The sequence below is a fragment of the Suillus plorans genome, assembly GCF_016647745.1.
Source record: "Suillus plorans strain S12 chromosome Unknown HD556scaffold_32, whole genome shotgun sequence".
NCBI lineage: Eukaryota > Fungi > Basidiomycota > Agaricomycetes > Boletales > Suillaceae > Suillus > Suillus plorans.
The window spans coordinates 1-258202 of NW_024537416.1; the positions used below are offsets into that span (position 1 = coordinate 1).

At 48.3% G+C, this 258202-nt stretch overlaps 86 protein-coding genes and 1 non-coding gene across 87 annotated transcripts in view; 54 read left to right on the plus strand and 33 right to left on the minus strand.

The window, feature by feature from the left end:
* Positions 1–537: 537 nt before the first annotated feature.
* HD556DRAFT_1215633 (uncharacterized protein) lies at positions 538–1110 on the plus strand (the record flags this gene model as incomplete). Its single annotated transcript, XM_041296674.1, has 2 exons — positions 538–820; positions 857–1110. Coding segments are annotated over 2 exons (537 nt in total), but the record flags the coding sequence as incomplete, so codon positions are not given.
* A 2194-nt stretch (positions 1111–3304) lies between these two features.
* On the plus strand, positions 3305–4470 carry HD556DRAFT_1308793 (uncharacterized protein; the record flags this gene model as incomplete). The annotated part of the gene is made up of 3 exons (XM_041300197.1): positions 3305–3364; positions 3780–3840; positions 3914–4470. 3 exons carry the CDS (start codon positions 3305–3307, stop codon positions 4468–4470), a joined length of 678 nt encoding a protein of 225 aa, XP_041159542.1.
* Positions 4471–4770: 300 nt separating this feature from the next.
* On the minus strand, positions 4771–6191 carry HD556DRAFT_1443812 (uncharacterized protein; the record flags this gene model as incomplete). Its single annotated transcript, XM_041306688.1, has 8 exons — positions 4771–4825; positions 4892–5006; positions 5064–5246; positions 5299–5365; positions 5420–5500; positions 5551–5628; positions 5746–5993; positions 6050–6191. 8 exons carry the CDS (start codon positions 6189–6191, stop codon positions 4771–4773), a joined length of 969 nt encoding a protein of 322 aa, XP_041159543.1.
* A 2023-nt stretch (positions 6192–8214) lies between these two features.
* On the minus strand, positions 8215–10437 carry HD556DRAFT_1443813 (FAD binding domain-containing protein; the record flags this gene model as incomplete). The annotated part of the gene is made up of 12 exons (XM_041306689.1): positions 8215–8904; positions 8958–8984; positions 9035–9050; positions 9112–9121; positions 9175–9230; positions 9283–9459; positions 9506–9540; positions 9595–9701; positions 9755–9956; positions 10011–10169; positions 10232–10351; positions 10408–10437. 12 exons carry the CDS (start codon positions 10435–10437, stop codon positions 8215–8217), a joined length of 1629 nt encoding a protein of 542 aa, XP_041159544.1.
* Positions 10438–14735: 4298 nt separating this feature from the next.
* On the minus strand, positions 14736–16280 carry HD556DRAFT_1375135 (uncharacterized protein). The gene is made up of 7 exons (XM_041303069.1): positions 16043–16280; positions 15818–15927; positions 15531–15728; positions 15304–15441; positions 15143–15179; positions 14826–15091; positions 14736–14755 (listed from the first exon to the last, which is right to left on the minus strand). Exons 1-6 carry the CDS (start codon positions 16088–16090, stop codon positions 15020–15022), a joined length of 603 nt encoding a protein of 200 aa, XP_041159545.1. The 5' UTR covers positions 16091–16280; the 3' UTR covers positions 14736–14755; positions 14826–15019.
* A 387-nt stretch (positions 16281–16667) lies between these two features.
* On the plus strand, positions 16668–17151 carry HD556DRAFT_1238191 (uncharacterized protein; the record flags this gene model as incomplete). Its single annotated transcript, XM_041297958.1, has 2 exons — positions 16668–16853; positions 16903–17151. Coding segments are annotated over 2 exons (435 nt in total), but the record flags the coding sequence as incomplete, so codon positions are not given.
* A 3566-nt stretch (positions 17152–20717) lies between these two features.
* Positions 20718–23152, plus strand: HD556DRAFT_1443818 (uncharacterized protein; the record flags this gene model as incomplete). The annotated part of the gene is made up of 2 exons (XM_041306690.1): positions 20718–20968; positions 21229–23152. The coding sequence occupies 2 exons, from the start codon at positions 20718–20720 to the stop codon at positions 23150–23152; spliced, it is 2175 nt and encodes a 724-aa protein (XP_041159547.1).
* Positions 23153–24657: 1505 nt separating this feature from the next.
* On the plus strand, positions 24658–27014 carry HD556DRAFT_516420 (uncharacterized protein). The gene is made up of 5 exons (XM_041310832.1): positions 24658–25217; positions 25266–25316; positions 25420–26392; positions 26442–26617; positions 26676–27014. Exons 1-5 carry the CDS (start codon positions 24771–24773, stop codon positions 26760–26762), a joined length of 1734 nt encoding a protein of 577 aa, XP_041159548.1. The 5' UTR covers positions 24658–24770; the 3' UTR covers positions 26763–27014.
* Positions 27015–29663, plus strand: HD556DRAFT_516558 (uncharacterized protein). The gene is made up of 2 exons (XM_041310833.1): positions 27015–29052; positions 29139–29663. The coding sequence occupies exons 1-2, from the start codon at positions 27266–27268 to the stop codon at positions 29236–29238; spliced, it is 1887 nt and encodes a 628-aa protein (XP_041159549.1). The 5' UTR covers positions 27015–27265; the 3' UTR covers positions 29239–29663.
* A 29-nt stretch (positions 29664–29692) lies between these two features.
* HD556DRAFT_1375184 (ribosomal protein S30) lies at positions 29693–30464 on the plus strand. Its single transcript, XM_041303070.1, has 4 exons — positions 29693–29773; positions 29828–29945; positions 29995–30036; positions 30146–30464. Exons 1-4 carry the CDS (start codon positions 29764–29766, stop codon positions 30165–30167), a joined length of 192 nt encoding a protein of 63 aa, XP_041159550.1. The 5' UTR covers positions 29693–29763; the 3' UTR covers positions 30168–30464.
* An 878-nt stretch (positions 30465–31342) lies between these two features.
* HD556DRAFT_1238264 (uncharacterized protein) lies at positions 31343–36293 on the minus strand (the record flags this gene model as incomplete). The annotated part of the gene is made up of 13 exons (XM_041297964.1): positions 31343–31926; positions 31977–32098; positions 32152–32441; positions 32495–32745; positions 32805–33096; positions 33149–33346; positions 33398–33790; positions 33921–34082; positions 34138–35014; positions 35073–35491; positions 35540–35748; positions 35800–36152; positions 36214–36293. The coding sequence occupies 13 exons, from the start codon at positions 36291–36293 to the stop codon at positions 31343–31345; spliced, it is 4230 nt and encodes a 1409-aa protein (XP_041159551.1).
* A 1033-nt stretch (positions 36294–37326) lies between these two features.
* On the plus strand, positions 37327–41221 carry HD556DRAFT_517086 (uncharacterized protein). The gene is made up of 10 exons (XM_041310834.1): positions 37327–37628; positions 37682–38218; positions 38267–38355; positions 38406–38576; positions 38627–38651; positions 38710–39324; positions 39381–39747; positions 39804–39924; positions 39977–41104; positions 41142–41221. The coding sequence occupies exons 2-10, from the start codon at positions 37803–37805 to the stop codon at positions 41147–41149; spliced, it is 2940 nt and encodes a 979-aa protein (XP_041159552.1). The 5' UTR covers positions 37327–37628; positions 37682–37802; the 3' UTR covers positions 41150–41221.
* Positions 41222–42530: 1309 nt separating this feature from the next.
* Positions 42531–45065, plus strand: HD556DRAFT_1375251 (major facilitator superfamily domain-containing protein). Its single transcript, XM_041303071.1, has 8 exons — positions 42531–42903; positions 42961–43183; positions 43241–43306; positions 43356–43516; positions 43580–43714; positions 43770–43929; positions 43986–44532; positions 44586–45065. Exons 2-8 carry the CDS (start codon positions 43031–43033, stop codon positions 44834–44836), a joined length of 1473 nt encoding a protein of 490 aa, XP_041159553.1. The 5' UTR covers positions 42531–42903; positions 42961–43030; the 3' UTR covers positions 44837–45065.
* A 2326-nt stretch (positions 45066–47391) lies between these two features.
* On the minus strand, positions 47392–48375 carry HD556DRAFT_1238185 (uncharacterized protein; the record flags this gene model as incomplete). The annotated part of the gene is made up of 3 exons (XM_041297957.1): positions 47392–47974; positions 48031–48201; positions 48254–48375. Coding segments are annotated over 3 exons (876 nt in total), but the record flags the coding sequence as incomplete, so codon positions are not given.
* Positions 48376–49935: 1560 nt separating this feature from the next.
* Positions 49936–50243, minus strand: HD556DRAFT_1220368 (uncharacterized protein; the record flags this gene model as incomplete). The annotated part of the gene is made up of 3 exons (XM_041296789.1): positions 49936–49996; positions 50052–50158; positions 50220–50243. Coding segments are annotated over 3 exons (192 nt in total), but the record flags the coding sequence as incomplete, so codon positions are not given.
* Positions 50244–52550: 2307 nt separating this feature from the next.
* HD556DRAFT_517266 (uncharacterized protein) lies at positions 52551–56211 on the plus strand. The gene is made up of 3 exons (XM_041310836.1): positions 52551–52684; positions 52736–55707; positions 55792–56211. The coding sequence occupies exons 1-3, from the start codon at positions 52669–52671 to the stop codon at positions 56047–56049; spliced, it is 3246 nt and encodes a 1081-aa protein (XP_041159556.1). The 5' UTR covers positions 52551–52668; the 3' UTR covers positions 56050–56211.
* Position 56212: 1 nt separating this feature from the next.
* On the plus strand, positions 56213–57678 carry HD556DRAFT_517286 (uncharacterized protein). The gene is made up of 6 exons (XM_041310837.1): positions 56213–56329; positions 56445–56554; positions 56653–56850; positions 56938–57075; positions 57196–57232; positions 57337–57678. The coding sequence occupies exons 1-6, from the start codon at positions 56282–56284 to the stop codon at positions 57406–57408; spliced, it is 603 nt and encodes a 200-aa protein (XP_041159557.1). The 5' UTR covers positions 56213–56281; the 3' UTR covers positions 57409–57678.
* A 143-nt stretch (positions 57679–57821) lies between these two features.
* On the plus strand, positions 57822–57989 carry HD556DRAFT_1238425 (uncharacterized protein; the record flags this gene model as incomplete). The annotated part of the gene is made up of 1 exon (XM_041297971.1): positions 57822–57989. A coding segment is annotated over one exon (168 nt), but the record flags the coding sequence as incomplete, so codon positions are not given.
* A 19-nt stretch (positions 57990–58008) lies between these two features.
* On the plus strand, positions 58009–58191 carry HD556DRAFT_1197524 (uncharacterized protein; the record flags this gene model as incomplete). The annotated part of the gene is made up of 1 exon (XM_041296307.1): positions 58009–58191. A coding segment is annotated over one exon (183 nt), but the record flags the coding sequence as incomplete, so codon positions are not given.
* Positions 58192–58968: 777 nt separating this feature from the next.
* Positions 58969–61680, plus strand: HD556DRAFT_517761 (uncharacterized protein). The gene is made up of 3 exons (XM_041310841.1): positions 58969–59146; positions 59196–59524; positions 59586–61680. Exons 2-3 carry the CDS (start codon positions 59220–59222, stop codon positions 61321–61323), a joined length of 2043 nt encoding a protein of 680 aa, XP_041159560.1. The 5' UTR covers positions 58969–59146; positions 59196–59219; the 3' UTR covers positions 61324–61680.
* Positions 61681–61743: 63 nt separating this feature from the next.
* Positions 61744–63174, minus strand: HD556DRAFT_517406 (TPR-like protein). The gene is made up of 6 exons (XM_041310839.1): positions 62985–63174; positions 62856–62920; positions 62648–62791; positions 62454–62599; positions 62167–62395; positions 61744–62098 (listed from the first exon to the last, which is right to left on the minus strand). The coding sequence occupies exons 1-6, from the start codon at positions 63112–63114 to the stop codon at positions 61907–61909; spliced, it is 906 nt and encodes a 301-aa protein (XP_041159561.1). The 5' UTR covers positions 63115–63174; the 3' UTR covers positions 61744–61906.
* Positions 63175–65242: 2068 nt separating this feature from the next.
* HD556DRAFT_1238277 (cytochrome P450) lies at positions 65243–67301 on the plus strand (the record flags this gene model as incomplete). Its single annotated transcript, XM_041297965.1, has 11 exons — positions 65243–65409; positions 65466–65562; positions 65620–65882; positions 65937–66171; positions 66242–66364; positions 66412–66514; positions 66573–66659; positions 66708–66742; positions 66799–66845; positions 66897–67022; positions 67082–67301. The coding sequence occupies 11 exons, from the start codon at positions 65243–65245 to the stop codon at positions 67299–67301; spliced, it is 1503 nt and encodes a 500-aa protein (XP_041159562.1).
* A 1543-nt stretch (positions 67302–68844) lies between these two features.
* On the plus strand, positions 68845–69960 carry HD556DRAFT_1238371 (uncharacterized protein; the record flags this gene model as incomplete). The annotated part of the gene is made up of 1 exon (XM_041297969.1): positions 68845–69960. One exon carries the CDS (start codon positions 68845–68847, stop codon positions 69958–69960), a length of 1116 nt encoding a protein of 371 aa, XP_041159563.1.
* A 155-nt stretch (positions 69961–70115) lies between these two features.
* HD556DRAFT_517389 (GTP-binding protein Obg CgtA) lies at positions 70116–72326 on the plus strand. The gene is made up of 4 exons (XM_041310838.1): positions 70116–70440; positions 70493–70535; positions 70582–72080; positions 72138–72326. The coding sequence occupies exons 1-3, from the start codon at positions 70270–70272 to the stop codon at positions 72066–72068; spliced, it is 1701 nt and encodes a 566-aa protein (XP_041159564.1). The 5' UTR covers positions 70116–70269; the 3' UTR covers positions 72069–72080; positions 72138–72326.
* HD556DRAFT_517648 (uncharacterized protein) lies at positions 72250–72983 on the minus strand. Its single transcript, XM_041310840.1, has 2 exons — positions 72603–72983; positions 72250–72549 (listed from the first exon to the last, which is right to left on the minus strand). The coding sequence occupies exons 1-2, from the start codon at positions 72875–72877 to the stop codon at positions 72432–72434; spliced, it is 393 nt and encodes a 130-aa protein (XP_041159565.1). The 5' UTR covers positions 72878–72983; the 3' UTR covers positions 72250–72431.
* On the plus strand, positions 72980–73053 carry HD556DRAFT_t70. The gene has a single exon. It is a non-coding gene; the product is annotated as a tRNA-Ala (tRNA).
* Positions 73054–79710: 6657 nt separating this feature from the next.
* HD556DRAFT_1375326 (uncharacterized protein) lies at positions 79711–83419 on the plus strand. Its single transcript, XM_041303072.1, has 14 exons — positions 79711–79770; positions 79836–79907; positions 79967–80008; positions 80059–80516; positions 80576–80794; positions 80867–81049; positions 81113–81309; positions 81359–81563; positions 81618–81778; positions 81837–81933; positions 81988–82167; positions 82222–82419; positions 82475–82810; positions 82863–83419. The coding sequence occupies exons 4-14, from the start codon at positions 80061–80063 to the stop codon at positions 83307–83309; spliced, it is 2679 nt and encodes an 892-aa protein (XP_041159566.1). The 5' UTR covers positions 79711–79770; positions 79836–79907; positions 79967–80008; positions 80059–80060; the 3' UTR covers positions 83310–83419.
* Positions 83420–84224: 805 nt separating this feature from the next.
* HD556DRAFT_1479561 (uncharacterized protein) lies at positions 84225–86137 on the plus strand (the record flags this gene model as incomplete). The annotated part of the gene is made up of 6 exons (XM_041308597.1): positions 84225–84358; positions 84422–84871; positions 84927–85052; positions 85158–85184; positions 85237–85365; positions 85418–86137. The coding sequence occupies exons 1-6, from the start codon at positions 84230–84232 to the stop codon at positions 86135–86137; spliced, it is 1581 nt and encodes a 526-aa protein (XP_041159567.1). The 5' UTR covers positions 84225–84229.
* A 365-nt stretch (positions 86138–86502) lies between these two features.
* On the plus strand, positions 86503–86740 carry HD556DRAFT_517873 (uncharacterized protein; the record flags this gene model as incomplete). Its single annotated transcript, XM_041310842.1, has 2 exons — positions 86503–86552; positions 86610–86740. Coding segments are annotated over 2 exons (181 nt in total), but the record flags the coding sequence as incomplete, so codon positions are not given.
* Positions 86741–89014: 2274 nt separating this feature from the next.
* HD556DRAFT_1375331 (uncharacterized protein) lies at positions 89015–90975 on the plus strand (the record flags this gene model as incomplete). Its single annotated transcript, XM_041303073.1, has 5 exons — positions 89015–89046; positions 89133–89810; positions 89866–90138; positions 90192–90279; positions 90327–90975. Coding segments are annotated over 4 exons (1530 nt in total), but the record flags the coding sequence as incomplete, so codon positions are not given.
* Positions 90976–94247: 3272 nt separating this feature from the next.
* Positions 94248–94731, plus strand: HD556DRAFT_1527610 (uncharacterized protein; the record flags this gene model as incomplete). The annotated part of the gene is made up of 3 exons (XM_041309351.1): positions 94248–94260; positions 94329–94432; positions 94484–94731. Coding segments are annotated over 3 exons (365 nt in total), but the record flags the coding sequence as incomplete, so codon positions are not given.
* Positions 94732–102845: 8114 nt separating this feature from the next.
* Positions 102846–103619, minus strand: HD556DRAFT_1308813 (uncharacterized protein; the record flags this gene model as incomplete). The annotated part of the gene is made up of 1 exon (XM_041300198.1): positions 102846–103619. The coding sequence occupies one exon, from the start codon at positions 103617–103619 to the stop codon at positions 102846–102848; it is 774 nt and encodes a 257-aa protein (XP_041159571.1).
* Positions 103620–105265: 1646 nt separating this feature from the next.
* On the minus strand, positions 105266–105735 carry HD556DRAFT_1443839 (histone-fold-containing protein; the record flags this gene model as incomplete). Its single annotated transcript, XM_041306691.1, has 4 exons — positions 105266–105382; positions 105436–105545; positions 105602–105659; positions 105709–105735. The coding sequence occupies 4 exons, from the start codon at positions 105733–105735 to the stop codon at positions 105266–105268; spliced, it is 312 nt and encodes a 103-aa protein (XP_041159572.1).
* A 262-nt stretch (positions 105736–105997) lies between these two features.
* On the plus strand, positions 105998–106563 carry HD556DRAFT_1432328 (histone-fold-containing protein; the record flags this gene model as incomplete). The annotated part of the gene is made up of 4 exons (XM_041305110.1): positions 105998–106037; positions 106090–106148; positions 106196–106342; positions 106393–106563. 4 exons carry the CDS (start codon positions 105998–106000, stop codon positions 106561–106563), a joined length of 417 nt encoding a protein of 138 aa, XP_041159573.1.
* Positions 106564–107032: 469 nt separating this feature from the next.
* On the plus strand, positions 107033–107613 carry HD556DRAFT_1432329 (histone H3; the record flags this gene model as incomplete). The annotated part of the gene is made up of 4 exons (XM_041305111.1): positions 107033–107072; positions 107127–107194; positions 107242–107388; positions 107443–107613. The coding sequence occupies 4 exons, from the start codon at positions 107033–107035 to the stop codon at positions 107611–107613; spliced, it is 426 nt and encodes a 141-aa protein (XP_041159574.1).
* Positions 107614–108346: 733 nt separating this feature from the next.
* On the plus strand, positions 108347–109725 carry HD556DRAFT_1375355 (Inositolphosphorylceramide synthase subunit Kei1-domain-containing protein). The gene is made up of 4 exons (XM_041303074.1): positions 108347–108530; positions 108587–108727; positions 108784–109062; positions 109116–109725. The coding sequence occupies exons 1-4, from the start codon at positions 108429–108431 to the stop codon at positions 109548–109550; spliced, it is 957 nt and encodes a 318-aa protein (XP_041159575.1). The 5' UTR covers positions 108347–108428; the 3' UTR covers positions 109551–109725.
* HD556DRAFT_1375374 (DHS-like NAD/FAD-binding domain-containing protein) lies at positions 109726–112824 on the minus strand. Its single transcript, XM_041303075.1, has 19 exons — positions 112716–112824; positions 112278–112647; positions 112127–112186; positions 111974–112056; positions 111849–111916; positions 111680–111783; positions 111601–111627; positions 111476–111545; positions 111394–111428; positions 111333–111339; positions 111266–111277; positions 111141–111213; positions 111079–111087; positions 110723–111025; positions 110534–110666; positions 110458–110483; positions 110362–110403; positions 110127–110299; positions 109726–110068 (listed from the first exon to the last, which is right to left on the minus strand). Exons 2-19 carry the CDS (start codon positions 112621–112623, stop codon positions 109915–109917), a joined length of 1725 nt encoding a protein of 574 aa, XP_041159576.1. The 5' UTR covers positions 112624–112647; positions 112716–112824; the 3' UTR covers positions 109726–109914.
* A 104-nt stretch (positions 112825–112928) lies between these two features.
* Positions 112929–114601, plus strand: HD556DRAFT_1375396 (uncharacterized protein). Its single transcript, XM_041303076.1, has 3 exons — positions 112929–113384; positions 113438–113828; positions 113879–114601. Exons 1-3 carry the CDS (start codon positions 112957–112959, stop codon positions 114422–114424), a joined length of 1365 nt encoding a protein of 454 aa, XP_041159577.1. The 5' UTR covers positions 112929–112956; the 3' UTR covers positions 114425–114601.
* A 212-nt stretch (positions 114602–114813) lies between these two features.
* HD556DRAFT_518436 (uncharacterized protein) lies at positions 114814–116105 on the plus strand. The gene has a single exon (XM_041310843.1). The coding sequence runs from the start codon at positions 114907–114909 to the stop codon at positions 115957–115959; it is 1053 nt and encodes a 350-aa protein (XP_041159578.1). The 5' UTR covers positions 114814–114906; the 3' UTR covers positions 115960–116105.
* A 2689-nt stretch (positions 116106–118794) lies between these two features.
* HD556DRAFT_1375409 (uncharacterized protein) lies at positions 118795–120767 on the plus strand (the record flags this gene model as incomplete). Its single annotated transcript, XM_041303077.1, has 5 exons — positions 118795–118826; positions 118885–119596; positions 119652–119921; positions 119971–120058; positions 120109–120767. Coding segments are annotated over 4 exons (1551 nt in total), but the record flags the coding sequence as incomplete, so codon positions are not given.
* Positions 120768–121721: 954 nt separating this feature from the next.
* On the minus strand, positions 121722–124127 carry HD556DRAFT_1443847 (MFS general substrate transporter; the record flags this gene model as incomplete). Its single annotated transcript, XM_041306692.1, has 16 exons — positions 121722–121835; positions 121884–122002; positions 122049–122095; positions 122154–122212; positions 122276–122417; positions 122470–122523; positions 122577–122651; positions 122705–122748; positions 122800–122837; positions 122886–123063; positions 123119–123251; positions 123307–123417; positions 123474–123544; positions 123594–123736; positions 123788–123887; positions 123945–124127. The coding sequence occupies 16 exons, from the start codon at positions 124125–124127 to the stop codon at positions 121722–121724; spliced, it is 1611 nt and encodes a 536-aa protein (XP_041159580.1).
* A 467-nt stretch (positions 124128–124594) lies between these two features.
* Positions 124595–125428, minus strand: HD556DRAFT_1375414 (zf-DNL-domain-containing protein). Its single transcript, XM_041303078.1, has 2 exons — positions 125027–125428; positions 124595–124968 (listed from the first exon to the last, which is right to left on the minus strand). The coding sequence occupies exons 1-2, from the start codon at positions 125383–125385 to the stop codon at positions 124803–124805; spliced, it is 525 nt and encodes a 174-aa protein (XP_041159581.1). The 5' UTR covers positions 125386–125428; the 3' UTR covers positions 124595–124802.
* Positions 125429–127259: 1831 nt separating this feature from the next.
* HD556DRAFT_518851 (uncharacterized protein) lies at positions 127260–127985 on the minus strand. Its single transcript, XM_041310846.1, has 2 exons — positions 127758–127985; positions 127260–127708 (listed from the first exon to the last, which is right to left on the minus strand). Exons 1-2 carry the CDS (start codon positions 127859–127861, stop codon positions 127351–127353), a joined length of 462 nt encoding a protein of 153 aa, XP_041159582.1. The 5' UTR covers positions 127862–127985; the 3' UTR covers positions 127260–127350.
* Positions 127986–128615: 630 nt separating this feature from the next.
* On the minus strand, positions 128616–129759 carry HD556DRAFT_518666 (flavin reductase like domain-containing protein). Its single transcript, XM_041310844.1, has one exon. The coding sequence runs from the start codon at positions 129709–129711 to the stop codon at positions 128926–128928; it is 786 nt and encodes a 261-aa protein (XP_041159583.1). The 5' UTR covers positions 129712–129759; the 3' UTR covers positions 128616–128925.
* A 325-nt stretch (positions 129760–130084) lies between these two features.
* HD556DRAFT_1375425 (uncharacterized protein) lies at positions 130085–130937 on the plus strand. Its single transcript, XM_041303079.1, is given in 4 exon segments — positions 130085–130255; positions 130266–130339; positions 130360–130765; positions 130819–130937. 2 exon segments carry the CDS (start codon positions 130485–130487, stop codon positions 130907–130909), a joined length of 372 nt encoding a protein of 123 aa, XP_041159584.1. The 5' UTR covers positions 130085–130255; positions 130266–130339; positions 130360–130484; the 3' UTR covers positions 130910–130937.
* A 1471-nt stretch (positions 130938–132408) lies between these two features.
* HD556DRAFT_518795 (uncharacterized protein) lies at positions 132409–133541 on the plus strand. Its single transcript, XM_041310845.1, has 4 exons — positions 132409–132819; positions 132873–132939; positions 133011–133462; positions 133518–133541. Exons 1-3 carry the CDS (start codon positions 132542–132544, stop codon positions 133215–133217), a joined length of 552 nt encoding a protein of 183 aa, XP_041159585.1. The 5' UTR covers positions 132409–132541; the 3' UTR covers positions 133218–133462; positions 133518–133541.
* A 374-nt stretch (positions 133542–133915) lies between these two features.
* Positions 133916–136168, minus strand: HD556DRAFT_518883 (uncharacterized protein). The gene is made up of 5 exons (XM_041310847.1): positions 135999–136168; positions 135490–135941; positions 135199–135436; positions 134477–135140; positions 133916–134422 (listed from the first exon to the last, which is right to left on the minus strand). Exons 1-5 carry the CDS (start codon positions 136020–136022, stop codon positions 134340–134342), a joined length of 1461 nt encoding a protein of 486 aa, XP_041159586.1. The 5' UTR covers positions 136023–136168; the 3' UTR covers positions 133916–134339.
* HD556DRAFT_1375442 (RTC4-like domain-containing protein) lies at positions 136105–139763 on the minus strand. Its single transcript, XM_041303080.1, has 5 exons — positions 138261–139763; positions 138164–138204; positions 137626–138103; positions 136529–137575; positions 136105–136462 (listed from the first exon to the last, which is right to left on the minus strand). The coding sequence occupies exons 1-5, from the start codon at positions 139700–139702 to the stop codon at positions 136315–136317; spliced, it is 3156 nt and encodes a 1051-aa protein (XP_041159587.1). The 5' UTR covers positions 139703–139763; the 3' UTR covers positions 136105–136314.
* Positions 139764–140872: 1109 nt separating this feature from the next.
* HD556DRAFT_1479699 (major facilitator superfamily domain-containing protein) lies at positions 140873–143490 on the plus strand. Its single transcript, XM_041308598.1, has 14 exons — positions 140873–140972; positions 141034–141247; positions 141298–141408; positions 141457–141585; positions 141639–141823; positions 141870–141907; positions 141977–142020; positions 142070–142144; positions 142198–142251; positions 142302–142443; positions 142497–142555; positions 142616–142662; positions 142718–142836; positions 142887–143490. The coding sequence occupies exons 1-14, from the start codon at positions 140894–140896 to the stop codon at positions 142989–142991; spliced, it is 1401 nt and encodes a 466-aa protein (XP_041159588.1). The 5' UTR covers positions 140873–140893; the 3' UTR covers positions 142992–143490.
* A 2122-nt stretch (positions 143491–145612) lies between these two features.
* Positions 145613–147685, minus strand: HD556DRAFT_1479703 (uncharacterized protein; the record flags this gene model as incomplete). Its single annotated transcript, XM_041308599.1, is given in 10 exon segments — positions 145613–145902; positions 145923–146107; positions 146165–146214; positions 146389–146456; positions 146476–146614; positions 146777–146799; positions 146899–147099; positions 147215–147271; positions 147312–147426; positions 147543–147685. 10 exon segments carry the CDS (start codon positions 147683–147685, stop codon positions 145759–145761), a joined length of 1125 nt encoding a protein of 374 aa, XP_041159589.1. The 3' UTR covers positions 145613–145758.
* Positions 147686–148255: 570 nt separating this feature from the next.
* HD556DRAFT_1527625 (uncharacterized protein) lies at positions 148256–152374 on the plus strand (the record flags this gene model as incomplete). The annotated part of the gene is made up of 11 exons (XM_041309352.1): positions 148256–148918; positions 149004–149168; positions 149221–149397; positions 149456–149611; positions 149660–149767; positions 149833–149976; positions 150033–150199; positions 150270–150447; positions 150499–150643; positions 150693–151624; positions 151727–152374. The coding sequence occupies 11 exons, from the start codon at positions 148256–148258 to the stop codon at positions 152327–152329; spliced, it is 3438 nt and encodes a 1145-aa protein (XP_041159590.1). The 3' UTR covers positions 152330–152374.
* Positions 152375–153228: 854 nt separating this feature from the next.
* Positions 153229–154271, minus strand: HD556DRAFT_1375520 (HD domain-containing protein). The gene is made up of 8 exons (XM_041303081.1): positions 154134–154271; positions 154045–154075; positions 153969–153987; positions 153838–153909; positions 153744–153787; positions 153627–153685; positions 153307–153560; positions 153229–153249 (listed from the first exon to the last, which is right to left on the minus strand). The coding sequence occupies exons 1-7, from the start codon at positions 154248–154250 to the stop codon at positions 153450–153452; spliced, it is 453 nt and encodes a 150-aa protein (XP_041159591.1). The 5' UTR covers positions 154251–154271; the 3' UTR covers positions 153229–153249; positions 153307–153449.
* A 55-nt stretch (positions 154272–154326) lies between these two features.
* HD556DRAFT_1375534 (uncharacterized protein) lies at positions 154327–155711 on the minus strand. The gene is made up of 5 exons (XM_041303082.1): positions 155544–155711; positions 155414–155480; positions 155281–155356; positions 154915–155231; positions 154327–154855 (listed from the first exon to the last, which is right to left on the minus strand). The coding sequence occupies exons 1-5, from the start codon at positions 155592–155594 to the stop codon at positions 154401–154403; spliced, it is 966 nt and encodes a 321-aa protein (XP_041159592.1). The 5' UTR covers positions 155595–155711; the 3' UTR covers positions 154327–154400.
* A 51-nt stretch (positions 155712–155762) lies between these two features.
* On the plus strand, positions 155763–157419 carry HD556DRAFT_1375536 (dienelactone hydrolase). The gene is made up of 9 exons (XM_041303083.1): positions 155763–156092; positions 156148–156217; positions 156276–156302; positions 156357–156478; positions 156535–156570; positions 156626–156679; positions 156737–156869; positions 156920–157011; positions 157064–157419. Exons 2-9 carry the CDS (start codon positions 156190–156192, stop codon positions 157316–157318), a joined length of 747 nt encoding a protein of 248 aa, XP_041159593.1. The 5' UTR covers positions 155763–156092; positions 156148–156189; the 3' UTR covers positions 157319–157419.
* On the plus strand, positions 157420–159014 carry HD556DRAFT_1375551 (dienelactone hydrolase). Its single transcript, XM_041303084.1, has 8 exons — positions 157420–157744; positions 157794–157820; positions 157874–157995; positions 158049–158084; positions 158144–158197; positions 158255–158390; positions 158442–158533; positions 158587–159014. The coding sequence occupies exons 1-8, from the start codon at positions 157717–157719 to the stop codon at positions 158839–158841; spliced, it is 750 nt and encodes a 249-aa protein (XP_041159594.1). The 5' UTR covers positions 157420–157716; the 3' UTR covers positions 158842–159014.
* A 169-nt stretch (positions 159015–159183) lies between these two features.
* Positions 159184–160338, plus strand: HD556DRAFT_1308831 (uncharacterized protein; the record flags this gene model as incomplete). Its single annotated transcript, XM_041300199.1, has 8 exons — positions 159184–159211; positions 159266–159289; positions 159331–159461; positions 159505–159576; positions 159619–159681; positions 159751–159889; positions 159942–160033; positions 160084–160338. The coding sequence occupies 8 exons, from the start codon at positions 159184–159186 to the stop codon at positions 160336–160338; spliced, it is 804 nt and encodes a 267-aa protein (XP_041159595.1).
* Positions 160284–162637, minus strand: HD556DRAFT_519733 (AICARFT IMPCHase bienzyme). The gene is made up of 8 exons (XM_041310848.1): positions 162577–162637; positions 162400–162526; positions 162271–162347; positions 161739–162215; positions 161452–161685; positions 161223–161398; positions 161042–161170; positions 160284–160993 (listed from the first exon to the last, which is right to left on the minus strand). The coding sequence occupies exons 1-8, from the start codon at positions 162590–162592 to the stop codon at positions 160442–160444; spliced, it is 1788 nt and encodes a 595-aa protein (XP_041159596.1). The 5' UTR covers positions 162593–162637; the 3' UTR covers positions 160284–160441.
* Positions 162638–168934: 6297 nt separating this feature from the next.
* Positions 168935–171725, plus strand: HD556DRAFT_1238286 (uncharacterized protein; the record flags this gene model as incomplete). Its single annotated transcript, XM_041297966.1, has 7 exons — positions 168935–169319; positions 169369–169583; positions 169646–170344; positions 170390–170587; positions 170637–170806; positions 170996–171273; positions 171322–171725. The coding sequence occupies 7 exons, from the start codon at positions 168935–168937 to the stop codon at positions 171723–171725; spliced, it is 2349 nt and encodes a 782-aa protein (XP_041159597.1).
* A 2621-nt stretch (positions 171726–174346) lies between these two features.
* HD556DRAFT_1479759 (uncharacterized protein) lies at positions 174347–175352 on the minus strand (the record flags this gene model as incomplete). Its single annotated transcript, XM_041308600.1, has 4 exons — positions 174347–174783; positions 174895–175164; positions 175213–175280; positions 175330–175352. The coding sequence occupies 4 exons, from the start codon at positions 175350–175352 to the stop codon at positions 174347–174349; spliced, it is 798 nt and encodes a 265-aa protein (XP_041159598.1).
* A 3061-nt stretch (positions 175353–178413) lies between these two features.
* HD556DRAFT_1212859 (uncharacterized protein) lies at positions 178414–178859 on the plus strand (the record flags this gene model as incomplete). Its single annotated transcript, XM_041296601.1, has 2 exons — positions 178414–178654; positions 178714–178859. Coding segments are annotated over 2 exons (387 nt in total), but the record flags the coding sequence as incomplete, so codon positions are not given.
* A 5549-nt stretch (positions 178860–184408) lies between these two features.
* HD556DRAFT_519817 (uncharacterized protein) lies at positions 184409–186214 on the minus strand. Its single transcript, XM_041310849.1, has one exon. The coding sequence runs from the start codon at positions 186145–186147 to the stop codon at positions 184639–184641; it is 1509 nt and encodes a 502-aa protein (XP_041159600.1). The 5' UTR covers positions 186148–186214; the 3' UTR covers positions 184409–184638.
* HD556DRAFT_1238218 (Spt20 family-domain-containing protein) lies at positions 186191–187021 on the minus strand (the record flags this gene model as incomplete). The annotated part of the gene is made up of 4 exons (XM_041297962.1): positions 186191–186451; positions 186503–186696; positions 186746–186830; positions 186878–187021. The coding sequence occupies 4 exons, from the start codon at positions 187019–187021 to the stop codon at positions 186191–186193; spliced, it is 684 nt and encodes a 227-aa protein (XP_041159601.1).
* A 222-nt stretch (positions 187022–187243) lies between these two features.
* HD556DRAFT_1479779 (uncharacterized protein) lies at positions 187244–189270 on the plus strand (the record flags this gene model as incomplete). The annotated part of the gene is made up of 7 exons (XM_041308601.1): positions 187244–187435; positions 187481–187591; positions 187641–187973; positions 188026–188174; positions 188228–188381; positions 188433–188627; positions 188684–189270. Coding segments are annotated over 7 exons (1275 nt in total), but the record flags the coding sequence as incomplete, so codon positions are not given.
* A 1602-nt stretch (positions 189271–190872) lies between these two features.
* On the plus strand, positions 190873–191968 carry HD556DRAFT_1308838 (uncharacterized protein; the record flags this gene model as incomplete). The annotated part of the gene is made up of 5 exons (XM_041300200.1): positions 190873–191180; positions 191296–191371; positions 191485–191584; positions 191715–191800; positions 191861–191968. The coding sequence occupies 5 exons, from the start codon at positions 190873–190875 to the stop codon at positions 191966–191968; spliced, it is 678 nt and encodes a 225-aa protein (XP_041159603.1).
* A 793-nt stretch (positions 191969–192761) lies between these two features.
* HD556DRAFT_1238204 (uncharacterized protein) lies at positions 192762–194052 on the minus strand (the record flags this gene model as incomplete). The annotated part of the gene is made up of 5 exons (XM_041297960.1): positions 192762–192929; positions 192978–193024; positions 193077–193161; positions 193221–193436; positions 193486–194052. The coding sequence occupies 5 exons, from the start codon at positions 194050–194052 to the stop codon at positions 192762–192764; spliced, it is 1083 nt and encodes a 360-aa protein (XP_041159604.1).
* Positions 194053–194782: 730 nt separating this feature from the next.
* Positions 194783–197058, minus strand: HD556DRAFT_520085 (uncharacterized protein). The gene is made up of 2 exons (XM_041310850.1): positions 195860–197058; positions 194783–195797 (listed from the first exon to the last, which is right to left on the minus strand). Exons 1-2 carry the CDS (start codon positions 196695–196697, stop codon positions 195007–195009), a joined length of 1629 nt encoding a protein of 542 aa, XP_041159605.1. The 5' UTR covers positions 196698–197058; the 3' UTR covers positions 194783–195006.
* Positions 197059–197111: 53 nt separating this feature from the next.
* HD556DRAFT_1375603 (P-loop containing nucleoside triphosphate hydrolase protein) lies at positions 197112–199761 on the minus strand. Its single transcript, XM_041303085.1, has 4 exons — positions 199614–199761; positions 199460–199553; positions 198882–199404; positions 197112–198833 (listed from the first exon to the last, which is right to left on the minus strand). The coding sequence occupies exons 1-4, from the start codon at positions 199660–199662 to the stop codon at positions 197502–197504; spliced, it is 1998 nt and encodes a 665-aa protein (XP_041159606.1). The 5' UTR covers positions 199663–199761; the 3' UTR covers positions 197112–197501.
* Positions 199762–200014: 253 nt separating this feature from the next.
* On the plus strand, positions 200015–201013 carry HD556DRAFT_1479781 (uncharacterized protein; the record flags this gene model as incomplete). The annotated part of the gene is made up of 2 exons (XM_041308602.1): positions 200015–200260; positions 200310–201013. 2 exons carry the CDS (start codon positions 200015–200017, stop codon positions 200706–200708), a joined length of 645 nt encoding a protein of 214 aa, XP_041159607.1. The 3' UTR covers positions 200709–201013.
* On the minus strand, positions 200756–203247 carry HD556DRAFT_520508 (uncharacterized protein). Its single transcript, XM_041310851.1, has 4 exons — positions 202791–203247; positions 202632–202733; positions 201758–202581; positions 200756–201702 (listed from the first exon to the last, which is right to left on the minus strand). Exons 1-4 carry the CDS (start codon positions 203086–203088, stop codon positions 200866–200868), a joined length of 2061 nt encoding a protein of 686 aa, XP_041159608.1. The 5' UTR covers positions 203089–203247; the 3' UTR covers positions 200756–200865.
* Positions 203248–203342: 95 nt separating this feature from the next.
* Positions 203343–204353, plus strand: HD556DRAFT_1238414 (uncharacterized protein; the record flags this gene model as incomplete). The annotated part of the gene is made up of 4 exons (XM_041297970.1): positions 203343–203534; positions 203587–203745; positions 203797–204013; positions 204064–204353. 4 exons carry the CDS (start codon positions 203343–203345, stop codon positions 204351–204353), a joined length of 858 nt encoding a protein of 285 aa, XP_041159609.1.
* An 84-nt stretch (positions 204354–204437) lies between these two features.
* On the minus strand, positions 204438–206540 carry HD556DRAFT_1238427 (major facilitator superfamily domain-containing protein; the record flags this gene model as incomplete). Its single annotated transcript, XM_041297972.1, has 14 exons — positions 204438–204533; positions 204582–204700; positions 204755–204801; positions 204852–204910; positions 204960–205101; positions 205158–205211; positions 205266–205340; positions 205387–205430; positions 205490–205527; positions 205585–205769; positions 205823–205951; positions 206004–206114; positions 206167–206380; positions 206438–206540. Coding segments are annotated over 14 exons (1416 nt in total), but the record flags the coding sequence as incomplete, so codon positions are not given.
* Positions 206541–212920: 6380 nt separating this feature from the next.
* On the plus strand, positions 212921–213891 carry HD556DRAFT_1308846 (heterokaryon incompatibility protein-domain-containing protein; the record flags this gene model as incomplete). The annotated part of the gene is made up of 3 exons (XM_041300201.1): positions 212921–212956; positions 213009–213153; positions 213203–213891. The coding sequence occupies 3 exons, from the start codon at positions 212921–212923 to the stop codon at positions 213889–213891; spliced, it is 870 nt and encodes a 289-aa protein (XP_041159611.1).
* A 391-nt stretch (positions 213892–214282) lies between these two features.
* HD556DRAFT_1375705 (uncharacterized protein) lies at positions 214283–214826 on the plus strand. The gene has a single exon (XM_041303086.1). It carries the CDS (start codon positions 214309–214311, stop codon positions 214603–214605), a length of 297 nt encoding a protein of 98 aa, XP_041159612.1. The 5' UTR covers positions 214283–214308; the 3' UTR covers positions 214606–214826.
* A 3546-nt stretch (positions 214827–218372) lies between these two features.
* On the plus strand, positions 218373–221173 carry HD556DRAFT_520902 (laccase). Its single transcript, XM_041310852.1, has 13 exons — positions 218373–218799; positions 218855–218906; positions 218953–219021; positions 219073–219200; positions 219256–219284; positions 219337–219411; positions 219465–219492; positions 219547–220282; positions 220332–220352; positions 220403–220554; positions 220611–220634; positions 220683–220747; positions 220797–221173. The coding sequence occupies exons 1-13, from the start codon at positions 218615–218617 to the stop codon at positions 220877–220879; spliced, it is 1647 nt and encodes a 548-aa protein (XP_041159613.1). The 5' UTR covers positions 218373–218614; the 3' UTR covers positions 220880–221173.
* An 800-nt stretch (positions 221174–221973) lies between these two features.
* Positions 221974–223851, minus strand: HD556DRAFT_1375724 (argininosuccinate synthetase). The gene is made up of 8 exons (XM_041303087.1): positions 223577–223851; positions 223438–223517; positions 223320–223379; positions 223201–223266; positions 223070–223152; positions 222903–223012; positions 222195–222850; positions 221974–222147 (listed from the first exon to the last, which is right to left on the minus strand). The coding sequence occupies exons 1-8, from the start codon at positions 223626–223628 to the stop codon at positions 222019–222021; spliced, it is 1236 nt and encodes a 411-aa protein (XP_041159614.1). The 5' UTR covers positions 223629–223851; the 3' UTR covers positions 221974–222018.
* Positions 223852–226077, plus strand: HD556DRAFT_1375729 (uncharacterized protein). The gene is made up of 7 exons (XM_041303088.1): positions 223852–223951; positions 224008–224565; positions 224613–224654; positions 224706–224747; positions 224805–224867; positions 224916–224983; positions 225032–226077. Exons 2-7 carry the CDS (start codon positions 224026–224028, stop codon positions 225867–225869), a joined length of 1593 nt encoding a protein of 530 aa, XP_041159615.1. The 5' UTR covers positions 223852–223951; positions 224008–224025; the 3' UTR covers positions 225870–226077.
* A 2664-nt stretch (positions 226078–228741) lies between these two features.
* HD556DRAFT_1443877 (uncharacterized protein) lies at positions 228742–233835 on the plus strand (the record flags this gene model as incomplete). Its single annotated transcript, XM_041306693.1, has 14 exons — positions 228742–228763; positions 228827–228923; positions 228981–229054; positions 229110–229293; positions 229338–230905; positions 230952–230992; positions 231043–231132; positions 231186–231389; positions 231438–231809; positions 231858–232027; positions 232086–232340; positions 232396–233368; positions 233421–233580; positions 233633–233835. 14 exons carry the CDS (start codon positions 228742–228744, stop codon positions 233833–233835), a joined length of 4413 nt encoding a protein of 1470 aa, XP_041159616.1.
* Positions 233836–236452: 2617 nt separating this feature from the next.
* On the plus strand, positions 236453–237459 carry HD556DRAFT_521329 (uncharacterized protein). The gene is made up of 3 exons (XM_041310853.1): positions 236453–236641; positions 236701–236751; positions 236807–237459. Exons 1-3 carry the CDS (start codon positions 236566–236568, stop codon positions 237214–237216), a joined length of 537 nt encoding a protein of 178 aa, XP_041159617.1. The 5' UTR covers positions 236453–236565; the 3' UTR covers positions 237217–237459.
* On the minus strand, positions 236822–238503 carry HD556DRAFT_1479829 (uncharacterized protein; the record flags this gene model as incomplete). Its single annotated transcript, XM_041308603.1, has 7 exons — positions 236822–237434; positions 237487–237681; positions 237748–237882; positions 237936–238025; positions 238078–238123; positions 238175–238276; positions 238328–238503. 7 exons carry the CDS (start codon positions 238501–238503, stop codon positions 237234–237236), a joined length of 945 nt encoding a protein of 314 aa, XP_041159618.1. The 3' UTR covers positions 236822–237233.
* A 295-nt stretch (positions 238504–238798) lies between these two features.
* On the minus strand, positions 238799–240112 carry HD556DRAFT_521858 (uncharacterized protein). The gene is made up of 4 exons (XM_041310856.1): positions 239951–240112; positions 239694–239898; positions 239506–239635; positions 238799–239455 (listed from the first exon to the last, which is right to left on the minus strand). Exons 2-4 carry the CDS (start codon positions 239805–239807, stop codon positions 239094–239096), a joined length of 606 nt encoding a protein of 201 aa, XP_041159619.1. The 5' UTR covers positions 239808–239898; positions 239951–240112; the 3' UTR covers positions 238799–239093.
* Positions 240113–240538: 426 nt separating this feature from the next.
* Positions 240539–241980, plus strand: HD556DRAFT_521517 (uncharacterized protein). Its single transcript, XM_041310855.1, has 6 exons — positions 240539–240839; positions 240892–240948; positions 241002–241088; positions 241157–241293; positions 241346–241547; positions 241680–241980. Exons 1-5 carry the CDS (start codon positions 240809–240811, stop codon positions 241544–241546), a joined length of 513 nt encoding a protein of 170 aa, XP_041159620.1. The 5' UTR covers positions 240539–240808; the 3' UTR covers position 241547; positions 241680–241980.
* On the plus strand, positions 241844–243260 carry HD556DRAFT_521422 (uncharacterized protein). Its single transcript, XM_041310854.1, has 5 exons — positions 241844–242262; positions 242311–242387; positions 242443–242871; positions 242923–242986; positions 243043–243260. Exons 1-5 carry the CDS (start codon positions 242044–242046, stop codon positions 243100–243102), a joined length of 849 nt encoding a protein of 282 aa, XP_041159621.1. The 5' UTR covers positions 241844–242043; the 3' UTR covers positions 243103–243260.
* A 575-nt stretch (positions 243261–243835) lies between these two features.
* Positions 243836–247380, minus strand: HD556DRAFT_1375805 (uncharacterized protein). Its single transcript, XM_041303089.1, has 5 exons — positions 247000–247380; positions 246811–246861; positions 244994–246748; positions 244634–244760; positions 243836–244567 (listed from the first exon to the last, which is right to left on the minus strand). The coding sequence occupies exons 1-5, from the start codon at positions 247207–247209 to the stop codon at positions 244089–244091; spliced, it is 2622 nt and encodes an 873-aa protein (XP_041159622.1). The 5' UTR covers positions 247210–247380; the 3' UTR covers positions 243836–244088.
* Positions 247381–247815: 435 nt separating this feature from the next.
* HD556DRAFT_1536617 (uncharacterized protein) lies at positions 247816–250613 on the plus strand (the record flags this gene model as incomplete). The annotated part of the gene is made up of 6 exons (XM_041309634.1): positions 247816–248185; positions 248206–248298; positions 248333–249375; positions 249554–250057; positions 250436–250440; positions 250506–250613. The coding sequence occupies exons 1-6, from the start codon at positions 247893–247895 to the stop codon at positions 250611–250613; spliced, it is 2046 nt and encodes a 681-aa protein (XP_041159623.1). The 5' UTR covers positions 247816–247892.
* A 1580-nt stretch (positions 250614–252193) lies between these two features.
* Positions 252194–254922, plus strand: HD556DRAFT_1308859 (uncharacterized protein; the record flags this gene model as incomplete). Its single annotated transcript, XM_041300202.1, has 7 exons — positions 252194–252312; positions 252378–252447; positions 252662–252820; positions 252893–254493; positions 254556–254659; positions 254690–254722; positions 254759–254922. 7 exons carry the CDS (start codon positions 252194–252196, stop codon positions 254920–254922), a joined length of 2250 nt encoding a protein of 749 aa, XP_041159624.1.
* Positions 254923–256516: 1594 nt separating this feature from the next.
* On the plus strand, positions 256517–257376 carry HD556DRAFT_522264 (uncharacterized protein). Its single transcript, XM_041310858.1, has 4 exons — positions 256517–256875; positions 256929–257154; positions 257209–257273; positions 257328–257376. The coding sequence occupies exons 1-4, from the start codon at positions 256827–256829 to the stop codon at positions 257363–257365; spliced, it is 378 nt and encodes a 125-aa protein (XP_041159625.1). The 5' UTR covers positions 256517–256826; the 3' UTR covers positions 257366–257376.
* Positions 257377–257939: 563 nt separating this feature from the next.
* The window catches only part of HD556DRAFT_1479859 (uncharacterized protein), a gene marked incomplete at its 5' end in the record, with an annotated part of 1731 nt that continues 1468 nt past the window's right edge, over positions 257940–258202 (plus strand). The window contains 2 exons of the mRNA XM_041308604.1: positions 257940–257993; positions 258047–258202. The exon at positions 258047–258202 is cut by the window's right edge and continues 108 nt beyond it. Of these exons, the coding sequence (XP_041159626.1) occupies positions 257940–257993; positions 258047–258202 (210 nt within the window). The remainder of the gene's footprint in view (positions 257994–258046) is intronic.

The window sequence follows — 258202 nt, forward strand, 5'->3', positions numbered from 1 at the left end:
GTTTCGTTGCAGATGGCAACGGTTCAGGTAATAAGACTTTAATCTTTTGTTACGACTGGGATAAGTCGAGCTATCTCTGTCTGAATAGACAATCGGCAGAATGCCAGATAGACGTAAGTCTGCTCTCGATTGAGAGATCAAGGGTTCTGGCTAAGGCGAGTGTCGCTGACTCCCTTAGAATAGTGGTTCTTTAGACAGTAAGGTTGGAGACCTTACTGAAGGACAATGTTCCAGGTAAAACCCAGTAGATTAAAGTAGAGAATACAACTGTAGGTATGTAGGTTTATATACCAGTGTTCAAGCGGAGCTTGTAAATGCGTTATCAAGATAGAAGCAAGAAAGAAGGCGGACAGCCCGCTTGGCGAGATAAGAGTCAAAATAAGAGATAGGCATGATAGGAGATAAGCGTGGTACGGACGGCCCGTTTAAGAAGCAAAGGAAAATGAGTATAGGGGCCTCTCTAAATGTTATTGTAACAGTAAGTGCAGGAGGTGTGGGAGGCCGAGATACAGGGATTACCGGTGCTGACTGAGACAAGCAAATACCAGGGCTCAGAATGCCTTGGAACGTGTCTTTGGACGACAAGCTGCATGCACTGCAAGGTACGATGCTGCATGGGGGGCATTAAATATCCTGGCGCAACAACTTGGAAAGGTGGGGTGGCAGAGAGGACTTCGGTCGCTGCACCCTGATGATATACGACCACTGATTGATCTGGATATCATGCCCGGGCAAGGGAGAAGGAAGCTGACGTGGATTTGGACCATGAGTGGCGTGGATAGTAGCGGAGATGGGACAGATGAAGATGGTGAGTTCCAATGTTCATGATCGTGGGAGAAACTAACCAACATTTTAGGCGTGAGGGTGGAATGGTGCAAGGCACGAGCTTGCGCGATGCGATGGGCCGAGGAGGTCGAGCTCCTCCATGAGGAAATGCGATGCGTGCTCAAATTTTTTGAGTGGCAGGCCAACTGGTGGGTTGAGCAGGGAGATCGGCGTACTGAGGTGGATGTAGAGTGTGTTGAGGGCATCCGAGCTTATGCTACCAAGCAGGCGAGCATTCGCCGTGCATTTATTGATCATTTCCAGACCTTATGGTCTCCCTTTTTATCGTCCGACGGCACAACTCTCTCAAACGTAGACTCGGATTATACTGCTGAGCTCCCGGATCTCTCAGCGCCGCCTCTCCCTCAGATGTAATGTACAATGTGTCTATTTTGCACAGAATATATGTCTATTTTTCTCGGACAGGATACAGTGCGTGATGGGTGTGCGGTGTTGGTACCTTAGATTGACAGCTAATGCGGGGAAATGCTTCTCCCGCCACCTTCCATCACCTTCCAAGTACCTATGAGGGTGAGGTGCTTCTGGTACTCCCGTCATCGCGGCGCCTTCCGAATTGGGTCAGTCAAAGACCATGTGAACTAGCTTTTGAAAGCCGGAGACAGGTACTGGGTGCGGAGTGTCTTATGGGTAGCTGTCTTACAACTACAATGATTTGATGGATGATTAAGTCTTACAATAGTAACTGGTCATGCATCACCATTATCTTACAATCACAAGACTTAATGCATGATCACCCCAGGGTGTTGTGTGATACTGCACATGTTGAGCGCTTTGATGCTTGGAGTTCCCGTCAAAAAAGACACGCTGTCTTACTAGGATGTGAAAACAGTAAAATTCACCAATTTTCAGTATCCTACCACGGTCAACGGTTCAGACAAATACCAACAGTCGATAACGTGGTTGTTCGTGGGAAAAAGTGTGTTGAGTTTTCAAAGGAATGACTCAGTGACTAAAGGGGGGAAGCAGAATCAGTAACTGGCTTGATGCAGTGCTATGATCCTAAAGAAAGTCAATAACTGGCGTGATGCAGTGCTATGACTTCAACAAATACAGATGGATGTCTATGCAATGATTCTCAGAGCTATATCAATACTCCTTACCTTCACAAACCAATTGGAGATCAAACTAAGCCTCTAACACGGATTAGCCCAAACTAATATGTGGCTTCGAAACCTACTCTCTGCTGCTCAGGCACTACACGATGAGTTTGACGCAGGACAGAACAGAGTACACCCTATTGATGTAGTCTTAAGTGGGCCAAGTTCTTAATATTAGTGACTGACTGTTAGTCTTATTTGTCTTCCCTTGCTAATGAAAATACGTATATTCTCCCCACAGAATTGATTTCCTGTGTCTGAAAGAGAACTGGAATATATCTGCACTAGATGACTGATAACCGTGTACCAGCTAATGTAAAATGTATGGCTCAATGGTGGCCTCAAATATGCCTCTGTATGTCGTGGGAAACAGTATCAAAAAGTGGAATGAAATAAGCTAATATTTCACTCAGTGTGTCACTCAGTAATCTTTGAGGTGAAAATTTAAAAAGAGCCTTATGGTCACTCTTCTTATCTTTCACTCACTCTTTCACTCTCAAACTTAGATGATACTTGGAAATGGGCTCTGAGATGGAGCTCTCTCTATTAAAAGGGAAAATGGACCCCTTATATACTACTCTACTAGTGGCTGTGCTACTGATTACTAATCTACTACTAAAGTGTCAAAGAATGCCATAGAATGTTCCAGATTATTCTACTAAATTCCAGTATTGCTTTCAAATCAACATTTAGTGGCTGTGCTCTGTGGCTATGCTAACCTGTGCTAGCAAGCTGTGTACACTGCCTCTGCACTGCCTGAATGCTGTACTCCAAAGCTGTGTTCAAACTTTGTTGAAATTCTTGCAGTCTAATGTTAACTTGTTAAATACCACAGTGTTGGTCTTGCATATTTGTCATAATGAAGTCTCTGCATGGTTTCCTAATGTGTCACCAAGTCACATGAGTCCGATTATGTAATGAGGTATGAAGTCTTTCAGGTCTTTCCTCTGAGTATTGTGAAAAACGAGAGGCTCGCGTAGAAAATTGAAAGGCTCGCGTAAAAGCAAACATGTTCAAGATGTGACACAAAACATACCAATTATGTAATATAATGTCAGGATATGTCACAAAGTATGTTCCAGAACATGTGAAAATGTGTGAGAAAATTATAGGAAGTGTGAGAAATTGCTGACTAAGTGAAGAATTGTGCGTTTGAAACCGATCTTTCATAAGGATAAGTATTATTCTGAATGTTAAGTAGTGATGCACTCATTTTTGAATCCAAAATTACTCAAATAAAATATGGGTGCTACACAGAAAATTCTAGATAGCATCATGGGCTATTATAAAGAGTACTACAACTAAATATTTGCCATGTTCATGTACAAAACAAGTTTTGTGCATGTCAACGCTTGGCTACAATGCATGTTGCTGTGAAAATGGAGGGCTGCGAAGTTGGCGATTTAGGCATATATGAAGCGGTATGCAAAAGAGCCGGGTGGCATGTCTTGAAGCTTCCACTGTGTCACGAGGGGCATAGCTAGAGAAATCAGATCACAGTTTACGAGTCATATGTACAGCAAGAGAGCCATGCTCACCACCCAGAGTTTTTACAGTATCACAATACCACCCACAAATAAGGCGGGGGTTACGATCAGTCCACCAAATCTTAAGCCACAGTACATGTCCCAAAAATGGCTCAATTGCAACATGAAGATAGAGTTGAAAGTGTCGCTATTTGTCATGCTGATCAAATACCCAGATATCGTTGACACCCGCTGTCCAGTAAATACTTCTCTTCAGGCGCTGACTCTTGTGCGCTTGAATATCTTGAGGATGATGAAGATTCATGTAGCGAAGAATTAACTTTCTGTACAAAACCTCTATCACAATTAGGGATCTGCACGGGTACGGGTAACCCGCGCGGGTCACGGGTACGGGTACTACTGGGGTACGGGTACGGGTCGGGATTCTAAGACCTGCGCTCTTACCCATACCCCAGCTATACCCGTGCCTTCCATAAATGGTAGCACCTCCTGCATCAGTAATAGCGGACGCCATACTTCCCGCGTGCACGCTACAACCAGCACCACCACCAACACCAGCACCTAACGCGCCTTCCCAAGTCCACCAACTCCACGTTCACAGCGCGCGCGCCCGAAACGCGTCAACAAGTGTTGACGCGATGCAAACACACGCGGACGACACGCGAAGACGAAAGGACAAGAGAATCGAGGAAGGGAGAAGGGATGGTATAGAGATGAAGGAGGAAAGAGGAACTCGACGAGACGAGACTTTGGGCACGCTGAAAGTGAGTACTCACATTGAAGACTCTACCCCCAGCAACAACAACGACGTCATACGCGTCACATCGCCAGCGCCTATCTTTGTGCGCCCAGCACTCGCACCACCACCAGCTTTCACGCCAACGCCACCATCCACAACGCCAACGCCACCATCCTCGACCGTGCCTCCACTCCTCCTTCTTGTGCCATCCACATATGTTCGAGTCACATCAGCATTCGCTGACGTGTGCTGGACATATGTGCTAAGCACTGGTGGTGATACCTATGGTACCCGCGGGTAAACCCTGCACAGGTGCAGGTACGGGTCTGAGCTTGTTGTACCCGCCGAAAACCCGTACCCGTCAGAGCAGGTACGGGTTTTTGCCGGGTGCGGGTGCGGGTCAGGTCCCCGACACCCCAGGGTATACCCGTGCGGATCCCTAATCACAATACAGAAATGCGACCAAAAAGACAGTGCACCTCGAAACAATCATCTTCTCTTCATGCATGAGAGTAAGTCTCATATCATGCGAACCTTGCTCGGGAAAGCGTGCTCATACACGCTCAATTGCCGTTCCTATGCTTGTGATGGTGTGGGCTTGTCAACGTGCAGATTTCAGTCCCCACTGAGAGCGCCGTTTTTTCAGGAGGTCGATCCTATGAATGGGGAAGATATGTGAACTTGAAGTGTGCTTTTAACTGGGAAGAAAACGGACAACTCACGAAACATTATACATATCAGTATTGTAGTACTTGCGCAGCCGAGTTACAATCTCAGTGTTACTGTACCCTTTTGCGACAAAATCCTCAATGATTGGTCTGATGAGGGCATCAGGAGCTGTTGAATGAGATATATCAGTTGCAGGTAAAGTACAAGTGTATACCTGCTACTCACGAGCAGGAACTCGACCATTGTGTCCAAGTGCGTTCGGCATCTGTCTGGAGGGAGCAAGGTAAGCAACTAGAGAGGAAGTTTTTAAACACCTTTTGAAGGGAGACAAGACTTCGTCCGCGGGTTTAAAGTTCTCGGCTGAGACACGTACCACAGACGAGGATCCAGCGCAGTTAAGCCAAGCATCTGTTCGATAGGAGTTGCCGACAATCGCGCAGTGTTGTCGTGCATAACTCACCTGTGACATATGCTCTATTAGGATATACAATGATAAATATAAGACATACAACGATAAATATAGCGGACTGTGAAAAATGTACGCGGCATAACAGCAAATCGAACCGTCACCAAAGATCCACCATAAATTCTATATAGTTGTCCAATTGATAATCGGTGAGGTTGGTGAAGTCGTTGTTCGTGCGTAAAGGCGGCAATTCGAACTATCGAGAACGTGTCATTAATGTGAACAAGAGACGATAAACATACTAACGTGCTCCGGGTCTTTATCCTCACGGTCCCATGAGATCGGAATCTGGTCGTACAATTGTAAGTCGTTGAAAGGATGGTTCTTGTCATATTGTTAACATGAGCAATTGTTATCAAAGTATCGAAACTATCACACCCAGTGCGTACTTTCAACCGGTGACTGCTTGGGGTAGCCGGACCTCTGTCGACACTCACTTACTTGGGAATCAGAGTCGAGCCATCGCTCCAGACCGTGAATCCCGGAATTATCCACCACCCGAACCAGTGTTTCATTCATCTGGTCGAGCCTTCTAAGGATGGGTTCAACGGCCGAGATCACATGAGACTCTACATTTCCACCTGTCCCAGCCGTGGCTGCACTACACACCTTGTGTAGATACAGCTGCGCTTTCGCGAGGTCGTCAACAGTGGCCACACGGTAGTCCCGGCACAGTTTTCTCTTGAATGCTATGGGCGTTTTATGTATTTAGTGGCTTAGGCCGCTACTGCGGAACACAACTTACAGGGAGGGCTAAAAAACACCTTCACCTTCTCAAGGAAGACAATTGCATGTACGATGTCTTGACTGGTTGGTGGATCTGAAGGAGGCAATGGTCGCTTGATTTGAGATAACGACTTTGAGAAGAGTGGTACTTGGATCAACATTGTTACTGAGAGGAGACTTGGTTAGGAGGTTATATACATACACTGAGTGAAGCAAATGGTCCTGCTTATCAAAGCGGACTGTGCATTTTGTACTGATTCATCATGGTAGTGAAAGAACAGAGCTGAGCGCACACTGAATCCCAATTAAACGTGCGCGTGAATGTAGCATCTATCATAAGCATCCTTCATTGTCCGATAGCAGTTGACGGTGACGACCAGGCCTAATACATGTTCAATGGCAGGATTGTGTCGTTCGTTTAGTTAGCAGCTGATCACGACTCTTCTTTCTTAGCGATCCTGCAGCAGTCATTGTTGTTAGTTTTGTGCATGCCTCGTGCATATCATATAATGACTGACTGTAACCGTCTACGCTTTGTTCAGCATGTAGATTTCCCAGTTCTGGTGACTCACTAGTCAAGGATGATTCCTCGAGCTGAACAAATGGGTTCCTATAAAATTATTTCGTCGCGCATTCCATCACATCGAACAAGAATTCATACCTTCGTTTTCCAACACCAGGATGCCCTTTCCTGGGTACCGCTGGTCGGTCTGGACAACGTGAGAGCAATACCTTCCCCAGTATTCTCGTGTACTGCCATCGAGATGTTGAAACTCTGGCAGCGGTCAGCAGATGTACAAATATTGTTTCGTTCATAGTGGTTGTGAAACAATTTATGTACCTAGCTTCATCGCAAGCCCATCAGTTCTAAAATTGGGCCGAGGACTAGAGAAATGATATCAAGCCGAGCGGGTTTGTCTCTGTAACTGAGACAAAGACAGAGATAACCAGTAGCGGTATAATTGTTGAGGCACACACGTACTCATCGATGTGTTTCTCTGGTCTTGATCGATGTCTTCTTCTGCGTTGTCCGCCCGGAAGGATCTAAACAAGTGTGATGAGCCCCTCATGCGCCTATGTATACATACTCTGTATCAGCTTATAGAAACTCGAATCAACCCTCAACGCTATCCGAACACTTCTATATCGTTTACATATCCAACATCCCAACGAAAAGGAAAGACATACCTTCCATGTCTGTCTTCTCATTCATTAGCATCCTCGCAAACCTGGTTCTTGAATTCTCCTTTAAGCCTTCAGTCCATCCACCACCGTAGATTGAAAGACGTGCTTCGCCAAAGACGACAAGGAAAACTGCCAGTGCAAACGCTTTGATACCAGAGGCATCAGCATAGGTATTACTAGACAGATCCTCCACGCGCTTTAATTTCAAGGAACACAATTTCTGCATTCTGAGCACTGATCTCCGAGTAATAGAGACGAACGCTACAACATCGGGTCGCGTCCAAAGTCAAACGTGACTGTCTCATCGTCGATTGGGAGTGCTGCCACCTGTTCGTTCATCAGATATAGTGTCCAAAACAGAATGATCTTGTTGCCGTCCATGTCGGGTTCGTTCATATGCATGAAAATTAAAATAATGATGTGTTGAGTAAGTCCAAGGAAGACTTCAAAGTGGTTTGTTCGTTTTGCGTTATGCCACCACACATCGTGCAGGTCATGTGATCGCGTCATCCTGAGTCGATTCTCGAAACAATATTCATGACGATGATCATGGCCAGGCGATGCTACGAGTACTCATAGCATCGCGTGAATACAACTAGAAAATACAAATACAAGTACCACAATCAAGAACTACAAGTGCGCAAAGTGGTCCATCACTGTACGGTGTCCCGTCTGTGACTGCCTTATTTGGGTCATGTCACAGTGAGTAATGGAGCGCGCACGTCCAGCTTTCCATACTTTGCTGTAGGTTCTGTGAGTCTGTACAAACTTGTACAATTCTGTACAAGTTTGTACAGGCACCTACTAGTTTGCTGATGTAGCGACCCGCACAAAAATGTCATGCACATTGATGTGTGGTTCTTGGTCGATCGTATCGCTTTTATTTCCTCATTTTCAGTTGCAAAGATGATCCACTACATTGCATGACTCGGACGTATACAGGAATTTTAATGAGCTGTGCCTGTAAAAATAATAAGTAAAGAACGAATATTCCGACCACTACGCATCCAAAAATATGTTTGAGAAATACCTCTTCACGCCTTCTGCACCATGAACTATCGCCCCAATCACTCCGTCCGGCCGTATCACAAACACCTTCATCTGGCCAGCTTCCACGAGGTAAGTCGAATATGCATAGCCGTCCCGATCAACAAGAACGAGGTCAGGGGATGTGACAGGCGTCACTGATGCCGATGATGGCAGAACGACTGCCGATCGTACAACACTTTTGTCGTATGCCTCCAGTGCACCCAAGATCGGGGTGGCATCAGTGAGACTCGGCGAAAATACAAGCATTGTGTGGTACCAAGGTCTGTACAGACCGAAAAGGGTCGTCGTGTCGAGCTCTGCGCCCCCCACCTGCAACATATTGGGCGCATCAGGCGCCCTATCCCCAGCTTCCAGATGCCCCTCATCAAGCACACCATATGCGTTGATAGGCTTCCTCTCAACTGAAGTAACAAATTCATCGAGTACGATGGTGCTGAATCGGCAGTTGATGCCGAGCATGTAAAGGACGGGACTTCGTCCGGCCGTCAGGTCCCCAGACGCTGTTGCCTTGTCGAGAATCGAGGTGGTCACCTCGAGCATCTCGGAGATCACAGGCAGACGCTCGGCGCTGTATGTCTCGAGAAGAGATTTGTCGGCGAGCCCTTTCTGGACGAGCGCAACCTTCCATCCTAGATTGAACTGGTGTAGGACGCAGTCAGTCATAACACACATGGTGCATCTACCCGACTCACTGCATCTTGCACACCTGAATTGAGTCCCTGTTCATAGACAAATCAGCAACATTCAACAACAATCAGATCAATCATACCTGACCGCCCGTCGGGCTGTGGACACTTGGATGTGTTAGCACCAATTTACAAAGAGGGCACTCAAAGATAGACATACTGAGCAGCATCTACGACGACATGTATGAGTACAGCCACACACATCTCAAACAGAAGTACATACCACCCGCAACGAACACTCGACCCTCGCTAAACTTATTCACCATCCGGATATTGGCCCTGGAACAAACTGATGAACGTGCACCAACACAGACAGGTTCACAAAATGTACCGGAAGTCGCTCATCCAGACCACCTTTTCGAATGTAATCTCCGTTGGTATTAACGACGCGATGGTCTCAAAGACAAGCTCTTCGTTCTCAGCTATCTTCGTGAGATCCAGTTCGCGGCCGTAAAGGAAAAATTGCCAGCCATCCTCGGCAATTTCATCTGTTGCACGCAATGAGAGGCTGCATGTCGTTAATATACACGTCTCCAAGCCTCAAGTGAACATACCCTCGTTTATTAAAGTTTCCAAACCGGTGCCAATGCTTCAAGACTGGTTTAGGATAGCTTTTCATCGAATTTGTAGAAACTAAACGTACCACTCTATCGAGGCCAACACCCGTCAAGCGGATATCCCCAGTCACAATCCGGATATCGTCTCTAGTCTCACCCAAAAATGTGAGTCCAAGTTGCTTGCGTACGACGCCTGCAAAGACACCTTCAGTCTCATTCATTCCGGCGGATTGAACTACGCCTCACTTTTAGCACCGTCAGCGCCGATGATCCACTTGGTATCAAAAGTCTCTGATATGCCGTTCTTTGCTAGAATAGCAGTGACACCCTCGTCGCACTGTTCGAATGAGCGCAGTTCGGTGCCCATCTCAACAGAACAAGAAAATTTCTCTAGATGGCGTCGCAGAATCACATCTAGGAGCTGTTGACCCATCAATTTGGGGCCATGCTAAAAAAAAGTCGAATCAGCATGAAGGTTTGATTAAGCATCGGTGTTACGCACGAATGGTATTGCTGGAGTAGGCTCCAGATGCGGGACCATCGATGAGTCTTTCAAAGGTTCCAACGTCCCAGGCTTGTACGAACGGATGGGAGGGGGTGATTTTCCCAGACTATTGACTTCTGAAACGTCCAGGAAGTTGTAGACCTCGAGGGAGCGTGGCTATATAGAGCATGCATTCAATGAGATCACGGGATGATGCGACAAGTGGATGTGCGACAAACCCATGTTCCAACACCACGTTGTCCGATGCGGGGGTGGTGATCTTTATCGATGATGCGGACCGGGATACCGTTTTGAAGGAGCGTCAACGCTGCTACCAGACCCACTGGCCCAGCACCAACCTAATGGCAAGGAATTCAACTGAGGCGCAAACACGTATCATAAGCACGTCACTTACGACTAGTACGGGAGGATGAACAGAATTCATTTATAACGCTCGAGACACTGGCAGGAGGATTGGTTAGTATGAATTCCAAGGATTTGGATCAGCAGGTCCTTATAACATCATGATGGGGACGAGGCTGGGTGTTGTGGTAATGACTTGTCATTCAGCTGCCGCTGAGCGCTGAGCTGTGTATGACCAGTATCCTTACAAAACAACTTACCGAATTACCGATCAACGATGATTCGAGTCATTCGATATGACTCTTGAGTGACGTTACTCTTATCCATAGTACGGCACTCACTTTTACATACGCAATCACTCCTTGTTTTATGTGACACGTTCACCTTTGATTGATCATAATTCTCCCTCTTGACAATCAGCGTACTTCCCCTCGGACAATGATTAAATCTCCCTAGTAAGACTGAAGTCAGCTGGATCTCTTATTTACGGTTCTACTTACATTTCCCTAACTATTGTGCCTTTCCCGTTTACACATCCCATCAGATGATTTGTCAAAGCGCTCACGAGATACTTCATGACGCTGACTGGACGACTCGCTTATGATTTGTTCGAGTCAATACCGTTGGGAAAATTGGTAGGACAAAATTTACACTCACCAAATACATACAATTGAACACGTTCGTTGGCAGAACACTCGTGACTCGAGGTCGAATTGCCAACTGACGACGACGAAAGAGATAAATCAACAACAAACATGTACAATTTAGACCTGCGTAATCACTCGGCCAATGAGTAAGGTCCTGTTTGGACAGCGAATATTATAATTCAATTCAAAATTCGACCATCATGTGACACTGCACGTGATGTATTTGGTGACCTAGATTCCGCCGACTGTTCCGACTGATTCTGATTATTGATTAACTTAATACTACTGAATTAGATCTTGCACTGCAACCATCACCGCAACTAAGCATGGACCTCGAAGCACAAAGTGACTTGCGTCGGAAACACCTCATTCTTCTTGCGATAACAATCGCTATCGCTCAGATCACCTACTACTACAAGTTGCTACTTACATCCCGCGCTGAAAAAGTGCCATACCACACATCAATCTTAACAGGGAAGGCATGGGTGATTGAACTGATTACTGGTCACCCAGATCGTATCAAACATAATTTTGGCGTCCATCTTGAAGTCTTTGAGAGCTTGGTGCAGACTCTTCACAAGCATGGATTTGTTCAGTCGCGCAATGGCATCTCGGTCGACGAGCAACTTGGTATCTTTCTTTACACATGTGTGACTGGACTTTCATCTCGCCTCGTTGGGGAGAGGTTTCAACACTCTCCAGACACCATAACAAGGTAGTACATTCACATCTATTGATCTAATTCATTTAATATGACCATGTTCTAGATATTTCAAGCGGATGCTCTTTTTCTTTTCATCCCATCCGTTCTACACATCGCAAGTTAAGTTTCCTAACGAAAATACACCAATCTCCGCAATGATACATGACAACCCGTCATTCCGGTTCTTTGATCGATGCATCGGTGCCATAGATGGCACCCACATCCGTGCATTCGCATCACTCGACGACCATGTCGTCCTGCGCAACCGAAAGGGATTCTTGTCCCAGAACTGTCTGTTCATCTGCGATTTCCAGTTTCGCTTTACATATTCTCTCTGTGGCTGGGATGGCTCAGTCGCTGACGCATCACTCTGGAATGACGCACGCAAAACCGACTTATACATGCCTGCAGGGAAATATCTTCTCGCAGATGCCGGTTTTGGCACTTGTGACGCACTACTGATCCCTTATCGAGGCGTGCGCTATCATCTGAAGGAGTGGCGTCAGGCGAACCTTGCGTGAGTTTTCTCTGAGTCTCCTTAGTACTTAGTGTGATTAAATTATATGTACAGGCCCAGAGATCCTAAAGAGCTATTCAATCTACGACATGCTTCGCTACGCAACGTTATTGAACGTATTTTCGGAGTCCTGAAGCGTCAGTGGCGGATTTTACAGGTTGCGCCAGAATACAGCATGGAGATTCAAGCACGGATCCCAGCAGCGCTTTGCGCTATCCACAACTTCATTCGCCAGCACGATCCCGACTTCTTCGACCCCGAGGAGGATTATGATCTCGCGGAGAATGATGATACTCATGGTGCGGTATTGGGCACACTTTCAGAAGGACAGCCAGATGCTGGGGAGAGAAGGGAGGCAGACAACCGTCGAGATGGAATCGCTGCAGCGATGTGGACCGATTATCTTGCGGAGCGCGCACGTCGGGGGCTGCTGTAACTGTAGAATAGCCTGCTATACAGTTTTCATAGGGATCGAAGTTCAAAGTACTAGTACGTAGTACACAACAGTCTATCATGTAATTTGGTAAACGACAATGAATGTATCATGCATATCCACACAGCTGGCGCCGCTTCTGCTCCAACCAGGCACGTCTTGTCTGCTCATTTAATGAGCAGAAAAGGACCGCCTGGCTCTCATGATCCGCTAAATAGTTAGCGATAGCCAGCTGCTCTTCAACACTTTCAAAAAGATCGCTGTTAGCATATTGGTTGAGGAGGGCGATAGCCTGCACGAGCCCGGCCATTGAAACTTGCTGGGGTGGTGATGGTAACTGCTGGGGGGCTGACAGCCCCATGTTCTTCTGCATCTCACGAACTACAGTGACAAGATCCTTCATACTTTCCGCGCCTTCCTGCTGAACTTTCAGCGTTGCAGATGGAGGACGACTCCGTTTCGAGTGACTGGAGCCTGCAGCGCTTTCAGGAGAGAGTGCGCTATATTTGCGCTTTGCTCCACTAGTATCGCTGACACTTGTCCATGCTCCCACTGAGGAGCCAGCAGAGTGAGAAAGATAGGTGGATGGGACAGATGGTGAGATGGATTCCGGATCCATACCCTGACTTGAATTTGCACTGGCCAGTAAGCCTGTGTCTGGAGTGCGCATGGTGGTGAAATTACGGTTAGGGGTCTGGGGGACGATAAAGCCAGTGGTGGTAGATGTGGTGGGACTTGGTGTGGGATTCAAGTTGAGGGCGGCACTAGTACTGGTGGAATGGGGTCGGAAGACGTATTTGCCTTTCCCCTGACTAGAAACCAGCTGCTCCATAAGGGCGAGGTGGGAGAATCCTTTGTTCCTGAAGGGCTTTGCGGTGGGATGGTGCTGCCAAAAGAGATGACATTGAGTACATGTATTAGAGCTCCTTTGTACGATACTCACCTTGATGTATCTGACCCAGACGTCATCATCTTTCAATGCAATACCTGCCCCATTTTCATCACTCCATGTGAATCCCGATGTATTCTTGATATCAACTACAGCATTATACAATGTTTTCAACTAGAAAGATATTGCACTGATGTTAGTGCCAGCGCCGATAAGAAATTTGAGTTCTTTTATGTAAACATACCGATGTCCATTTGTTCTTGCACACTGTCCCAGTCTTTACTGCACCCCTTTGATCAGGGAATTTCTTCTTCAGATCTTCTGCTGCTGCATTGAAAGCAGGTGCCTTGAAGCCACCATCACCTGAGGAAGAAAGAGCGCCCAGAAGAGACTCAAGCAATGCTGTTTCCTCCTCCTTTGTCCAGATCGCAGCAGCCCTGCGGGATGTGCCAGTCCCCTCAGCTTTCTTATCAGCAGGACCTTGAGACCGAAGGGAGCGTGTAGAACCAGTACCAGACTTATCAGACATTGTGATGGAATTAGTGTGCCACTCGACACGGTGAACCCGAGGTTCACAGCTGGCTTACGTGTAGTGTCACATGATGGTCGAATTTTGAATTGAATTATAATATTCGCTGTCCAAACAGGACCTAAGCCTATTAAACTTGGTGACAACTAACACAGCTGGCAGCATTATATAAATCGCGCCCCAAATGCCCATTTTACCTCACAGCTTTCCTCCGTACCCCGCCCCAAAGAGTAAACCGTGTTCGGCCATAGGTCGCTGAAAGTGTCAATGGATCACCTCGAACTCTTTTTCATCATAATCAGGATATTTTTCATCGCGATCCTCATGGTTCCTTTCCTTTTCCTTCATGCCACTCGTGCTTTAGTAACACCTATATTTCCCATAACACGCATGTCCTGTCCATATTTTCAGTGAATCAATTCATTCAAAGTCATCGAACAAAGTATACCGAACACTCTCAACTTCTTGTCATCTTCCATCCTTGTCATCTGTATTCCCCTTCGAACTCATCAGCATTCGAGCAATACACGTTGCATCTGCTCTACACAGGGACCGGCCTCATTGATGACAGTTAGTTTGGAGCAATCCTTTCGCTCACTGAATATTGGTGGTCTGAGTTGCATTGAGGACCAGGGTTCGAAGATCTCGACTGGACTCATACATGCGACGCATTGCCTAGATACTTAGCTTACAAATTGCGTTGGTGATATCATCGCGTCATCCAATATTTCCTAAGTGCTGTCGTGACTTACCTTTCAATATTGGAGTTAGATTCGTCGACCTGGGAGACACGTGTTCGAAGTGTCACCTCCTTGCGGAATCAGATATCATGATGTTGAACGTCGCCAATCGAGGTGACTGTTGCTATTTCGCGCGCGTGCCGTCACCATACATGAAATAAGCAACACGAATTTGCTGCGTAAAGGCCCTCTCTCCTCAGGGATTTTTACTCCCGTTGTATGACAGCTAAGAGCCCAAGACCTCCGAGAAGTGCGTATTTAAGTTGTGGGAAATCATTCTATGTAACACGATCAGCGTTATTGGGCATGAACAAGATATGCATGCTTACCATGGCAATCGTCACGTAGCCGATGTACGGAAGAAACCTGGGGATGAAGTGTGAGTGAAGTAGAAGTGTGGTTAGAAGATTGAGTAAGAAAAGAGACGTATCAGGCTGCGCAAGTTTTGCCTCGAAACAGGAAGGAAAAAAAAAATGTGAAAAACACATACCCGCGAACTTTGCCAATGATATGTCTTCGGTCGAGCCATTCAAGGCCCCGGTAGAGGTCGATGTCATCGACATGATTGTTGTCGCCTTTGGTGAGCATCAATTGATGTTCCCCGGGAGGTAGTTTGAGTTTGGCCAGTCTGGGGCAGGGTATAGTTGTAGTTAGTCATCGGATTTCATCGACTTGACCCCCGCAACAAACCACGTACGGCATACTGAAGATACTCACTTGTTGTTGACGATGCGGTTCTCCGTAGAATTGTCAAATGGGATGAAAATATCCCGGGTCTCCAGGACGCGGTGCACGATGGGTATTTCGGCGCCAGGGATCCTGTATACTGTTATATCACCCGTATGGTAGCGTTGGCCTGGGGGGTTCGTAAGAAAAAGAAGGTCGCCACGGTAAAACGCCGGTTCCATTGAGCCACTGTAGATATAATATGCGGGATCCAGTTTAGGGTGGAGAGAAATGGAGGTCTCAGGTTGAATACCTGATTGAGCGAGGATGATACACACCTGAGGACAACGACAATTGGAGATTCTGTGTTCAGAATCAGGCCAAGGCCTTTCCATAGCATGAGGCCAGATGCAATGACAGAGGCGAAGTTGAGAATTTGGAGCAGAAACTGAAGGAATAGAGAATGATAGAAGCATATGGGGTCACGTCAAGGACACGTCGGCACAAATGAAACAAAAGAAAAGTCAGTATTCTGCAGAGTGATTAAAAACGCTGGGACGCACGTGTCGGAATCCTAGTCGACGGAACGTCTTGAGCTCATCTGAGAACATCGGGAATAGAAAACGACTGGACGAATGATAACTTTATGGTGGACGACTCGTAACTGGTCTTTACTTAGTACTAAGTCTGAGATATATTAAGTACTAAGTGGTTGGGCTTGTCCGTGGTTATATAAGCTGGTCACGAGCCTAATGGTAGGCGATACTTAATAATTATTAATATGCAAAATGATACTTGATGGCACGCCGCTCTGAGGTCATACTTAGGACACCTTACGACTATGATGACCGGTACAAATGTTAACGTTCACACTTGCCGTACAACAACTGCATATGTAACTACTATTTTTGAATCTCCCACCCTTCCCCTACCTCTATGTGACTATGTCCACCCCAGAGTATCACACACAACCTGTTGACGCTGGCATCCGAGCAAGCAAGTGAGTAGCGAGCTGGACTGGACTGAGTCTATATGTGTAACCCGTGTGGGCTTCAAGCCTGAAGGATGCAATCAAGCCCCACATAGCGAGCGAGGAACCTGCCACGCCTATCGAGGGAGGACCTGCTAAGGATGTGTAAGTATTGTTTAATGATTGGTACGCCAGGATAATGAGTCAGATATCTGACTATGTTGGATCAAAGGTTTAAAGCCGATGAACAGGTCCTCAACGCTGCTCAAGGGCTTCCTGTAGCTCAAGAACATGACAAAGGAGATGATTCAAAGTTTTGGACGATGTACGACCAAGTTTCGAAAGAGTACGACGATACCTTCCTCTCACGAGGGAATGGCGATATGAACATCATCTTAACTTTTGTGCAATCATTTATACACTTGCCTATGCAGATTCTAACAGGTGAACAAGGCTGGTTTATTCTCGGCCGTCAACTCTACCTTCATTGTCGGAATGCAGCCTAACCCGGGCGAAACTACCAATGTCCTCTTGCTACAGCTAATCCAAATCGCAGCTGCCCCAAATGTTGTGCATGATATCAGCAATCTTTCCTTGTCCACGGGGTATCCTTCTTCCACTGTCTGGATGCAAGCACTCGCATATGCCAGTCTCGCGTTTAGCGTCTTGGCGGTGTTTGGGGCTGTGATGGGAAAGCAATGGCTCAACACTTATAAGGCAGCTCGCGGGCAGGGGTCTCTGGAGGAACGCTGCATGCAGAGGCAGAAGAAACTGGATGGGCTGGAGCGTTTTCACCTTCAGACCGTCTTGCAGACGTTCCTCATCCTCCTCCAGATCTCGCTACTGCTGTTTGGTTTGTCCCTCTGCGCCAACGTGTGGATCCAGCAAAAGACGATATCTTGCGTCATTATCTGCACCATGGCGTTTGGTATCTTTTTCTATGCAAGTACCATCCTCTTGTCAAGGTTGTATCCAGATAGTCCTTTCCAAACCCCGGGATCTGAGATAGTGGGAGCTATCTACAAAAAATCCCTAGCTGTCTGCGAGCATTTCCTTCCATATAGATGGGACATATCCAACACATGGGACACGTCGACTATGACTCCTGATGACACACCCATCAAATTGTCCGCTATACGCTGGATATTAAACATATCTACGAACCTGGAATTCTTCAAGGCTGCAGCTGGGATGGTACCTCACGTGCAATGGCCGCAAGATTTCGATACTTCCGCAATCTATACATGCTTCCGTGATAACTTTGAGGCGTGTCTTGACATGGAGGAAGCATTTGTGAAGTATGTTAGAGCCATGGCCCATTTTTGCAGCCAGTCGCTGGAAATCCCTCGATACCTTCGTTGGAAACCCAGACATACCCAAGATTATTGGGGAGGCAAGAGCCGTTTTATTCGCGATGCGTTCATGGACAGCCGTAACGCCTGCCTGCAGTTCATGAGTACACAACAAGAGGACATTCGACAGAAGCACCAGGCTGACGCACGCACCGCTCTCAGAACGATGGTTGTCCATGGGCGTTCCGATTGGTTTTCACTTCCGGACGATGAGCGCTTGATTTGGTTTGGTGATCTGCGCTGGTGCCACAGTGACGGACACATACCCAGCTGTGGAGAGTTTGACTGGCTCATCAGTTACCTAGCAGGTGAAGCAGGTCACAAAGGAGACGATGAAACAGAAGGTGATGCTCTGCTCGCACTGAGTGCCATGCATGGACTAGGGAGCTCTTTCAAGCGACGTTCCTACATCACGGCGCTTATCCACTGTATGGGCCCCACCAGACCTCACCGCGTCCGGCATGCTGTGCTGAGAGCTGTTTCTGACGCTCGAGCAGACCTGGCTTCTATTACAAGTGGCTCGATGCCACAGGGTGTGGATGCAGGACTCCTAGATGAACTTTCTCGCGCTCTTTTCACTGTCGTATGTCCAAATGATGACCAGCCAATCCACGACAATAGTCATCCCAATGCCTCTTTCCACTACACTCGAGACTGCTGCTACGCCCGCCTCATATTTGCCTTGGCAATGAACGATGAGTGGCATGAACGTCTGACCCGCGATGGACATCTCACGCGGTGCACTTCTCTAGTCAATCAAGCCCTTGAACACGGGCCATGGGTTCTCAGATGCTACCTTGCCGGAATCTTCGCATTTACTGATCCCTCAGACAAGGCTCTTCCTCTTAGCCCTGTCCAAAAGAAGTGGCGGTCATGCATCCGGACAATGTGGAGAGAGCTACCGACATCCTTCTCGATTGACGTACTGCCAGACCTCGTGACAGTGACTAGGCAGCATCTGCAAGGGGATAACGGTGTTCTGGACAATGAGCTGTTGGATCTCGCAGATTCTTGCTAGAGATGTGCATCAGGCTGTGGAATCGTTGGAGTGGAAACAGGCAGCATGGGCGTGTCTGGGGATATGTTCACAGGCTGACTTTGATGCTGTGCTACGCATCGTGCAGGCCTTGGATGTTGAACTTCGTCAGGTGATTGAGAGCTCAGAGACTTCGCAAGGGGACAGCGGTCCAGGCTCTTCTGGGTCTTGAAGGACATGATTGTTACTGGTTGTACTTATATTATGTGTTTGTTACGCAGCTGCATGACATTGAATTGGTACCCACCGTATCCTCTACTTATGATATGTGATTTTCCGCTGGGGTTGACGCATTTCTTCCTTCAAGTTGCACGTGTTGTATAGTGTACTACTTTTCTTGGATTGACTTTTGTAACGCAGACTGCTTAGCAGGTTTCGGCCGGTGCTTTCTTAATGTCGAGTTGCCATCAGTTGTCTCGATTCTCGAACCAGACGCTCTATGTCCCAAGTTCCAAATGGCAAATTCTTCCGAAGGTGCAGTGTTGTTTTCAACTCCGCTTGTAAGTTAGCCGCTTCAGGCCCATCTGAAATTCGGGTACTCATTAATGTTCACCACCGTAGTTGCATGATCACCTTATAGTTCTGGAACTTCTAGAGCAATATTAATGGCCCCGCCCCAAACGGCCATCAAACTGATCACTTCCAGCACGAACTTCCCCACTATTTTTCATCTGTTTCATATCCTCGAGCCCCAGGCCCCCAGCCCATTGTCTTGTACGAACACGCTGATAGAAGTTGCACCTGGAGCGACGACACAAACACGTGCCTACTGGCAGCGGGCATGCCGCGTTTCACTTTACTATCATCATTATCCGTGCATCGCACATCATGAGTACCTGTCCGGAATGACCGGGACCCGCGACGTCAATGGAAAATGCTCAGAAAGAGTCAAACTCATGGTTATACTTGCATCTTCTTCGCATTGGAGGCCGTTAGACTTTAGTACCTGAGATGGATATGTAGGTTTTGTCCATCCATTCAGCATGCAAATGTCAATGAGCAGTGCGATCTTTGCCCAATGCCGGGCGATGACTTTGATAACGTCTTCGATGGTCTGACACATTCACAGGCTATCCATGCAGTGATTGGTTGCACGTTCGAAGCCCGGCGCCCATCGCTGAAGCGCTCGTAGTTGGTCAAGCCACTGTTGCGCCATGGGGTTACAAGAAGTCAGGAAGCGCGTATGGTTCAGTAGTATTGGCGGCCGCACGCCAGAATTTGAGGATACCTGGTGGTTAAACCCAATTCGTCTAGGACATGCTGCCCCCTCTCGGACCGGTTGTGTATTGGGGTTGTTTCAAAATATTGAAGTTGTTCTCGAACTCCAAAAGTAACTAGATTTAGACGGCTTAGCGCCCTTTGGTTCCCTCTTTTTGTTCTTCCCATGAGAATGCCACATGTCTCCTTCATTTCGTTGTTCTTTTTCTTATCTCGAGCGTTTCAATCGGCCCTCCAAGTCGAAGGTTTTATGTGACTCGTGACGTACTGATCGAGAATGACGATAGCTGAGGAACATCGAAGAAGCCGCAGAAGAAACGTTATATATTGCAACGGACGGGATTTTGCCATATTGGCAGGGCCGTGCTTGGGCTGAAATAAATCTTTTATATCTCCCCGCTGTACGCCCCATCGCCTTTCTTTCTGCTTTCTCCTCCATGACAATTGCACTCTCGTCGGCTTTTGAAGTTCACTGATATATCTTCCAGTCATCATTCCTCCTTCAGAATCCCCGTTCAATTAATCAGCGCCTTTTTGTCGGCCCCGGGCCCGCATTTCGGTTAAAATTCTTGGCAATTGTAAGCATTTTAGTTTTGAATACGCGCCTGACATAAAGCTCTCATTCACCGGCTTGTCTTTTTGTACAGTCGTTCGCCCTCATCATGACTGGCATCCCAACTCCACAACGCTCGCGAACCAGGACGGCAGATCTCTCAGACATCTTCCGCAGCTCCCATGGTTCGCGTCAGCTTTCCAAAACTGGCGCTCTTACAGACACTCCATCTGAAGAAAAGCCCAAGTCTAGGCGCTCTATGCTGCCCTTCCTCGGAAGGAAGAAGACCGAGCGACCATTCGCTTCATCTTCAGCTTTGCCTAGAAAGTCTACCAACTCTCCTTCGGGATCCGGCAAAGAGTGAGTTTTTCGTCTGGTTTAGGTTGGTGATCGAACGTGTCGTTCAGTCAAGGAACGATCTCTCGTTGATGGGCCAAACGGGGATGAGTTGGTAACTTATGGTCTACAATGTCGGCATATATGCTTATATATCTGCTCATCGTACCCATCCGACTAAACATAGAAACAAGACGTATAGTCACAGTCCTGACTGTACATTCACTTTTTTTGCCAAAATCATTGCTTGCTTTTTATGAAATACTGATCGCATATCGCTGTAGGCTCTTGACAACTGTAGATGGTTCTCCGTCCGACAAACGGCTTCCTTCTACCCTTCCTCCATTGAACGTGTCACCGCCGTCATTGGGCTCCAAATTTGCCGCCCATTTCTCTCCTTTGCGATCTCCTAGCAAAACTCTCAAGGCACGATACTCTTCATCGTACAAGTCAACAAACACCCCTCCCACTCATTCATCCGCCACTCTCTCCCTCCCTGTAGCTGATTATCATGCTACTTCCCTCGAATCCCACAGCTCCAGCACTGTAAACAGCCGATCCACCACACCAAAACCGCTTGTTCAACCCCCTACAGAGAACGCTCCTTACTACGAACTGATGGATGATTTTTCTGATTTGTTTACACTTCCAGAGCATCCTTCGAAACCGACCAAGTCTGCTCAAAAAGCTTCTACCCTGCCACCCGTTGTTGTCAACGCTGCGAACGGTTCAAAAAAGTGTGCGGAACCCAGTTTTGCTACACCATTGACACCCGCTAGTCCCACTCCTCCATCAACCCCTCGCCTTCAATTCCCCATCCCTCCTTCGAATTTTGGCCTCACTTCGATGGCGAGCGAGAAGTCATCTTCTCGATATTCGCAGGGATCATCTAAAACAGAGCCAACCACTCCTTCAAGCAAACACTCTAATAGCAGCCTTAAGCTGCCAACCACGAGCCCTCAACATCGCTTCTCGATCTCTCGTGAACGTCGGAGCGACCGCATTGGTACCGCTGGCTTTCCTTCTGAAGATGAAAGCGATCGTGCTCGCGCATTCAGTCTTTCGGGAAGCGATACAGATGCGTCTCGTGCTACAGACAGCAGTGTGCGTAGCAGGAGAGGTAGACATCACAGCGCATTGCCGAAGGCATCGGCTATGAAGCGTCCCGCCCCTTTGCAGCGTGCGCCCTCTTCCTCAGAAAAATTATCCAGCGGCCCTCCTCCTTCTGCCCCCCTACCTTCGCCACCGCCCTCAGCTCGGTTAGCACCCAGGCTACCGATAAGCTCGTTGCCAGTTACCCCTACCGACAATGTTCCCTTCAACTCGACTGTCCACTCCCCGGGTATAGCGCCACGACCGCGAGCTAACACTGTATCAGCAGCGACCTCGCTGAGTTCGGCTAGGCTTGCGGCGTGGATGGCTCCTAGACCGAGCCCACAAAACAAACACGCCCCTGCAGATCCTCAGCTACTCGCATCCGAGGATGACCTCAGGAATGCGCTTGCCTTGCAGAATAGAAAGTACGCTCAACTTCAAGAATATGCTGTCACTATAACCAAGAAATTTGAGGACGAAAAGGCATCTATGTCCAAGACCATTCAGATGCTGGAGCGAGAGATCCGAAAAAAGGTCAGAGAGATAGAGGGTTTGCGCTGGCTCGTCATACATAATGGTGGTGCAGAAGATATTGATGCGGCGGAGAGCCTGGCACGAGCTTCTTTGATCACGTTGGATGATGGAAATGCATCCGACGCTGCGTGGGCCATGGGTGGTGAGGCTCCGTCCCAGAGCGCACGTCCACCGACAACAAACGCGTCTGTTGGCTCTCGTAGAGGACTTGGCCTTGATTATCTGGACCAATCTAGCCCGTCTGGGGCATCCCTGGATCCATCTTTTCCAGAACTTGGCATTGTTGCCTCTGCCTCGTCTTCGCACTCTTCTCTGTGTCTTCCGATGCTGGCTTCATCGACGACCTCATCTTTATCAGCCATCCCAGAACAGCAGGGAGAGACCAGCCGAGTGGAACGTCAACAGACGAAAGAAGAACGGCGCGCTTCTCGGGCCCTACGTCGGATCTCATCGTCATCGATGTCGTCAGTGACATCTGGAGCACTTATGGCACATCCTCTGCCGATCGATCACACGCTCGACCCTCAGTCTAGCATGGAAAACGTACTGGAGAAGCTGCGTCCGTTTCGAAACACTTGATCCGGCCAATCTTTATGGTATGTACGATATCATAACGTATTTTATTTATGGAATCCCTGACGGATCATATCTAGCAGCTCGCCTGCTTGCCATTGCATGATCGCATCAACTATTCGCGCTTTCAAACCGCGGAGACGCCTTCGACACCTTCCCGTTCCTTCCCAACTGCTTAGTTAATTCACCTCACTTCATGGACTTATTCGCATCACCGCAATTTACAACTCCAAGTCTACATTTCATCTGCCAGGACGTCCAGGAAAGTTGGATACCTCGCATCGTCGTTCACTCATTCATATTCGCATTTGCATTTGCATCCTTGGTATATCATTTGATATCTACCACAGTCGTTATCGTCACAATTCTTTCCTTTACATACCTCTGATCAGCATAAGCTCATACCATCTCTTCGGTCGTGCACCACAACTTATTTATTTGAAGGGCATAATGGAAGCCAAAATAATTATTTTGCTTGGTCAGAAGCCGTTATGAACGCCGTCGCCCTTCCGAAAGGTATATGTATCTATTCCTATCGCATAAGATTGCAGGCGTCGTTTCCATCGTAAGTAGCTGCTATAATTGAATACGTGAGTACCGTAGATTCAGAGCCCGATAAGTGTACCTGTGATACTTCGCATAACGTTCCTATCGCTTGATTCGCTTCCTAGGATGTCGCATCCGGGGTGAGGTGAGCCGTACAGCCGAACTGAGGCTGGCGACTACCGGTATTTGATTGAAGGATCAAACCTGCCGTTAGATGGTTAACGTTCCAGGACTCGGATAAGGTTGAGAGACATGCGGGGCATTATGTCATGCCAAAATTCGGTGTCCAATCGGATATAATAATTCAAAAATAAAACTGCAGAAGTGTTGATTGCGGCCGTAGATCTGAGGAGATGGTGTGTCGCTAGTACTGGGCTTCAAAGGCTGTGGTAGCGGGTCGTATGCGTTTACGATCACTGCCACAATTTGATCTTGAAGGCGGTGAGATACAGGCTCAGTTGGTGGTGCAGATTCAACTCGAGTGACCTGGGAAATAAAAGAGATCAACCGGGAGATGGGGACTGTGCCTTGTATGATGAAAGAGAATGCGTACAGCGCGTGGAGAGCCAAGCTGACATGGAACTAGACCTTCTCATTCGTCCTATCAAATGTGCCTGTGCTACATATAAATCGTCTGACCGCCGGCGCTCATAAAACCGCGAATTCTCATGGTCATAGATAGACGGGTCGTAGTACGGCGTAGTAGTGTCACACGATTTACGCACACTCGCAGATGGGATATAGATGATTACACCGGGTTCAAGTTTCAGAAGCTGTGTTAGATGATCAAGGAGGCCATGCAAAGCAGGCGACATAATGTGATCCCCAGACAAACAAATAGGGACAAACATTTATGCCTTGATGCTTTGATGTGCAGGTTGCTATGAATGCCGGAATGTACACAAATGTACCAGCGTTCCTTTTACTCCACCTACATCTTTCTTGTCCCCACAAGCGTGATTCAGCGCACCCGTTCCTACAATTCGTAGAGTCTAATCTTGTTTAGGCTCATAGTATATCTACCGGTCGCGACACCCCCTTGGCAGTCTAACCTGGAGGCCATATAGAACGGGGGAGGATGATCCTCACAAATTTCATGCGAAAGAATATGAAACGGAGGGCGAAGGTGACAAAATCTTCTGGCATAGTACCTCCTCCACCGCCGCACCAGTCGCCTACCTCACCTCCACCCGCTCCTCCAGAAGAGATCTTCGATATCCATGAGAAGTCACCCAATTCTGGGATGACAGAAGATCCACCCTCAGACAGAGATTCGTCTATCGATCATAGACCTTCTACATCCGTTTCTTGCACCCGACCAAATGTGGGATCTTTGGTCCAGTTGGACTACAACCCAGAGCCTCTGGACAACTGGTTTCCGCAGGAGCTGTTGAACGGAAGGCTTTGTTCCCATGGTTCTACATGGAGCCTTCCTATGGACCCACTGCAAGAATCACCGATAGCTGAAACTGCCGGCCTGGATACTGTGAAGGAGGATGTAAGCCCGGGTTCTAGTACATTCCAAGTGCGTCTTCAACACGTTCGCCATTCCAAAATCTCACTATGACACTAGGAGGCCGTCACCGCTAATATATCTCACTCTCGGCAGCTATCTGATCGCATGGTACGTCTTTTGACTGCATGTCGGTCGTTGCGGCAGGAAATTACGTTCCGTTTCACTTCGACAGAGTTCCAGAGAGAAACATATGAGCTGATCATACTCTTAGGCACATTCCGCTTCGAAGAAGTCGATCCCTGCCCCCATCTTTATACCAGAAGTTGAAACTGCTCCTACCGAAGCTCCGACTAGGCGGTCAACAGTGGGTGTCGAATCTTTGGGGACGAATCAGCAGCCGGTTTCGAATACCTCCCCTCCATCCCCCATGGATTCGGAAAATATGTCCGCTATATCCGGTACCACACTTGCTCGTGCCCTTATCGGAAACTCGTTCATTTTATCGTCGAGTGATCGAGGATCGCGATACCGCAGTGGCATGACGCGTCAAGATTCAGCCACTCTTCCTGGTTACGACCATCTATTCATGGAGGTCGCGCTTGCACATGACTCGAGTCGTGACTCAACTGTATCCCATGTGCCTCCCCTGCCTCCAGGCTCAGGAGTACTCCTGCTGGATCAGGCGAGAAAGTCCGTCGTCCAAGATAAAGAACAAAAGTCTCCACATACCAGCGCATCCACCACGGCGTCCCCACCCTTTGGAGCTTGCTATGTGTCTCCTGATATCATCATGCATTCAGGGCTATCCAGACGCATTTCTCGAATATCAGAGGTTCCTTCTCCCGTGCCAACAACACCAATGTCGCCAGAGTCAATTCGCGATGCTCAGCCAATGAAAAGTGGTAGCTCTATAGCTGCAAGCAGTATGCTCGCAAGGATGGATGAGACTGATTCGGACGTTCCAAACACTGCTTCTCACACGCCCGCAACGGCTTCATCATACCCATCATTGCATCAAACGGGAACGGGCGTGTCAAGCGCTTCTGCCCAATCATCAGAATTTATCCCTTCTAGTCCAACAGATGGTTTAGATGGATATCACTTTGTTGATCCTGAGCCGTCACAGCCTGTTACATCCATTAGTTCTGATGCCAATGCTCTGCAGACGAAATCCAGTGATGCTAGCCTTCGGAAGCGCAGAGTGAGAGCACAGGGAGTAACGCCATCATTGAGGGGTGGGAGAAGTAAGCGTCTACGTGTTTTTTTTCCCAGTTGCCATTCAACGTTCTTTAGGTTTCAAGATGTCGGATGGACGGCCGAGCAGCATTTTTCAACGCAATAAAAAACAGATCAGGCTTCCCATCGGCGAACGCCCTCGTTCAATCCTTGTCCCACAAACACCAATCACTCCTGCATTGATTGCCTCTGCTATCGCGCAGTGTCCCACAGCGCTATCCCAGTTCCCTCTGGTACCTACTTCTGCAGTTCCTGCTGGCCATGTCGAGATGCCATTGACAGCCTTTGCAGAGTCGGACATTCCTAACACTAGCCCGCTCTCCGGTACAGGGATCTTTGCACAAAGTCAGCGTGCGGAACGCGCTCTTGGACGCGTAACTGCCAGCCAGGAGTATGACCTCCTAGATTACGCTATCAATGTGAGCCCCGATTCGCAGAGTTCATCGACTTACCCCTCCTCGAGCGCTTCCACTGGGGAACAGACCTTCCCCGAGACTCCAAACATCTTCACTCCATTATTTTCGCCTAGCTTTCCTGTCCCCATAACAGCACTCCAGCTTCCTGGACGCCCTCAGGCGCCTAGATCGGCGACCCATCCTATACCACAAGTTTTCGTTGGCACAGGCGCGTTGTCTCGGGCGAGGACACTGAGTGTTGCACTACGAGAAGAGGATTCAGTGGGAGATAATAGTTTTCTTACCCTTTGCAGGCCGGTGTCTACCGCGTCATCGTCGACACCTTCGTCGGAACCTTGTCCCCCAGAGATCACTTCGGATACTGCACCCGCTCCAGCGTCCTCCCTTACAGGGCAGAAGGCCCAAACAGCTGACCAGAATATTAAAGTCGCAATACAGCTACAATCATCCCCTGTTGACCCCGTTATGTGTTCTCCAGTCCATCGTATATCCACAGGCAGCGATAGGCTTCAAGAGGACGAAGTTTTGCAAGCGCTTGTATCCAATTTTGCATTATCAATCCCTTCGATCATTTCCCCAAATTTATTCACATCTACAACGCAATCACATTCTCTGGTCGAGAAGCCTTCGTTGTCCTCAACATCTGTGCCCCTCCCAGAATCCAAAAATGCATCACCCTCCCTTCCATATACCAGCTCTGGAAGCATGTCTTCATTAACCTCGCCATCCAATCCACCAGGTACTAACTTATCATCATTCGGTCCTAATCTTCAACCTTCTAGCCCTAATTTATCCAGTCCTGCCGTATTACCACCGAACTGCCCTCCGTTCCTCAGCCCCCAGCCGCAAGCGGCATTTTCAAGGGGCATATCCTCAGCTTCCGATCCTTTATCGCAACGCCCTAAATCTGATTTTCATGTCGCTGGTACCTCATTTTTACCCTCAGTTTCGCCGCCCCCTCCCCCTACTCCTCCAAGGAGTCCGTTGCCACCATCATCTGTCAATTCATCACCGTTGTTGACGCCTTCATTCGTAGCTCCTCCCTCATATCACAGTGCGATTTCAAATGAGAATGATATGCCTCTGGCAACAAGCACTAGTGGCGGTGCATCGTCGCAGGAGACCGGCTCAGATATGAATTTCGTCGTCCGTCCACCGTCCATTTCTGCTACCCCTAGCCCGCCTTCCAACATCAGGAGTCGAACTAGGGCTCGACCACCATTGCCAATCGGTCCACGCAAACCTAGCGGTCCTGGTCAACCACTTGGGTCATTTGTACCCTGGATCAGGGAGCGTGGCGGATCTGTGTCATCTGTGGGCAGTGGCTATGCTCATGGTTCCGCATCAGGCTACGCATGGCGCAAACTGACTGCTGCTGCTTCGACGCCGGCGCCGAAATTCCAGACACCACCCCCGAAGTGGCGAGGGATGACCTTGGAGGCGGCTCGGTGGACGCTTACGCGGGATGAGCTTCAAACGATCGTCTCAAGAGCCATCAAGCAGTCTGCGGAAGCCTCATCAATACGTCTTCTTAGGACAGAGACGTTGGATGTAGACATTCCTGAGGAAGTCCATCGCCTTGAGATGCAGCACACCGACGTTAAAATGAGGTACAAGATGCTCGTCCGCAAGCGGTGGCAGCTCATGGGCACCCTCGCTGGACATCTGGATGGTCCAGACATGTGCGATTCTATGACTGCTGCACGCACCGTGGAGGAGCTTTCTGAAGTCTCCAGTGCTCTTGACCGGCTCACTGACGAGCTCCATACTATTGTCGAGCAGCTAGGTCAACTGAAAAGTTTACGCGTTGTTCACTCTGCCAGCGCACTTGCCATAGCTTTGAGGAAAGTCAATTCGATCTTCCTTAACCAGGTCTCCGAATCCCAGAAACTTCGAGAACAGATGCACTCAATGGAGGCTGAAAGAGATGAGGCTTGGAAACAAGCAGAGGATGTCGCCCAAGATTTTGATAATCTTTCGGATCAGGTTCTAGAGAGCCGCAGAGAGCAAGTTGAAGGAACGGCAGCGTTAAGGCCGTCAAGTAGGCGATCTGCGCAAGTTTCGGCCTTTCGAAAGTCGAGCATACGTCTGTCTAAAGCAGGCTTGCGCTCCATCAGCAAAAGTCGAAGTCAGCGTTCTTCTGTCAGTAGCTCAGGTACGCGTACAAGCCTGGTGATGTCGATGTCTGCCACCTCAGACGACATCCCTCCGGTGCCGCCGCTACCTTTACACGCACCGCGTGGCATTGTCCCGTCAAACATGTCTGGTCGTAGCTCTCTAGGCAAGTTAACGTTCCATTTATATTCAGTTCTGTATCTCACGACATTTATCAATATAGGATCCACTTCGAACACGTCATTTTCTGGTGCTCGAGCCTTGGCGCAAGCTCAGAGAGAGTTGTACGAGATGTTGGGCCTGGCTCCTCAAGAGACTCCTAGCGAGTCATCTTCTAGGCCACGCTCTATGTCTGGGTTGCTTGGTTCTAGATGTGTGCCCCTTAGCACGAGACCAATGTCCGACATGATCGTCATACGACCTCGCGCTCAAGAAAATAGAGCCATACATAGTGTCCTCTATGACGACGTGTGCCTGTGAAACACTTTATGGATCATCGATACCCCTTCCCTTATGTCTTGATAGCGACAAATTATGTTGGCGCAGCTTGGCATGATGTTGAATCAATGCATAGATATTTATCTACCTTGATACGGACTTGGAATTATACATGGACTATTTACTAACGAGCTACATGCGTGGTACATGTTGTGCGTTGTACTTAGAATAATTTACGATTAATTCAGTCGCACTTCTGAATATTCATCAGATGGAGAGCAGTGCTGTCCATACTGATGGAGAGGCGTTCTATCCTCGGCATTTTCCGGAACCTTATCTCTCTAAACTATACAGCACTAAATTGGCTACTCACGTGCATGTAGTGTCGAAGTCCGTCATCGTCAAGCACCATGGGTAAAGGTAAGGCTGCTCTCGCTCGCAATCCGCACATGTTGACCGCTGTATCATGAACAGTTCACGGATCTCTCGCGCGTGCCGGTAAGGTTAAGTCGCAAACACCAAAGGTTGATAAGCAGGAGAAGAAGAAAACGCCAAAGGGCCGTGCTAAGAAGCGCATCTTGTACAACCGCAGGTATGTATCACTCCAGCCCTTCTGTAGTTCAAGCTAACTGGCCTGACAGATTCGTGAACGTAACAACGCTCCCTGGAGGCAAGCGGAGAATGTGAGTACCGAGTCCTTGATGATATCGATGAGCCGATCCTTCACACGCATTACTCTCCCATATTCTTTGTTGGTATTTCGAAGTACTAATGAACCGATCTTACTTCTAGGAACCCCAACCCCGAAAAATAAATACACTCGAGAGGCATTCTCTCCTTCGGCTGGAGGGCCGGCGGACTACTGTCATGATAGAAAAGGAGGACAGGAGCGCTCACTCAATCATCGTTTCGCAATACTCGCATCTTTTTATATCTCGTCTCCCTTTCCCCTTGAGTTGCAAGTGCAGCGCTTTCTGCATTTCAATTCCACCACGCGTCGTTGGATTTTGGCTTCGGTTGAGCATTCACTCAGCAAAAACTGTAATTCCTGCATCATTTCTATGCTACGATATGCGCTATGTCCAATCCAACACTATGACAGTTGTAAAATGGGTGCTGGTTACGCTGAGCGAGCGAACTTGAATTCAGGTATCGGAAAGACTAGCTATGGGCGCCGGCCATGGCCTTGCAAATACCTCTTCCTTGTCCCGATAAGTCTTGAAATTATTATATCGTAGATGAAGATCTCACGGTCATTGCACGAGAGGTACCATCCCAGTTGCAGCCTTGACAACTTCCGGGTTTGTTGATATTTCTAGTATTCAACGTATGGCAAACATTTTAATGAATATACCATCAGGAATCAAAGCCGATCTGTTCGGGAGGACTTTTCTGAAGATAGTTCCTATTGGTTTTGCTCCTGGTGCCTGGAAAGGTTGAAGAATATCCCGTCTACGAGTGAAGAGTGCTGTCATTCGTAACGTTCGGACCATCAGCAGTGGTCTGAATCAGATACAGCAAGAGGGCGTTTGTGTCTTTCGAGTTAGGCTGCATTCTTGATGATGAAGGTAGAGTTCACAGCCAAGAATAAACCAGCCTGGTTGCCTAACATATTTGTAGTGACAGGTCTAAGTGTCGCGTACCGAATAGTTGATACTTACACATTCTTAGCAGGACCTCCCTCGACAACCGCGGCGGCTTGCTCGCTCGCTATACGCAGCTCGATCGTATCCCTGTAAGTCCATATTAGGTTGAGATTTGCCATCGGTTGACCATTCAATTGCAAGGGAGACTTGAAGTGATGCTTGGGCAGCTTGGCACTTGCAAATGGTCGATTTTGAGACATCAGCAGATTCTTATGAGACCAGTTGATAGTAATCGGCTACATTTTGGTCTCTAACCCTACCTACAGTATAACAGTAAACAGCAAGATAAAGCCATGCCTGACAAGTCACAAATAAGTATAAAAACTCGAAAAATCCTGGATCGTTAATGACGAGCACGTTTTCTCCTGAAAATGATTTCAGTCAACGGGCTCTGTTCTCGAGGGGCTTCATCTCCGGGGGTATCAGCGTCACTGTTAGCTTCCATAGTTTCAACTCCACTCTTCTCTCCAGCATCCTCATCATCCTCATCTGTCCTCTGCCGTTTTCGTGTAGGTGGAGGGGTGATACCATTAGATACAGGAGGGACAGGTGGTGTCTTTGTCGGTGACCTGCCATATGTTGCTTGGGGACGAGAATGATTCCTCAGTGTGGCTTGTTCTTGTTCTTGTTCTTGTTCTTGCTCTTGCTCTTGCTCGTGCTCGTGCTCCGCCTGGACCTCCGGCCTAGCTTCGGGTTTTTGTTTTTCATTGGCTCCTTCCTGAACCCCAGCCTCTGGGTCACTTGTTTCAAGCTCCGACAAAGACGAGGTAGGAGACCGCTGGCGGCGTAGAGGACGCGGTTTCGGGCGTGGTTTCGGGGCAGGAGGTTCTTCCTCAGCTGGTTGAGGTTCTGGTTCACTTTCTGATTCGTCGCTAGTGACCATTGCTGCACTCTTTGCGCCTTTGGCCTTTCTACCTTTTGCACCACCTGGTAGAGAGGATAAATCGGGAAGCCTATTTCAAGCACGTAGTACGTACCTTTATCCTTCGCCATGATTGAAGACAACTTCTTCTCGTACGCTCGCTGGGGTTCCCAAATTTTGGATGATGGCGGAACCTCGATCTTAGCCTGAGCAAGAACTTGATCCATATGAGCTTTGCTAAGCCATTTTGTCAGTTAATCCCTCTTCCTTTCGAAGCACTTGCAACCTACATCTTTAAGGCGTCTCGGCTATCGACAGCAGCCAGAAGAGGTTGCAAGACCCTGAAGAACAAGATAGCTGTTTTGCGCCCCTTTTTATTCTTGGCAGCCTCATATGTGCCAATGCGCTTCACAATCCAAGTTAGGAGGTTCGTATGTGTTTGCACGATGTATTGGCTGTCAAGCTTCTTGATAATCGAGAGCTGTGCACCTCGGATCATGAAGCTCTGCCCGAGCTGCTTGGCGAGAGCGACCACATGGTCTTCCCCGCGAACAACAGAGTCAAGGACAAGTGTAAATGACTGGATGAAGTGTTGTTTAGCGACCGTCTGCAAACAAGACGCATAAGACATACCTCCTTCAGCGCTTGAGTAACAACATCAACCACAACATCGCCATTCTCCCGGTACATCCCTTCTTCGCGCAGAGAATCGATGATTACCTTCGTGCAAAGATCAAATGCAGGTCCAAGCCGTCCAAAATGTGCGAGTAGCACAGCACTATGTCTCACATGCACAGCGCCTGCGCGAATAGCCCTTAGGAACGTGGAAATCGTTCCCATGAACACATACTCTTGTTCGAGACGGGTGCGCGTCAGTGGCTGCTCTGCATGTCATGACCGAAAATCTCAGCGATCGACAAGAGTACCTGACACAAAGACTAACCTTTAATGGCAGGCGACTTGGCTTTGGTTTTGCCCTTCTTGCCCTTCGCAGGCACATTCTCCTCGCCTGAGCTCTCTCCGCTTTCACTTGCCTCTTCTTGCCCAGGCGCCTGTCCCTCTTCGAAAAGCTCAGCGTACTGCTCAATCGCGGCTTGGATGAATCCTGCACAGCGATACTGCACCTCGTCATCAAGCTCAAGTGGCAATGCAGCAGTCGGTAGCACACGTCCATCCGGCGTCGTTGTCTGTTCCGCGCAGAAAAGAATGTGCAATGTCATAAGATTCTGGAAGGCCTGGAAAGGTGTCAATATCTCCCGGATCGGAAAACTAGTGGAAGAGACATACTGCACGTTTAACAGCTTCGGCAGTATTCGACTGCGTGCCAACTGCGTATTCTACCAACTTCTCGAGCAGAGAGTCCCTTTGTTCGCGCAAAGTTTCCATATACTTCTCATCTTCTAGTGTCGCCTCCTTAGCGTCGGGCAAGCTCCGTGTCTTCCACATAATGTGTAGCCCGAGAACCTGCAGTCCCTGCTCGATCATCTACACCATTCTAATTAGCCATACTCTGACAAAGCACACAATAAAACTCACCCTCTCTTCTTCCCTATACCCCAACCGTCCCCGCTCTACGAGTGCAGCAATAATATCCCACACACAACTCTGCTTCCCACCCTCGCTCTCTTCCATCCATCCGCACATATCTCTCATCCCTATTAGTGCACACACTCGCGCGCACACAGCACCTAGCGCAAGCACCTCGTCCTCATTAAATCCGGCCACCTCGATCTCCTCGCGTCCGCCAACAGCATCACGGAGCTGCGCTGCAAGCTCGTCCTCGAGTTCCAGAATCTTTGTGCTGTTGGTGTTGCTGAGCGAGGGACAAGAGAGAAGGTGCATGATGCAGGCGACAGCAGAAGCGAGCACCGTTTGGGCAGAGTGGGAGAGAAATTGCTTAGTGATGTCGTCCCAGAGATTGGCGTAGGCCTGTTGATCACACGTGAGTATCGCCGAGCAGGCAAAGAAGTAAGAAGAGTGTCAGAGAACGAGAAGAGGAAATATTCGAGAGACTAGATAACCGAACAAAAGTGGATCAAAGGTGTCAAACACAACTCACAGTCATCATCCGCATCTCCAGATATAGTTCTATGTTCATTAAGGGTGGGATTAGCAACACATTTGCAATCCGGTTGGCGTCCGTCTGGTACTTGATGAATAACCTCGGTAGACCCTTAATCAGTGCACGAGTGAGATCTGATATCAGCGTCTCGTCCTCGCCCTGCAACCAATGAATCTTAGCCTTCAAGTCATACTCGACAACCAGAGGCACTCACCTTTTTCGCAGTGCCAGCGAGAGCTTTTGCTCTTTGGAGCGACGCAATGAGCACTTCTAGCAACACACTTTCCTCTGTCTCAGTCAGACGCCACGCCTCGTCTACGGTGTTTTTCGCAGAAGCAGCGATGGAGTCGTCTGCAGCATCCAAATCCTCCTCGCCCCCTCCGGCAGAGTGATCGAGCAGTAGCATCTCAAGAAGCCCCTCCCACCCGCTCGCAGAATCTACATCATCCCACAGAGCCTCCACAGCAAGCGCCGTACGCCCCTTGATGTCTGTACTCATAGCCACTCCTCTCTGTGAACCATCCTGGCTCCCATCCTCTTCTTCCACACGCTCGCGATCCCAACGCACAAGCAACATTGCCAGCGCCTTGGCGCCCGCTCGTTCCTTTCCTTTCTCGGCCACCTTGCGTCCCGCCAGCCGTTCCTCAACAAGTTCATTCCAGAGACCCCCAACAAATCCTGCCACCGCCTTCCTCACACGCACCTCGCCATCGAACACGAGCTGACACATCTGTTCTCGTTCCTCATCTTCCAGCAAGCCGTGCTGGTCGACTGCACCTAGGACGCCAAGTACAGCGGTGCGCACGGCGAGCTCTGTATCATGCGCTGCCATCTCGAGAAGGCGGGGCTTGAAGCGCGCGGTGAAATTCATGAGGCCACTGATGTACTCGGCCTGTGCGTAGACTGCTGATAAAGCACGGACAGCTTCGAGGCGGACGGGCGTGGCACTGTCGGAAAGAACCCATCCAACATAACGTAGGTAGGACGCGTCAAGGAAATGGGCAGGGTAGTGTGTAAACCAATGGCCCATTGCACGCACACACTCAGCGCGGATGTGCGGGTCAAGATCGCGGTACCTGTGCACGAAGACACTGGGAAGAAGGCATGAGTGAAAGGATCCAGAGTAAATAGAGTAAATAAGACACTTACCCATCTACGATCTCCTTCAGATACTCTGCGAGGGCAGCACGACGTTTCCTCACCTCCGCCGCCTTGCCATCCAGGTCCTTCTCCCTCACATTTTGCGCTTTATTTGCTGCACGTCTCTTCCGTTCTCCTTCGCGCTGTCGTCCAACAATCTCCGCCTCTTTCTCAACTGCTGCTGCTACTTGACACAGCGCGGTCTCCACCTCCAATGCAACTGCCGTTGCTGTATGCCGGAACGCTCGAATCTGTGAACTGCTCATTGCAACGACCCAGGTCTGCAATGTAGTTACCATATCACTCGTGTACAGCGCTCCGACGTCAGCTGCACTTAAAACCAGGCGTGAGATCAGCTCACTCAAGGACACTCGGAAACGCTTGAAAATTGGCAACTTGGATGTCAGGGGGTATATTGGTGAATTTTCCTAGGCAATGTGAGCAATAGCTTATGATTCAAAGTGTCTTGCTCGTACCTGTTTCAGTCCCTCAGTAAAGGTATCAAGCGAGTCGACAACACCGTCATAGTCTAGAACTTCATCTGCATCCACTGAGTCATTGCACCCACATGCTCGTAGAATACAATTGATAAGCTCTGCTTGAGCAGAACCCGGAGTCTGGGCTAACGAGTCCAAAAAGTCCTCTGCGGTAGACTGCAGTGCCGCGGACGGATTCATGATAGCGTCTACAACAAAAAATGAACAAGGTAGATACAAGGTAATGGGTTCCGACGCACTGAAAAGAGGATTGTCTGCAGAAATCTTGGTCTCAGTCGCCAGTTTGTCTGCATCGAAGTCTCCGTTGGCTCTGACTTTACGTTTGGCAGGTTTAGGGGTTTTCTGAGGCTTCAGCACAGTGTTCTTCGCCATGCGTGGTTTCTTTGGAGGTGGAGGACCCTTAGATTTCGCCTTTGCTTTACGTGACGCAGTGGCCTTTCCCTTCCGTTTGGCAGGGCGGGTATCTGGTTCGTCGTCGTCGTCGTCAACTCCGTCAGCATCATCTTCATCGTCTGCTTCAACCTCAGCGTCACTCATTTCCTGTTCGTCTACCCGATCGTCCTCCTCCGCATTGCGTTTGCGCTTGTTCGGACTTTGACTTCCTATTCGTGTATCTCGAATCAACGGTACCAACGAAGAAGATGAAGGGGCACGGACCTGAGGCATATGGTTTTACTTGTTTTTTATCACGCTGAGAGCGTCGTGGGGCTGGCGAGCCCTCAACGTCAGTCATTTTTTGAGAAAATTGAATAGTGGTGTAAGTATTGAGAAGAACAAGAACGCGTCCGAAGTCGCGTGGACGCGTCAATCAACACTTTTTGCCAGGATCCTCCTAAATTATAACCCTAACCCTAGGTTCAATGTGTTTGTTTCATTCCTTTTGTTGCGTTGAACGTATCGCGAATCCAATACGCCAGCGATTACCCAGAGTCACGCAAAAGGGTTATTTCAGTGGTACTCGCGATCGACTGTCGATGTTCTGGAGGGAGTGATTTTTGACCGTCGTCAACCTCCTCAGTCAGGTTGCTCATGACGCGACTAGCAGGAGCCTTTGAAGACTCCAGTGTTTTGCACTCAACCAAGTCAATCGTTTTAGTCCTCGCATCCTACTTCAAGATCACTGCCTACCACTTAGTCCTCTGTGGTCGACATAAGTTGCAGATCGGTCGTGAGGGGATCAGGATTCAGTTTGCAGAAGACACAGCTCGACTTTTGAGGTGAGCCTGAGTTCGTGACTTTGCAGAACCTTGGCGATTATCAGTAAGTAGTTACGCCGTGCACTTTTAACCTCGTGCTGCCATTGATGTCCTTCCACTGCAATAGAATCCAGATGCACCCAATAATCTGGCTCTTGGGAAATATTTTCGCTATCGTTCCTGATTCCTGCTCATCTGTTTCATATCAGTTTTATCAATCATCTACAATAGGCACCAATGCAGGGTCTCAAAGTTACAAATAGGCCAATGGGCGCCTGCCCTTGATCTAATGCGGCGCTGCCAGGGTAGCGTTTTCCACTGCCCAGATAGACCGAATCACTGGCGCTATATCCGCTTTACCTGTTTGGAAATTTGCTGGAGAAAGCGATTGCGGTGTTCTTTTGATGATGTACTACTCTGACACAGTGGACGGGCGACTCGTCAGAACAGTTGTTTGCAGAATAGGGTCTGCTCTTGCCCTTCTCGGCCCACCTCCATGATCCCTTTGCGCATTATCATCTAAGTATTTAGATGCGTCAACCGACACAGGGCCCGGGATCATTAATCAAAGGGGTGCAAGCGAGGGCGTGAGATGAATGAGAGTGGGATGTGTCAAATCTTGGAAGCGGATGGGCAAGGGTGTGGGGCGTAGTTGGAGAAGGCCCGAATTTGATATACCCTTCTAGGCGTCAGGAATTGGAGGACCGTAATGCTAGTGGGTTCCTGTTTAACCCTTCAGAAAGGCGCCTGAGCTCTTTAAAGTCGGACATCCAGGAAGGGGCTCGTGCTACTCCTAAGTTCGCAAATCAAGGGTGCGTCATGCAGTGCTTCCTAGCTTCATGTTGATGATCTCAAGCTACTCTTGGGTGAAAGTTTCTATTCCTGCAACTCAATCATATCGCATTATACTCATTTATCTATGTAGTTCCTCGTGTGCTTATCGATCATCGATGGGTCCCCACAATGCCTCAGCGTTGCAAATGGACTACCGGCCCGGGGCGCCTTTCCTTAATTTAAAGTCACCGTGGTGGTTTTCCACTGCTTAGATGGATCCCATCACCAGCGGTCTCACTATTCTTCAGCTCATTCAAACAATAGCCCAAGCTTCAGCTCTTTTGTATGGATATGTCGCCTCCGTCTGCAACGCCGACTCGTCCTGTCAAGGTTTGCTCAACGAGCTCAGTGCAGTTGGTGGCGTCCTCACCACAGTTATGGCGATCGAGAGGGGCGACTCTCTTCCACCCAATCTCAGTCATGCACTTTCAACCCTGATGGCTACAGACGGACCAGTCGTAAAGTTACTGGTGGAACTGAAGAGCATTCTGCCAAACGAACAGGCCGGGAAAATGAAGACGATTTCTAGATTGACATGGCCATTCAAAGAAAAGGAAGCAGGCGCGATCATCGATAGATTGAAAAACTACTGTGGCGAGATTGCGAAAATTTTAGCAATTGACACATGGTGATCTTACTTACTCGTGATGATCGCCAATACTAATGCTATCGCAAGGAACACGCTCAAGGAAGTTAAGCATGAAATCCAGCAAGTCAATTGGACACTCCAGGAACATTCTGCTGCACAAAAGGTGCGCGAACAAGGTCAGTCGCTGACTGTCAGTTTCCTCCTCAATCCGTTCAAACATGCATAGCCAAGGAACGTCGAAAGTTACTTGAATGGATGAACCCTGTGTCTTGTGAAGAAAAACATGCCACCTCCCGTGGCCAGCGCAACCTCGGGACCGGTTGTTGGATTTTCCAAAACGATCAGTTTGTGGCTTGGAACAACTCGTATCGCGCATTCCTATGGTTGAATGGCCAGGGTTAGTTTTATCATTTGCCATTGCTTGCAGGTCGCTGATACTCGCAACAGCTGGTCATGGAAAGACTATCCTTACGTAAGTTTAGACTCGTCTGGAGAACTTTCAGAGCCTACATGGACTTGTGATATTTCAGCTCAGCCGTCGTAGACGAAATCCAGGGTAGCAATCAAGCAGAGCCACAGACGCTCGCCTTCTTCTATTGCAATTTCCGAGACGACAGGACGACAAACGCGGCTGCAGTATTGCGCTCCTTGGTTGTTCAGCTGCTTCAACAATCTAAAGATGACTGGATCACAAAGATAGGCGTGCAGCAAGAATCGAACACAGAACGGGACCTTGATTCTCTGCGAAAGCTCTGGAAGCAACAGCGCGATGGAAAGCCGCATCCCACAGATCTGGGGTTTCTACTGAAGCTTCTTGTTGAAGCGTCTACGCTAGTTTGTCGACCAGTCTTCGTGATTGACGCCTTGGACGAATGCAGGGACTACCCCGACCTGGTCAGACATCTCGCAAACCTTACCGAAGACGCTCGACTACGACTTTTCGTTACCAGTAGAAGCGAGCCAGACATCCAAGACGCCTTTTATGGTCTTCCCACCATGTTGCTGAAGGACAGCGCAGAACAGATGAAAGCAGATATATGTGCGCATATTACTGAGCAGCTTAACACTCAGAAGAAATTATCACGCCTACCCCACGAGCTGAAAAAGATAATTTTGGAGAAGTTGTTAGAAAAGGCAGAAGGCATGTAAGTAAAGCAATTTCCGCTCGCTCCTCGGAAACTCTATATTGTATCGTACGCAGGTTTCGCTGGGTTCAGTGTCAACTGGACGAAATCGTGGCTTGCAAAAGACGTATCGACATCGAGGCGGCCCTCGATAACCTTCCAGCTGGACTCTACGAGACATATGATAGGATTATTCAGGCTATTAAACGCAGAGGACGAAGTGACTACCAAATCGCCCGGAGTTGTTTGCTTTGGCTAGCCGGCACGTTCACCCCGCTGACGCTTGATCAACTCAACGAAGCGATGATGATTAAAGTCGGACAATCAAATCTTAATCCGGACCTTGGTGTAATGGACCCCATGGATATCGTGGCCGCCTGCGGAAGCCTCGTGACTTACAACGAGAAAACTCAGGTCGTCACTCTATCTCATTATAGTGTCAAAGTACGATATATTAAACTCCGTCATCCTGCTCTTCCGCTGATGTACTATGCAACCAGGAATATTTGATCAGTCGTCCTAATAACATCTTCAAATCAATCTCAGACATGCACGCACAGATCTGCGAGCTCTTGATCACATATGTGTTATGCGACTTTGTGGATGAGATCTGCGCAAAATGTGCAATACTATCTTTCACGTACAATGAGCCACGAAGCTGATGTTTGGATAGGTGAACATCTGGCTATACAACCATATTTTGGAAGATATGGTGCTGATGTTGCCGAAGTCGGCGAAGACCATCCGTTGCTAAGCTATGCAGTTCTAGGATGGAAGCACCTTGAACATGTTTCGGATGAAAATCCGGACATCATGGAGGCCATATCACGGCTGTACTCGGGGTTTCTTCAAAACACCGAGAACCATCGTGTTCTTGCAAAGCATGGTTATTTTTATTTCCTCATTCCTACCAATAGGTGGTTGAGTGCTGCCGTGACTTCACCCTCACTTCTATTCATCCCACTTGAGCACGGCAAGCCGTGGATGGTCGAATCTCTAGTCAAGCAACATCCCTATCTCCTGGACGTGGATGTTGCCTCTGGTTTGGGTTCTCCCTTGATATTTGCCATTGCCAAGAGGCCTGACTGCCTCAGTATTTTCCTGAAGCCAGGTGACCACCTCAACAAACCTTCTTCCATCAGAACGCATTCATATCACGGAATTTGGATTGAAGGCGGCTCCTATGCTCCAATTTCGTGGGCAGCTGCGACTGGTAACAAATTCGCCGTGAATTTATTGCTGTTACAGACAGAGGTCAACCTACCTGGTGATATTCTGCATATGGCTCTTCGGTGGCGCAAACCGTTACACGAATTTATACGTGAATGTCGTCGACGCGGTGCGGATGCCAATTTCACAGTTGATGGAGATACCCCTCTCCATTATCTGCTACGCTATGCCCAAATCCAACCGCTACACGTCGTAAAAGCGCTCGTTGAACCATCTTGTAATCTTTCTTTGCAAAACTGGACTGCCCGAACGGTACTACACAATGCTCTTGATGACCATCTGGAAGATGTTGTCGCATACCTTCTCGAGGAAAACGCTGGGCTGTCAGCAACGGCGACTCTGCTTCCAGACATGTGGAGCTGGGCTACAAACAAGATGTGGTTTCCCAAGGTCCAAGAAGCGGCTCTTGCTGCTGATCAACCGTGCACCAGAATTAAGGGAAAGCCTGACGTTACCGCGAAATCCGCAAACGTCAAGTTTTTAGTTGCAGCCACTGCCAGCCGCTATAATCCTAACCCGATTTGTGCTATCGTTGTTTCAGCGATACTCAATAGCGCTTTCGAGGAGTTAGGTGAGTAACCACTCCCACTCAGCCATATAATTCACAGATTCGTGAAGACGATGACTTCAAGTACATTCATGCCAAGCTTTCGTATTGAAATCAGTCACCAAGATTCTCCCAGACTCAAATTAGATTTTGTATGGCAAAGTGGTCGGCGTGTCTCCAGTCGCTTGTTCGACTGTCATCAAGAAAGCAAAGTTACCAAGATGTTACAGCAGTTAACCGAAGATGGAGACTCGATTGGCATTTCCCTTTTTCTTGAGCTGTACGATTACGATCCAGATGATGAAGATGAAGACGCAGATGAAGATGCAGATAGGAACCAGCGAAGCAAAGTTTGGGTCTCCGAACTTGAGTGCATACTCGACATCTATAGAGGTCCTTTGCCTCATCCTTGATGTATGTGATAATTCTTCTCAAACATCCAGTGTCCTCATCTTTAACGGACAGGATAATATACCAGCGGTCATCAATCATCTGTGATCATGAGGAGGTGTATGCTAGTGTCAAGCTAGTGTAGTTATACATCTGTCAGCTCATTGTTGCCGCATTCTTTGACCTTTTCATATACAATCATAGTACGAGTATGGGGAGGCTATCAAACACCTCGTTTCGATCAGAGGAGTGAACCACTCTCAATGATGTTACCGATGTATAATATGATGATAAGACGAACGTAAGCGAATCTACGAGGTGTCAGGATGCTCGTAGACGTACACATAGCGATAACGAGAGTACAGCATTGACATGGAGCTATGGCAGACACAATGAACGTATCGAAACTCTATGTAAGCGAATACTTTGAACTGAAACCCGAGGAAAGAGCAAGCTGAAGAAACATGAAAAGGCAGGAAAGAAAAGGACACCTGACAACGCGATGAGACTGACCTTCAGTGTGCGCCATCGTTCCTCATCTGCTCTATGCTCATCCCTGCTATTCTCTTGTATGCGTTTGACGTTCCGTGAGGTGATGATTGATATACCATACACCCCATGCTGCTCCCAATCATCTTGTTGGTACTCCTGCCGTTGAAAGGCTGCTTCAAGTCCTACGCCCCACGATACTCTCCAATGACTCAGCGCAGTCTCATGGTACTGTGACCCGAAGCTAAAACGCTGCCGTCAAGACGAAAGAGGGAGCTCGTTGTGGGACACTTGAGATGAGGGATACTGATTAACCTGTATTTGTGCAGGGAAAGACGGTTGTGTTTACAGAGCGGGTACTGAGTAATGAAGTGCTTGAGACAGAACAAACGATGTTGTTGGTGTGGAACACGGCAAACTGCACGTACTGAGACACGTTAAGATCGGAAGAGGGAGGAGGTAATTCAGGCGTTATAGGAGGCGAAGCTTTAGGCAGGGAGTGAGATGATGAGCGGCGGACAATGCAACATGAAATAGATGGCCAAATCGGTGTCGGGCCGAACTTCCGAAGGCCTCACTTGAAGGTCAACCACATTTTAGAATTGACCAACTAGCCGCTGGCCAGCCTGGAGCTGAATATGACCTTTCATTCACAAGAGTTTCGGTTCAGGATCGAGTCGATGGTGGCTATCCGCCATTCAAATTGCGCATTTTGGATGGCTAAAGCTTCAGGTTTGGATGTTGGCAGAGGTATGTACAACTTGAAGGAACTTTAACGGAATTCCCGCCGATTTGCCGCCGATTATTTCTAGGTCAACGATAGATGAAATCATGCTTGTTCATTCATCGATACCGTTCCAGTATTTCGTGGGACTGACCACCAGCCTCCGTCTTCACTCAGAAGTGCTATTTGTAGCTATAACATAACTTGAATGTGACTCAGTGTGAGTCGCATATCTTTCGCTTATATATTACATTAATTAATGTACCAAGCCTTATAGTAGTATCATACAGAACCTCTATACAGGTTTCTTTCTCCCACTCATCACTTCCCGAAGGGTGCAATAGATCATGTCCCAACAACAGCTGGACGAAGAGACGCCTTTGCTTCCCCTGCAGCGGAAGGCCAGGACACCATTGCCTTGGCGTCAATTCTCTATCATACTGTTTCTCCAGCTTGCGGAACCACTTACCTCACAAGTTATCGCCCCATTCGCACCTCAGGTTTGTTTTTTCATGGCTGAATCAATTGATGAGTATTTGATGTTCGCCGCGTACCAGTTAATAAGGGATATCGGCATTACAAATGGCGATGAAACCAGTGTAGGATACTATGTCGGACTGATGGTGAGTCTGAATTGCACCATACTTATACCTCACCTTCAAGTATATGCAGTACTCCCTGTTCTTTGCCACACAAGCGCTCACCGTTCTTCATTGGAGTCGCATATCGGACCACATTGGACGGAAGCCTGTCATTTTGACAGGCCTGTTTGGATTATCTATCTCGATGTATTGTTTCGGCCTATCTACGACATTTTCTGGACTCGTACTAAGGTTCGATCATTTTGTTCTCTTTTTGTGATAGTTCTGATCTATCTTGTTCCCTCCAACACTCAGCCGTGCTCTTAACGGTGCTTTGAACGGCAATGTTGGCGTAATCAAAAGTATGATGGTGGACATTACCGACTCTACCAACTTAGCCCAGGCGTATGCATATATGCCTTTAGCTTGGTCAACGGGTGGGACCATAGGGTATGTACCTATGTGATAATCTATATTGTATCTTGAAATGAGATAATCTTCGCAGCCCCCTTGTAGGTGGATTGTTATCACGTCCAGTTGAACAATTTCCGAACGTCTTCGGTCATTCGCAATTTTTGAAGACCTATCCATATTTCCTTGCATGCGCTGTACCTGCCACCTTCTCTGCACTGGCTTGGATCGTGACGTTCCTTTTCTTGCGAGAGGCACGTTATTTCGAACTAGCATGCAAGCATAAGAGTTGATGACTTATGATTGACAGACTGTACCCACCAGGGTGACTCTCGGGCGTTTTCTCAGGAGCAAATACCACAAAGATACCATCCCTGGGCCCGTGACTCCAACAGCATCAAGTGATTCCCTGAGCACAGAAGATGCTGCTCGACCTGCAAACGGCGATGACTCCAAACCACTACCTCTTCGCTCATTGTTGATTCCCAGAGTGATCATAGCTGCTGGAAACTACGCTGCTTTGTCACTTCTTGATATCGCATTTCGTGACGTACAACCTCTGTTCTTCGCCACACCGATAGAACTTGGTGGGTTGGGACTAGATCCTCCGCGAATCGGCAATATCCTAGCTATCTATGGTGTGATCAACGGCTTGTTCCAAATCCTTTTCTTCGCCGATCTGCATGACCGGTTCGGCTCAAAGATAATATATTCTGCGGCAATGGTTGCTGGAGTTCCAATGATTGTCATTTTCCCCATCCTCAATGCTGTCGCAAGAGTGCAGGGTCTGAGTTTCACATTATGGGCGATTGTTGGCCTGCAACTTGCTTTCTCGATGATATTAAATCTTGCATATGGTCAGTTCCTGCATCGTATTACTGTTCTTTGTGTTGACCACGACCTCTTTCAGCTTGCGTATTTATCTATATCGCGGCAGCGTCTCCGAACCAAGCGTCATTTGGTACAACAAATGGGATTGCTCAGCTGGGAGTGTCGATCGTGCGAGCCATCGGCCCCGCATCCGCTACATCCACGTTCTCATTATCTATCAAGAATCCCCAACACGCATGGATCATCTATTATTATATGATTGCCCTGGTCTGCATAGGGATCTTCGCATCACTGTTCCTTCCTCGGCAGTTATGGAAGAATCAAAACTAACGGCTCTTATACCCCGCGGTGTTTGTATACGTTGAGTAGATGCCACTGGAGTACCTGCATGATATGAGAGAATTTGAAGAAGGTAGACTGTCGACCTCCTCCACCTATGCCGCAAAAAAGGCTAGCTGCACCGGGGGTTGGCCTAGAATTCTTGTAGACAGGATAGTGTATATCGTGTACATAAACAAAACGCTGGCTTCCGTACTATCGAATGTAAGGTGCAACGCTGAGTGCGATATATGAAAAGCGCGAGTGACCTCGCATCAAAGGGTTGCATGTTCCTCTCTGATCCCCCCCTGGAGCGCAAAAAATAGCAAATGAGTCGTTTCGACATCAGATGTTCTATAAAGGACTACCGGAAGTATTCGAACGAGCATACCTAAGCATTGAGAACCATTCGCATTAACACCGAGGCTACAATGAAGAAACAAAAGTGAGTCTATGGATTTAAATATTGACGATACTCGTATATGGACAGTAAATTCGAAGAAATACACGGAAAAAAAACAAAAATACACTGAAATGGAAAAAACAGTGATTCCAGCCATTAATCAGAGTGGTGTGATATATACACAGATAGAGATAGAGATGAATGGACGAGAACAGAACGAATAGACAAGATAAGCAGAAAAGGAATAAACAGGAGCTGTACGGGAGACATTCATAAAGTTAGCTATATAGCTAATGACAAATTCCAGGAAGATACGATAGCGAAAAACAGAAGATACGATGGGTAACCTAGACGTACAATAGCGATGGCGAGGGAAAGCATTGGCAAGGAGCGACATCAAGGCATAATGGGCATAACGAGCGTATTAGTTACACGGGCGAAGACTGGGACCGGAAGCTGAGGAAAGAGCAGTGAAGAGGAGGGGAGGGGAGGGCGGATCACTCTTGATAACGCAGTTGAGGTTGCGCAGGGTATGAGCTCCAATACTGACCCTCGCTCCCCTCAGTCCACGTCTGCTCCATATATCCTTGCTGTCCCCCCGCGTACCCCTGTTGTGACGCGAGGTGCTGGTCTATTGACGATTTGACGCCATACACCGCTTGCTGCTCCCCAGGATATTCCTGTTGATATCCCTGTCGTTGAGCGGGCTGCTTCTCCTGCGATCCATAATACTCTCTCACAAGACCTGTTTCAGGGAACTGCGGGCCAAAACTGAAACGACCCGGCTGTTGCTGTTGTTGTTGTTGTTGAGACGGAAGAGGGTGCTCGCTGTAGGACGCTTGGGATGCAGGAAATTGAGACTGTGTAGGAAAAGATGATTGCGGCTGTGGAGCAGCTCCTGAGTAATGGGGCAATTGGGACGGAGGAGCAAATGATGTCGGTGTGGAGGGAGGGCCGCCGAATTGCGCATATTGGGGGGTGTCCGGATATGAAAACGGTGAAGCGGAAGAGCTGGCATAGTCATAAGGTGTAAATTTTTGGGCAGGCTAGAATTGCGTTGAGCGGGTGAGCGGATGTAAAAAAGGATGAGAAACACACCTGAGGCTGAGGCTCGTAAGCAGCCCCAAACGGTAACGAGAAATCAACCCCGCCTTCTTGTGACATAGAAGTAGGCGTAGAATGATAGGAAGACCGATCAATGGGCGTTGAGACGAGGGAAGACGGTTGGAGAGAAGCCACGGAAGGTGGCTGAGACATCACGGAGTGCTGGGATGCAGACATTGATTGACTAGACGTTGGCATCGGTTGACTAGACGCAGGTATCGACTGATCTGACATGGAGATCGGCTGGCTGGATGTCGGCATTGACTGACCAGATATTCCCTGTGTCGTTGTCGTTGTTGTCGTTGTTGTTGTAGGTGTGCCAACGCTTGCAGGCCGCACCCTGGCAAGCGGAGACGGCTCCTTTCCAGGACGCACGCGAAATCCAACGGACGGGTACGAGGTCTTCTTACGATCCTTGTCTTTCTCCCTTGAGCGGTCTTTGTCTTTGTCTTTGTCTTTGTCCCCCCGCTCTCGTTCACGTTGACCATCCTTGAGCAAATCTCGATCCTTTACACGATCCTTCCGAGGCGGAAACTTGGATGGAATGACAATCGCAGGGTATGTCCGTCTTGGTTCTGAGGCCGAACTGTCCTCCTTGTTGGCATCATTCGTGGTCGAAGTGTTCTCGGCAGCATTGGAATTGGAACCAACGTGAGATGGTGAACGTAGCTTGGGTTCCTGGGTAGAAACGACAGGGACGGGGATGAGAGGAACATTTTCCTCGCCATTACCACCCGCACCCGAACCACCAGGTACAGGAACAGCATCCCGTCCATCACCTTCATCCCACCCCTCTCTCTTCCTCTTTGACCCACTCCCAGCGCCTGAACCACCCGAATCGAGTTTCCGTAGGAGCGCCTCCAGAACACTCACATCCAACGCAGGACAGAGATCCCGAAGGTCCCGAAGCAGCACAAGTCCCATCTTAGCGTCCTCCACAGCCGTGCGCGCCCACACAGCCGATGGGTCACGGAGAGCACTGGTAGCGCATACAATAGAGGCGTCAAACAACGCTTTCGAATATCCCATTTCAACTCCCCGGCTAAATCCTATCACGAGATCAGAAAACTGAAGTGAAGAAGGGAACGAAAAATAGTATACCTGAATGAACATCATAGACGAGGCTGCAACAAAGACTTAATCCAAGCCCGTCCTTCCTCCGTACCAAATCAGGCCGCGTACACGCAAGCTCGACAAAATCTCTCCCAGCTCTGATGACTCCATGTGCAGCTGTGAGCGCGCCTACGCGTGCTTGATGAATCTGCGGGCTAGTTTCACGTCTCGCATTAGAGTGAGAGTCAGATTGGGATGACGGGGACGAATGGGGACGTAAGGACGGGAGGTACAACCCCATAGCCAGTCTATGCGTCGTCATCAATATGTCGAGACGCTGAGCAAGGAGCGTCGGTGGTGTGCCTCCATGGCTTGCGTTGGATGACAGCGCCATAGACTGAGGAGGCACGCATGATTCCTCGCCCATACCTTCGTTTCCCATCCGAAATGCGGGTGGGAGATCTGATAGCCATTGCTTGATCTCGGTTTCGCATTGGGATGCGTGCTCGAGGGATAACAGGGCTGAAGGTTGTTCGAGAGATGATAGTAAGGAAGTGCGGCAGTTGATGTCTTTTACGAGCTGCGCGAGTCTGTATTGGTAGAGAAAATCAGTGGCACGCAAAGGGGACAGCTAGGTATCACTGACCTTACTCTCATCCCAAACCACCTTCCCACGCCCTCTTTGCCCGTCGGGCTTAGGAGGGGTGCAGACGTACACGCGGACGTGAACACTTCCTCGTCAACATCAAGCGGCAGGCGGGTGCTGAACGCGTGCAGAGGAATGAGCGGAGCACGTGAAGATAGAGTGGACGTATATCTGTGGAGAAACTAAATTAACGTGACTTAGATGATGCGATTCAGTAACTCACGCATCCCACCACCAAATATCCCACCATGCCCGCCGACGCGCCTCGCTCTCATACAGGCCATACTTGCCAGGTGTGAGATCAGGGTCGACGCCGAGCCCCATAGTACGTGCGATGTTGACAAGTTTGCCGATCTGTGAGAGTAAGAGTCAGTTAAGATTTCTTTGTGCATTCAGCCGGAGCTGAAGTACAGGAAAACTTGTGGAAATACAGTGGGGGCGGTAAAGCCAAATGCGACAAGAACGAGGCAGAAATAGGACAGGAAGAGGAAATAATTAAAAGACATGAACATTAGAGTCGAAACGCGATAGAAGCGGTCGCCCAAGAACAGTCAACACCCAGAAAAGGAATGATCGCGACGATCACGATGTGATGGGAAGGATCTACGGATCGTGGAGACCGGTTCCAGAGCAGAGAAGTAAAGTTGAAAGGCCCCGTGCGCAACTTCCATCAAGAAGTCACATGCCTGCTCCGATTCACCGCAGATCGCAGAAGATTGGAAACAAGGGGAATATACCGCTCACCTCTCCTAGAATCCATCCCTCCTTTGTATTGCTCGTAGCACTTCCATTTCCATGTCTCTCCGTCGTACATCCTTTATCGCAAAGCACTACAAACAGCACGCCGAGCACAATCGCAGCTACATAATCCAAGTCGTACTCGCTCGCATGTGCACTATTTGAATTCGACCCCGAATTGGACAAGGCTACGCCACCCTCCCACACGCATATTGCTTGTCGAGACAATGCATGAAGGAGCGCAGGAGAGGTAAGGTTTTCTTTCGGTGACGGATCTTTCCTTGACTTCTTTGGCCCTAGTGAGGTACCCATCCTATCGTTGTGTGCGACCCTTTCAGATTCAGAAGGAGGTCCAAGATGAGTGGAGCTGGAGTTCTGCAGGGCAGCGCTAGCGCTAGCGGCGCTCTCTTCAACCAACAATGCCAATGCGAAAGCACCCGAAACGGATGCGAACAAGGGAAGGGATGGAGTAAGAGCTTTACTTGAAGTCTGGGAAAGAGCCTTATGCGAAGGCGGAGGCGAAGGTGGAGGAGCAGGCAGTGGACCGAAAAAAATAGTGCGGGCTGTATCTGTTTTACTTGTGTCTGTGGGTGTGCGAGAGGAGGTGTTCGGGTTTGTTGACGACGCACTCGGACGAGATGGCTCGTCTGAGGAGTCGTTTGTTGAACATGATGTGCTCTCACACTCCCCATATCTCCATATGCCTTCTGCGCGCTCTTTCCAGACGCGCCAGCTAAAACAGGGTCCAGGGATCATCCTGAAGGCTTCCTCTGCATGTTCATATAGGCGGGTGCGGCGGCGTGGGGCGAATGGGAGATGGGCGAGTAGGGATTTCATGAAAATGGGTGAAGAGGATGAGGACGGATGTGGGGCATAGTAGCAGGAGATTGGAGGCAGCAGGAGGGGAAGAGGAAGAGACGATGGGGGATTTGAAGAGGGTAATGGCAGGGTGGGATGAGATGCAGGTTCAGATTTAATATACCCCTCCCGTGAGTCGGAACTAGACGATTGTACTGGTAGCGACTCTGGTATGTCAATCTCTTCCCACCAGATAGCTGTAATATCGTCTATGGAGGGCTCGTGTGGGTTGTACGAGTTGATGGTGTGGATAGGTAATTGGATGGTTGTAGACGATGAAGAAGAGGAAGGAAAACGGACACCTGGTGCTGATATTTGAGCGAGCTGCGATTCGACTGTTATGAGTCTGTTGTTGAGGGAGTGAAGGTCACTATTGGGATGGGGGAATCAAATTTGGCAAGAGAGGAAGGGAGGTATGAACGGACACTTTCTCAGCAGCAGCAGGGGAGTATATACATCTTGCGACCGTATCACGCTTGGTACAAGAACCGCATGGGGCTCGACGATCACATTTCAGTTTGAGACGTTTGCACTATTAGACGTGTGAGCGAGTTAGTACAGCAATGAAATTTTGCACAAACCTCTGCGCAGACGACGGTCACGCGAGAGCGAACTTGTCTGTAAGGATATTAGAAAGAAGAAAAAAAGAAGAGTGGTGATTTAAGGGAAGACGAAGAAGGACTCACGGGCCAATTGCTTGGGCAAGGTGCTCACCGCTACTGCTCGGGTCCATCATAAGTAGACCTCCGAGTAGAATCTAAGTAGTCAGTAAAACGAGTTCGTCGCTATCGTTCGTTCGTCGTTGTCGTCGTCGTTTGACTTGATAGGACACAAGGAACAAGCGCTAAAGAAAATAGTAAAGGTGACGAGAGTACCTCCACTACGGCGGTGCTCCAGGTCCGAGACCCCGTAAGACCTTCAAACGGGATAAACAAACACCCCTGTTCGGACGACTTACATCCAAACTATAATTTCCGCTTCGGTGCCTACAAAGTACTTACGATTTGTAACCTAGCTATAAGACCCATGCTGGCCACGTTGCCATCTCCTTCCACCGACCTTCGCAGCCTTCTTTGCACTCAGCGTCTATGTATCCTTCTCATGATCCGAGGTTTAATTAGAGTCGAGAATTAATTTTGGTGTATCGCTGTCCATATTTTATTTTCCAGCTCATCAAAAATCCGGAGCCTTTTCTCACATTCAAAGCCTGTTCATTTTGCAAGGAGGTCGTGCAGAAATCGATAAAGTTAACAACCTAAGCAAAGTATTAAGAAGACTCGCAGCGAAAATCTTGCATATCCCTATCGCCACGGTTTTAATGCTTATGACATCTATGTATACATGAAAGTACCTTGTGCCTTCCTGCGGACATGTATTACGCACACCCATCCGTCAATTCCAAAGTATACATCCCGGCCAAATTTAAAAGCTTGACGGCAGCCTTTCTCATGTCAGCTCACATACTGGACTCACCCCTAATTCGTAGTCAAGGCTCGACGGCACTCGACCCTGGCAATCATATCGGCATCCAAATCGGTCGCTTCAAATTCTAGACCATGTCAGATAGAGCACTCTGAGCAAATGCTGAACATTACAAGCTCAGGCCTGCGGGGTCGAGGTCTCGTGACGCTCTCTTCCTTCCTCAGGATCGGGCTCTCCCGGTTCGCAGAGGTCAGTGATACCCCAATACCCTTGTTATGCTTCTCACTTTTTCCTAACATGTTCGCACTCACGATATAGTGTCTTTGATAGGTACGCGCATCAAAGTTACACCATACGTCATAACGAGTAGAACTCAGCTGTTTGCAAAAATCTTGGCTCTGGCGGCACCTCTTAAAACAAGTATGCTCATGTCAATAAATGCCACCATAGTAATATGCCAACCGTCACGCGCCTATCATTTCTTGACAAGACGTTGAATGACAAGATATATGAGTATAAGAGACTGGGCTACTCACATGATGATAACCGAGAAGCAAATTTGTCCCAGACAACATCCGACAGAAACAGCTTGTTAATCGTATGAATGTGCAAATCTCTTCTCAAGACTGGATACATTTCTCTATTCTTGCAATAAAGCAATCAAACACACGAGCCCCTGGGGCTCGGTGAGGATAGAAGGACTGAAAATTCGGAGTCCAGACCATCATGATAGGATAAACAAGTACTAAATTGAACTTGCCTCGTAACATCATGGCACTCTGGAATACTCAAAACGCGCCGAAGATATTATTTTGAACTTTCGTTACACAGTGACCAGTGTCACCATCAGAAAGATTAATCTACTGCAAAGCCTACAAAGCAGCGAAGGCGTCTGGTCTCTGCTGTCGAAAATCAGCAGACAGATGATCTAAACATACATCAGTAGTAGCGACTAGCTCGGACAGCACCTACAACAAAGCCTAGAACACGGCCACAATGAATTGCAAAGTACCAACTCTGTATTCTGATCAAGAGTGGTACCGTTACGGAACAATCTCGCAATGATGTTTCGGCCTTTGGGTATGGTGTAATCAAACCAGAAAGCTATAGCTGTGGAATGGAGTTGCGTAACATGCCCTTAATCCAGTTGGAATACAACCACACACCTGATAGTGCTAAATTGACCGCTAAGAAGCAGTGCTAGCTTCAACCGTTCGCTAGCGAATAAATCGCACGCACGTAGTAAGTGGGAATGTGATCATACACAATCGTGCGAACTTTGTAGCTGTTTTTGCTGCCTCGCCTTGAAGCTTGATTTTTCGAGAGCTTGTCTCTGGCATAACAACAATATGTAGATTAAGTATAAGGTTGGCGCAATAGTAATGTGCATGAATGAACGATTTTTGACTAGAATTGCCGCCGGAACTAATGTTACATAATCTCTCACAACGGCGGGCCGGCACTCTGGACTCGGGCGCGCTGCACAGCATGTACAGCCATGACATACCGCAACCTACAGACGAGTCGGTGTTTCCTCAGCCTCACTGGCACTGATATACACCGGAATAGATCATATCCATCCTTCCACAACTTTGACACGACTCACGCGAGTCATCATTAATGAGTCAAGATCACTGTTGGTATTTCCATCCCTGATCTCCTCCGTTATTTCTGATCTCTTCAACAGTTTCAGGATCGTTTGAAGGAACTTGGGAGAAGCTGTCCCAGGTCGCCGTCAAGGGTGCTGAATATGACTCGCGCGAACGTCGGCCCCACCCAAAATGTTTACAAGGGACCCGAGTGGACCTTCTCAACTACATCCGCAGATTACTAGATGACCAAGAGAAGAGTCGACTCATTTGGCTGCATGGCACAGCAGGCGTCGGAAAGTCCGCTGTTGCTTTCACTGTGGCCGAAACGATGAGAGATTTAAAAGTGACAGAGGAAACGCATGTCGAAAAGCGGCTCGCGGGAACATTCTTTTTTTCACGAAAACACACGAAACGCTGCACCACTGGCTATTTCTTTGTGACACTTGTCTACCAGCTTGCCAGCAATTTCGCCAGCGTCCGGAATGATGTCAACAGAACTATCAGGGACAATCCTGCTCTTCTAGACCCTGACAAATCTCTTCGCGACCAGTTGGAGGCATTATTCATCCAACCTCTCCGAAGGCTTCAATTGAGACTGCGTGGGTGTCCGCCTTTGGCATTTGTTGTCGACGCTCTTGATGAATGCACGTCTGAAACCGAGCTTGCTGATCTCATTCTTTACCTTGCACGGGCTCTTCGTGAACCTCATCTCCCTGTTGTCCACATTCTGCTTACGAGTCGTTCGGAATCGCATATTTGTAAAGCCTTTCAGAATGCCGAGGTGTACCCGCTGGTGTGCGAGATACCTGTGAAAACTTCTGGGGAGGGCGTCGCTGCCACTATCTCGTTAGATGGTGCAGATGTTGACAAGGACATCTATATTTTCTTGCATCATTCCTTCACGGAGCTACAAAGTCGCCATCCTGATTTCCCCCAGCCATCAAGGGATGAGCTTGAGCGGCTGGCCAGCCGAGCGGGCAGACGTTTCATTGTGGCGTCTACGATGATGAAGTTTATTGATGATGGAGACAGTGATCCCCGCGATCGGCTTCAAGTCATGCTGGATCTGGCGAGTGAATTGCTACCAGGAACGGAGGTGTACGAGTTGTATGACCGTATCCTGTCCACATGCGCCGACCCTAAGCGGGCATACCAACACTTGTCCATCGTCGCTGCCCTCGCAGATCCTCTACCAATTTCACAACTCTCAAAACTTCTTGGCCCTGGCCTAGGCAGGGACGTCGAGACAGCACTGGTGCAACTACGCTCCATCATGGATATCCCTACAGACGGCAGTCTCCCCGTGAATATCTATCACTCGTCCGTTCGTGACTATGTTTCCGACCCCTCCAACTGTAACCTTTCTCAAGTACACAACATCCTCTCACCCCACTCCATACTCGCTTACTCCTCTTTCCGCTTGATGATGAAAGAGATTCCAGAACGCTCAGCCCTCTTGGATATGCTCTCAGACTTAAAGAAGCACAGCCGAACTATGAAGTCTCAAGATCCCCAAAGATTAAAAGAATCTTTATCCTTCCTCGTCCAGCCGCCAGAACCACTGTCAGTTCTCGTTGCTCTGCTATGGTTTCGAGGGGACCGTAGTCCAGATTTAGAATTCTGGCTAGGGACACAGGATGGGCGTGCCTGGCTGCAAACTCCGAGAGGGACAACTTGGCTGTGTGCCATGGGTGGGGAGAACTGGCTACAGACACAGGAGGGGCAGGACTGGCTGCAGACTCAAGGGGGAAAGGACTGGCTGCAGATCTGGGCTGGGATACGCTGGTTGTGGTCCTTAGGTGGAAGCATTTGGCTGCTGACCAAGGGTGGGAACGATTGGTTGCGAACTCAGCAGGGCAAGGCTTCGCTGCAAAGTCAGTTGGGGAAGGAATGGTTGAAAACCGTGTTGGGAACAGCTTGGCTAGAGAGTCAGGGCGGGAAAGACTGGCTGAAAAGTCAGGAAAGGGGAAACGAGGTGCGGAAAGGTGACCGTCCGTCGCATATAGGAGTAGACTGGGTGTTCCATCATGGTGACAGCTTGCCGGAGATCGGAGGCAAGGTGCAGATTACGGGCATGCACAAAATTTATGCGCCGACTCAGCAGTTAATCTCGAAGTGGAACCCGCAAAATGACACGAAGCGGATGGATTGGCTGAAGACCCATGGTGGACTGGCCTGGTTGCTAACCCAAGAGGGGGAAATCTGGTTGCAGAGTTTCAGCGGTCGAAAGTGGCTGCGCATTCAAGGTGGGAAGGACTGGTTGGGAACGATCGGAGGAAACTCGTGGCTACGGACGCAAGGCGGGAGATGTTGGCTGCAGACGTTAGGTGGGAGGGGCTGGCTGAAAACCCCTGGTGCCCAAAACTGGTTGGAGACCCAAGACGGGCAAGACTGGTTGGAGACCAAGCACGGGTGGGACTGGCTGGAGACCAAGCATGGCCGAAACTGGCTGCAATGTTGTATGCGTGCCTCGGATGGACGAGGCTGGCTACAGACTAAGGGCGGAAGAAACTGGTTGCAGACCCAGGGCGGGCGAGACTGGTTGGAGACTCCTGATGGTGAAACCTGGCAGGCGACTCCTGCGGCCTCTGTCTGGGTGACAATGGAAGAATTCTCGAACACATTGAAAACAATCAGCGAGCATAAATTTGTTCCAGAATCTTCACCACTGCTAGCTTTCCAAGCAATCCAGCAGTTCAGAACCTTGCCGGATGTCTTGATATTTCCGGTGTTCCTCTCGTTAAGACATCAGAATCATTCCAACTCTGCATTACCAGAATCTCGTTTTTCACCAGACAGAAAGATCATTCATGCTATGAATGCCTTTATGACTTTCGCAAACGAAGCACAGGAACGAAGTCAATCAGTTTCGGAAGCTCTCAAATATGCATGTCAAAACTGGGCCCTTCATCTCTCCCGCGCTCCGAATCCATTGGATGAAAAGATCAGCCATATATACAAGGCTTTCTGGAATCGTCATCTCCTCTCCTGGCTCGAAAGGCAGTGGTGTTTGAAGGGTCTACAGTCTTGCCTCATTGTTTTATCTACTGTGCAGACACTCGCAAAGGTGCATGTATTTTGGCCTCACCGAACTTCACAAGCACTGACATTCGTGTTTTACTCACAATCAACTGAACTCGTCAATTTACAGCCGAATAAAACACTGCCTGTCATAGTTCCTGACTCCGGAACGTCGACAAAGGAAACTTCACCACTTGCTGCTACCACCTCCAACACGTGGATACGGCCGTCCCCTTCCATTCTTCCTCTTGTCCCACCCTTATCACCAACCTACAACGCCACCGTTTCAGATGCTGGCATATCTGCAAAACGGGTGTTAGATGAGCCTCGAATTAACAGCGATAATCCAAATGGATCCGCCCCATTAAAACGCCCGAAACGAGACTAGCAGGACTTACAGTTGGGATCCACTGAAATAAATTTCCTTTTATTTTACATAGGTTGTTCGATGGAAGCCCGGGAGAGAGGACGACAGTGGGGATTCATCGATATTCATCAGTACTAGTATACTACTATAATACTACCGATACAGAATGCACAGCCACAAATTTCCATTTTGAAGTTATGACTTTACAACTTGTCGAGTCGTCTTCTCCGATTTTCCTATTCGTGCAGTAGTGATGTTCTCAGATGAGCTCAAGACGTTCCGTCGACTAGGATTCCGACATGTGCGTCCCAGCACTTTTAATCACTCTGCAGAATACTGACTTTTCTTTTGTTTCATTTGTGTCGACGTGTCCTTGACGTGACCCCATATGCTTCTATCGTCCTCTGTTCCTTCAGTTTCTGCTCCAAATTCTCAACTTTGCCTCCGTCATTGCATCTGGCCTCATGCTATGGAAAGGTCTCGGCCTGATCCTGAACACAGAATCTCCAATTGTCGTTGTCCTCAGGTGTGTACGATCCTCGCTCGATCAGGCATTTAACTTGAAACCTCCATTTCTCCCCACCCTAAACTGGATCCTGTGTATTGATTATCCTATATCTACAGTGGCTCTATGGAACCAGCGTTTTACCGTGGCGACCTTCTTTTCCTTACCAACCCCCCAGGCCAACGCTACCATACAGGCGATATCACAGTATATAGGATCCCTGGCGCCGAAATACCCATCGTGCACCGCGTCCTGGAGACCCGGGACGTCTTCATCCCATTTGACAATTCTACGGAGAACCGCATCGTCAACAACAGGTGAGTGTCTCCAGTGTGCCGTATGCGGTTCGTTGCAGGGGTTAGCAAGTCAAAGACATTCGATGACTAATTACAACCATACCCCAGACTAGCAAAGCTCAAACTCCCACCGGGGGAACATCAACTGATGCTCACGAAAGGCGACAACAATCATGTTGATGACATTGACCTTTACCAGGGCCTTGAATGGCTCGACCGAAGACATATCATTGGCAAAGTTCGCGGGTATGTGTTTTTCGCCTTATTCTCATCCGGTTTGAAGGCAAAGCTTGTGCAGTATGACACGTCTCTTTTACTGCTCAATATTCTAACTACACCTCCAATTCACTCACACCTTATCCCCAGGTTTCTTCCGTACATTGGCTACGTGACGATTGCCATGGTAAGCCTCTTTCACCGTCCTAGTTGAATATACGCGTGCCACTTAGTAGCCTGTTTTTCGTGCATCTTTCGTTCATGCCCAATAACGCTGATCATGCCACGCAGAATGATTTCCCGCAACTTAAATATGCGCTTCTTGGAGGCCTTGGACTATTAGCTGTCATACAACGGGAGTAGATTGTTTGACAAACTTTGCATAACCATGCATATATGCATCAATTGTTTGTGTAATTGCAAGTCTATAAAACGTGTGCCACGTGTATTCAGAGTCAGTGCAGTTGAACCACACGCATTTTCTCATCTGCCCATCATGACATTCGTCCCCACCGCGAGCCTCTCGGTTGATACAATCATTCCCTTGTGTTTCAAGCTACTAGCCCCCAACTGTATCTCTCGCGGACTACAACGTGCCACAGATACTCGTACTCAACACAAAGCCCATCGCAGACACGGTGACGACGTACTTCTGCATGTCATGTCATTCTATTGATGGGGTAGGAATGAGCAGCTGCAGCCTGTTGCGTGATATCCAAGACAAGATCGTGTACAAGTTGAATGCAATCGGTCTTATGAAGTTGCAGTCATTCTGAAAAGTAGCTCATCAAGCGGGGTTTCGCTTGCCCTGGGTTGACACGTGTTGCATCGACCAAAATAACAATGTCGAGTCCCAAAAATCCCTCAACCTGGTATCACCATTCAGCACTCACAGTCTACCTCTCAGATGTTCGGTCTTCGTCCAAACCTGGCACACTGGCTAAGAGTGCTTGGAACACCTGAGGATGGACCATCCCGGAATTCCTCGCTCCTGAGGACATTCGCTTCTACCAACAGGATTGCACTCCATACTACCTCGATGACGTCTCCTCCAACCACAAGGAGTCTGTGGAGACCATGCATGAATTGGAGGATGCGACAGGCATATATGCACGCGCTTTCATTGCCTTCCAACTGGGAATGAGAGATGCGCATGATACTGGCGCAAAGAGATGACTCTCTTACCTGGAGCAATTGCAATATGATGGCAAGGCGTCGATAGCTGAACGGTTTGATGATGCTGGTTATCGGGGTTTGATAGTCACTTATAAATAGTATTTGTAGCATTGGCGTTAGGTATTGTGCACTCTCACTCTCGTCCTTCGAAACGGATGCATTCCGAGGCCGAGGCACAGGAGGAGCCATATATAAACAAGCATCAACGATGCATCAACCGTCAACTAATATATCAGTATTTGATCCCAGGAACATAGTCTATCAACTCGCTGAGATATAAGCATCGGAACATCTGAAAATCCTGAACAATAGACTATAGTTAAGATATGACCGACAAACTGGCAAATTGAGAAGTATAATGAACATTTCACTCGGCTCGATAATTGCAAACTTGATGACAGCGTCGGGGCCCCGCAATGACACACAATTGAGTCACCTCCGAACCTCGCACAACTTCCAGATAGGGTTGAGCTCCATCATGCCATGGCAGTACCTAAGGCCTAAGTAGCGGAATGATGCACTTGAGGTCACATTGACATGTTTGTCCCGTCCTGCCTTTTTTATCACCTTCTCCCACATAGACCAAAAAGCCTCAAAATCAATAGTCAGGTTTCACTTGCTATCAGAGAAGCTGAAGGAAGAGGTGAACAGGGCGCCTCAATAACAGGATACCAGTTCCAATACCTTTGTAGGGTGTTGTACAGTGGAACTTTACGCTCCCGTAGCGAAAAAATGTCAAAATGACCAGGAAAAACATATTTTTGAGTATGTCAAAAACTAGTTACAAACTGGACCCTGGTGTCAAAAACCCCTCGAGGGTGGGGGTGAGTTGAAAACTCGTCATTAACTCCGTAGGGTGTTTTTCCGAGTTACGGAGCCCTGATTGTGCCTGCTCCTCAACTCCCAAACGCGCAGCTGCATTCTGGTATGGGTTAGAATTTCATACTCCCGGATTTCTTTGACATGCAGACTAGGCTAACCACACTTCACTTATCTCAATGGATCCAGAGTCCGAGTCTAGAGCAGAGGGTGTTCATAAGTTCGGCTCATGGGCACTAATCAACCTGCAGGAAGGAAGTCTTGGCCTACTCACATTCCGGGAGGCCCCGCAGACCTTTCAACCTGTCTTGGTCACTGAAAGTGACAGTCAGTTGGACCTGGAGGCATTCCACTACACAGGTAGCGGATCTCAGCCTGGAGCAGGCCCTGAGGCAGCAGCCGGACTAAAGTCAGCGGATGATGCAGGACTTGGAGGCTCGAATGTCGAAATGAAAAGCGAGGAACATGACCTGAGGGAAAATATGTGAGAGCTGGATCATACTGGATTTGTTGTCGAATTAATGCTGTGCATCCGCTCATCACAGCCTTGTGAAAGCCCCACTACGACTCTATGACTGCGAGAATGAGGTTTTGAAGGATCAACAGACATACCTTCGGGAGACAGGCCATACCATTCCACCTTACCTTGTGGTTTCGCAAGTGTGGGGAGAAATTAAACACCAGATGATCTTGCCCACTGTCGAATGGCCCGTCGCTATTTCAGATCTCGCAAAGTGGGACACGATCCTGGCATACTGCAAGGCAGATAAAAGAGTCAAATGGATGTGGATGGACGCCATCTGCATCAACCAAAGCAACAGCCCGGAGGCAGACGAAGAAAAGGCTGTCGAGATTCCAAAAATGAACCACTACTATCGCGGCGCAACAGCCTGCCTCGTGGTGCCCAGCGACTACTTGAATTTCCCGTTGGCACACGCACAACTTGTGGACCTCTCATGCAATATCATGGATGCCAATGCCTCCGTGCAAGATAATGCACTGAGGATCTGGGAAAGTATCGCAGTGCTTGATGCTGTCATCGGAGATGAGTGGTTCTGGAGAGTGTGGACGTACCAGGAGTTTTTGTTGCCAAACAAACATATCCTCCCTGATGGACAAGAACTGCGCGTCGATCTATTACGACGCTTACTGGACTGGTACCACAAGATATTGCGGAACGGCTCTCTGAAAAAACCACAAGGTGGAACCGATTACAACTTCATTCATCCAGGCAAGGAATTGGTCATTTCTGCCCCACGCAATTGGCAAACCCGGAACCTGCGTTTCCAGATGAAGGAGGAACTCGAGCAGAACGGACATGTGAACCTGATTAGCCTCATCTGGCAAATCAGTCACAGACAATCTATGTACCCCGTGGACCGCCTGTTGGGGCTCTATGGGTTGCTCAGCGATGAGGAGAAAGTGCCAATTAATCCATCTGAAGCCTCTCACCGCAATTCGAGCACTGCAGCGCTTGAATCTATGTGGGAACGCACGATGGCAAAAGCCATAATGTCAGGAAGAGTGTGGCCATTGCTACACGACTCTCCAGAGCCCGATGCAGCAGATGGAAGACATTGGATGCCCCATATCACAGCCCCTAATCTTTGGAACGAACGGTTTCCCGGGGCTGCTCTCGCAGGGCTCTACCCGGAAACTATACACCACCACAACCAGAAGGATATGAAGATAGCTGACGATGGATTACACATTGCGGTTCGGTTTGTAGGATGCGTAATGGGGATGAGTATCAACATTGGGGACGGGGGAGGAGAGATGAACAAGATCATCTTATGTACCTGGTTTCTGACGGCCAATGGTTGCAACACAGATCCGATTATACAACAACTCCAGCATGGCCTGGCGACATCAGACATGGTCGCATCGAATGAGATTCAAGGTTCTCAAGAAGCACTTTTTGCCGCACTTCATGCGAATTCCTTGCACCACTGCTATTCGAAACTCATGGGGGAGATGAACTTTGGGCGAAAGTTGACCTATGGTGATGAGATCATGGGGTGGAATAAGAGGATTCTATGCTTCCAAATTGAAGGCCACAGGACGCCATTCGTCGTCTTGGCATGGATTCATTGTAGCAGCCCTCCAAAAATGGGAGATTGTTGGATCGTGGATGTCACCTCGGAACCAGCTCTGACGGTTCGTCGCTGGATTGTGGTGAATAAAGTGGGCCCAAAGACCTTTAGGAAGATTGGTACGGTACGCGCCTGGCAACCTATTGGTGCTATCTTAAATCAGAGTTCGGTGCCTATCATCCTTGACTAGTAGTACATAGTAGTACCTACCTGTGTTTTGTTTTGGTGTGTGTATTATGTACTATGTAATAGTATCACAGTTGTCCTGCCATTGTCTGACACCACCCCAGGCCCGGGTTCTCGAATGCAAATCGTGATGTTCACTCTGCCTGATACAATTCCGTATTCTCTACTACCCTCGAAGTTCCACACTTTCCCGACAAGAAACCCTGTACACAATTTGGACATTGTCGTACTAGAAGACGAAATCTCGAACAGCCTTCCCATGGTCCTGAAATTTGTGCCTCGTTGGTCTTTTGAATTCAGAAGCCATCGTTCTCCTCGAATTCACACCAGAAGAGACAAGAGGACACTTACAGTGCAGTCGCAGCGAGGCAACTCACCATCCCTGTGTGCAGCTTATCCCTCTGTCTCAGGTCAGGCGCTACGCGTGCTCGCCCGAAACTTCAGTCTTGTCATAGTATTTACCTCGGGCATTTGTCTAGTACATTGATGACTATCTCTTCCCTTGATCATGTCTGAGTGAACATCATAAATGCCAACAAGACAGGACTGGACGTAGCTCAAGAAGAGAAAGGAAATCAACTGCATGCCTACGCAAGGGGAGTCGCGACCCAAGCGAAGACTTCTTGTCTCCCTTTCGCGATCTCACCCTTCTGACCCGAACTTGAATATGCAACTCGGAGACGCTCCGCGGCCAGTTCATCTAGTAACTCCAGGTTCTTCGGCGCACTGGTATTCGATGAGGACTTCAGGTTCGCATTCTGTGCTATCCGACGAGCACACTGTTTTTTTAAAGAATTACATCGATGTTCAATTGAGCAAGCAGCCCTTGCGGGAGAAAAAAACGCACAAGTTTCACACCGAACCACGCTCGCACAGTGATTCCGAGAGGTGTGGATTCTTGCAAAAGCTGTTCTGAATCATCAGCATCGGTCATGTCTACGACGGTGAGGAACATCTTGATAGCGAGAGAAAAGTCTTCGGAGGTGTAGGCTGTTTCAGCGGCTTGAAGGACGTAGAAGGGGTTCTGGGGCGTTAGGAGCAGAACATGTGAGAGCGCCTGGAAGGAGTGATCATATCTGTACGAGCGAACAAAATGAATAGGACGTGTGATGGTATTATAGAATGAAGACGCACTGGTTACACGACGCATAGATGTCTGCGAGTTCTAGCCACCCTTCAACGTCCGTATAGAAAGTGTCCACAAATTGCACGAGTTCATTCAGGGCCTTTTCTACCTTTCCTGTTCTCCTCAGGACTGATATTCGTCGCTTCCAGATTGCCTATAGTGAGAGTAAGCACACGAAAGACACGTATATGAAAGCACGCACGACATTGGCGGAGTCAGCTTCAAGTATGTCGGCGTAGTATTTAAGGGCTGTTTCTGGAGGCTCTGTAGCTTCCATTCGGATACCTATGAGACAGTCGACGCGTGGGGAGTTGGGGAAATTGTCGGCAATGAGCTGGAGGCATTGCTATATAGAAATGGGGTTGAGCTTAGGGTGAGGTAAGTACTTAGAACAGCAGAAAAGGACACACATCTGCTATATCGAGTCGTCCGACATCTATTGAGGCTAATACCAATTGTTCTAGGGATGTCCAGGCTGCAGGAACACCAGAATGACTTGAGTTCAAATAACAGGCGTGGACGACTACGGAATGGCTTGCCGTCGTCTCCCAACTTTTTGAAACCGCTTTTCTGAAGCACTAGAAGTCCATTTCGGAATATATCTTGCGAAGCGCGCGTGTTGTTGGCACGGTACGTAGCTAATCGTTCCAAGGCCGACTGTAAACTCATGAGTATAGGAAAGACCTGTGTATTACGTAAATTCTAGAATCGGAGTCAGTAACGATCGATTCATCCTTTTATACTGTACTTTTAGGCTCAAGTGATCACCATGACGGACCGGCCTGCACCTCGCACTTCTAAGTTCTAAGCTTGTGGTCTTTCCGCATTGTTCAACGAGTCACACGACCCGAAGCACCGATCAACACGCACGCTTTCAGTGACACGGTCGCTCCCCATGCAGGACCAATGATTTGAAATCGATGTCATTCCCTGGGTCAAGCTGAGAGCGACAATGACAGATGGGTGTATAGATCAGGGTTCGTTTGCTACGTGTAATATTAAGGCCCATTCAACAATCTGATGCACCGATACATACCACGTATGCTTTCATATAGTGATACGAGGTTGCGAAGCTGATAGCGACTCGGATGATGACGGATGCATGTATCATTTGCAGTTGCACGATTTGTTATTGACTCGTTGATATTTACTAGGTTACGCTATATTTTTTACTGTTCACTATACTGGCATATCCGTTGAGAAACAGTGCCAGTGAAGATCAGGGTGCTTGTCATGGCTGCCGATGTCGGACATTAAATTTAACAGCGTGAAGTTCGTCCATGAGCAACTTGGTGAGCACTGAGATGGGCTCATGGAATGTCGCCGAGGCAAGAGGCTGTTGGCATCTACCTACCCCAACCATTAGTATGCTGCGCTCGTGGATGTAGCACGTGGCACTTGCAAGAATATTCCAGTAGCTGCAAGGGTACGCAAGGCATGTTTATGTATTTTCGAGTTCCTGCTAAATCATCTTATTGTATAGGTCGCTGACCGGAGCAACGGCATTCATGTGTCTTGCAGGAATCTTTCCAACTTGAAGTCACAGCAGCTCCTCCATCATCTGAAGAGGAAGTTGTCAAGGATTAGCCAGTTCTTGGATTCGGCTTTCACGCATTGAGGAAGACACCAAAACCAAGGTATTCGACAGCTCGCTGTCATCCTACAAGCGCAAGGATGACCCCATCGCTATCGCCGGCGCTTTTTCGCTGCCCAGAGATGGGACAATGATTGAAAGTACTGACTGCACGAATCTTGTAAGAAATCTCGACTGTGTCAGTCACTCAAGGTTCGCAAGGACTTCTTGAAGACGAACAAGTGCCGCCACAGCGTCGGCAGCTTCAAGTTCGAACCAACCACAGAATTTGCAACCAGAACTTCCTGAAACCTCCAGTTCCTCCCAGCCTGGGTATGCGCCACTACTACATTTCATATATCCGTCGTCTCACACCGGTTCCAGTATTTCCACCATGTTTTTTTCGCTCAACCCTCACACTCGGCGAGTCACGGACTTTACAATCTATATATGCAGCTGACACATCCATAAACGCTCCCTCAGCAATATTTTATATAGCATTGATGATTTGCATTTAGCCCTATATCTTGCTCCTGATCAGTTGCTGTTGAAGTTCACAAACCTCATCTACTCTGCAAGAGATCACGTGATCGTGATTGCGTGTCCCGTTGTTTTGTGACCCAACGAGTCTTTTTACTTAGGTCAAGCAGGGGATGTATTGACGGTTGTTGGTAGAAGCAGTGACAATCTCAGAAATTCTCCACGGCTGAAGGTTACTCCGCGCTTAACCCAATTTTCCGAAGAATGCATCGCTTGTAATGATCAAGCGGACTCCAGGCTCCTCTTCTTCATGTTTACCCCTGACTGAGTGGCCTTCAATACGTGGCGACACCAGGTGGGAGTGCATGGTGATGTTCAAGACCGATAACCAGATCATACTTAAGCTGGTTAATCTTTGTTCCAGAGAAAGTTGAAATAGTGAGTGCATCATCGAGATCCTTGTGTTGTAGGCTGGGCGTGCCTTCAGTCTAACCATTTTGAAGGTCACCGGACCGTATTTATCCTCGAACAATCAGCCGCCAGGTCGAAGAATGATCGGCGATTCTATCAGACTCTGATTCGCCTCTTGGAGTGACCCACTCCCACCGCGCTGTCACCGCAGTGGTGCATTTGTCAAATAACAGACAGAGGACGAGGTACTATAAGATGTTGGACACAATCTATGTCGATTAAGATATCGGAGTTGCACGCCTGTCTTATTCCAGCCCACACCACATGGTTTGGATGCTGAACGCTCTCACTAAGAGTGCCAACTGTGCCGCTGGCATCGTCGCAGTTGTAGTGGCACTCGTCGTTTTATACAAGAAATTCTCGTTAGCAAGGAAGGGCATCCCGCTTCCACCTGGGCCTCCCGCCCGTTGGTTCTGGAATAATGCTTTGCCTACTGTAAAGTGAGTTTTGGCAGTGTTATACAAATATTGTAGATTGACGTAGATCGTCTACTCAGCATTGCCTATGCCCTGACCAACTTGGTCCGAGAGTATGGGCCGGTTGTGTCGTTCCGACAAGGTAGCCAAGTCATCATCGTCATCGGTGGCGTGGAGGTAATCTGATTATATGCCCATACTTTGAGCTTCATCCGACAATAACCTATTTACCAGGCAGTTGTAGACATCATGGAGAAAGAAGGTGGATCAGTGGGAGACCGACCTCGGTCCGTTGCAGGGAGTGAGATGCTCTCACATGGAATGCGTATCACCCTAGCTCGTTCCGGAGAACGCTTCCGGCGCCTCCGAAAAGCAGTACACCCTCATTTACAACCAAAGGCGGCACAAGAATACCAAGATATGCAGCGCGAGAACGCGATGAACTTTATATTGGATGTGCTGAATGACCCGACGAACCATCAGAAGCATGCAAAGCGGTACGTCACTCCCAAGGTCTTTTGTGATTTTTTTCATAGATATGGTATCTTAAGGTATGCAGCATCAGTCATTCTTCAGGTGACTTATGGGAAGTCTACTCCCACTGCCAACACCGATCCCGAAGTTGTCCGTATCCACAAAGTTGTTGAGCGCTTTCTTGCCACGATTCTCCCAGGAGCTTATCTGGTCGATCGTGTGCCCTTTTTGCGACACTTGCCTGGTTACGGCAAACAACTTGATAAGTGGCATCATGAAGAGCTTGAGCTATTTAGGCATCAATTGAGGCGTGTCAAGAGTGAAGTGGTGAAGGGCTCTTTGTTTTGGTAAATGTATGTCACTTACATCTTGTTGTACGCAGGATCGGAATGAAGCTGGCCCCTCTTTCACCAAGACACTATTGGAAAACACCGAACAACACAAACTCTCTATAGATGAGATGTCGTATCTCGCTGGATCACTCTTTGGGGCGGGATCTGATACAGTAAGCCATGCAACTTATTTATCTTCGCGAGCTTACTTTCTGTTCAGACCGCTGTTGGAATTACCGCTACTGTTATGGCTGCAGCATGCCATCCACTGGCTCAGGCAAAGGTGCATGAAGAGCTAGACAAAGTGATCGGGTCAGACAGAGGTAATACCAAATCAAAGGGATACAAATATTTTGATTTTTCAATCAATCTCTCATATAGCGCCGACCTTCAATGACTCGAGCTCCCTCCCTCAATTGCACGCATTCTTGTTGGAAACTTTGAGGTGGAGACCTGTCGTCCGCATAGGTAAATTCGAATTTTGGCACGCTCTGAACGATGCTGATATGTGCTCAGGATTTCCCCACTGTGCAACCAAGGATATTTTGTGGGTCAGTGTCTTAATTTGTTGTAACCCGCGTTCTCATTCTAGCCTGCGTGCAATCAGCGAGGATACTGCATTCCCAAGGGTGCAACAGTCTACGGCTGCCATTGGTATGGCGTTGCTTCACGATATACATTGTTTCGTTAAGCACGTGTTTTCAGGACTCTTTCTCGCGATCCTACTGTCTTCCCAGATCCCGAAACATTTAATCCTCAGCGCTGGCTTGATTCAGAAGGCCGCCTTATTGACGACAATACGAAATTCATCGCATTTGGCTTTGGTAGACGGTAAGTCGTTCCGACGTCGATTTTCAGACTGATCAACGAAGTTCACTTATCATTAAAAGTGCATGTCCCGGCATGTATGTCGGGAATCAATCGTTGTACATTACCCTCGCACTTCTTTTGTGGTCTTTCCGCATTGTTCAACGGCCTGATGCACCCATCAACACGCACGCTTTCAATGACGCGGTCGTTCCTCATGCAGCGCCATTTGAAATCGATGTCATTCCCCGGGTCGAGGTTGCGAAGCTGAGAGCGATGATGACGGATGGGTGTATTGATTAGAGTTTTTTTTCGCTATGTGTAATATCAAGACTCTTAACAAAGAATTGTTCAACGACCTAACGCACCAAACAACACGCATGCTTTCAGTGATATGGTTGGGTCGAGGTTGCGAAGCTGAACACGATGATACATCAATGAGTCATGCATTCGCGACGGGTGGATGTATCCTGCCAGTATACATCATGTAATGCAACGCCACGGACGGGAATCATTAGCAGAAGAATGAAGGTGAGAAGGCAGTAGTACCTGTGCCTACCTAAGTTAACTTTTGAACGGCGTCTCACAGGTTCATGAAATGCTTTTGAGAGGTTTCAGTAACCAATCGAACTCAGAAATTGGGTCAAAGCATCAGTGCTGGGGCTTGCCTTCTCAAACAGCTCATCTGTGCGTCCAGGTAACGCCAGTGTCTCCTGATCTTGCCCCTCCGTCTCCACACCTAAACAACGGCAAGAACCATGTTTGCATCACGGAGCGGAACACAGTCACCATCTGCCGGTAGGCTAACACTACAGACGTCGACGAGGATGTGAGTTTGAGGCCGGACGTCAGTGACACGCGGCCCTTTTCTTCCTCCGAAAGAAGGATAGGCCATGACACTGAGGGGTCCAGTTGTCAATGTCACGTTTGCTGTCAAAGGAGAGCTGCGGATGATGATAATTAGTCATAACAACGAGGCTTCAGCTTACCCTCGAGTGTCATTGTCTTGAGTAGTACCAGTCCAGCTGCGCTTGCCCAAGCTCGTAGTCGAGTTGTTTGAGCAACACGATGGGTTCTGAAGCAAGTTTAGTTTCCGGCGATCCTGTCCATGAAATTGAATTATTTGAAGAAGATGCTACCTGAGAAAGCTTCAAGGGTTATTCAATCGTGAATATTCATATATGCAAGCTCATACGTGATGGTCATCTGACATCATGCTCGTGCGCCATCTTTCTGGATGTCGTATCTTGTGATCTCTCGTGATAGAACGGCATGAGCCATAGCTGGCATCTGTGAGGGTCTGTAGGTTCTCTCCAGAAAGCTGGACGACTTTTTCCTTCGAGTCTTTCATCATTTCACGTACCATAACATATTGAATGACATAAACCCCTGAAGGAGTATCCGTGACGCGGGAGAAATTCACTGCAAATGGGTAATGTACGTGGATTGCATGCTCGGCATTTCGTGGATCCACCAGCGAATTTCCCTCCACGTAGCCAGCCACTGGGGAGCTGGGAAATGCTCTTGTGTGGAAGGTCCATAAGATGTGGGCGCTTAAACCTTTCGCACACGTGCGTTTTTCCAAGGACCAATAAGATCGCTCAAAACCAGTCGTGCGAGGGATTTCGAGAGGGCCGCCAGTAATTATAGGCACGTTGTATAAAGAGCATTACAGGCCATTGTGATGCTGTCCATCCGTTACGGGGTCCACACTCCCAGCCAATCACCACTTGACAAACGTGTCGCATGTCGTTCATAAGCCCTTGCGGATGAGAATATGAACTGTCATATGCATCTCTTCCGACCCATTGCAATTGCACCTCTCAAAGGTCCAGCAGAGATGGACATGTACGCTGAAAACACCCCACGCAGGGCAAAGCGCTTGCGTTCGGCCTCGGGCGCTGCTGTCGCAATACCTCCGGACAATCCTCGACTGTCTAGCCCAATTTCCAGCGATGACCAGGCTGAAGATGATGCTTACGGTTCCCCTCCAGCACCACAACTCAAACGTCGCGGTCGCAAACCTGGGGCGCTTTCACGCTCAGCACGTGAAGCTCAACGGAAGATCAATCACTCGCTCATTGAAAAAGCCAGACGCACCAAAATTAATGATGCTCTGGCCGCCTTAAGAGAGCTTGTGCCTGCGGAATACAAGCGAGTCAATCAAGCTGTACAGGCCAGTGATGAGGATGAAGACGACGAACGTAAGAAGGGCAAAGGAAAGGTGAAGGCAGGAGAAAAGGAATTCAAACTTGAGATACTGGTACGGACGGTGGCGTATCTTCAGGACCTGACAGAGAAGGTGAAGCGCCTCGAGGAAGATGGGTGCAATCAGTGCATTTGCCAATCATCTTCTTCTGACGCCAGAGGGTCCAAGCGAAGGAAGCATGACGTCGAGCAGGAAGATGGTGCAATGACTGAAGTGGGATCCATTGAGGACTCGTCCTCCCGCCTGCCATCCATCTCTACCTGGCTTCCACATTCGCAAGAACGGACTCGAAGAGCCCTGACTTCGTCCCAGTCACCATCTACCCGGCCAGTTTCGAGCTCTTCAAAGTCTCCATCACAACAGCTTCCAACACCTCCAACTTCCGCAATATTCACGAGCTCCTCCTCCGTCTCCGGAGTTCCACCCGTTCTGACCCTCCCCTCTCCGAGTACATCCCTTCCGCAGTCGGGAACACAGATTCAACCTTGTTTTTCTGGGTTTTCTCCACGACGGAGTCCCAGCGACACAGCATTGTCCTCGCCAGTGTACACTCCAGAGGATAAAACTGCCGCGTCGCTTTTGTTGCGCATCAGTACCTCCACGCTCATAACCTCACCACAACTGCCACTAAAGCCGGTGTCTCCGTCAAGTTCAAGAAACGAGTTACGAACAGAACGACCGCGGGAAGGGTCTGCCCATGCACTGACACCAAGCCATCTATTAGGTTTGACAGGCCGCCCACAGGAAAGTTAAAACAGATTGTGATGGGATGCTATTGAAAGACGTACTTCGGTCTGACGATTTTGACGCTTGTATATGTCTTGAAGCTTACGATTTTACTCACACTTCAGTTATAAAGACTGTTAGTGTACTAGGCAACATTATGTATGACCTTTTGCCGATTGTAAAAACATAGTACTACTGTAATATATATTTTGACTATATTGAATCGGTGTACTACTACTTAGTAGTACTGTAGAGTTATTCAGTCAGTGTTTGTAATTATGTAATGTTTACTTCTTTAGGCTCATCCGGTTTTTACTTCGAAATTTCATCGCTTGTATGTTAAGACTATCCTGCAGGTCTCTATTCAGACAGAAACGGCTATTCTACTGCAGTGGCGCAGCGCGTCAGGAAGCTTCGAATGCTGCCATAGAGACACAAGAGGATGAAGACAACTTACAGGATTTTCTTCGACGGCAACGAAAGACTGAGTGGAAGCGAAGACAAGGGGTGAGTTGCACCTCTAGGTATACGCGTACCACCTGATAATAACATCGTGCAGGGTCAATCCTTCCTTGACAACGTTATAATCAATGTTCGAGGAGGTGTGTACATGTCTGAATTCACTCGTGCATACTCAACATCATGCAGGCAATGGAGGTGACGGATGCGTTGCTTTCCACCGAGAAAAATGGAAGCCCATGGGGCCTCCTTCAGGTGGTAGCGGCGGACGTGGAGGCGACGTCTATATTTTCCCTTCACCCAATCTTTCAAGTCTTTCATCCATCCCAAAACGCGTACGAGGCGCCGCAGGCGGAAATGGCCAAGGGACATGGCAGAACGGCAAAAACGCACCACCAATAATCATAAAAGTTCCTCTAGGCACAGTGGTACGCGAACTTCTTCCAGGCGACTCACGACGCGCGAAGGATGAATGGGAAGCGGAGGAGGAGGGGCTGGAGGGGCTCAGTCCCGAGGAACGTCATGCGAAGCTTCGGGATAACAGATGGGTGCATTATCCGCGGTATGCGGATGATAATGTCAATCGTGATGTGTTCAAACAGGCGGAGGCAGCTCTTTACCGCGAGGAGAGAGCCAGGCGTTGGGCTAGGAAACAGAGGTTGCTATCGCCCATCAATCTCGACTTGGACAAGACGGAGGAAGTCGTGATTTCTGATGATGCACCTCTTGGAATGGGCCAGCAGGAGTGGCTTGGACATATCGTCGCGCGGGGTGGCAATGGTGGGTTGGGCAATCCGCATTTCTTGTCACCCATCAGCCGTTCACCCAAATTTGCAACGCGGGGACACGAGGGTGAGCGTTTAACGTTATACCTCGAACTCAAGATTCTCGCGGATATTGGACTTGTCGGGATGCCGAACGCGGGCAAGAGCACTCTTCTTCGCGCTTTGACTGGCGGTCGGGCGAAGACCGAGGTTGCTGGCTATGCGTTTACTACACTTAACCCCATTGTTGGTGTAATTCGTGTAGCAGAAGATGGAACCTTCGAAGGCGCCCTTCAGGGTGAAAATATTTTCGATGAAACTGCTATTGAGGAAGAGCGCCTCCGGGAGCGCGAACTTTCCGACATAGAAAGTTCCGAAGAACAACTGCGCTTAGAACATAATTCACCTGATCCCCCACGGCCTGACATAGAACCAGGCTACGATTTTGACGTTCATGAGACCTTTCGCTTCACCGTCGCGGACAATCCTGGGCTCATATCCGGTGCATCAGAAAATGTTGGTCTAGGTCATTCCTTCCTGCGCTCAATGGAACGATCCCTCGCACTCGTCTATGTTGTGGACTTGTCTCGCCCAGAACCGTGGGACGAGCTTAGAGACTTGAAAGACGAGCTAGAGAAATACCAACCTGGAATGAGTGGCAAAGCTCATATGGTTATAGCGAACAAAGCGGACTTGTTGGGTGGCGAAGGGGATCAGGACGCGGTCGAGGAGGCGCGTAAAAAGCTAAGGAGGCTCGAGGAGTACGTCAAGACAGAAATGGTCGTGAAGACGCCGGACGGGGAGCGCATACTCGATGTCATTCCTACCTCGGCAAAGATGAGTCAGAACCTCAAGAGGGTGGTTGTGCTCATGCAGAAATATGTCCAGCAGGCTAGAACGGTCAAGGTTTAGCGGTTCAACCATGTATGTAATCATTTCTTTCTCCCTTATGATCATAGACTGATGTATGTGTTACAAAAGATTTACCATCAGGCAGTCATTCAAGCCCACTAGCCAGTTCTCGCGCCGGCATGTGTCGCTTTATTCCTGACAGGAAGGGCGATTGTAGCCCACACCTAAGTAGGCGATGTACAGGAGATGTACATACTGTTGTGAGCTGGGGGTCCGAAACAACGCGTTTCGTCCACTTCTATAGAAGCGGGTCCCCGTGCCAATGATTGCTAGCGGGATATTCAGCCATAAGAGGACCTTATTCATCCCCAACCCGACGTCATGAACATATCTCGTAGTTTTCTCGATGCTACACGAATTTCCTCATCCGCCATGTAGCGTTGAGATGAAAACGATCTCATCGTTATTGCGAAGTTGGTAGGAACCTTCCCCTTCAAGCTCCCAATCCGTGTTGTTAATCAGCACAAGGATCCCTGGGCGGCTAGAGAGACTATGAGGTGAGGTAAAGATTCAGTAGAAACAGAGACAGCGCACATCGTCCCATTCTCCATAAACAATTCCGGGCGCTCTTTGAGTAAATGATCACGAAGGTGATAAATCAAGTACTCCAGATCTGCTGCCTTCGTTTCTCCTGTGGAGGGCGTATCGTTGTATGATGATGAAGTAGATGAAGATGAGGACGGAGGAGAGTGTGTGGAATTATCAGATGGCACAAATGAAGGGATGAGAACCGATTGATTCCGCTCGTTGTCAAATAGCAACTCGAGTCCACCGCTGAATACAAGTTTGATCGTCATCATGCCAGCCATCGTGGATATTGTTCAAGTTGATCGATTCAAATATCCAAGCTCGAGAAATCGATGAGTCATATCAATGGTATCAAAGTGGTCAAATGTCTGCAACAGTTCGTAGGGCATATGGTGTAGCTGGTTATCACATCCGCTTAGCATGCGGGGGGTCTCCGGTTCGAGTCCGGATTTGTCCACAGTTTTTTGCTGTAGCTCGTGATTTTTATTCATCTACTTGGTATCATCTCGACATTTTGATATTGCATGATTCTCGAAAACTGAACAGAAGACGTCCTCCCCCCACGTTTTCAGGGAGAAATATTAATGAAACGTGATGAATCTTCTGGCAAAGCGACTTGTTGCCACTTACTTTGTGGCTGTTCTCGAAGCCACTGGCAGCTCTTCGCAGGCTCCTTCCCAGTCCCCGCCTCGAGTGTAGAGTGGCGATATCTGAGGGACTTAGACTTAAATTGGTTGTTTGAGTTAATGTCGAAAATACCGTAAAGGTGTTATACGAGCGCGAGAGTATGCACGACGAGGAGCCAATCACTAGAACACAAAGGTAAATCTCAGTTCGTTCGAAACAACTCATATTGATCTATGTACCTAGAACACAAAGGTGACTACGAGCTGTTAGTTCAACGTTAACGGCTGGTACGACAAAGATACTCACATCTCAGTTCATTCGAAACGACTGAGATGTTTGGGCGCTGCACTTCGTGCTTATAAGGTAAGTGGCGTGGTTACAGGAATATATGATTGATAGACATTGAAAAGATTTTAGGATGCGAGCCGACGTCATACATCGCTTGTCTTTGTCCTGTTTGGTGTGCGCTCGGACCTATCTGCCCTTATCGCTCGGATCCTTCGGCCTCTCTCGACTCTGATCTTCCCCTTGACTTGGACGTCTCGGCCTCAGACTCCAACACTCCCCCTCGAGCGCAAGCCAGGCTCATCATCGTTCGTAGCTTCTGTAAGCGTGGGCGAGGCAATGCCTTTGTGAAGGCATCGGCGACGTTTTCTTCGGAGGGGCAGTAGAATAGCTTGAAGATGCCATTTCTGACGTGGGAGCGGATGAAGTGGTATCTGAGGTCAATGTGTTTGGTGCGTGATTGGAACTTGCCGTTCGATGCTAATGCTATCGCGGCTTGGTTGTCGCAGAACACGGGTATGGGGTGCGGGACAGGCTCGTACAGCTCCCCTATCAGTAACTGGAGGTATAATAGCTCTCGGATGACACTGGTCAGGGCTATGTATTCGGCCTCTGCTGTCGACAATGAGATCAGCGGCTGCTTGCGCGCGCTCCACGCCACCGGACCACCATTCAGGAGGACCACATACCCGGACATGGAGTACCTGTGGGGCTGGGATGCCCAATCGGCATCTACGAAAGCCTCCAGGCCTCCATCCATTGATCCCAATGTCAGCTCGAAGTCCCCAGTACCTTTTAGGTATTGGAGTGCTCTCTTGGTGGCCTCTGCCTGGGTTACACATGAACTGTGAGAGCATGGCGATTGGGAAGGCTATGTCTGGACGTGTGCTGGTAGCCGCGTACATCAGCGACCCGATGGCCCGCTGATAGGGCACGTCCCGCATATCATGGATTTCGGCGACTGTGACTGGTCCCTGCTCAACGGACAAGGTGAGTGTTGGTTCCATTGGCGTTTGCGCACCCTTAGCGTCGGCCATGTAGAAACGCTCGACAATCGTTGTCTTCTTAGATAGTTGATCTATAGATGAACACCTATAAAACCAAATATCTCCACGGTCAGCGATTCAGACAAATACCAATGACTGATAACGTGGTCGTTCGTGGGTGGCTTGCCTTGCTCCTAAGATACAGTCAGTAGAATATGGCTCGCACGAAAAGTCAGTAGTCAGTGATCAGCAGTCAACAGTCAATCCAACAATATGGATATGAAACACAGCGATGAGAGAAAAACACAGAACTCGGTCAGTCAGCGATCGACAACAACAACAACAATCACAACAACACAGACAACAACAAACAAATCAGGAAACACAGTCACTCTAACAATATAGAGATGACACAAAACAAACAGACACTCTTCCTAACACTTCACACAGCAACAAGGATTCGTACACAAACTTAGTGCAGCAAGTTGTGCGGAGTTACAATGAGAGTCCCCCTCAATACAAAAACAGGTGAAACTACCGTCAGGCCTAGTCAAGCCTTTGTAGCACTCTTAGCCTAATATTGAACCTGCTGCCAAGGAACTCACAATGAGTATTAAACAGACTCAGGAACGGGCGACCTTGGACTTCAATACCAAGTCCCCTTTTCAATAGCTAAAGTCTAACTCGCAAATGACTACCCTCGATCGGTATAACACACAGATGTAAGAGGTCAGGTATCACTGTCAACACCTAAAGTCTCTCCACTAGACTATCAGAGTCTTCCGTGGACAAAAGAGACAACACCAAACTTCTGGGTAAGAATGAGACTGAAACTTTGGTACTTGAGAGAAAGTTGATAAGTCGAGTCAATCAACAAAACGAGACTACTACAACAAAAACACAAACACAATCACGACCACGATCACGGAGACTGTTAGCAACAACGATCACAAAGCAAACAGACAGCAATCAGAGAGATGGTCAGTATAGACAGTCACCAACACACCACACACTTGAGACAGAGAGAGAGAAACAGAAACAGAGAAACAGAGAAACAGAGAAACAGAGAGAGAAACAGAGAACATGAGCTTCAGTCACGAATCTCAGACACGATCTCAGAGAAAAAAGAGAGAAAAACAAACACACAGACACTCAGAAAAACAGAGACAGAGACAGAGACAAATCACAGAGAAAATCACAGACAGAGACACAGACAATGACACAAAAAGAAACAGAGAAATTCAGACAGACAATCAGGAGAAAAACAGAAAAAGAAAGACTAGTCTTGCTAGTCGTCAGACACAGTGAGCTCAAGGTATGTGCTAGCTGTTCAGCACAATGAGCTCGAAAGTGTGGTGCTGGTTGTTGAGCACAATGAGCTCCAACCTTGAACTGCACTTGCTGGTTGCTGATTCACACTTCACTCACAATTTTTATTCTGAGGGTTAAAAACAGTGGGGAACTGCTTGTTTTATTGGGCAAAAAGCTGGTCCTTATATAGACAAATTTGGTGGCTATACTACTAGTTTCTCGTACTTAAAGTTGTAACTTTAGTTCGATAGTACCAAGTCACACGGTATCTTTGAGTCAAAAGTAAATATTCATAACTCTAGTTGGTATAATGATGAGTCAGCAAGAGCTGCGTATGGCTCATGGGTCAGGTGACCCTTGATGACTCAGCTAGACAAGAGTGAGAAATGATTACATATTGTGTACATATGTTTATAAAATCTGTGGCTGATGAATTGACTGGTAGCATAATGACATAGGACGCGTGTTTAGTGATTTGTAAGCTTTCCCACAGGGTAATCTTATGCAAACATATTTTTCACAGTCACCTGATATGTGTGAGAATCTGTCTGAGTCACCCTCATGGCTGACTAAGCAAAACTCATCGCAGGAATAAATGTGCAAAAATATTCAATCCGCTCACGTACAAACTCGTAAAAGTGAAAAAAAGCGAAAAATATTCCCTTAGCCTCAGTCTGACTTCAGGTCACAGGGAAAATGATTTCATAGTGATTCTAGGGCATAGGGGCTCATAGGAGAGTATCGGTCATCCATGCACCGAACCAGTTTGGTGCAGGTCATCGTGTCGACGTAGGCCTTCTGGGAGAGCGTTATGGTACGTGCAACCCGGTCTCTGGTTACCTTCAGTCCTAACAGCCAATTTAGCTCCCCTAGATCTGTTATTTCGGAAAATTCGCGGAGTCGCGACTTAAAGCGGGTGATGTGGGAGGTTCTGTTGGCTGTAACGGCCATGTCGTCCACAGAGACGGTGATGATGACGTGCTCGTCTGGGGCGCACTTGTAGTAGACCGCCTGGTCCACCTTGGACCGGCTGAAACCTATCTTCGTGAAGACCCCCGCTAACTCTTCTGCCCACTCGAAGCCAGCCTGCTTCAACCCTGGTAAGCTTCTCCTCAACCTCAATACTTTTCCGCGCTGACTCTCCATGAGATATCCGTGCGGCGCGCGCATGTAAATTTCCTCCTGGATGCTCGCATAGAGGTATGCACTTTTTATGTCAACTTGGTGGATCTCCCAGTCTCTCTGAGCCACCATCGTCAGGACAGTGCATATGGTGCTCATGTTGGCTGTTGGCGCGAACATGTCGAAGTAGTCGACGCCAAATTGCTGCTTCTGGCCGTTGGCAACGAGTCGTGCCCGCAGTTTGAGTTTTTCGCCGTCGGGTCCACGTTTCGTGGCCAAAACGAAATGGCAGGGGATGAGGTTAGCGCCACGAGGTAAGTCTACTACTTCCCACGTCCCCAACTTCTCAAGTTGACTGATCTCGTAATCAACAGCTTCTTGCCACTCTACTCCATCCGGTCCGTGTAATGCCTGCTGCAAGGTGGGCTCTGGTTGGGCAACTGCCAAGGCAAGTTGAAGGTGAGTCTCTTCGTCCAATAAATCTACCTCTGACGCTTCCAACAGGTTCTCCATCACTATGGCCGCTGCATTGCTGCCTTCATTCAGGCTCGCATAGTAGCCTGGAGGAGATCTGGTCCTCGTCATCCTTGGAGGAGTAGATGGCTGAGGTTGCTGCTCAGTAGATGGTTGAGGTTGCTGGGCGGTAGATGGTTGAGGTTGCTGCTGCAAGGTAGTGGTGATGGGCTGGACGCTATGAGGTAAGTTATTATTATTACTGTTGCCGCTGTTATGTTCGTTAACAGCGGTAGGCTCCCCCTCGTCCAGTGCATCCACCAGGATCTCTGCCGGTGACCTGCACCAAACTGGTTCAGTGCATGGATGACTGATACTCTCCTATGAGCCCCTATGCCCTAGAATCACTATGAAATCATTTTCCCTGTAACCTGAAGTCAGACTGAGGCTAAGGGAATATTTTTCGCTTTTTTTTCACTTTTACGAGTTTGTACGCGAGCGGATTGAATATTTTTGTACATTTATTCCTGCGATGAGTTTTGCTTAGTCAGCCATGAGGGTGACTCAGACAGATTCTCACACATATCAGGTGACTGTGAAAAATATGTTTGCGTAAGGTTACCCTGTGGGAAAGCTTACAAATCACTAAACACGCGTCCTATGTCATTATGTTACCAGTCAATTCATCAGCCACAGATTTTATAAACATATGTACACAATATGTAATCATTTCTCACTCTTGTCTAGCTGAGTCATCAAGGGTCACCTGACCCATGAGCCATACGCAGCTCTTGCTGACTCATCATTATACCAACTAGAGTTATGAATATTTACTTTTGACTCAAAGATACCGTGTGACTTGGTACTATCGAACTAAAGTTACAACTTTAAGTACGAGAAACTAGTAGTATAGCCACCAAATTTGTCTATATAAGGACCAGCTTTTTGCCCAATAAAACAAGCAGTTCCCCACTGTTTTTAACCCTCAGAATAAAAATTGTGAGTGAAGTGTGAATCAGCAACCAGCAAGTGCAGTTCAAGGTTGGAGCTCATTGTGCTCAACAACCAGCACCACACTTTCGAGCTCATTGTGCTGAACAGCTAGCACATACCTTGAGCTCACTGTGTCTGACGACTAGCAAGACTAGTCTTTCTTTTTCTGTTTTTCTCCTGATTGTCTGTCTGAATTTCTCTGTTTCTTTTTGTGTCATTGTCTGTGTCTCTGTCTGTGATTTTCTCTGTGATTTGTCTCTGTCTCTGTCTCTGTTTTTCTGAGTGTCTGTGTGTTTGTTTTTCTCTCTTTTTTCTCTGAGATCGTGTCTGAGATTCGTGACTGAAGCTCATGTTCTCTGTTTCTCTCTCTGTTTCTCTGTTTCTCTGTTTCTCTGTTTCTGTTTCTCTCTCTCTGTCTCAAGTGTGTGGTGTGTTGGTGACTGTCTATACTGACCATCTCTCTGATTGCTGTCTGTTTGCTTTGTGATCGTTGTTGCTAACAGTCTCCGTGATCGTGGTCGTGATTGTGTTTGTGTTTTTGTTGTAGTAGTCTCGTTTTGTTGATTGACTCGACTTATCAACTTTCTCTCAAGTACCAAAGTTTCAGTCTCATTCTTACCCAGAAGTTTGTCGGAGATTCTTTGCCGGCATTGTAATGGTCACGTGTTACGATGCCCCGCAAAGTCATTGTGATCTGAATTACGATGCTTTAGGCGGAGTCTCAATATCATCCTGATTCAGATTATGACTCGTACGATGACTTATGCCTAAGGCCTAATAGCCTGGACGTGCATCAACCCACCCAACAATTCTGGCTCTGTACATCGCTTCATTTCCGATTCTTTGTGCTGTTTTCATCTATACTCTTTATTTTAAACGACATCCTTGATTCAATTGTCTTGTTTCATTCGGCTTGAATCTGAATCGCCTGTACACCAAATCGCATACCCACAACTTCCGTTCGTCTGAATCAATTCTCTCCTGCTATCTATCTGTGAGTCTATAGTCAGTCTGAACGAGACTCTTTCCCATCCAAAACTTATCGCATTTGCGCTCAACAGTTTTGCCAAGTATCTTATATTACACTCGAACGAAACATATCCTTGATCATCGTCTGTTTTGTCTTTAACAGTTGATTTTTGGTATGTACTCCATTACTAACAGCCTTTCACTTTAATAATCTACTGAACCATCAGCTTGTTCGTCGCTTGTTTGCTACTTGATATCAATGCCTAAGTCAAAGCAACGGGCATCAGAACTCGCGACATGTGATCGATGTGGGGCGAATGTTCGTGCGCGTGGGTTAGGATCACATTCAAAGTCTTGTGCAAAGAAAGAAAAGGAACGGCTGGAGGACGAGGAGTTTGCTGATATAGTTCGGAAGGCCAAGAAGAAAGGTGAGTGCTCAAATCAGTCGTCTTTCAATCATGCACTCAATAGATAGTTGATATCTGCCATACAGAACTTCGAAGGCAGCGACGCGAGATTCGCAATAATCTACAACGTTTGGAGGATGCGCAATCATCTATTGCAGGTGGGCCCTTATGTTTCAATGATAGTACTATGTTTCTAATTGTTCTCATCGCAATACAGTGAGCGCTACTGCGATCTGGGCAGATCCAGATCCAGATGTTGGTATGTTCAATTTAATTAGATTGATTATGTACTGAGACTGTCAATATCAGAGATGCAAGGGTCATCGCCTCGACAATACCCACCAGTGGACCATGACGCAGCCTTACCTGACTTTCACGAGGCCGATTTTGCTCCCAACGAGCCCGATCCTGGTTCCAATGAGCCTGATCCTGGTCCCAACAAGCCCAATCCTGAGCTCGATGATATTAAAGTCGAGTATCATCCTCACAGCCAAATTTCTTCCACTGTACATCACTTCTCTGAGTTCACCCGCAGCCGCATGACAGAACATACTGTGCCTCGTAACAATACACCTTGGGAACCCTTCCGCACGCGGCTAGACTTCGAAATAGCAGAGATTGCACTTGAAGCTGCGATGACGAAGGATCAAACCAATCGCCTTCTGGATCTCGTGCACCGATCTGCTAGCGGCAATGATAAGTTCACGCTGCAAAATCACGATGAGGTTCGCTCCCTATGGAACCTTGCTTCGCAACGTTATACCAGAGTGAGTATTGTCTCATGTACTAATACTAACATGATAATAAACTGATTATCAGTGCGCAGTTTCAGAATGATACAGTGTCTGTTCCATTTGACAGTGAGGTGCACGAATTCGAGATGCATTACCGCCCTCTCTGGGATTGGGGACTCGATTTATTGCGAGACAAATATCTCGCGCCTCATTTCGTATTCGATGCTCAACGTCTCTCGAAATTCGACGGAGAGAGGTTTGTACGTTTCATTGACGAACCATGGACTGCTGATGCATTTTGGAATGCACAAGTATGTTTCAAATCTTGTTTTATTGTTGTTTTAAATTAATAGTACAATGTCAAACCGTTGTAACTGTACTAGTCCCAGCTTCCCTCAGATGCGAAACCACTGGCATACATTCTTTATGCCGACAAGAGTAAACTATCGTCATTCGGGACCCAAAAGGGCTACCCAATTATTGCGCGTATTGCCAACCTACCTGTTCACATTCGCAACAACAATACTGCCTTGGGAGGTGGTCGCGTCGTCGGTTGGCTGCCCATTGTCAGTTGCATTGACAAGCTTGTTGGGTTAGTATTAGTATTGCTAACTGCCGTATTGATTTAGATTGTCGAGAATCAGGAACATGCGAAAAAGAAGAACTACGTCGACTTCAAAAATGCTGTCTGGCACACGTCATTTTACCAGCTTCTTGCCTCAGTTGCGCAGCACTCGAATACGGGTTATTGGTTTGAGTGTGGAGATGGAATCCAACGTCGTCTCTGGCCTGTTATTTTGATCTTAAGCGCTGATTATGAAGAACAGTAAGTACCACATGCATTTACTATTGTGAGGCTTATGTATAAATTGTAGATGTATCATGGCGTTGATCCGTGGACTTAAGGGAAAATTCCCGTGTCCAGTTTGCTTGGTTCCGCAAGACGAGCAGTCCGTTCTTGCTACCCACGAGTTTCGCACACGCCACCAATCTGAAGATGTACTTCGCACTGCAAGATTGAAGCCTTCTGAGAAGGAAAAAGAGGCTCATCTCAAGGCTTTCTCGCTCCGAAATGTTGAGGTATGCAGTTCCTGCTGTGATATCTATCAAATACTGATGTAATTCAATTGTTAGAATGTCTTTTCGAGAGTTCGTCACGTCGACGTTCATCGTGCACTTTCTTTCGACCGCCTTCACACAAATGAGGAAGGGTTATGGGGCGATCATTTGTGGAAGGAAGTTAAGTTTTGGATTTCAGACCTCGGGCGCGATGCAGCTGTCAAACTCGACAAAAAGTATGTATTGTGATTACCATGATACATTGTTGCTACTTCTGACTCAGCGTCCTACTAGTTTTGATGGACTTCCGCGATGGCCTGATTTAACACATTTTTCGTCTGTCGTCGCAGTGGATTTCACTGATGGTACTGTTCTCGGGGATCTGTCAAAGGTTCATGTGCACATTATAAGCGGTTTTCGGCACTAACACAAACTTACTATTTAGATGATTGTCTTTGCCGCACAGGATATATTTACTTCGTCCCGCTGTAAACTGGGACACTTACTCCTTCGCTGCATTCGCCACTACATCGAGTTTGATATCTATGCCTCGTTAGAAGTGCATACAGAGCATACAATCGCAGCTGGGAGGTTGGCAGTGCAAAAGTTCTCAGAGATAATGGCCGTAAGTCACTGTATTGTTCTGGTTTTCGATGATGATCAGCTGACACATCACTAGGAATATATTGCCCAATCACAGCCTGAAACCCTCAAAAATTGGAACTTTCCAAAGAAACATTTGGTCTCTCACATATTCGACGATATCATATCGAAAGGTGCGACATGTAACTACAGTACCAAACCAAATGAAAAAATGCACGGCTCGTTGCGAAAAATATATCTTCAACGTACAAATTTCAAGAACGTCGCTTCTCAGGTTTGTTACTTGTAACTATTTGTCATGCAGATTCAGACTTGTTTTATTGTTACAGATTCTGCACTATGATGAATGGCTTCTGACCTCAACATCTATGCGCACTGAACTCGATGAACTTGACGAGTACTACAAACGAAACACTTGCGACCCGGAGACTCATGAAGCGCTGGACTTGGATGACACTGGGGAACCCGAATCTACTACTATCCATGCTCATTTAGGTTCGAGGCAAGGCAACCACTCGTTTTCCGATATCATGCTCTCGCACGGAACTGACAGGGCCTTCACCAACTTTCGGATGAAGCTAAATGGCTTCTTAAATGGCTTTCTACCACAGCACAATATTCCATTGCCGGATGGAAAGTGTATTCACCTGCGCACAGAAGATATGGTATGCTAATTTACTTCTCATTCAATTCATTATACTAATACACTACTATTAGATAACAGTGTTTCATTTCTTGCGTGTCAACTACGAATCAATAGTCGACTGGCGCCTGCACCGAGATTTACTTCGGTGCAACCCGAAGTTCTATGGATTGCCAAGGTATGACTGCGTCATCGTGAAGACTGCCGACAAACCATTTTTCGCTCGCCTCGTGTACATGTTCAGCTGCTTGATTGGCAACACTGATTTCCCTCTCGCGCTGATTCATCCTTATGATGTTGGTATCGCCAGTAGTCGTCGAAGGCGAGATAATGACATGGGACTGTGGCGTGTGCGAGCCAAACCTCGCATATCCTCTGAAATCATCTCTGTCCAATCGATCATTCGGGGTGCTGCTCTCGCAAATGATCCGGAAACAGACGGAGATTACTTTGTAATTCACACTGTAGATACTGACATGTTTCTTCGAGTCAAGGCTCTACAAGATCAACCAAGCACTTGATCCACTACCGCTTTAATACTGGCTTGAGAGCCGCAAATTTGCTCCTGTAAGTAAGCCAGGTCCTGCCACATCCCTTTGAGAGCGACACTTCACACTGTCCCATATGCCCAGGAACTGACGAGACCATTACCTATTTGACTGCCCACAGTACAGATGCAAACGTCACATATTCGCAAGCACCGTCCGACAAAATGCAACATCCATCACGCACATACTCACATCCAAGAAAGTCACACCTCATCTTAACCACTTCGTAAATAGCACCGGCCGCTTCAAACCTACATTTGGTGAGCTGTAAACTTTGTATAAGAAAATATACTAACAAAACATATAGATATACCATACACCACTCCGTGACATAATCCCCATCATCATACTCTTCGTCGAAAGCGTTTTCTCTAGTCCGCTGTCGCATTATGGTGCGCGAGTCTTAGTGCCATGATGGAAAGCTCGGGCAACCGAACAACTACCATGTTGATGTCTAGGCGGTGTTAAGGGTATCTTGGAGCACACGCTCTTCAAAGGAACTTATTTCCCAACTTTGGTGGACCATCAACTGTGCTAACGTCTATGTCGGTTTCCAGGTCCAGCCTGCTCTGATGGGCCTTTCCATGCACGGCAATTACAAACAGCCTTTCGTCAAACATTCTTCATTTTACATATGTAAGTGACCTCATTATTTCTGAATCGTAAGACTTTATCCGTCCACGTGTTGATGTGTAGATTTGAAACGTGTACTATCACACATCGACCTGCAACATGTTGCGATGATTATTATGTACGTCCTCATCGCGTGTAAATTACTGTTCAATTTAACTTTGTTGGTCGCAGCCTCATGGCCTCAACACGATTGCATAAAATGGCACCGACTGCGAGACGGACTTGACACCCTGCGACGACCCACCTCTCAACACCCTTCAATGTCTGACTCTGGTTCGAATTCGATATCCTTCAGTTCTGATTCAGGTTCAGACTCGGCAGATGAAGGCACCCAATGTCAGCCTGTGGCTCCACCGAGCAGTGGCGCCTCTATTGAACACTACCAACAGGTACGCTTGTGCTTTTGTTCGTATCACATATTCTAAATTCTAACATACTTGTTAATACATTAGTATATCAAATATCTCCAGCTTCAACAAGGGCAGCTCCAGCAGCGGAATGCATCTCTGAATGAGAGCAATGGCATTCTGGCTGCACAACAGCTGAAACGTTCTCGTAAACGCCCTCAAACATTGTCGTCTAGGGTATCGTCAATGTCGCAAACAGCATCTGCGATACTGTCCGCATCAGAATCTGCTGTCTCAGCTCCTGCCTCATCGACGACGAATGATGTTGACAAGCTCATTTTAAGCCTGGCGAAAAAATATGCATTAACTACCGAGATGTTTCTCCCTGACAAGGTTATTTTTCAAACAGACTGTCCTGATCCTGCAGTCGACTTCTCGAATCCAAATCGTTATGCGAAGAAGTCTACAGCAAAGGATGCACTCGTTGCTGAACTCTATGCGTCCATTGACCACACGTTGCACGCTCAGATGCGAACAAATGCATTCTTCAACCAGGTGCGCAGTTTTTCTCACTTCAAGGCTTTAATATTATAATAAATACTTCAATCAGTTCGGGAGCGGAATGCAGCAAGCTCGCTCATCATTTCTAAACAGCCTGCGTACTGTTGCAGGCGGCATCTTCAACATGCCCAATGAATTTTTCGTTTCGAAATACGACCGAACTTCCCTCTCACAGGTCACAGACTGATCGGATGGGAAGCAGGCAAAGGCAAGGCCTATGATATCTTCAAGGCGCCCATACTTTACCCCGATCATATCGTGAACGAGAAGAAATCTTCAGGAACTGGATAGTCATCGCAAAGGTAAGGTCAGTTTATACTAGTAACAGCGGATCTGGCTACTCATATGTTGCTTTGAAGGCTATGAAGGTTGCGGTATGCGGAAAGATGTCATTGTATTCCAAAGCACGTGGCGGACCACCTTCCTACGCTAAGATGTGGAAGCTCACAAGCTGCACTCCTGGCCTGATCGCATTTAGCGTCACATCGGTAGGGTCCCAGTCATGTCCTGTAGATCATATTCATCCTGTCCCCAGACCAGGAATTCTCGGGTGATGGAGTTGGTGCCATTTCCTCGATCGCGTATCACTCCCTCTTTCAGACAGTCAAGAAATTCTTCGTTGTTAAGTGGAACCACCAGCGCATCAAATCGGTCGTCGAGCAAATCAATGGATACGTCTTTGATGGTACCGTCAAGACGCAGCCATCCAATGACACTCAGTGCACCATGGAGCAAGTCACTGAATCACTTGATCGTGTTATGGCCGCGCTGGACGCCAGTGATTCAGACTCAAACGATGATTCAGACTCATTGGAATATGTTAACTTGCCGGTACAGGCAGCTAACATCCATCCGACTGTAACTGCAGCTGCAGCTGCAACCATTTCAACCTTGCAACCTAAGACAGCCGTTGACGCTCCCCAACTCGAAGCCGCAGTCCCGCAACCCAAAGCCGCAGTCCCGCAACCCAAAGCCGCAGTCCCGCAGTCCGAAGCCGCAGCCCCGGGGCCTATCATTCAAGTTGATACTAGCCTACAACCTTCCATTTCAACTCCGTGTTTTTCAACTCCTATGGCACCATGTGTAGAGACTTTGGTGGATGCCCAGGGTCAGAGCGAGGACGTATCACCAGCTATTGGGCTTGTTACTATTGCCAAACCTCAGGCAAAGGCATCCAGGGGCAGGAGGAAGCCCAAGAGTCAGACATTGGCCAGTGATTCTACCACTATTCGCCGCTCCTCACGTCACGCTGTAGCATGATACTTCTGTCTCCCTAGTATTGCTATTAAGATCTGATCACACAATCACTAGATTCTAGCTCTACTGTAATCCGAGTGTTTGGGTTACCTATGTGTTGCTCCTTCGTACAGCTTTTGCAATCTCACTGTGCCTTCATCCCAATGCCAACCCAACGACGACCTGTTTGTGTACCGGATACAGGCAAAATTCTCTCTTCTTAGACTGGCGCCTCAAACCCATCACCAATTCTATCATGTCGTAGGAGCGCCTGTCTTCCAGCGCGAAAGGTCGAGTTCAAGCCTCGGACAGATCGTGAAGATTGCTAATAACAACTAGTCGTGAAGGGTATGGACTCGTCCGAGTTGTGGAGGTGGTGAGTCCTGGTTGCAACTCCTTTGTGGAGGAAGGACGATGAAGGCAAGACCGTTTGCAACGCGTAAGTTCTCATTTGTTGTTCCTTCTATATTCGTACCTATCTCTTATATACATACAGATGCGGCCTCTACTATAAGCTTCACGGCTCTGCTCGTCCCATTAGTATGAAATCCGATATTATTTGGAAGCGCTCTCGACACGACGCTCGTGCGCAGCACTCCTCCCTCACCAAGCCCCCAAGCGCATCTAACATGCCTGGCACTCCTTCCGTTATGGAGGAGACAGTTTCAGAACGGGTTCTGGTGCGACAAGCGCAGGTACTTCTTCGTCTTCGCGGCGCAGCAGCATGGACTCGTCTGTCCACACAGTCGATGCGGGCACTGTTGTGCCACACCCGCCACTATACTACCCACCAACCCACCATGAGACCCGCACCCGCCATGGGGGTGTGGGTATACCTGCGGGTGTGGGTGCGGGTGCGGGTGATGCTTGCGACACCCACGGGTACACCTGTGTCATTCCCTAGTCGTTGGTGGTCGTTGGCTCTCTCGATCTTGTTCTCTCGCTAGATGGGGTTCATGCCGAGATTTTCACGGTGTTAGTAGTTGGCTCTCTCAATCTTGTTCTCTCACTAGAGGTCTCTGGTCCGTCATCTTGAGCTCGTCAATCACTTGTTGGTCATGTCTGAGTTCGTTCTTGCAGCCAGCAAGAATGATGGGAATGCCAGCACAGAAATGCATCACCTCAAAAATCTGCACATTGTCCAGAGTCGGTGAGTCGACAGCAAAGCAGATAAGAACAATATGTCTTGAACTAACTGATAAGATCTGAAGCGGTCATAGTCTTCTTGCCCTGCTGTATCCCATAATAGCACATGACAAGCTCGATGTGCTTTCCGTCAAGCACCATCTGAATCACTGACGATAGTGAGCTTCCTCCTTATTTCAGCCATTATTCAAACATAGAAAGTAGGATTGCATGGATATTGCATTACAATGAGTTTGCGGCCATTCAGATGCCTATAGTAATACATGTTTGTCGCCAATTTAGCCCTTTTGCTATGATTATTTCCTAACATGGTAATTTATTTTATGTCATTGAGTTTATCATTGATAGTGCTTAGGTTGACGATTCAAACTCACTTTTGTTCCTCAATGTCGACGTCCATGTTCCCATCTGGTCCTGGTGCCTTCAGCCTCCCCTTCATCACTCCAACATAACCTTTGCTGCTCTCATTTTGCTCCAGCAACTCAAGGTACGCTTGATTTTAAATTGCCCGTTTCCCTTCTGAATCCATTTCATCTTTTTTAGACTGCATGTCCAGAATTCTGGTGCCTTCAACCTCCCCGTCATCACTCTGTGACTTTTGCTGCTCTCATTTTGCTCCAGCGACTCAAGGTGCGCTCATCACTCTGTTACTTCTGCTGCTCTCATTTTGCTCCAGCGACTCAAGGCGCGCTCATCCGTCTGTTACTTTGCTGCTCTTGTTTTGCTCCAGCGACTCAAGGTGTGCTCATCACTCTATTACTTTTGCTGCTCTCGTTTTGCTCCAGCGACTCAAAGCGCGCTCATCACTCTGTTACCTTTGCTGCTCTCGTTTTGCTCCGGTGACTCAAGGTGTGCTTTGTTATATGTTGTCCGTTTCCCTCCCATCTCATCTCTTTGCCTGTCCAGAGTCGGTTGCGCCCCCCATCACACCAAGCATCATCACTTAGACCCTGTTACTCTTGCTGCTCTCGTTTTGCTCCAGCGACTCAAGGCGCGCTCGTCACTCTGTTACTCTTGCTGCTCTTGTTTTGCTCTAGCAACTCAAGGCGTGCTCGTCACTCTGTTACTCTTGCTGCTCTCGTTTTGCTCCAGCAACTCAAGGTGCGCTTTATTTGTGTTACCTATCTCTTTTCGATCTCATTTTTTTGCGTGTCCAGAGCGCACTTATTCTATGTCGGTTGTTGGTCATGAGCAGGCTTTATGGTCCGGGCAAGTACGGAGGCGAGGGGAGTCATTTCTGTTTTCACCATGCATATCATAATGTAGATTAATATTTGTCTCACAATAACAATTGATATGCGTTGAACATTCATCACCACCTTGCTGGAATGATTATCACGACATTAAGACCTCAGTTGACAACCTTACAATGTGCATTCAGACCACAGGGCCGCCATTAAAATGCCCACTAATACTCGGTGGGTACCATTAAAATACCCATTGATATTAGGTTAATACTTATTAAAATACCCGTTATATCATCATGTTCACGTGCATTAAAATGGCGCGAGGTTCATTAAAATGCTGACTGTTTGATCATAATCTATGGCAATGGGTCCGCGTCGTTAGACCATTTTAATCGATTAAAATGCCGTAAAAAAAGTTCCGACAGACAACTCAAAATTAGAAGACATGAACAACATGCGGAGGGATCGCATACCGCAAGAATCCCAGCGTTGTAACTTGTCATGGTCCAGGAACCTGCGCCAATACTTGACTACATTGGCAGCTACATGATTGGCGGTGGTGGCTGCTGACATAAAGTGATTTTTCATACACGTGACTAGGCGCGTCGCGATCGAGTTCGTTTATTTCGTGGCAGTGCTGATTTAACTGGTATAACAGAGTATAAATACAGCGTGCCTACTACAAGATACGTCTCCCATTTCCCGTCCTCGATTTACGTGCATTACTTTCTTCACTACTCATTCTCAACTTCAACTCGCCTTACAATATGATTTCCGCTATCTTCGACGGTGCCGCCCATGTCACCGTCGCTGGGTGCCTCGGAGCATTCTTTTTCAAACACACTGTGGTGGATCGGACGTCCAAGGCCATCAAAGAAGCAGAGAACGTCACCGCTGGCCTGGTCATATCCGAATTCTGTATTTCTGTCGCGGTACTAGTTCTAGCTTCCAACGAGACCGCCCGGATACTCCTCAGTAAAGATGGTCAACCCCCTCCGAAGCACAATTTAGCCAAGCTCAACGCGCCTCTCATTTGCAACAAAGTGTCCGATTTCTCTACTGCAGCAGACTCAATTTCAATCGCAACCGAACCATGTAGCACTCCGCCGTCCGTATCAATCGCAACCGACTCTTGCAGCACTCAGCCAGACGTAATAATTTCACCGAATCTAATCGCAAACGACTCTTGCAGCACTCAGCCATCTAATACGTGTTCTACTTTATGCACGCCAATACTGCCGACTTCGCCGGTTCCGAACACGAAGCGCCTCTCAATGGATTCTGACACGACTCTCGTCGATCATCATGACGACTTCATGAAGGACTTCTCTGGCGTGGACCTTCAGGAAAGGAATATCCTCCAGGTATAAAGTCACACAGTCTCCCCATTTTTATCGCTCAATGTTTGAATCTTTGTAGGACGACAGCGACTGTTCCAGTGGCGACCTATTGCAAGGCACGAAACCACTCGCGATCGATGACTGGAGTGGACCCTCTCAGCGGACGCAAGTCCAGCCAATCACCCTGGAGGACGGACGCCTGACGACCACCGACGCTTCGCTTCTCGTGGACGCTTCGACTCATACGATCGCGACGCCCTCTCTTGGCAGCATCCCAACTCAGATCGTCTCGCCTCAGCTGAAACCCCCGGATACGAAACGGCATCATAATTTCCGCCCGGGAAGACACAAGGTATGGACATGTTCGTTGCGAAGCCAAGTGCTGCACTCACCGTCGTTTGTTAGCGCGAATCTAGATCTGCTCGCTTGGCCGCTGCCCGTGGCAGCATCGAATGCACTCGCTCCAAACAACAAGAACACGCTACTGCGATCAGTGAGTGATTTCCAGTGACGTTCACTTCGTTTGTTGATTTAAAGTAGATGACCTTGAACAATTGCATGACGATCTCCTCGCCGACCAAACCGCTCTCGTCGACGGCTGGGCGGCTGCCATGGCCCAGCTTGGACTCCCTTCTATGCTGTCGCCTACACCACTGCTTCTGGATCAGAAGACGCCTGAACCAGGAAATTCGATCGAAATCGTTCAAGACAGACACCTTCACTACTCCCGAGGTCCCCTACGACCAAATCCCGAAGATCCGCAATGGCCTCCCTCGCTGTCCCCTACGACCTGGAGCTTCATGCCCGCGAGGTTGAAGGCCACCGCTGGCCGCGCACAAACTATGTCTTCGCGCCGCCCGGTTATACCTGCAGTCTTCGACGTCGGACGTCCCCTACGACCAATCCCGACACAACCGCAACAGCACAACCGCCTCCTTCTTGTCTCAGAACACTTGGAGTTGAAGGCCACCATCCGCGGTTCGCACATACGTCTATCTCAAGTCTCTTCTCTTGTCTTCGCCATCGTGTAAATGGCCCTCGATTTGTTTCTTTGTCTTTGCATTTCATTTCTCTTACCGGTATCTACTTCGCAGATCATGGACTGCCTGTGACTTATGGACACGTCTCCCTTTTATCGATATGTACTCAGCAGATGTTGAACTGCTCATTTATTTTGTAACTTGTAGGCACGACATGCCTTGTTTCTTTTACAGTACGGGATCATCTTTTCATCCACGATTTATCTCTTAATAATGTTCGTATATGTACGATGACGAGTATTAATTATCGGTAGTTTGCAGTTCCTGATCTGAATCCGATTTTCTTCACATGATGCGCTCTCTGAAAGACATGCCTGAGGTTGATCAAATGAAAAGTAATGATTGGTTTTGGACATGGATCAATAGCGCAAGCAAAATCTAGCAAAGAGATCAATTAGGGTAGACGCGTGAACCAAGTCAAGATCATGGTGGCTCCTAGCTTCCTAGCGGACATTATTATGAGTGCATGGTCAAGATATAGGCAGCCATGCGAAATTCCTTATTCCCCATACCTTCATCGGATGCGAGCTGGCAGCGAGGGCACCACCTGGAACAAGCTAACATCCCTGTTTAGCAGCGCCAATACAAATTTTCTGGGACTCGAATCGCTCGATCTCTGCACAAGAATTGATTATCGGGGTGAGGTTTTTCATTTTCCGTGCTAAATGGCGACGTGGGCATGAAAAATTGGTCGTGGTGAGCTCGGGTTTAGATTGATTCATCTCCGTGCCATTCCATATAGTTCGCAAGAGACATTGTCATCGCTGGTCGCTCCACAACAAACTCGACGATTAGAGTATAAGTCCATGAAAATCCCTCGTATCATGCTTGATCTCATGATTCTCATCGCAGGTGGATCTGGAAAACCAGTTTACTCAGGCGATCAATCTCATGATGATAAACGCTCTGCCGGAACAAGTGTAAGATTTTCGGAGGGAGTAATATAATCACAGTACCTCTAGACTCTAGGCTAGTGTCCTGATGTCCATCAAGTAGCTAATAGAAGCCGTATCTTTAATCTGTGCAATGACTCGATCATGTTCGGATGCGGTCCTCTTGAATTCTCCGTTGCGCTGCCGCGCTAGCAAAAATGCACTAAAAGGCTGTCTAAGGCGAACAATCAATCGCAATGCTCGCGAGTGAGAATCCGCATAAATTAGCTCAGTTTGTGCAAGAGGTGAATTGTGCGATGGAGATTGGGGGCACAAACCAATGTTCCACACTACGTGCATCGTCCGCAGGGTCATGCAACCCAAGGAGATCGCGACTCCATGGACGGAGAAGCAAAATTGTCTGCTAGGCAGGCGGTGGCCGTGCCGGGATGAATTTGTCTTCTGTGGTGTCATTAAGCCCGTCTCACATATGTGTCGTGGCCTCGACTGGGTCTCAGCCTGGCTTGTGTAACAGGGAATACGATGCACAGTAGATGCAACCGGTGGTGCGCAAAACGGTCACTGGCACAAGTTCCATTTTGTGAGTCAAGCTTGAAGGATGCGACGCGAAGTTCTTGGCAAGAAGTTCTCGAGAGGGCGAATATCGAAAAGGCATGACTCCTACCACACTTTATTGGATCTCCTTGCTGCTGCCAGGGTGTTCCACAGTTTCGTCGTTACGTCACATGAACCAGTGCAGCTAGCACTGTTCCACCAGGAGAAAAGTCCAGCGAGTAGATCCAATTGGAATGGGCTCAGATTTTGGTGAGAGATTCTCCAGCTTTTCCGTGCCAGATTTTGACCTCTTCGCCTTCATAGTAACCGCCTGCCATCAATTGCCCATTTCGTGATACCGCCAACCTCTACACCTCACTAGTACGATGCCCTTTCATCTCTTTCAACACAACACCTGTCTTCAAGTCCCATAGCCGAAGCATCTTGTCCTATGAGCCCGTAATCATCCGTCGTTTATCAGGGAAAACTGCGACAGGTCACAGCATTTACGCGTTCTTCATGGCCTCTGAACTTTCGCCGGGGCCTGGTGATTGGAATGAGCTTCGACATTTTACTGGAGGTTGATGGTGTTGAGCACGGTCCAGGTGGACTTTGGAGGGATTGTGGGTATCTGTCTGCAGGGGTGTGTGTATTTTGCAGTTTTAATATGCGTCACTGCATCCACAATTTCACATGTCTCATTCCAATAGACTCCCAAGACACATGAGGCCGTTCGCTTCCACGCTTCCATCACCGTCAGCGTAAGAATACTCCCTATTATCATACCCGCCGACAGTATGCCCTCCCAGTGCCTCAGTGCATACATGTGTCCCACTCTTGTCTTCCAAGCTTCCAGGATGTATCCCATCGCATCCAATCGAGCAATCCGTGCTTCCCAGCGCGTGAATCTGACTATCTGTTCTGCATAATATTTATTTTTTGTGTCGAACGACTATTCCAGCACATCGCCGCGTCTTATCCCTCTGTAACACTTAGAAAGTGTAACACGATAGAGTCGATAGTTGTTTGAATAAACTTAGGCTTCGAACGGAATGACTGTCCGAACTAAAGTGTATTCGGAGGGGGTAAAAGATCAACTGCCCTACTAGTATGTAAACTAAGGTCTTAAATACTGTAGAGCTAGGAATACTAAGGAATGCGATAGAAGGAAAAGTAGGATGAGTCAGGAGAAAGGTAACTAGAGAGATATATTGGTTGCCATCGTCGATATACGACGATGGCTTTTGACGAGCGTTACATACGCCCTCCAGGTCACTTCAACGAGGGACCTGTTTCTTCAGGTGATGTGAGTCCGTTTCAGAGGGGTTCACATGGCAGAGTACGTGTCTACCAGTATACCGATTAAGATTACGTGTGACAAGAGAAAGGCGAGGATCACGAGCTTACCGAAGAACTCGGTATCGGAGAACTCAGATACTCTCGATGCCCTCTCGAGGTCTAGGCGCTCAGCCGCGTCAACGATTTCAGAGACGTCTGGTCCAGGGTCAGGGACTGGCGCCAACGGAGGGGGTAGTACCACGGTTGGGTTGCGCGCATCATCTTCAACAACAGCAGCGATCAGCTGTGCAGCTGTCATGGCAGGCGCTTGGACCTTAGGAGGAGGGGGTGCCTGATTGGCGAAAGGGTTAGGAGTAGTGATGTGCACGGCCCGGCTTGAGGCCCTGGGCCGGCCCAAGCCGGGCCCAAATAGGCCGGGCCCAGCCCAGGCCTACGTCACGGCCTGAGGAAGGCTTGGGCCTGGGCTTGGATTTCGAGAAGCCTGAGCCGCCGGCCTGAGCCGTGGCTTTGGCATGTTTAGTGGCACTGCCATAGAAGCCTTGCCGGAGGTACGTTTCCCGACTCTATTTTTGTCTTTCTTTGACTTCCATCAACTCTATCAGCTTCGACTCGGATGGTCCACATGTTGCAGTCAAAAAGCCTGCATTGGCCAACATATCCAGCAATTTCAACGCCTTATCTCTTGTCTGTTGCTACGGAAAAGTCACGGTGAGTGCCAGCGCCATGTCCTCTGCTTCGCGAGCTCGACATAACTCACTCCGCTGTCGGAAAACCAGATCTCAGTTTCACAGATCAATATTTTTCGTAAATCTGAAGCCTTTTTTGCTTCACCTTCGCAAGTGTGACGGCGCACCCAATATCTTTCAATTGATTCATGTCGGTACATGTTCCTCTAACATCCCTACTTACTACCCACCCATGACAAGCACAGATGCCGAGCACCGTGTTGCACGTCCTGTGCGCAAAACAAAGCCAACAGCCGCCCTCCTTCAGCATGCCGAGAAGGCAGCGTTGCCATCCCAAACCAAGGCGATCAACGAGTTCCACGCTGCAGAGGCTGCTAAGCGCGCTGCTGAACGTTTGTCCCCCGAAACCACAGAATCTCCATCCACCTCTCCCATACCACCATCGTCATCTGCTGTCGACACCCACAAAAGGGTGCACCCTGAAGACTTTTTCGTGAACGACTGAGTCTGACAATCACACTTCAGTACTTGACCCCACAGGGAAAATGGCCTATTTCAAGAAGCATTGGCCAGAGGATCTGCACGACAGCGTGCTTTCTACTGCAGAGACAGTGGTGAGTCTTTTTTTTTTGGTCGGTATCAAGTTAATCTAAATGTGCTACTATTAGTTTAAAGCTCGTTATCTCGAGTTGAACCGAGTGACATCATCGACCTCACAGAACGCAACTAAGCTAGGCAGAGCTGGCAGTCTCAAGAAGCTAATTCGCGAAGTCCTCAGTGACTCTGAGGATGATTCGTCAACCAACCCAGCACCTACCTCAATCGGTGACCCAACAAGACCATGGAGGGCTGAGTTTTTGGCCTACCTTGAGACAGTTGAAGCGGCTCCACCATCTGGCTTGTCCACCATTCAATGGTGGGGTGTATGTATATTTTTTATTACTCAGAAATTTCGCGCTAATGATAATCTTTGCTTCAGATCAATGCGCAGAGGTACCCTGTTTGGGCTTCACTTGCGCGGGACTATCTATCAATCATGTCATCGTCGGTCTCGAGCGAGCGGGCGTTCTCACAAGGCGGCATCACCATCACGAAACGGCGCAACCGGCTCAAGGCTGACATCGTCGAAGCACTCCAGTGTGTTAAATGTGCGCTACGACACGATCTTCTGTTCCGGGAGCCCGAACCATCGTCTCTCATCGAGTTGGAGTACCTGGACGACAATGACGAAGAAGCGGAAGCGGGAGCAGAGACTGGTGACGCTGTGGATGAAGAAGAAGGTTGGGACGTTTTACTTTTGGGTGATGATGCTGAGGACGTGTCAGATGTTGAGACGGACATTTAGACACATTGTAATTAGACTACCACTAATGCTTGATCTGTCCGTTGGCTTCGCAAAGCTGCTCTGTCCGTTGGCTCCCCCAAGCCGCGGCCTGGCTGGGCCCAAGCCCCGGCTTTGGGCTGGCTTGGGCTCACGGCCTAGGCTCTGAATTTTTGTGAGCCTAAGCCCTTCGAAGCCAAGCCTAAGCCGGGGCTTTGAGCCTAAGCCGGGCCGGAACATCACTAGTTAGGAGCGCGTGGGGCAGGTCTTCCCATGGGGTGAGGACCAGCTCGTTGATCACGAGTCCCACGGCTACGACTGGATGAATGGGGTACGTGGTGATTGTCCAGCGTTAAATGGTGGGAACGCTGGTGGTACCGGGAGGATTCAGAATGGTGTTCAGCTCGAACTTGCTGACGGAAGGCGTGGGCTTCTTTTTGGGTTGCTAATTCCTCTTTGCGAGGAGGGGCCCGTCGGTCAGGAAACGTTCGCCGACGCAAGGTCTGGGAAGGCTTACTTGCTTCAGCTTCAGCTCTGAAGAAGCTAGTGAATGCACTCATTGCGTCAGCGTTCTGCGTCCGAGCTTCGTGCTGGTAAGGACCACCTCGTTCCTTATACCAATCACGGCGCCGGCTGGAACGGCGGCCTCGTCCAGAGTGTGAATGAGAAGGGTAGGGGTCCCTAATCTCGACGGGGGTAGGGACGTCAACGTTCATAGCGTCGACCAGAGGGATCTCAATGGGGTGGGACGACATAGAGGAGGGGATAGAAGTACGGAGGCTGGGGGACGAAGGGCAACCACCGGGGCTTAAATAAGTAGGGGGGCGAGAGGACTCGGCTAATTTTTCGAGTAGTGAGTCTACCGAGGAAAAAACTATATTACACGCCTCGCTGTAAGTGCCAACGGTTGCGAACGTAATGTCAGCCGAGCTGGGAGATACCTTCTTAGGAAGGTGCTTGATGCCAGGTGCACCAAGGGACTCCAAGTATTGCCCGGTGGCCTCGAGGCGAGCAATAGCATGGTATGGGAGCCAGACATGGTCTCCGGTAGTGTACTCTACCTTGAATAAGGCGTCAGTCCCTTGCCCGTGGTGGTCAGAGATGCGCGAGACTGACCATTCTTCAGACACGCCAATATCAGCAATTTGCTGCAGTTGACGACCGGGGAAGCGTCGATCATTGTTAGGTACGTGCAAGCGTAGGAGATGAGCGTGGAATGCGGGATGAAGTCCGCGTTGCTTGAGTTCAGCGGGGAGGTCTAGCAAGTAAGAGTTGTTGCGGTAGTCTTTGAGAATCTTGTACGGGCCAACGTACTTGGGCGAGAGCTTCCGGGCTCGTCCTTTGGGAAGGGACAGGTTGGCCGTTGACAGGTAGACGAGGTCCCCTTCAATGAAGGGGGCCTCTATTCTCTTCCTGTTGGCCGTGGTGGTGCTCTTGACGCGGGCTGAGATCACCGCGTCATGAGCGGCCATCGTGGCGTCCTTCATCATTTGAAGGAATGACCGAACGCCAGGGAACTCTGAGTTGGAGTTCCAGATTAAAGGGGGAGGGAGCCGGCCGTAGTTTAGGACAAACGGTGGGTACCCGGTTGAGCTCGAGCTAGCGGAATTGATGGCAAATTCGATGGCAGGGAGTTTGGATGCCCAGTCTTTTTGGTGAGGGGAGATTTGCGAGCGCAGCATCTGTGTAATGGTCCGGTTGGCCCTTTCAGTCGCTCCATCGCTCTGGGGGTGAAATGACGTGGACATGCGAAGTTCCACCCCGGTAAGCTGGTTCAGGCGCTGCCAGAAGGTACTGGTGAATAGAGTATCACGGTCGCTTACAATGTTGGACGGCATACCATGTAACTTATACACTAAATGAAACATGACTTCAGCGACATCTTTCGCCCTGTAAGTCTGTTTAGTGGCGGCTAGATGGACCATTGAGGTCAGATGGTCGATCGCAACGAGTATCATATCGAAGACGCCATGCAGCGTCCTCGATTCGGGCAGCAGCCTGACAAAGTCGATACCAATAGTCTGCCAGGGTCTTGTAGGGACGTCCAGGGTCTCTAGTTGACCGTAGGGCTGGTGATTTGATGGTTTGGAGACTTGGCACGTTGGACACGACTCACAGAAAGCCTCGACGTCTGACGCTAACGATTTCCACCATACGTTCTCTCGTAGGTACAATAACGTTTTAGAGGGCCCTAGGTGCGCCAGGATAGAGTGGGCGTGGGATATGATTATTTCGCGCATTCGGCGCCCGCCAACAAGTACATCTGGGATGCAAAGTATCCTTTTGTGTGAGCTTCTAAGGTAGATGCGCCCATTGCTTACTTCGAAGTTCTTAAAGGTTCCGGGGGACCCCAAGATCCTACCAAAGAACTTATCATTGTGGTACTGATTCACAACGGACTCATGTATGTCGAGTAGGGGTTCGCCAAGGGTTATCACGTCCGTCAGACGTGGGGGAGAGTCAAGTAAGTCATCAACTGTTTGGGTAGCTTTGTCAGGTAACGCTTGTCCTTGTTTGCTTACGCCTGTCTGAGTTTCGACACTTAATTCCGGAGTCTGCCGTTCGGTCTCGACTATGATGTCATTCGTCTGAATCTCGACGTTTAATTCCGGAGTCTGCCGTGCGGTCTCGACTATGACGTTTCTCGTCACATGGCCTTGTGGGTGTTTGTTTGTTTTGGTCCCGGCTGACTCTTTGCTTTTCATTAGGTTTCCTTGTACCATCCCGCCCTCCAGTGACTTAGGAGGGGGACTACCCAACTTCAAAGTCACTTTCCTGATTATGGGTGAGTCCTCCTTCGGTACTGGCGCTGCTAACTCTTTTGCTTTCCCCTTAGATGCAGCACCCAATGGCGCTACGGTGCTGCGGTGGGAGTTTCTGCCTTCATTGGCGGTTACGCTTTCTGCGGGGTCCGGGCGAGTTGGAGCAGAGGGATAATATGCGTACGGGTACGCCGGTGAGTCAGTTACGACGTCCTCTGGGTCCACGCTACTGACGACTTCATTAGGAGTTTTGTCGTTGTCTGACTCGCCCTCCTGCACTAAGATGCGGCCTGCCGAGCTGGATCCCAGGTCGTCGTGCAGGACTCGCTTCTGAGCGATACGGGCTGAGCGCCGGGCTTCTGTTGCGCCGAGGAACAATGGTGTACCGGTGTAAACCGGTGAGGATACGAAGTTTAGCAGCAGAGTACGTGGGGAGTCTTCTTCCTCAACGCTAACATACTCACTTGCGGACCTCACAGTACCTGGGGGTTCGTTGCTGTACATATGAGAGAGGGCGTCAGCCAGGGTGTTATCCTCTCCCGGTACATATATTATCTCAAAGTCGAATTCGCTCAGTGCTTCTAACCAGCGGGCTTGCCTAGGTGACAACTTATTCTGGGTGGAGATCCACTCAAGTCCCTTATGGTCGGTAAAAATGCGAAAGTTTAGGCCGATAAGTAAGTGCCTAAATCGTTTAAGTGATTCAACGATAGCTAACAATTCCTGCTCATGCACAGGATAGTTCTGTTGGGCCGAATTGAACTTGCCGGACCAGAACGCAATAATATCTGCGGTCTTCATGTCATTCCCTTGCGACAGCACGCCGCTGGCGCCAGTTAGCGACGCATCCGTGGTGAGGTTCACGCTAACGGTACCATTCAGTGCAGCCGGGAGGTCTAGTGCCCGTCTACAAACGTTACGGTGAGTCTCGACACATGCCTTGACCAAGTCGAAGGCACGTTGATCCGTCGGGTTCCAGGTCCATCTGGTAGTCTGCGCTGCTACCTTAGATAAGTGTTGCATGTCAACTCGCACACCCTCACACCCAGCGGCCAGGTAACCAACCGACCCAATGAATTGCATTAGTAGTTCCTTGGACGTGGGGGTCTTCCAGCTCACAATCTTGTCAACTTTGTGCGGGTCCATGCGAATACCAGCGTCGTCAACAACGTGTCCCAATATGGTCAGCTCAGACTTGAAGAATTGGAGTTTATGCTCGCTAAGGTAAAAGTGGTGTTCGCGCAGGGTGTCTACGACGGCCTTTACGTGCTTGACATGCTCCTCGGGAGTGTCAGAGTAAATGACGATATCATCCAGGTAAACATCCATGAAAATCCCCAGGTACGGGCCAAAGATGTGATTCATGAGGGACTGGTAAGTCGCACCTGCATTACAATCTCCTATTTGCATGACGTGACTAATCATTGTCCCATCAGGCGTTGCGAATAGGGTTTTAGGGACATCCTCAGGTACGACGCGGATTTGTTCGTAGGCGTCTTTACCGTCTAACAGTGATCGGTAAGGCTTTGCGCTTACGTTCCGCAATATGGACTCAATGTCGGGCAGCGGGGAGGCCAACTTACGAGTGTTCTTATTACGCTGCCGAGTGTCCAAAACGGTACGTAGTTTTAGAGAACCATCTTTGGTGGCCTTCTTCATCATTATCATAGGGACAGTGTTCGTGCCACTCAGGAACTCCCATCGGCCAGTTCGAATATAGTCGTCGTGCTTTGTGCGCCATAAGGGGCGCATCGCTTCAGGGCATTTGGACTGACGCCAAGTGTACGCTTGTCTCTCGTCAATGAGAGGTATAACGTGATTTATTGTTCTGATGGGTGGCAACGGTGTCTCGATCGCCTCTTTACAGATATCTTTTGCGTAGTCGATCAGTTCCTTCCGGTAGGACTCGATCAGGTCGACCTCGGGGCTAGAGACTTTAAGTTCTAGAACCTGCGTCTGCGCGCCTCGGATGGGTAAAGGTACGAGACTCCGAATCTTTATCTCTGGGGGATTGAAACCTAATAATACCTGATGCTGGTACAGGAACGGCATGCCCAGGATTACGTCGTATGCTTCTAGGTTAGCGATGTCGAAGGTACGTTGTCCCGATACATCCTGATACTTAAACTCAACGGTAGTATCAGCTTTCACTACGCTACGAGATCCCAATACTGCTAGTTGTAGAGGGATCGGCTTGTCAAGTAAGTTGTACCTCAGCTTAAGTTGATCCACGACGGTACTTGATATAAAGTCTGTCAGCGATCCTGAATCCAAGAGAGCTCGACAAGGTTTTCCGTTAATATGGACAACCACTACGATCGATTTAGGGAGGATGCGATTGGATCCCTTAGGCTTAGCCGCTAACCTCTGCAAGTAGCGGATGTCAGGTAATTCTGCCTGCTTTGACTGGGTAGCGCAGAATAACTCATTGACAATTACAGGGAGGTCGACACCAGTTATGTCCTCAATCTCTTCTTGTCCGGGTGTGATGCCCTCAATCTCTTCTTCGTCAGAGGTCTCACAATCGAGAAGGAATGGGACGTCATCGTTCTCAGTGTCATCATTAGTTGTCTCCCATTCTGACCCGTCGTCATCCGTGTCCCACACGTACTCATCACTTGACTCAACTTCATAGCGGATGCACCCGCACAGGGTGCCGTCCTCACTCCAGTCGGACGAGTCGAGTTCGTCACTCGATGAGACATCACCATTATTGACGGAGGTGCTAATTACTTGTTCAGCGCGGGAACAAGGGTCACAACCCCAGGAGGGTCGAAACGATGACCTGGTACGTATCAGGTCTCTGCAATTGTGCAGTTTCAGGTCAACTAACCACGCGACTATGTCAAATGCAGGGTCGCACAATTGTTCATAGTAGACAATGTAATCATCGTAGTTGTGCTTGTCACTTAGGAGGTACGTATTTGGACCCCCGTGATTCGAAATGCTGAATCTATACTTACTGTAGGGGTCGAATAGAGGATCGTGGAGTTCGTCCGTCGGGAACAGGACTCCCAAGCGAAGTATGGCCAGTGCTCGTGACGTCACGACTAGGTGCTTCGCGGCTTCCAGGGGGCTCGAATCATCAACGTTAACGGCCATCCCGTACAGGCCGCTGGCCACCCCTTCTTCTATGGCAGCTGATCGTATGTCAGCCTCTGTCACGCCAGCCGAGTGTACTTGCAGAGAGGAGACCTTGGAGTTGGGCCTATAGGGTAATTTGTGACGTCGAGGGCAGTCCTTGGCTAAGTGACCCTTCTGTTCGCATTCAAAGCACTGATCATTGTCTCTCAGTCGTTTAATGGCGTCAGCGCTCTTCTTAGGACCGCTCGCGGGTGGTCTAGGTGCACTCTGCTGATGGGGACGATGGTTCTGTCGACTGTCAACTCGGTGAGAGTGGACAGCGTTAGCTGAGAGTGAGGTAGTGCGAGTTTGGCAAACAGGCCGTCTGTAACGTGAGTCCCTGTCAGTTCTCGCTTCTGTCCTTGAGTTCTGACTGGCTATGCTTGCAGATGCTGTGGGGTTGAGTGCTAGCAGTACGTTAGGGTCGCGAGAGTTCTCTAGGAATGCACGCTCGGTGCGAAGAGCCTTCTTCTCTAACGTTTCGAGGCTGATTGAGTTCGGCTCATAGCCTTTATCAACTAACGAAGCCTTAATATAGGGCTTACAGTGGGTCCAGAATTGGCGAACAATCTCTCGTTCGTCAACGTCCCCAGCTGTGTCTGCTAAGTCTCGGAGTCGTCGTAGGTAGTCTCTGACTAAGAACTTCCCATCCTGCTTACAGTCTAGGAACTTCTGCCTTTGTAGCATTCGGAAGTCGGGGGGGAATATATAATCGAAGAGTTGCTCAAAGAACTCGGTGAGGGAATATTCTTTCTGGAGGTCTAGGACATCACGCTCAAAGAACCTGTAGGCCTGTCCACCTAGGTACTTGCCTAGCATGCGTAGGGACTGATTCGTAGTAAGTCTTGCGCGATCCTTCCATTCCCGAACTTCTCTGACCCACTTTTTAAACGTCGTAGCGTTTGCTTCACCATTGTAAGTAAAAGGTGGCTCATTCTTTATAAAGCTTTGCTGATATTTCAGTAGGTTCAGTCTGGCCCTGTACTCACGACGGGCATGCCTTTTGGATTGTTTGACCTCTGGTGAGTCGCTCTCGTGATCAGACTCAGGTTCTAACGCCAAGAAATCAATACCGAAGTCATTTTCGGTCTGCTTCGTCTTAGTCTTGTGAGTCTTTCCTTTCTTTTTCTTTTGCTTAATCTCATCGTCCGTTTCGGTGGATGAGGGGTCATCGCTTGATGACTCTGCTGGCGTATCGTTCGGTTCTGGGTCTCTGGGTTGCATTCCTACCATGGCACGTTTGACTGAGCTTCCGTCCGGGAGAATGGAGGAAGCTCGTTGGAACCGAGTGCTTTCGAGTGATTTAGGCCTGATAGGTGGGGAAGGGTCCATTTTCACGTGAGTTTCAGTTGCTTCAGTTTGGAGTCTTACTGATGGTCTTTTATCAAAAATAGTTGGGACTCAGCAAGTCTCTAATATCTGCCGGTGAGATCTTTCTTCTCGTAACCTGCTTTCGAGAACAAGGTTCTCTAATTGCCTGATTTTATCCTTTAGGCTATCCACAAGGAGTTGCTCTTCGATCGGTACGTTGCCTAGGCCACGGGTCTCCTTTGGGACTCTTTGACGAGTTGCTTCGGTGGCCCACTGCTCAGTCCTTTCGTCCCGGTGAGTCTTCTCGTTTCCTAACTTTCGTTCAAGCTTATCAGACGTTACAAGTAACTCCTCGATGATTTGAGGCGTGGACTCAAGGGCACGGACTGATGGATACAATACTGGGAACTCGGGGACCTCGCCGAGTTCGTCGTCGTCAGGTAAGTCAAACCAGCTCATATGCGCTGATGGCATGGTATTAATTTCTTCGTCAGTCGACGTGGCGTCAATTTTATTGATCTCGCCAACCACTATGCGCGAGGTATGTAGTCCAACTACACTCCCAAGGATAGGGCTAATACTCATAGGAGCAGAACCCTCACCATCATCAGAGATGCCGGGGGCTGATAGACTCAACTTGGAAGGGGCTCCCAGAGCACCCAACCACGAGTCTGAAGATAACTGATCGCTAGTCGGGGGTTCGGCCCTCTGACTGAGCGATCGCTCAACTCCAGCGGTGACCTCGTTACCGCGAGTCCATGCACTGTCGACACCCAGGTCGAGTGTGCCTGTGTCGACGCTCGTTTTACCCGTAGGGTCAGGGGAGCTCAACGGGAAGGTACCAGGTACGTTTTCTTTCGACATCGTCGAGGAATTATTTTTTTTCTAGGGTGTATAGAGAGGTAGAGAGGTCGTCGTTGTGCGAGGGTGATCAGTCCTCGTTGACGGCGGCCGTAGTAGAATAGGATTTAGAATTTGAAGGCAGTCAAAAATATGTAACACTTAGAAAGTGTAACACGATAGAGTCGATAGTTGTTTGAATAAACTTAGGCTTCGAACGGAATGACTGTCCGAACTAAAGTGTATTCGGAGGGGGTAAAAGATCAACTGCCCTACTAGTATGTAAACTAAGGTCTTAAATACTGTAGAGCTAGGAATACTAAGGAATGCGATAGAAGGAAAAGTAGGATGAGTCAGGAGAAAGGTAACTAGAGAGATATATTGGTTGCCATCGTCGATATACGACGATGGCTTTTGACGAGCGTTACACCCTCCGACTCCCAAGACCTGTTTGTGCACCATGCAGGCGAAGTTCTCCCTTCTGGCGTCTCAAACTTGAAATTCGTCACCAATTCTATCACGGAGGGGCGCTTCTCTTCGAGCACAGCTCTGTTGTAGCAATATTGCAACGAGGCCTTATTGAAGCCCAGCCCTTGGGCCGTTCGGTATGGGGATGCTGAAGATATACTTCAAGCTCAATAGCACAGTCGTGATCGCGTTAGGTTTTGACGAAGAAATAAGCGCATTGCTAGTAGTCTCTTTGAGTCAACTTCTGCATAGCTCAAACATTCGAAGGGTGTCTTCCCAAAGATACCAAAATAATGGAGACAATGGGTTCTCGCCATTACCACACGCATCCAACCACTAGGAACAACATCACGTCTCTCTTGTCCTCTTACCCCCAAACACACGTCCTGAAATGGAGGAGTGCCTCCACAACGGCGGCATCTAGATGATCTAACCGAGGACGGAGGTCACAGAGATCACAAGGCGCATGTCAGCATCCACCACAGCCGTACGGGTCTACACATCAGCCGAGTCATGGAGAGCACTGATAGTGGGGACGACTGACGGATAGTTTGTGTTGTGTATCACTTTGGGTTAAGAGATGGCGAGGATCAACGGGGGCGCAAAGATGGAAGGTGAAGCTTGAGCTTGAGGCCCCAAAGTGGGTACATGCGTCGAACGTATCAATACGGTGAGTCACCGCTCGATCTTGACTGACTTCACATTGTGCTCCGTGCCAGTGGTTGATGCATCGATGGAGGATGAGATTGAGGGATGCTCTAGGGAGAAGGGTACTAGCGAGCGCGGGAGTTGATGCTTGTTAGAATTAACAAACATCAGCGATGCGCCAGGTTGGATAGACAGGATACATCGCTCGCCTCACCCTCATCCCAATCCACTGTCCCATACCGCCTTTGCCCGTTGACCCTGGGAGATGTGCGGGCATGCATGAAAAGGTGGAGTTCAAACACCACCGTACGCCCAGTTTACCAATTTGCGGAGTGACTTGGTATTTCATGGACGTGTTGCGTCAAAAACCGAAGTGGCATAGCTCCGTATTTTGCAAGTACTATATCAAAAGGCTTGCGTGTTCGGAAACGATGTTTGAAGTGCGTTGCATTCCACTAAGTTTCAAACGCCTTCCACCTCGGATCCATAAGATAAGGAAATGATTATAATGATACATATACAATACAACAAGCTGCGATGAAGTCCTCAAGCCTCTATGCCCCGAAACCGTACAGAGTCCGCCCTGAGCGCTTCAGAGCGTAAACAACATCAAGGGCAGTGACAGTTTTCCGCTTTGCATGCTCAGTGTATGTTACCGAGTCACGGATGACCTACAACAAACCATCAGTATGAATACTTGAGTTCAACGAGTACATGCACACACGTTTTCAAGGAAGATCTTAAGGACACCACGGGTCTCCTCGTAGATAAGACCAGAGATACGCTTGACACCACCACGACGGGCGAGACGACGGATAGCAGGCTTTGTTATACCTAGGCACACAGGATTAAACAAAAAAGACAAGAGCAATGATAGCCAAATGACTCACCCTGAATGTTGTCACGAAGAATCTTGCGATGACGCTTGGCACCGCCCTTTCCGAGACCCTTCAAGATGTCAGAGTGGAACCAAAAAAACACCGACTCTGGGGCTCACCTTGCCACCCTTTCCACGGCCAGACATTGTATTGAGTTGAAAGTGAAGTGTTGTGAAGTGTGAGTTTACTGGTGCTGTGACGCGGAAGATACAGGAGCACCACAATCAACTGCGAACTGTTATATACCGAGGCGCGTGGCTGTGTTGAATTACTACATCTGGAATGTTGATTGGAACACGTGATGTGACGCGACGCGTCTGTATATAGGCCACGGCAGAGACATATGCCCTTTCCCATACCAACATCCACATATCAATTCTTTGTCCAATTATCCTTTCTCATTAAACAATGGCTCGCACTAAGCAAACCGCTCGCAAGTCTACTGGTGGTAAGTCACACTTTGGGTCTACAGCATTGGACAAGAGCTCATTAGCTACCAGGCAAAGCCCCTCGTAAGCAATTGGCCGCCAAGTCTGCTGCCCGCAAGACTGCACAAGCAGTGTGTACAATCTTTCAACCATTTGGAGTCTTCTCACAATTATTTAGAGCACTGGTGGTGTCAAGAAGCCCCATCGTTTCCGTCCCGGTACCGTCGCTCTTCGTGAGATCCGTCGGTACCAGAAATCAACAGAGCTGCTCATCCGCAAGCTCCCCTTCCAACGACTTGTTCGTGAAATCGCACAGGATTTCAAGGTTAGTTATGTCGTATTTTAACTGCATTCGTGTCTGATCGCTTTTGCCAGACTGACCTGCGCTTCCAATCATCGGCTGTGATGGCTCTTCAAGAAGCTGCTGAAGCATACCTTGTCTCATTGTTCGAGGACACCAACTTGGCTGCTATCCACGCCAAGCGTGTTACTATTCAACCCAAGGATCTGGCTCTTGCACGGCGGTTACGTGGGGAGCGTTCATAGACCTGACATCTTGTTATTCGTATTTGTGGTGTACCTTATTGTATTTCTATATATTTTACCTTTGGCATCCCCATGTGTGCTTATTCGCAGCGTGACTGGCAACGTTGGCCTCTGAAGATATGATATTTGATGCGTCTCATCTGAAGATAGAGTACTACAAGGTCACGATGTATTGAACCTGAACAAATATATCAACTTGGATGCTTAAACTATGTACCGAAGTACATTCATCTGAAAGGGATTGGTGGAGAAGTCCACATTTTTTCGGACAATGGAAGATACAGTCATGAATATAAAAGACATCCACACGAGACACAATGAAGACTCCGTGAACCCTTGAACAAGACTCCACACGTGACCACGCGACGCGATCCTATAAAGCAGTCTCACTTCAAAGACATTGTGCCCAGGACCATACCCCAACCAAGTGAGATCTAAACTCTTTATCAATACTGTACTCTTTCTATCAATGGCCCGCACCAAACAAACTGCCCGCAAAAGCACAGGCGGTAAGTCGCCGTAACCTTTCCGGCTCACTGCCACCCATGCTCATTCACAACCAGGTAAGGCTCCTCGAAAGCAGCTCGCAGTGAAATCGGCGGGAAAAAAGGCTTCCATACATGCACATGCGGTATGTTGTACCTTTCTTTCCAAACCCATTTAACCTCCTTCCCTCAGGCAACCGGAGGTGTCAAGAAGCCACATCGTTTCCGTCCAGGCACGGTAGCCCTTCGCGAAATTCGCCGCTACCAAAAGTCCACGGAGCTGCTCATCCGCAAGCTTCCCTTCCAACGCCTTGTCCGCGAAATTGCACAAGACTTTAAGGTCAGGATTTACGACAATGGAATCACATTGAATTCATTTAACATTATGCCGCAGACCGACCTTCGATTCCAATCATCGGCCGTAATGGCCTTGCAAGAAGCGGCTGAGGCGTACCTTGTGTCGCTGTTTGAGGACACCAACTTGGCTGCTATCCATGCCAAACGTGTGACTATTCAACCGAAGGACCTTGCTCTTGCTAGGCGGCTGCGCGGCGAACGTTCGTAAAAGTTTTATCAAACACCCATCAATCCTCTTTCCTGCGGCACGGCTTGCTATATCTGTTTGTTCTTAACTTTGTATTATTTCCTATAATGAGCAGCAGAAATGAGACTTATCTTCTTGCTCTTGTGTGACCTGAGTTGGATTGTGTATGTTTTCCAGCCGTGCAGTTGCCAGCCTTTCAGGCAACATATCATTTCATCTACAAAGTGGCAGTTCTGACTCCACCTAAAGTCGTGACCATCACGCACCACTGGATAGCAGGTAGGCAATCATCAAGAGCTCCCGCAAAACAAATTGTGTGCGAGTACCGGCGATGAGCAGCTTCAGGCACTGAAGCAAACTCTTTGATCATTGCAATCAAGCTCGTTACCAGGCAGCACACATGCAGTGTTGTCCACTTTGTCCAATTCGTCCATGCCAAACGTCGGCCAACAAACTTCCCTTCCCCTTCCAATGCCACGTTCGTCAGGGCTTCAAGCTTCGAGGTCAAGGCATGTTAAATCAGGCCCTACTGAATTCGCCTGACAAGTTTCTGTTGCAGATGGCTCTCTGGGTTCCATTCTGACCGTGATCCATGCTAAGCGTGTGACTGAATATTCAACTTGCGCGGCGACTGTGTGGCGAACGGAGGAATCTCACTCATATTCGTTAATCTGAAGTGTAATATATTGAGATTCTCACAGACCATGATGACTCATCTCAGAGAACGCACTTGCTGACTAAGTCACAAAGCTATCCTTCTCTTCCGAATTCCGATACAAGCACACTGACCTCTTCCCTACCTTTGTTGTAACTCGTGTGTGGTACATGACTTGCATATGAAACTCATGCTTCGCCCTGAATGGAGGCTTTGGCCGATCTCCACTTTCCTTGGTGTTACTGACCTCAAAACTGGCGTCACTGTTGTCCTATTGTTTGCAGTAAGCATCGTGGTCTTTTCCTTCGACCAATGTCGCGAATATAACTTACCTCGCAGCTCCTCAACAAAGTAGCAGGCGTTTACGGCTTGATTGCTGTCATAACCGGTGCAAACAGCAACTTTGCACAGCTCAGTCTGTATATATATTCAGTTCTCGGTCTCGTCGCCTTAAGCTGGGGACTGAAATCCGTCAAAGATGTTCGTTGCTCTAGCACAATACTCAATCAGCAACTGACATCGTCTTTGTTTGACAGGAAAACCCTCAGCACACACTCTATTTTGCGTACTTCTTCTTCCTCGACCACATCTTCTCAACAATTTGGACGGTATTTTTCTCCATTATCTGGTGGACTTATACCTCGCATGATGGGCAGCAAATATCCAATTCACATGCACAGGAGGCCATACGACATGATGCACCAGTTGTAAACCACACTATGTCAGATGAGCAGCGGGCTCTGGAAGCGAATATTTTGTGGCACGAGGAGAAGGGCACTGCCATGGGCGTCATCATTATCAGCTGGCTTGCAAAGGTACATGACCACCAATTTATCCACATCACTTCCTCAATTCCCAAACTACACAGATATATTTCGCACTATTACTCTACTCATACGCCACACATCTCCGCAAGGGCTCGTACAACTCCATCCGACACTTGCGTTCGCATTCAAGCACTCCCGCCGGCTACACCGCAGCACTGACCGAAGAGGAGGATGAAGTTGACGATTTTTACCTACCCTCAATACGAAAGAACCAGCCCTCACACGCTTCAAATGACTCTATATCACACCTTCCAAACGGCTCTACGCCGTATTTCCCCAACGGCTCTGCTTCATACACCCCGAATGGCTCATCTTCCCATATTTCCAATGGCTCGATATCGCATCTGCCCGATTTTGTGAGCGCCCCAGGAAGACACGGGAGGAAGGCGAGCAGGGGCTCGTCAGGCAAGACCAATATACCCGGAAGGAAAAGTGAGGGGAGCAGGGAGGTTATCTTTGAAGACGATGGGTCGTAGACTCGTGGGTAATATACCATTTTTTGTGTTGTGTGGCAATCTATCAGCGAGCATAATATTTACCATAAGATGGCTGGCAGTCCTCGACGTTGATTCTCCATGAGCAATGTGACAAGGGTGTCAGTCACGTATTGGCACTATCTTTAGGATCTTATTTTCTCGCTGGCAAGCCTTCGTATTTAGCGCTGGAATCTTTGGTGGTTGAATGTTTCCCGGATCGTGAATAATATGGTCTAGTACACATCTGAGTATCCAATACCTGGAATTTGATATAATTTAACTACATCAAAGTTCGTGAGCTCCACAACATCCATATCTCCGTTTACCAGAAGCAAAGCACGTCGAAGGACACCGTGTTACAACGTCAGCCTGTTCGCGACTTCTTTGCCTCGGGACCCTCGTTCGGGACTCGACCTTGCATTGCACGCGATTCAGATTCCACATTTTCTTCCAAGAACCTTTCCCCAATATCCCGCACCCATTTACCCCCCTCGGCTCCTTCAAACAGCCATACGTGGCTAAATAAGTACTCGATCAAGCAATGTACAGGGATCGCTATATAGTTTGACGACATACCTCTTGGCAACACGAGTGGGCTCGGGTTTGCCCATCATTTCACCTGAGGTGCGCTTTGCTGGTCTCGCTAGTGACGGAACCTCGAGGCGCTTCCCCACTGGAGGTGGCAACTCCCACGCAAGCTGTTCACAGAGGTGTTGAACAATGTCATCTGCATTTCCAAGAAGGACGATCTAATCGTCACGAACAGGTGGTTAGTGTCATCGATATCCGAAAAGGAGGTCTGTGTACGAACATCAGGGTTAATATGTCGGACAGGAGTTTTATTGATCAGAATCTACAACTCTTGGCTCAGAGAACAAACAGCACGCTGATAAGATAAAATACCAACCTGGGGAACCGAGTGCGGAAGATGCGCTGCCGAAGGTCAGGTGCTCATCTCAGAATCGTATACATTTTCAACTTACAGAGAATCTCGGATACAGGTGAGACTTTCAGTGAGGTTCCGATGACGATCAACAAGTCGACTTTATCTCGATCGTCCTCGAGGGCGTGATCAAAGTCATCCGCGAGCTTCTCTCCAAAGAAAGTGATGTCCGGCTGTGCACTCATGCCATCAGGAACTCGCATGAACAGAACAACAGGAGGAAACCAACCTTCATCACGCCAACTGGTATTGCCTCATCCTCTTCATCACTCCCCTCCTCCCATTCCTTCCTACCTCGCTTCTTGGCCTTTTTCCTGAAAGCAGCCTGGCGGACTTCCTCGGCTGTCCTCTTGGCCTCCATGCACACAGTGCAGAACGGGACACGATGTTCCATGATATCCTTTTCAATTTCGTTCCCTGGTATACGCCGTTTGCACTGAATGCACGTCGCAGTCGCAAATGATCCATGACACTGCAATACACGAGTAATTCCGGTGAGTGTTTCTAGTGTGTCAATGTTCTGGGTGTAGTTCTGGTGATGACTTTCGTCAACTTCAAGCAAGGAGAGGGAATGACAGGACTTACCCGGAGAAGCTGTTGATAACCTTCGTAAGGTTCATTAACCCTATGAAAAACATGCCACCTACCTTGCCCCTATCTTCTATAGCTTTGATGAATCGATGACAAGGAGAAGGTATAAAGTTAGACGGATATATCTGGCTGTAATTGTTGCATCAGTTGAAGTATTGTCTCTCGGGGTCGGAGCAACAACCTCGCAAATGAGCTTGATGGCTACAATTTCAGCCTGTGGTCAGATATTATAGAACATTCATACTTACTAGAATACTGCGTAAAGCGAATCCAGGTTAACGACGTCTCACAGAAGATGAGATCTCTCACCTGCAGGATTTTCTCTAAAATAGTGTATATCGAACCTGACAGGTGTCAGATTGGGAGCATATAGAATAGCTGAGCATCTCACATCTGTTGAGGGTCATCGAGCTCATAGGTCCCCCGTTCTTTCAGCATCGCGTACAAGCCATTATGCGACCCTAAACAACCCTTGAAGATACCGCGTTCAAAGTGCAAAAAAGGAGAGTCACTCACTGAAGTCTGGAATACCGCATGAGACGCCTGTGCACAGATTCAGTGATGCAGTCTTGATCGAGAAGGGGAATAGACAGACTAATGCCAGCGCCAGTGAGCACAACCATGCGCTTTGAGGCTTGGATTAGGGAAACCGCGTCGGCAATGGTGTTATATTGAGACAGTTTTTCCCTGAGATGAAGCCTTGTGTGTGGAACATTAGAATCATCGTGAGCGATGCTCAAGAGGGCCTATGGATTTTTACCCACTCTTTAGACATCGCGACCCGCAGAAAATATAGCATTGTTTGAGGTTGCTTATTCCGCAATTCAGGGCACTATGGTCCAAGTTAACGAGCTCCATTGTATGTGTGCAGATCAAACGACGGAGTTACCAAGGAAATCCCGAAAGCAAACAGAAGTTTCACTATCGGAATATTTTGAGTGATGACATATTCTCTGACGAAGGAACTCATTCCTGTAGGAATGTGATGTAGCGCATGAGATTTGAGCCCACACATTTTTTGTTTGTGAGAACGTGAGCTTACCGCGTTCTTTCAAGTGATGCATCATCTTTCGAATTTCTTCCTTCGACCATGCTCCATCTGCTAAGGCGACATCAGCTCAATGACACGCTTCATCGATAAGAAGTTCCATGGACTGCACTCCCATACTTCGACATTAAATGAATATACCTACCTTCCCGTTTCAATTGTTCTATGACCTCGGTTTCCACTTCGAGATCGTCCAGGTCGCCACTCTCCTCTATAGCACTGTGCCGCTCATGCGCAGGGAAAGCCAGATTTTCTGAGTCCGAGTCATCATCTAGGTCGCTCTCTTGGACTTCCTCTTCTTCGTCTCTATCTTCCAAACCTTCGAGCAAGTCCTCGATTGTATCTGGGTCCACGTCCACATCCTCTGCAGCATCTATGAAGGCTCTCAACTGAAGAGCATATAATGCGCTATATGTCTTTGGTTTGCCATTGTCTCTTGCGGCAGTTTCATGATCGTTGGGGACATTATGTTGCCCATTCAATGTGCACATTTGTGAAAGAGGAAGGAGGTGCACCTGTAAAAGTAAGCCCGTTAAGTAATAGTCTTACTCTCCATTCGGTGTAGCTCAGCTAACGAGTATACTTTGAGGTGTACTTATCTGGTCTTCCACAAATTACAACGCCTCTCGAGCCGGTTGCAACTTGCAAGGCTCAAGCGCAAGCCCTCGCCAAGCGTTTGTCCAAGTCGAAACTGCATCATCACCCATTTCACGTGATCACTATTAATTTAGTATACACGTGACACCCCTGATATTGTATGTTATCCGAGTTCGTACGCGTCCTTCAACGACTCGGATGTCTCTAAGTTTTGACACAACCTCGTCATGGAGAGCTCTGATTTTGGAGACGATTTCGACGAGGATGATCTTGAATCACTGGTTTATAGCTCTCCAAGTGCATATACCCACACTTTCACCTCGCCAGCTCCAGAACAATGCGAAAGCCAGCACAAGGACATCCGAGTCCTTGCAGCAGACCAAAACAAAATCACTCACATAAAGACACCTCAACTTCCGATCGAGGTCGTCGATTACATTGCTTCTTTCTTGTTCGACTCTTGCCCATCTGGCTGCTTCTTCCATGTCCACTCGTTCTCTCTGGTCTGTTCTCAGTTTAGACATGTCGCTCTGCGTCATTATTTTTCTTCCATTCGCGTTGCGTCTGCAAAGCAACTTGCTGCATATACAAATTTTCACTTCTCATTGGTTTCCCGTAATGCCCCGGGCGATAGTGTTGGACTCGACTACGTCAAGTGCGTTTTCTCACACATATATGCTCACACACACTCACCGATAAACTTGACAGAACACTTATAGCACCATCGCACGCTCTTGAAGCAGCATCATGGAATCCATCTCTCTATAGGAACCTGAAACACCTGATGATCTCTTTCTCATTGGACGGAAGACAATCTCAGACAACCCGACTCAAGCGCATCTTCTCCCCACCGGCAATCCCCCAGCTGGTCCCGTGGTTTCCTCCTCAACTGACGTCTCTCACAATGACAAAGCTCTGGCGAATTGACGTACCTTTGCTCAAAACTGTTGCATCTGCGTTCCCTTCTGTGAAGATTCTGCACCTCAGTTGCTCGGAACAGTTAGACGTATCCTGCTGCTGGACTTGCTTTGAAGAAAGCTCAACTGCAGTCGTGCACTCGCCAATCCCGAATTACTTCAATGACATCACGAAATTGACGGTACGATGAGCTGTGTCACCTTATTTTCAACAAAATCCGACGCTTGACAGGACAACTTCGCGGATTCGCTGGAACCACTGACCCAGTTGACTGATCTTCACCTTGGCATTTTTCTTTCAGATGAGGAAATGGTGGAAAAGCATATCGAGCACTACGACACCCCATTGGAATTCGACCATATGCATCGAATAGCGTTCACTTCCAAAGCTGCATCTCCACCCACCGGAAACGTTCTCAGTCAATTGGAAACCGAGACTACCACTGGACTCATATCATATTCAGTAGACCAAGATGACAAAAAAGAAGAGTCTCACTCCGGAACCTGTACGGAAGATTTGCCCTTTCCTCATGGCCCAGAGCTCTGCCGTACATGCAAGCTTTTCGGATCCGCCTCCAAGGTACGCACACGAGAGCTGGAGGCAAGTCTCGCGCTCGCAAGGAAAATCAAAACATTACGCACGATCAGCTGGAGTTCGTTCTTCACATCTCAGGTCTTCGAGCCAGACGACAACAAGGCCGGCGATTGGCTTAGGAGGACTACAGCCTACATTTTACGCGCGAATGGGAGGGTGCGAGTGCGTAGGAGACCTTGGTAGCGCATAATTTTGCAATCAGATAAGCAAACGTTTCTTCTCCATTCATACCCAAAGCAGCGTCTTTTCGTATATGGAATGTTCCCCGTATTCTGTTACGATGTATTGCACACAATTGATGTCCCCGTCTACGATCTCATCATTCAAAATATTCAAGGTGTGGCTTGAGCGACAAGAGGATAGCATCATCGGATAGAAAGAAGGGAATCAGAGGGGCTCGGAACAATGGGCTCGTGGATTGTGCCACTCGGGAGTAGTTCAGCACATGGAGTGTGGTCAAGTCCACAGCTTAGACTGATTGTCAAATCACACAAGGACGTCCACAGAATTAGACACATCCACTGTGACCATTCAGTAGCCGAGAAAATTATAAGGACTGCCTGACGTCCGCGTTACTCCCTCGTACTACATTGGGCGAACAACTCCCAAGTGGCTCTGAAAGTATCACTCATCAACTCCCAAACCTCGTTTACTTACACTCCAGTATGACTATTGCCATTACAAAAGGCAATCCTAAGACAGCTGAATTTGCTCGGCTTTTCGAATTATTTGATCGCATTGCGACACGGCGCGCCAGGGGATCTACGGAACTAGCAATCTCGATGGACGACATCCAATCAGTTCCTGCCGAATTCGCACCAGTCCTGAAGAATTTGTCTACTGTTCTTTCTTTACGCGCTCAACGCAACCAAAAGCGCCTTCACAAGCCCATAGGACGCCCCCGTCGCAACACTGTCGGTATTGCACCTATGACACAGGATACCATCGACGAAGTGGAGGATGTAGGGAGCCCTTCATTTCCCCTCGAAGAGCATCACCCGTTTACATTCAAGCTTATGCTCCACAACTTATACAATGTCGACGAATGGGCCCAGAAGGTGAAGAGTGCTGTAGAAGTGTCAAAGGAACAGTTTAAACCACTGGCGGAGAGGGTGCAAGAGATGACGAGGGAGGGTGCAGGGAAGGAGCGAGTTGTAGGGAGGAATATTAATGTCGTGCGGTCTAGAAGTCAGTCCGTCATAAACCCGAAGTCCAAAGGGAAAGCGCTTTCTCGAGAACAAGTTCCCGCATCGCCAGTACGTGCGAATGACTTTGGCCGAGTCTTGAAGAAACGCTGCGTTGGGAGGCGCAAATCTATCAGTGGGCCACTTGCTGGGAGTGTATGGGTTTACGATGCAGCCATATCTGCTGTCGAGCTGGATGGTGGTCGCCCATCCCTGGAAATTACGATTTCAAAGTCCAAAGACGCCTTGTTGAACAATACCGGTATGCGGTCTCGTCATCAGTCTCTCGCTGGACTGGAGGGTATTCAGGATAGGGACACGACTCGTAGGAAGGTACGAATTGCAGTGCCCTTAGCGCAAGATGATGTACAGGGCGCTTCAGCCCTTGACGAAGAGACCCATTCGCGCAGTGGCCAACAAGGCAACATTACAAGATATCCTTATCGTAGGATTACTCCCGCACGCGGACTGTCGATGATACCTGACGCTGGATCGTCAGGTCAGCACATGAAACGATCTCTTAACGCACAGTAGTTTGGTTGGAAGTAGATGTCTCGTAGTCTGGACATTCACGATTCAGTTTGTATATCATACGGCTTCAAGTTAACTATCACGTACATCGACTGTTCCCCAGTCCATACCCCATACTTCCACTGTAGTTTATCACACTTTTCGATGCGACGATCACCGTGATGGTTCAGAGAGGTCAAGATTCGAGTAACAGGCCTTGGTACGACCTGCAAAGAAATTATGATGACTAGGCCTGTACGTGTCCGTTATGATCCCATGCCCTCAATTGAGATGGCCATGATGATTGAACATTAAGGTCGAGTCTCTGTAACAAAATGAATAGAAATCCTACCTAGTCCTATGACCATCAAGTAGTAGGTTCTCGGAACCCACCAAGTTTCCAAGCAGCCAAAGACAGCCTAGAAAATGGAAATATCAAAACTGAGAAGTCACCAGGAGTCGTGAAAAACTTCGGCTCAATGCTAGCCAGCTGAACAGCGAAGGCATAGTACAGAGAACACTCAGTGAGAAAAACAAAAAGCAGAAGCAGCAGACGAGTCGGAGCCTGCTGGCCAGGAGCGTGGCGCGAGCGCTCAGTACTCAGCACTGATCATGAGCGTTTTGAATTTTGAATTTTATATTTGGCCATCTACGTCGAAGCCGTTTGATCAGAGGCCTACAAAACTCGAAACTGATTTACATAAATTCCCGCTACCTTTAGGTAGCTGGGTCTTTGTCGACCGTTCAGATGGAAAATAACACAGAATTTGCACATTTGCAAATTCAATCGTATATAAATGGCAATATTTTCTCGTCTCTAGGGTGTTTCCGTTTGTTTGTATCTGACGCTCGAAATTGATTCTCTTAGCATCGCATCTTGTATTGTATCCAAGTCCAGTGTCGTTGCCGTGCAGCTCTACCCACCTTGTCCAGTAACTGCCTTTGGTGTACCGGGTGGCAAACGGCATAATTAGGTGGAGTTGGCATCGCAAGGAAAGGCTCAAAGTCTCGGCCATTGTCCTGGAATGATAGTCTGATGTGCCATCACCTTATTAAGTTATACAAGATACAAGGTATGTTACCACTAATTGTTTTTGGGTCAACTAAGCTGTATCATACTACTCATTTCATGAAGATGTTTCCGATTTCAAGTGTCCGATTACTAACAGTAGGACTCGCATGTCATAATATTTCAAATGATATTAGTAGTGAACGCATACCGATCACAAAGTAAGGACCTTTGTAAAGCCAAAGACGCTATACACAAAGACCAAAAGACCAAAAGTCAGACGCCGAAAAATAAACTCGAAGTGATCCCTCCGTCGCGACTACGGGGCTTGCAAGACCACGGTCAGGTCTATAGAAAGCAAACCGCGCACGGTCAGCGCGCCTTTTCAGGCCTGGAGGCCTGAGAAGCTAGGAAGGGATCACAGAGTAAGAAAAGGACTCATCACACACTGACATCTTATATATCTTTGCTAAGCGCTCGATCCGCTCAGCGCGCAGCCTGGGCCTGATTCGCATCCAATAAACATTGGCAGTAGTTTTTAAAAATAAGCACGAGAAGTGAACGTTAACCACGGCGTCCGTTCCCACACACGAGGTAGCGGGCCCTGCACGACTTATGAATTTTTCACTATTTTTGAACCGCCACAAACACGTGAGTCGAAATGAGTGTATTTGTACCGTCCGCGTCAGTCTTCGACTTCGCATATTGCATCACACGTGCGTTTTTAAATTTTAATTGTCTAGCCATAACGTTGAAATTACTCGGATATCACTTTGGCATTACACCACATGCACTCTCATAACTTGTCGTCAACAGAGCGCAAATTCCGTATCGCAAAGTGTGAACTGCGCATCTTGTCGCTCAGTTACGAAGAACGCTAGAGGACAGATAATTGCAATAAAATGATAGGGAAGTGACGAGACGTGGTGCGTGAAGCATGCTATCTGTCATACAGTTTCTCCTTGTCAACACAGATTGAACGGACACATCAGGAGGACTATTCCGCGCAAACTCAGATACAAATTCAAGACAGGTCAGGTTTCTGGGGACCCTCTTAGTACTTACTCCTGCGCAGCGTCCGTGGGTGCTGCCCACGCTGAGATCACCCTCCACGGAAGACGTGCTTGCCGTTCACGGAGAACATGACCAATGTCGTCGGAGACGAGTACTGGAAGATGGCAAGTCGATCAGAGAGCTGCCACAGACGGACATGACTTGAAGCGACGAGCATACTAGCAGGATTTGACGATAATGGCAGCGATATCGTGAGTGCGGCCCATTCTGGCATCAATTCAAAAAACAGGATGGTACCGTGCGCGATTGGTCACCGGTCAATGCTCGTGCATCCATTACATAAATTCTGTCATCTCTGGTAGCGTTCAGTGACATGCAAGATGAGGAGTGCTGGATCAACCGCACGGACACTGCATAACGTGGTGGAAAAAAAACGCAGATAGACAAATGAAGAGTGGAAGTTCTGCTCGCAGGTTCAATGGGCCAGGGTTGTTCGTCCTCCGAGGGTTTCTGTTGGTAATACTTCATATCTACACAGCTGGGCCCAGACTGTGATCCGGGCTAACACACCGTGACTATGCTGTGAGGTCTGCGGCGGTCACGAACTAGAGATTGTCGTGATAAGACCAGTGGTCACGGTGACTAGCCGACTTTGAATGGAGGAGTCATGCACTGCGGCGGGACCCGCCCCTCAATCTGTCAGTGCTAGCAGTGGTTTATCAGGTGCCTTTGTTCCGTCGATACACAGACACTCACAAGAGTTGATTACCCTCTCCTTCTGAACATGTTCAGGCCATTCCATGCACCTCTCGAGGCATGGTCACGGTGGTGCTGTTGACATAAAGTGATTTTGCATACACGTGACTAGGCGCATTGTGATCAAGTTCGTTTATTTCGTGGCAGTGCTGATTTAACTGGTATAACAGAGTATAAATACAGCGTGCCTACTACAAGATACGTCTCCCATTTCCCGTCCCCGATTTACGTGCATTACTTTCTTCACTACTCATTCTCAACTTCAACTCGCCTTACAATATGATTTCCGCTATCTTCGACGGTGCTGCTCATGTCACCGTCGCTGGGTGCCTCGGAGCATTCTTTTTCAAACACACTGTGGTGGATCGGACGTCCAAGGCCATCAAAGAAGCGGAGAACGTCACCGCTGGCCTGGTCATAACCGAATTCTGTATTTCTGTCGCGGTACTAGTTCTAGCTTCCGACGAGACCGCCCGGATACTCCTCAGCAAAGATGGTCAACCCCCTCCGAAGCACAATTTAGCCGAGCTCAATGCGCCTCTAATTTGCAACAAAGTGTCCGATTTCTCTACTGCAGCAGACTCAATTTTATCAAATCCAATCGCAACCGAACCATGTAGCACTCCGCCAATTGCATCAATCACAACCGAACCTTGCAGCACTCCGCCAGACCTAATAATTTCACTGAATCCAATTGCAGATGACTCTTACTGCACTCCACCATCTACTGCACGTTCTCCTTTGTGCACGCCGATACCGCTGACTCCGCCGGTTCCGAACACGAAGCGCCTCTCAATCGATTCCGACACGACTGTCGTCGACCATGATGACTTCATGAAGGACTTTTCTGGCGCGGATCTTGAGGAAAGCAATATCCCCCAGGTATGAAGTCGCACAGTCTGCTCATCTTTATTGCTCAATGTTTGAATCTTTATAGGACGACAGCGACTGCTCCAGTGGCTACCTACTCCCAGGGACGAAAGCACCAACAATCGATGACTCGAGTGGACCCTCTCAGCGGACGCAAGTCCAGCCAATCCTGGAGGATGGAAATCTGACGACCACCGACATTTTGCTGCTCGGGGACGCTTCGACTCAAACGATCGCGACGCCCTCTCTTGGCAGCATCCTGCCTGAGATTGTCTCGCCTCAGCTGAAACCCCCGGATACAAAACGGCATCAGAATTTCCGCCCGGGAAAATACAAGGTATGAGCGTGTTCGTTGCGAAGCCAATGCACTCACCGTCATTTGTTAGCGCGAATCTCGATCCGCTCGCTTGGCCGCTGTCTGTGGCAGCATCGAACGCACTCGCTCCAAGCAACAAGAACACGCTACTGTGATCAGTGAGTGATTTCCGGTGACATTCGCTTCGTTTGTTGATTTAAAGTAGTAGATGACCTTGAACAACTACATGACGATCTCCTCACCGACCAAACCACTCTTGTCGACGGCTGGGCGGCTACCATAGCCCAGCTTAGACTCACCTCTATGCTGTCGCCTTCACCACTGCTTCTGGATCAGAAGACGCCCGACCCAGGAAATTCGATCGAAGTCATTCAAGACCCACATCTTCACACACCATGCTACTCCCGAGGTCCCCTACGACCAAACCCCGAAGATCTGCAACGGCCTCCCTCGCTGTCTCCTACGACCTGGAGCTTCATGCCCGCGAGGTTGAAGGCCATCGCTGGCCGCGCACAAACTATGTCTTCGCGCCGCCCGGTTATACCTGCAGTCTTCGACGTCGGACGTCCCCTACGACCAATCCCGACACAACCACAACTGCAGCAGCGTGACCGCTTCCATCTTGTCTCAGAGCATTTGGAGTTGAAGGCCACCGACCGCGGCTCGCACTTACATCTATCTCAAGTCTCTTCTCTTGTCTTCGCCATCGTGTAAATGGCCCTCGATTTGTTTCTTTGTCTTTGCATTTCATTTCTCTTACCGGTATCTACTTCGCAGATCATGGACTGCCTGTGACTTATGGACACGTCTTCCTTTTATCGATATGTACCTAGCAGACGTTGAACTGCTCATTTCTTTTGTGACTTGTCGGCACGACATGCCTTGTTTCTTAGTTAGTTTGCAGCTGAATCTGGTTTTCTTCACTTGATATGCTCTCCGGAAGAACCGCCTGAGGTTGGTCGTGAGCGCAAGTGAAAAGTGGTCGGTTCTGCACATGTGTCAAAAACACGAACAAAATCCGTCAAGGAGATGGATTCGATATTGCAAGGTATACGACGCGTGCATGAACCAAGCCCGGATCACAGAGGTTGATAGCTTCCTAGCTGAAATTATTATGAGTGTGCATGGTCAACGTTCAACTACCAATGACACGCGATAGAGCGGGGCGTCCCATCAGACCTAGGTCTGGGCGCAGTCACAGTAGCAGGTGTCCTGGCTCGTAGTCGGTAGTCCTCGCGCGTGTCGTAGTCTGTCCTTGAGCCATAGCCTCCCGGATCCTACTATAGAGGTCTGGCCTTGGTTCCCCTGGCAGTCCGTCCCGTTACAGCGAACATCCCCAATCAAAGTCAACGTCCGAAATCAAAGCAAAGCTGCGAAGGAGAGGTCACGTGTCACAAGGACATAATTCTAACCCCTATATAGAATAGCTACACGGAACTGACATTTAATCTCGTCAGATACATTTTCCTTCACATATATCTTACCAGGACATGATGAGTGTTGTGCAGAAAATAAGAAAGAAATGAAATCAGGTAAATGAGAGCACACCAACAGTAACAAAGATTGTGAAGTCGTAGAATAATATGTTATAAATGAAAGTATTCGAGGAAAAGAAAACTGCCCTTCTAAATGAATGTATGAGGATGATCGTCGTCTGCTGCGGAGATTACAAGTAGGTACTGGAATTATAATACTCTGTAAATCGAGTCCAAAAAAAGATGAATGAGAGACTGTTTGCACCATTGTGCCTTGAGATCGACATCGCGAGTAAGGAACGTGATAGACTATGAATCGGAAGCTCATACACGAATCAACCCGAGCCTAGTTTAGCTGGGATTTAGGAAATTCAAGCTGTTCTGGTTTTTCTTCATCTTGCATTAGCTGGCTGCACACTGTGCTCCGTTTTCGAAGCGAGGGTCCATACAAGAAAAGAATCTTCGGTGGTGGGTTAGTAACGAAGTACCGAGACATCGAAAAACTCACGAAAGGGACTGGAATGAGGATGACTGCGACGCCACCAAAGATAGTGTTGGCCCATTTGTATGTGAGCTTCTTGAACATTATGTGAGAGAAGAGAGGGAATCCAAAGCTACCCATGTTGCCTATGGTTGCTCAGCACGTGCATACAAAATACGAGTGACAACGTACGAGCTAAACCCTGGCCCGCCAAAGCAGAAGACGCCATTGGACCATAGCTGCATGAGCAGAAAATGTGAAACACAGATTACAGTGGAGATGGTACGAGGTACTTACCAGTCTGCCAGATAAATGAAAACCACCTGGTATGAAACAAATGAACAAAACATGAAGATCTGGTGAAAGTGATGCCTGATGAGCATTCCCGATCCTCGTATACATAGAAATGATAAACACACCGATAAACCGACAACAGGCCACATCCAGAAGATGCGAGAGTCCGCTGTCCATGCATAGATGAATATCGAGGTAGGCAGCAAGAGTGCAACTAAACAAGCGATGTATAGCCTTGCTTCAGGGCCCCTCCGAGACACGCATTTCCTAACAGATCGGTTGGGTGCGGTGCATAATTTTATTGTTACAATTGACTCACCGGTACAGTACATCCTGGTAGAAATTGGCAAAGAGTCCCAGTATACTTCCCACACTGCGAGGACAAATTAGGTGAGAGGGTCAAACGCTCAACATCAGGACACTTACACGACGGTAATGAACACTAATCCACTCTGCCCGACGTTGAAGTGATATATGTGCTTGAAAACCCCGGACACGGATCTGCTCGCATTACTTAGCGGCAAGTCCTCGCTGGAAACAACATATTTGCATACCCGATCTGGACGTAGAGCACACCAGACATGAAAAAGACCCAAATCTGTGGAGAGAACTTCAGAAACAACGAAATACAACGGGAAAGGCTACCGACGCATATACTAGTCACGATGGGTTCAGTGAAAACAAACACTAACCACCATCAGCACCACCTTGCATAGCAATCATCAAATGACGTACTGATTGGCCGAGTACACGACATCTTAATCATGGCACTCAATTTCGGCCGTGTCTCCTCTCCCCGGACGCGGTACCGATCGTCCCCAGTTTCCTTACAGAGTTTCTTGGCTATGCGTCGGAGGATAATTTGCGATCGGGTCTCCTCCATTATAAGTAGGCTGAGAAGGAAGTAGGTCCCCTGAACACTGCGTTGATTGTTATTGGAACGTATTATAATTCAGAAAAAGATATACGCGCATCGCTTGAATCCTCTGGATCCATCTCCATTGTAGATGAGGGTTCAGTTCCAGCCAAGCAGAGATGATCGACCCCAGACCAGTGGTAACCATGCTTACCATGGAGAAAACAGCCATAGGCAGGCTGCGCCTGGAATATGAAGTATAAAGTGAATTCAGGGCCACGGAAAAACGCAATCACGTACTCCTCAGGTCCCCATATATCGGCAATCGTTCCACCTACCAGTATTGCACCGGTCGAAGCAGAAGCACCGCCCAAGATACGTGCAACCATAACAGTTTGGATATTATCGGAGCTACAGTTCATCGATTATCAATCCAGTCCACAAGAAGCCAGAGCTGCGGCACACACAAAGCAGCAAGCACGTTGCACATAGCCCCGAGAAATACCGACACCAAGTAAATTGGTCTCCTCCCAATTTCCTGTAGGAAGCCATAAGAGCTGATCGACAACCTTGCTGTCATTTCATACCTCGCTCAGTGCGGACGTGAAGAGAGGAACAATACCAAAGCCTAGAGAATAAAGACAGTATGCAACAGTAGCTTGAAAGCGCGTGCAGTTAAGATCCCGTATCATGGAATCGTAACCCATAGCAAATGATGGAGTCGCAGGGGCTAAGGATGCCGATCAACCAGTAATATTTTGGGGGGATTAATAAGCCTTACAAGTGATCCCATTGAATGCACAAACGAACAGGGTAATGCACCATTTTCGCACCCATGAGTAGTTGATTGGATTCCTCGAGTCTCCACATCGAAACTCCACCTAGCAGTATTGATGTTAATGTAACGGACGGATGGGCAGAAAGGTGGTAATACTGACATAGAACGAATCTGTGGGGGAGACTATGGTCGACGCAGCATAAACCGAGTCTGTAGGCGAGCCTATGGCCGAGGCAGACTTGTTGGCGTTGGGAAGGGTCCCAAGGGATAGAGTCTTCACCGGACTGATGGGCACGTTGAGCAGCATCGAGGACATGTTTTCAGGGGCATTGTCCGTGCCCATAACTGAAATTGGAGAAGACTGCACCGGCTGGCTGGCTATGCGGAATGGGCTCTTATTACGACCATTGAGAACGTTGGCTTTTGAAGAGAACTGACACCGTCATTTTGGTAGCGGGATTGTCATATTCGAAAGTGGTTGCTTCATTTGTGAGGTTTCGGGGTGGGGGTGCATGTTACGTGTTCGGCGAATCTATTGAGATCGATCAACCTAGGGTCGTTTAGGCCATTGACGCAATCGAATGCCGTGTTTGTTTGTTCGGTTTCGTAGTGCATACTCGGAGAAGGCTTCCCGGCTCTTGGAGGACTGTATAGCCGTGGCATCATTATGAAGTGCTAGCACACAATTTACGAGTCAACGGGCCCATCAGCGTCAATGTGCGTTGGGCCGTGAAGACAAACGCACAGAAATGCAACCATACAGTTATCATATAACCCCGGCAATATTTTCGTCGTTCGCCTTAGTCACAAACCGCGTGGTGTCAGTGAGGGTCAAAGGCGAGTATTATAATATGTTCCGATTAGTAAATGTAACAGGACGGAGATCACGCCAGGTGGGATATCAACAGGAATGATGTTGGCCCTCAGGAGAGCGGAGTATACTACTCAGGCCGTCAGCTAGAGCTGCAAAAGCAGCTTTGGGGCAGACACACCGACTAGGAGTGCTTTCAAAGTTCATCTACTTTCTACCAACTTCAATATCAGCATATTCTACTACACCATTAGCATCCAAGGAGCCTCTTTGGACGCTTTCGCCGCGAGCTTTAAGGAGATCCTCGATATTTCTGAGTTTTCCATCCTCTGTGCTATCTTTGAACCAACCGAGATTATCCGCGATGAGATGCCTGACGGGGAAAATATAGGCTGTGAGATTTGGCAGCGACGAGATCGATGGGCCCGCACCTATTTTTGCATCCAGGGCATTGGACAATGACAATACCACGTTCGTATGCACGCTTCGTAAAGGTGTGCGAAGAACGATGAGAGCATGCTTCCGCTGTACAGGTAAAAATGATGCCTAAGCGAGCCTCTTGGATCGGAGAATCATCCTTAATCTGCTCCGAGGATGCAGACGAATGCGAAACCGACAAGTTTGCCCGAGGCGTGTATGGGTGCACGGACGATTTTGATCGCGTAGTTCCAAAGGAAAGACAAGCAGTTTGTGAAACCCTTCTAGATGTCAATTTAGTGCATGGTGTAACGTGGACACTGTAGGGTACACGGATATTGTTGATGTTACGAAAAAGTTTTGACGAAAACATCCTGCTCCAACTCTGAGTGACTGGTCCGAGTGTAAGGCAAGGTTAGCCGGCGCTTGGTGGCATTTGCTGCCGCAAAACTTAAATATTTAAATCTCCGCGACGCGATCCTACGATTACATAACGATGTCTGCTCATATTCTTAATAGCTCTGAAGTGCTTGGTGCTTGTGTTGGTGCACGACGTAGTGCTGCAAAACGAAATTTCAGCTCCTGACGGGTTGCAAGTTCTCAAGCTTCCAGCTCGGCACTTACAGTTACCTCAATGGAATTACCCGCTCAAGGGCGCTACCGTGACCGTGGCGAATATGCCACTGTCAGGAATTTACTCATCGTGCGGTGCGGTACGTTACTCATACTGCGTATATCATATGAAACCAAGAGGAGGTATTCTGTCAATGCACTAGTGCTACGTCATGCTCGGGCTCCATTTGTACATTCCGAACCAACAACACGTAAATTCGGTACGATACATGCTGAGTGACTCGGAGTATCTGGATCTTGTAGCCGCTGCAGTGTTAACTTGATGCGGGTAGACTGGTTTCTGAGAGCTTGCCGATCACGGTGGGGTACCCTTACGGCTGTCACTTGGCCGGGGGGAGCTGATATGCGGCAACGAGCTTATTTTCTGCGCGGCAATGACTCGGAGCGATCAAGCTGATTATAGGCCCACCGCTAACTCGAACGGTGGAGAGACTCGAAGGTATTATATATAATTTGAGCTACCAGAATGTGTTGTATTAGACATGTTGATCATTTCGGTCTGTTTTACAGCATGCTGTCCGTGGCCCTGTATAATATGGGTTTGTAAAGGCGCAAGAACTTGAGGGAAAGATTAAAGAAACTTAACCGGAGCAGCACGTCAGCCGAATAAAGCACACGAACAAGTACTAATATCGGGCACTTGCCACTCGATTTCGGTGGCGAGATACTAGGTAGTCAGATGTGCAGAACATGCCATCGGAAACTTGCGTACAGTATATCACGCAAATTTGCACTTAGCGAGGCCCTCATAGCAAGTCATCAAATGAAGAGTGTAATAGGTGCAAAAATCAGATTATGGGAGCAACAACATCAGCAGAATATAACATGAGCAGAAGCAACGTTACACGCCAAAATCGCAAAAAATACATGACAATGTCCGATATCTTGCAGGCAGCGCAGCATTGATCGCGACTGTCGGCAGTTGAAACGTTGAAAGTTTGTGGTCCGACTTATTGTGTTTGATCCGGCCTAGTTCTGCAGACAAGTAATGTACGTACATACATTTCTAATTGGACTCAATGTCAAATCCCTGAAGTGCCGTTAAACCTACTTATTTGAATCACGATGAACGTCATCTTATTAACTTGTGAGGTATCAAGAAATGCGCAAATCGCAGAGGCCCCTGAACGGTCCCGCCAGCTGATCCGGAGTAGGCCGCATCATCCACTGGACATCCGAATCCTAAGATCATAAGTGGCCCTGGCTGTCGCATGTTCCGCCCCACATTGAAAGCCGTTCGTGTTCAATTTCTGGAGCAATTGTGACATGAGAAATTTCGTAAGCTGCGTAGCACTGCTGGAGGGTGTATTCCCATTTTGCAAGGCTAGAGACGTGGACGTGAAAAGAACCTGGAACAATGTTAATACGAATAATTTCACCTAGACGCTTGCTATTAGCTGTATTGCCACATGGGATTGAGAGAACTGCCAGATGCGGAGCAGCTTCAATTAGGATTTTCCAGATCTGCTTCCTGGAGTACAAAAATAAATCAGTGGTGTGAGAGCGAGATGGAAGATACCACATTGACTAAAGGGGGACCACGCTGCCAAAGATCATACTGCAGCTGCCGGATCAAACTAGAATGGAGAAGGCACTGAAGCCGAACAAATTGTACCGTGCTGTAAATAGCACGTCACCAAAATAAAATGGATTAGAACCCCAAAAGTCCTTCGAGAAGCTGCCTTCGGTGAGCTGGTGCCACTAGTTATGAAGGGTATAAATAAGCTGAGAGAACTTTTGAGTTACGCGTGATGACAACTGTATGAACAGTTCCGTAAGCAGTCCGAGGAGGCATAAATGGGTGTAGGGTCAACGCCACTGTCGGCCATATCAGCCGAAGTGCTATAGCCGTATGAATATATATTATACACAATAAAAAAGGATGAGAAGACATGTTGGATGATGGTCCTTCACAACGTCCAAGATAAAACTCGCACAACCAACGATTAAGACAAAGGCTAGGTCTATGGGCCAGCTGCGTCTCGATGAATCCCTCAAGTGAAGAGAAACATCGAGAATGCGAGAACCGAGAGGAAACGTCACCAAAAAATGCGCCTACAACACTATCGTGACATGAGGGTTTGAGCAATTGTGGCAAGAAACGGGACTGACAGAATACTGATAATGGGGAGAATGCTGAGGTTGGTGGTGATCTTGATGATGGATCTTAATGGAGGTTGCAAACTGACTCTATGCGGGTTATCTGTCCACTTCATGCCTCAAGGACCGAGGAGGCTGCCTCTCTTCATCGCCGTATCAAGTCTGAGCTAGAGGCACAGCATATGGAACGAGCGATACCGAGAATAGAATTGACGTGTGCAGTGTGTGTGGATGCAGACAGATACAGAACGCCTACTGTGGTGATGATATTATTGCGTGGGGACGGACTATAAATCAGCTGCAAGTGATACCGCATGAGAGACTAATATATACCTGGAGTACACCGCTAACGGGACACGGACCCATGAATCAAATCCAGCAAGATGAAGGACACGACGATAGGACCCGACGGGGACTTACACTTTTCATTGCCACAGTCGGTGGAAGTGATCGTATTCTTCAGTTGTTGCCGATACACCACATGGATCACAAGCCATGGCAAGGATTAGCAACGACACACGAACTGCCGGTCTTACAAATTATATCAGCGTCCCGCTGACAATGCTTTTGCAGCAGACACTGCTCTTGAGGATAATGATACCACGATCGTTGCATTGCAGGCTTAAGGATATTTTGCTGGTGGCGGCACCAATGATAGGCTAGTACTCATCCTGAAGGTACGCTCGCCATTGCAAATGATCTCAGGTGTGGCAACTCGCGGATACTGGAGCTGTGGTTCTGGGGCTCATATCTCCGTCATGGCATTCCGGCAATGCTCGAGTTTGTAACAGCAGTGCGGATGCATGCATACTGATCCCTCGCGTGGTGCATCTTCTACAACATCTTTGCGGTGCTTCCTGCATCACCCATCATGGTTCGCCCCAGTGGATCGGTGAAATGCTTGTTGTTCTCCTTGTAGTCGCAATTGGATCTGGGCTAGACGTTAGCTGGGTGTGGAGGATGTCGCACCTTGGAACGCATGTATATCCATTGTCACCCACCCTGCACACGATGCGGGTGATACTGGGTGAATTGTTTTTTAGTCATAGACTTCCGGAGATCTACGTGATATCATGTGTTTCATTCATTTCAGTGGAAGAGACCTGATGGATTGATGAACTCTGAGTTACGAGTGGATGCCGACAGATCATCGATTATTGTCGAACATATTCGAGATGAGTCATGGGTTTGGTATCTTGCCCACAGTGGTGTAGGCTCTTCGGTGGTAGAGTAAAGGCAACGTCCGTAATTTTTCATTCTTGAATTGACCCTCCGGCTCTTGGACATCCTCCACACGTAAAACACGTGCGATGAATAGCTCTGAAGCCAACCCACTACCGCCTTCTACTTGCTGCACCTCCGTTTCCCACTCCTCCATGCTCGAACGCAACCACCGTGTATCACTCAAGGGCAACGACCGACCAACCACAGCGCAGGAGAGCGCGCCTAAAGCACCTTTGATCACTGGGAGACCATCTGCAGACTGCGTCCACTGCACCTCCGAATTCGAAAAGGGATGCAGATCTGGACGGGAGAACAATTGTGCAATGTGGGGTTGTGCAGCAGAAAGGATATTGACGACCATATGGGACGACATTTGCATTTGGGGCTTTGATGCGTGGGCATTTAGAGCCAGAGCCATCCGTGAAGGGACGCGGAGAGAGAATGCGACAAGCGGATGCGGATCGAGCGCGATGGACGTGAAAGACGACAATGTAGCGCCATGAAAGATTAACGGTGGTTTTTTCTGGTATTGTATGGACGAATCACTTCGAGGTGCAGTTTCATGGTCTGGTAGGGTTGACGTGACTACCGCCACAGGCTGAGCTGTCTCTCGGAGAAGATTGCGCAGAGATTGTTTGACGAGCTTTGATTGCGCAGATGGCGCAGAGCTATAGCTTCGGAGTACGTTGTGATTCAGATTATGCGTCGTACGTCTGACAGCACTTGTGCATGACTGTAGCATATTTGAATTTTTGCTACATGAGATACTACCAAAACATCATTGGGAGTTGCTGACTAATACAAAGCATCATTTTCAAATGACCTTCACAGTGCACACTACGAGCTAGGGGATTGAGTCGACTACAGTAATATATCGTCATTTGTGCACGCATCGGCACGCCCATCTGAACACCCGACATCCGTCATCACCCACTCTGTTCTGTTGACCATCAAAAGTCGTTCGATGTGCCCACCGCTAGCGGCCCAGGTAAGTTTTGTTTGAATAGTGGAAATGTAGACTGATTGTATGATCCCTTGTGAACCATCACCGGCACCAGTAATAGACACTTCAAGGGATCGATTTTTGAGAGCTGTCATGAGCAATGCATCAGAATCAGACAGACAATCATCATCAAGGTCATCATCGTTGTCGAACTCATCGAGGTCATCGTCATTGTCGTCCAGCACAAACGCGAGCCCCATGTGCATGAGGATTTAGGCTTGCCATGTCAATGCAAGATGTGCTTGAAGTTCAACGTTCAGCGCTGAGCCTGTGTTGATGCGCTGCACACATCGGGTTACGGTGGCTGCGTCGGCATGCTCTCGGCAGCATTGCGGATCTTTTAAAATACCAACTGGATTAAGCTGGGCTCAGCTCGTGAGCTGAGCCCAAGAATTCAACAACCCTAATAATAAAGTTTATTAGCTGGGCAACTTAGGTGAGCCACATTCGCTTCACATAAATATCATATTGCAGCGCGTGAAGCACTCAACAATACCCATTAGATACCCACAATGATTTTGCTCACTCTCTCCACTGAACATGTTCGCAATACCGTCATCACCAACGAGCAAGGACAAGCTATTTACAAGACAAACACTCCGTCCAGACTAGTTCGCACCCGCACCACGACCATTCAGAAAATCAAGCCAAATGACAACCGGTATCATACGCACGACCAGTTTGATGTCTTAGGAGAGATCGAGTGGCACACATTTGTTTCGTCAAAGTTTCGATCCCATGGAACTGAAGTAAAGACGGAGGTGTTCATACCGAAGAGAGGCCTATGGGGTCGGTGAGTACATGGTGTCGTTCTAGGAAATCTGAGTCGCCATAAAATTCTGGCAGGAAGCGCGTCTTCACAGGACCAGATGGCCGTCCCTATCGCTGGGACCTCACGTCCAGAGTGGTAGTTGTGAGTACACTTCCACTTCATTGATCCTGATGCCTCTGTTTTTCTCATCATGATGACGACTCGGATTCTAGCTCTCGCGGGACGATAAGCCTCGAACAGAGGTCGCTCGCTTTCATAGAGCGACTCTCGGAATTATAGGAAGGAAACGTAAAGCCACGTTGGAAGTATCTCCTGAAGTGGCTCATATGATGGATACTGTCATCATGACGTTCATCTATGTCGAGCAACTCAGGAAGGACAAAGAAGAAGCCTCGAGAAGAGCCGCAGCCTCGAATACGAATGTACGCTATCAAATGGGATTGACAAATTGAAGTGTCGTGTTATGATTGATACCCTTTATGATACCCAGCCTTTACTAAGTTTACTTACAAGTATTAATACAATCTGTGGGAAGACGTTTAAAATCTGGCCAAGTCTAGGTCTGTTTTGATCCGCACACTTCGGAGGTGTAGTGATATGATTATGCTAGTTAAATCAACGATCAACCATTCCTTTCGCCAGCCGTGGTGAATTTGACCCCTTATCTCGAGCCGTAACTATGATCCTAAGTATTGGTACCTGGTCCAAGATATGCATGCTGGAGAGCAGAAGTGGTTTGTTTTTTCGCGTAGACAGGGGTCTGAAGATGCTCTTTGCATGAGTCAGAGGATCATGGTCATACTCGATGGTCCCAAGAGTCCGCGCATCGACTCTAGCACACGCAATTCTACACATAATCCGTATCCATGATAGATTTGGATCAATGCACGCACGGAAGCGTAATTGATGAAAACGCTGCACTAGCAGAGTAACTTCAACTTTGCTATATGACTTTCGAAACGGTCTAGTTACATAAAAATCAGCTTAGCGCGCATGGGCTCGTTTGGAGGACAAGTACTGCTAGTGGGAGGTTCCAGTGATTAGCAGTGTATTGGTTACATAATGCGCACCATTTAGGAACACCGCAGCAGGGGTCGTGGCAGTTGCCGCAGCAGTGGCGCAGCATTGCCAAGATGCCCCATCATTTCCAAATGACCCTTAGCGCTGGATTAAGCCGACTACAGTAATACACTGTCATTTGAGCACACATCGACACGCCCATCTGAACACCCGGCAATCGTCAATACCCACTCTGAACTCTGTTCTGTTGACCATCAAAGGTCGTTCGATGCACCCACCGCTAGTAGCCCAGGTAAGTTTTGTTTGAATAGCGGAAATGTGGGCTGATTGTATGGTTCTTGTGAACCCATCACCAGGCACCAGTAATAGACACTTCAAGGGATCGACACCTGAGCACTGCCATGAGCAATGCCATCACAGACAGATCATCATCATCAAGGTTATCATCGTTGTCGAGCTCATTGAGGTCATCGTCATTGTCATCCAGCACAACCGCGAGCCCCATGTGCATGAGGAGTTAGGCTTGCAATGTCAATGCAAGATGTGCTTGAAGTTCAACGCTGAGCCTGTGTTGATGCGCTGGTTACGGTGGCTGCGTCGACATGCTCTCGGCAGCGTTGTGGACCTTTTAAAAATATCAACTGAATCCAGCTTGGCAAGAATTGAACAGCCCTAATAATAAGGTTTACTGGCTGGGCAAGGTGAGCCACATTCGCTTCACATAAATATCTTATTGCAGCGTGTGAAGCACTCAATAATACCCATTAGATACCCACAATGATTTTGCTCACTCTCTCCACTGAACGTGTTCGCAATACCGTCATCACCAACGAGCAAGGACAAGCTATTTACAAGACAAACACTCTGTTCAGACTAGGCACCCGCACCACGACCATTCAGAAAGTCAGGCCAAATGATAACAAGGATCATATGCACGACCAGTTCGATGTCTTAGGAGAGATCGAGTGGCACACATTTGTTTCTTCAAAATTCCGTTACCATGGAACTGAAGTAAAGACGAAGGAGTTCATACCGAAGAGAGGCCTATGCGGTCGGTGAGTACATAGCGTCCTTCTAGGAAATCTGAGTCGTCATGAAATTCTGGCAGGAAGCGCGTCTTCACAGGACCAGATGGCCGTCCCTATCGCTGGGACCTCAAGTGCAGAGTGGTAGTTGTGAGTAAACTTCCACTTCATTGATGCTGATGCCTCTGCTTCTCTTATCATGATGACGACTCGGATTCTAGCTCTCGCGAGACGATAAGCCTCGAACAGAGGTCGCTCGCTTTCATAGAGCGACTCTAGGAATTATAGGAAAGAAACGTAAAGCCACGTTGGAAGTATCTCCTGAAGTGGCTCATATGATGGATACTGTCATCATGACGTTCATCTATGTCGAGCAACTTAGAAGGAACAAAGAACAAGCCTCGAGAAACGCCGCAATGTCAGCCTGATAGGCTTACCGCATCACTGACGCAGCATATGATGCAGCCTATGGCGCAATACCCTTCGATGACGCATATTATCTACATGGACATCGTGCCTACATACCTGTACTTGAAGATCATCTCCTCTTTACCCCTTATCAGTCATACGCTCTGCCACGTTATTGTTCCGTCTCTTAGTGTTGCCATCGACGTATGGTTCCACGCAGCCTCGAATGCGAATGTACCCTATGAAATGGGATTGACAAACTTAGGTGTCGTCGATACCCTTTATGATAACTAGTCTTTTCTAATACAATCTGTGGGAAGATGGGCAGGTCTGTTTTGATCCGCACATTTCGGAGGGTGTAGTGATAATCTAAATCAATCATCAATAATTCCTTCCAGCGATGGTGAAAGCGGTTACATCGAGCCGTAAATATTCTTAAGATCGGTACCTAGTCCAGGATATGCATGCTGGAGAGCAGAAGTGGATTATTTTTCTCTATTGCGTTGCCATAAAAATAGACAAGGGTCTGAAGACGCTCTTTGCATTCCCTCTATTAATTTTCTGCACTGACGAGTCCACTTCCCCAACACGTTGAAAGTGATTTGGCAGCTCATGCTCCTGGCTGTCTCGAACATGCTCTGGGCAACCGTGACAGCATTTGCTATTTGCGACTTGATCATGGTAAACTTTTCCCCCTTAGAAGTCAACCGAGATGTCTAACATTGACGAACTATAATCTGAAGTACAAGTCAACCGAGCTGACCCCAGACGCGCGACGAGCAGCTGGTAGCTCTCCGATGAAAGGTTATCTCCACTGTCTGCTCTTTGTACTGTAACACCCTCTTTGCCGAGAGTGTCCCTTGGAGAACGGCAATCCGCAGTGGAGATGTTTGCTACAGTTGAACCTCATCCTGTAGCTTTGACGCTGAAAAATGGTCCTGAGGCCTCCATGCGAAGTGGCTTGCGTCTGAGCTCGGAACTGGCAGCATGATAGCGGACTGCCATGCTTGTTTATTTGATGTTTGTTTAGATTCTATACTAGATGAGTTACAGAGATTGTGAGCACTCTTGGTAGAGGGGAATGCCAGATCATAGTGTCACATATCTACGCATGTGTAAACTGGAGAATAAGAGTAAGAAATTCACAATATAGTTATTGACCCTGCCCAAGATCCAAGCGCCACTCTTCCCGTAGTGTCTGAGACAGCGCACACTGTGATATCATCTTTTGATTCAATGTAAATCTTCGGCTGTGCAAATGAGTCTCATCAAGACCAACCTTGTAACGGTATATCATGAACCACTTGGCCATTAATTAGCCCTGGCCTTTCCGAGTCGACGTTTGCTTGTAGTGAACCATCACTCCAGACTCGGGCTTCTTCTGATGTATTGCTAACATCTCGAGGATTTGTAAACGCCACGACGGTACGGATCATGCTGGTCCGGGACCTTGCTACCCAGATCCCGCGTTTGCCGTAGTCTCCCAATGCCCAAGCTGATACAAATGTCCTCGTGTCATGTACAGTTCCAAACGGGACCGGAGGCACCAATGGTGGTGGTAAATCTTCAGGCAGTGGCGCCGCGATAAATTGTGGTGAAGCGATTGCCATGGGTCGGACACCCAAAGGCGAGACTGACAATGATGGCAAGGGACGCACTGTCAACTCCACATAGAAAAGAAATATCCCATGGAATAGATCGTTTGCAAGCGCGGATAGCTCATAAATCTCGGATTCATCGTCATTGATACACGTCGTTTTCGTGAGAGATACGCGGCGATAGGTCATGGTGTGTGGGAATCTGAATGTGAGTTGTGGTAGAATATCAGAGCGCTCTCCAACTCCAGAAGATAAATGCGAGGGGAGAGGATATGCCTCGACGGTGTGCATTCTAAAGACTAGGATATATGGCCCACATATCCGCATGGCGGTAATACCATTCCACTACAAAGAAAAATCCAAATTTTCAGCTGAATAGGTCATTTGATTTGACTTGACTCACTAAATCTCCAGGATCATTAGCACGAAGGGCTACTGTAGCTTGAGCTTTAGTTCTCCAGTTCACAACTTCGAAGGATAGAGCAGTGTTAGAAAGTAAGGCGAGCTCTAAGTCGGCGTCGATCGCTCTGATGACTTGTGGTGGAAATATTGAAAATTCTCCCCGAGTGACTAGAACTGGAGGTCCTGATTCCGACGAACCACCAGTATCGAGAGAGACGGTTAAAACTCTCACAGCAACGCTAGAAATCAACATTCGTTGGAGCTAGAGACTCGTAAAGAAATGATAACTGACAGTTCGACATGAGTCAATGCAATAGCTAGGACAGAGCCAGCTGTATTTAAATGATATGCACAAGGATACCACGTCGAAGAAGCATAGGTGACGAAAAGTTCTGCAGCAAAAGGTGCGAAAACATTGTTGATTTTCCACAAATCGATTTTTCCCTCAGAGCCCAAGGACAACAAATGGTGGTCGGAGACGAATGCTAGGTATCGGACACGAGGGATCGAGTTCTCAATGTCATCTGAATCACATCGTTCCTTGATAAGAAAAGTGTCCTTTCTCGGCAACAGCCACACCTGCTCGACATGCATTGCAGTTTTGATCAGGCGTTCCAACTGCAAAGTCGACAGTGTCGCAGTTTCTGACTCAGAAAGCGGCCGCGGAAGGACATGGGACATCCGAGATATTAAAGTGATCCATAAGCTGCGGTCATGGGTGAATTGAAACAAGGATGTGGACGTCTGTAATGCTTGGCTTCAGTTCACGCCTGTACGCACGGAGAAAAGGGGGTGCCTTGCGCAGAGAAAGGATCGTCTCCACATCTAAGAAGCTGGCAACTTGAAGCTGAAGCTCGACAGGGAGATTATGCATCTTCAAGTTTGTTGGGAGTACTATACTATGTAGTAGAGTGAAGGTGGCTGTGCAATGTATTATATAAATCTAAGTGTAAGACTTTGTACCTAGTGGTAATCGTGAATGTCTGGCAGTAAGTAATTACGTGAAACTGGTACAGTCGGTGGTTGCAATGCACATCAAGACATCGAACTTGTCAATGAAAATTAATACTATGTAGCCTTGCAAGAGATAGTCAACGACGGTGCAATATTACTGTCGTTACGGCGATGATGATGACGACGACGACGTTGAACGGAGTAGCCAATCATGACTGTCCAGGGACGATTGGATTGCTTGCGAGTCATCCGATTCCTCAGCTTCGGAAGCACAAGGCATGAGGTTGTTACGCCACTCGTCCGACGTGGCACTGCAGAAGAAAGACGGCACATGCTTAGAACAAAGACGAGTGAAGGGGAAGGGAAATGGGGAATACCTTGTTGTTGTTCTTGATCTAGCAACTTGGAGAGGAAGTTTAATTGCAGTTGTACCTCCATATAAAGTAGGGTGCGGGCGTAGTACAGTTGGAACTTTCGACCTATGTGGTCGCGGAGTAGATTCTTCGTCAATCTCGGGAACAGGTTTCAAAGGCGTATTGCCGACATCCACATCTGTGTCATGATCGTTGCCTTTGAGATTCTTCGACCGCCTGGTGCGAGTTTTTGTTTTCGACGACGATGCAGCATCAGAGTGTTGGCCAATGTCATTGGCACTAAGAACTGCATGCGTGGTTGACCGTCTGACTCGCGGCTGTTCATTTTCGTCCATGATCTCTACGGTGTTGTCATCAGAAATCTGCATGTTGGAAGAATCAGACTTGGCAGAAGTGGTGCGGTATATCATCCTAGCGCCTGTCCTAGAGCGCGTAGATCGCCGGCTCGTCGAACTATACACAGACATGTCGTCGGTCCCGGAGTCCGTAGTTGTTCCTGACCCAGATTTCACAGTGTTCCTCAACGGCCTGCGTCGGGTTGCCGACTCGCTCGCTTCGCTAACTTCATGAGAGGAATGCCGCGCAAGCTCTTTCGATTTCTTCAGTTGCTCTGCCCGCTGGCGAGCTTTCTCTTTCCTCTCCATCTGGGCTGCGCACTTACGCTTCTTCCGCTCCTCTTTCCACATCTGCTCCTCAAGCTCCTCTTCTTCCTCAAGCTCCAACCTTCTGGCTTTGGCACGTTCCATAACAATGCGATCCGCAACACCCTCATCGTCGTTATCATCATAACCGGTTGCCGCGCCCTTACCAAAACCGGTATCGGGGAACATGGCAACACCATACTGCGAGCTTTCACGGAGGGTCACAATTGCGTCGTCCCTGTCGAGACAAAGGTCTTGCATGATGAGCCCTACTGCAGTTTCGGGGATCAATACGAGCTGAATGAACTCCGCAGGTGTGAGAGGGGCTATCGAGGAAGGTTCAAATGATGACAAGGGGAAGAGATTGTAGAGTGTTTGATGTATGATCAACAAACCGAGTTCACCATAGCTAGGACACCATTTAGTACACACAGACTAACGAGAATCGAATGTACTTACTATCCAGGCTGAGTCTTTTCGAAACTGGTAAACTGGCCCTTCACACCAGTAACCGTTCGACTGCCTTGTTTCTTAATTTGCTTCTTGATTTCTCTCCAGAAGTCACTCCGCGCTCTAGGACCCTTGGCATCATCGTCCACAGAATCCTCATTGTCATTGTGGATGTGGCAATCGCTGATTATAGCTTCAAGCGCGCCCCTCATCCTCTCAATCCTCTTCGGTACCTTCTTGAAGTCGATACTTTGTGGCCATCCCTTCTCCATAGCTTCAGGTAAGGAGTGCGTTTCGAAGTGATGTCGCTGACAAGCTGCGATGTAAATTCCTAGAGGAGCTTTAAGCCCGCGAGAATTTCGAGGACGCGGGTCTGGGTATGACTTCTGCTTCGCAGCCGACAAGAGATTCATCAGTTGTGGAGTTGGATTACGCGGCAGTGGTTCATCACAGTACGGGCAAACTGTAGAAGGATCAAGTATTTCAACTGCACGTATAGGGTGTTAAAGTGTTAAATGAAGAATACTGGATGAAAAGAAAGACCTACATGAGTCCTCATCCAGGTATTCATCTGCACCCCGAATCAGCCTTGTTAAGATTCAGCCATTAAGACAGGAAGTGCAACGATCATGAAGAAAAATTACCTTAATTTTTCTTCTTTATGCCTCTTGGCTGTTCGCCCGTGCTCTCCATCGCTATCATCCGAAGCTCGCTTGGACTTCATGCTCTCCGAAGATGACTGAGGGCTACGCCGATGTGCAGTCTTTATTTTGCTTGAGCTCACGGGGAAGGGTCTAAGGGCCACATTGGTCCGTACAGTATCGCGGTGGTTTATAGCAATTTCACCGTCGTCTTCGTCCTGATCAGAAATTAGTGCACGTCTCTTTCCCTTATCCCGCGAGGGTTGTTGCACTGGGGAAGCCAACGGGGAAGGCACAGGGAAGTTTCCAAGTGTCCCTGAGTGAGCGAGGCCTGTCTTCGAAGTGTGCGAAGATAGTGGAAAGGGGCTGAATCCTGTAGGTCCGAGGAGTTGCTGCTTCGGAAGATTTGACTTTCCCAAAGGGCTCATAGGGAAAGGAGCGCCATGTTGACGTGACAGTGCATTTGTCTTCTCCTGCGGCTGAGGGCCCGCGGGGAAAGGAGCATTAGGTTCACGTGGTAGTACGCTTGTCTTCTCCTTCGGCTTGCATATAGGTATATTTGCATTTTCCTTTTTCGCTGCTGAAGGCTCTCGAGCACTCTTCCAAGGAGGAGAAGCGTCAGAAGCGCATGAGCCCCCACCATATACCGAGGAATGACCACCCAAAGGGAATGGCCGAGGCTGCCCGCTAGCACGCGGAGTTGCTTCGGGACTCCGACCACGAACAACTGAGCCCTCAGCCTTCACAGCCCGCGCCTTAGTAATGCGCTTGGGAAGTCCGCCTTCTCTAGTCAGTGATGAATTGGCCGTCTTCCTGGACACAGAGTTCCTTCCTGGACCCGGAGGCGCAAAGGTCGTGCCCATCTCTTTCTTCGGCTTGGTTGTAGACTTTGTCTGAGAGGCTATGTCGTCGGATATTGGTCTGAATAGTTCTTGAGAGTCGTCTGCGTCGGGAAAAGATGATGATGGAGGCGAATCCGGAATACTCTCTTCTACCTGCGACTCCTTCTTAATCCTCGTGAAGTTGGGGAGTTTTTTTTCCCGAGGGAGGTAATCCGGGTGATACGGATGATCGTTTGAGGCAAGACTGGGTTTCTGAGGCACCGACGCTGTCTTCTTGCCGCGGCGAACAGCGCGTTCAAGTTTATGTTTAGGTGACAAGTCTAAGCCCAACGGTTGAGCACCTTCAGATAATAACAGCTCGTCATCACTGTCACTAAGAGCATGTTCCATACTGTTCGTGATAGGACGCGACGTGGCATGCTTGACTTTGCTGCCGGCCGCCTTGCTTCGCACTGGTTGGGATGGAGCAAACGAGGACCCCAAGTCTTCATGGCCTCGACCCTTGCCTGACTGAACAGAGAATGGACGCTCTGGCATTCTATGAGTTTTGTCTGAGAAGATGTTAGTGTTCTTCCTCTCGAATTCGGTCTCAATGCGCTCCATCTTCGGCTATCAGCCAGCCACTGCTGAGGTAATGTGGATGGTGACACGCTTCTTATGCGTAATAACCGACGCGTTGTTTGGGTTAGTTGATTTCTAAAGCTTGTGCCAAACCTGAGCAAATACAACTGCCACAGCCTTGACCACTGACCACATCTTAATTACCGCGATGAGCCATTACTAGCGAGGCTGCAAGGGTGCGCCGGCCGTATTCACATATTATTTGAGCCAAAACAACTTGCTTATAACTTGATTCAGGATGGACATTGATGCATGATGGATGACGATTCTTGTTCATTCCATCATGAATCATAGCTGGGTTAATTGCTAAGTCGGAACTTGTGACTGGCCATTTGTGCCTCTCAGAGCACCTGTTGTTCGTGTCTGTAACTAGGGTGCGGCCCGATGTGGCGCGACCTACAGAAGATTATTGAATTTCTCACTGCGCCTTTCACTCACCGGATGTTCTCCTAACAGGCTACGTCGTTTGTCAGCCAATAGGGGTGTGCGTGTCCGTGGACAATGAAGCCAAATCCTCGTCGGACTCGAACGGTTATTAAATATTAAGTAGGCGATCTTTCGAAGTAGGCGATCTTTCGAAATAGGTAATACTGCGAGCTCTTCAAACTCGGTGGTGACGCCGGGCTCCCGCTATACAGAGGTGGCTCACAGTTCAGCCCCGGATCTACAAACATAGTTGTTCATTAACCAGAACTGGCTATTACACCATGCGACCCCTATTGCAAGCTGATACGCTTACCAGTGCTAGTGAGCTCTCCACCAATGACAGTGCTTGCTTACTGAAGACAACCTCAAGCGTGAACTTGAAGGCAAGAGCCCTGTGGAATGTGACTCATCAGAGTCCAGTCCAGTCCTACTATATATAAGCTCATTGGATATGTTTTGAATACCAACCGACTTTGTCTCGTCTCCTCGCACAAGTGTGTATTGGGTTCCCGATGACTCGTCACGAAGGAGACCCAACTTTTCGCGTACAAGCAATTAAACGTGAACATCAAGTCCCAGAATTTATCGCAGGTGCTCCACTTCATAACGAGGAAATGGACAAAGGAACCTCAGAAACTATATCCCGTGCACCGACTGTGCTAGAAGATGGCTCCTTTTATGTTAGTAGTTTCTCGGTTTTGTAATGCGCTTACTGACAAGGACTAGGTTGATTTCGAAGACGGAGATATGCGGAATCCAGTCAACTTCTCTCCCACAAGGAAGTGGGCAATCACGATAAATGCTTGTGTCTTTACGAGCATTGTGGGTAAATATACAAGTCGGTGGAAGCATATAACTATATGTTTATCATCTCTTGCTTTTTCCAGCTGCCGCCGTATCTTCGTATACCATGGGTTATTCGTCCATGATCAGAGACCTCAATTGCACATTATTTCAAGCAACTCTGGGATTTAGCGTGTACACCATAGGATTTGCAGTCGTGCCCTTGGTCACTTCGTCGTTCAGCGAGGAATTCGGCCGCTTTCCTTTTTACATCGTCTCGTCTTTTATGTTTGTACTGATTGAAATGATGATAGCTTTGTGAGTTTGTGTCTTACTGGAGTCTCTATTTTTCTATAAGGATTGTTCAGGGCACCGAATATACAAACCGTCATTGTAGCTCGTGCTGTTGGAGGGTGCTTTGGCTCGACGGGCGCAGCGCTCGTGGCTGGGAGTATCGCAGATATATGGTTGCCTCATCAGTTAGGTTCACCATTTTTCTGGGAACTCGAGATCTCATAATCCGCAAGACGGGGATTCCCTATGTCCCTCTTTGCCTTAGCGGTCATTGCATCTTCCGGATTGGGCCCGATGGTTGCAGGCTGGATCGAAGCTAATCCATCCCTGCAATGGCGGTGGATACATTGGATCCATGCTATGTGCGATGTTGTTTGCTTTCATCTTGCTGTCCTTATGCTGACTATTCTTTTAGCGTCAGCGGGGTGTGTTCTATCCCCATGCTTTTTGTTCTGACAGAGACTCGCTCGACTGTCATTCTGGCTCGTATAGCCCGTCAAGTTCGAAAGGACACCGGAGATAGCCGATATCGTGCAAGGTCAGAAATAGACAAGCCTTGCTTTATGTCTATGGTTGCGACTTCATGCACTCGCCCATTAAGTCAGTGCATTCATTAGCACTGAAACATTTGCTGAATCAGTGCTAGTTCTCTTATTCACTGAGCCCATTGTTCAGGGCTTTAGTGTATGTCGTTTCTCACTGATCTTCACCACAGACCTGACTCACGAGCCTTGCAATTGATTCTATATCCAGCTCTGGATTAGTTTTGTATGGGGAGTTCTCTTTTTTTTACTCGAGTAAGTGTCCCTGAACCTCGATGAAACATTAAGAGCAAAGTTGCTGCAGTTCAGTATCGAGCGAATTCAAAAACATCTACGGATTTGGTGTCGGAGAGACTGGGAGCGTTTTCGCCACCATAGCGTAAGGTTGATCTTTCGACGCAAGAAACTGTGGGTAATAATTGAACGTCTCAGCATCGGAAGTCTTCTAGGTTACTTGGCTAATATCTATGGGGAAAGGCTATACAAGTCAGTATTCAACTCTCTGAAGAGGAAGCCCAGACTAATCATAGATTTAGAAAACATGTCCACCGCAAAGGCCCAGAAGCTCGTCTTTACATAGCTTGCGTAGCATCCATGTTCTTTCCCATCGGAATGCTCATCTTTGCATGGACCGCCCGAGCGGATATACCATGGATAGTTCCCATGATTGGCCTTACGGTCAGCATCTTTCAGCTATCGATCTTCCCTATCACCACTGATGAAACTGCCAGCTTTTCATGACCTCCGCTTTTATCCTGTATCAAGTCGTATTCATATACTTGGCAGATTGGTGAGCGCTGTGTCCACTTACCAGCATGCTTTATTTGCCTGTTGACGAGCAGCGAGCTAGCTATGGGCCCTATGCGTCTTCAGCACTGGCAGGCCAGAGCCTATGTCGTGAGTCCTTCCGACCGATCCTGTATCAAGAACATTTACAATGTGTCTCGCGCAGGAAACACGCTTGCTACTGTCTTCCCGCTCTACACGAGTCGAATGAATGACCTCCTGACATACAAATGGGCAGGTACAGTCTTTGCGCTAATAGCGGCCATCATGATTCCTATACCATATGTGAGTGATTCGAATACTCTATTGTATGCATTTTGCCCACGATCATGTAGATTTTTTTCTTTTATGGGTCGAGAATGCGAAAGTGCAGCCCTGTCTCCCGGAAGATCCTAGAGATCGAAGTTGAACAAAAGAACCCTGACTCGGAAAAGTCGTAAGAATATTTATTCGCTCGTTGCTCGTCATTAAGTTATAGAGATATGGCGGGAATGCTTGCCGTAGTTATTTTATGACACGTTGATCGCACGAAGATTCTCGTAGCAATCAATTGACATCTATCTATCTCTCTACATATTGTAAGAACGGAGCGATTTCCAATTAACGTTGACGCCATGTGCGCGCGCCACTTCTGGAGGGTCACACAGACTGGGTCAACGCCATCACCTTGTTTCAGAACGACCGCCTCCTCAAGTTGTGAGTGCATCATCGGACAACACAGTGCGTCTATGGAATCTCGACACCAACCTCCCAGTCGGTCCACCCCTCCAACACCAAGATGAAGTAATCCGCGCAGCCCTTTCGGCTAATGGAAAATTGCTGGTCACTGGTTGCAAAGACGGAAATGTGTGTACATGGGACATTCACGCCATACTCAAAGGTGCTGGCTTTGAGGACCTACTATCCATTCCTCGTGTGAGCTCAGGTGCCTCGTGCTCTTCAAACCACACTAATCTCTCATTTGCAGGTCCCAACTCGAAAGTCGTTAAAGGACGTACGTGACGCATTTCTTCACTCTGTCCAACCGAAATTCTAGAGTAGTGCTCCTCGACGTCCACCTATTCAGGCCCGTCGAATACCACCAGGCTTTTTCGACGGCACCCAGGTGAGTCGTCTACATTTTTTGGCCAGCTCTTTTTCTAACCTTTCTCAGTCCTCTACACCACGTGGTACCCATACTCTCTCTCCTGCGCACAGTCCTCGCAGTCCTCTCCCATCTCTATCTGCCATTCCACGTGCCCTTCTCGAACGACTTTCGTCGTTCTTCCACCACTCTCACTCCGATGTTGATGGAGAAACCGAACTCCGGCAATGCCCAAGGCGCTCCATCTTCTCTCGCGGTCCTCGTATTGTCGAAGTTGCTACAGTACGGGACAGAAAGGTATTTCTTTCTCCTCGTCCATTTCCTATCGCCCTCAGGCTGGTTCAACAATTTCTGTTCAGGCTTTGTATGTTGCGCCGCGGCCGCGGCCGCAGCAGCAAAGGCAGTTGCATGCCCAGGGCTCGTCGTCACAATCTCAGCCTACCACTACCACACCTGCTCAAGGTACTAGCACTGCCGCATCAGGTGCAGCAACCATGCAGTCACCACCCATCCCACTGCGGGCTCGTTTTGTTTTGTTTCTCTGCTGCGCATCTCCACCGCACACCAATGGTTATTAATTCAGGAGCAGCATATGTACAATCATTTTGTTTTTCACGTCTTCCCCTGCTCCATCGATCCTATTTCCTCATCGTGAGACTGCTGGAATACATCGGACTCGATTGTCCTAACCGTCGCGAGAGCACCATTATACTCAGAGGATAAAACCCTAGTATCAGCCAAGGTCCCTCCCATCCGTAGACTTTAGCAATATCATCGCCCACTCATCAGCTACTATGTAGCCTTTCAGATTATGTTTGCAGAATTCGACCTCGGGCGAGCAAGATGCCCTTTCTAATGTCCATGCACTAAGTCCTACATTTATGCACCAAGTATTTGCGCAGTTCTCTGTCGGAGCCCCGAAACATCGGTTTCGTATAGGGCTGCATAATACCTGTGTGTGACTACGATAACCGGCCATAAACGCCAGCGGTTTTTTTTGTTCATGATATTGAGCATATGGGATTGTATTTATTGATTTACAGGTGTCGACACCGTTGTCCATACACCAGTGAAATTTATCCAGATTCCAGAAGCAACTACAGCGATCAAGTCAGCAACGAATTTTATATTGTGCCATCGACAACGACGCCAACGGCCCAATACGAACGCAGAAACACGACTCACTGTCCAGTTGTGCCTCTCGTTTCGTTGACTGACCCATAGGCAGCCTAACCACAGGACCGGGAATTACCATTCTATTAGCATCACAAGAGGTGAGTAATGGCGTTTAATCCTGGGTGCAAAGTAAACTGCTTGTGCTCACTTCGCCGGGAAGACATTGAAGGCCTGTGCAGCAATCGCTGTCAATGGAGCAACGCTGCAGGATTGTGTTGCATGCACCAACAGACATGCCTGCTGCTAAAGCAGTAAGGACGACGACGACGAAGGAGAAATGCATGGTTTGTGCGATGTGATACGAGTTTTGTGAAGGAGAATCTTAACTAATATCACTGAGGTGAAGGGTACGCTGAGCGCGACCAGCTTTTATGTCGTGAAATTGGTGTTGTGAGCAACTTCACGGTGAGGATGTCTAGAAACTTGGGAGTTCAACTATTGGACTGGCAGATTGTTTCTGGTAAATGACATAACTTGGCAGGGAGGATATCGGAAGAACGTATTGCAAGTAGTTCCAGGATAAACAATCCAGAATTTGACTGTAAGCGGTTTTTGCCAAAGGTGAGATGGGGCTCCCTCGTGCCTCTGCGAAGTTCTCGTTATAGATCTCGGAGTGGCCACACCGCCAGATTGCATCTCGCCACAAGGTTGCGTCCTACAATGGTGCATGGAACACATGCTCATTCGCTTTTCCCCAGGTATAAATTTGAAGGCCGTGACAGCACCGAGCTAGATGAGATCGGCTGTTGAACAGATACTCACCCTATGACGCTCCAAAGTGGGAAGCAATCAAATTCATCTGCTGTGACTCATTATCATATTCCGGATACTCGTACATTGCCAGAAGATATCATCCATCCCCTGCGTCCGGCAGATACCTGTATCGATCTTTGATTAATTGGTACTTGAAGTGTTCGTGTTATTCACACAAGAGCAGGACATTGCGACTACGTTGGTACAACAGCATGCTGAAGGCTGCTGAAGGTTTGGTGGCCATGGCCCATCGGGGATGAAACTTTGTAAATCATTTCAAATTCTAGGCGTACGTCCCTACCATTAATGGCAGCTCGATGCCGTAATGGCTTACCAATCTGCAAAAAAGCAGACTTACATAGCGCAAACTCGAATTAGCAAAGGGCCCACTGGCAGCTGTGCATGTGAAGCTTTGAACGTTGTGGTCACATTCAATACGGAAACCAATCTCAGTGGCCGATGAACCTTGCGGAGAAATACCAGAGATCGTACTTGACAAACGTGAAACAGTATTTTTGCCAACAGCTCCGATTGATGTACCCGCTGGCATGCATTCTCGTTAAGATGGATCATATCAAGGCAGACGGCGCCCTCGCGCACCCGCTGAGTCCTTCGTTCTCCCACAGTCAGAGCTAGAACTCTGAGTCATCCTACAGGCTTCTTAACAGCAAACAGTCACCCCCTAATGCAACTCCCTGCACAGTTCCTACATTGTGGCGCAGGCACTACCCCTCACTTCCCTAGGACCGCAGCCCTGCGTGTCGCACCTAAGCTGCTGATTCGTGCACGTGAACTGTGGTCCGCTCTCAGGCTCTCACATCTACCTTGTTACACCCGAGGCCCAACATCCGTTCCGCTGGCGGCCGCATCTATCTGTCACTGTCACCCTGCGCTGAGTACACGATGCACACCTCCTTATTTTCTCCTTCAACTTTGCTCGCACTCCTTTTGCCACTCAGCATTGTCTGCATGTTTTCAACTTTATTTATACACCCGCATTGGGAATCAGGAACGACGTCGAGGACTTCTCGAGACCATTGAAGAAGATGGCTGCCGCCCGACATAATGTCATACTACACCCCCAGGATATCGTGGCACTGTATTCTCCTCTCAAGTACAAACAACTCAAGATTGGAAGGGCTTCTCAAGCCTCGTCAATCCATTTTATTGGGTATAAAGCATGAATGCAGTTGTCATATCGATGACACGCACCTTAGTAGGGAGATCCACCACAGCTATAGGCCGCGAGATCAGAGCAACTGCGCAAATTGTTCGATTTCATCGGCTTTTCCACCGAGATGAAATTTAGGCAATCCTTGTTGAAAAAAACGTACAAACACACCCATCTGTTCTGCCACTGCTGGCGTAGGCTTGTACATATAGCTGTCCATTGATTTGATCCTTTCTACATGAGGTGTCGTACTGAGAAGTAGCATAGGGGAGTCTGCTCCAATTGACGATGAGTAGAGTCGACGTGTATCATCGTGGTCGACCAAACATAGAGCAAGTTTGGTTTTCTCATATTCCGAGTCATTCTTGATCACCAAATTGTCAGATATAGGTCAAGTCTGAGTTGGCTCAGCCTGCTGGAATACATTAGAGGCGATATCAATTATCATACTTATCCTCGAAATCGGTCGAGGCACATACCCATTCTACAGTGAGGGCTTGCGTTGCTACCTTGAAAGATTTTTTCACCGTGAGGAGCTGAGGCCCATTTATGATGAGATTAGATATAACACTTCACTCGAGAGAAACGTGACGTTATTCTTAGTGGTTTGGATGCGAGTGGTAATGACGAGGAGTCGACAAGCAAGGTAAAGCCATTTCCTCCGTCATTTTGGTATCTTAAGGAAGACACCCTTTAAATGTTCAAGCTATGCAGAATTTGATTTAAGGATACTACCAGCAATGCGCGTTAAAACCTAACGTGATCTCAACCGTACGCGTGAGCTTGAAGTAATTCTCTACCACCCACATACCGAACTGCCCAAGGACTGGGCTGCGAGAAGGCTCGTCACATACTGTAAAGAGCCGCGCTGGAAGTCCCCCGTGATAGAATTGGTGACAAGCTTGAGACGCTAGAAGAGAAAACTTCGGCTGCGTCCGGTGCACAAACATGTTTTGAGAATTGGCGGAATGAAGGGTGATATTGCAATAAGCTATATCCCTGCATTCAAAGGAGTGATATGATGATGTGCTGGAGTAGCTGCTAGATACAAAAAACAACAATATTCATGCAGGGTAGATAGTGGAAGGGGCACGCACTGCAATGGAAATCCAAGGCCAAACCTTGATAGCGGGAATAGCGGGAGGCTACATCGAGGACGACTACAGCAATGCACAGGACCCTTGCCACTGCACCAAACCACCCTACTACAATAGACTGCTCGATTGAACACGATGGTGTACATTCTGGAAGCTTTGAAGACAAGAGGGAGACGCATGTATGCACTGCAGAGGTACTGGGAGGACATACTGTCGAGGGCAGCGGGTATGACAACAACTTGGGTGCATTCAAGTTGCGGTAATGGAAGCGTGGAGGCGAATAGCCTTAAGTGTCCTGGGCGTCTATTGAAACGAGGGTTGAGACAGTGAAGCACCATAAAATGCACCCCTGCAGCTTGGAGAAAGACATAATCCCTCCAAAGTCCACCTTGACCATGCTCAATACCATCAACCTCCAGTAAAATGTCGAACCTCATTTCAATCGCCACACCCCTGCGACAGTTTAAAGGTCACGAAGCAAGCGTAGCCGCACTCGCAGTTTTTCCCGATAAACGACGGATAGTTACGTGCTCATGGGACAGGACGCTTCGGTTATGGGACTTGAAGACAGGTGTTGTGTTGAAGAAGATGGAGCATTGCACTATGGTGCGGAGATTGGCGGTATCACGAGATGGGCAATTGATAGCAAGCAGTGATCATAATGGAGAGGTCATCATCTGGCACGGAGAAACTCTTGAATCACTCACCGAATTCGAAGCCCACTCTTATTTGATCAGCTCGCTGGATTTGTCTCCCGATGGCACAATGCTGGCCACTGGTTCATATGACGAGGGAATGACGAAACTGTGGAATACCAAAACCTGGCAGGTGCAAGGAGATCCAATCGAGTGTGGTGATTCTCTCAATTGTGTACGGTATTCACCGTCTGGAGAACTTCTTGCCATCACAACGGACAACGATATCCAAATTTACAATTCAGGCACGAGGAAACGCGTCGCATCCTTCAAGGGTCACACAGAATACAACAGCTCACTCGCATGGACGCCCGATGGCACACGCATTCTCACAGGTGGCTCTGCGGGTGATCCTACCATACGCGAATGGGATACAACAAATTGGAAGCAGGTCGGCGATCCTTGGACGGGTCATAATCAATGCCATTGCCATTCATCCTGCTGGCACACTCGTCGCATCATCATCTTGTGACAAGAACGTCCATCTCTGGCAGCTCTCAGACCGACAAACCATTGCCATATTCAAGCACCCATCCGTTTCGACATGCGTCACCTTCTCCGTGGACGGTAACCACATACTCAGCGGAGATGCCGATAACATGATCTCAGAGTGGGCAGTACCTCAGGGTATTCATCCAAAGGTATGTTTCCGTCATTGACTCATATGTCACCATTCGAGCATTCTTCACGCAGATTCTCGCCATCACAACAGCCCGCGATGCATGCATAGATGGGGACTTGTCTGCCGCCGCCGAACTACTTGCCCAAAATATCAACACCGATCCTAACAACCATACTTCCTACGCTCATCGCTCATTTGTTATGGCGCGAAAACACGACTGGGACCACGCCCTTCATGACGCAATCAAGGTGAGATTTACCGACCATCATCGGCCCCTTACAAAAGGCTAACTCGACGATGACAAAGTCCATCAGCATTCAACCCTCATTGACAGGCTATATCTCCAAGGGTATTGCCCTCTGTGGAAAAGGCCGTGTCCAGGATGCGAGGGCAGCATTTGATGTTGCATCAATGTATACAGACCAAGATTCACAGATCCTCCATTTCCTGCTCTTGATCAAAGTATGTTATGTTTGCTCCGTATACTCCCCGCTTCATCGCGTATTTCAGGTCATCGCGCTTTTCAACGCAAATCAACATGACGAGGCAAACCTGCTCCTTAGAGAACTCACTTCCGGCTGTCCAAATGCCGACACTCGCGCATGTCATACCGTGGAAGTAGGTATCATGCAACCACGCTGGGTTATCTGCATTAACACTAATCTTTGCAATTCTCACATTAGGCATATCTACGTGTTCAACTCGGACTCAAAGCCTTGGATGGCGCATGCCACGATGAAGCCGCTGACCATTTCACTGCCGCTCTCGATACCAGCAATTTATCATCAAAATCGGACATTCATGAAATTTATGAGGATTTGGTGGTGGTATGTTAATACTCATCCAAAACATTTTTCATAACTGAGTCCCTTCCCTTACCCAGCTCTTCGGCTGGGATCTCAAATTGTTGTGGCTCACTGCGCACCAGAAACGGTGCCAGGCTTTCCTTTCCTCGGGCAAAGTCGATGAAGCTCTCGAATCACACAAATCTATGGTAAACAACATTGACGAAACGACAAAGGCCAGATGCCTTGACTGGTCCACTGGCAAGTTTTCAATGATGTCACCCGAAGTTATGATTCTCACTTGCATTTCACTCAGCTTTCAAGCAAGAATGCAGTGCCCTCTTTCTTGTCAACGGAGATACTGTCCTCGCTGCAGGCGATTATGACAGGGCTATTGACCTTTACTCTGTGGTGATCGACTTGAATTCCGCATCTGATGTCGTCTTCGTAAAGCGCAGCAAGGCAAGGTTGGGAAAAATGCTATGGATGGAAGCACTCCTTGATGCGCAGAAGGTGCGATGGCATTTATCGTTTTTAACTTATACTTATTGTGGTGATACATAGGTCACCGAACTCAACTCTTCGTCTTATCTCGGATACAGTTTGAAGCACGCAGCGCTTCATGGTGCACAACGCTACGATGAAGCGATACAGGCCTTTAGAATCATGCTCTCAAAATTAGATAATGCTCACGACACCGAGACACGAAGTAAGCCTCAGAAAACTCATACATCAACATACTTTAACTGTTTCTGCAGAGTTGCGCCAGCAGTATCTCGGTCCATTCGAAGTGGACCGTGATATTCGAAAGGCCATCAATGCTCAACTTGACAATACTCCGCTACGTGTACTCGACACTACCACTGGTCTCTTATGCGATCGAGAGGCGCAGATACGCATCTTCAAAATGAGCAAAGAGTACAAGGAGCTTGTATCATCAACAATCACGCATTCGGACTTCCGAATGAAGCGCATCAAAGAAGTGGTGATGACGTACTTCCAATATGCCATGCTGTCGCACAGGTGGGAAGGGAAGGAGCCGCTGCTGCAGGATATCCAAGGCAAGGTCGTCTATGAGTTGGGTCCAGTTGGTGGCATCACAAAATTGCAGTCCTTCTGCAAAACTACTCGCGATCTGGGATATCGCTGGGCATGGAGCGATACATGCTGTATCGACAAGAGCAACAGTGTTGAGCTCCAAGAATCGGTCAACTCCATGTTCATCTGGTATCACCACTCCGCGCTCACAGTCGTATACCTCTCGGATGTTCCACCTTCGTCAAAGTCTGGCGCGCTGGCAAAGAGCGCTTGGAACACACGCGGATGGACTGTTCAGGAATTCCTCGCTCCCAATGTTATTTTATTTTACCAGAAGGATTGGACTCCTTATCTCAGCGATCGCACTCCAAACCACAAGGATTCCGTTGCCATCATGCGGGAGTTAGAATACGCGACAGGCATAGATCGACGAGCCGTCGTGGCCTTCCGTCCCGGGATGAGAGGCGCCCGAGAGAAACTTCAGTGGGCGTCGACACGTATTACCACAATGCAAGAAGACATCGCATACTCGTTATTCGGCATCTTCGGTATCACCCTACCTGTCATTTATGGCGAGAAGAAGCAGAGCGCACTCGGGCGGTTCCTGCAAGAAATCATAGCTCAGTCGGGCGACATTACTGCCCTGGACTGGGTCAGATAACCATCAGAATTCAATAGCTGTCTACCAGCTGACATCACTTCATACGAAACTCCACCATGCAAACTGCCATCTCTATCTGAAGATGGGATTCAGTCATTGGTCTCCTCGCTGCGAGGTGGTATGGCTCTAGAGACGGCTTCGATATTGTATCAGACAGTTGATTACATGAGCGCTCCCCGTTTTGCGTACCGTCGGTTGCATTTGCCTTGCATCGTATTTCCAGTCACAGATGCTATGCGAGGGCAAAGTCGAGACCAGGACACATATACATATGACCTCAAATCAAATGGGCTTCATGACCTGCAGATTGCCACGGCAGACAAGTTGATCCCATTCTCGCGCGCAAGGCCGCCGCCCGCCTGGCAGACAATCTTGCTTGTTCGTCCATGGAGCCGCGATCTCCTGGAGTTGTATGACTCTGCAGACGATGCACACAGCGTGGTACTTGAGACCATGCCCAAGTCTCCGTCGCACGATTCACTTCCTGCACAAACTGAGCCGATTTATTCGGAATCTCACTCGCGAGCATTGCGATTGATCGTTCGCCTTGGACAGCCTTTTAGTGCATTATTGCTAGCGCGGCAGCGCAACGGAGAATTCAAGAGGATTGCATCCGATCATGATATCATTGCACAGGTTGAAGACATGGCTTCGATTAGGTACTTGATGGACATTAGGACGCTAGAGATAGTGTAACTGTATGAATGAATCCTTTCGACAATCTCATACCTGTTCCTGGATCGCGTTTATCATCACGCCACTTTCCAAGAGATTAATAGATCAGGTGAACTAGTTTTTACAATCCACCTGCAATTACGGTTGATGAGATCAAACATGGTACGAGTGATAAGTATGGATTTACACTGTAATTATCGAATGTGTTGCAGAGCGACTAGTGATGTGGCGAACTATACACCATGGCACAGAAATGAATCTATTAGCTTGGAATTGACTTGGAACCTAAGGATCTGGGACAAAGCAGGCGTGCCGCATACTTATCTACGACATGATTGCGTGATACCTTCCAAGGCATTACAGGTAATGGACCCAGTGCAATGACGACCTGCATGAGAATCAGAATTCGATATTAGTAGATACAAGAGCCACACAAACCAAGCTCATACTCATCTATGTTTTGCTTCAGCATCCTGATGCCAACTGAAGGTTTTGCTCGTAACGTTGGGTGCGGTCATCTGCGGTGATACAGATACATAACGGGGTGGGACCTAGGCTGATAAGTATAGGCAATCACACAAGCGCACATAGAGTCAGTTGAGAGCTCGGGGGATATCCGAGTCGATATAAAATCACATAAACACCCCAGGCAGGAAGAAACGCTGCCGTCTAAACTTCTGTCTTGAAACATTATACGCAAGCAACGTCATTCCTTCACAAATTCATTGCACAATGCAGTTACAGGCGCTCCGCAAATGATGTAATCGGCAAGATAAACATGCGTTCAACGATCATATCGACCAGTTCCAGCTAGCGCGACCGCGAACGGGTCTGTGCCAAATTCTCACCCCAACGCTTGGCCTCCGGATGACGCAAGTGAGGCAAGCTGGAATCGAAAAACGGCTGAAGATCCAGCGCATGCGCCATTTCGTATTCGCGTGCTGCGCAAGTACATGAATATAACACGGACATAACCCGATGACGACGCAGCTACATACCTTGCAGAGCCATCTCCAGTCTATCAAGGTCTACAGACACGGAAATAAATCAAAGCACGGCAGGAGGAATAGCAAAGGCAGACCTTTGACGAACTTCGCCTCGTCCGTTTCCCCCTCCTCATATTCCTGCGCAAAGCCTGACGTTAAAGTTCATTCAGGTCGAGCGATGCAGGACTCACGTTCCAGAGAGCTTCGATTCGTAGTGCTGCTGGGGAACCATGGAGCATATCATGCACGAAATTATGCATCGCTTCCTATACGGTAAAAGGTATTTTCGAGTCAGATACGACTCGGGGTACTGCAAGGTATGGATGGCTAACCGCCTCTAAGCGCTGTTTCTCCTGTTTCGAAATACCTTCTCGAGGTGTGATGTCTCCCACTGTCATATAATCAGTGCTGATTCTTACAATACAAGAAAACATGTGTTACAGATTTACCTTGTGCTTCAGCAAGATCATGCACGACAGCCATCATAACGCATCTTCAAACATCACCATAAACCACAACTCATCTACGATGGAAACAACGCACTTGGAAACATCAAGCGCGCTGTCAGATGTACACATAGCGAGTACAGCCATGCGGTACATGTGATCTGATATACTATCGGAAACGCGAGTGAGTGAGTGATGCCATGCCAAGGGAGGGTATGCATCACGAACCTCTCTGCATTTGGGATCTGCAATATTGAACGGTGAGTAATTCAGCAGTATCTTTGAAGGGTAGGAATATGTTCCTTGTTATCGATCCATCCTGTGCGCTTTTGAGTCTACTCGAATGTGCATGAGTGCAGGGATCGTACATCTCGGAGTGATGTGCATCTGTACCTTTAATCTTTCTAGCACGTGGAAGAATGCCAGCCTGTCGATGGACGGGTCACCGGTTGATACATACAACGGCGGAAACACGCGTTTAGCAGGAGGAGGGATCTCAGACTCGTCCATGTGCACAAAGTGAAACACTACGGGATCAGACTCAAAGGGCAACCCGGGACCCACGGTCCGCTTACGGCCCTACGGGTAAACAGGAATCTCCGACTTCCGACTTCCGATGATAAGATATGATACAATTTCAAAATCAAAAAGAACATGCGCCTACGAAACCTTGCCAGAACTCACGGCCGCTGCTCTACGCCGTTTGCTGCCCCTCCGAATTTCCATCAAATCTGCCTCTATGTCTGCTTCTTTGCTGGGGCCTAGCATTGCTATGCTCTTGCCTAGGCCACCGACGCCGACCATGCTTGAGTGAAGTCCTGCACCTTTGGTACGACGCCTGGAGCCATTATTGCCGGAGCTACCACCGGCACCGGAAGACGGATTAGTGAGGGTCACGGCTGTGAGGGGAAAGGGGAAAGGAGAAGGTAGCTCGTCGACGGAGAGGGAGTGGGGGTTAGTGAAAGGGCCGGTTGTGATGGGCGTGTTGCTTCCAAGCGAACCATTGACGTGGTTCTCTCCTCGAAGTGCGAGGGGTGTTGGAGGAGGAGAAGTGCCAACTTTATTTCGCAGTTTCCGAGTGATATGGGACCGAGACTGAGCGTCTAACGTTGCGTCTGATTGATGTGGTGAATGAAAATTAGAGGATGTTGAGATGAGAAAGAGAGCAACGTACCGTTTACGGTTCCCTCGCCTTCCTTTTCCTCTCTTGCACGCCGTCTGCGCTCTTCTATACCTTCGAGGAGCCTTTCTCGTATACGATCACGGCCCTTGCGCCATTCTTCCTCAACTCTTTCACGTTCCTCCTCGTAGGCAATCTGTATTGATTCCAAGGTATGCTTTTCTTCGAACGCATGCTGGGCGAGCAAGGCGGAGCGCTCAAGAGAAATGGGATACAAGCGGAGGTTATAAAGAGGATGAGTTTCTGGACGGGATGCGAGTTGCATTGCGGCGCTGTGGAGTGCAGATATATTTTCAGTGAAGTGTCGTCCTCTAACATAAAGTTGAGCGGAGATGAGAAAAGTGGTTGGGAGGAACATACTCGTCTCTGCGGTCTAGCATCTCTTTTCCTACTTTGCCTGATATATCCTTCCTCTTTTTCTCTCGTTTTGGATCGTCTTTGTTCGCATGCAGGTCAGTACGTATATTACTTTAGAAGGCAAGTAAAGACATACCCTGCACGCGAGATGGACCTGCAGTTGGATGACCATTATGATAATGAGGATTAGGACCCTGTGGGGGCTGCATATTCGAATAAGAAATTGTCATGGACATGTTGTCTGGCTGAATAACGTCTGTGCGCGCCTTGTGTGTTGATGCATATGGCAGGGCAAACATTCCTGGCTGTGGCGGCATTGTACCCGAATAGATTTTGTCAAAAGTTTGATGTTCAGCGTCAACCAAGAATCGCAGCGAGCTCGACAAACTTTGCAGACCAGAAGCTTCTCAGGCCGGGAGGAGGTTAGTGTTGGGTTTGCTATAAAAAGAAATTCATTGTAACCGATCAATTTATATAAGTCACGCGGCCGAGCCATGCACTTAGTGACCGTCGTGCTCAGTCAGTCGACGCCGGTCTCCTTCATGTTCGCTTAGACTTTAGTACTTGCTGGCTTCTGGTACATCGAGCAGCCGGTCCGGCGTGCAGGAACTTTATACATCGTCTTGTACTAAGAACTCCCAAAACGTTCCCACTGTGTCATACCAGCATGAAAATTTGGACGGAAATGTACTAACAGCAGCGATATCACGGACGTGTGCTAGGTCAGCTGCCGAGCGCTCACCGAGGATGCCACTCGTGTTGCGTGTCCCTGGGATTGGTTGCTAAGCATATGAATATGTCAGCCCAATTGACATGTGCGTCATCTATCATATTTCTATCATGAGCCCTATATAAGTAAGTCGATATCAGGAGAACACATCTCAAGCCCTCAAACCACATCCAACTTCAAACATGAGTTTGTGCAAGCACTGCATCCAAGGTGCGTTCATAGCCATCCCACGATCGTGAATCGTGATCACTGATTGCATTACCAACAGGCGTTCGCCACGAGGGTGACTCTCAGGGTAAGAACCTTTCTATTTTGCTACGCCCTACTTTCTTATCAGTGTCTTCACTAGGAACGCTCAAGACCATCGACGGTGTCGCTTGCTACGTCGCCACCCCTACCGTTGACTATCCCAAGGATAAAGTCATCCTCCTCCTACCAGATGTTTTTGGTATCGAGCTCAGCAATAACCAGGTATGTCATTCGTATACAATTCCTCTTATTTAGATTGATAAGGGGTCCCACACCAGCTTCTCGCAGATGACTTTGCAAGAAACGGCTTTAAGGTTTGCATCCAAGGCCCATAGTATGCATAGACGTGGGCATGACAGCATCATATAGGTCATTGCAATCGACTACCTTAACGGCGATAGAATTCCTCCTGATGCTATGAACGTTAGTTCTGTCCGATTTCCTCTGCATCGCAAGCCCTGATCCTGTGCCCACTCACAGGCTTCGTATGATTTCATGGCATGGCTCTCCAAGCACGGCGCAGACCAGACCCGCCCACCCCTCGACAAGGTCATCGCTGCACTCAAAGCGGAAGGCGTCACCAAGTTTGGCGCAACTGGCTACTGCTTCGGCGGTATGTTTCCCACTCGGCTATTTCTTCCTTTACTTGATGATTACTGTCAGGTCGTTACACTTTTGACCTTGCATTCGACAACGTCATCCAGTGCGCCGTGGTCTCCCACCCCTCACTCTTGAAGGTGCCTGAGGACCTCAAGGTAATGCATATTGTCGCGCATAATGCTTTCCCCTCTGAACCCATTATTTTAGAAGTACTTTTCCAAATCACAAGCGCCTCTCCTGATCAACTCCTGTGAAGTCGATCAGATGTTCCCTGCCGAAGCACAAACACAAGCCGATGAAATCTTTGGCGATGGGAAATTCGCCCCAGGGTACAAGCGCGAGTATTTCCCTGGTTGCACGCATGGGTTTGCTGTACGTGGGGATATGAGCGACCCGCTGATCAAAGCTGGGAAAGAGGGCTCGTTCAAGGCTGCCGTGGAGTTCTTCCTGGAGCGCCTGTGAGCAGTCTGTCTGTCATGAGATTTGTGTGTGGTACGATTCGATCCGAATAAAAATTCAATATGCAAAGTACAAAGTACAAAACTAAGATTGTCGCATGACATGTGCAGTCGTACCACGTTGCTGGCCGTGTGAGCATGCCAGCAATACTGCAGCGTATGTATCTTCATGCCTATGGAGGTAGCCTAAGGGCAGGCCCGGCAGGGACCCTTTCTCCAGCTTAGTCAGCACTCAGACCATCGTAGCTGGCATCATCATCACAACTTGTCTGCCTTGCTCTGGGCTCAGGCGGCTGGCCCATGTTTCAAAATTTCACCAATGGCATAGGTGTCCAGTTTTCTATGAGCTGTATATAAGATATCGTCCAATGACTCTTAAACCTCTCCTAACCACACCTAAATATGAGTTTCTGCAAAGACTGTTTCCAAGGTGCCGTTTTATCTCCTCACAATCAATACCGAGTATTAATTGCAAACAGGCGTACGCCATGAGGGTGAGCCTCAAGGTAAGTTATTTTCCAACTCGCCACGTTGCATTGTTCATCAGTGTCTTCACTAGGAACGCTCGAGACTATCGATGGTGTTGCTTGCTACGTCGCCACCCCTACTGTTGACTATTCCAAGGACAAAGTTATCCTCTTCCTTCCAGATGTCTTCGGTATCGAGATCAACAATACAAAGGCATGTCCCTTCGTGCTACCATGGTCCTAACATGTTGACCAAAATGGATACAGCTCCTCGCTGATGACTTTGCAATCAACGGCTTCAAGGTTTGCACCCAAGCACGTAGTATACACTGCTGCGAAACTAATTCCATAATACAATGTAGGTCGTCGCGGTTGACTACTTTAACGGCGATGGTCTTCCTGTTGATGTCATGAACGTTGGTTTTGACCAATTTCCTTCGCGTCTCAAGCTCTAATCTCGTGTCCACTCACAGTCTGCCTCGTTTGACGTCAACGCGTGGTTCGCTAAACATGGCACCGAGCACACACGCCCACCTCTCGATAAGGTCATTGCTGTGCTCAAAGAGAGAGGTGTCACCAAGTTCGGGGCCACTGGTTACTGTTTCGGCGGTACGTCTCCCGATTCAACTACTTGTTTCTCTGCCTAACAGTACATGTCAGGTCGTTACACTTTTGACCTTGCATTCGAAAACGTCATTCAGTGCTCCGTCGTCTCCCACCCCTCAATGTTGAAGGTTCCCGACGACCTCGAGGTAACGCATACTGCTGGGCGTGATGCTTCTCCCTCTAAACTCACTCTTTCCAGGCGTACTTTACCAAATCAAAAGCGCCTCTCCTGATCAACTCTTGCGAAGTCGATCAAAAGTTCCCTGTCGAAGCTCAAGCAAAGGCCGATGAAATCTTTGGCGATGGGAAATTCGCCCCAGGGTACAAGCGCGAGTATTTCCCTGGTTGCACGCATGGGTTTGCTATACGTGGGGATATCAAAGACCCGCTGATTAAAGCTGGGAAGGAAGGATCGTTCAAGGCTGCTGTGGAGTTCTTCCGGGAGCACCTGTGAGAAGGTCCGGTCGTTGCAATGTTATGGAGTCTCTGTATGGTACAGTTCGATTCAAAACCAATATCCAATCTCAAATACGCAACTAAATTCATCATACGACTTACCGCAGTTGTAGCCCCGTCGTTAGCCATGCCAGCAATATCAGAGCGTCTACGCGCGTCATGCAGGTTAAATAGTGCTCGTCTTGTGAGGTGTCACTTCCCAATTCGATGACAGAGTTTGAATGCTCAGAGTATATGCACTCCTGCGTCATCAGTTGATTTTATCAGCATGGACAACTTTGCGATGAGCTGTATATATAATGGAATATCACTCTCAACCCTCTGCTAATCACCCCAAAGTATGGATTTCTGTAATGGCTGTATCCAAGGTGCGTTGTATATCATCCCCGTCTACATTAATTTTGAGCACTGACATTGAACAGGCGTACGTCACGGCGAGCATTTAGGTAAGTACTTTTCCAACTTGCCACGTCGCATTGTTCACCAGTGGCTTCGTTAGGAACACTCAAGACCATTGCTGGTGTCACTTGCTACGTCGCCACTCCCACTGTCGATTATGCCAAGGACAAAGTTATCCTCCTCCTACCGGACGGCTTCGGTATGACTATCAATGCTCAGGTACCCCCATCCTTGTGACATGCTACCCCACATTTACTAAAAGGGGTACAAACCCCACAACAGCTCCTCGCTGATGACTTTGTCAGAAACGGCTTCAAGGTTTGCACAAACCATAGTACGTGTAAGTTCAGGATACGATATTGATGTTACAATACAGGTCGTCGCGATCGACTATTTCAATGGCGATGGTATTCCCGGTGATAGGCTCTTCAAGGTGAAGGTCAGTTTATTCTTGGCTGATACTTTGATCAATAAGTATCCTGAGCTCTGACCCATGACCACTTCCTAGGATAACTTGAAATCATTGGACTTCTGGGGATGGCAAGCCGCTACCGTCAAGGCCACCCGCCCCTCACTCGACAAGGTCATCGCTGCGCTCAAAGAGGAAGGTGTTACCAAGTTTGGGGCCACGGGTCACTGTTTCGGTTGTGCGTCCTTCTATTTAGTCACTGTTTCCTCTCGACTTGATGTGCACTGCAGGTCGTCACACCTTTGACCTCGCATTCGACAACATTATCCAATGTACCGTCGTCTCCCACATCTCGCTTTTGAATCTCCCCGACGACCTGGAGGTAACTCACATCATCCTCGTAGCACTCTCCTGCTGAACTCGTTCTTCTAGACATACTTTTCCAGATCAGCAGCGCCTCTCCTGATCGACTCATGCGAGCATGATAGGTTGTTTTGTGCAGAAGCTCAAACAAAGGCCGATGCGATTTTTGGCGATGGAAAGTTTGCTCCGGGATACAGGTCCGAGTGCTTTCCTAGATGCACACATGGGTTTACTGTCCTTGGTGATTTGAGCAATCCACTGGTCAAGGCTGGGAAGCAAGGATCGTCCCTGGCTAGTGTGGAGTTCTTCCTGGAGCACCTGTGAGCTGCATGTTCGCGGTGTTGCAGGAGGTACAATTCAATCTCAAATACAATGATAATATATAATATTTTAGTGCTGTTACATTTTTCTACGGAAGCCCTCATTCTCAGTGGTGGAAAAGCCTGAGAGAGGTGTGCGCGAATACCATCTCATGCTCATCCGCGGCCTTGATACACTCCTCATCCATCACACTTCCGCTAGGCGCAGCGAGGTACCTCACTCCGCTCTTCCTAGCCCGGTGCACGTTATCCGCAAATGGGAAAAATGCGTCACTCGAACATGCAACACCATCCAACTTCCCAGCCCACTCCTTCTTCTCCGACTCGCTGAGCGGTGCGGGCACCTCCTCGAATTGCCCCTCCCATTGGGCACGCTCACCGCCCTCGAGTACCTCCCCGCTCACAAAGAGGTCGATCGCGTTCGCTTTCTCAGCGCGCTTGACGCCTTTTTTGAATGGGAGTGCGAGGACGCGCGGGTGGTGTCGTAACCACCAGTTGTCCGCTTTGGATCCTGCGAGCCGTGTGCAGTGGATGCGCGACTGCTGTCCGGCGCCCAAGCCGATAATAGCGCCGTTCTTGGCATACGAGACACTGTTAGACTGCGTGTACTTGACCGCGAGGGTCGCGACGATGAGGTCCGTCAGTGCTTGCGTTGGGACCTATGGAACAGTTACAACTTGTGGGTTACAAAGAGAGTAAGGACATACGTCTTTGTTCTTGGTGACAAGATTTTCGAATAGCTTGGCGTCAATTTTGACGTCGTTTCGGCGCTGCTGGAGGCTGACGCCATACACTTGGCGTGTCTCGATATCTGAGGGCTTGTATGACGGGTCCATCTTTTGGTAGCGTTAGAAAATACAATAGAGCTGTGTAATCGAGTGAACGTACCTCTAAAACGCAATACTTTCCTGCCTTTTTCTTTTTGAGAACTTCCAGCGCCTCGGGGCTGTAGCCTGGTGCAATTATGCCGTCGGATACTTCCCTGGAGATGATACGCGCTGTGGCAAGGTCACATGGCGCAGAGAGTGCAATGAAGTCTCCGAATGATGACATGCGGTCGGCACCTAAAACAAGATCGTTGGTCACATACGGAGTTTAATTTCATCAAATAACACACCTCGAGCGCGAGCATATGCACATGCTAAAGGCGTCAGGGGCTCTTTGAGATCTTCGACGCCGTACACGTGCTTCTCGGTTTCGTCAAGTTCCAAACCCACAGCTGCACCAGCAGGGGAGACGTGTTTGAAGGAAGCAGCAGCAGGGAGGTTCAAGGCCTCTTGAAGCTCCTTTACGAGCGCGTATGAATTCAGGGCATCTAATAGATTGATGTAGCCTGGGGAGCCGCTGAGGACTAGACCATCCAAAGTCAACAAAACATCCATCAGATAAAATCAGAAATCGCACCTTTGAATGGCAATTCGTCCTCAGCCACGAAGGTCTGCGCTGGTTTTTGGTGAGGGTTAGCACCGTATCTAAGCACCATGCGCTGGACTGGTCCGCTCTCGGGCGTCGATGCATAGTGTTCGCGGAAATACCCGCTAATCGCGTCATCATACTTTGCAGTCATCTCAAACGCCTTCAGTGCAAGCCTGTTGCGGAGCACCTGCCCAACATCGCCCTGGCCCTGCTGTAATGCCTGCAAGAACGCGTGGTAGTCAGTAGGATCTGAGAGAACGGAGACACGCTCGTGGTTCTTGGCAGCTGCGCGAAGCAGGGTGACACCACCGATGTCGATCTCTTCTACGGCATCTGCGAATGTGCAGCTTGGTTTAGAAATGGTGGATGCGAAAGGGTAGAGGTTGCAAACGACGATGGAGATGGGGGAGATGTTTTGTGCCTTGAGGTCTTGCTCATCGGCAGGGATAGAGCGCGCGAGGATACCTTTTTGTGCATCAGTCAAACGTTGCGCACTTGATATACAAGGTAAATATCGTACCACCGTGGACGGCAGGATGAAGCGTCTTCACCCTACCTCCGAGCATCTCAGGTGCCTTGGTAATGTCAGCAACATCCCTAGGACACCGCAAATCAATGAAAATAAGTGAAGAAAGCATGCGGCACTCACTCGATGGGTATCCCAGCCTCCCTGATCTTCTTCGCGGTCCCTCCAGAACCGAGCAGACGGACTCCAGCACTGCGAAGTCCCTGTGCAAGATCGAGGAGATCAGTCTTGTCGTAGACTGACAATAGAGCTTTTGTGGGCTGTTAGATGAGATCTAGTTGAATGTAAGTTTTATCATACCAATAGGTTGGGTCATTGTGATGGATGGTGGTATATAGACTGGAGACTAACTTTGTCCAACATCGATCAGAAAATATCGATCTTATCTTATTTTATCTACGAAAGTTACCAAGTTGATACGTATTAGGGAGGCGTGCCGCGATGCCGGGTGTCCGTTTGAAATTCGATAAGGGTCTGCCCCCAATAAACCTTAAATTTGTGAGGGTACCCTGCAGATTAACATAATCATACCGTGTGTAGGACGTTATTTTATTTGATATTATTTGGAGAACATGCTTGGCGCATTTAATTGTACAACTTGAACTGTGGATGTGCCTTCAAGCTAGTGTATGCATATCTACAGCACTCGAGCGAAGAGGTGAGTGCTGACGTCACGCGTTGGGATCCTACCCAGTCGCGTCACGTGTGCAGCCAAAACTTTGTACAGTTGAAATGCTCATAATGCATACCGTTGGGACCGCCAAAACGTTATGCATTATGAGACATATGCAATAGCATATGTGTCACACTATTGTGACGCATGTGACCTCCGCCAAAAGTGTGACAGAAAATCGTCCATAGTCCTACAGAAGTACATGTATTATACCGAGAAGAATTGTTCTAAAGAAGTTTGTCTAGCATTAAGTAGTTCTTCGCGTCGTAGGTTCGCGCGAAACTTTCGAAGTTGTGATGATAAATCAAGTGAAAATTGAGGATCACCATATTGCATGCATCCAACTTCAAGCTGCTGGCACAAATCGAGAATATTTTGACGAGTGATTGATGGATCCGCTTCGTCGTCGTCGTCGTCATCAGAATCAACCTCGATAACTTCACCATTTGCAACGGCAATTTCGTGGCGGACCGTGTCTGCAATGGATGAGTCACCACCTTCAAAAGCAGAGAATTCTCCCTTATCTCTCTCCTCGGCGGGGTCCAGAAGTTCATCAATAGTTGGCAAGGTACCGAAAATGGATTGCGTGCTTGGAGTTCTCGGACTGATTGCATAAGCGCAGCTTCGGTAGAAGATAGCTGGGCAGCTTGTTGTGAGCGCGCGGGAATACAAATTTTGAGGCCGGTACGACGAGATGCAGCTTGCATAAGTGCATCAATGGCATTTAAAGCCATCTCCACATCTCCTTCAGCATCCATTACAGCTTTGAGGGCTGGTCTCCAATCAGAATCTATGTAGCGCTCGCCAAGAAGAGCCTGTAGCTTGTTCTCCGCATTGGGAAGGGACATTTCGGTAGTTGCGAATTTGTGGACGATGTTCCACGCAAGTGGATCCGTGTGAGGCCGTGTGTCAGCGTTAGTCGTTGGATCACTGTGATAGACTTGAGCACCCAAAAAAATGAGGTCAAAAGATGACTTACACTTGAATGTCAGTGTGATCCCAACAATGTTTGATGGTTTCGGACGTGACAGCATACCATGCTTGCTTCGCCATTGTCATGCCTTCGAGAATATTAATTTTATAAATATCCCGTTCGCCAGCTTCGTCAAGATCAATAGCACGCGCGCAAAAATTACGGCGATATAGTGCCTTGAAGCATCGGATGATTCCAGCATCGCATGGTTGGACAAATGGTGTCATGTTGGGCCCAAAAAATTCAAGATCAATGTTTGATGGTTGATACGAGATGCTGTGGGCAGAGAAATTATCAATAAACATGCAAATGTGCCGGTTTTGTTGCTTCATCTGAAGATCGAGTTTTTTGATCCATCTAGGCCACTGATTAGATATTAACAGCAATCATATCATCATGTCCACGTACTCCTCAAATATGACTGCTGTCATCCAAGCCTTCTTATTATTCCGATAATAAAATCCCCGCTGTTCCGGTGTCTGCTTCTTGAAGCATCGGGGTTTCTTTGCCCTGCCGATAAAAAAAGGCTCGAGCCTCTCGCTTCCATCTGCGTTGCAGGCTAATCTGATGGAGATACGGAATTTCTCTTTCTTCTTACCACTCATTTGTCGTGTTGCAAGGCCACGGTCTGGAGGTGCACTAAAATGAAAAAAAAATTAGGTGACATAGATTAATATAAATGAACACTCACTAAGGAAAGAATGATGTCTCGTCAAAATTCCACCGATCTTTGGGAGCAAACTTCACCAAGATCTTACGACAACGCTCTCGTTCTTTATCAACAGCTTCGATGTCAACAGACCCAGCTTCTCCATGCCGTCGGTACTCGCGAATCTTGTAGGCAGTACAAAATGATTGGAGCCATTCCCCCGACAGCCTTTCATTTTCCGGGACATCAAACTCATCTTCAAACCTTTTCCGTTTCTCTCGCAGCATAGGCCCAGTCACTGTTTCACGTCTACTCTCCATGTGCCTAACCCACAGAATTAAGGCACGTTCGACATCGGGCCTTGTGACAATCCTTGGCCGCTTCGATGACAATGCATTAGGGTTATCGTTGATCCGTGCTTCCATTTTTGGACGTTCCCGCAACTTGCGTGATAAGGTTGACTGCGTGAAATTGAGTGCACCCGACTTGAGAGATTTAAAGTGTTCAACAATTTCAATCTGTGATACAGTAGGATGAGAATCAACAAATGAATAGACTGTTAACCAGTCAGAGAGTGTAAGATTGTGGCGAGAAGTGCATTTGGGAGAATGAGCTGAAGTTCGAGGAGTGTCCTTGGTGATTTTCTGCCGCTTCGCAGGTCGGTTATAGACAGCGGGCTTGTCACAGGGTTTGCGTTTTGGGTTTACGGACATTGTTGTGTGGTATCGTACTGTCGTGATTACTTGCTAGCTTCTATACATAGTCGAACGAGACAATACCACTGAAGCAGAACCACCTGTACCTGTAGGTTTGATGTATCACTTCTTACAATTGTAGATGAAATGGGATACAATAATTACTGAAGTCCATAGATACCTATCATTGTAGGGCTGATATATCAATGGAGGATCCTGTCAGGACACTCCCATAATAATCTCACACCCCTAATTTTCGCATTTTTGGCCACCTACTGTGGGAATTTCCCCACAACACTTAAAAATAGATTGCTTCTCCACATTTTCGCATTTTTAGCCACCCCACTACACCTAAAACATCACCCATTTTGGGAATCTCCACAATATCAATTATTCCCACACCCTCCCCACCTCACTGCAGCTTCACCACCACACCACAATAGGTCCCCTCTTGTATCTAAGTAGTAGTTTGGTATATATATGTACAATATAATGTAATAGACCGCTTTTTTGCTTATTTGTGTGCCTGCTCCTCCTCTAGAGGCCATTTAACATATGTTAGAGTAAAGAACACTTTCGCACTTTTGCCCCTTTGGTGGGAAAGTGTTCTATTATATTCAAAACATGTTTATGAGCATATATGAGTATATTCCCATCTTTATTTGACCCCCTGAAGCGCCCTACATCAATAGATATAGCACATATGCAAGAAAACACAGAATATGTTCCCATTTAATTATTTCTAGGTGGACAGACTTGGAAAAATGATTCCCAGCATCTATTCAACAATATGAACAATTTATCAGGAGCCCAGGACCATGGGATAATTCCCTGTTGCATGATGTGCCCCCCCCTCTCCTGATGGTTCACCCCCTGTGAAATTTTTTCCTGCAGGACCGGACCTTAATTGAGGTGAGGGGTCTATTTCTATGTATATTTGGAGTAGATCTATCATATAGCTGGCCCAGAACACACATAGGATCCTGCTACAAGAACAAAAACATAGAAAATCTCACTTTTGACACTTTTGATGTTTTTTAGTATCTTACTCTTGCATAAATAACCATACCTGCTCACATATTATCAGTAGTACATTCACACATATGTTCTATGCCAAGGATCAGCCCTACATAGGGCGCAAATTTGATATCTGATGTACAGGGGGTATTTCTACTGATAGGAAACCTACAGAGTAATCTAGCCTGTGATAAGTGATCAGATACATGGGATACCTCTTATATATGTCCCTAATGATGGACTTGAAGTTTTAGAAAGATCAGTGAAGGACTGACTGAATGACAAGTAAAATGACATATGTGTGAAAAGTGACAATTGACATCTTTTGACACAAAGTCACATTTATATATGGTACAGGGCAAATATTTCATTGAAAATATGTAGGATATATGATAGACTACTAAATGAACCTATGCTACATACTGCCCTGAGGTTAGAGGGTGATGGAAGGAATGTGGTGTATATTTGAGTTGACCCAGCATTAAAGTCCTACTGCTGCCCAACTGACCATTTTCGATGTTTTGAGTCTTTGAACTTTCCCACACTCAATTTCTTATCTATTTCACTTCCTCAGCACTCAATTCTTGTTGGATTGTTTTGTAAATTTAAGTATATGATAGTGAATGTACTTGAAATCTACTCCAGGTGTCTGATTATTAAATTTCGATGTTTTGAAAGTATGGGCTCCTTATCAGTAGAAATAGCAAGTATCTACACTAGCTCAAACCTCCAGCCTATTTTGAGCTGATCCTTGTCATAAAAAGCAAGTATATATGCTATTCTAATGATATATGAACAGGCTGTATTATTTATGCAAGAGTAAGATACTAAAAAACATCAAAAGTGTCAAAAGTGAGATTTTCTATGTTTTTGTTCTTGTAGCAGGATCCTATGTGTGTTCTGGGCCAGCTATATGATAGATCTACTCCAAATATACATAGAAATAGACCCCTCACCTCAATTAAGGTCCGGTCCTGCAGGAAAAAATTTCACAGGGGGTGAACCATCAGGAGAGGGGGGGGCACATCATGCAACAGGGAATTATCCCATGGTCCTGGGCTCCTGATAAATTGTTCATATTGTTGAATAGATGCTGGGAATCATTTTTCCAAGTCTGTCCACCTAGAAATAATTAAATGGGAACATATTCTGTGTTTTCTTGCATATGTGCTATATCTATTGATGTAGGGCGCTTCAGGGGGTCAAATAAAGATGGGAATATACTCATATATGCTCATAAACATGTTTTGAATATAATAGAACACTTTCCCACCAAAGGGGCAAAAGTGCGAAAGTGTTCTTTACTCTAACATATGTTAAATGGCCTCTAGAGGAGGAGCAGGCACACAAATAAGCAAAAAAAGCGGTCTATTACATTATATTGTACATATATATACCAAACTACTACTTAGATACAAGAGGGGACCTATTGTGGTGTGGTGGTGAAGCTGCAGTGAGGTGGGGAGGGTGTGGGAATAATTGATATTGTGGAGATTCCCAAAATGGGTGATGTTTTAGGTGTAGTGGGGTGGCTAAAAATGCGAAAATGTGGAGAAGCAATCTATTTTTAAGTGTTGTGGGGAAATTCCCACAGTAGGTGGCCAAAAATGCGAAAATTAGGGGTGTGAGATTATTATGGGAGTGTCCTGACAGGATCCTCCATTGATATATCAGCCCTACAATGATAGGTATCTATGGACTTCAGTAATTATTGTATCCCATTTCATCTATAATTGTAGGTATTTAATGTATCATTCTTACAGTATGGCCTGGCAGAACAATAAATTTATGCAATACATTGTCGTACCTATTGTCCCGTCCTATCAATTTGGTACCTCATAATGCATATTGGCTATGCAAAGGTTATGCATTATGCATTATGCGGTCAATTACATGGGAACGCCGTCGGGATCCAAAAAAGTCCATGCATTATGAGACTTATGCATTGTTAGCATATGCATTATGAGCATTTCAACTGTAGTATGCATCTTGTATGAATCGATAGTCTTCAAAGCGACCAGGCATTCATCGTCGTCGGTCCAACTAATGTGTGACGCTGAAAGTGCTCTTCGTGCGAGCGTCTCACGTTTACTCACCGCCGCGATAGCAAAGCGCGTGCAATCACTGCCATTGGCACCTCAGGCAGCACTTCTCGGTGCCTATAAAGGGTCTAAGAGACCCGGTTAATATGTTATGGGAAACTAGTCTCTGAGACATACCCTCCCACCATCTATTAATAACTCTCACCTCTCGTCCCTCTTGCACCACCCTCCTGCACCACCCTCCGATACCTCCAATACCTCCTGCACCACCCTCCAATACCTCCAATACCTCCTGCACCGCCCTCCAATACCTCCAATACCTCCTGCACCACCCTCCGATACCTCTGATACATCTTGTGCCTCACTTGCACTTAGCTTGGCATCCGCTACTCTCTGATTTTTCAAGTGGTATGTCCTTCTCTTCTTTCCACCACTATGTCTTTCTCAACACCCCGTCCCACTCGTAAAGCTCAAGTCGCAACTTTTGGCCTGGGCCACCACTTTGTGAGCCCCAGGAAAGCTCGAGATAAACGGAAGACTCAAACATTGGTGGAGTTACCAGGCGCAGAGGCGAAACGCCGCCGACTTTTGGCTGAAATGAAGGAACTTATGAAGCCACGGTATGAAGAACAAAGCTCGCAGGTGTTGTCTCCTCATCCATCACACGATGATACTGCCAAGCACCCTCAACACATAGAGAATGATGATACCACAGCACTTCACTTTGAAGATGTGGAAACGTTCGACCAACCATCTCTCGATACCTCAGCAATCGACACTCCAGTCAAACGATGGATTGTGTCAGACCGATCGGCTAGTTTACTGTATAGTCACTGGAGCGACCTCATCCCAACTCTCATCGATCCTCTACTTCTCTACTTAGGGCGAACGCAGGGAAAACCACTGGAAACCACTCATTCAGTCATATCTGCATGTACTGGGACACTACCATGTACACCAAAACGAGCAACTTTGATGTGTTTGTTTTTTGACCGTAAGCTTATATTTATCTATCACAGAAGCGGGCACTGATACTTGCTTAGGATACGCGTCTATAGATGTGCTAAGCTGTACATGCTCCACTCTCCCGCAGGTACTTCTCCACCATGGTCTATTCCCAACTGCACCTTCACAGCCTCGAATGGCTGTATCTGTTGATTTACTTTCATTCTACCGTGCACTGTTTGAACGCTCATGCGACGCGATTAACGCTCTCGCATCAGCGCTGAAAAATCATTACTCTCGTCGGGGCTTCCAGGTGACCGACGCACAGGTAAGTTTCAATTACATACTCGAATTACTACTGACAAGCTTTGGAAGGGTCAACTTATTCAAGACCCATTTCGTCGGGGTCTCGGTTATGCTGTTCAGTGGTTCGACATCCTGCAAATTCAAGTCGAACGACAACTTGAGATGCTTCTCCAACAAAGTCGCGATCACATAACGAAATTCCAGGCCTCCTTGCACGGCACCAATTTCCCTCCACCAGGTCGATGCGCGCCACTTCTGGTCCAACGATGTCCCGCCTGCTTTGGGGGCGTACTGCATGGCAGGCCCACAGATGAAGGAGGCGATGTACACGTTGCAACAGACGGGAATTTCCACCACCGTCATCGCCGCGCTGCTGGTGATTGTCCTCCATTCTATGACCCTACCTACTTTATCCCGAAAAACTTTGTTGATGAAATTGGTCGCCATATAGACACCCAACGTAAGCACCCCCCAAAGGCACATACCCCCATTGTCCCTGACGAAGCTGTCGACCAATGCGAGACTGCTTACGAGGCTGCTGACGGCAAAAAACAGAAAACTGCAATGGATAATTTTGATGACACCGGGATCATGGCGCTGATCTGTCGTCATGACATCCCGCTTTTCTTTGCTAACATTGATTCGCCTGGAGAACAACAAAAATATTCTGTAGCCCTTCTTCAGCATTTGTTTTCACTTCTCCCACCGGAGGCTACCGTTGTTGCCCTGTATGATGTTGGGTGTGTTCTGGCCAGATCACTCGCAAAGGTATGCTGAGACTTATGTTCTATTTACACACTCACACCTCTCTAGTATAATATTCTTCCTGAGACCATAACCAAACGACTTCGTCTCGCAACCACAGCAATGCATGCGTATGGCCATGAGTGGGCTTGCCAGCTCATCTATAATCCGCGAATGTGCCTTGGCCTTGGGTTGTCCGATGGGGAAGGGACCGAACGACTTTGGTCACGCTTTGTCCGGCTGATCGGTGTTGAGAGGACTTCTTCTGTGTGTGCCACCTCATTTTAATTACGATCTTACTCACACAAGACGTTAGCGCCAGCGCCGCCTGTGGCTTATTGATCGACAAGCAGCAGCCATAGGATCCGAGATGCAAACAGATCTCGGTGACTGGATTAAGCACCGCCTTAGACGAGGAATCAAAGAGCAAGGTTCAGCAGCGCAAGCTATGCTAGAACGATGTGGAATTCCCATCGCTGAATTGAAGTCTGAGTGGTCCCACCAACGTCAATCGCAATTATCTATTCGTGCTCGTAAGTAAGATTTATTAGAAATTGATCAGTGTTAATAGGTGACCTTGCAAGATGCTCCTGCTCGTCTTAAGAAAGAGCTGGACACCGTATTGGCTCTCCAGGCAGACCTGGACACATCAGATAGAGCACTACAGACTACGAGAGCCATGTTGGAGAAAGAATTTGCCTCTGACGACACATTAGAGGCGCTGGAGAGCCTCGAGAGGGGACATGACCGACTGATGGATAAAGTCGAGGCCCTTTACTCATCACTCAATGTTCATGAGAGGTTCCCCGAGCTTCATGATGTCAATCTTGAGTTTGTCCGCACTCTTCTAATGGCACGTGATCTCAAGATGAACGTTCGTAAGCGCGCCATTGCTAGTTTCTTCGAGTGGGACAAGCTTGACCGAGCAGTTGGTGGCGCACAGCAGGCTTTAGGTAAAGTTCTTCCCTTTTGCCACATTATGCTTTATTAATTTTTTGCAGGGACTAAATTACATCAACACACACGTAAAGCTATAGCTAAGCGTCAACCTGCCCTCATGACTGCTATCCGAAAATTTAATTCCTACTGTGAACGACTGGAGTCATTGTACGACCCCACTTGGGGGATTTTACTTCCTGCCCCACTTCCCACAAAACTGACCGAACTACGCTCCGATCCAAGATTGATGGAAGACGTATGGATCACACCATCAGTCGGAGAGGTTCCCCGATGGTTGGAGGACTCAGACGTGAGAGATGGTATCCGTGCGCTACTAAAGCAGGAATGCTGTCAAGAGGAGCAGATCCGCCTTGGCATTGAGGCCGAGAATCTTTGTCGCTTCTTCGGAGATGAACTTGCAGCACTTGAACTTGCAGTTCGGTTGCTGGAAAGTAAGTTAATTTAATTTTTCTGATGTAAAGTTCTTTTTTTGATTCATTTGTACTAGGTCAACCTTTTGCTGTTCCATTGCGACAACGGCTTGTTAATTTCCTCCGGCTCCAATTCCGATGGTCCAATCCCCTAGCTTCTTCGGCACGCTTCGCTAGCCAAGTGGACCGAGCACTAGACCTTGCTACCACCCTCTCAGGAGGCTCACGAACTATAGGATCTCACTGGAACAATACTGGCACGCTCACACTACCTGATCCTGAGGTTGATGAATTCCCTGTTGTTGATCCTGACCATGCCCCACAGGTTGACTCTGAGCAGGCTGCACTTGTTGATGTTCTAGAGGACGAGATGGGCACCCTGGAGTTAGATGAGGACGACTCGACTAATTATGGGCGCGAAGCTAATGCCGTCATCCATTGGGATCTTCCTGAGGTACGTATATGTTCAATGTCAGGAATATGGTGCTAATAAATTGTCGTAGAATCTCCTTATGGATGACTTCCGTGTTCCGTCACGCACCCCACCATCCGCGCCAGGCTCTCAGCCTAGGAAGGTTGCTGCCCGAGTAAGACCTTCGCACAATGGAATCCCTCCTCAGGTGTTTGAGCCGAAAGACATTGATATGCTTAGATCTCCGACGGCACGCCTCAATGACGTATGTATTAACAGTTGCGCCATCCTTCTGTGGTACTCTCAGTGGGATACATCGACACAGATCGCAATGTTGTCAACTCACGATCTTCCCCGTATTCGTTACAATGCGCCAGATGATGTCATCTGGCGCAATGCATCGTGGGTCCGCTATTGGGACAAGGATACATGGGTGCTTCCAATCCATCGTCCATCAGTCATTGGGCACTGGGTGTTATGTGTCATCCGGCTGTCGCACAAAGAGCTTCACCTGTTTGATAGCCTTGGCGATAGGAAGCCTTGGCCAAGTGATGTTAAAGTAAGTTGATTTTAATTGCGTATTTTGGTTTAACTGACGTGCGTCATGCAAAAGGATATAATGAAACTGATTGCTCGATTTCTGGCAGTGGCGCGTCAACATGGCCATCACGTTGATATTGACCTTGAAGGGTGGGTAGCACGACCACTGAATGTAAGCTCACTTTGTGTTTTTATCAGGATTCTGACAGTTTGTATTATTTAGATGGAACACCTTCAAACCAATGGGTATGACTGTGGTGTATGGGTTTTAGCTACCATTTTGGCCATTGTACGTGGTAGATATGTTACAGGAATGCATGAGCGAGATATGGACAATATGCGATACTATCTCCATACTATGGTTTTTGCCCTACCAATGATGTCATAGTGTAGTTCAATATCAATGATAGGCATTGCCCCACCAAGATGAGAGGATACGGGAGAGTAACAGAGGGGGCAAATGATGTTGGTGCATTACTCTTCAACGAGGTTCTGTGTGTTCAGAAATATATATTGCTGCATTTACACTATTTTACAGCATGATAGACGTTGAATGACATTGGATGCTTAATGTAGCAAGTCGCGAGTGACCAAATGTATTCAAAAATCGAGTCAAAAGGATGGAAAGTCAAGGGAGCAAGCCATGCAGCTTTCTGAAATTCATGCAAAGTAAGACAAGCATCATGGCCCAGTTAAACACACTGCCATTTTGCCCGTTACCTATTATAAGGCGTGCTCAATTCTTAGGATGTCAAGTTCAAGATGTGTCAAGTTCCTGCCATAAGCCAAATAAGATAGCCATTTGGGCTGCCGAAGCCACCGAAGCGCTTTAGACACTGTCACACCGATGGACTTACTGTTACAATAACATGTAAACCGAGAACCCCTCCTACGGAGGTCATCATGACCTTAGCCCCTATCCCACCATATGCACCGTCTTGGAAGACTTACCGACTCAACGGAGACTCGTAGAGACGCCTAGAACGGCCTGGATGCCATTAGAAGACCTAGACCAGCCTAGGCCACATCTGATCGGACCTAGACGGTCCTCGACCCGGATCATGAGGAAGCTCTGCCTCATGGTCAGAAGAGAAGCCGCATGCCTTAGCATGCGCAGTTAGACTCCAAGGCATGCTACGCCTTAAGGACAGATAAGAGAGGCATGGTAAGCCTCATGTACAGATAATCGACCGCATGGCATCAGATAAGATGCCCTTGTATAGACACACTTATACCTACCTACCGAACGTAGTATTGGTCTGTGCACACGGACGACAGTATATAGAGCAGACAGAATCATGTATATTCCCTACTTGATTCTACTAGGTTTTATCCAGAACTTCCTCTGAAAGACAGTCCCAGTCCTTCAGTCTAAGCCGCACCTTAAGGAAGCCGACGCTACCTTAAGTGGAACCCCCGAACCTCTCATTCGAGAGAAGATCCCCGTCTCTCCAATAGCGAGCCCGCTATCAGATTAGGCAATCCGCCTAGGGAGAGCCCGAACTATCCTAGTCTGTATCACTTACAAGTTTAAGTGAACATAGAAACTTCGATGTAGTCAACTGACTAATGATGGGCTATCCAGCGCAGAATGTAGTACAACACTATTAGGAAGTCTTCACCGCAAAAGTAGCATTTCTATAAGATAACTCCCAGAATTCTAGCACCCTTCTATCACGCCATAACAAGAAGCACCACCTCTTCCTATCGGGTACCATCAGTGCTCAACATCCCGTTTTCTTCTGAAACGCATGATACGATGTTGGAGAGAGAGAGAGAATTGAGCTCGATCATTGCACATAACTTCTCGTGTGGGGACAGTGCTGAGAGTCGCTGGTTATCGTTGGGGGGCTCTTGCTTGTGCGGACTGAGGATAACATCTGCCAGAGAATCAAAGCTGCCATCGCCGATGGTGGCTGGGATCTCCTCGAGCTCTTTAATGCGCTGTTGGATGCGTGCTTCGATGAAGCGATCGCGCTCATTGATGATCTGGTGCACGTCGAGACCTACGGGCATTATGGAGGGAATGAGGAGGCGCTGGAGGCGTGTTGCAACCATAGTTGGGTCGACGTTCGGTGGGCGCTCAAGGTGGGAGAAGGGAAGCCTGAATGCATTATACGGGTACACACCCGAGTTAACAGCTTCCTCGAAGAATTACGACTTCAACTGGCACAGGTGTTTCGGTGGGTGGGGGCAGGACAATGTGGCCTTTCTGTATTTTAGCAGCACTGTCGACTGTACAGGGTACACACCTGAGTTAACAGCTTCCTCGAAGAAAGGGCCTTTGGGAAGATCAGCAGGGTCGATGGGAGAACCATGCTCTTCTCCATTTATGACTTCAACTGGCACAGGTGTGTCGGTGGGTGGGGGCGGGACAATGTGGCCTTTCCGTATTTTAGCAGCACTGTCGACTGTACAGGAGGGGATGTCTGGGCCCTGGAGAAGCTTCTCGAGATCCGGGACGGCAGTGTTGGAAATGTGAATTGCATGCTGTATGTGGTCTGGGATGGGAGAACCATTGACTTGGGAGGTGAATCAGTCACTGGGCGTGAAGATGATGTAGAGCTTACTGGATAATGGTATCAAGGACTCATCGCGCCCTGCATAGTGCCACTTGCGAAATAGGCCTCCCAAAAGGCTATGAAAAAAATTGCAACCCTCTCGAGCCTCCAGAAATGAGCTGGCACCAGGTACCAGTCCCTTGGGTCATAATTACTGTTTCAGGTATGTCCTGGCGCTTGAACTGTTCTTCCTCTTCGATTTCAACGTTCCAGTTTCGCTTCTTCGAACTTACTACAATTATCCAAGTTCCAAAATTTTCATGGTTTGCACATTATCGTTTGATCAATCAGTACCTACCGGTACTTCTGTACGTTAATTGTACGTTACCTCCTGCAAAATGGCCGCATCCACCAGCACATCAAGATCATCCTACCGGCGTGACCTTATTGATGTTGCCACGCTCACAGACTCACAGACTTTTTTGGTTACTCGGATTGTAAGTACTGACTGTACTATGGTTGTATTTTCGGATTTGCTGATATGCTTCCAGATGGTGGATAAGGTGGTGTCGACAGCGGACACTGAACTTAGTGAAGTCACCGAAGGCTCCCAAGTCAGTGAAGGATGGAAGAGCCTCGATGGGATACCTTGTATCATGGGTGGGATAAAGGCGCTTGTCGGTAGGTTCGTCACAACACATTTACACTAATCTTGACATCATTGTAGCATCTCTTGGCGGGACACTGCGTGGGCGCACAGGTAGTGACTTCCCCTGGAAAACACTTCCAAAAGAATTAGCTCGCCTTGGGTATGTTCTCGTCAATTATCCTGACGAGACCTTGATGCCTGGCGAGCTGCGACCCACTATCTCTCGTTCTAAAGGCATCCACGATCTGACCCAACAGCATCGCGTCAATCTCATCAATTGCCTCAAGGCAGGTACCCTCACCATTCGAGCAGTTACGAATGATGCTGCTCGCATGCGTCTCACTACTTCAAAGGACCCTGTCATCATCGGAGACGCCCCCTCAGCCTGCTCCATGTATCCCCGTGGGCGACGTGCATTTGCTGATGGCCACATTGACCAAAAGGGTCTTCGTCGTCTACAACGGCTTCCTTCACCTGTTCTTCAACCGTCTCCTTCACCTATTCTTCAACCGTCTCCTTCACCTGTTCTTCAACTGTCTTCTTCACCAGTCTCTCATCGTCGCGTCCAAGTCATTGTGGAGATCACACAGCCGCCTCCCCGCCCAGTTTCTATCACACAACCGCGGATCACACAGCCGCCTCCCAGCTCAGCTTCTATCATGCGACCGCCACCCTGCCCAGCTTCTCGAGCAGTTCACAAACCATCTAGTACGCGCACCGAGCATCTTATTCCCCCAATTACTTCCGTCAATGGGGCTGAATCAAGCTCTGAACATGACAGTACTGATGATGAAAATGATTGTGAGGATGAAATTTGCGAGAGTGGTCGTTACCCTGTGAAGCGCCTTAGACGCTGATTGAGCCTATCTCTATCCTGAGACCAAACGTAGATAGGACGTGTACGTAGCCCAACATAATCTGTGCTCATACCTCTAACCTGATTTTGATATCCCGCTGTATTCGGGTACAAACTAAGGTTTCAGCCTCATTGTCCTCAATGTGATCTTTAGTAATAAATCTGCTTTTATGCCGAACCCTCTCTGGAGCCTCCGGAGCCTCCCAAAGACCTGGCTATTCGACGAGTCGCCCTCTACACCCTCTTCAGCCACCATTCTTAGACCTCCGTAATATTTTGCACGTTGAGTTTCGCTTCTGTACTCCTGCCTGTTCTAACTTATTTAGTCTGAATGAAATTAAAGATGGCCTGCAGAAACAGAGACCCTGTACCGACTAAATCTTCCATAAGTATGAGGCCTTGTGTCCGTTTTTTTCGCCCACTTTCAGGACCCCAGCTGCCCACCTAGTATCTCGTATAATACGTTCAAAGGACAGTGCCAATTTCACCCCCTCTGGGCAGGTAAGCAACGCCCTCCTGCCTGCATCCAATCTTCTTAATATTCATATACATTTTGCTAGATATTGCAGATATGACCCAGAACACCCGTGATAATCCTGCCAGTGACCAGTGGTCGACCCAGAACACCCATGATAATCCTCCTGCTAGTGACCAGTGGTCATATCCTAACCCCTTCATGGACTCACCTCCTACATTCGACTACACTCAAGAGCAGTTAGGCGGAGGACGATATCAAACACCACCTGTTGAGTTGACACCCTCCCGCCTCAGGAGCAAGCTCAAGCCTACGGCATGGGACGTTGGCATTATCAGAGGGGCCACTCTCTGTCGCCAGGCCTGTCAGCAACCCTCTGAGGACAGCGCACAGTCTGATCCACCAGGCTTTAACCACGAGGGGACTTCAACAAGCGACACGTCATTGCTTGCGCCTAATGTTGCTGAACGTCATCATGCCTCACCAATTCCACCTGCTTCACCTGCCCCTCCACAATCAAGCGATTTGTCGTCGCTTACGCTTAACGTTGCCCATAGTCGTCAGGCCTCGCCATCTCCATTTGCTCCTGCTGCCCCCACACAATCAAATGATGCATCATCACTTACGCTTAATGTTGCTCACAGTCGTCATGCCTCGCCGTTCACACCTGCCCCTGCACAATTGCCAGATCTATTTTATGGCTCTAGTATGAGCCACCAAGCTGCTTGGATGGAGCAAAACTCTGGCGCTGACACCTATAACATGTTGGGAGGTGACACCTTCCCAGCCGGGTTACTTGAGGATCAAACTTTAGACGTGGTTGGAACGTCTGTGCCTGCTAATGTGCAAGGCGGCCAGCTCACCATGCAAGATGTGTCCCGCCTACCACCTCAGCCCTCGTTTCATTTTCCTCAAAGTTCAATGGGACCATCGATGGCACTTCCTCGTGGATGCTCGCAAGGCCCTGCGGGTCAACAACCTTCAGGTTTTCCCCAGGATTTGTCTCATCTCGCCCCATTTGTACTCCGTCCCGTGCCATCCTCGTCTCGAGACCATGTGCTCCCCCTGCCAACCACAAATATAATCCCACCAACGCCGCTGCAGCATGGCGCCAGCAAGACTAACAACACCAATTCGATGAACACTGCCGCGACTCAGGCACTCCCTATTGTGACGAGAGATCCCAGTCCACGGTTGGACCTGGGGCATTATCCTTCTGCTGCTGTCTCCAATAGTCGGTTTCCTGAGGAGAATGAGCCAGTCACGCATAATGATGGTCCCACTGTTACAGGACGCAGGTCTACAGAACTGAACGCAACCCTTGATGCCGGGTTTGCAGAAGTTGAACATTGCTTTCTCAATCTGTCAACATCTACCACACTCCCCGTCAACCAGCTGATCAATTCATTCTTGAAGAGCCGTGGACGCACGGTGGTTAGTACCAATTACTGGAATCTTTACGCAAACTACTTTAAAGATAACGTCCGGCAAGAACTTGCTCGCATTGGCAGAGTGGCACCTGAAGGAGGTGGTACACCTAGTGAGTACAATTTCACTGGAATCATGTATATCATGTTTATCGTCTTGCAGGTGCAACCGTGCGAACACAATGCTACGATAAGTTCAAGGAAGCCTACCCCGACACATATCAAGACATCCTGTCGATGCACGAGGAGGCATCTCTCCTAGGGTCATCTCCCCAAACCATTGCGCAGCGTGGCCAAACTTTTCAAAAACACTATCGAAGGGTTATCAATATTGTATGTTATTATATTATCTACTGACACCACCTGACTCTTTTTGTCGTAGCTTGAGTCTGGTTCCGTTAAATTTGGCTTTGAAGCAGCTATCATACTCTGTGGGAAGGTGGTTAATGAGGACGGATCACTCGGTCACAACTATAACACACCTGGCGCTGCGGGGGTAAGCTTATTCATAGGTATATGTACTGATACACACTCAACAAGTAATAGTTTTGGCAGACATGGTGCCGCGCCAGTAATGATGCAATTATAGGTCATCTTAAGGCACATGTGTAGTAAGTCGAAGATTAGTTATGTTTACGCAAATCCTCACGTGGCTCTAAACAGCAATACGACATCTCTATCCACAGTCGATGACGCATTTAGGGACGACGTTGATGATAGTCATGATGACCCAACCACCACCACCAACCTGGATCAGTCTTCTGACATCATTGAGGGACGCGACGATGGTTTGAAGTGGGTGAAGAGCCAAATCATCAAGGCAGTCGGTATGTTTGATTATCGTCTGTCTTTTCATTCACTTAAACTAATGTGCCATACGTCACACCAGCCCGAGTTGGTATGTTTGATTATCACCACTATTTTTTTACTCACGTTAACTAACATAATCTTATTATGCTAGCTCGACCTGGCGCTGGGTTCAATGACAAGAACTTTCCTTGGAAACTTATGCCGTCGGCCCTTGTGGAAGCCAATCTTTGTATCAAAGGATACCCCGCTCACAAGTGTCTCTTACCGGGCGAAACTCACAATGAGATTTCCAAGAAGAAAGGTATTGCTGCGCTGACACAGAAGGAAGTCACAGCACTTGCAGATGCTTTGAAGGCAGGAACTATGGTAATTTGCAAATCTGAGCATGAGCGATGTACGTGTCAACTACGCTATGCTAGCGAACTGATGCGAACTGATTTTTATGACATGTAGCGGTAATGATTGCCTCTGAGAAGCCTGTAGTCGTGGGCGAAGCGCCTCCATCAGATTGGCCACATTCTGGTGCCCGACAACTCTATCTTGATGGCCACACGGATTACAACGGCCCTGCTCGCCTCAAGCCCAGCACTGCGACCACAAAAATAAAGAAGGGTAATAAAACGCTCAAGGCCCCTCTTCCTCCTCTACCTTCTATCGATGAATCGGATGATGATGATCGAGCTGGACCTTCTGCTTCAAAGCGCGCACCTCAGGCGATCCCCCCGAAACCAAAAATGCGTGTGGAACTTGATCTACTTCCACCTCTACCCTTACATCCTTTCAGAGTCGTTCCTAGGTCGGCTATCCCCCAGGCTCGGAACGAGCCATCTGTCCCTCAGAATCGGAGTGAGCCAGCTGCCCGTCAAGCTCAGGGTGATGTTATCGAACTAACGTCCACTGAAGAGAAGCCCTCCGAAGAACCTGACACGGAATACGAAGAAGCAGCACGTGGGAAGAGGAAGCTTAAGTCGACAAATACATCGCGTGCGTCAAAGAAGCTTGCCCCATCGACAGAGAAGACTGACGCTTCGAAAGTGGGGAAGAAAGGAGTAGGAGCGAAGAACAATCCCCAACCCAAGGGTCCTCCCTTGCAGACGTCAAACCATTCTCCAACAAAGGGCGGTCCACTATCCCCATTGACAGTGGGTTCATCGAGCGTAGCAGCCTTGCCGGAAAGTGAGTATTATTTGCTTCTATTTAAGTCCTGCTTATTTCAGATTTTACAGGCACAGCAATGCGACTTCGAGATGGGCCCTCAAACGTCTCGGAGGGAAAAAAGAGTCAGTTTATTTTATTTGTTTCTTTATTTCTATGTCTCATTGTCTACACTCTAGAACATGTCAAACCACGACCAGTCACCAAAGGCTCTAAGCGTCCTATGAAGCGTGCTCTTCGTATGGTATATAACGACTCGGACTCTGAATCCGAAGAGGATAAGGACGCGAAGGCAGCTACTGAAATCTGTGGCAATGTCGAGTCCTCTGGTGCGGTCCATACTCAGGCAGATGATGTTCCAGAAGGAGGGGCACTACACAATGAAGTACCAGTGGGTAATACACACGAGGAAGAACAAGTTCCTGCTGTCGCACCTACTGTTCCAAACCAACGGCCTCTTCATGTCCCTCGTCCCCAGGTTCCGCCTCTTCGTGATGTGCCTCGCTCCGATAGTCCTCATGACTCAGAACCTCTTCGTGATGTCCCTCGCTCCGATATTCCTCGTGACTTAGAGCCTGACGTCCCTCATCCCAATACTCCTCGTGATCCGGAACCTCTTTGTGATGCCCCTGGTACCCAGATTCCTCGTAACTCGGATCCCTTGCATGACCCACCGCGCAACCTTCATGAGCCTTCACACAACCCTCGTGAGCCTCTCCAGTACCCTCGTGAGCCTCTCCATTACCCTCGTGAGCCTGCTTGGCACGACCCTCGTGGTGCCCCTCCTGACCCACGGGATGATATTCAATATGACCTTCGTCATCCTTCCCATGGCAATTCTCGTGACCCTCTGCACCCATACGACCAACGTTACCGTGTGCGTCATCGCGAGGTCCAGAGTCAGCGTGAAGTCACTCCAATTACCGACCGTGACTCCCTTCACCCCCACGATACCTTTTACCCGCGTGATTCTCGTCATCCCCGCCACCTTAGTGGTTACCCACATCCGGAGAGTGATTTCAATACTCGGGATAGCTCTCCTGTATCGGATCTTTTTGGTCACGGTGAGCAGGAACGCTCATACCCAAGCAGGTATAGCCCTGTATTTGATCCAGGCTATGCTCGCGAAGCTGAATATAGTCGACGCGAGGACCGTGATGAGCGTGGGCACTTATTGGCTCCCTATCGTCCAGTTGGTGCAGGTGCTTATCGTAATGGAGGATACCCCCAAGACAGAAGATACTACGAGTCGAGGTGGACAGACCGTGAGGATCCCTATGTCCGTGACGCCGTGCCACGATCCATTCGTGATGCAACTAACCCCCCGCGAGCACCTCCCCCTTAACCAACGCCCACCTTACTTCTTAAATTCATGTCTATGTTTTCCCCGTCGTTATGGTGTCCTGTCATATTTTGCTCATGCCTATCCCCATCATCTTGTTGCTGTGTCGTGACTCCCTGTTATACCTCACATTGGTAGCTACTATGTTTTGTAATCTTTTATGTCAATATCAGTATAGCGGCTGCACAGCCTGCTTTTGTCTCGTTCGTAATGTTCACCTGATCACGAAGAATGTTGCACAGGAATGAAATCCTCAGACAAATGATCACACTGCCAAGACTTCTTATATCTCAGAAAACTTGAATCAACGGAGATTTCATGATTCTCATCAAACATAAGCATTAGATGGAGGGAATAACCTAACCCAACATAACATAACATAAGTAATGACATAAACAATGGGAGGCTACGAGAGGGTCGTTATACCGATGACGGCGGGACAGGTTTATATAACATGTTGGGCTCTCAGAGAGGCCTCTAGAACCGGAGAAAATACAACATAAGTAATGTCATAAATGATGGGAGGCTACGAGAGGGTCGTTATACTGACGACGGCGGGGAGGTTTGTATAACATGAAGTTGAGGGCTCTCAGAGAGGCCTCTAGAACCGGAGTGGACTACCCTCCAGCGACAACGGACGAGTCCATGGGGTGACCTGCGAGGGTGTTGTTGAGCCTCTTGAGGGGGTTGAAGGGGAGGCCCCGGGGAGAGGCAGGTCTCAGAGATGGGTTTCGTCCTACAACGAAACCAGGTCTAACAGACCGTGAGAACAGTGCAAAAGTGCTGCCAAGGGTGGCCATTGGTCACATCCGAGTCCCAATGGACTGGGCGTGGAGTCCTTGGTGCTATTCTTCCGCTTCGAATCAGTTAAACATTCTCAGGCTGTCGCTGGTGGTCTAAGGTCTTTTCTCGACAATCAACACCTTAGGTTCTTTTGCATAGACAGGTTCACCGTGACACCACCTCTCTCTCCTCAAGACAAGTGGAGAGGGAAAAATTGTTAACATCCTATCTGGAACCACTGTGCAGATGTTGAAGTCGACTATGAAACCGTTGCTTGAGACGCGCATGCCTGGATGGGCTTCAATTACTCTCTGGCCATCCGGTGTGGCGCACGGATAACATCGAGCTCCTTCTCCAGATTACTGTCTCTCGGATGCAAGTTACGTGGTCACCTGATGGCCAACAACTTGTCTCTGTCTCATTAGACAATAAAACACTCAAACTTTGGAACTCGTTGAATGGAGACCAGCCTGTTGAACTTTGCACCGGTCACACTCGCTCAATCGACACACCATATCCTCTGATAGGTCCTTCATCATCACCTCGAACGACAGGATCGTGCAGCTGTTGTCTCGGACCACAACTTAGACAGGCACTCGAACCTACCATAGGTGTCGAATCTGCTGCAATTTCTCCCAATATTGTCAGTAGAGATGACCGATGAAAGGTTTGGCTCCAGTCTATCACAGTTATACTTGAGCAAGGCAAGGAAGAAAGGATAGCGGAGGGTGAAAAAGCACAGCGAAGTCGCTGATAGACTCAACGACAATACTACTGACTTATTCTCTAGGAAAACACTTGTTGACCCTACACTGAACAGTTCTTCAGCTGGGACTTCGACTCTATGGCAAATTGCCAATAAAATATGGTGCAACACGTTCCTTCGCACATATTGGGTGACCGAAGCCGTCGAATTTTACCAATATATGATGAGCGTAATCGACGAACCTGCAGTTTGGTTCGAATGGTTCACTAGTAGTGAGTATTTGAAGTTTTCAGATGAACTTGAACAAAGACTTACTCTTTGAGGTCTTTTAGCCTTCAAGAAGAAAAAACTGCACTGCGCACTGTGTCTCAAAGGGCTAGGAGACTGTTGCGAGAAATTATAAGTTGAAATTTATTCAGCAGGATCAGGCTGAACTCATGCGAGTTCCTCTGTGTCGCAGTAAGGGAAAATTTGGAATGAAACCTTCATTCTGAAGCTCTTCACAATGCGGAAAAGGTGCTGATGATGTCCATAATTCGTAAACATGCTGATACTATTGATGCTCAGGACATCGTACCCAACCCTTCGTTCATATCTTGTATACGAAGTGAAGCATGCAGCGCCTCACTTCGACGCTATGATGATGCACCCGACTCGCACAAGCCCAAAACTACTCATGCGCAAACGCGAATATGGTCAACCTCAACCCTCGCGGGTGAAACTTCAAATCAACCGGCTCATCTTCTCTATAAGATCCACTAAGCACTGTTGTGTTTGATGGAGACTCAGACTTCGACCTGGCAGTTGTCGTCCGTGCTCTGTTGCCTACTTCGAGTAGACTAACAGTACTAATGCTGGCGCAGCTCTGGAAACAACGTTGATCGCTCGCCATGGACAGCGTTTTGGTACACTTTTGTTAGCGCAGCATGGTGGGGAGTGTGAGATAATCATGTCGGATCACAATCGCACACAAGTCGTGGATGCAGCTAGATCTATTCATGACATGAGGGATGTCAGGACACTAGAGATATTGGTTTTCACGCGGTTTGATTTCGACAAGAAAAATTCCCCTAATATCTTTCGTATGATATGCTGTCCACGACTGCATGCACGGCATTGTAATTGAAATCGAAATCCAGATGATCATTGATCAAAGAGAATAAAAATGTATCATAGATGTTATCTTACTGTCGAATAAGCCTACTGTAGTCCGCCTTCCATACATACAAGCAATCCACACAACACCGCAGTAGTACATTATTAGAAACACAAATAACAATACAAGTATCATACTACCGTCCTGCTCCCTGTGTAGGCTTTGCCATTTGCATTTGCATCTGCATCTGCATCTGCTGCTGCTGCATCCCTGCTGCTGCTTGCCCATTCACCTGAGCCTGATTTGGCATTCCCCGTCCAACACCCCACGGAGGATAGTTCGGCTGCAATCGTCCAGGCATGGGATAGCTCATATATGGATACATCTGATACATCATTGGGTGCTGCTGCTGCTGGTCCTGCCCAGGCGGTCTGTACGGCATTGTTGGAAAGTTATACTGCTGTGACATGCCCGGGTGCTGTGCAGCTTGTGCAGGTTGGGGTGGGAGCGGATTAGAATTGGGCATGGGTGAGCCTCTGGCCTGATTTTGGAGCATGGGTGAACCTCTGGCTTGGTTCTGGAGCATCGGGCTGTTTCGAACCGCAGGATGTCCCGGCAAGGGGCTTCGCGATTGTGAATTCTGCGGTGTCATACGTCCGGCTTGCACGTGAGCTTGTGGCTGGTTTTGAGCCTGTGCCTGTGCCTGCACCTGTACCTGGTGGGCCTGATGAGGTTGTGCGTGGTGAACTTGAACTTGAGCCTGGGCATGGGGGTGAGCTTGGGCCTGAGCATGAGCTTGGGCTTGAGCTTGGGCTTGAGCATGAGCTTGGGCCTGAGCATGAGCTTGAGCCTGCGCCTGAGCCTGAGCTTGCGCCTGCGCCTGAACCTGCTGAGCCAATCGGGCTTGTTGGTGCAGTTGCATCTGTTGCATTTGTTGAAGCTGATACATCTGCCCTTGAGCGTGACCTTGAGTTTGAGGATGCTGCTGCATCACATGTTGCCCAGCAGCCAGCTGCGTTGCACCAACCTGTTGCCCGGCTTGTGCAGGGGAAGGTGTCGACTGAGATGGATAAGCCACCTGGGGGGTAGCAGCTTTGGGTTGAGAACCTTGCGGTGAAGCAATTGCGAAGAATTGAGGGGCGGGTTGAGGGCGGTGTGTTGTTGGGGGAAGTTGTGAGCCAGCTGCGAGAGGTGAGGAGTGCGGCGCTTGCGATGGTGAAGGGCGTGGTGATTGTGTGAACCTTTGTGCAGGTGACTGTACAGATGGGAGCGGTGAAGGCGCGCTTACACGGGGTGATGGGGAGGTAGCGTGGCGTGGCTGTGATTGAAGCTGGTTTACCGTGGGGTGTGGGGCAGGAGTAGCGGAAGAGCGTGACACCTCGGGGGTGATTTGAAAAGCCTGCGTCGCATCGGCTTTCTTCTTTGTTGGCTTGGGTTTCTGGTCAGCAACTGGCTGGGGAGTTGGTGTTGGCGCCGGTGCGGGCGCAGCCAAGACGGGAGTAGGTTGTAATTGAGCGGGCTGGGGTTGCGGCGTAGGCACAGGAGCTGGTATTTGGCCTTGTGTTTGATTTTGGCTCTGTGCTTGATTTTGGCCTTGGGCATTTACTTGAGCTTGAGCTTGAGTCTGAGTTTGTGCTTGAGCCTGAGCGGCAGCTTGTGCCAATTGGGCCTTGAGATAAGGCTGTGTTTCCAATCCAACCGCCATGCGAACTTCCTTGACGCGACGGATTGCATCCAATATCCGATAACTAAGTGAAGGTGAGTAAGAAGAGGATACTTTGGAACAATACGAAATACCTTGGGGCGTGAGAACGATTTTGTCTCTGGTTCATGAACTGCATGATCTTGGCCCGACGAGTCTTGTCGGACTCATCTTCCTCGGGCGTAATAGTAGCTGCTTTGCGTTTCAAGGAGATGGGTATACTTGGAGTAGAAACTCTGAGGGTATGATTCGCGATACGGGTTAAATGTGGGTCTGGGTCAAGACATAGGGGAGGTGCTGTTTGTAGCTACAACGACGAGGATGAGATATGGCAGAAAATGTCACGAATATAACATACTAGTATCTGTGCTTCAAGTTCAAGTACTTCCGTGTCTGTGAACTTATTGCCTGAACGTTGATTCATGAGACATAGATTCGCCCAGAGAGTCTCATCATTCGGGTGCAGAGCAACACGGCTCCGTTCAGGTTTCTCGAGAGGTGGGTCCTTTGCTTTCTTTGGGCGGTAGTCTAGTAGCTCCACAAGCATGCAGCCTAACGAAATCATGAATTAAGGACCTTGTACGGATGACCGGCTACTCACCATCATAGAATGGCACGCGTGCAGAGTCGAAAAGTTCAAGGTAGTCAACCGGTATACGGTGCGCTCTAACGTCATCAAGTATTGACTATTGATGGTTAGCACAATTTCTGCATCTTAAATTCAGTAACGCACTGCGATAGGATTATTATACAGGAATTTGGATCCGTTGTTGAGTGTCCAGTGGTCGGGATAGAGATGGACTGAGAAAGATGGTGCAGCGTCTTCATGCAAGTCTAGTAGTTGTTCCGCCGAGCGCGTAATATTGTAACAAGACATTGCAGACTACTTACGCGCTCGCTAATGGCTTCAATGGCACCGTCTCTGATGACGGTCCAACCTAAGTAGTCCAAACTTCTGTTCAAGGACATTTACGTAATCGTCCGCAATCCATTAAGCACTCGTGGGAATTATAGTAATAATGGATGTTGTACAATGGAGGCACAACTAAAGGAGGTTCGTGTCTTGATGGACAACTAAATCAAAGTGTTGACTTACTTGCAGCTCATCCCATTCTTAAGGGATAAGAACCCACAAGTCCGACAAATAGCCTTGTCAAATCTGCTCGGGCAAACACTAGAAGGATCTCCGCATAGAAACATTTTTTACCATGGCCTCGGGGGAACAGGCTTACAGAAACCGAAGGAAACGGATATCATCCGTGATCTTAAGCTTTTATGTCGGGATCAACTCGTATGTATACCTATTTCAATTGTGATCAAGCGATGATGGTCACAGGCGGTTGCGCACGATGCTTTCCGTGCATTGGTCAATCTCTCCGATTCACCATTGCTAGTACCATTTTTATCGGAACCAGCCTTTCTCACTTTCTTGGTATCATATATCTTGGTTTGTGCTCTACGTCATGTTTGTTTCGCAATGTCTTACCGCTTCGTAGAACGCAGATTCCATACTTGCAGATCTGGCATCCATGCTGCTTTCCAATCTAACTGCCTCATCTTCACCATGCACAGCTCTTTTAGCCTTAAATGTACCCATATTAAAAACACCATCTTCACCGAGTTCTTTTTTCCCAACTCTGGCCCGTTCTGGAACCTGTTTTGCGCCAGTGCCTTATCCACCAGGAGAACCACAGGATATCCTCGCCTTACCGCTCCTTATCGAAGCATTCGTAGAAGGTGCATCGATGGATCCTTCCGGAGATAGAGCTTCCAGAAAACGGAAAGGAGAGCTGCACTTCCTCGCCAGTGTCTTTGCCAATATCAGCACAGTCAGTTTCTCTAGAATCAATTACATCTTGACACTAAAGCCATAATGACTAGTCTCCGGCTGGTCGCACGTTTTTCATCACTTCACGACCAACAGATCCTTTGAACCCCAATAGTACTAATGAGTATCCTCTCGCTAAAATAGTCGCGTTCACTGAACATCAAGACACAATACGACGTGGTGGTGTGGCCTCGACATTGAAGTAGGACATCTTCCCTGCTTTGACATTGAGTGTATCTAATGCCTCGATCACAGGAACTGCGTTTTTTCTTCACAAGTTCACCGAGCAATATTATCTCCTGATACTGAAACTGTTGTCGTTCCTCCGTCAACATTGTCTGCCCCGGGTATCGATGCACTGCCCTACATTTTGCTACCGCTAGCAGGCCCAGAGGAACTTGATCTAGAAGTACGATCGCAGTAGTAGACAGCCCAAACCTGCTGATGTTGTGCCTTCCAGGACCAAGAAAAATTGCCATCTGCACTTCAGTTCCTTCCATCCACGAAGAAGCGAGATCCGGATCCTGTCTTGCGCTTGACGCATGTTGAAACATTACTGCTTCTATGCACCACGCGATGGGGCCGAGACTACCTCAGGGATCATGGAGTGTATGAGATTGTCAGAGGGGCACACATGGAAGAGACCGTCGACAAGGTCTGTTTCTGCTTACAATTCGTCCTTTGATCAAAAGTTTCTCATAGACTATTCAGGTATCTGAGCACATTGAGCGCCTCGTCCAGCTTTTGAAAGGCGACGAAAGCGCAGAAACGGTCGATGGGTGCGATGTGGTGCGTGTTGGAGACCAAGATGATGATGATGACGACGAAGATAACAGAATCGAAGAAGTATAAGTAGTCGTGAAAAAAAAATCTCTGATTGGGTTTTTGTGACAATTAGATATTATGTGCGCGAGCTTTTTTTAGGCAGGACTGTTCTTTTCTGTCATGCCAGGAGTACTCATTGGACGTTGTCTTACTGGGTGCTACGGCTCGGAGACAAGAGTCCACTGCAATCGGCGATGACTGCCGATGAGGCGAATTTCACATTCGTGCATAGTTCGGATCCACAGTCATGGTACGTCTCTTGACGGAGCCTGGAATCCGGCGGCAGCCGCTTGCTCCTCAGCACATAACCAACAAAACCCTTTATCCAGCCATACCAACTTCTAGGTCCTTTTATTTTCGGTGCATTCTTTGTGATGCATGCAAAGAGTTGAGTAGGCGTGTGCTTCTTACTAGGGGTGAGGCAAATGATGCACAAGAACGTTGGGCATGGTTTGTGATTGGTTGTCAACAGTGAGTGCTAATTTAAATTTGTAATATGTGATATACACATCCGTCACGCATAGTTCCGAACGCTGGTCTGGGATACCGCCTTCCGCAAGCCGATGTTGAACCCCAGGGTTTGACACGCCTCTCTTTTGAACCCCAGCATGCATCCTTGTTAACGCCATGCTTCGACTAGACTAATTAGTCTATAACAGTTAGCAAAATCCAAAGAGCATCTCGCAATTATGCAAGGTCCTTCTACCTTGAATGAATCCATAACAAAGGATGCGGTATGTGAATCATGTATCTTTCTGAACTTATCCTTCAGCCAACCCAATTGTATCAGCTGGGACCCAAGCACGTCAATATCGTACGTATGGTGCCAGACCCTCACTCACACAAGGGTCACGGCCCTAGTTGTGTAATTAACACGGCTTCTCTGCCGGTAAGTTTTACATATCCATATTCATTTACTCAAACATTCTTTATCCTTTCTTAATGAAAGTGGCAGTGGATAAGTACGTAAATGATATTCAATTTGCGGCTGCTCAGGTTTATTTACCAAGAATACTTAATTTAAATCATTGCGAGCCGTACTTCTCGTACTCACACGCGATTTCTTTGTTTCAGATTTCCTTTTTCCTCACACAGGATTCAGCATCCAGAGAACGCCCAACTGTAATTCGCATTGCCTCCTCGGCAATCACCTGGTGGTATCTCGATACCCGGCTTAAATCGTGCATGTGAGTTGTGATCTCACATCACCTTGACCTTATAGCGTTAATCGATTTTTTTTTGCTTCAGAGTGGAATCCTTTGAGACCGTACTACGACCCTATTTGGACATAATCTCGTCATGAGTTTTCGATCGTATACGCGCCGATCCATTTGCGACTGCATATACTACGGGTCGATGACCGCTCATTCTCGTCGATCTCGTCGATGCTGTCGGGGAGTTTTCTCACCCTCTTCACTGGCAGTAACGGTCTCCGTCGACCAGATCCGGAGGAGGTTTAAAATTGGGAGCTACATAATAACTTCACGAGGCGGTGCCATATCTTGCGGGGGGTCTGGGGCTGCTCACGTATAGGACCCCAAAAGTTGAAAAGATAAACTTATTAATGGATGCTTTCTACTCCCTCCTCTGTTGACACTGATACTGTGTCTGAAAAGCATTTCTCCATGAGGCAGTGCAAGTATTTGAATCAAGGGAGATCATGGGCTATCCTCGACTGGATCAGAAGGCTGGCACTCGTACAATACTTCATCAATGTTCTAATTATTCACTGAACAGATTATGCCACCGGACTCGGCCGAATGTATGCACTGCGTTCCCCGCAAGCCGGTATGGAACATGCTCTTTGATTAGGTTTCACATGCTGTTACTAAACCCTCAGTCGTGCTATTCCAGTCAGTCGTTGGTTCCCTTCACCACTATCCTCCTGGATGCGTGCTTGAGGTTACCCGCATTTAAGGTCTGAGGGACGTCAGATGCATCCGAGAAAAGGGTGATGATCTTCAATAATTATCACGCGCGAATGTGTCGTAGCCCTTGTGCTGACACCCAATGGAAGCATCCTTGGACAACCCGACTGATCCGTTGAGTCCTCAGGGGACTCGACAAACTCCGCGATGCCCCGCTCAACGGCGCGTCCTCTGGGACATCAGAACTTGTCTCTCGATATGATGCCTGTTATTGCGGCATCATCATCCAACGAAACAACTTTCTACGTGTACCTCTCAAGCGAAACAGACTCATGGGGCATAACTGCGCCGTCTAATACTGCGGATCCGACAACTTGGCCAGTGCAATGGGCGATACCACCGCATTATGAGAAGAATAATGAAACACCGAGGAGTAGCCCGTTGATGGCAGTCACTGACTGCCATCGTGCACGCATCCCTGTCAATAGCTGTTTAATGCTCGAAACCATCCTCAGGTCAGGTCGCATGCATTAACGATCACTGTTCTGATTATGATATTTACTGGTTGCCGATATTTTCCACTGCAGTTCCCCTGTGCATTTATCATATTCATGTCATTAAATTTGCCAGCCCAACCTTCTGCGTCCAGGCGGCAGCGAACATATCACGCTCGAGGTTTAACGCGTGGACAGCAATCACAGCGAAGGTATGTCACGACGGCGAATAGTGGAGCGAATAATCCTCGCTGACATGAGAGAAAACAGCCCGCGTGTCTAAAAAAACTTTTGGTGCAACCCTGCATGATTATTATATGTCCAGCAAGCAAGCAGTGTTATCGCCCGCGAAGGTCGTCGTCATATTAAGGACTTCCAGGCCAACGAGGTAATTTTGACCCAGCGCGTCAGTTTAGTGATGTCATGTGAGTATCGGCTGTACCATACTATGGCCACGTTTTCTTCATTTATGCACGAGGCACCCATGATAAGTAAGTACAGAATATTAATTCTTCTGTTCCCCACTAAGCACCACTGACGGCATGTTGTCACCAGTTCGTGCACCCACATTGACCGATTTCGTAGTCCGCTCGGCATTTCGAGGGCACAAAATACAACCTGTTCCAAAGCCGCTGGATGCTGTGAGCATTACAAAAACCCCTTATCACGGCCTGACAACTCTCTCATCGACTGCTTGTCAGATGGTATTCATTCGAGTTCATGCATGGGGCATCAAGATTTGTGCCAGACGAAGTGATGCACGTGATGTAGGGATGTACGAGCTACTTAGTACTAGGCAACTTGAATAGTACTTGTTAGAAAAAAACAACATTAATCTGTTGTTGTCCTGACGGACAATATGATGACAAAACAAAATATAGGAATGTATGAGAAAATGGTGTTTTTTTTGTGCATGAAAGTAGGTTGATCAAACAAGCTTAGTATCCGATGAATGTCTTACTACGTGTGATGACTCTGATGAGGATGAGCCGCAACAAAGGGTCGCGGCCTTTGATCGATGGTCATCGGTCGGTCAATTGATTCCTTGCGGTGCTGGAAGTCTGCCACAAAAATTGCAACTTTGTCATATCGTCCCTACTATCTGGGAGGCAGTAGGAGGTGCCAATAGGTGCCAGTGAAGCGCTACTGGTGATGTAATTCCGGTTTGTGATCACCGCTGGAATTCCAATGAGTGTCCAGCTAATAAAATACCTAAGATGCGCAACTCGCAGTCAAGTGAAGCAGCGGAGCCTTGCCATCTGAAATTCATTTGTCTGTTGAAGAGGCACCGATAGGTGCACAACGTGGACCAAAAACTGTGATGTCGAACGATAGATTCTTAGTTCCTTCGCTTCGACCGATTAACCTAACTAAACGCCGTGATGCGAATTACTAAGAGAAATGAGATTGACGAATCTGTAACCTTATCACCATAACAGACACTGCAAAGTGGAGCCACACCAACCCTGACGCGTACTGAGGAGCCCCTCGAACCCGGAAAAAACTATTGTCATGTCATTGAAAGGTCCAGCCGTTGATAAAAATAGTAAGGAAGGCGGGCGAGAAGCAGGCTGGACAGATTAGAGCATCACGGGTCCAACTTCACACTCTCCGTATATGATCACCTAGGTCGCGGTCTTGTGACCCATAAGAATCGTCATCATCACTTCCACCACTGGACGCAATAACAGAGTCCTCCATGGTGTTATGAGATCCTAGGTCTTTGCTATTACCCCCGCGGGACCGTTCCCCTCGTGCCCGTTTTTTCAGCTGAAATAAAACATGATAACAAGAATCAGAGGGTTTATGTTGACGTACAAGTTTAGCATACACGAGGCCACATGCGTTGCACAAGGTTCGAGGGCCTAAACCAATATAAGCTCGAAGCATGTGGCTTACAAATGAAACCGCGCTAACCTAGGGGGCCACGCCTCCACTCAGGGGTCGAGGTTGCGTTGCAACCAAGGCAAGTTTGTCCTTCCTGAGCATGTTCCTCGGCCTTCTGAGTACAGAAAAGGAAGCATCAACATTTTAGTATATTCCCCATGGCAGACGATTCACCTGCCGCTTTATAGCCGGAGTTTCCTTGTCGCTACCGCCAGTAGATGGCCTCGTGTCAGGGTTTGACTGCGCAACTGCTGATTGTAACATTTGTCTTCCGTAGTTCGCGGACTGGATCATACGTTCCATGGTTTCAGGCGGTGGGAGCCGCGCAGGAACTCCCACGGACGCCAGGGATTTGGTACCCTCGAGTATCATACCGTAGGACTCTACCATCTGTTAACAGGTCAGATATTGACCGCAAAGGGATGACTGTAGGACGTACCTTCCCAAAATCTAAACTAGGATTGATAATTGGACTTGGAGCCAGGACTGGTGACTCCTTGTCCCGCCTCTTACTCTTTTGAATAGGCGATGCATGAGCCGACCCAGGGGCAGGGGGATAGCGTTCCTCTGGGCGGCGATTCTCAACAAGTGGTGGATTGGATGGACCAGCGGCATACGATCGTGCCTCTGCATGGGTGGTCTGAGAAACTGGCTCCGGGCGGGCTGCATTTGGGGTATACGCCACGTCTGCCGTGATGGATGTAGGTTGAAAGGTCCCAAATTGAGGGGACCAGGTTTCAGGCTGCCATTGAGGCTGCGACTGAGGAAGAGAGTATGATGGAGCAGGCGCATAGGGCGCTTGTTGTGTATATGAAGACGATGCCGCAAAAGTTGTTTGGTGGTGTTGCGAATGAAACTGAGTGATGGGAGAACGTATCGGCCGGGGAGGAGCCTGAGGAGGTGGTGCCGACACGTAAGCTTGTGTAGGATATGTTTGATACTCATAAGAGGTTGTCGATCCTCCTTGAGGATTAGAATAAATATATCGTTGATGATCTGCGGACATTCCAAGAGTTGTTGGAAGGGAGGAAAAATCGCCGATGTTTTTAAAGCTGGGCACTTGCAGAAGAGAACGCGAAAGAGGTAATTCTTCGACGCTGTTGCGATTAAAGTGCGTAGTGCGTGTTAGGAGCCTCGAGGCTATATCCCCGAAATGAAAGATAGATCGTCAGAAGTCAATCAATGACAAGTTGGATGAATGCAGTGGGGTGAGCGAAATCGCGGTGCCGCGCCAAATAAACAAGAAGGAGCGACAGAAAGATGTCATTTAGGACACAGAGTCGGACAATGATCATCGCGTGAAGCGACACATGGCTGTCCGCATTCGTTGCTCAATCACGGACAGGTCGAAAATGGCCTCACAAGTTTTGATCAGAAACGCACGTTTCGCCTGAAGTTTGTGGACAAAGCTTGTTCGTCAAGATGTGATGGATCTAGTTTACGTGAACAAACGTGATGATCAATCTCGCGAAAAAGTGCCGCGGCCGTGCTAACCTGTGTGAACCACTGAGTAGTATTACTTACCGGTGAGCGGTGACCTTCAAGGCCAGCAAACTAAGTCCCAGAACGAGTGCGATATAAGAAGATAGCAAATGCTAAGCAGACAGTGGAGGTAAGAGAAAAAGTTGCATTTGAAACATACTCTGAGCTTCATGCTTTAAACGGTGACGCTTACACCGATCGGCGAGACTTCCATCAGGACGCCTCACTGCACGCGGCTGCCCCGTGGAAGCCGTCTTGTCACCGGCCTGCCAAATCACAGTCATGGTTCTCTCTGTAGGTAATCCATTGAAATTGCCTCATATTTGCCAACGCGACTACCAATAAATTCCAAATGTCCGTCCATTAGATAAAGATGCGGCTTGTGATAACATGTCAGTAAGTAATGCGATGCCTTCCACGACTAGCGATGGCGTATGCAAAATGAGACGGAAAGAGCGGAAGTGGATCAGTAAATACGCTATCCAGTTTGTATGAAATCCTGCCCTCTAGACCTGCCAATATCCGGGCCTTCTTTCCAATTAGACTCCTTCACGATGACGGGGGATTGCGCAGGAGATGGCTCATAATCGTTGTCGTAATCGTCTTCTTCATCAGATGATGCCAAATTCGCAGGTGTCTTGGAGGCGTTCAGTCCGCCTGCAGCACGCTCCTGCGCACGTCTTCTTCTACGAAGGATCTGTTTTCGGTTCTTCACCGCTTGACGGTGCTCTAACCCCTCTCCATAGAAAAGGGAGTATTCGCAACGTGGGCAGATCCATTCATCTGCGGGATTGACTATTTGCGCAGTGGGAGTAACCGTGTTTGCCTTCTTGCGTCTGCGAGGCGGTATTTGTGCCGAGAGGAAGCGAAGTGGAAGTGGCCCAAGCATGTTCTGAGCATTAACATTCGCCTGAACCATATTAGCCTGCCCAGATGAAGGAAGCCTGGAAGGAACGTAATTTTTGCGGTGATGCGGATTTGATGCAATAGCAAGTGCATTTCGCTTTTTCTTTTTGCTTCCCTTGCCTTTTCCCCCTGGCATTTCCAGAAACTCCGCTGACTGATCCCCACTTTCAGCTGTGCCTTTAGGTGCCCGCTGCTGCGTTTTCTCTCCCCGCTTTGACTTAGCTCCTTTGCTTGCCGTAAGTGCTGCTTGTTTAGCATCAGTAGCTGCTTTTGTTACTTTAGCCGCTTGACGTGCGAGTTCATTTTCGAACCGATTTCTAAGTGCGAGCACCTCCTGTTTTGTCGCAACGAGGCGATCAGATGCTGAAATTAAACCAGTTCTGATCAGGTTCTGACATCACTTTGATAACTGGACTGCGACTCACTTGCACTGGAAAACGTGAACGCGAATTGAGCGCTTGGAAATGAAGGCTTCTTCTGAGGGGGCAATGAGGCTGTACCTGCATGAGCTTTTGCCGCGCGAGCAAGACGCGGACCAGGTCGACGCGAGAGCCGTACTTTAGGCGGATTAGAACCAGATCTGATCATCGAACCCGCAAAGGGCAAATGTGTCGATAATGCTTGATCAAGGGCAAGTGTATCGCCAAGGGAAAGGGCTCCCAGGACGGCTGCAAGCTGGCGCTTTCGATGCTTGAGCAGCTCCTTGTGCTGGAGACCTGCCAGCGTTGATGGGGTGATCTTACCCTTCCTGGGGGTGGGGGTCACCGATGGTGGCAGGGCAGAAAGGTCAAGGCCGTGGTTAGCCCGACCATTCAATAGAGCCAAGTTGTCCAAAATCTCATCCTCTGCACCCAACTGTGGCTCTGCCTCTCGCCCTTGCGCCGCGCCTGACATGTTAGCTGGCACCTTCCTCTTCTTCGTATTTCCAGGCTGCTGCAGATGATCTGTATAGTCACCCTCACTCTGGTCCTCCTCCGACCTTCCCATTTTCCCGAGCTGATACGCCGCGCTCAGATCAAGGGTGTCTCCATTACGGGTACCACCGAACACAGAGGCGTAGTAAGAATGCAGAGAGAAGGAGTCAGCATGAGCAAGGAGTTTTTCTGCGAGAGATTCTGTGCCGAGAATGTCGGCCATGGGATGGGTGACGTCTGCTGCTGGAATGGGCGCGTCTGAGGTACGTCTACGTTTGGGTAACGGTTTAAGCCTCCTCAACGGCTGAAATTCCGGCTCATCGGATGCGGGAGACGATCCTCGATACATTGTGGCAGAATTTCAATGAAAAAGAGATAATTGGAAGAAGCTGGCAAACTGTAGCGTCTAAAGCAAAAAGAGCGAAGGAGGGAACGTCTCAAATACGTACGGCTTCCGGCGCTGGCCCTTGTGATGACGTGGAGACCAACTGCTACAGGTCGGTGGCCACGACAGCCGATCCATTTTCGCACCCTCCGGAGTCTCACCAGAGCTTGAGAGTAAAACGGCCTGCAATGGGAAGGCGTCTAGGAATTGATAAAATAAGACAGGAAAGACTACGGTACAGGATATGCGATGCTCTAACAGTAAAAATTGTCTCGTGAGGATATCAAATAATGTCCGACCGCGCGTCGCAATGCCAATAAATGAGTGGATATCGCGAAACGACGACTGACAAATGATGTATGCTGCTCATGTCTACGGCCCGCCGTTTAACGTCTATCTATAATGCGGAGAGGGGGGTGGCGCTTTGGGGGAAAGAATTAGGAGTAGACATACCGCACCGAGACAATAGAAACACAGACGACGAATGTAAGATAGGCCGTATAGTCTTCATGATGAGCAGGAGCAACGAGACAAACCAGGTTGAAAGAGCAGCGCAAGGAGTCCGTGCGTGAGAGAGGAAAAGAGAGCGAAACACACAGCGAGATGGATGTTTGAGTGCATAGGGCAAGGAGTTTGTTGTTACCAGGGACATTTTCATGAGTGTGAAATCGAGGCGAATTGAGGAAATCCGATGGAAGTTGCAGGCCGAGAAGAACTTGATACACTTGAGTGGAAGGCGGATGGATTCTGGGCGTGGCGACAGTATATTTACCACCAGCCGGATCCACCACCGCTTGCTCCATTGTTATTATAACCTCCGCCGGAACCATAACCTCCACCGCCGCCATATGAAGGGGCATTGCCGTAGCTCATGTTACCACGTCCGAAGCTTCCACCATAGTTGCTGGCACCGCCATAGCCAGACTGTCTGTAATCGCGGTTGCCACCACGACCACGGGTTGCAGCACTGCCACCTCCACTTCCACTTCCACCTCCACCTCCACCTCGGCCACGACCGCCACGGAAACTTGATCCGAAGGTCGTCTCATGTACGACACTCTCCAACCACGAAGGAATCTCCTGATTAGCCTCACGGAGAAGTTCGAGAAGATCCCGGACAATGTTTTTGTTTCCACGATTAAAGAATGCAGTGGAGACACCGGTGTTTCCGGCACGACCAGTACGACCAATGCGGTGGACATAGTCATCAATGTCCGAAGGCAGGTCGTAGTTGATCACATGGGTGACGTTAGGAATATCAAGACCACGGGCTGCGACAGCAGTAGCTACTAAAATTGGAGTACGTCCGGTGCGGAAGGTCTGCAAAGCCATCTCACGCTCACGCTGGGAGCGATCACCGTGGATGGACGTGGCAGGGAGGCGATTTGACATGAGGAAATCAGACAACATGTCGGCCATGCGCTTGGTCTCTACGAAGACGAGGGTCAACCCGCCAGGAGGATCAGACGCGAGGAGATCAAGCAAAACAGAACGCTTGTCATTGTCCTCCACGTACTCGATCTTTTGGGTGATGTTCTCAGAGGTTGAACCGACACGGCCGACAGAAAGGAATATGTAGTCCTTCAGGAAGTCTCGTGCGAGCATTTGGATATCACGTGGGAATGTGGCACTAAACATAAGTGTCTGGCGATCTTCTACGCCAGGCATGTCCTCGCCTTGGACGATCCTACGAATCTGAGGCTCGAAACCCATGTCAAGCATGCGATCAGCCTCATCGAGGACAAGGTAGCGAATGTTTGCTAAACTGATCCGACCACGCTCAATGAGGTCGACAAGCCGTCCAGGAGTAGCACTAAGAAGATCACAGCCACGCTCGATCAGACGCAGCTGCTGATTAATGTCGGCACCACCATACACCACTGCCGGGCGAACCCATGAGCGGTATGCAAATTTGCGTGCTTCTTCGTGAATTTGACTGACAAGCTCGCGGGTGGGAGCAAGAATAAGGGCAGTAGGGTAGGCTTTACGTGAGCGTGAGTACCCCATTGATGGGGTCTCAGGTGGTGGGGCACGAGGTCCAGAAGCGAAAGAGGCGGAAAAAATAGGAAATAGGAAGCCTCCTGTCTTGCCTGAACCAGTCTAGAGTGCTACGTCAGCGGCTACAAATTACCCAAAAAAAATACACACCTGAGCACAGGCCATTAAATCTCTGTTACCAGCGACAATAGGAATGGAGTACTTTTGAACGGGAGTCGGAGTGGTGTAACGAGCGAATGCGATGTTCTCCAAGAGAACAGGGTCTAGTGGGGGATTCGTGAAAGCTATAACGGGGTCTGGGACTCCAGCGCCTGTGGCCTCAACAGGAATATCATCATACTTCTCGAAGTTGATGCCGGTGTGTTGCTTGGATGGATCAGTCGGATCTCCGAAAAGCTCCTTCTCCATGCGAGGATTGCGAGGGCCGACGACATGAACACCATTGCGCCAGGCACCGAATCCGGCAGAATCACGCTGTTGGCTATCTCCACGGGGTTCTCTGGCAGTCCATCCGTTGCTAGTTGGGCGACCTGCCCAATCACTTGCACTGCTACCTCCACGGGTAGGACTGCTGAATGCAAGAGCGACATCTTTGCTACCTTTGTCGGGAGGACCACCTCGGAGGGGTTCAAATGCACGGCGAGGAGAAGCTTGGGGCTCGTTCCAGCCGGTCCTGGGTACGAGCGCTTGATTGACACAGGATGCGAAATCAAAAGGAAATTACGTACCCGTTTGGCTGTTGCGGGGGTGGTGTAGCGCGCTGCGCATTTCTCATGTGAGGTGGGACGTATGCAGATTTCGTTCCATTTATGCCGAGAGAAGCTGAATTAAAGATATTAGTTTGGTGAGAAGGGAACAAAGATAATATGAGTGAGCGCGTACCAAACTGAGTCTCTAGACTTTCGTTGCCGTTTACAATTCCATTGGTCATATTAAGTCGAAATGATGAACTTGACCGTTCTTTTTTCTGTCGTTGAATGTTCTACAGAAGGACCGATGTTGGTGGATGAAGAAAGAAAGCTGAGCAACCACAATTTTGATAAAAAATTCCGGAGCTCTCAGATGCTGACTAATAAAACACCGTGAATGGTTAATTATTCTCATGCACTGCTACCTACCAAGCCAACGTAGCTCTATAGGTTGTTACTTCCGCCAAGCACAAAACTAAAATGTCTCAACAAGTTCAACAACCTTCAGCAGGTCAACACTCGCATGCTCACCCACACCCTCATCCTCCGCAACCTGCTCAACAGGTTATGCCTGCTCCACAACCGGACCCAAACATGCAGGCTCGCATCGATGCCGATTTTAAGTCTGTAGACTTAGCAGTAGGAGGTCCGAGTACTGCATTCGCTTTCTGCAACACGCACAAGCTAGAAAAGTGCAAGCAGTGCAATGTAGACTTTACTGCTCTCAATCGTGTTTCGAAGATTCTTGTTACGAACCCTACCTTGCGCTGTCCACCTCCTCCAACCGTTGTGCAGCAAAAACTCTCGCAGGCAGTGGCAAATATGAAGGATGAGGGCAATGTATGTCTTCCGAGTTTATTTGTCTATATTCGGTTGACTGTTTGCACAGAACCTATACAAACTCAAGAAGACTAGAGAAGCGCTCTCAAAGTACAATATGGCAGCGAGCATAGCCGTGCAGAGACCAGCTTGGGAAAGTGCCGCAATACTACGAGAAGAGCTCTCGACTGTGGTGTCCAACCGCTCAGCGGCTCTTCTTGACCTCGGTGACTACCTCGGCGCACTTGTTGACGCCGAGACCGTCATTTCCGTCCGGAGACAATGGCCGAAAGGTCATTTCAGAAAAGCAAAAGCACTCGTCGCGCTGGGCCGCATAGAAGAAGCTAAAGATGCCATCTCTCTTGGCCTTCAGTTTGAGCCTAATAACACTGTAAGCCACTCCCATGCCCAGGTTGACCTGTGTCTCACATCTTGCTTCAGGAGCTCAGCGGATACATGCTTGAGTTAGACAAGCAATTGACATCGCGTAACCAGCAAAATACAGAAGAAAAGTCGGTGCCTGTCACCTCGTAGTCTACATACAGACTGTATCCATATACCCGTGGATCATTATTACCCATACATGAAAGCTCGATGCATAAATTACAGTTAGGCCATATTCCTCCCTATGTGGGTCTCCTTCGGATCTTATCTTTCAGTGGCTCTAGAAGTCGCTCAGTCTCTATACACTCTTCTGGGAGCTTGAACACCCGCAAAACGATGTCAGGCCTCATCATTAATTTCGCTTTGTTTACGCGGTTCTGCAGCTCGAGACGTTTCCTCTCCGCCTCCGTCATAGGTAGCGTAGTCTGACCCGTCGCCCGTCTGAAGTTGCGCAAAGACAAAGAGCTGGAACTCGACCCAGCCGAGCTTATGGAATCAACAGACATTCTTGGTTTGGTTTTGGAATCTGCATTTGCGGGAGTATCAAATGAGGAAAATGATTGGGGGGGCAAGGTAAATTTGGAGGTGGGTCTCTTCTTCACAGACGGTCCCGGTTTTGCGATGTATGGCCCCGACTCTTTCAAAGTGTCCGTGTCAGACATCGAACGAAGGGGGTGTGGACGAGTAGTAAAGGTTTGTGCTGGCAAGCTCGTCTTCTTGGCTGGCCCAGAAGCCTTCATGGACATGAGACTCGCCAAACTACCTGTAGCATCTGCAAGCCCCGTGTCGTGTACATCTCGGATGAACACAGCCAGAATCTGCTGCGGACGCTCCATAGCAATAGATGCATATAGCTCCAGATCTTGCTCGCCTGAATCCCCAATCAGGATGAACTTCGAGTCAGGAAAACCATCAAGGATTTCAACCACGTTTGCACGCTTGCGGGTGGCAGGATCAGAAAGAAGGGCATTGAAGAAGGATCTACCATTATAAGATTTAAGGGCAATAGATCCCCGCGGGAGGTCGGATATCTGCAAAAATTCTTTGATGACTGGGAGCAGTTCAAATGGAGAGTTAGACTGCGGATTATGAACATGAACATGAGTATACTATAAAATGTGGCATGGCACTCACGACGTAATGGAAGCAAACGCCTCGTTCCCACATTGACTGGTACCATTTCCCCATCTCTGGAATAGTCGTCTCCTCGAGGTCCTTGACAAAAACATTGCGGAAGACGGCACGAGCGCCGCTCGTGATATTTGAGAGCTTGACTGTATCGTCTATATCTGTTATTACACGGATAGGTGAAGACGTGATTGGAACGACCACCGAAATGTTCCTTGGAACGTCTGTGTGGAACAGGTATGCGGGTGTGGGCGCGGGCTCGGGTAACAGCTTTGCAGAAATGAGTAGCTCATGTTTTATGTCCGATCTGTCTGATGGTCTGTGCTGTGCTATAGGATGCCTGCATAATTCTTGCCAGGGGATCTTGAAGGGGTTTGCAAAGGCGCCGTCTGGTCCAGTGACTAGGTGTTCAGTGTACAGCGGACCATCCTCGAGAGCGTCACGTTTCGAATCGATGTCGCCTGAGACAGTAGGTACAGCAAAAATGGATATTTGGATTGTGCGGGATGATAACACGGATGACCAGAATGGTCGCAGACGCGCCTCGAGGTTTGTGTGCTGTTTTTGCAGTGGAGCGCTCACAAACGACGCTGATGTTTCACAACTTGGACGTGGTGTCGGTTGAGGGTCAGACTCGGACTCATAGGTTTCTTCGGTAAGTTGAGCCTTTTGTAGGTCCCTCATGTGTTCGAATTCTTTATCTAGTTCCATCTCGAAGTCATCTGCTATGTCGCCTGGACGGGGAGGTAGCCTGATGCCGTCGATTTCTATCATAGATGATCCTTTGAGGGGCGACTGTTGACCCGGTAGTTTGGGTAGAGATGCATAACCTGATCATGACCTCAGTTTAACGATACAACATAATTTCGAATAAGCTTACCTCTAGCTAGTCTTAGAAACGCACGCTGAGAGCGGGTAAGACACTCTGGCGGCCTACGTGTAGCCGCATAACCCGAGACATAAACAAGTAAGTCAAATGCATCTGCAAAAAGTAGGCCTTTGAGCCGAGTGAAGCATGCACAGCAAGAGAGTTGCTTACTTTCATCCTCATGTTCACTCGCAAGACACAAAGATGCCCAGCCAGGAAATAGAGTCACTTCGTCCGTGGTTATTACATCCGGTCCACCCCGTCTGATTTTCTGACCCGCCCACTGACTCCAACTCAGCGTCGTCATCCGCCCATCAACATAACCACTCTCTCCTGGTCTGGGCGCTCGACGAGCAGATATCACTGTGCGAAGGTTCTGTTTGGAAATATAGGATTTCAGGCCGGCCAAATACGACGATGGGCGAGGGTTGCTTGCAGACATTGGTCTCTTCAAGAAAGCCGTCTCCATGCGGTTACATCAAGTTGCTAAGACTGAAATCACCATTTCGTTGGCACGGGGTTTGAGTACAGGCGCCTAAAGTGTAGGCCACCAGTTGGCGTGCAGGCACGCGCGGCGCGTGACTCAAGTCAGTGACTTCATTTGGGATTTATTTACCCGGACTGGTATCTGCTTGAATGCGAACCGTCTTCTCTCTAAACAGACAACTTTTATTGGTTAATAATTTGGCGCAACGAACACAATCATACCACAGGACACGATACATGGATATCACACAAGAGCTGAAACAGGCGGACAAGAGTAGAAAGAAGGGTCCATCTCCAAAGCTTAGGGGACACCCTCGCGATGATCCACGGACACGTGTATCCAAGAGCCTGAGCTGGCTACTACGACATGGGGCAAAAAATGCAGGATTAGACATGAGAGATGACGGGTATGCCAAAGTCTCGGATGTGGTGGGTTGTATGAATCTTGTTGACGTTTTGTAGCATTAATCATTTCGGATAGCTCTCGAATCCTATGTTCAGAGATGTCAATTTCTCTCAGCTGCAAGAGATTGTTGACAAAGACCAAAAGCAACGATTTCACCTTCTAGCAGAGCCTCGGTCATCTGACTCCCCGTCTGACATATGGTGGATTAGAGCAAATCAGGGGCATTCCTTGCAGGTGAATAACTTATAGTCAAACAAATGTTTGGTTTAAATATCTTGATCGCAGACCGTCACGCTAGACATGCAGCCTATTACGTCTGCATTAGATGTGCCAATGGCTGTCCATGGCACGACACTTAGTGCCTGGGAGCTCATAGGTAAATTTACGTCTATGAGATGGTTCGTCCTTCTAACACATCTGTCAGCTACGCAAGGCCTATCCAAAGTGAAGCGAAATCACATTCACCTTGCCCAAGGTATTCCGGGAGATAATGTCATGAGCGGTAGGTGACACCTCATCTGCTTGCGTTATCCGATTCACGTTCTATAATAGGGATGCGCAACTCCTCGCAAATCTTGATTTTTGTTGATTTGCAGAAAGCCCTTGATGCTGGTGTTCTGTTCTACTTGTCCGCCAATGGCGTCGTCCTGACAGAGGGAAACGAAGGGTTCCTGTCACCAACGTATTTCCAGCGGGTGGAGTTTGCCAAGGGGCGCTTGCCGGTACCAGGATGGGAAGGTGCAGGACCAGTTGTACCGCGGGCATCACTAACTCAGTCCTCAATACCCGTCCAAGATCTTCTAGTTGCACAGTCAGATCCAAGTACAAGCGAATCTATATAGTCTACTTTCAAAGCGCTGGCACGCTTTGCTCTAATATTTTTCGATACCAATGGCATTTCATTCTCGCTCCTCCGCGATGTCTAGTCACTTCTCCATATTGTCTTGCAACTCTTCTTCCTCCAGAATTTTTCGTGACACCTTGCTTCGAGCACGAATCCTAGACCCATAAAAGAAAAGTACCTGGCCTTCATTTAATAACGACCTGACAGGTAGCTAGTTCTGTCTTACCCATGGTATGGGCACTAGCGCAGCACCTATGCATCCGAACAGGGTCAGACCCCATTGATACGTCAAGCGAGCAAACATTTGTGTCGTGAAAAGAGGAAAGATCGATGCGGCCAAATTTCCTAGCGATTCATAGCGTTAGAAGCATTCGAGAGTTGTGGAAGAGGCGAACTCACGACACATGCTCTGACCTGCAATGGCTGACGACGCATATATCCCATAGCTATGAGATTAATCAGTTTCATTCAATCGCGCAGGCCAAAATATCTTCACCAATCTGCGAGATACAGAAAGACCACCATGTAAATCACAAACCCGCCAGACATGAATATCTTGAGAAATGTCAGTGTCATATCTGTGAAGGAGATGCGTAGGACAAACAGTGAGACCGATTGCTGGCACTATCCAATGTATTTCCGGTCTTGCTGTCCAAGCATAGATGAATATCCCAATCGGTATGAGGGTTGCTGCAACACAAGGGAGATAAAGACGCGCTTCCTGACGTTTCCGAGGATAATGTTTCCTAATTTGAACATCTCCATGATCCGTAGATGTGCAATGTAGCCAGCACATGCTTACTGGTATAACTTTTCCTGATAGATGTTAGCAAAGTATCCAATGAAGCTCCCAAATCTAAGCCGGACAATGGTAAATCATCATCATGAGTTCTAGATCCCGTCGACTCACACGAGGGTGCTGAAAACAAATCCTGTGTTCTGCACGTCAAATCCGTAGATCGCCTGGAACTCGGCGGAGACAGACCTATACATGAGTTAGATGGTAAGCACAACAACATGGAACGGCGTACTCGACAAGGGCATAGACAACGCCCCACGTAAACCCAATCCACAACTGCGTGAAAGAAATTATCCTGTTTAGCTCTGTCTATAACAAGCAGCCGCAGATCCTACGCTGAAACTCTGGACGACAGGCTCCGTCAGCAAGAGATCTGAAAAGAGAAAAAATGTCAGCTGATCCGTGTAGATCATCGGTGAAATTTCCTGACATATTGGTCGTGTGCACGAAATCTTGATCAAAGTTATCAAGCTTTGTTTTTCAATCTCTGCTTTCGCTTGGTATCTACAATCTCCTGTCTCTTTTCGCTTCTTCCTTGCCAGGCGAGTTAAAACTATGGTAGCGCGCGTTTCTTTCATGAGCAACACAACAAAAATGAAATAAGCCCCTGTAAAGCTGTAGGAAACTTTAGTCAATGCAATATGCGTGACGTGTTTCAAGGGACTAACATAGCATGAATCCACTGAATCCACCTCCAGCCAAGGCGAGGACTTGCCTCTATTACACCGGCAATTAAGGGCCCAAGGCCCGTTCCAGCCACAGCAACAAGAGCGAAAAACGCCATAGGTCGTCCACGCCTGTGAAGATAGCTGTAGCGATCAAACAAGTCAAAATCTCGAATTGCTCAACTCATGTGGCTTCCATACGTCGGCGACCGAACCACCCACCAAGGTTGCACCTGTTGAGCCGAATGCGCCCCCGAGAAGACGTCCAAGTATGACGGTCTGTATGTTTGGTGAGCTGCAATAGTCTATGAATCAGCGTCACGTCCGTGAAAAGTGAATGAACTTACAGGGCAATCATAATTTCTGTAAGCATGAATGCAAATGACGAGACGATATATATATTCAGGCGACCGAATTCTTCCGTGAAGGACGAAGTGATGAGAGGAACCATGCCAAATCCGATTGACCACATGCTCAATCCGATGGTGGCCTGAAACTGAGTGCAGTTTAGCTCCTGCATCATCGACTGGTAGCCCATGGAAAAAGAGGCCGCCGCTGCAGCTGGAGGCACAAGATTCTGTCAATTCTCTGATCGCTCCATGATGTAGATTGGATTACCGACTATCCCAGTGAAAGCACACGCCACCAATGTGATGGTCCACTTTTTTTTGTACGAGAAGTTCATGGGATCTCGTATGTCATTATCTTCGAAGATGACCTGTTACTCATTAACGATTTGAACATTGATTGAGGCTGAAGAAGGAGAACTGAAAGAGTACTTGCAAGAAATTCATCGTTGTCCTCGGACATACGGATCATTGACGAAGGAGAGCTAATAATGCCACATTTCTCTGACGCTTGTACGGTCGTCATGAGCTTGTGTACAATGAGGGTACGGGTAGGTATCCAACTGTATTTTCCAGTTATTTAAAAAGTCTAGGTGATAGTGGCACGAGTTCTCTCATGACTAGGAAAAGTCACGAGCCCACACTGACACAGAGATAAGCCATTGCCAATTGGCCGAAGCCTTGTCGGAGTGCATAGTTAGCTCAGCTTGGAACTAATCTCGAGGAACCGTAGCCCAAGAAAGCATGACCCTGTGTGTGAACGTTGATATGGATTATAAATGGGGGTCATCGGACAAGATTTAAATCGACATTTCAAAGAACTCGTTCGAGGCATTCCTATACGTTTCCTGATTGCGGATAGTGAAGACAGCGCTGTGATGGCTAGAGTCAGGGACGCAGATACCGGCACGTTCGTCCGAAAGGCAATATCTTTGACTTTTTCGGATCAGTAGCCAGGTAAACGTTTGATTCGGCAAAATGGCAAATATATGTGCCCGTGATGATGCGGGTCAGGCAATAATGCTCAGCTCGAGGTTATATGGGCCTGCGAACGAAAGGCTGTCATTGCATGAACGTTGGGGTGAATGCGAAGAGTTGTTCCAAGACAAACTCTTTGGATGGATCCTATATGGTACTCACCTCGATTATCAGGCAAGCTGGCGTGCGCTACGAGTTCCGAGTCATGATGGAACGGAGGGAGTTAATAGTCGTCACGTGCACGGAGCTATGTGCGCGTGACTGGTGGCAACCGATCAATTTGGGAAATTTAGAGTTTGACGGGTCAGCTGCAGGCTGCAGGAGGCCGTGACAGCGCTCAACAGCTCAATTGAAGAGGACGTAAAACTAAGACTCGTCTGCCAACGTCGTACAAGGCCAAATAGGAGAACGAACATTGGGCCACTTACATATATGAATCCCCATTAGTAGTGTAACAACCAAGCCCACAACGTTCTCAGCAGGTCCGACGAGGCGGCAGAACGCTTGCTCTGCAATCATATCTACTCCAATGAAACTGGCCACCATGGTTAATTATGTAAATGCAATTATCTGGAGGAACCCTCGCGATCTTTTTTTAGTAGCTGCTTCTTGTTGTTCGGATCGCGACCCCGTGATAAGCCTTACTCGCGGGTGACCAGTCCTCCACGTTGAATGTTGCAACACGCGCAATCTAACAGAACCTTGGTTATTAGCGAAACCTAGAGCTTGATACGTTGAGTAATGCTAATAGGCTGCAGCCACTTATCACGAACAGATTGGCGGCGGATTCTGCGAACCTCAATTTCCACAATGATGATCTCGTGGCACAGAATTCCGTAAGAATATCAAACGCCTAACTTGTAATATTTGATTCTATATCGGCCCTGGGCCAGCTGCCAAGCATAATGCATAACTAACCGCAAACCCTGAAGTACACTCAGAGTTGAGTGCACCTGCTTTTATCCTGTTTATGACCTCTTCTAAAATTTCTGTGAGATATGACAGCTCAACGCTATCCTAGTGAGATCACTCAAGCTCGCGATGGCAACGAACCATACGCAGGGCGCCACAGACACCAGCCAGAAAGGTATACGCATTGGCTCCCCATTTACACACAATCTCACATTCATATGCACCACAGAGTAGACGACGTGGTCACTGACAACCTGGCCCAAAACTATCCCACAACATAAGACTGCATTATTCGCCGCCGCTTTCAGTGCCAGAACGTCCAAGCCACTATGCGTGGGCTCGTGTCGTTAGACTCATCTAGTACGCCCCTCACATGAAACTGCTTTAGCCTATACAGCCCATCTTCTGATTCCTGCTGGGTTCACACAACGTCAATGAACCGTATGGCGGATGCACCCATCCTCTATTTTATAATCATATTTGATGTGCTTTGTCCCCTCGATCATGCATCCAGTCCGAAGCATATGGATTCGGATGCAAGCGACAATCCAACAACATGTAGTAACGCCAAGTACTACTAGTACTATCACTTCTTGGAATCAACTGTGTTGTCCTCGACTGATTGATGCCGACCTGAGGCTCAAGGCTCAAATTTCAAACATCAGCCCACCAAAGTACCGTCCCCTCCTGGCCTGAGGAATATTGAAATCAAGATGAATCTGGGAAAGGCGGGCTTACATCCACAATTCACGCCTCGCGACACCGCAGTCACCTACCAGTGCTTTTGTTGCTTTCTCATTGCATCAACGAGCGACGTCCTCAGCTGTGTTATGCATGGAGCCGAGAACGAGACAAGGACAAGGGCGGGCCGCAACAGTTGCGGTTCTCCTTGCAATTTTTCTTACTGTTTAAATGCAATTTCAATGTCTTGTATCTCACCGGTGCATCCTGCCAATCACTTGTTGCAAACACGAAGGGAACCCTATCGACGTTCAAGTTTTGTCACTGTTGGATAGTCTAGGTCAGCGAGGCTCAGAGCTGAGACTAGAACCAGTACTCCTGATTGATGGAGTTCCTGATATCCAGTGACAAGTCGATAATTAAACGTAGTTTGAGTGCAGTGAGAGCCTGCAGAGTTGGTAAAACTAAAAGAAGTCTTGCACCGATACTTGCAGGGTGCGCGATTCCGATGAGATGGGTGTGGGAGAAGGGTTAGTGAACGACAACAAACGAGTTTGCCTAGAGTTTGTGAAGCTGGGAACTGAGATGAGCGACAAGCAGCGTGCTGGAGAGGACGCTGGGCAACCTCTGAAAACATCCAGTACGAGTGTTTAGATTAAACTGAGAAGGCAGAAACCAAGGCAGAAATTCCTCTGTCGTAGCACTAGTACTAAGTAATAGCGGGTTTGAGTTGCGAGAGGCAGGGATCCGATGTACACGTAGATTTCAGGAGTCGACTGCATGAAAAGTGATATTGCAGTAGGCTCAGATTCGATAGAGAATGGATGATACACACAAACAGTGACCGCTCGGACAGGTTGTACGGAAACCCTGCTGAAATAGTTGCTTGACATGAGAAACAAGACATTATTCATGCTACTGTCCAGGATATATGGCGTTCGCGATGCTAGTAATATTTGACAGGCCTCGGACACTATCGGCCAGATCGCTGGACTGTACACATTGGATGCAATGATACGTGTTGGATGTATAGAGGCGCTGGGGTGTTGTACTGTCCAGAAAGGTATATATGACGGCGGTGAGTCCTTGTTGTAACCTTAATGGAGGTGAACGGGGTTCATGTCCTACCAAGGTGTCTATGGAAACACAAGTCAATGGGGTGAAGCAGCACAATACACGCACCTCTGCAGCCTAACACAAAGTCCCTTCAAAGTCCATCTCGACCGTGCTCCACATCATCGGCATCCAGTAAGATGTCTAAGCTCATTTCAAGCATCACACTCTGTCGAGTTGTTGCAAATTGTGAGAGCGGCGTAACCGCAGTCGCAGTTTTTCCTGATAGACAACATATGGTAACGGCTCGTGTGACGAGATGATGCAATTGTGGGAATTGTATTGAAGATGGAGAGGCATTCGCAATGAGGTACGGGCATTGGTGGTATGGTGATGGTGAGGAAGTTCCGAGCCTGTACTACGAAATTTGGTTGCATCCTATACACAAGCAGGATTGGGAGTCGAAACGGGATGAAGGAGTGATATTGCAGTAAGCTATATGCATGCATTCGAAGGAGTGACATGGCGATGTACCGGAGTAGCTGCTCGACACGAAAAAACAACGATGTTATACAGGATAAATAGTCAGATTCGAGCGCTGGAACAACTGTCGATTGGGTGCGATGGAATACATTCTGGAAGATATAGAGACAAGCGTCGGACGCATGTATGCACTGAGGCGCTGGGAAGGTATACTGTCGAAGAAGGCGGGTATGACAGTAGAAAGTATTCTTGCAGTAACAGTTATGTATGGAGGCGTGGAGACAAACAGCCTTAAGCGTCCTGGGCGTCTATTGAAACGAGGCAGGTCGACGCCGTGAAGCATCATAAAACGCACAATACACACACCTCTGCAGGAAGACATCCACAATCCTTTCAAAGTCCACCTCCACCGTGCTCAACACCATTAACCTCCAGTAAAATGTCGGAGTTCATTCCAATCACCATCCCCCTGGGAGAGTTCACCGGCCATGAAGGATACGTAAATGCAATCGCAGTGTTCCCCGATAAACGACGGATGGTTACGGGCTCGAATGACAAGACACTTCATATGTGGGACATAGAGACAGGCGTTGTGTTGAAGAAGATGGAGGGGCATAGCAGCGGGGTGCGGGAATTGGCCGTATCACGAGATGGACAATTGATAGCAAGTGGTGATCACTGTGGAGAGGTCATCGTCTGGCACGGAGAAAGTGGCGAATTACTCACCAGAATCGAAGTCCATTCCTGTTTAAGGATCACCTCGCTGGACTTTTCTCCTGATGGGACAGTGCTGGCTACTGGTTCATATGACGGAATGAAACTGTGGGACACCAATACCTGGCAGCTGCAAGGAAGTCCAATCAAGTGTGGTGATGTCTCCCGCGTACGGTATTCACCGTCTGGAGGACTTCTTGCCATCGCAACAGTCTCAGATGATATCCAAATTTATAATTCAGGCACGAGGGAACGCGTCGCATCCTTCAATTGCAAACCTTACCGATCGTACAACTGGTCACTTGCATCATGTGCATGGACGCCCGATGGTACACGTCTTCTCACATGCGCACGTGGCGATTATCCTGTTCATCGGGGAATTTCTACCTGTCGTATTGATTCTACCATATGTGAATGGGACACAACAACCTGGCAGCAGGTCGGCGATCCCTGGACGGGCCACTCTAACCATATCAATGCCATTACCATTCATCCTACTGGCACACTCGTCGCCTTCGCATCTGATGACGACCATGTTTGTCTCTGGCGGCTCTCAGATCGACAAACCATTGCCACCTTCGAGCGCTCATCTTTTACCACATGCGTCACTTTCTCTGTGGACGGCAACCACATCCTCAGCAATGATGGCTATAATATCTTAGAATGGGCAGTACCTCAGGGCATTAGTTCAAAGGCATGTTTCCATCCTTGACTCATATACCATGATTCGAGCATGTTTCGTGTAGATCCTGGCCATCACAACAGCCCGTGATGCATGTATAGATGGGGACTTGTCTACCGCAGAAGAACTACTCATGCAAGAGATCGACGCAAATGCCAATAACTTTAATTCCTACGCCCATCGCTCATTCGTTATGGCGCGAAAACACGACTGGGACCACGCCCTTCAGGATGCAAACAAGGTGAGATTCACTGACCGATCATCGCCTCTATATGAAAGACTAACTCGACGGTGACATAGTCTATCAGCATTCAGCCCTCATTGACAGGCCATATCTCTAAGGGTATTGCATTATGTGGAAAAGGCCGCGTCGCGGATGCAAGGGCATCATTCGATGTTGCATCAATGTACACGAACCACGATTTACAAATCCTCTATTCCCTGCTCTTGATCAAAGTATGTTACATTTGCCCCACATACTCTCTGCTTCATCGTGTATTTCAGGCCATCGCGCTCTTCAATGCAGATCAATATGATGAAGCAAACCTGCTCCTCAAAGAACTCGCTGCCGGTTGTCCAAATGCCGATACTCGCGCATGTCATATTGTGCAAGTAAGTATCATGTAGCCACGCTGCGTCATCAATGCTAATTTTTGTAACTTGCATATTAGGCATATCTACGTGTTCAACTCGGAATCAAAGCCTTAGATGGTGCACACCACCACGAAGCCGCTGACCATTTCACTGCCGCTATTAACTCCAGCGCTTTGTCATCGGAATCGTGCATTCGTGAATTTTACGAGGATTTGGTGGTGGTACGTTAATACACATCAAAAATATATATATATATAACCAAGTCCCTTGTCCAGCTCTTCGGCTGGGATCTCAAATTATTATGGCTCACTGCACACCAGAAACGTTGTCATGCACTGCTTTTGGCAGGTAAATTTCAAGATGCCGTGAAATCATACAAATACATGATAGTTTCGAGTAACGAAAACATCGAGGCCGACTACCCTGACTGGTGCAAAGGCAAGTCTGGAGTTCGTAATGGGGCGCAGGCTACAATCTTCACCTGCATTTCACTCAGCTTTCACGGAGGAGTGCAGCATGCTCTGTCTTACTAACGGAGATGCTGCCCTCGCTGCAAGCGACTATGACAGAGCTATTGACCTGTACTCGACGGCGATCGACCTGGATTCTGCATTTGATGTCGGCTTTACAAATCGCAGCAAGGCAAAGTTGGGGAAAATGCTATGGGAGGATGCGCTCCTCGATGCGCAAAAGGTGCGATATCATCTAGATTTTTGTAGCCCGTGTTGACTTTGGCGATGCATAGGTCACTGAGCTCAATCCTTCGTCTCACATTGGATACGAGTTGACATATACAGCGCTGCGTGGCGCACAACGTTATGATGAGGCTATCGAGGCCTTTAAAATTATGTTGTCTAAGCTGGAAAATTCTCCCGAAGCACAGATACGAGGTACGTGGGACACTCATGCATAATTTCAAAACGCCTACTCGTTCTGTAGATCTGCGTCAGCAGTATGTCTGTCCATTCGAAGCAGAAGATGCTATTCGAAGAGCAGTTGGGATTGAACTCAGCAACGCCCCACTTCGTCTGCTCAACACCTCTACGGGTCTTTTGTGCGACCGAGTGGCACAGCTAAACTTCTTCAAAACAAGCCCAGAGTACAAGGAGCTTTTGTCATCCATAACAAAGCGTTCGGATCTCCAAATGGAACGCATCAAGCAAGTAGTGACGATGCACTTCCGTTGCGTCCTGCTATCACATAAGTGGGCAGAGACGGAGGCGCTGCTGCATGACATCAAGGACAAAGTCGTGTACGAGCTGAATGAACTTGATGGGATCACGAAATTGCAGTCGTTCTGCAAAGTTGCTCGTGATGCGGGATATTGCTGGGCATGGATGGATACATGCTGCATCGATAAGAGCAACAACGTCGAGCTTCAAGAATCGGTCAACTCCATGTTCGTCTGGTACCGCCACTCAGCGCTCACCATAGTCTACCTATCCGATGTCCCTCCTTCATCCCATCCTGGTGCACTGGCGAGTAGTGTTTGGAACGAGCGAGGATGGACCTTTCAAGAATTCGTCGCTCCGAAAGTCGTCAGATTTTATCAGAAGGATTGGTCATTATATCTCGACGATCGCTCTCCCAACCACAAAGAGTCCTCAGCAATCATGGAGGAGTTGTAGGGTGCGACGGGAATAGATGCACAGGCCCTGATCTCCTTCCGTCCAGGGATGAGAGGCGCTCGAGAGAAACTGCGATGGGCATCAAGACGTGTCACCACCATGCAGGAAGACATGGCGTACTCGTTGTTTGGCATCTTCGGTGTTCACCTACCTGTAATCTATGGTGAGAGGAAGCAAAACGCGCTTGGGCGGCTCCTGCAAGAGATCGTGGCTAGATCGGGCGACATCACCGCCCTGGACTGGGTCGGACAATCGTCCGAGTTCAATAGTTGCCTTCCAGCCGACATCATCTCATATGCAACCCCGCCGAGCTCCTTACCATCATTGCCTGAAGATGAGATTCAGACAGCTGTCTCCTCGTTGCGAAACATTGTAGCTGTGGATTCAGCTTCGAAACTGTATGACCTACTCGAGGACATGAATGCTCCCCTCTTCGCAAACTGCAGACTGCGTCTTCCTTGCATCGCATTCCGTGTCACGGAAGTCAAACGGAGGCGCGGTCATGCTGCTCATTCCACGTATGAAGTGAAAGCAGATGGGCTGCGCGACTTGCTGATAACCACGGACGAGACACTGATTCAGTTCTCGCGCGCAAGACCCACTCGACAGACGTTCTTTCTTGTCCGTCCATGGGATCGTCGTCTCCTTGAGCTGCCTGACTTTGCAGACGAAGCGGAGAGCGTAGGGGATTTACCGAGTCCGAGTCTGCATTAGACGACACTGACGAATCGTCCAGCGAATCACATAGAGAAGAGGACTCGTCAGTTGACTCGGAATCCCACTCGCGATCATTACGCTTGATGGTTCACCTCGGGCAGGCTTTCAGCGCACTTTTGCTAGCCCAGCAACGCGTTGGAGAATACAAGAGGATCGCGTCGGACTATAATATCATTGCGCAGGTCAAAGACACGGTTTCGATTGACACTATGATTATGAACATCAAGACCTTAGACATATTGTAACTGTATGTTTTTAAATCACAGTAATCTCCGAGCAGTTTGCGTGTGTACATTGACGATCACAATACCTTGAAAGCAACATTACGCAAATTCCATCATTTCATCCTCATTACCATGCACTAATTCACGAAGGATGATAATTGGGGCGAGAGCTTTAGTAAAAGAACTGATGTGAACTCAATTGGTCTCTCGGTGGTCCAGGTAAGGCTAGGAACCATTGATTCCATGGTAGATGACATTCCCAAACACCTGTGATGAGAATCCTTTGAACGCAGGGCTCACGTAGCATATATAGTGAGGGCTCGCTTAGAATAGCGACCATGTTGCACTGGTACTTGGATTCCTACGATGATGACATTGGCGAACGAGAGAACTGAAACTAGTTGGACTGGGGTGGGCGAAGTTCGAAGTAGAGATGAATCATAAGCAGGGCGCTGGAAAAAAAGGCGCTCCTCCCTGATATAATTGGTAACGAGTTTGAGATGCCAGAAGGGAAAACTTCGATCGGCTGCATGCGGTGTACATGCAGGTCTTTGGAGTCGACGGGACGAAGGGGTGATATTGTAATAAGCTATAAGTCTGCGTTCGAACGAGTGACGTGGTGTTGGGCTGGAGTGGCTGCTCGACACGAAAAACAACGATAATTCATGCGGTCATACAAAATAGATAGTCAGATTCAAGCGCTAGGAATCACCAGCTGCTCCATGGGATACATTCTGGAAGCTGTGAAGACAAGAATCGGACGAGTAGGCCACTTTATTCTACATTCACGATATAGAAATGTCAAGGATTGTTTCGTCCTCATGAGGATGCACCAATTGTAATTCACGATGGAGATAGTATAGCGTGTTGAGAACAACTGGCCGCAAGTAAATTTGATCGATAACGCAGCGCCTGACATATGGTGATTTGGGTCAGAGTATTAGGTAGAGAAGGTCGATGTACTGTAAACGACCACTTCAAAGTTGGAATACGCATTTGGTTGTCCTTGGGTCCAAGAATTGGGTTCCATTTATTGCATGATCCATATCGTTCCTGAACACCTGCAATGACAGGTCAACAATTACATGAAAGGTTCGTATACCTTTGGCTGTGGTGAGCTCATCGAGGATAGTGACAATGATGACCGTGTCGCACCATGTTACGGTATTTGCAGGATTCCAATGAGGACCGCTTTAGGAGCAGAATGGCGAAGCAGAAAGATGAAACATGTTGGCTGAAAGTTGGCGGAGCCAGGGAATCAGATGAAAGACGAGCAGAGCGCTGGCAGCAAGGTTACGGACATCTTTGGAAAACATCATGACATAGGTGACGTATAAACGCCAGAGACACGCGCACGCAGATCTTGGGAGTCGACGGAGTGGATAGGACATCATTAAATGCATTCGGGCACGTCACATGGCGATATACTGGAGTAGCTGCTGGACACGAGAACAATGATATTCATGCGGTCATCGAGGATGGATAGCATTCGAGCGCATGGGGATGGTGGCTGTATGATCATAATTGAATAGGTGGGAGGGGATGCAGTTTTTGAAGCTGTGGAGACAAGCCAGACCCATGTACGGTGCAGACTCAAAGGCACCGGGAGGGTATATTGTCGAGGAAGGTGGGTGTGACATTCTTTCTGCAACAGTGGCGAACCGCCCCGTTTCCTGGGCGTCTATGGAAACTCGGAGCCAGTATGAATGCACAATACATGCAGCTCCGCAGCTAAGTTAGAGAGAACAGTCCATTGTCCAAAACCTACATCGAGTGTGCCCAGTGCCATCAACCTCCAGTAAAATGTCTCGGCTCACTCCAAACACCACATCGAAGGGAGTTGAAAGGTCATGAAGAACGTATGAATGCAGTTACAATATTACCCGATCAAAGACGAATGATTATGGGCTCGGAGGACAACACGCTTCGTCTCTGTGACTTGAAGGCAGGCGTCATGTTGAAGAAGTAGCAGTATGGTATTGGCATTTGGTGGTAGCATTACGGGATGAGCAATTCATAGCCGGAGTTCTGATGCGGAGAGGTTCGTCGTCCACTGCTGGTGGCACGGAGAAACCAGTGGAAAACTGTTCACCGCACTGTGCACTGGCAGCCCATCAAAGCCAACTTCAAAGTTCAGTCACTTTCGAATATGTCCTTGCTGGACTTTGCTCTAAATGGAATAGTGGTGGGCATTGGTTCGCCGTCATCATGGAGATCACAATACTGCGGTGCACTCAAATCTGGCAGCTGCTAGGAAATGAATGTAGACCTTCTTCGGTATTTACTATTCACCGTCTGGCCAACTTGCAATTACAACAAACCGCAATATCGAAATTTACAATCCAGGCCTCTGGATCTCCTAGGGAATGCATCGCAAAGCTCAAGCTTCAGGCCCAGAGGTCATATAACATTTCACTCGCGTGGACGCTCGATCACATGTCTTCTGACTCTTCTCACATGGGGCAATGCTCGAGGAAGATCCTGCCAGTCCGTATTCGAGATCGACGGCAGAGAAGTGATTGAGCGCTATCGATCACGATGACCTGTGGTGTTTGATGCGGCAAGCTTGTCGGAACGAGGCGATGCCAAACTATGTTGGACACCGACTAACCATTTAGATACCCACCGCGCACTTCAATAATATGTCGCAATTGCACTAGAGTACTTTCGAGATTAGAAAAAGTGCGATCACCAAAACATTGGTTCGTCAGTATAAAACAAGGGTCCGGTTCTTCAATACCCGTCGAGGGTCCGTCCAGGTCCAGGACACGCGAGAGTTCGAGAGAAAATACCATTGTAGTAATAGTAGCTACATACCGTTTAGTGCGCTGCCATCGGCCTGAAGCACAGCAGTGCGGTGAAAGGGCCTGTAAGTACAAAGTAGTGGCGGCCCCTAGTCACCATATACGTGGTGGTTCTATAGTCTCGACCAGTGTGATATGTCAAGTTTAGGCGCCCAGCCAAAAGGATGATGCGAGGGTACCCCTTGACCTTTCTTTGCTTGATAGTTGAGTTGGACTTAGTGATTTTCAACATTGCCCCAGGAACCTGAATCATTGGTTGTCACTGTCAGACTGCGATGACTGATGCAGTGTGATGAGTTTGTTGATGCAACCGAGTCACCTGACCATCATGGTAGTTAGCTCGGCACTAGTATTATGTAGTAGGTTCATGCTAGTCCTCGCTAGTGAGTCTTGCCAACTACAGCCATGTCAGAGCTAACGGCTTCGAGCCGCGGAGAACTTCATTAGAGGGCCTGCCAAGGCTTTCAAACTTGAACGTCCATTCCATCACTTGATGTGCGGCATGTGCTTTTGTCTGCTGAAAAAGCGGTCAGCAAACCGCTACTAGAGGTTGCAAATTTAGCTGTCTAGTCGACCATAACGTTTATCCTACAGTATCGGTCTTATGCAGAAGATCATCGTGTGGACTCTCCAGTTGTTTCAATCACGGTACGTCACCTTGCTTTCACCTGTTATCAACTCAAATTGGACCCGAGAATTTGATCCACTGAACCTATATGAAAGACCGGACATCCCACTTCATAACGTGCACTGCTTGTCTTCTCGTGCATCCAAAGTGGTCTATGGCCGCCCTAGCAACCCAAACTTTGGCTCCGGGTGTTCCTTGACTTGAAATGCCACTACCACAGGCTTAGTGTTGCCTGATACAAATATAAGGAGTCGGCACATGTTTTGTCTATTCCGTTACCTTCGAGTTGATCCCCACGTCGTCTGCGGCTGCCAGTGTTAGGCAGCATAGTTTATATTACCCTGGTCACAATGTTTCTCCACACTGTCCTCGCTGGCTGTCTTCTTGCCTCATCACATGCAATGTCGGTAACTTCAAGATCTAACTCTGAGGCCTTGCAGCATTCGCCGCCTAGCGCACACCCATCCACCATTGGACCTGTCACTGAACTTACTATCGCCAACAGAGTAATCGCGCCTGACGGCTTTAAACGGTCGTGAGTTAATGCGCTTATATCTTCCCCTATGTATCTTCATCCTCCTTTCGTACAGGGCTACACTCGCAGGAGGAATCTTTCCTGGTCCTCTCATCAAGGCGCAGAAGGTTTGTGCAAGCATTTCATTCACGTCTGACGCTGAATATTTCGAAGAATGACAACTTTAGCATCAATGTTGTAAACCAATTACAGGACAAAGACATGCCTTTATCGACGAGCGTAGTATGTTCTTTACTTTGTCTGCCATAGTAAGGTCTCTGATACTCTTCAAAGCACTGGCATGGCATTCAACAACAGAAGACGAACTGGGCAGATGGCACTTCGTTCATCACTCAGTGTCCAATCCCTCCAAATCGCTCTTTCCTCCACCAATTTAGCACAAACCAGACGGGAACCTTTTGGTTTGTGTCCCCCATTTTTCAAAGAGGAGGTTCGCTAAGGCATTTCGTACGATAGGTATCACTCGCATTTTTCCACCCAGTATTGTGAGTGCCCCTGGTTATCTTCGCAACCTTTGCTACATATTTTTACGTCCAGGTGATGGTCTTAGAGGACCTCTTGTCATATATGACCCTGATGATCCACACAAAGATTTGTATGATGTAGATGACGGTTCGTATTATTGCTTTCGTGCTTAGACCAACCATTCACCAGTGTTGGCACAGAGAGCACAATACTGACGATTTCCGACTGGTACGAGTTAGCTTGTCAGCCTTTTGCATTACAAGTCTTTACAAGTTTCTTCAGGTACCACGATCCTACGATTGTGTTAAATAAGATCCTTGGCCCCATCACCAACAACTCCACCCTCATCAATGGTCTGGGACGCTACCCTGGTGGACCCCTGTCACCTCTTGCCGTCATTAATGTTGAGCAGGGCAAACGTTACCGGTTCCGCGTCCTTGGTCTTTCTTGTGACCCATCATATAACCTCACTATCGATGGCCATATCATGACCATCATTGAAGCTGATGGCGTCGAAACTATCCCTGAGACTGTGGATTCGCTTCCGGTGCTCCCTGGCCAGCGCTACTCTGTCATCGTCCATGCGGACCAGCCTGTGGCTAATTACTGGGTTCGCGTACTACCTAACCTGGGAAATCAATCGTTTTCAGGCGGTTTGAACCAAGCCATCCTTAGGTACAAGGGTGCGCCCGAGGAAGATCCTACGAGCTCTCCTGGACCCTCCACCTTGCCATTCAACGAAGCAAAGCTTGCATCCTTGATGAACATTCCGGCTCCCGGTGTGCCTGAGATTGGCAAGGCAGACATCAACATCAACTTAGTTGCCGGTAACGTTAATGGCCTCTTCACGATCAACAACGTTTCGTACCATAACCCTCCGACGCCGGTTCTGTTGCAAATGCTCAGCGGGGCTCAACATCCCTCGGATTTGCTGCCGAACGGAAGCGTATACGAGCTCCCCCCGAACAAGGTCGTAGAGATCACCCTTCCCAACACGGGTGCAGCTCTTGGCGGTCCAGTAAGTCCATCCTGGTACTTTTCATTCCTGTTGCTCATCATCTTTCTAGCATCCTATGCACCTTCATGGAGTATGTCGTTTCTTTTTCTGCGTTGTTCTCCATTCTAATACAGCAGACAGCACAAATTTGCCGTTGTCAGAGTTGCAGGCAATAGTACACCGAACTTCGTTAACCCAATCTGGAGAGACACCGTAAGTATGGGAACGACGATAGGGGATAATGTTACTTTCCGTTTCGTCACGGACAATGCTGGTCCATGGTTCTTCCATTGGTGAGCATGTGTTTTCGCTATATTCTACGATACGCCTCTCATGATGTGTTTGCCAGTCATATTGACTTCCATCTGAACAAGTATGTATGCGGTGGTAATATTTGAGCCATGCACTGACTTCTCTGTAGCGGCTTTGCAGCGGTCATGGCCGAAGCTCGGAATCAACTACCCATCGTTAGCGAGAGTATTCCAGGTATGGGTGCCGTGCTAGTTAAACCGAACAAGCTAACTAAGCTTTCCAGACACTTGGGCCTCCTTGTGTCCTACAGACAACCCATATACTGCATCACAACTGGGTTCCTTCAATACGAGCATACTTACATGATTGTGCGCTATCTTCGCGCCCAAAATTTTCTCCGACCGCTTCTGGGAGGTATATTTACCTTTTAACTGCCATTTCTAGTCTTCAAAAATTTGCATATACTTTCACATCACAATGATTTATTGATAAACGTTTTATTTGCTTTCTTTTGATTTCGTAACTTATCTACATAGTTGTGGGGACGGGGGCATGTAATACAGCATAGCTGTGCTGTCTCTAGGGATAAACTATTGACCTAATATGGTCGTTTCCGCTGATCGTTGGACTTTGCATTCGGACTAATGCCCACAGCAGCGCGCTCATCAGACGCTACTAGTACGACATAACCATTGTCCGACCAACGAGTCTAAGGTCGCTACGGAAGCTGGTTTTCTTTTGGCAAACTGTCAACTAATGACAACCGCGCTACCTCGGTGGTAGTGACTCATCGTTCCGACGGGTGTATATATACACGCGCTCCTCGCTTCGCGAACTGCAGACTGCATCGCCCGTATCACGGAAATCAAACGAGGGCGCGGTCTGGCCCAAGAACTTGATCCGTGGGATCGACCATGCAGTATCTGACACATGGTAATTGTGGTTAGTGTCGAATATACTTGCTCTCAGTGATCCAAAGATTGGGACTATTCATTCCATGGTAGGTTGATATTCAAATGCGGGGTTGTGTAAGTTTGCCGAGGCAGCGGTCACCATGTTGCACCGCTACTTATATGGTGCAGAATTTCAGTGAGGACGAGGTTGAGAGGATAAGAAACACTAATTGGACTGGCAGGAGTTAGCAAGGTGAATCTGAGTCTGAGAGTACATACTTGTCTGAAAGTGGTGAAAAGATACAACGAATGTCCTTGTGGAGCTGACGATGTTTTCACCGTCTCACCGCGGGATTGCACTTGCAATATTGATTTGTTCGCGATGCATTGAAGGTTTGAGTACAAGTATGCAAGGTATCTTTCGGCACATTGTAAGTTGTATTACAATAAAAGTACACTGTTAACAATCAGCACGATATTTCTTTTCCGTCCTTGAGATCTGCCACAGAACATTTCATTAGATGCGGGAGCCATAAACATCCTCCGGCTCAACACCAGCTTGGCCCTTGCGAGCATTAGCCTGACCCCACCTTGGAAGAAAAAGTGAGTAGGTTAAAAGATAAGTAAGCTGGAAATATACTTTTTAATACGGATGCTTTCAATTTGAATGAAACCCGTGGTATCTGTCGGCTCAAAACCACCGAGCTCGTCCATGGAGGATTGATGCTCATCATACAGACCCTGGGAAGAGGATAAGCAAAATGAAACTCATGACTCAAATTCATTACCTCATCAGAGTAACGGCCGACAACAACGACATTGCCCTTGTAGAGCTTCAAGCGCACTGTTCCGTTGACAGTGCGCTGGCTTGCGGGAATGGCACTAGTAACAAACTCGCGCTCAGGGGTGAAGAAGTGACCATTGTAGAGAATGCGGCCCAGTTCGATGGTGACGAACTGGTCACGGAGAGCACGAACATTACGGTCGAGTGTGAGACCTTCAATGTCCATATGTGCGACACGTAAAATAGTGGCTCCAGGTGACTCATAACACCCGCGGGACTTGACGCCGATGAAACGGTTTTCGACGATATCGATACGACCGACACCATGCTTCCTCGCGACAGCATTGAGTGCAAGGAAAATGTCGACGGCGTCGGTCAGAGGGGCTTGGTCTGCAATAACAACCTTTACAGGGAGACCAGCCTTGAACTCGATTGAGAGATTCTCAGGCTCCGCTGGTGCATCCTCGAGAGCTGCGGTGAGCTTCCACATGTCATTTGGTGGTGTGGTGTTCGGGTCCTCCAGGATCCCTGCCTCATAAGAGATATGGAAGAGGTTCTCATCGGTTGACCACGGTTTTGCGGCAGTCTGTTGCACTGGAATTTGCTTCTCCGCCGCGTATGCAAGGAGTGCTTGACGGCCAGGGAAGCGGTTATAGAACTCTGGACATGAGATGTTTAACAAAAAGTTGCTGTGCTGGGGAAACAGGATCACCAGGAAGCCTCCAAGGGGCAATGACCTTGATATCGGGCTTCAGACCATAGAAGGCAAGTTCAAAGCGAACTTGATCATTCCCTTTGCCTGTACAGCCATGTGAGACATAGCTTACAGAAGGTCATTAAACATTGACCTGAAGTGTAAAAGATGAAGGAGAGGCTTACTCGCAACCTTCATTAGCTGCAATGGACATCATGCCGCGGGCAATGACAGGACGAGCAAGAGAAGTTCCAAGTAGGTATACGTTCTGTTTTTAACCATTAGCGCATAATAAATGCACGAAGACGGTGATTACCTCGTAGATGCAGTTTGCCTGCACAGCAGGGTAGATCAATTGTGTTACAAATTCGCGTTTGAGGTCCTGCAATTTGAGGAACAATGAGCAACTACCACACTACTAGAAGAATGCCAAACCTCCAAGAAGAATTTTTTTGCACCAACACTGAGTGCCTTCTTTCTAGCCGCTTCGAAGTCCTGAAAAGCAGTTGGTTAATAATAACACAAGCCTTGCAGTACTGGTATATGTTAGTACCTCTTCCTGACCGACGTCAGCCATGAAAGCGTAAACTTCATAACCCTGCTCGATCAGCCATGCCAGGATGCATGAGGTGTCTGCAGATCTTCACGGTTATTATAATCTCCTTGCCAAGACACGCGGAGAGTCGATTTACCAAGACCGCCAGAGTATGCGAGCAAAACACGGCCTTGTGCAGGTGGTGACATGATTGCAAGCGTTGATAAAGCTTTAAAGCTTAAAGGACAGTGAAGATGGTTAGCCCAGGAGGCGATTAGCAGATCGATCTGTTAAATGTAGGATTTTAAATCTGAGTTATCATGAATCGCGCCTTTTTTACAATGTATCACCACCCCTTGCCTCAATATCAATAGCCGCGGCGTTCCAATAGCTGTGACATTCGGCTGTCACAAGGTGACCCTGGACTGGGGCCCATTACCTTTGTACCACTTCGGCCACAGCTTCTTCCACAACGTAGGCCAGCATATATAGCTGGCCCTTCCAACAATAGCTCATCTGATTACCAAACATAGTATGGACATGAGTCTCATCTGGTGTCGGGATAATCACCATTAACTATTATTCCAGCCAGAATCCCACCCCAATATGAATACACTGGCATTTGAACGTGCACCAGGTCCATCGCGGCGTAACAATCGTCGGTCAAATCTTACGTCAGGAGATGTACCACCAAACTCAAGAAATGGTCAGCGACGCAAGAAATCACGCTCTCCGGACGCGTGGAATTCTCGCCTCCAAGTTACCGCGCAGAGATCTGAGCCAGTTCAACCCGAAGGAGCAAAGAAAAAGAAATCGACAGTTCCCCTACCTTTCGATAGCAGGCCCTTTCTTGCACCACTGGACGATACCAATTTTGAGAGAGGTCGCAAGTACAAGTCTAAATCACGTCAGCAAGGTCGCCAGGCAGTGGAGCACCCTGCTACTGCGTCGGCTCTTGCCATAGAGAACAAGCCTAAGAAAGATAGGTCCAAGTCGAGAGACTCGGCCTACAGACAGATTTCGAAGGTCTCGGGATCCGATTCTGAGGGTGTGCAGGCGCTCGTGGGCCTTCACCTCGAATACCAGGGTCCGCTCGCAGCCGCTGAATTTGCTAAGCTCAAGCGAGAAATTGAAACGTGGAAGAAAGTGAGTGAAATCATGTCCCGACTCTCAGCGTCTGACCAAGGACATAGGTGGCTCTCGACAATAAGAAGACAATTAAGAAGCAGAATAAGGTTCGTATATGCGCTTTCCTTTGGCAGGTTCGTTTACAGTGTGATTCATAGATAATTGAAGAGCTTCGCGAGAAAGCAAGTGTAAATGAGAAGGTCAGTGTGTCCACCACCTATTAATCCATAAACCTATTCACGAGAATGTTCATGCAGAAATTGAAGGAGACGGAAAGTCAAGTGAGCAAGGCACAAAACAGGGTGAAGAAGTCCGAAGATGTGAGTCTTTGGAATCGGTGTGCACGTTGTCCTTGAACTTTTACTCAGGCCATCAATAATGTCGAAACGAGTGTTCAATGCCAAATTTGCATGGAGCTGTTACTCAAACCATATGCGTGAGTCTGCATTCCCTCGCATTAATAAATCACTCATGATTCCTCTAGGTTGTCACCATGTGGCCACGTTCTTTGTGTTTCATGTCTACAGGAGTGGTTCAAGAAAGCACCCCCCGGCGACGATGAAATGTACGACGACGACGACCCTGATTTCTTGCTTTTTCGAAAGAAGACCTGTCCATGCTGTCGTGGTAATATTCGTAATCGACCCATTCCCGTTTTCATCGTCAAATCCATTGCATCCGCATTGTTGAAGGCTCGAGGAACATCTCCCAATACTTCATTATCCACTACTGGATCTCCTGCCGCTGACACGGATCCATGGGAAGGTTTATTCCCGCCTGACGACGAAATAGAGGACTATGGGAGCGATGACGACAACGACGATGATGATGAAGTAGACGATGATTGGCTTGATGAAGATGTCTTCAGTTACGGTACGGGCAGTGATGAAGACACATATGGTGGCGACTACGTTTTACCTCAGTGGGAACCACCAGCAACCATGATCGACGAAGAGGACTATCTCTTCGACCATTTGAGCCACAATGACCTCAACGTCCTTCGACGCGGTGCTACGCTTGCTATGCTTCATGAATATGACATGTACTATGTACATGATGAAGGACTTATCGCGCACGACGAGCTCAGCAATCGCATCTTCCTCGGGTGGAATATTTCCCTCAGCGCCGATGATGAAGATGGTTCAAGGTACATTGAATGGGTCACGCAGGACATGGATGAGCGCCCGGAGCGCTGGAAGATGATACATCTTGAAAATAATGGGAAGTACGAGGCACATCGGCTCATCCCAGAGGATGATGTGTGTGATTATAGTGACAGCGACTCTGAACATTACGTGGCAGAGTCTGACGTTGACTTCTAATACTACACTACCCCTTCAGCAAGCTATCATATATTTGACTCCCCTGTATTGCCCTTGTACATAGATCCTTATCCCTGTGGATGTCCTGATCAGCTTGCAGATGTTTTCGACTGTCAATTCTTAGTCAATCGTGTACTTAGACTATATTTGTGAAATTCCGTACAATATTAATATTGTAGATTATAGATTTATCGGACCTTAAGTCGCTCAGGTATCCATTCCAGACATCGAAGGGTGTAAGTTATCCTCGATGCATAATTAATCATAGTATTATCACAGTGTTGTATCCGATGGTAAGTCCCAGATCTGCAACTCTGAAAGTCGAAAGAACCATTAATAACCACCGTGACGGTGCAGGGACACTGGCAAATGTTCTTCGACACTAACATTGAAGCAGAGCGCATAGCTCCCATTTCAAAACACTCGCCTAGTTGCCACCGGCGAGTCCTGACCCTAGTATCTTATGTAACTTGATGAAGAACCTCTTGAATCGTTCAATAGTCCTTTCACTTATCACCGTGACAATGTCAATATCGCTGAGAGTGTCAAAATTACTATTGTCGTCCACCGTGACCGTCTGGCTATCATGACGACCCGGTGCACGCCATTCGCGTGGTTTTCAAGCGAATTTTTTCCCCCAGATCTGCAACAGAAAATGCCAGAAATGCCAGGACTTCTTGTTCCATGGCATTGCTATGGTCATTCTTTTTCAGTACTCGCCGAGTTCCGAGGCTGTTAGTAGACTCGGAGAGTACCTGGAAGTTAACCTTGCTGATCGAGTAAGCGGGCCCCGGGTGACTGACGCATTGATATCTGATTTTTGGTTCTGATCAGGTTGACGACGCTCTCCCGTTGCACGCAAGTACTTATTACCCGGCTCTTTGAGGCTTTGACAATGACTTATATGCCATGTACGCGATCCTGCAAATGCAATATCTCCAGCAGAGCACCCGAGCTGCTGCCAGAAGCACGACCCCATGGGTAGATGATTGACTGTCAACTACCACTAATCACCCATAATCACCCGGCACAATTCATCACCGACTCCTTCGTGTACAACCTGTGATTGCAAATTGCTTGACACGTCGGCCATTTGAATTCACGATGTTCGCGGGATGGCGGCCAATAGCTGCTTACTACCCATGTGTGCCACGATGTTCTTCTTCATGTCACTGTTCTCTGTACCTTGATATTTTTCACAGATAACAACTGGGCCTGTGCTCGTTGTGAGGCTGCATTCAGCCAAAAACGGTTTACCCATTACGTTGGTATCAGGTGCCGGTTCAACCAAGCGGCCCAAGCGATGATCACCATCGGTAGCAGAGGCTCGTCGGCAGTTGAACCACAGAACAGTTTGCGCGCCGTCCGTCATGTCGGTGCAGGGATCATCAACATCACCGAACTTACCGGCCCCACTTACTAATTGGTTCGTCGTTTTATGTTCTAATTATTTTAATGTCGACGGACATAAGTATACCCTTACCCCGGCGATCCGAACGATCTGATTTTGTTGAGCCTTGTTAAATGCCTACGCTGTTCGCTAGGTTCGTAGTACCTGGAAATGAAGATAGACCTCGAAACCCCCATGTTAAACTCCGAGGATACACAAACGTGACCATCCTAACCCAGAATGCACAACAGACCATCGATCTATAATTGCTGGCAACTACTAATTGGCAATACGTATGTAATTGATCGCTCAACATCAATTTTCCGCAGAAATCCTAGGCTCGAACCATCCAATATTGTCTCAAGTTCGGGCTTTCACTCCTCTCCCCATCCAAAAGGCAGCTGATTCCTTACAAACATAGACTGGTAGTGAGTCTACATAAATCTTTATTCTCGGAACCCTTGGTGACTAACAACATGCCCCTTCTTGGATTGCGTCCCGGCCGCCGGGGGGGGGGGGGGATGATTATAGTTGACCTCTCCTCCTTGTGACTGTCTGGTATTCACCAGGCCCACTGCTTTACACGATGATTTCAACAACATGAATGTCATTTATCTCAAAGCTTGCTTGAAGGCTGCGAAACTTCGTATAGGAAAGTTGCTGACCACGCACGGTCGAGTCAACGGTGAAGGCAAGCCTTGGCTATGATTACATTTGCAGTATGATCGCTATGGAGATTCACTAGGATTCACTGCATTTAAGTAAGCGATAAGATGATCGCCACCGAGAGGACATTTTTGTATGCACATTGCCCGAAGTCGCCCTTCTCCATTGTAATTCAATGTGCCTTGTGCAAGCTTAGCTAGTCTGTTCTCCCGATGCGCATATACACAGGCCACAGGTTGCGTATTTATCTTCTTTGAGGTAACTGTCAATGGTTTGCCTGATGATCGATGAACTAGGCTTGGACCACGGCTCAGTTTATTCTATGGTGTCCAAGAGTCCGGCCCTCCGGGACTAATGTTGGGCACAGATGCCACTTGACACAGATCAATTCATCTCTTTGGCATCGAAAAGAATAAATGTACTTTCGACGTTTGGGTTCTTCATTCACGAAGAAAGTAAGGAGCTACGCAGCTGAATCCATTGGTGACTCTATTGGTCCATTGCTGTTCGGATCAGCTACGTTCTCAGCCACATTATTAATACGTCATTCCCAACATGGTGTTTTTCGGCCACGCCGAAGCTTAGTTTGACCAGTAAAGTGACCGGCCGCCAGTACTCTTTAGTGCATTTGTTTATACTCTCCGTTCTTACTATCAGTCAGCATCATCTCTCGAGTGCTTGACATCCACATAGCACCAAAGAGTCGTCAAAAGAGTTCACAAATCAGCATTTTTGAAGGAATTGACACAACCTGTTTCTGACGCTCGTGGAGCCACTCAGACTTAGAATTCGGGTCTGTCAACACGAGTCATACGCATGCAGGAGGCAGAGGAGCAAGGTATACCACATTTATAGTGTAGTTGGATCACTTTTGAGCTAGAGCTAACCTTTTACCTCTTAGACACATGTCGAATCTGCAGCGCGCCTAGCGATTTGGATCAGCCGCTCTTTTATCCCTGTAAATGCTCTGGCACCATACGGTATATCCATCAAGACTGGTCAGTGGACTCCACAGGAATGATTATCGTACAGCCTCACTTACAACTTCTATCTAGTTTGACTACATGGTTATCACACAGCAAGAAGAAGACCTGCGATGTCTGCAAACATCCATACTCCTTTACGAAAGGTGAATACAGCTTTGCTCGATGTGTTGAACTGACTTATACTATTGTTTCCCTTAGTCTATGCAGCTGATATGCCCTCCACGCTTCCTCCACTTCTCCTGTTTCGGCGTCTAGCTCAGCAGGCTTTGTTTGCCATCCTTTTTGGTCTGCGGGCTATTATGGTTGGAACCGTCTGGCTTGCCGTGCTACCGTGGATCACCATTTGGACATGGAGAGTTTATTTCACCATGGGCGAGTCAACGTAAGTTACACAACTTCTGTGCGGCCTTAACTCACACTGTGTAGTGCATGGTGGATAAGTGGTCGTGGTCGACCATATGCTGATTTCTTTGGGATGAACGGTCCCACCGCTTCTTTGAATGGCTCCTTTACTGGTCTCGGGCTCCCTTCCAATGCCACACTATATCAACGGGTTTCTAATCGCCCATTCTGGTCGATGCTATCTGCTGACATTTTTGCCGGACAAATCATTGCCTCCCTCATTGTTTTAATATTTGTTGCAATATTTCTTCTCAGGGAATGGATCTCGCAGAATGCTCGGCCGGGGGTTTTCGAGGATGAAGACGGCGGCGCAATACATCCTCCCCCTCAACCTGGTGATCTCCCTGCAGTTCCAGTAGAAGAGCCTGCCAACGTACATATTCCAGATGAGAATGATTTTGGTCGTAATGCCCTTCGAGACGCAGCTCTCGATGCACGGCGTCAAGGGAGAATTATGCGTGCTCGCCGAGGCCCCGGTGTCGTCCAAAGGCAAGGTCTACACCAGCGTGACCCATTGGAGATAGACCGACATCAGGTTCTTCGAAATCGTCCTCTCGACAGACTTCCTTTTCCTCTTGAGTCACCCCCTCAACTTCCCCAAGTCCCCCGAGAGCAGCCACCACCGTATGAACCAGATCATTACTCTCGGAAAGGAAAGGAAAGGGCCGAAGACGCTGATGATACCGGAGAAGGGTCATCCGAACCTCATTCCCAACGCCGTATCCGCAGGAGGATTCACACCGAGGAAGACGAGAGTATGACTCATGAGACGGCTGATAGTCAAGACGTTCAACCCTCTACTTCGCTCAATGGAGGGGAGGCGTTGACGTTCCCCTTTACCTTCAGAGCTTCTAGCTCCATCAGCTCGAATTTCCCAGAACCTTCGAGTAGTGATCCCGTCGTCGGCCCATCAACTTTCAATGATAGATATTCCTGGGATGCAGACTTCCACATTGACTCGCAACCAACTTCTTCGTCTGTCTCCCCTTCAATGACACCTGCACTTCATGTCAATATTGGCACTCCTCTACGACGACCTCCCATGGCAAACTCTACTGTTTTCGCGGAGGGTGCGACGCCTAACAAGCTTCAGCCAAGTCCAGCGCTACCACCATCTTCACCAAGTCTCGCAATGTATCTCGCGCCAGAAGAGCTGGAGGCTGGACCGTCATCACCTGGGCCATCAGGGTACTTTGATGGCGGCGAACGCTCAAAAGAGGAACTCGAAGAAGAATTGGAAAGCTTCTTTCGTGATCCGGAGTCAGCTAGCCCCGACTTACCTCCTCCGTCTGATGCGCAGGATCAAACTTCTATTGCCACCATACCAGACACGCTTCTCGAAGAGAATGATGAGGAAGACGACGATGAGGGGGAGGAGGATGATAATCCTGCACAGGCACCTGCAGCCGAGGTTGATCGGGTGTTGGATGATGAAGACGATGAGGACGATGACGGTGACGGCGATGATTTGATCAACCCTCGCGATGAGAACGTCGCTGCCCCTCCCCAAATTCAGGTTGTACTAAACCAGCCTGGTGACATGGATGATCTAGAACCGGGAGTCGAGGATGATTTGGACGGAGCTATGGAAGGTCTGACCATCTTCCTTATCGCACGAAGTATGCTGATATTCTGCAGCAATTGGACTGAGGGGACCTATCCTCGGAGTCTTTCAAAACGTTTGTCTCGAATTTGATTGATGTCTGGTTACTTAACGGACGGAATACAGGCGGTCCTCATGGTTTTCGTTCTTGATACCGCGATTGGCTTCGGTGTATGGCTTCCATTTACCTTTGGAAAGACAACCGCTCTATTATCGGTAGGATGTTACTGGTGGTTAGTGGCCAACAAGTACTGACCCATTTTATTCAGCTCGATCCCCCACGGGCACTGTATATTCTGGATCTCCCGATTCGAGCTATGAGAGTTATCACAGATCCCATTGTGGATTTCGTAACAGTCATTCTTGGACTCTTCGTCTTCCCTGGCTTGTATTGGTCCATTCGCCTAGTCTTGAATATTCTGCTCCTCCTCACCAGACAGAAAGTCACCTCTGACGCCATTCTCGAGTGGACGGTAATTGAGTTGGGTTCACTGAAAGAATTCTCTCATTTATGTTTACAGATATCGAAGATCACAACTGTATGGGAGAATGTTGTCGCATCCTTGCAGACACCCTCGCCTTCCCCTGCCATTTCGTTGTCACAACGTCTTGAAAGCTTCTTGGAAAGTGACTCGGTAATCGTACGGTACTTGGAACCATATTTTGCAACTCTGGGCCGCGAGGTTCGGACTACCTCCGAGCAACTGCAGACTTCGTGGGTCAACTTGACCATGGGACAAGGGACCCGGGAAAAGGTATTCGCTATTATACTTGGCTACGGCGTAGTTGGTATCCTTCTTGCTATTTACCTAAACGTGTTCACTGTTGGGAACGCAAGAAGTGCGGGACGAGCTATCCGGAGTGCAGTCCGACAGCAGCTCCTAGTGGTCAAAGTAATATCTCCCACACTGCAATTTTTGATTCATGCTTATCTTTCATAGGTGGCCATGTTCATTGTTATCGAGCTCGTGATATTTCCCTTGGGATGTGGCATCATGCTCGACATTTGTACAGTTTGGGTCTTTCCTGAAGCCTCGCTCGAGTCACGTGCCGCCTTTTTCACTCAAGCTCCATTGACGGCGATGTTCTATCACTGGGTTGCCGGGACCATGTTCATGTGAGTCAACAAGATAGTCTCAGTGGATTCGGTAGACTAACTTGTTCTTTAGGTACCAGTTTGCCATTCTATTGGCCGGATGTCGGAACATCATGCGCCCCGGAGCCATGTGGTTCATTAAGGATCCTCAAGATCAAAACTTCCACCCAATCCGTGACATCCTAGATAGGCCCACATTCACTCAGTTCCGAAAACTCCTCATCAGCGCTTTCATGTACGCCATGGTGGTCGCGTGTGGAGTGGCAACTCTTGCTGTGCTACTTTTCGTTGGTAACAGGTCTATTTTCCCTCTTCGGTGGAAGACGCGGTGAGATATTACCTAGCAAGTGATCTCCAACTTTTTTTCTGACATTGTCATCCAGCGAACCGATATCCACTGTCCCCGTAGATCTTATTTTCCTACAGTTTGCTTTGCCATACACGATGCGCTACCTCAGGCCCAGAAGATTTTTCCATCGTTGGGCCGTCCGTATCTGGAAGCTGGTAGCAGCAAGGTTGCGTCTGACATCTTACATGTTTGGCGAACGCCACTCGGACGAAGAATTCACGGCACTGTTTGACGGTTGGATTCCTTTCCTCCGCAGGTCATTGAGCGACATAGAGTCTGCTAGCAAAACGTCCGATGGGACCTTTCGTCGTGTGCCCGCAAGTGACAACATCGCCCTTCCGAAGGATATGCGTGCCACTGCGGAAGTGCTGGAGGACGGCACCCCCGCCAATCCTGCAGCAGTAGAGCTCGTAGCGGCGCAAGATGCAGAAGCTGCAAAGGCCAAACGTGACATCAAGAACGATTATCTCATCGTATACTTCCCACCTGGCTTTCGATTTAGAATCTTCGGCTTCATTACCTCTGTGTGGGTCATCGTTGCCGTGTTGGCTGCTATCTTTATTGCAGTACCCATGCAACTGGGCCGTCACTTCTTCTGTCTGTTCACATCGAAAGAGCTACATGATGGCTACTCCTTCCTCGCAGGGCTCTACCTTCTTTGGGCTTGCTATCTTGTGGCCAAAACTGTGGAACGCATGGACAAACGCAGACAGCGAAGAGGTGGTGATGGGCCAAGAGCTGAGTTTGCGGTCTTCTTCGTGAAGCGGAGCCTCCTTTGGCTATCCAAAATTGCTTACATGGGGATCTTTTTGGGCATTATCATCCCCATTCTCTTCGCACTCGTCATCGATATGTACATCGTCATGCCAGTTCGTCTGACTCTTAACCCAACGCTGGTCATTCACATCCGTATTGTTGACATGTGGGCCCTCGGTCTTGTGTATGGCAAGATCTTTATGCGCATCAACCGGCGGCCTCAATTTGATGTTGGGCGCGGAGTGGTTACGGTTGGTCAAAATTGATTGCTGGCAGGGCGAGCCTACTAACTAGTCACTATAGATCATCAACAACGGCTGGACCCATCCAGACCCCAAACAAGCAACGAAAGAAGTAATCATTCCGCTCGTTGTTGGGTTACTTGGTATGCTAGTCCTCCCTGCTGCCGCAGTGTGGGGCCTACGGAAATTCTTCGATCTGCCGTTAAGTCCTAAATTTATGTGTAAGTTGCTGTATTTCGATTACGCCGCAAGTGTCTTACTCGCTTTCTACAGTTATGCATGCCTATCCAGGCATGTTTGCCACGGTAGGCCTCTATCGGGCATCGATGGCTACGTTGAGGTTGTTGTCCTCCTGGTCACAGGCAATCAGGGATAAAGAGTTCTTGGTGGAGATGCGATTGCAGAATCTCGAACCTGTTGCGACAAGCGAAACGAATGCACAAAAAGGAGAGGCGGAAGGTGAAGGGACCGCTTAGGACTGCTTAGGTCTATTATCCAAGAGCGTACGTAGACATCATAGCTGATGTATAATAATGTATGTTTTTTTTCTACGTTGACTGGTCGATCTGGACGAGTACGTCGTCGACGGCGGCGAGAAGACAGGGGTGACAGGAGTCCGAAATCCTGCTACGGCAGTAGGTGTCATCGCCGTAAAAGCCTCATAATCAGAGATGCTCTCCGGCCCTAAATTCTTTTGTTCTGGTGAGTTTGTTCGCACAGTCCTGACGAAGCTGACGGAGCGCGCAGACACCAAATAGTACTCGCGTCGCTCGACCATGTCTTCCACTTGTTCCATAATGAAGTTGCTGGGAGTCCCCTTTTGGCCCGGTGCGCGTGCCAATCGTTGATGGTCGGTACTTGTCATTTCCGACGGATGCTTTATAAGTGCGATGTCGATCTTTCTTGTGATTGGCTCGCATTTTTTTAATGCCAGAATTGATTCCGATGGCTTTCGAAATTGGATGTCGCCCAGCTTTCTGCTGGCCACAGTTGGATTTCCCAGCCTGAAGGTACGTGTATTCATTGTTTTTTCCATGGCACCATTCTGATTTTACAAAGATAAAACTTCTTCTGTGCTTGTTACAGACGGTGAAGGTATTTTAGCTGCCCAAGCGGGTCTATCTCGCTTGTCTCCGTTGTGTTCATCTGTACTAGCGCACAAATGATCATACTGTGAACAAATTTTTTGATAGCTATGCAGACCAGCTCTGAATGCGTTAGCGGTTACTTGTGGGTTTCCGGTAGACATTGACCCGTCCGTGGAAAATTTGCGGGAGTTTATTTCTTACCATGTTGTACAGGACTCTGGTTCTCACTCGTTTGAAGGTTATGACTTTGTACGTCAATGTTCTCGAAGAAAGCACGGCCTATTCCCGTTCTTGACAGCTATGTTAAAAACCATGAAACGACGCCCTTTGGAACGATCACTCAAGGCAAATGGAGTCAGTTTTGAAGCTGGATCAAAGATAAGACGGCTTCGTCGCACATTGAAAAACATATCAAATCACTCCAGAAAAAGTCATGTGCGTATCTTCATACTCAATGAATCAAGTTTGACTGTGTTTACAGACTGCGACCCGTAGCGGGTTCTCCCGCGAGCGGCCCTGCATGTTGTGTGGATTAAATTAACAGACAAGGTTAGACTTTAAAGCTAGGTAATACTTCTCGGGACCTTCCAGAATCCAGGCTGGACCACACAAAGAACGTGTGATTAGTGAGTCAATCTCCTCACCGTGACGTGGGATCGAGAGATTATCCAGTAACGAGAAGGAACGCGTAGCCGCGAACATGCGCGGAGCGGCGTCGATATTATTGACATTGTGCCCACGCACCGGAAAATCGAGGATTGGGACCGAGCGGCAATGTTGGTTAAGGAAGTAGTGCAAACCCCGTCTGGATCCCGAGCAACTGACACCACAAACGCGTCTACTTCGCGAGGATTCTGAAGACCGAAGAATTGGTAAGTTATATTTTTTTTATTCATCAACAGTCATGACGACCCGAGGGTAGAGTATGCTAAAGTAAGTAATATTATGATGAGTCTGGACTCTGCGCAGAGCCCACCGACTGGGAATAAGTGACCATATTTATGACACTGCACTGGCTTTATACTGAGACCGTCTTTAAGAAGTTACAACAGTATTGGTTCCGACTGTTATAGCACGGCCTTTGGCCTTCTCTTACGGCCTTCGATTCAAGTCCATCCTGACATATCATCGTGCTGTGCGTGGGCGTTGAATTTCATACCTGTTCAAGCACTCCCTCACCTGCTCGGCGGGATGCGTTACCTCAGATCGCATCGGATGTGAAAACACTTCGGAAACTTGCAGGTGTTCTCGGAAACGTCATGGAAGTGCATTTGACATGCGAAGGGCGGTACTAGTAAGACTTTGGTAACGACTTTGGTAACGTAGTACTTATCTTAAATCACGAGTAGCTTTCTTTGTTGGGGGGCTGAAGTTAAAGCTTGCTTCATGATTGTTGAAGCGAATGCTATTCGCTGTTCTTGATGAAGACATATTACTTCACTCCCGTGAAGGAAATATTCGCTAATAATTCACCCCGCAGTAAATCATTTTCAGGGACCCTAGCAAGACCTATCAGCACCTATCAGATACAAAGGTATCAACAGAAAGTCCACCCATACGGTATGGGCGCGGGCTTGGCATGAGTAGAGATCAACTTGGCTATCGAATGGTAAGCTCAGGAGGGGTGTCGATCGGCCGGAATCTATAGAAAGGTTAGCCAAAGCTTAATAGAGCAAACTTTGTGGAATAATGACAACGAACTAATTTATGATCCATTACGATCATCATCATGGTAGTAGCATGTATATGGTCCTGTAGATCGAGCCTGCTTGTGTGATCAAAGGGCTTGGCATCTAGGACAGAGTTCATGGCAGAAAGCGAGAACTTGCTCACATTTAGCCAGCCCTTAACGGAGCTTGTACTGGTACTAGTGTGCGATGTCTCATAAGTACTGTCAGTAGAATCATAATGTCACCGTGATCGAAAGTGGAAGGTGGTATTACTTTCAAACTCCGCGACTTCCAGTTCTGGCCGCACAGCCACACTTCTTGGTTAACGCGCGAATGTTACATTCGACTCATAGCATCACGAGCTGGAGAGATGACCGTCAGTTATTCCAATGCTCAACCATTCTACAAACTGAGCTGAATGTAGGACCTGACATTTTGTTACATTCACATGACTGAACATGATCTAAAAGTGCTCGACACCATTGACAGTCCAGAATATATCTCTGGCGAGTTATCAGATGACGGTAGGACAAACCACTTCTAAAATCTTGAACACTTGATTGAAAATGTGCAAAATGAATAGAACTCGACATACCAACACATATGATTCCACCGAATCCGGACGATTCTGACAGTTCGCGATGACACTCTTTCTGATAGGCTCACTCTGGCTGATCTCCATTTGACAGTATTGCCTTCTCAGGTCCACCCCTCATATCCCTACGGGAATCCAACAAATATCAAGCATCCAGCTGCAAGACCGAGACCACCATATGACCCAACTTCTCGGGCGTTATTCGAGGACATGGGCTATGGCGGGGGTGGTGTGAATGGCTCTTTACGCTGGAGAGACCTTGCTTTGGACCGATTATTACCCGTCAATGATGAGAAAGAAGAGATGAAGAGAGCGACCGAGGCAAGAAAGATGGCCAATGGTGCTACGACCCAACCACAGCAGCAGCAACAGCAACCGCAACCTCAGGCAGGAGTTGCTGATCAAACTATCGACGAAGAGGACGAGGAAGAAGAGGACAGCGCAGAGCATGATGAGAACGATGTGGACGAAGACAATGTAGAAGACGAGGATGATGATATGTAACTACGGAGACACATTGCTCAACATCTAAGACTCATGGCAGCGACGAGCGCATCACCTGTATCACCCAATAACAAACGTTTGGCATCCCCTTCTTGTTCGATCACCCACTCGTAGGCTTCCAGTAAAAGTGTATCCGTTAAAGGAACAAAATGGTCCGCAAAGACGCGAATAATGTTACTGACGCGTGAGATTGCTGCACGAGTAGCATTGTCGATATCCTAAAAATTGGGTGAGCGTCTACTATGCTCCGTGCTAATGACATTCACCCACATCGTTTTGGTTCGAATACACCGCTTCAGCATCAAAACCCTCTTCGCCTTGGTCACTATCCTTCGCTTGTTTGCTAACCCATATGTAGCCGTTTAACCCCAGAATAAGGTCGACGCCGCACGGCAAAGATATGAAGTGAGACTTTAATCGCCGAACCAATATTGGGGGTACTGTCACGAGTTGGCCGTTCCGCAGCTGTTACAAAGGGGTTCAGAATGAAGCCCTTGTTCAGAAGAATGAAATTGACAATGCGGCGCTCACCTTGCCGTACTTTAAAGATCGCGTGTGTAACGACATGGCGCCATCCGAAAAAAATGCTTGTACCTCGGCAACCAGAAGATCCCCTTCCTCAAAGAAATTTCGCATTTGGAGTTCATCACTCTCTAATTTCCGACGCTAGCATGAATGGGGTTACAAAGACTATACAATGTTGCAAGGGGAAAACCCACTTGTACCCCTCCGGGTAGATTGACTGACGAAAGCATCAAGATGGCATCTTGACGTGAATTGGCATCTACTTTCCATCTTCGAGGTTGAACCTATGTGTCAAACCTTTAATGGAACTCTCAAGCCTCACGATGAGGTACACACCTCTGTTATGCGCCCAACGACAAGATCTCCCACCTCTGGATTGTATCTTGATCGAAAATAAATCCAGGAGTACCAGCAATTTTGGAAAACCACTCACCTGGTACGAATCGCACGAACGGTCACGAGTTTGTTCACCCGTTCTACAGTCCCCACGACGGAGGCAATGACATCCTCTTTGTCGACATATGTCCCATGACCACTGCAGGCGCTCATTAACACATTAAAATATCATTTGCTACAAACTGCTTACCGCATGAATGCTTGCGACGATGTGATGGTCTCCCCTGGGCAAGTCAGCCTCGGCTCAGAACCTGAAAAATCATCGTCATCCACATCCATAAGATCCTCAACATCTGGATGATGTCGCGCGGATCGATGATAAGTGGAATCAGTAGACTGTGATGAAAATGATATGAAGGATAACATTTGAGTGGTTTACAGACTTGCAAGGTTCAAGTTGATCGCTAGGAACGCAAATTAGTGATCGCCTACATAGTTACACATATACGTTGCATAGCGCACAGGGCGTGGGAATGTCTACAATTACTAGATCGTGATATAGCCCTTTGCTTTCTTTCTCGACCAGCACCGTCGATTACAACTGGCAATACTTCATATCAAGCAGCAACGGCTTTTGCGTGCGGGTCGGGTTGCCAATGCCTTTGCCTACAGTGATCATCATGCACGATGGTTCATCTAATTTTCTGTCCACGTTACAGTCGACATCACTCCACGTAACCTCGCGCAATTTTGCACAGCCAATTGCAAATAACAATAACTACTCATCTATTTTATGGAGAAATACAGTTAAGAGCAGACACTAGTAAGATAACAAAACAAAAACACTATGAAAGCTACAGATATCGAAACAAAGCAACAAACGATATATATGTGCGATAATATACGACAAGGAGCTATAATGCTGCAATGGAAAGGTCAGAAGCATGCGCCTTCCCCGGATGATGTGGCTTATATTCTACTTTTTAAGCACATTAAGAACCAAACGCGTTATGCGTTTACTTATAGGCCAGGAAATAGGCTGAGAGAGCTGGAAGATCATTCGACCCTGCATCAGAGTAGCCCTGGCGCCGAGATCCGTTGAACTTCAGGACGACAACTGTACCGCACCAAGCTTTCGCAGCGGCACCGGACGTGATGTGATAGATAGCACGGTTAATGGGTGCGCAACGCGACAGCGCAGTTGGGGAGTACCACAGATGAAGGGGAAATCTGAGCGGCTCTCCATTTAAGCCTTGCGTCAAGACAATGCTTTCCGCTTGACCGTCCGAAAAATGTCCGCTGACGAGAGGTTGAGGACACATGCCCTGCGACGGGACCTGGGACGGACGGCACTTGACCGTGATGATCCTTGGACGCTCTGCAAGTGATGAGCGTGTTGTAACAACATGAAAACGCGTCGGGATTCACCTTCTTCGGGAGAGAAGAGGATGGCAGAAACCATAATCACCTGCTGCTCAGCAGGAGGTGGAGTGGCAATAATATTATAATTTTGGGCATGGGTTGCCGGAACACATTCCTTTCGATGGCGCGGCCAATCCTGGATGTTGTGATTGATAAGTCGCGTATCTATCACGCGACTGTCGTTAAAGACTTACGCTTTGAAGGTGCTCGGGAGCGCAATACCACGCGGCTTGGCAGCGGCTGCACCACATGGAAGTGGGCCTGCAGCATACCGTGCAAGGGTGGTTAATGAGAGGAACAGGGTTCATTTTGGACAACCGAGTTGGAAGATCAAAAGATATCTTTAGAAGGTCAGATGAAAAAGTGGCTGGTTATGAAGTTTATGGCGAGTCGGTTGAGCTTAAATATGGCTGAAGCGCGCTTAGGTTTCAAGGTTTAGGTCGACAGGTACCTTCACAAGGGTTTCGCGTGAGAGAGGTCAAGCCCACATTGACCGTTGAGTCGTTCGGGATCTGAGTTTTGAGGATCTGAGATCTGTGAGGCGATGCTGCTTCCAGGCACTGCCCAGTTGTAGCTTTCCGAGCCAGCTTTCAAGTGGCGCACGTTTTATAGTACCTTCGCTTTGTATCCACGGTGAAGCTGAATGAGCTAATCGGGATTAAAAGGTGACGTTGTGGCCAATCGTGGGTTTTAAAGCGTCGTTAGATGGCGTCTGAGGTGAGAGACTGAGACAACGTTAAGTTGAATACGGAAGACACATGCCGAAAAAATGGTTAACCTGAAAGGAGGGTAAATGTCGGGAGAGCTTAAAGGCGAAAGATGGACAATAAAAAATGATGGCACAAAGCATAGCAGAGCATAGCATGTCATACAAGTTAATTCTCTGGAAATTTAATCCCCCGCCGCAAGACGCTGCATTAGTTTCCATTGGACTTGGCTTCCGATGCTCGGAAGCACTTCGGGCATAGTATCCTGCAATATGTCTGTGTGGGAGACTGCCAATCATCGTACAGCAGTATATTGATTCGGTCGTTGTTGACTTACGTGAGAATCCGATTCTAACCTCAACGTTCCATAGCCCGAACCTTGAACGCTCAGGCCGCTTGTACTAGTACACGCGTGCTTGTATCCAGAGGTTGGATATGTCATCGTCTGGTGACAGCAAAGTTATGTCGAAATCACTTGACGACACTAGTACATACTGCAGCGACAGCCTGAGGGACAATATCTGTATCCGCCATGTCAAATAGTCAATCGGTTGCCTTGTCACATTGGTCACACGTCACACCAACCGCATCCAACAACCACCATGTCCGACGATGAAATGAATATCGATGAAGGTACTTGTTTCACGATTTTATGGTTTAAGGTTGTGCTCTAACTCGAGATAAGTCGCTAACGGTGGCGGCGCTGTGAGACGGAGAGGCAGGGGATTCCAAAACACAGCAGGTAATCACTCTTCATACTCGCGTTTCACCCATGTGCAACTAAAGCTGCGGCAGGTGGAAATGATGGCACAGTCACCACTGAGCCAACTTACGACAGGGTTGAATCCTCTCATGTCAAGGATGACACGAGAGCCGCGCGATGTAAGTATGTTTTGGCTTATTCCACCACATCGGGTTTATGAATCATACTTTGCATTTTCTTTGCACAGCCGTTGAAGGTTGGATCGTCTTGGTCACCAACGTACACGAGGAGGCAACGGAGGAAGACGTCACGGACAAGTTTGCAGAGTTCGGAGAGATAAAAAATCTCCATTTAAATTTGGACCGGCGCACGGGTTATGTCAAGGTCCGTTTATCGCATCTAGGGAACGAGGGAATCAACAACCATTCATTTATAGGGCTATGCACTCGTGGAATATGAGACCATGGCTGAGGCTCAGGCTGCTATTGATGGCGCGTCGGGAACGCCACTACTAGAACAGGCGGTCCAATGCGACTACGCGTTCGTTCGGCCCCCTCCATCGGGCCCGAAAAAAGGCAGAGGAGGTCGGGAAGGGCGCGGTCGGAGTGCTAGTCCGTCACGCAGACAGAGAGACTGAGGTTATTCTTCATTTTTCCCTTGAGTCCTCGATGTCTGACTGTATTCAGCTTTGTTTATTGTAACTTGATCATTCCTGTTCTCCCGCAATTACATCTGTTCGCCGATGCAACATGACGGCGCGCTTATAAAAGGTCCCGGCAAAATTGTCATACCTGCATATCGTTATAATTGTGATGCAGGGAGATCCGAGAACCGCAGTTGGGCAGTGTGGAACGTGAAGTTGCCACTCGGCGCACGTTTCAATGTGCGCGTGCGCGGCTGGGCTACTTATACTTCCCTGTAACACAATACTGCCAGATTATACACTAATGTGACTGCAGTTAGACCAAGACATCCCCAAGGGCGGCCGGGATTTGCCGAGTGCCCGTCGACAAGCTTGTTTACCTTTGTTCCAAACGATTACATAACGCCCGCGCCACCAAGTTTCTTGTTGCACATTGAACTCAGCCTCGAATTGAACTTGCTCCAATTACCACTCCTCACAAGCAGTCTGATATGCCTCGAGTGACAGATGCGACCAATTCTGACTCGGATGCGGGCAGGCCACGCGTGAAAAAGAGGATAGAGTACTCGTCCAAGAAGAATCGCGTATCCTCTTCAGAGCTTGAACTCGCGTCGGAGAATGACGACACTCCTGCAGAAGAGGGCAACGAGGAGGATGAGGAGTATGAGATTGAGGAAGTCATGGAATCTCAAAAAGGTTATTTTGGTGATGTACGTTCATTGTCGTATTCAAACAAGCGGAATGTTAACGCGCCATAGGGTAAATTTGGCTATTTTGTCAAATGGAAAGGTTATTCCCCGGAGGATAACAGCTGGGTGCACGAGGATGATGCAGTGTATTTGATTCCTCCTTGCATAAGTTGACTGAAACAAACTCGAACTCTATTCTAGCAATGCGCAGGACCTCATTACTAAGTATTGGGAAAACAAGCGCAAAGCCAGTAAGGGTGGTCCCCGCAAGTCTATAGATGCTGGCAAACCAAAAACCAGCCGTAAATCCACCGTTATAGAGGAGACTCGAGAGCCCACGCCCCCCGCAAAAAAACGCAGTAGGCCGAAGAAAGCAGACCAGGAGGAGCGGTCGGAGAAAGAGCAGGAAGCCAGCGACGACGACGACGAAGCTAGAGCAAAGAAGAAACCACGTAAGAGCCAAGGGGCTTCTGCGAAGAAGGTCACGAAACAGGTGGCTGAAGACGAAGAGGTGGTCACTTTCGGTAGCATGAAGAAGCACATGACTATTGCTAGTTGGGAGAACCTTGTCGAGACCATCGACACGATCGAACGCGGAGACGAGGGTGACCTCTATGTGTACTTCAAAATGTCCGTTGACATTTCCTGTTTTAGATTCCTGAATGCTAAACATATTTGCAGAAAGCACAGCGATGTTCGAATGCGGGAAGTTTCCCGACTTTGTGCCCAAAAGTTCCCTCAGAAGGTGTGCTGTAAAAACCTGGCTTCTTGGACAACATATTACTTACTCGATCTGCCAAGCTCATCAAGTTCTATGAGTCCAATCTGCGATGGAGAATTGACGGCGAAGATGCGAATTAACACCGTACGACATAGCGGCATCCAATCAGGATTCCTTGTTTTGCTTTGCTCATTGCTTTATCTCATTTCATACATACCAAACATGACTGAACTTGTTAATCGTGACTTGCTTCAGGTTCACATGTCCAAAATTAATGGGGTATGTCATACTTTTCCAGGACACTCAGGTTCCGGCCATTATGTTAATGTAGGGCTCGTGTATTTCATCCGCGTGATCCCTGCATCACTAAGATCCGCACAGCATTGCCCACACATTTCCGGAAGCATTTTGAGTAGATGGGGTCGTATAATTAATAATATTCAGCTGTCACTATCATGAACGATGTAACGAAAGTCATCCTTCGCGGCATGTGTACACTATCAGTCATCACGTTATTCCGAAAAATGAACCCGTCGTCACTGAGCGTGGGTGTTACTTGGTGTTGCAAAGTTCAGTTCACTCCGAAGTCTGGGTGCGGCCACTCGCACTAATAGCGGCAGGGTTAGTGTGCCCGTTGTGTCACCTTACGTGTGATATCTACTCGAAGTTCGAGATACTACGGGTTCAAGAGGTAAACAGGGCCACTGACCTGACGTGGCACTACCAATTACCCTCAGAACCTCCCTGAACCTCCTGAACAACTAGTTGTCAAGAAATATGCACACGTGGGAGGACATGCAGTAGCCACGCAGACGAGGAACGATCCCTGACCGCTTGAGCGGCCATTAGCTATTTACAGTTGACTCATAGGGTCTATGTACCGTGGCTCCCAAGGCCTGGGCATCAAAGAAATTCCGAGCGTCAATTATTATTTGAAGCAAAGCGGCGTAATTGGTGCCAGTGAACGTTAATTGAACAGCCGTGAACCGTGACAACACGGCGATTGACCGGCAGTACACCACATGCGATGATGGTGATTCAAAGCTATGCCATGAGTAAAGAAGAAATACGGAGGAATGCAAGGCCGTAAACATAGATGTCATAAATAATCCAAACATGACGAATTTCATAGCTCTGTGTGAGGATTAGCAGTGCTCTCCGAATGCTCTACCTCCGCCTCGCGAACCAGACTCGACACAATTTCTCCTGCGTCAGTGTGTTCGCGAGCATTGTCCCCTGCACTTTCCTCTAGAGGCTCAACCTTCCCAAGTGCCTCTAGTACCTCTTCCTTGCTTCGTCCAATAGTAACAGGGGGGACATAAGTGCGCTCACCCGTACCTTCCTCCGTTATTGGAAGAATCGAGACCTCCGGCCCAACATCACGCTCCGGATCAGTAGCTGTTTTCTCCTCATCCTTTTGGACGTTATTGAATGCACGCTCGCCGTCGCGTTTTATCCGCCGCAGGCGTGTTTCAAATCCAATCACGACATCCTGGACCTCCGATTCAAGGTCCTCAAAGATAGGAATGATCGGGTTATCCATGATCAGATTCTCATGTGTACCGTTTTGTATTGAGTTTGCTTCTTCAGTGAATTTTTCGCTGACTGTGGCAATAAAGAGGGATTAGTTTAACAGGCTATGTGACAGGAGCAATGGATAGGGGGACTCACCGTCAATCAGGGAATGATACCGCTGCCAGTCTGAATACGTCACTTCGTCGAGCCAAGCATAATCGAGCCCTAAGTCGACTTGGGCTTTTTCGGCGACTTCGCGAACTTCGGCGGTCACAGCGTAAACCTGTGCAACAAATAAACCATAATCAGTGACCGAATTTTTTAGGCAAAACGTAAATCAAAAGAGCACAAAAGGCTCAGTCGTGGGAAACCATAAAATGGGCGGGGGACAGGATGCGGAATGACGGGCGCAAAAAACAAATTAGAAAGGCAGTGGTCCGAAACCAACGGAAATGACTGACAGTCACAGACCGGCGGAAAAACACAAAAGACAACAGGGAAAAGGAGATAACTAACCTCGCGCAGCTCCTGATCGAGGATAGCACTGTACCACGTGTTGACCACGGCCTCCACAACCCCAAGACGCTCTGAAAACTTCACGCTAACCTTCTCAACTACTCTTTCCCAGAGCGGCGTCTTCTCGTCGTTCTTCCGGCTCTCTGCCCTTAGATTCCTGAGATAGATCTCGGCGCCTTTAATATACTTCTCCGCATCAGCTACAAGGTTCTCGATGGCATCTCGAATATCAGGCGCCTCTGCAAGCTCGCCAGCAGCAGCGCTCCTGATTGCCCCTAGCCTGCCCTTGAGCGTAGACAAACCAGTCTGCATTTGAGACCGAAGTTCGGTTTCCCATTTAGAGTGACGGGCCTCGATATCAGCACGTTTACGGGCAGTCTCCTCAGCTTTAAGGCGCAACCTTTCAGCGCGCTCTTCCTCCGATTCTGGGGGATTGAGGGGCACTTGCTCGTGAGATTGGGATGTGGCTAAGGGTTCATCGAGCCCAAGTTCGGCATAGAATGCGTTGATGTCGATCTCATCGTTGTCACTGATATGTGTAGGAATTGAGCTGGAGGCGGTAGGGCCTGTGGAGATTGTGGAAGTGAAAGAACTATCGGCAACATCAGATATGGTCGATGAAGTGACTGGTGCACTCTCTGATAAGTGAGACGACACGCTCTGGGGGGTTTGCACTGGTGTTGGCACAGATCTCGAGGGAGAGTGAGAAGAGGACGCGTATGCCTGTTGTGAGGTGACGTACAAAATCGGCACGGTGTCGAATGCAGCGGGTACCTCCGTCTCTGTAGCTGTCGTTGCATCCTCGTTTAAAAGCGTTCCAACAGATGTCTCCGTCGCTATGCCGCGTGCTGGATCTGTTTCCACAGGAGGTTGATTTATGGATGCGTAAATTGACTCCAGCTCCAATGTCTCGGAAATAATAGGTTCTGGGCTTGGGAAGTCCGTTGCGTCGGATGAAGCAGAAGTAGACGCTGAAGTTGCTGGCGAACCGCGGCTCAACTCCTTGACTTTCTCCCACAATTTGGCCACGTGGGGATCGACAAAGATCCGTCTCTGTTCCCTTAGGAACAAAACTGCGTGCTGCAACTCTACACCGATTCTTTTTGCCAAAGGCACCGCGTGAGGCTTTGTTGCATAATAAGTATCCTGAGTTTTGTGGATGGCAAGGATGATGTAAGGTTGTGCTTTGTGCTGCCATCGCTGCAGGTTGTAAACAGCAGTACGCACGTGCGGAGCTATACGCGTCGTGTACGTCGTTTTCGCTTGCTCGACATATGACTCTGTACGCGCAACGTAAGGTTCGAGTTTGCTCAATCGCGGCGCGATGTGCTTGTCGTACTGAGGGACAACATGTTTCTGCCATTGCGGAACAACGCGCGTTTCCCACTGCGGGACAACATAGGTCGTGAAGGTGGGAACCACACGATTAATCCAAACTGGAACAACGCGCTTCTCCCACTGCGGGACAATACGTCTGGTCCACTCTGCTTGCGTACGAAAGATAATGGGACCAGCAATCTCGGTAACGCGGTCCGCATATGGCGCGATAGAGGGGTGCGCAAGCGCCGCTTGTATTGGTGGGATGACGTACGGGTCGAGAACGATACGTTTGTACTCAGATAGGCCGCGGCAAACAGGGGATTGGAGATGTGCTTCACGAGGGCAGACAGCGAAGACGTAGACCATGACGGCGAGCACAAGGAGCTTGGTGAGGAAGTCGAAAAGGGACTGGATAGTGGATTTGCGTTTCTTCTTCTGTCGGTGAGTTGGTGTCGGTGAGCTGAGATATATTAGAGCGAGAAGAAAAGGAACCGCACTTTGCCTGATTTCTTTAGCTTGTCTTTCTTCTTTGATTTTTTGTGTTCATCCTGTATAGTCGCGTGATCAGCCCCTTACAATAGACTGGGCAAACGACAAGCTGAAAGCAACACAACCCCAAGCAAACGACGCGAAAGGTCCGCATACATTTCTATCGGTCCGTTTAGAAACTCATCGTGACTACTCACCTTGTCGTTATGCTCTTTAAAGTTATTAGAGGCTCCAGTCACAATAGCTGGGATGTACGCGTCTCCGGATGCCAGTGGGCTTGACACATGAGGTAGCACAGATGCGTCCTGTATTACAGATGGTCTAGCTGAGCGCGGTTGACCTTGTGAAGATGGTGTGCGGGAAACTGGAGGTGCTGGTACCACTGGAGTTCTGCGAGTAACGACCATTGTAGACTATAAAGTGCCAAGTGCCAATGCCAATGCAAGATTATTGTTGAAAATATGAAATTGAGCCTAGAAGGAAAGCATAGATTTTTGTGGCAGAAAAGCGTACGGCTGGCGTGGCAAACCTATAATACTCGTGATTGTGAAGTATGTTGATTGTGGTTTGCTTTTGGAGCCACCCAAGCCTAGTTTGCTCGTGTATGGCAAAGGCTTCGTTATGTAATCCGCTTCTAACGTGAAGAAGTATCCGGTTTGACTAGGTCAGAACTCAGGAATGGGACCATTCTGTGTGGGTACCGGGCCCAAGCAGCGTTGGTTCAACGTTCAACATAGATCCTGCCAGGTTCTACCGGTGCAACTCCTTTTAAACAGTTCTGCCCACGACGTGACTACATGATATTATTGCCTTTGCATTCGGTCATTTGTAAGTAATATGAGATGCATCATTATTATGTAACACTTGCAGTGAATAAATAAGCGCCTTGTTGTCCTCGGGCTTGTAGGGGCTCCGATGTACCTTAAGTCAGATTTTCAGTCTTGGCTTCAAGGCAAGTACTTCTTTAAGTATTAAGTGCCAGGGCCCAGGGGCGCGTTGTATTTGGTCTTGTATGGCAACAGCTTCGTTACATAACCGAGCGTGCTCCACAACGTCGCGTTATGCTCAACGGGTCAAAGACTGACATACAATGACTCGACAGCCAGTTAAGGTAACCTATGCACACAAGCGGGGACGTGCAAATGCTGCTGCGAAGCTCTTGTCTTCTCCACTTGAAGCCCTTCCTCCTGATCGTGACGATATTACGCGTTCAGAGATGTCTAGGCGAATGCTCAAGCGCTCTCGGGGTGTCGCTAACGAAGATGACGACACAGTGCGACTAAAGGGTCATATCGTGAAACGTGCCAGGAAAACTGTCGTGTCAGATGCTCCAGGAGCAGAAGCTGATGTCGACGCGTTCCAAACACCATTTCCTTCTGCGGAGTACGTTCATTCATCTTCAGTTACGCGTCCGCTGGTACCAGAAAAGTTTTCCCCCGTACCGAATGTCAAAAGTACTCTCTCGCGCACGAGCTCGCGAAAATTGAAGGAGAATAGTACATCCCTTTCCCTTGCATCACCTTTCCACAGTCGTCCCTCCTCCCCTCACACTGGCTCCACAACCAAAGCGAAGGCGCGATCATCTCGCGTCCCCCTGCATTTAAAGTCTCGCACGCTTTCTGGTGCCTTTCAGAAAGATGATAGTGCATATACTCGCCGCAAAATCTCGCACAAAGACTCAACCATATCCCTGAATGACAGGAAGCTTTCCCGTAAAGACTCTACGATATCCCTCAATTATACCAGATTATCCCGCAAGAACTCTACGGTATCTCTCAATGAGCTGGCCAGATACTCGCCTTCGAAGCATCAACGTCGTCCCTCGAGCCCAGATCCCTCGTATATGCTTTCTCATATCGCACAGCAGGATTGGATCTCTCCATCCAAAGCACTTACAATCCATGCAGGTGTCTGTGAACCAGATCGGAATTCGATTACCCAGCCCAATCCGATTCAAAGTTTGTCTGCATCACCCTTTCTTATTGATCGTCCCCAGTTCTTTTCCACCCCGCCGCATAGCCGCTCTGGCAGCAGGACAGGCCTCCAAGCGCCGAAATCTCCTTCAAATCTAGCCTTCCTTGCGCCTTCCCCGCGCCTTCCGCGCGACGAAGACTTTGAAATGGCAGATCATACCAAGCACCGCAAGATCCGCATCTCAGGCAATAGCATTATCTCTTCCTCTGGCTCGTTCACGCTTAGGTCTCACCAAATTTCCAATGCAATCGACTTTGATGATCGCATCGATAGTGCTGGCAGTGCACCTATGTCTATGTCTATTGACATACTTCCTCAGAAGATCTCAATGGGCGAATACATGATTACTCTGGCGTCTTCTCCCCCGGCTTTGGACGCTAATCTCGGCCCACAGCACAAGGTCTCACTAGGTCAGAATATCCTAGCGCTTCCTGGCTCAAGCCCGCCCGATGGATCAAGTTCGCCCGCTCTGGACTGCCCAGGTTCCTCCGCGAGAAACGTATCTGCTAATTTGCCTCCTCGTGGTGCGGCTACTTTAGGCATAGGCGCGCCAAGCGAAGCAGACCTGATCCAAGATATGCTATCACTTGATTTGGGTGGTATGTACACGCTCTCGGTGGCTACACCTCCGTTCCCGACCATCATGTGGTTGCCATAAATCTCTTTATCTTTTTTGGATCTCGTGTTTAATTGCTTTCGTTGCTCTTGCGCAGATGACCTTCTCTTAGGCTCCGACCTTTAATATTTGCATTTGCCTGATACTGAACTCTTTCGCAGATAGACACGATGATAGTACTCAGCTCCCGATGCGTACCCGTTCCCTCGAGACCCCCGCCAGCGTCAGCTCCAAGAAAACAAGCACCGTCAAGCACAAGAGGAACCGCGCCGGTACCATCCGCGCATCTGACTTCACACAGACCGCTTCCTCTTGTTCTAGTGGCTCCACACTGACCTCCCTCGCTTCGACTATCGCCGGGCCTGCTGGTTCTCTGCCTGGCCGCACGCGCTCCGGTACAGTCGTCGGCCCCAACTCGAAACTCGCGATACGGCCACACGCGAAGGGAGCCATGAGGAAACAGTCCTTGATGCAGCTAACACTGCATGATGCCCACAGTAGATCGGGGGATGACATGGACATTTTTAGGGTGCACGAGGACGTGGGCTCGTGTGGCACTGAAGAGCTCGGCTCTGTTGGCTTGATGCAGAGGCTGAAAGGCAGGAGAGGGAAGAAGAAGCTCGTGCATGATGAAATTGTGTCAGATGATCCGTTGCTTATCACTGGTCCGTGGAGGGACGAAGATTGGTCTTAAGGTGAGAGGGTGTGACTCTTGTTTTTGAAATTGACTCATTTACCCTTGCAAGTTCTCTTTCACTAAGGCACTGCCGAAATGCTGTTTGTTTTCCTCATATTTTTATTGTTGCACTGTGCATTCACCTCATGGACTTCGTCGGACTTAGGATAGCTTGTACAATACCTGCTTTGCACCCTCATCATAAACTCTGCATGTAACTAAATGCCAGTATACCGTGACCATCATAATATCGATCCTGCCACGAGTCAACACTACCAGCTCATGGGTCGCGTGATTCTCATCCGATCCTATTAAACCCATCGTATGTATTTGCTATCACCCGCTGTCATCCCTTCCTTTCATACAGGCATCGTGAGTCAGATGGAATTCTCAAGCGTGAATCACAAAAACACTTCAGATTCGATGACATGTTGCAGACAAGTAAGGTGGTTCGATCAGTGATTGTTCGCCTGGTCGGACATAAACAGGTCATTAAAGTGCGGCTTCACCATACCCACAAGACACTTGATGAGATTGAACGGTGATCATTAGACCAGTCCATAATGATAACGCCGTATAGCATAATATGTACTGTCGGTATTAGGCTAGCCTACAATGCAAGCAATAAATGGGGGAAAAAGTACATAATGACTTTCCGCTGCCATCGTTCCCGGCTACTGGCAAGAACTATACAAGAAGGGATTGATTGATTTCGCGGACGCCGTTCAACCTACGCAACCTGTAACAAAATGTACTATATGGAGCTACTCATCAGATCATTTCTCTCGAACATCCACAACTGCTGAGTAGAGCTGGTGTTACTCTGGGCCTCGATCTGAGACACCATATCAGAAGATATTTCATCAGGAAAGGTAGTAATAGACGGTTCATACAGGTGAGTTTTCGTCCCATGACGTGAGTGACCAGGCCAAGTCCGTGCATTCGATTTCGATGCTGAAGGGAACCCCTTTAAGAGACATAGTTGGTCTACTCGCGATTATAGACTCACGAAAAAAACTTGGACGATCTGGGGCTTTCGCTGACCCAAAAAAGCCAAGGATTTTTGGAACAAGTCAAAGACCGAATCTGGAATGGACAGCAACTTCGGATTAGGTCACATTTCGTTGAGGTCCGAGAGAGCAACTTACATTGGAGTCGAAGTAAATATATTCCTCAAGTATTTCTCCATTGCGAACCGCTTGGAATGTTGCCAATTCGCCCTCGTGAAACATCGCAAACCACTGGAATGCGTTTAGAGTAAGCCTCGAGCAAATAAGAGTCGGTCCATAGAGCCGATCATACCTCAATCATGATTCCAGGTTCTTCAGAGTGTCCAACGATGTTGCCATCGACGAGAGAGACATATTGCCCTGGGCGCGCAACATTTGCCAGCTTGTATGTACCGGTGCGCATGCTATTTGCTAGTGAATTGCGAATGTGAGAGTTGGAAACGAATAACTCGAAGAGACGGACATGACCTTATATACTTCGAGTGCTTTGCCAAGCGGGCACTAATCAAGATATATTATAGACGAACCCGAACCTCTATACATCTACCGGCATCAGAGTTGTTCGCCCAAGAGTGGATCGCAGGTGTCGTAAATTTTGTCAATGAAGTGGAGCGGAAGACGTTCCCTTCCGAGTAAGGTGTCTTGTGATTCGAATGGACAAATAATTTGGATGATCGTTTACATAACAAGGAAACGAATAGGTGGCGTGCCTGCAAGCTAATTGGCGGAGGGCCTTGATGCAATGCTGACGTTTCACTTAAGTAGTAAAAACTCTAATGACGAGAATGCTCTTACCCCAGGGACAATTACCACTTTGAGTCAGTTGGACCCCATGGGGTAAGATGTTTCAACCACTGGCCCTCAGCGTTCCTCTGCCAGCGGAGTTCTTGTTCGCATAAAGCACGATAGATATGAGATAAAATGGAAGATCTCAAATTCCTTCCGAGCACGGTTGTCTTCGAAGTTCTACCTCACCGCTCGGCGCTGATCGCTGATTCGAATGGAGGAGCAGTGTTATTTACATAACGATGAGACGAATGAGCGAGATGCGGCCTTAGAAGTAATAATGAGAATACCCCAGACATATTCATTAAGTCCAAGATGCGGCTCGCACAATGCAGCATCGCACGGGGAGGGCAGTATACTCGAAAGGCGGTCGCCATGTACCAATGCCTAAGTTCAACAGCGGGGCAAAGTTGGTGGATGCAATTTTCAATAATGCAGCAGGATCAACGTACCACGTTCTGCCATTGACATCTAGCTAGCGGCATCAAATTTATTGACTTCATCCGAATCTAGGACCGACCAAGTGGCAAACACAGTCAATGCCAATGCCAGTGCTCATTACCGACGACGCAAGTACGTGTACGTGTGTTCTGGTTTTTCGCTGCTAAAGCGCTGACTGACCGCAGCGGAGCTAGAGAATGACGTGGGCGGCCGCGGTTATGATGGGTCAGCTAAGGATGACTAAGAATCACAGTGTTATGTAACAGCTGAATCACAAGTCGCTCGATCGACCCCGCATGATGAATTTTATTACCATTGGTAATAGCCATAGCCTCGGCCAATAATAGGCTCTATAGGAAAAACATGCTCTTTCCGCATGTCTGAATTACGATATCGGCTTATATCAATACCACCATCATTATATGCGACCCACCTCACTTGAATTGGAATCAACGAGTTCTCAGTGTGCTGCCACATTACAAAGGACCACCATGGACCTATATGATACTTTACAGGTGCGTTTCCCCATTTTGCCACTTGTTCTGCAGTGCTGACTCGGAATCATTTATCATGGCTCGGCCGCGAAGGCTGAATTCCCCCAAATCGATACTTCCCTTCTTGCAGCTATCATTGCAGACCATGTGCAAGAAGGGGACGATACCACCTACTCCTCTGACCAGGTCGAGACCATACGAGATATATTAAAGGTCCTTGCAAACCAGGCGCAGGAGGATGAGTGCGAGCTAGACGACATCATGTCCATTACGTCTCTCACCACTCCAGACCTGTGCGACAGTACAACTGCGAGCGAATCATCTTTATCTCAGCACTCGTTCAGCTCGCCACTTGGCTTCTTGCAAGAAGCTTTCTCGGATGTGCCTATGGAACGCCTCAAACGCCTGCTGAGAGAAGAGTGTGGAGAAGTCCTGGAGGGAAACGGAGATGTTGACATGGAAAGAGTGGTGGAACATATCTTGAACATGGAACATATACGCGACCTCGAGGAGCGTGGAATTGATGCCCTTGAACGAACTCCTTCACCATTGCTCGATGGGGACTGGGAAACCGTCATACATACGAAACCGAAATCGACACCTAAGCTCGCCACGCCCACAAAAAAGAAGGCTAAGGGTCGTACGATCAAAATTGTGGATATGATGCAGACACAGCATGCCCCCCCTTCTTTATTGCAGGCGAAAGGGATGCAAAAGGAGGGGGTGACGATGGGCGCTATGGGCGCGGGTGTGGACATATGGACGCAAGTCTCCTCCCTTTCTACTCACCTCGCTGCACTACTTCCTCCAGCCCCACCATCACATTTCGCCCCCTTTTTCCACTCCCCAACACACGCCACACCCGCGCACGCCCTTCGCGCTGCTCTTGCAGCCTTGCCCTCGACTTCTACTAGCATCAAACACAAAGCTAATAAAAAATCTCCTATCAAGAAATCTAATCAAGATGCAGAAACCAACACGCTATTCGCCCTTCTCGACCTCCTCGAAGCCTCGCCCACTTTTGCCACTCTTGATGCGGAACAACGTAATACGTTGTACGCAGACGCCCGCGTCGCACTCTCTGCCGCACAGAACAGGCCGGATGATGCTCTAGATATCGTTTGGATTCTGCGTGACCTCGAGCATCCCGCATGCCAAGCAGGAATATATCATCTCCCACCTCCGGTTTCAGGCTCAAGGTCAAATTCTACTCCTGCACGTGCAAAGTTGCCGACCGGTCCCCCGCCTGTGCCGCCTCCACCAACGTTGAAGCGGAAATCTGCAACCTCTCCTTCCAGTCCTATCACACAGCCCCAACTCTCGGAGCCATGGCAAGATGTGCCGATTCGAACCCCCAGAACCACACAACCCCCGGAGAACCCCAACCCCACGAACAAGCGTAAAATCCGTGGCGCAGGCAATGTGTTCGGCAAAGGCGGGAAGGGGGATGCTGGAGAACTCGCCAAGAACGGGACAGGAGGGAGCATCTCTGGGACGCGGCATGCGCACTTTGCGCGTGGGATGCTTCAGGCGCGCATACAGCGCGAAGACCTGCTGCGCGAGGCGGGCCGAGCATGGCGGGGTTCACTGGGCGGGGAGGTGGCGCTGTACTATGCGCAGAGAGCGAGAGAGGTTACGGAGAAGGCGCGGGAGGACGCATTGGATGAGGCAAGAGGGTTAGTTGAAGCGAAGAGGTGAGTTTTTCTGTCTTCTAGAATTTCCTCCAAATATTCTCAAAAACTAATGCACCGTGTAGATACGCTTCCGACGACAAAAGATCCATCGACCTACACGGGACATGTGTTCAAGAGGCGATAGTGATCACAAGTGAGATCTTAGAGAGGGAGGGATGTTCACCTGGTGAGTGCGTTGTCTCGTTTTGTTTGTCAGTTACTGGGCATTTTGCTGAACGGAGCTATGTGTGTGCGTCTGTCACTTCACCCGACCTTCGTTCCATAGCATACCCCCTTCGCCTTATTACTGGCCGCGGTACCCACTCTGCAGGGGGCGTGGGCGTGTTGAAGCCCGCAGTACACCGTGCGCTCGTGAACAAGGGGTGGGATGTAAGGATGTGGGACGGAGGGTTAGTCGTTCGGGGACGGGAGCGATGGCGTGTGCCTTGATTTTCATATGTACGCGGGCCGATGGGTACTATTTATGCCATTTTTCCTGGATTTGTTGTATCTTCCGTTCATGTACGTCGTATATCCGTGTGTCATCTATACCTCTCTTCCCGTCTTTGTCTCTGTTCTCGTATGTGTACTTTGTTGACCTGTGTGTGATCATGATTCCCATTGTATACTTAGAAGTGTATCGTCTGCCTCATTATACATCTATTCCTATGCGTGGACTGTTCCGTCGTTGAGTAATGGGGCTGCGAGGCGAATATAGGCTTTTGTTTCACAGAAAACAAAGTTCGAAATACTTACCTTCTCCTTTGCTCCTGCTACTTACTTGCTGTAACATTTTTGACAGAGCGAAAGTTTGCAATTTGGGAAACCGTAATGGTCGTATACCAGCGCGTTGCCATCCGTTATTAGGCTCAACATCCGGACTCATCGAGCTGTCGGTCGCGAGACCAATGACATTATGATGGAATAAGAGACAAGTTCCTGTTGGGATCCGACGAAACCGAAGGAGACAAGGCCGAAAGGATGAGAGGCGAGGTGGAGAGGCAGCAACCGGCCGAAGCATAGAGCCAGGGGAAAGGACACCAAGTGCGAGCGCATCCAAACGGAGAACGAGGTCGACGTGTCATGGCCAACTTGTGCGCTGTCCATCTTTTAGTTTATTTTAGCGTATATGACTGTACCTGGGAGACTCACCTTATAAGCCCAGGTACCCACATCCAAGCATCTCAGTTTCAACTCGAATACTGAGATGTGAGTTAGTATTTTCGTAACGTTCGACTCGAGGTCTAACGTTATAGTAGATTCGTACCTTTCTGTCTAGGTACAACGTTTGTTAATCGGAGTTTCAACTCGAATACTGAGATATTCGTACCTTTCTGTCTAGCTGCGCGTGACCGTCTTGCTATACTCTCAATAGTTCCATGAGAGAGATGTAAGGAAAGGACAGTGCGCACCAGGCATCGTTCTCCTAAAAGTGCCCAGACAGGGCCCTTTGTATTAAAACAATATTAGAGGAATGGGTAGGATAGCTGATATCGACAGAGAAGTGAGTAGTTAGACTGCAGAGAGATGTTAGGGCTTTGTAAAACAAATCAAACAAGATTTCATCAAGTGTTGATTCGGTTTTTGTGTGGGGAGGTGTGACTTTGCCAGACCAGCCCAAGAGGGCAGGGATCTGGGCCGAGCGCGTGATCCGGAGAATGCTGAAGAAGAGAAGTTTCGGGAAGTTTGAAGATCAGACCTTCGGAACGTGATCCATCTGAGAGATCAAAGGGTCCGAAAGACACATGAATCCAGCACTGGAGGCCCGAGGGAGGTAGGTAAAAACTATCGAGTGACGGATGAGGCGGACGAGATGTGTGCTCAAGCGCTCAACGTTCAACGTTCAACTATAATCGAAGCATACCTCCTAGCATAGTAAGGCCGAGTTTCACGTGTTGTCGCGACCACTTGGCAAGATGATCGGAGTCGGAGAACCCGAAGAGACGTAACTTCTGATGGTGAATTCTAACATCTGATGAACTCCATCGAGTTAGCAAATCGTTAAGGAGGCCGACCTGGGCACCAGAAACTATCTGAAACTCACCATGATAAACTTGATTGAAGCGATTTAGTCATGTTGGAGTGCGATGAACTGGATTCACTTGCAAGCAAACTCCAGGTCAGAGTCTTGTATACGTACATGAATGATCTTGGCAGAAGCCGCCTACGGTACCCCCTAATTGTTCACACAGCCATATTATTACGTCACGTGGCAACCTTGATAGTACTGCGCTTGTTCTTCTTCAAGGTCTCTATCGAAGACGACAACCGACCACGCAAGCGACCTTCTCACAAACCATCATTATTGTTGTCAAACACACTCGGGCCTAAGAAGCGGAGCACTATAAATTGGGATGTTATTCTACCTTTCTCTTCTCGCAGTCCTGGCATCACTGGTGATGGGTGAGTACTCGCAGCAAGTCATAAGGCTAGATAAACTGACTTGCTCCTCCAAGTCGGCTACCGCTACCGTGCAACTCTCCCTACGAGAGTTAAGGCTTTCTTCCCAAGCCTTAACCACTACACGCCGCTTGCCTCTTTTTCTGATCAGGCGCGTGCGGGGCTGAGCTCTCCGATGTTCGACATCGAGTCAGCCAATATCGCTGAAGGAGATTCACGAGCGGGACTGGATGAACAGGGAACGCAGGAGGTGCTGGACATCATGCGTGCCCAACGGGTCAAGTGAGTGTTTCGTTTACGTAGCTAGCGTAGCTTATAATAACTTCATTCACACAGTTTCGATCAAGCAAGATTGATTCGCCACAACCAAATCCTTGCTCGCAATGGGATCGATCCTTCAGGTCAGTGTTAATATAATCTTGCAGTTCTTGGGAATTCATCATGGTGTCTTACAGGCATGCCACTTGATTCAAAGGCCGTCACGAGGTTGTGATCGATTTCTCTTTGGCTACTTTCATATATGTTTCGCGCTATCAGTACTACTATCATCGAACCCACCTATTTCGCTCCTTCGTCTTCTCATACTTGGCACGGACCTTATTGGATTTATATCATATACTCTTGTGTACTTATCACAGTGCATGAAAAATGCTGTGGTTTCACGGTTACTTCCCTCGCTTAGTCTCGGATATCTGCATCTTGAACTTCGATGGGAAGTCAAGGACATAAGTATTACAACAATATAACGTATCCTGCGGGCAGGGTTGGTATACGCTGGGTAAGTATCAAGGTGGGTTCACTATTGACATTGTCACGCACGCAACCCGAGGCTTGAATTGTTGGCTGCCATGGCCTGACTACTAGTCTGTGGCCACTTCCGAACTATGTCGTGCTGCGGTCTTCGAAAGTGCCAACCTTAGTATATGTTCCCTTCACCAAACCAAAGGTCTAGGGGAGAGCTTGGTCAGATTTAGGCCGAGTTTCCTTAATTTCCTTATAAACTTACCCTAATACAAAAGTGCATGTTTCGGTAATCGCATACTACTTAGTACTAATTTATATCCGCCATGCCAGCTTTTAGGCGGGCGTCTTCCAAGAATGAGGACGATGCGTATACAGAGGTAAGCTCGCAAGGTAACACTAGTGAATGAATCACCTATGACGCGGCTTGCAGGGAGTCTCCCAAACGAAACGGCAGAAAGGCAACTCGGGAAGGGTCATAGTCCCCTCTCCAAGCATGCGTGTTACAAGGGCATCCATGTCACTCGACGGCCTGCTAGACCTGTTTCAAACTGGAATAGAAAGCCGTACGTCTGATGACCCAGCAAAC

What these genes read in the sequence shown, in the direction of transcription:
- HD556DRAFT_1375425 (XM_041303079.1), top strand. Translation starts at nt 130,485, where the DNA reads ATGATTTTGCTCACTCTCTCCACTGAACATGTTCGCAATACCGTCATC. An exon ending in AAGAGAGGCCTATGGGGTCG is followed by an intron (nt 130,766 to 130,818) that starts GTGAGTACATGG and finishes AAATTCTGGCAG; the next exon opens with GAAGCGCGTCTTCACAGGAC.
- HD556DRAFT_519733 (XM_041310848.1), bottom strand. An exon ending in TCATCCTGCCGTCCACGGTG is followed by an intron (nt 162,216 to 162,270) that starts GTACGATATTTA and finishes ATGCACAAAAAG; the next exon opens with GTATCCTCGCGCGCTCTATC. An exon ending in TGCATATGCTCGCGCTCGAG is followed by an intron (nt 161,399 to 161,451) that starts GTGTGTTATTTG and finishes ATCTTGTTTTAG; the next exon opens with GTGCCGACCGCATGTCATCA.
- HD556DRAFT_518883 (XM_041310847.1), bottom strand. Translation starts at nt 136,022, where the DNA reads ATGTGGAGACGATCCTTTCTCTGC. An exon ending in GGAGACGATCCTTTCTCTGC is followed by an intron (nt 135,942 to 135,998) that starts GCAAGGCACCCC and finishes CAAGCATTACAG; the next exon opens with ACGTCCACATCCTTGTTTCA. An exon ending in CTAATGATCCTGGAGATTTA is followed by an intron (nt 135,141 to 135,198) that starts GTGAGTCAAGTC and finishes TTTTCTTTGTAG; the next exon opens with TGGAATGGTATTACCGCCAT.
- HD556DRAFT_1375326 (XM_041303072.1), top strand. Translation starts at nt 80,061, where the DNA reads ATGCAAGGGTCATCGCCTCGACAATACCCACCAGTGGACCATGACGCA. An exon ending in AGCGCTGATTATGAAGAACA is followed by an intron (nt 81,310 to 81,358) that starts GTAAGTACCACA and finishes TATAAATTGTAG; the next exon opens with ATGTATCATGGCGTTGATCC. An exon ending in TCAAGAACGTCGCTTCTCAG is followed by an intron (nt 82,420 to 82,474) that starts GTTTGTTACTTG and finishes TTATTGTTACAG; the next exon opens with ATTCTGCACTATGATGAATG.
- HD556DRAFT_1375536 (XM_041303083.1), top strand. Translation starts at nt 156,190, where the DNA reads ATGAGTTTGTGCAAGCACTGCATCCAAG. An exon ending in TCGAGCTCAGCAATAACCAG is followed by an intron (nt 156,479 to 156,534) that starts GTATGTCATTCG and finishes GTCCCACACCAG; the next exon opens with CTTCTCGCAGATGACTTTGC. An exon ending in AGGTGCCTGAGGACCTCAAG is followed by an intron (nt 157,012 to 157,063) that starts GTAATGCATATT and finishes CCATTATTTTAG; the next exon opens with AAGTACTTTTCCAAATCACA.
- HD556DRAFT_1375355 (XM_041303074.1), top strand. Translation starts at nt 108,429, where the DNA reads ATGAAACTCATGCTTCGCCCTGAATGGAGGCTTTGGCCGATCTCCACT. An exon ending in CTGTTGTCCTATTGTTTGCA is followed by an intron (nt 108,531 to 108,586) that starts GTAAGCATCGTG and finishes CTTACCTCGCAG; the next exon opens with CTCCTCAACAAAGTAGCAGG. An exon ending in TTATCAGCTGGCTTGCAAAG is followed by an intron (nt 109,063 to 109,115) that starts GTACATGACCAC and finishes CAAACTACACAG; the next exon opens with ATATATTTCGCACTATTACT.
- HD556DRAFT_516420 (XM_041310832.1), top strand. Translation starts at nt 24,771, where the DNA reads ATGATCCTCACAAATTTCATGCGAAAGAATATGAAACGGAGGGCGAAG. An exon ending in CGGGTTCTAGTACATTCCAA is followed by an intron (nt 25,218 to 25,265) that starts GTGCGTCTTCAA and finishes CTATGACACTAG; the next exon opens with GAGGCCGTCACCGCTAATAT. An exon ending in ATCATTGAGGGGTGGGAGAA is followed by an intron (nt 26,393 to 26,441) that starts GTAAGCGTCTAC and finishes AACGTTCTTTAG; the next exon opens with GTTTCAAGATGTCGGATGGA.
- HD556DRAFT_521858 (XM_041310856.1), bottom strand. Translation starts at nt 239,807, where the DNA reads ATGAACCCTGTTCCTCTCATTAACCACCCTTGCACGGTATGCTGCAGG. An exon ending in CTCCCGAGCACCTTCAAAGC is followed by an intron (nt 239,636 to 239,693) that starts GTAAGTCTTTAA and finishes CACAACATCCAG; the next exon opens with GATTGGCCGCGCCATCGAAA. An exon ending in CCTCTTCTCTCCCGAAGAAG is followed by an intron (nt 239,456 to 239,505) that starts GTGAATCCCGAC and finishes CATCACTTGCAG; the next exon opens with AGCGTCCAAGGATCATCACG.
- HD556DRAFT_1375414 (XM_041303078.1), bottom strand. Translation starts at nt 125,385, where the DNA reads ATGTTTTCGTCAAAACTTTTTCGTAACATCAACAATATCCGTGTACCC. An exon ending in TGCCCTGGATGCAAAAATAG is followed by an intron (nt 124,969 to 125,026) that starts GTGCGGGCCCAT and finishes TTTCCCCGTCAG; the next exon opens with GCATCTCATCGCGGATAATC.
- HD556DRAFT_517648 (XM_041310840.1), bottom strand. Translation starts at nt 72,877, where the DNA reads ATGGCTGGCATGATGACGATCAAACTTGTATTCAGCGGTGGACTCGAG. An exon ending in TTTATGGAGAATGGGACGAT is followed by an intron (nt 72,550 to 72,602) that starts GTGCGCTGTCTC and finishes TAGTCTCTCTAG; the next exon opens with CCGCCCAGGGATCCTTGTGC.
- HD556DRAFT_517266 (XM_041310836.1), top strand. An exon ending in CTGTGCAGACACTCGCAAAG is followed by an intron (nt 55,708 to 55,791) that starts GTGCATGTATTT and finishes GTCAATTTACAG; the next exon opens with CCGAATAAAACACTGCCTGT.
- HD556DRAFT_522264 (XM_041310858.1), top strand. Translation starts at nt 256,827, where the DNA reads ATGTTATTCTACCTTTCTCTTCTCGCAGTCCTGGCATCACTGGTGATG. An exon ending in CCTGGCATCACTGGTGATGG is followed by an intron (nt 256,876 to 256,928) that starts GTGAGTACTCGC and finishes TGCTCCTCCAAG; the next exon opens with TCGGCTACCGCTACCGTGCA. An exon ending in ATGCGTGCCCAACGGGTCAA is followed by an intron (nt 257,155 to 257,208) that starts GTGAGTGTTTCG and finishes TCATTCACACAG; the next exon opens with TTTCGATCAAGCAAGATTGA.
- HD556DRAFT_1375805 (XM_041303089.1), bottom strand. Translation starts at nt 247,209, where the DNA reads ATGGTCGTTACTCGCAGAACTCCAGTGGTACCAGCACCTCCAGTTTCC. An exon ending in TTAAAGAGCATAACGACAAG is followed by an intron (nt 246,862 to 246,999) that starts GTGAGTAGTCAC and finishes GCGACTATACAG; the next exon opens with GATGAACACAAAAAATCAAA. An exon ending in AGCTAAAGAAATCAGGCAAA is followed by an intron (nt 246,749 to 246,810) that starts GTGCGGTTCCTT and finishes ACTCACCGACAG; the next exon opens with AAGAAGAAACGCAAATCCAC.
- HD556DRAFT_517406 (XM_041310839.1), bottom strand. Translation starts at nt 63,114, where the DNA reads ATGAGTTTACAGTCGGCCTTGGAACGATTAGCTACGTACCGTGCCAAC. An exon ending in CAAAAAGTTGGGAGACGACG is followed by an intron (nt 62,921 to 62,984) that starts GCAAGCCATTCC and finishes GTGTTCCTGCAG; the next exon opens with CCTGGACATCCCTAGAACAA. An exon ending in CGTGGTTCGGTGTGAAACTT is followed by an intron (nt 62,099 to 62,166) that starts GTGCGTTTTTTT and finishes TTAAAAAAACAG; the next exon opens with TGTGCTCGTCGGATAGCACA.
- HD556DRAFT_1375724 (XM_041303087.1), bottom strand. Translation starts at nt 223,628, where the DNA reads ATGTCACCACCTGCACAAGGCCGTGTTTTGCTCGCATACTCTGGCGGT. An exon ending in CTGACGTCGGTCAGGAAGAG is followed by an intron (nt 223,380 to 223,437) that starts GTACTAACATAT and finishes ACTGCTTTTCAG; the next exon opens with GACTTCGAAGCGGCTAGAAA. An exon ending in TCGGCCGTTACTCTGATGAG is followed by an intron (nt 222,148 to 222,194) that starts GTAATGAATTTG and finishes TCCTCTTCCCAG; the next exon opens with GGTCTGTATGATGAGCATCA.
- HD556DRAFT_518666 (XM_041310844.1), bottom strand. Translation starts at nt 129,711, where the DNA reads ATGCTACAGTCATGCACAAGTGCTGTCAGACGTACGACGCATAATCTG.
- HD556DRAFT_518851 (XM_041310846.1), bottom strand. Translation starts at nt 127,861, where the DNA reads ATGAAGTGGACAGATAACCCGCATAGAGTCAGTTTGCAACCTCCATTA. An exon ending in CTCCCCATTATCAGTATTCT is followed by an intron (nt 127,709 to 127,757) that starts GTCAGTCCCGTT and finishes ATGTCACGATAG; the next exon opens with TGTTGTAGGCGCATTTTTTG.
- HD556DRAFT_1375251 (XM_041303071.1), top strand. Translation starts at nt 43,031, where the DNA reads ATGTCCCAACAACAGCTGGACGAAGAGACGCCTTTGCTTCCCCTGCAG. An exon ending in TCGCCCCATTCGCACCTCAG is followed by an intron (nt 43,184 to 43,240) that starts GTTTGTTTTTTC and finishes GCCGCGTACCAG; the next exon opens with TTAATAAGGGATATCGGCAT. An exon ending in TCAACGGGTGGGACCATAGG is followed by an intron (nt 43,715 to 43,769) that starts GTATGTACCTAT and finishes TAATCTTCGCAG; the next exon opens with CCCCCTTGTAGGTGGATTGT.
- HD556DRAFT_517286 (XM_041310837.1), top strand. Translation starts at nt 56,282, where the DNA reads ATGTTCTCAGATGAGCTCAAGACGTTCCGTCGACTAGGATTCCGACAT. An exon ending in AACCGCATCGTCAACAACAG is followed by an intron (nt 56,851 to 56,937) that starts GTGAGTGTCTCC and finishes ACCATACCCCAG; the next exon opens with ACTAGCAAAGCTCAAACTCC. An exon ending in ATCATTGGCAAAGTTCGCGG is followed by an intron (nt 57,076 to 57,195) that starts GTATGTGTTTTT and finishes CCTTATCCCCAG; the next exon opens with GTTTCTTCCGTACATTGGCT.
- HD556DRAFT_1375374 (XM_041303075.1), bottom strand. Translation starts at nt 112,623, where the DNA reads ATGTGCACATTGAATGGGCAACATAATGTCCCCAACGATCATGAAACT. An exon ending in CTCGATGACCCTCAACAGAT is followed by an intron (nt 111,429 to 111,475) that starts GTGAGATGCTCA and finishes GACACCTGTCAG; the next exon opens with GTTCGATATACACTATTTTA. An exon ending in TCCGACATATTAACCCTGAT is followed by an intron (nt 110,300 to 110,361) that starts GTTCGTACACAG and finishes CGTGACGATTAG; the next exon opens with ATCGTCCTTCTTGGAAATGC.
- HD556DRAFT_518436 (XM_041310843.1), top strand. Translation starts at nt 114,907, where the DNA reads ATGACTATTGCCATTACAAAAGGCAATCCTAAGACAGCTGAATTTGCT.
- HD556DRAFT_1375551 (XM_041303084.1), top strand. Translation starts at nt 157,717, where the DNA reads ATGAGTTTCTGCAAAGACTGTTTCCAAG. An exon ending in CCATGAGGGTGAGCCTCAAG is followed by an intron (nt 157,821 to 157,873) that starts GTAAGTTATTTT and finishes TGTCTTCACTAG; the next exon opens with GAACGCTCGAGACTATCGAT. An exon ending in AGGTTCCCGACGACCTCGAG is followed by an intron (nt 158,534 to 158,586) that starts GTAACGCATACT and finishes CACTCTTTCCAG; the next exon opens with GCGTACTTTACCAAATCAAA.
- HD556DRAFT_1375534 (XM_041303082.1), bottom strand. Translation starts at nt 155,594, where the DNA reads ATGCCGCCACAGCCAGGAATGTTTGCCCTGCCATATGCATCAACACAC. An exon ending in CATATGCATCAACACACAAG is followed by an intron (nt 155,481 to 155,543) that starts GCGCGCACAGAC and finishes TCGAATATGCAG; the next exon opens with CCCCCACAGGGTCCTAATCC. An exon ending in ATGCTAGACCGCAGAGACGA is followed by an intron (nt 155,232 to 155,280) that starts GTATGTTCCTCC and finishes ACTTTATGTTAG; the next exon opens with AGGACGACACTTCACTGAAA.
- HD556DRAFT_1375396 (XM_041303076.1), top strand. Translation starts at nt 112,957, where the DNA reads ATGGAGAGCTCTGATTTTGGAGACGATTTCGACGAGGATGATCTTGAA. An exon ending in GTTGGACTCGACTACGTCAA is followed by an intron (nt 113,385 to 113,437) that starts GTGCGTTTTCTC and finishes TAAACTTGACAG; the next exon opens with AACACTTATAGCACCATCGC. An exon ending in ATGACATCACGAAATTGACG is followed by an intron (nt 113,829 to 113,878) that starts GTACGATGAGCT and finishes GACGCTTGACAG; the next exon opens with GACAACTTCGCGGATTCGCT.
- HD556DRAFT_518795 (XM_041310845.1), top strand. Translation starts at nt 132,542, where the DNA reads ATGATTTTGCTCACTCTCTCCACTGAACGTGTTCGCAATACCGTCATC. An exon ending in AAGAGAGGCCTATGCGGTCG is followed by an intron (nt 132,820 to 132,872) that starts GTGAGTACATAG and finishes AAATTCTGGCAG; the next exon opens with GAAGCGCGTCTTCACAGGAC. An exon ending in TCAAGTGCAGAGTGGTAGTT is followed by an intron (nt 132,940 to 133,010) that starts GTGAGTAAACTT and finishes CTCGGATTCTAG; the next exon opens with CTCTCGCGAGACGATAAGCC.
- HD556DRAFT_517761 (XM_041310841.1), top strand. Translation starts at nt 59,220, where the DNA reads ATGGATCCAGAGTCCGAGTCTAGAGCAGAGGGTGTTCATAAGTTCGGC. An exon ending in CATGACCTGAGGGAAAATAT is followed by an intron (nt 59,525 to 59,585) that starts GTGAGAGCTGGA and finishes CGCTCATCACAG; the next exon opens with CCTTGTGAAAGCCCCACTAC.
- HD556DRAFT_1375729 (XM_041303088.1), top strand. Translation starts at nt 224,026, where the DNA reads ATGAATACACTGGCATTTGAACGTGCACCAGGTCCATCGCGGCGTAAC. An exon ending in AAATTGAAACGTGGAAGAAA is followed by an intron (nt 224,566 to 224,612) that starts GTGAGTGAAATC and finishes CCAAGGACATAG; the next exon opens with GTGGCTCTCGACAATAAGAA. An exon ending in CTGTTACTCAAACCATATGC is followed by an intron (nt 224,984 to 225,031) that starts GTGAGTCTGCAT and finishes TGATTCCTCTAG; the next exon opens with GTTGTCACCATGTGGCCACG.
- HD556DRAFT_521422 (XM_041310854.1), top strand. Translation starts at nt 242,044, where the DNA reads ATGCCTCGAGTGACAGATGCGACCAATTCTGACTCGGATGCGGGCAGG. An exon ending in AAAAAGGTTATTTTGGTGAT is followed by an intron (nt 242,263 to 242,310) that starts GTACGTTCATTG and finishes AACGCGCCATAG; the next exon opens with GGTAAATTTGGCTATTTTGT. An exon ending in CTCTATGTGTACTTCAAAAT is followed by an intron (nt 242,872 to 242,922) that starts GTCCGTTGACAT and finishes ACATATTTGCAG; the next exon opens with AAAGCACAGCGATGTTCGAA.
- HD556DRAFT_520085 (XM_041310850.1), bottom strand. Translation starts at nt 196,697, where the DNA reads ATGTATCGAGGATCGTCTCCCGCATCCGATGAGCCGGAATTTCAGCCG. An exon ending in GTTCACGTTTTCCAGTGCAA is followed by an intron (nt 195,798 to 195,859) that starts GTGAGTCGCAGT and finishes GTTTAATTTCAG; the next exon opens with CATCTGATCGCCTCGTTGCG.
- HD556DRAFT_521517 (XM_041310855.1), top strand. Translation starts at nt 240,809, where the DNA reads ATGTCCGACGATGAAATGAATATCGATGAAG. An exon ending in TGAAATGAATATCGATGAAG is followed by an intron (nt 240,840 to 240,891) that starts GTACTTGTTTCA and finishes ACTCGAGATAAG; the next exon opens with TCGCTAACGGTGGCGGCGCT. An exon ending in TGACACGAGAGCCGCGCGAT is followed by an intron (nt 241,089 to 241,156) that starts GTAAGTATGTTT and finishes TTCTTTGCACAG; the next exon opens with CCGTTGAAGGTTGGATCGTC.
- HD556DRAFT_516558 (XM_041310833.1), top strand. Translation starts at nt 27,266, where the DNA reads ATGTGTTCTCCAGTCCATCGTATATCCACAGGCAGCGATAGGCTTCAA. An exon ending in GCACCGCGTGGCATTGTCCC is followed by an intron (nt 29,053 to 29,138) that starts GTCAAACATGTC and finishes TTATCAATATAG; the next exon opens with GATCCACTTCGAACACGTCA.
- HD556DRAFT_1375135 (XM_041303069.1), bottom strand. Translation starts at nt 16,090, where the DNA reads ATGTTCTCAGATGAGCTCAAGACGTTCCGTCGACTAGGATTCCGACAC. An exon ending in CCAATTGTCGTTGTCCTCAG is followed by an intron (nt 15,729 to 15,817) that starts GTGTGTATCATC and finishes TTATATCTACAG; the next exon opens with TGGCTCAATGGAACCGGCGT. An exon ending in ATCATTGGCAAAGTTCGCGG is followed by an intron (nt 15,180 to 15,303) that starts GTATGTGTTTTT and finishes CTTCATCCCCAG; the next exon opens with GTTTCTTCCGTACATCGGCT.
- HD556DRAFT_521329 (XM_041310853.1), top strand. Translation starts at nt 236,566, where the DNA reads ATGACTGAACATGATCTAAAAGTGCTCGACACCATTGACAGTCCAGAA. An exon ending in TGGCGAGTTATCAGATGACG is followed by an intron (nt 236,642 to 236,700) that starts GTAGGACAAACC and finishes CAAAATGAATAG; the next exon opens with AACTCGACATACCAACACAT. An exon ending in GAATCCGGACGATTCTGACA is followed by an intron (nt 236,752 to 236,806) that starts GTTCGCGATGAC and finishes TCCATTTGACAG; the next exon opens with TATTGCCTTCTCAGGTCCAC.
- HD556DRAFT_1375520 (XM_041303081.1), bottom strand. Translation starts at nt 154,250, where the DNA reads ATGGACGAGTCTGAGATCCCTCCTCCTGCTAAACGCGTGTTTCCGCCG. An exon ending in TGATCTTGCTGAAGCACAAG is followed by an intron (nt 153,686 to 153,743) that starts GTAAATCTGTAA and finishes ATTATATGACAG; the next exon opens with TGGGAGACATCACACCTCGA. An exon ending in AGAAACAGCGCTTAGAGGCG is followed by an intron (nt 153,561 to 153,626) that starts GTTAGCCATCCA and finishes TTTACCGTATAG; the next exon opens with GAAGCGATGCATAATTTCGT.
- HD556DRAFT_1375184 (XM_041303070.1), top strand. An exon ending in CGCATCTTGTACAACCGCAG is followed by an intron (nt 29,946 to 29,994) that starts GTATGTATCACT and finishes CTGGCCTGACAG; the next exon opens with ATTCGTGAACGTAACAACGC. An exon ending in CCTGGAGGCAAGCGGAGAAT is followed by an intron (nt 30,037 to 30,145) that starts GTGAGTACCGAG and finishes TCTTACTTCTAG; the next exon opens with GAACCCCAACCCCGAAAAAT.
- HD556DRAFT_517086 (XM_041310834.1), top strand. Translation starts at nt 37,803, where the DNA reads ATGGATCCCATCACCAGCGGTCTCACTATTCTTCAGCTCATTCAAACA. An exon ending in CCTATGGTTGAATGGCCAGG is followed by an intron (nt 38,577 to 38,626) that starts GTTAGTTTTATC and finishes TACTCGCAACAG; the next exon opens with CTGGTCATGGAAAGACTATC. An exon ending in GGATGAGATCTGCGCAAAAT is followed by an intron (nt 39,925 to 39,976) that starts GTGCAATACTAT and finishes ATGTTTGGATAG; the next exon opens with GTGAACATCTGGCTATACAA.
- HD556DRAFT_519817 (XM_041310849.1), bottom strand. Translation starts at nt 186,147, where the DNA reads ATGGCGGTTGGATTGGAAACACAGCCTTATCTCAAGGCCCAATTGGCA.
- HD556DRAFT_1375603 (XM_041303085.1), bottom strand. Translation starts at nt 199,662, where the DNA reads ATGACCAATGGAATTGTAAACGGCAACGAAAGTCTAGAGACTCAGTTT. An exon ending in CCCCCGCAACAGCCAAACGG is followed by an intron (nt 199,405 to 199,459) that starts GTACGTAATTTC and finishes GCTCGTACCCAG; the next exon opens with GACCGGCTGGAACGAGCCCC. An exon ending in ATTTAATGGCCTGTGCTCAG is followed by an intron (nt 198,834 to 198,881) that starts GTGTGTATTTTT and finishes GTAGCACTCTAG; the next exon opens with ACTGGTTCAGGCAAGACAGG.
- HD556DRAFT_1375442 (XM_041303080.1), bottom strand. Translation starts at nt 139,702, where the DNA reads ATGGAGCGCATTGAGACCGAATTCGAGAGGAAGAACACTAACATCTTC. An exon ending in CATAAAGAAGAAAAATTAAG is followed by an intron (nt 138,205 to 138,260) that starts GTAATTTTTCTT and finishes AATCTTAACAAG; the next exon opens with GCTGATTCGGGGTGCAGATG. An exon ending in GAAAAGACTCAGCCTGGATA is followed by an intron (nt 137,576 to 137,625) that starts GTAAGTACATTC and finishes ATGGTGTCCTAG; the next exon opens with CTATGGTGAACTCGGTTTGT.
- HD556DRAFT_520508 (XM_041310851.1), bottom strand. Translation starts at nt 203,088, where the DNA reads ATGGAGACGGCTTTCTTGAAGAGACCAATGTCTGCAAGCAACCCTCGC. An exon ending in GAGTGAACATGAGGATGAAA is followed by an intron (nt 202,734 to 202,790) that starts GTAAGCAACTCT and finishes TACTTTTTGCAG; the next exon opens with ATGCATTTGACTTACTTGTT. An exon ending in GCGTTTGCTTCCATTACGTC is followed by an intron (nt 201,703 to 201,757) that starts GTGAGTGCCATG and finishes CATAATCCGCAG; the next exon opens with TCTAACTCTCCATTTGAACT.
- HD556DRAFT_1375705 (XM_041303086.1), top strand. Translation starts at nt 214,309, where the DNA reads ATGAATGCTCCCCTCTTCGCAAACTGCAGACTGCGTCTTCCTTGCATC.
- HD556DRAFT_517389 (XM_041310838.1), top strand. Translation starts at nt 70,270, where the DNA reads ATGTTAAGACTATCCTGCAGGTCTCTATTCAGACAGAAACGGCTATTC. An exon ending in AGTGGAAGCGAAGACAAGGG is followed by an intron (nt 70,441 to 70,492) that starts GTGAGTTGCACC and finishes AACATCGTGCAG; the next exon opens with GGTCAATCCTTCCTTGACAA. An exon ending in TATAATCAATGTTCGAGGAG is followed by an intron (nt 70,536 to 70,581) that starts GTGTGTACATGT and finishes AACATCATGCAG; the next exon opens with GCAATGGAGGTGACGGATGC.
- HD556DRAFT_1479699 (XM_041308598.1), top strand. Translation starts at nt 140,894, where the DNA reads ATGCGGAATCCAGTCAACTTCTCTCCCACAAGGAAGTGGGCAATCACG. An exon ending in ATACATTGGATCCATGCTAT is followed by an intron (nt 141,586 to 141,638) that starts GTGCGATGTTGT and finishes CTATTCTTTTAG; the next exon opens with CGTCAGCGGGGTGTGTTCTA. An exon ending in GGCAGGCCAGAGCCTATGTC is followed by an intron (nt 142,663 to 142,717) that starts GTGAGTCCTTCC and finishes TGTCTCGCGCAG; the next exon opens with GAAACACGCTTGCTACTGTC.
- HD556DRAFT_520902 (XM_041310852.1), top strand. Translation starts at nt 218,615, where the DNA reads ATGTTTCTCCACACTGTCCTCGCTGGCTGTCTTCTTGCCTCATCACAT. An exon ending in TGCCTTTATCGACGAGCGTA is followed by an intron (nt 219,022 to 219,072) that starts GTATGTTCTTTA and finishes TACTCTTCAAAG; the next exon opens with CACTGGCATGGCATTCAACA. An exon ending in CGTTAGCGAGAGTATTCCAG is followed by an intron (nt 220,748 to 220,796) that starts GTATGGGTGCCG and finishes TAAGCTTTCCAG; the next exon opens with ACACTTGGGCCTCCTTGTGT.